Source organism: Pipistrellus kuhlii, unplaced genomic scaffold (genome assembly GCF_014108245.1).
Source record: "Pipistrellus kuhlii isolate mPipKuh1 unplaced genomic scaffold, mPipKuh1.p scaffold_m20_p_6, whole genome shotgun sequence".
NCBI classification, from domain to species: domain Eukaryota; kingdom Metazoa; phylum Chordata; class Mammalia; order Chiroptera; family Vespertilionidae; genus Pipistrellus; species Pipistrellus kuhlii.
This window is the reverse complement of record NW_023425562.1, coordinates 33,353,214-33,578,471: the sequence shown is the minus strand read 5'-3', so window position 1 is coordinate 33,578,471 and position 225,258 is coordinate 33,353,214. Positions and strand designations below refer to the sequence as shown.

General features: G+C 43.1%; 1 protein-coding gene across 2 annotated transcripts; it reads right to left on the bottom strand.

Moving 5' to 3' along the window:
- Positions 1 to 23,094: 23,094 nt before the first annotated feature.
- COLEC12 (collectin subfamily member 12) lies at positions 23,095 to 185,885 on the bottom strand. 2 transcript variants are annotated; one of them, XM_036418476.2, is made up of 10 exons: positions 185,700 to 185,885; positions 168,893 to 168,943; positions 56,388 to 56,510; positions 46,385 to 46,483; positions 43,892 to 44,938; positions 35,749 to 36,237; positions 34,732 to 34,868; positions 32,701 to 32,810; positions 25,995 to 26,140; positions 23,095 to 24,565 (listed from the first exon to the last, which is right to left on the bottom strand). In XM_036418476.2, the coding sequence occupies exons 1-10, from the start codon at positions 185,704 to 185,706 to the stop codon at positions 24,546 to 24,548; spliced, it is 2,229 nt and encodes a 742-aa protein (XP_036274369.1). In that variant the 5' UTR covers positions 185,707 to 185,885; the 3' UTR covers positions 23,095 to 24,545. The 2 variants fall into 2 exon arrangements, with proteins under 2 accessions (XP_036274369.1, XP_045430098.1); XM_045574142.1 differs by lacking the exon at positions 185,700 to 185,885 and adding an exon at positions 184,892 to 185,003.
- Positions 185,886 to 225,258: the final 39,373 nt, after the last annotated feature.

Genomic DNA, 225,258 nt, shown 5'->3' with positions numbered 1-225,258 from the left:
AGGGGAGCTTTTTCATGGCCACCACACCCTGTCCTAGGGTATTGTTATCCATTCATTTTCAGAAAATATTTTCTTGGATATATATATATATATATCTATCTATCTATCTATCTATCTATCTATATCTATCTATATATATATATATACACACACACACACATATATATGTATGTAATCTGACACTGAATAAAACAGAAGCACTACTATGCTCATGCACCTTTTATTCTGTGGGAGAGCAGATTTTTAAAAAAGTAAAAACATAAATTTTACTATAAATGCCATGATGGAAGTAAATAGCTAACATCTATTGATGTGTTCTTGAATTCTATGTGCTTTACAAATATGAACTCATTTAATCTTCCCAGCAACCTTATGAGGTAGGTACTTTTTATTCCAAGTTTACAGAAGAATCTGAGGTGAACAGTGCTTAGTTAACTTAGCCCTAAGGTCATTCAAAATCTAAGGAATGAGAAACTGAGGTAGAGAATGCTTTAGGCAGTATCCCCCCCCCCCCCCCCATTACAGTTGACATTCAACACCATATTAGTTTCAGGTGTACACATTTATATAATTTATGAAGTGATCCTCCCAACAAGCATATTACTCACCTGGCATCATACATCGTTATTACAACACTATTGACTATATTCCCTATGCTGTGTTTTACATCCCTATGATGTTAAAAAAAAAACAAAAAAAAAAACCTGTCAATTTCCACTTTGTAGTCCCTCCACCTTTTCCAGCCTAATCCCCCTCTCACCCACTCTGTTCTCTGCAATCCATGAGTTTCTCTCTGCCAGAAAGGACCTCTCTGAGGAAGCGCTATTTAAGTTAAAACTTAAAAGAATAGAAAGGGAATTAATTGTACATTTGTGAGGGTAGGGCTTGGTAGGGGAAGGCAAGAAAGAACATTCCAGGTAGAAGGAACTGCGTGTGCGATGGCTTGTTAGGGAGGAGAGCAAGATGGAGAGCAGAGGGAAGCGAAATTGGGGAAAAGGACGGAGCCAGGTTCCTCAGGACCAGGTGCCTCTCTGGAGCTGCAGGTTCTTCTATTGCACACTACAGACCGCTGGAATCTCGTGGGACGCTAAGTTTGTTTTAAAGTTTTCTACATTTTGCATAAACTATTTCAGAGCAGAGTCATTTGCTTTCATGGGTCAACTTGCTTTCACTCTGGAGCATCTGATTTCCTTCATGTGACTGGTGATTTTTCATTGTGTTTATGTTTATAAATGAGGGTAAGGTTGTTCATTCCTAATAGTTGTTGGGGGGGGGGAAGGAAGGGGGGCGCTCGGCATATTTCCCACTCCTTGCCTGCCATTCCCACCCCCTGCCACCCCATTCTTGTATCAGACAACACAGTTGTGGGCTGATGACCAGACCTGGCCAGGATGAAGTCTCTGAAATGTTTTTCTGGAGCTGGAAAATGTGGCTGCTGGATTCACCAGAATTCACTTTTATAAACAATAGAAACCTACTTTGGTTAGTATTTTGAAAAGTTCAGACAACCAAGCGGAAAGCTCTGGAAATGAAACTTGGGTTCAATGGAAGTAAGACATAGTTTTTAGTCTTAAGATGTCCCTGTTAACGTCACCTCTAAGTGACTTGGTTCTGCTTCTGGATCAGGGGTCTTCAAACTACGGCCCGCGGGCCACATGCGGCCTGCAGAGGAGTCTGATCCGGCCCGCCAGGTTTTTTGGGCAGTGAGCGCAGCCGAGGTGTTACAGTAGGAATTAGTAGTTCATATAGTCCGGCCCTCCAGCTCTCTGAGGGACCGTGATCTGGCCCCCACTTTAAAAAGTTTGAGGATGCCTGTCTGGATTTTGGGACCCCTAAACACTTGTCACCCTCTCACTGAACGCTCACCACCCACCATGCTGTGGCAGCCTCCCCAGCTTTCACACCTTTGCACTATTTCCTCTAGATTCAAGGTCTTGGCTGGCAGTTCAGGTTTATGCTTGTGCCCTGGCTTCCGGGGAACAGGGAAAGTTATGATGCCCATCCTTCCTCTTTCAGCTTCTGTAGTGAGCTGCACAGCCCTATTTTGGGAATTGCCCCCTACTGGAAAGAGTATTTGGATGCTGAGCATCCAGTAGGATACTATCAATTGGTGGTTCTGTACAAAAGATACCCAGTCTCAATCAGGATAATGCATTAAACAATACTGAGATATTGTTTTCTCATCTATAAGACTGGCATGAGTTCAAAAGCCTGATGAATGTTGGTGAGAAGATGAAGCTTGTATACTGAGCTGATGGAAATATCATCTGGTACAACCAGTTGGGAAAAGAATTTGTCATTCTGGTAATTTGAAGATGTATAATACTCTTCCAGCTAACAATTCTATTTTAAGGTATAAACACTAGAGGATTTCTTAACACATGTATGTAGAGACCTGTTCAAGAATGTTTACTTTAGTACTGTTGGTAATACTGAAATGACGGTCAGATAATGAATATAGTCTTAAGTATTCAACTGCTGAATGTGTAAGGCAGTGAAAAATTTAAAAATAGCTGTACTTTTTTCAATGGGAATAAATTTCTTTCACTGGTTGAAGTGAATATGATTGTACTTTCCAAAAGGAATATGAAATCTTGTAGAGGAAAGAGAAAGTTCTTGGGATTGCCACGACATTTTGTGAGTGAGTTTCCATGCCCCCAATCCCTCATTAAAATATGATCGTTTTGTTTCTTTCCAGACATAACACAAAATTACCTTAAGTCCCATTGAAATGAGAGCTTTTTGAAGTAGTTGGTTCTTACCACAAGAGGTCAGCATTTGCATGGAAATATTTCCTGTAAAGTAGCACAGTGGAAAAATAGGCAAAATGAGAGCTTTTTTGTGTTTGACTGTATTCCTACCTGATTCGAATTCTGGTACTAATCTTTAGCTGCCTTAGTCAATGGAAATTTTAAGTTATTACAGAAAATGGGTATGTACTAGTGTAGTTTTGTGTTAGAATATTTCATTTTCATTAATTCTGGACAACTGAACAGCTGCATGCTATAGAAGGCAGGAATGCTCATCTTGACTTAAAAAAAATATATTGATTTTTTTTTTTTTTTTAACAGAGGAAGGGAGAGGGATAGAGAGTTAGAAACATGTATAAGAGGGAAACATCGATCAGCTGCCTCCTGTACACCCCCTACAGGGGATGTGCCCAAAACCAACATCCTTTGACCGGAATCGAACCTGGGACCCTTCCGTCCACAGGCTGATTCTCTATCCACTGAGCCAAACCAATTAGGGTGGTCATCTTGAGTTTGATGGTGTTTTTCTTTTCAAGGAGTTCCTTGACTACTTAAAGCAGTTTGAAAAATGGGTGATGCATACTTACATAAGGGGGAATTACTAAGTTATGATTATTTCATGACCTCATTTAGCATTTATAATTTTTAACACTTTTAGAGGAAAATGAAGCACTTTGCTCTCAGGGCTAGAAGAAGGCCCTGCCACTTGGTTCTGGTTTGACTTTCCACTAAAATGTTTCTTTACTCAACTCCAGTTTCCTTCCACCCACTTTGTAAAGAAAGTAGTGAGGAGTTTCCTCTTTGGAAGTCAGCACGGACCTACACTAAATTGTCAGTGTTGATGGCAGTGAATTGTAGACTAAGAGACTAGGATAGCGTTTTTATTCAGACACTTTCCCCACAGTTTTTGCACACTGCCTTATACTTGAATGTCTGCCTTAATGAGAATAGAAATCTGATCAATTCATTCCCAGCTAAAATTTCTTCAGTGGCTCCAAGTAGCTTTCAAGACCTAATTGAATTAGCTTCATGTTCTAAAATATTCATAATATGGCCCTGCCAGCCTTGTATATTAATATATTCATATTTAGACCAACTACTATATGCTAAGCTTGCATTATATGTCATTATTATCTTCCACTCTTTATATACATGATCTCATGATTGTTCCTTACTTTTTGAAATAATGTATGCAAATGAGGAAACCAAGACTCAGAGCCCTGGCCAGGGTGGCTAAGTGGTTAAAGCGTGGGCTCTTCCACCGAAGGGTTGTGGTTTTGATTCCTGGTCAAGTGGGCATGTACCTGGGTTGCAGGTTCTAGCCCTGGTTTCTGTGCATGAGGGAGCCAACCAATAAATGTGTCTCTTTAACACTGATGTTTTTTTCCTCTCCTCCCTAATTCTTCTACTCTTTCAAGAAAAAAAAAAAAAATCAATGGAGCCCTAACCAGTTTGATTCAGTGGATAGAGACTGAAGGGTCCCAGGTTCGATTCCGGTCAAGGGCATGTACATTGGTTGCAGGCACATCCCCAGTAAGAGGTGTGCAGGAGGCAGCTGATGGGTGTTTCTCTCTTCATTGATGTTTCTAATTCTCTATTCCTCTCCCTTCCTCTCTGTAAAAAAATCAATAAAATATATATTTTTAAAATCAATGAAAAGAATATCCTCAGATGAGGATCAACAACAACAAAACTCCTTTATATAACTGCAATTTAAACTTGAATATATTTGACTCCAAAGTCATAGCTATATATTATACTTCTTTCATCTTGTCTCTCCTCACAATCAAACACTCTGAAGTCACACTGAACTACTCTTGCTTCCTTTTATGTCATACATTTTTCCTTCTTCTGAAATGTCTTTCTCACTTGCTCTAACTGGTTAAATCCAAGTTGACTCTCCCCAATCTGTTCAGTTGTGCTTTTGCCCTTGTTCAGAGTTATAGAGTCATAGTCCTGGGCAGTTTTTCTTAGAATGTGTGTGTGGTAGTGTAGCAGAAGATTGGGGAGGTAATTGCTGATGCTATATTGGAAGAACTATTGCTCTGTGCAGGGTGGAAATCCATTTTTAACTTGAAACCCAACAAGGCAGTGATTCTTCCTTCCAAAAGGAACAAAATAAGTCCATCTCCTTTGTCCCAGAATAAGTGACGGGTGGTGGGGGGAGGTTCAATAATTATTCAAAGTGTGTGTACATTGTGAAGCAGTAACTAACATTTCAAGACAGACCTCCCAAGTTACAGGGACTTGTAGGGTCAAGAGAGCAGAAAACCATTACCTGGGCTGACAAATCAAATAGGCAGCTGTATTAAAGGCGAGACTGGAAATGATCTTTGAGTCTTTGCAAATGTAAAGACCAAAAGGGCCTTGTAAGTAAGGATTCCCAAACCACTATAAGAAGGATTGGGGTATTCAGGTTGGGCAAATAATAGAGAAGCAACACTCTTCATAAAATTCTTTTCTTAAAGTAGCTGATTGCTGTTTGAGCATGCTATGTAGGAACAGAAATTTTGAGAGATTATAACTTCAACATTTTCTTTCTCAAACTGGGAGCTAGACTCTCCACTTAGATTTGTAGAATGAGCTTTTATTTATTTATTTTTTTAATTCTCACCCAAGGACATGTTTTTAATGATTTTAGGGAGAGGAAGGAAGAGGGAGGGAGGGAGGAGAAATATCATTTGATTGCCTCCTACATGCTACCTGACTGGGGTTTGAACCTACAACTCAGGTATGTGCCCTGAGCAGGAATAGTATCTGCATTCTTTCGGTGTACAGGACAATGCTCCAAGCCACCCAGTGAGGGCGAGCATTGCCTTTTTAAAAAATATATTTTATTGATTTAAATTTTTTTTTTTTTTTTTTACAGAGAGTTAGAAACATCTATGAGAGAGAAAACATCGATCAGCTGCCTTCTGCACACCTTTCCCTGGGGATGCGCCTGAAACCAAGGTACATGCCCTTGACCAGAATCGAACCTGGGACCTTTTAGTCTGCAGGCCTACACTCTATCCACTGAGCCAAACCGGTCAGGGAGCAAGCATTGCTGCCTTATTTAGCTTTGGTTTCTTCCTCTTTTTTATTTGCATTTTGAACAGTTTTTTAGTTATTGAGATTCTGGAAATTTCTAGGCTAAGTTATGGCTTTGTTTTCTTGAGAGGAAGGAGTTCTTTAAAGATATGGCTTTATTAGTTTTCCATTTCAAATATTTTCTTTTTATCACCCATTCTCCAAATGTTATGAGAAAGGGAAGGGACTTAGCATATTCTAAGCATATGCTAAGTGCCAGACAGTCTTTCACATTATCTCATTTAGTTGCTGGTACAGTGCCTAAGGTGTGCTAGTATTTTCATTATTTCATAGAGGCAGATATCAAGAATGATAGAGATTAAATAACCTGCTAGTAAGTGGGGAAGCTGAGATTTGAATAGCATCAGTTCTGACACAGATCCCTTGTATTGACGAAAATTATTTTAATGTTACTTAAGTGAACAAACATAAAACTAGATGTATGGCATAAGTAAGCTTTTTGATATTTATATAACTATAGAACAAAAAGCAAATACACAGATTAAATCCTCATATAACATTAATAATGGACAATTAGTATGATTTTGAAATAAAATTGAGAGTGTAAGTACAGTATTGATTCTTTTTACTTTCTAACTGCTATGTGATGATTTTCTTTCCACATTATTGTTTTCTCTTTGAACTACTGTGAAAATCCTAGATTTGTACAGCACATTGTGATACAATTTAGACTTTTCTTGGCCCAAATCATTTTATGAAATCCCACCTCTGTTCATTAGCCCATAGTAAAAAGGAACTATATTACTAGAATGTCTACTCCTTGAAGGTGGGCCCTTTCTCTGCCTTTTTCGCTGTTGTATTGTTGGTGTCTAGAACATTATCTGGCACATGGTAGGTGCTCAATAAATATTCACTGAATGTAGGAGTTAATGAACAAATACATGCTTGGGGTTAATACATTTTTATATGTAAATGTAGGCCCTGAAATTTTGTGGCAATAATAGCTTGTAAGGTGGTCATGCAGATGATTCAAAATTGCTGACATAGTATTTCCAGATATTGTTCATTGATTTCTCCCTGTGGTGGCCCTCTCCAGCCTTACCCTTTCCTCCTACCCAGACCATTCAAGCAGGTTCTTGGGCTCTAGGCCTGTGACCTTATGGGAGACATCTCATTGGTCAGAAAAGCAGAAATTGTTTGCAAGCTTTCTTGACTTTTGTTCTCTAAGCCTCCAGATGAAAGCCATTTCTGGCTTTTCCTCAGTGTGATCCTTCCTTTTATACTCTTCATTCTTCTCAATCCCGATCTGTGCCCTCACAGGATGGCCATATGAATTGCATCATCCAGTCCCATGCCTTTTGGCTTCTGCTTGGATTTAGCCAGTGGGAGGCAGTTGCATGAAATTGGGGTGGGGGCGGGGGGAGAGGGTGATAGATGTGGGAGGGAGAAGGGGGCACATCTCCATAGCTATTTGGTAGAACTTCCTCCCACAGAACCCCCCATGCTTTTGTTTTGGGGCTCTCTGAAAGGCCATGGAATTGTGACAAAACCCTGGAGATGTGGGGTGAGGGAGCTAGGAATTTGAGGTTGTCCTCCTGATAGAATCATAGACTTCAAGTTAGAAATTTAGTTATAGAGAATTATATAATGTTTTTTTTTTCATACATAAATTTGCATACTGTCTAAGCTTCAGCATTTTTAAAAAAAGGTTATTATTAAAGTGAAAGGTTAAAAATTGTCCTAGTGATCTCAGTGAACCCCATTCTGGAATCCAATCTGAGATACACTATAGTATGCTAAACTTTGGGTTGCGAAATTCTAAAAGCTGGTTTCTTGTGTGCATGAATAAAAGCTGTGATTAAAAGTGACACTCTGGGAGGAAGCAAAACATAGTGGTAAGACTGAAGCATCTGAATTCCAAATCCAGCTTTGCCACCTAGCAGATAAATGACTTTCAGTAAGTTGCTTAATCTCTGTGCCTCAGTTTCCTCATCTGTAAAAGTACACAAAACTTTGAGGGTTAAATAAGATATTATGTGTAAATAACTTAGAAAGGTACACATAGTAAACTCTCAATAAGTTAGTAGTAGTAGTATATCTGTAGTCACTCCAACATTCATTTATTTCACAATGTTTACTTACCACAAACCTGCCATGCACATCAGGGGCAGTCATGCAAAGATGAATAAAGCATTTATCTGCTTTCAAGTAGATGGCTAGCATTTCACCAAAAAAATGTATTTCTTCTTTTTCTTGGGAGCAGAGGGAAACGACCTTTGCACCCTTATAGGTAGGCATAGACTATGCCCATGATTTTTCTAGCCAATGACTTGTGAGTAGTATTTTACACGTCACTTTGAGGTTTTCAGAGGCAGTTGTGCCCTCTCTATACTTCTCCCCCTTTGTTTTTTGATGCAGAAGATGACAAGGCCCTAGGAAATGACACAGCCACACAACAGATGGCGTCTGGGTTCCGTTCTTGCCTGTGGAAGAGAGCCTCACACTGAACTATGGGAAAGAGATAAATTTCTGTGGTCTTTCAGCCAGTAAGTACTTAAAAATATATATATATATATATATATATATATATATATATATATATATATATATATATATATATATATAATTGATTTTTTTATAGAGAGGAAGGGAGAGGGATAGAGAGAAACACCGATGAGAGAGAGACATTGATTCAGCCGCCTCCTTCACACTCCACCATGGGGATGTGCCCGCAACCAAGGTACATGCCCTTGATCCGAATCGAACCTGGGATCCTTGAGCCCACAGTCTGACGCTCTATCCACTGAGCCAAACCAGTTAGGGCAGTAAGTACTTTTCCGAGGGGCTGTTTATTATTAGCAGCTAGTATTATCCAAATTAACATATTTTCTTATAACCATGACCATAATGAAAAGAGTGGATTTTTGTAGTCAACTATGTTGTCTAGTTGGATTCAAATTTTCAGGATGGGGTGGGGGAGAGTAGAAGCTAGAAAAATGGAACCTTTCTGCATCCTGTTTTTCTTTTCTTTTTTTATCCTGGAGCCATACTTCTCCCATATCCTCCTTGTCTCCCATTGTTTCACCCGGGGGCAGTGTCCCGAACCCATTCTCAGTCATTTTCTTCGTTATTGGAACTCCCCAGCAGCAGCCTTCTCTGCTCAGCCATGAATGGCATCTGCTCAGTGTGCTGCCCCGTTTCTGTGTCTGGGTCATGCTCTGTGTGTCACGCATTAGTGTGATAAAAAGCTCCTCCTGACCCTTGGGTTCCTTTCCCGAGTGATCATTTGGCGGTTTGTACAGTGAGAGGCTGGCCTTCCCACAGCCCATAAATAATGTGACTTACTGATCAAAGGAGTTTCATAATACACAAGGCACTTAACTGTTTTTCTTGAAATATAACTTATTGTTACTTTTAGACAATATGTATTTTTTAAATTGCAGGTTAAATTGCACACTACTTCTTAAGATAGGATACCTTATTTCTGATCAGCACTTTTTGGAATAAAAGGCCTACACCCTCACTAAATGGTAAAAACAGGTCATGGTTCCCATACTGTTTTATCACCATCCTAACAGCCTAAATTATGGATTTGATACAGATACTTCCTAGGACACATACAAACACCATTCAGCAAATCTGTATCTGCCCCTAGACAGGCCTGTCCAGAGGAGGCTGTACTGAAGATGGGAGCTGAGGGTGCTGCTCGGACTCAGGGTGCCACAGGGTAACGAGTCCATTCCAGGGTGGCCCTGCTCCTGGCTCAGATGGAGGCCTCCCTAAAGGGCGGTATGGGTGCAACCCAGTACACTCCCTTCTCCAGGGCACTGCCAAGCTGCAACCTTGGCTTGAAAGGTATAATAACACAACTAAAAACAAATCAAAGGCACATTTTTACCTGGAGCTGCCAACTGTCCTGGATTGACCGTTCTCATCCAGTAAGCAAACCTGAATCTCAGAGAAAAATAAACACTTTGGAAACATTTGGAAATTTTCCCTCCTCTCTCTCTCTCTCTCTCTCTCTTCCTCCTTCTCTCTTTCCTCAAACCTTGAAACCAAAAGAAGGCAATACTTCTGAAGTTTCTGCATGTAGATTCAAGTGCTTACATTGATAATATTTGCTATTGGGACTTTATTTTACATTTTAAAATAATATTTCAACTCTGACAAAAGTTATCCTTTTGGCATGTTTTCAAGAAATAAATGCTTGCCATGTGAGCTTTTAGAAAAAAGGAAGGGAAATTAGTCACCCAATACGTCGAAACATCCAGCAACTTCTAAATCCCTGAAAAAGATCAACACAAGGCAGACCTCTTGCAGATTTCCTAACTTTTCCTAGGAATGCTGGTCTCTCAGAGGGCTGGAACACAATTTGGGAGCCAGGAGTGGCTTAAGCCAAATTGTGTGTATGTGTGTGTGTGTTTATTTTTTTATTTTTCTCTAGCAATGGCATTCAAGCTGGTAATAATAGCCGTAACCTAAAGTATGCCCCTCCAAAGTGGGCAGAGTGGGGTCTGGCACACAGTTATTTTTCTGCTCTGCTCTGCAGAGGGTGTCATGTTCTGGCCTGTTGCTACAGTAGTCGTGACCACCCACTGGGCATGCATTCCCCTCTGGTTTGGCAGGGAGGGTTGTCAAGGAAAAACACAGCCATAAGTGCCAAAGATCCTCACTCATATCACATCTTTGCCTGAACTTAGTGCAGCAGGAACGTTAAATAGCCACCCACCATCCATTTACCAGCACAGTGGAAGAGAAAGGTCACGGAATCTTGGTGCTGACTGGAAACGGACAGCTGCCATATTATAGCCCCTCTCAGAGTGACCTTGACAGAATTAGTGAGTGATTCTCTCAGTGGACAGAGAGGCAAGCACTGTGATTGGTGGCTTACTTTATGAAGAGGGAAAAGTGGCCTGAGACAGAGATTGATGTGGATTCTGGGACTAGGGTGAATGGCTTGGCTGCTTGGTAAGGGCTCTCAACGAACCAGATTGGAAGGTCTGTGATAAGGTGACCTGGGGAAGCAGCATGATGATGAACTTGCAGTTTGTGGGCACAAAGTTTGTGTACTATCTTACGTTAAAGCCCACCAGAGAACTCGCACTGCAAAGGAAGCGCTCAGCAATGAGGCGGACACGATGTCCAATCTTGTGGATGTGGACAGCTACTGATGAGCCTCAAGGAAACCAGACCACCCACTTGGTGGCAGAGGGATTTCAATTTCAGTTTGTCCTCACAAAAACTGACACCGCTCTGACCACAGGCCTGTTAGTACCCACCACCCAAAGGCTCACAGAATTCCTCACCCCTTGAAGTGGCATCCTGCACAACATTATGGCAATGGGTACATGAACACAGAGCCACTGGTCTCACCAGGTGTTGGATCACCCAGAAGTAGCTAGTCTAAAGGGACAGTGGAACGACTATTGAAGGCTCAGTAGGGTGCGAGCCTGAAGGCAATAACCTTTGGTGTCAGGGTGCTGTCCTCCAGTGTGCAGTGTATGCACGGAATCGGTGGCTATGCTGCTGTGTCCCCAATTCAGGAACCAACGGGTAGAAGTTAGTGTGGAACCTCTCACAGTCACTGCTGCTCAAGCTTGCAGCTCTAGGCTCTGTCATACTAAAGGCCCTGGTTAATCTGAGGGAAACACCAGGCAGTCATTGAACTTGAAGCTGTGACTATTGCCAGGTCGTTTTAGGGCCCCAGGCGTCCTCAAACTTTTTAAAGTGGGGGCCAGATCACGGTCCCTCAGAGAGCTGGAGGGCCGGACTATATGAACTACTAATTCCTACTGTAACACCTCGGCTGCGCTCACTGCCCAAAAAACCTGGCGGGCCGGATCAGACTCCTCTGCAGGCCGCATGTGGCCCGCGGGCCGCAGTTTGAAGACCCCTGTTTAGGCTTTTCATGTCAGTGGGAGAACTACATTAGTGGACAAAATTGACCATAATTACCACAAGGAGTAAGGTTGCTCTACATAATGAAAGCATGGAGGAGTGGACTGGGGCCTAGAGGACTCACTTGGGCATCTCCTGGTGTCTGTTGGTGCTTTCATGCCAGGGATAATGGTAGATGGGCCCCTTCAACAGCCGTGGCTTGATGAGGCCAAGGCAGCTAAGGACTCAGGGCTGAGGTTCTGGGTCAGCCCATCAGGCAGGCAGCCTGAGCTGGCTGGAGTACTGGCCAAGGGTGAGTGAAGGAGGGTGGTGGAGGAGGGAAATGAAACCTTATCTTGGGAACTGCTTTCCAAGAAACTCGAGAAAGATCCACAGCACCTGGCACAGGATCGGGACTCTAGTAGGGAGGCCTGTGTGGTTGACTATAGGAGTCTTAATGAATATGTGAATGTAGGGCTGTGCTCTGTAGTGAAGGTGCTCCAGCTGTTGGAGAAGGGCTTAGGACTCTCAGGGGCAAGTCTGTATGTTAACACGTGGCACTCCCAGCCCCTGTTTGAGCGAAGCTCACTAACTGTCCCTCACACAGCTCTGGAAGTGCACCAAACCACCTCGCTGCTTGCCTCCCAAGCTACTGTGTCACAGGCAGGGACTCATTATTCCCTCAGAGTGAGAGCGACAGAGAAATATAATCGCTTAAGGCTTAACCATTTTCTTTCCCCCAAATAAAAAAGCCACGTCACACATGGCTACAATTTGGATGCCGTGTGACTTTCACACTTGACTGGTCCACACATAAGCCAGTTGAATGTTTTTGCAAGTGACTGAATGAATTTAGTTTTTAAATTATCCATGTACCTTAATTACCTGGTAAATTACTAAAATAAACAGCAAGAGTAATATAATTACAGCGTTTGACAGTGGTCTAAGGCTCAGGTAGGGAAGGAAGGGCTTTTTCTTCCATCCTTCTGTTTAAAAAATATTTTTAAAAAATTGATTTTTAGAGAGAGGAGGGGGAGAGAAAGACATTAATGTGAGAGAGGAACATTAGTCAATTGCCTCCCAAACATGCCCTGACCAGGGATCGAACCTGCCATGTTTTTTAATTCTCACCCGAGGATATTTTTCCACTGAATTTTAGAGAGAGTAGAAAGGAGGGGAGAGACAGAGAAAGAGTAACATCAATGTGAGAGACACATTAGAGAGACACATTGCTTGATTGCCTCCTGTGCGTGCCCCAACCAGGGCTGGGGATTGGGTCTGCAACTGAGGTACCCTTGACTAGAATCGAACCCAGGACCCTTTAGTCTGAGGGATGACACTCTATCCATTGAGCTGAACTGGCTAAGGCGAACCTGTCAACTTTTGATATACAAGACCATGCTCCAACCAACTGAGCCCTACTGACCAGGGCTTGTCTGTCCCTTCTTTTCTCTCTTCTGGCATCAGCTGGTGGGAGATGAATTCTCCAACATAGAGGCTATCTTCTTCAAATGTAATCACAGGCATGGATGGGTCCAGAACAGAATTGGGTTTTTGTTTTGTGTGGTGTGTGTTTATTTATTTATTTTGTGTGTGTGTGTTTGCCTAAGTGCGTGAAATAGAGACTTTTCATATAAGGTCAGAAATCTATCAGTCTTTCACTCTGGTCCCATCTCTTTTGCTTCTCTTAGCTTGAACATTTTGACAGACTGGCTTAAGTCTCCAGCCCATTCTTGTGTGCTAGAATTTTTGTGACATACTTGAAGAGATTGAAATACTCAAAACAGCAGTTAAAAAAGCAAGCAATGAATTATCATGTGATCATGTGATCACTGCTAGAATTGAACACTTTTTTGTGATGTCTAGGAAAGCATGCATGGTAATTGCCTCATTCACCCAACAGCTTTTCATGCCAATGTTTTGCTTGAGAACACTTGTCACTGCCTTGGCCTTTATGTTTAAATTAGCATAAAAGTTATCTTTATTGGCCCAATAAAAGTAGACATTTTACTCCCTTACAGTAAGTTGTACATAGCTTTACATTATTATTACAACCTTCTCACCTCTGTTTCATCTTTTGAACATTTCTGTAACTGTAAATATTCTAGTTGTGCCAAATAAGAAATTTACTAGGGGCCCAGTGCATGAATTCGTGCACCTAAAGGAACTGTGGGTCACAAGGCTTCAGTGGGCACAGCGGCAGGTCTCAGCCAATCCTCTGTGCCCCCACCCAGCTCCTCCTGCCGCAGCCCCTGGTCCCATCTGCTGGGAGCCCCACTCCTGCTGCGGAGCAATTGAGGCCGGTGCCGTCAGTGGGTACGAGTGGCAGCTGCTGCCCCAATCGCTCTGCAGGAGCAGGAGGTGGAGGAGCAGGAGGTGGAGGAGCAGGAGGTGGAGGAGCAGGAGGTGGAGGAGCAGGAGGTGGAGGAGCAGGAGGTGGAGGAGCAGGAGGTGGAGGAGCAGGAGGTGGAGGAGCAGGAGGTGGAGGAGCAGGAGGTGGAGGTGGAGGAGCAGGAGCATGAGGAGGTGTAGAGGGGTGGAGGGGTGGAGGTGGAGGTGGAGGTGCTTTCAGGGGCAATCAGAGCTGGCAGCTGTCACTTGCACCTGCTGGCACCGAGAGTGCCAGCAGTGGGTGTGAGCAGGGTTGTTGCTGGCAGCAGGTGCAAGAGATGGCTGCTGGCCCTGATAGCCCCTCAGGAGCAAGAGGAGGTGGGGAAGCCCTGAGGGGTGATCACCACTCGCACCCGCTAATAGTACCCAGTGGTCAGGGCCGATGCTGGGTGCCGGCAGAGGGTGTGAGTGGGGCTGGTGCCAGCAGCAAGTACAAGTGCCCGGTGGGACTGTGGCACGCAGCCTCTCAGTAACCACCAGAGGCTCTCCCCATGACAGTAACCAGCACCTCACCTTAGTCTGGCACCTTCACTCACCTGATCCACCATCCCACCGTGGCCAATGCCAGTCATGTGCCACATGCGCCCCCTGGTGTTCAGCACACATGGTAGCGACTGGTTATTCTATTCTGCCTTTTGGTCTGTTTGCATATTAGCCTTTTATTATATAGGATTTATATCTTGATCAATATCTGGTGGCTTGTTAGTGATGGGTTTATAAGATGCCACAGCCTTATATGTTAAGTCACATGGCATCTTACTGTTTTGTGTGGTGTATTGTTTTTTGGGTTTTTTTTCTGCCTAATTGCGTGAAATAGAGACTTTTCATATAGGGTCAGAAATCTATCATTCTTTCACTCTGGTCCCTTTGATTTCTATGAAGAAAACAATATAAGAGTTACGGGTCATGTCTGTTAAGATAAAATTATCCAAAAGTTGGAAATCAGTTAAGAGGATGACTGTATATCCACGCAGATGTTATCACATTGAAGCCAACAAACCCATCTAAGGGCCATCCTCTAGGGCACATGTGTCAAACACAAGGCCCGCGGGCCAAATCCGTCCCGCCAGGCCTTGCAATGTGGCCCGCACTGCGCTGTCATCACTGCACTCTGCTGCGTTTCCATCACAATGACAGTTTATGACTGTTCAGTAAACCATTCAGCCCTCGTTTTAGGCTAGATTTTAGATTTTGGCCCCTTCTCTGATTGAGTTCGACACCCCTACTCTAGGGCAGTGGTCGGCAAACTCATTAGTCAACAGAGCCAGATATCAACAGTGCAACGATTGAAATTTCTTTTGAGAGCCAACTTAAACTATATAGGTAGATACATTGTTATTAACTTAATTAGGGTATGTGGTATTTTGTGGAAGAGCCACACTCAAGGGGCCAAAGAGCCGCATGTGGCTTGTGAGCTGTGGTTTGCTGACCACTGCACTAGGGGAATGAAAGTTTGTTGATTAGGGCTCACACATTGTCAAGATAGATGTTAAGATAACTGATAATCTGCTAATTTTTATTGAGCAGAGGGACATATGATTCCTGTTTGGCCGAAGAGATAACTCCAAAGGTCATGGCCCTTATTGTTCAGTAGTATAGTTTTATACCTAATCTAGCAAGCTTTTGTTAATACTTTGTTTTTTTAGAACTTTAAATTTACGGAAAAATTGAGAAGATAGTACAGAGGGTTGATTCCCTGATATCTTACACCGAGTTTCCCTTATTTTTTACATTTTACATTAATATGGTACATGTTTTTAATTAGTGAACCAATACTGACTGATACATTATTAATACCCAAAGTCCACATTTTATTCACATTCCTCTAGTTTTGACCTAATGTCCTTTTTCTGTCCAGGATCTCACCCAGAATAAATACCACATTACGTGTAATGGCCAGGTCTCCTATGCTCCCCTTGGCTGTGGCAGTTTTTCTTTGTTTTTGATGACCGTGATAGCTTTGAGAGCACTGGTCAGATATTTTGTAGATGTCCCTTTGAGGGAGTGTGTCCAATTGTTTTCTGCTTGATTAAACTAGCTTAATGGGCTTTTGGGGAAAAGACCATAGAAGTGAATTCCATTACATCATATCAAGGGGTTACATGTTATGACTACTAATATTGGCCTTGATCACCTGGCTGAGGCAGCATTTGTCAGGTTTTTCTACTATAAACTTACTTTTTCTTCTCCCTTTTCACTCTGTTGTCTTTGAGAGGAAGTCACTGTATATAATCCATTCCGAAGGAGTTTTGCTCCCCCTCCTTGCAGGTGGAGGAGCCACATAAATTGTTTGGACTTCTGCTCGGGAGATTTGTCTCTTCTCTCCACTAACTAATTTCAGTCACTTATTTGTTTCGTATTTATATGGATTCCTGGATACTGCACACTGGGTATATTTGTTTCTAGTTGGGTGTTGTTTCTCTTAGGCCCTCTCAGATGAGAGCACAGAAGTTCATGTGCATATATTAACCCCTGTGTGCGTACACATGTCTTTGAATAGTTCTATATATAACCATCTGTAACCATCTATAATAATAAAAGCATAATAAATTAATTAGACTGGCCAGGCGAACAGCCTTCCAGAAGTCATTCCAGATGTCCTTCCGGATGAAGCCGTGAGGACAAGGACCGAGGCAGAGGTGGTTAGGGTTGGCCATGTAGGCAGGCAAGTGTTTAGGGCTGATCATGCAGGCAGTCGAGTGTTTAGGGGTGATCAGGCAGCCAGGCAAGCAGTTAGGGGTGATCAGGCAGGCAGGCAGGCAGGCAGAGTGGTTATTGGAAATCACCTTCATAGAACCATAAGCAAAAGGTTCCTGAGTCCCTGAGGGTCACCTGACCGGGAGGTTCCCTCAGCCATTGTTAGGCTGCTCCTCTGGGGCCAAGCTGGACATGAGTCTTCTTCTTAGACTTGAATTCTCTGAGCCAGGCAATGGTTTCTTTGGCCCTGGATACCCTGTAAGATTATCTGGGATTTCTCTCCCCTTCTGCCCAAGGTTTTTGATCAATGGAAGGGGTACTTCTTTGGGACCTAAATGTTGGCTATTGCCCCGCAGACAATGAATTCATCTTTTTTCTTTTTTTTTTCTTAAGCAGAAAAAAAATCTGTTTATGTCATCTTACATTTTTTAAAATCATTTTTCAGCTCATAGTATAATCTCTGCAGAATTGTCTAGGTCAGTGGTTTTGGCCATGCCCCACCTAAGCAACTCTAAAATCCTGATGCCCCCCCACATTGTGACATATAATTCTTATTATTCAAAAAGTGAACTCCTATTCACATGGAGGAAACCTAAAAGGCCATTAACTTGGTCTAAACAAGCTTCCAAAGAACATAACATCCATGAAAAATAAAAATAAAAGAACTGTTGAAGTACTGAAAAAGAAATCACTAAGAAATTGTTAAAAAAAAAAAATCCTATATAATAAAAGGCTAATATGCAAATTGTCCCCTTGGGAGTTCAACCAACTGGGAGTTCAACTGCTCGCTATGGCATGTGCTGAACACCAGGGGGCAGCACAGAATGAAGGAAGGCCCTGCCTGCAGCTTGAAGGCTGCAATCAGTCCTGATCACTGGCCAGACCTAGGGACCATACTTATGCATGAATTTCATGCACCTGGACTCTAGTAATAATATGAAATGATATGAAAAAAATAGCAAATAAAGTTTCAAAACATATACCAGTAATAGAGAAAAAATGCATATATATATATATATATATATATATATATATATATATATATATGCACACACACTCATATATATATATATAGTATATGAGGCCCCTAGAACCATAAGAAATACAAAAAAAAAAAATCACTGTTAGTAATTCATTCTCAAAATGACTCCCTTAAAAATCAAATACCTCCCTCCCTATGGGGGTGTGTGCCCCATGTTGGGAACCACTGGTCTAGATACTAGTCCCTTAGGAGTTTAACACTGTGTCTCTCATACATTTTTCTCTCTCAAAGCCCCTGCCTGCTGCAGGAAAAAAAAAAAAAAAAAATTGCTTTGTTTTCAATATATTGTCTCCATTCTAGGCTCCAAAAAAGCCTAATATTAAAACTCACAGGTGAGCAGTTATTTCTTTGATTTCAGCGTATTTTCCTTTTCCCCTAAGAACAGTGTTTATGGAAAACTGCTTTTGTTTAGTTTGCTCATTTCCCCCCCTAGAGATAAATATTATGAAAAGCTTAAGATCACATTCAATACAGATCAATATGGGATTCTGTTTGTTTCGTTGTCTGAATGATGCAAGCAAGGGAAAGGGCACAAGGAATCAGAAGGAGAAATCTTGGATAGCGTCTCCGAAGTATCGTTTGTGCATCCTCACCTATGAGGAAACCGAGGTCCTGAGAGGTTGACCAGTTGGCCCAACATCACACTGGAGAGAGTGGAGGGCACGGGCTCCTAGCTGGGGCTCCTAGCTGGGGTCGGCTCTAGGTCTGCCTGATTCCAAAACAAACACTGGAGTGGTGAAAGGAGTTTTCAGTTTCAGCAGGTTCAAGTGCTGTAGAGAAGCCCAGTAAGATAAGAATGAAGACAGTTTTTTGGATGAGGGGCCTGTGACAGGGCTGTGCTCTGTCCATGCATGATCAGAAGTCCTGATCCTGGGGCCAGATGTACCACTGAGGTAGTGCTGATTGCGAGGAGCTCCCCAGGAGTGGTGTGTCCTTACAGCATTTTATTCTGGGTGTGCAATAGAGGAAGGTTCTAAAGAGTAGAATGTCGCCAAAACTAGTTTGGCTCAGTGGATAGAGCGTTGGCCTGCGGACTGAAGGGTCCTGGGTTCGATTCCGGTCAAGGGCATGTACCTTGGTTGCGGGCATGTCCCCAGTAGGGGGCGTGCAAGAGGCAGCTGATCGATGACTTTCTCTCATCGATGTTTCTAACACTCTCTCTCTCTACCTTCCTCTCTGTAAAATATCAATAAAATATATATTTAAAAAAAAGTTCAAGTTCCATAAATAAATAAATAAATAAATAAATAGTAGAATGCCAGCAAGGATATACAGTACTTTACATTACATAAGATACCTGGGTGGAGGAAAGTACGGATTTGAAGAAAATAAGAAAATTTGGCTCCACAGCCCATCTCTTATTTGACACTAATCCTATGTAATAAAAGCCCAATATGCTAAGTGTCCGGTTGTCCGGTTGTCCCTTGAACCAAAGTGCAATATGCTAATGATATACTAAGGCCACTCAACCACTCGCTATGATGTGCACTGACCACCGGGGGGGCAGACTAGTTCCTATGACATGCACAGACCATCAGGGGGCAGACACTTTGATCAGTAGGTTAGCTTGCTGCTGAGGTCCAACAGATTGGGATTGATTGAGACAGGCCAGACATACCCTGAAGCCCTCCTGTGGTCCATCCCTGGCTGGCCAACCTCTTGTGTCCCTCCTCAGCCCTGATTGTGCACCAGTGGGGTCCTTTGGCCTGGCCTGCACCCTCTCACAATCTGGGACCCCTTGGGGGATGTCGGAGAGCTGGTTTTGGCCCAATCCCACAAGCCTGACTGAGGGACCCTACCGGTGCATGAATTTGTGTACTGGGCCTCTAGTTATATCAGAAAACTGTGAAGTCCAGCATCTCTAAAATCTAGGTGGCTTCTGCAAACTGTATCTCTTTGGACTTCTGTGGTATCGGTCACCAAGTTGACTTTGGCCTCTTTGCTCATTGACAACTAAGGGTTTAGTAATTTTATCTAAAGTGTGCAAATTGGGATTCCTCCATTAGCTCCCTGATTCTGTTAGGAAAGAGGTAATCTTGGTGACTCGGCCAATTTCTTGTGACAAAGAACGAAGTATTATACAATGCAAGAAGCTCTGGCTGACAGGAAGGTCACTGTTGGAACATAGAAGACAGCCTGGCACAGTGGGTTCAAATCTCAGTTCTTGGAAAATTACTTAAGCAGTCTGGTTTTCAGTTTCTTTACATAGGGATTGGAGATAGAATAGGTCATGTTCCTAACCCATAGTAGGCATTCTCATAACTGCTACACAACACTTTGTGCTTGGTTACCCGGGGCCTGGCCTAGCTCCTTTGCTCTAGGGCACAGCCATTGATTTTAAGAATCTTAAAATTCCCTTCAACTTTCAGGCATGATTTTTCAGGTCATGGCAATGAGCAATGATTAAAGAACACAGCAAACCCTGGCACCAAGGTTTGGAAAGCTGCCCAAAGGACAATTCTCCAATCCTGGCCAAGAGGCTAAGCCCACTTAGTGACCTCTTTGGATGAGCTGTTGGTAGGAGTCTCCTCACTGGCATCGGACTCCTGCCTAAGTTGTTATCCATGCTTTGCAGATTTAGGCCTAATAAGTCCTTGGAGGAAGGCTGGAGACTGGGACACAATCCTGGCCATGGCAGACAGGGCTGGGCTGAGATAGTTCATTCATAAGCTCATTCATTGAAAATTTGAAAACCAAGGTTCTCTGCCTCTGCCAAAGTAACGTAGGTTTTCCAAAAACCTGTTTTTCTCTGGACTTTTGACTATGGGGTGATATGTGCTTATTTGAACAAGGATATCTAAGAAAGGAAAAAAGGATGAATAGGTAGAGCAAAAACTTTTTAACATCTGCTTTATGATTTATAAAAGGGATAGAACGCCATGCCATAAGGGATTCTTCCCAGGAAAATGTTGCTATTGTACAAAGAAACATCTTGTTAAAAAGCTTGAAAAGTTTGCCTGTACTTCTAAATCTGTTGAGTAGAACAGAAAGAAAAGAGGTATTCTGTTCCACCGCCATTTAAACATGGTTTCTGGAGCTTTTCCCTGACTTGGCTATATGCTGGCCAATAGAATGAAATCTGTTTTACCACCTGAATCTTTTCACTCAACTTCCATTCATTTTGATGGAGTAATATGTATATTATACACATATTCAATATGTTGGCTATGAAATAACCAACTAGTATCAACATAAATTCCTTCATTTCTCCTGTCTGACTTCTCTCATTCTTCAGTTATTTTAATGTTTCATAATTGGTTACATTCACCTTTCTTCTTAATTCAGTAATTTTTAGGCTTCTCAGTTAACCTGTAGATTTTCTAATGTAGTACAGAGTTCTCTTTCATATTGCCTAGAGCACTTGTACATAGCATTTGGCCTGGAAGAAGGAACCAGCTCTACCTTTAGGGTGTTTTTCTTGAGAAAGGATTCAGGCAAGAAATGACGCTTGAACTCACTCTTAAAGAGGGTACTTTTCCAGGTAAAAATGGTAGGAAAGGAAATCCAGGTAAAGTATGAGGTAAGAAAGAGCCTGGACACAAATCCTCAATGAGAGAACATATTCAAAAGAAAGCTGCAGAATGGAAAATCAAGAGAGACATCGTTGCAGGTAGACACTGAAGTGGACCTAATTCGGTTTTCATTTTAAAAGCCTCCAAAGACAAATGCAGCTGAAAACCTAACTAAAACGAATACAAAATTTGTTTACCAAAAAGAAGAAAAAAAGGAAAAGAGCTTGGTGGAAAGTGCAGGTGGATTGTAAGGCTGTTTTGGTGCTTGGTGAGGAGAAAGGTGAGAGGTGTGGCTGATAAGGAACCTGATCAGATTTGAATTTTTAGAAACGGCTGTGACAGCACTGTGAGCAACAGGCAAATCTTAACCTCCGTTCCCTCATTTTGTAGAGTAAGGACTAGAGGTTTTGCACCAAGGTTAGAACAGATAACGTATGTGAAAATAATAAGTTTATTTAAACTAATACTATTTTTGTGTGAGTCATAAATGAGTTAAACATGCTTACTTTTTAAGAAGAGATCAGCTTTGTGATCGGAGGCAAAATACGCATCCTTGGTATTGGTACCACCTGATTTATAGAGTTTTTAAATGTGGGTTTTTTTGTTTGTTGGTTTTTTTTTAATGGGAGCAGTAACATAGATTTTCTGAAAACCTACTATTTGGTTGTTTGCTTTAGCTTAAACTCCTACTACAAACTGGAAGGATAGGGGAAGTGCTGATGTACATTGATTATTGAAGAGGAAAAAAAAGGCCTATGCGTCCCCCCCCCCCCCCCCAAGTTATGTATTCAAAAAAAAAAAAGGAGACATATGTATTACTATTTGTAATACCCTAAACTAGGGGTGTTGAACTCAATCAGAGAAGGGGCCAAAATCTAAAATCCAGCCTAAATCGCGGGCCGAATGGTTTACTGAACAGTCATAAACTGTCATTGTGATGGAAACGCAGCGGAGTGCAGTGATGACAGCGCGGTGCGGGCCACATTGCAAGGCCTGGCGGGACGGATTTGGCCCGCGGGCCTTGTGTTTGACACATGTGCCCTAAACAATAAAAAAAAAAAAGTTTTCCATCTGCTCATAACATGTAGCAATCCAAGTGCTTGAAAACCTCATCATATTTACCAAAACTTTCTTCTCCAAAGAGTATGAGTTGTGAGGAGGTGAACAGATACCTGGTGTGTAAACAGCCGAATATCCAAAGGAGTAACATACACTAGGCTCCTTATGTGTGCGATATTCATCTGATTTTATTCAGTGTGCGAATTAAGAAGGACCCTGGTACTTAAAGAAAATCAGGCGCTTTTCAAAGCTCCAGTCTGACCCCTACGTCCCTCCTTGGTGATGGTGACCCAGCAAATCACGTCACCTCTCGCGCCCCTCCTTTCTCTGTCAAATGGGGAATGTAGGAAGTCCTACTTCATAGGGCTGCTGGGGGGATGACCTGAGGTCATCTGATTGAAGTCCTTCATACAGAGGCAGACAAATGATAAACCCTTGATAAGTCATTAGGGCTGGGATAGTGCTGGACCTTGCACTCTTCTTTTCAAAAGTTGCTTCTGATGACAAAAGAGGATTGAAGTTAGTCTGTAAAAGGTCTTGAGCCTAAAGAAATACCCGCGTCCAGTACCTGCTCTGTGATGCAGGGCCCAGACGAGGGTTGGTCCTGCCAGCCTGACCAGGCCACATGCACAGGACAGCAGGGCATAAAGGTGCTGCGGAGATGGCCGTCCCTGTGCTCAGAGACAGCAGGAATGGTGACCGGGAGCAAGGCAACACAGTCCAGGAGCAGCAGATGTGAAAGTCAAATTGTCTTTATTCTTTTACCAAAGTATTTGGAATGGGTAGCAGCACTGCCTGGGGGGGCTTGGGGAGGGGTGGAGAATCTGTTGGGTGGGAATCTCCCCTTTGAGCATCGGTTATATCTGGTGCTTATTTTAAGCACAGTTCATGTTAGGTAGACTTTTCAGTGGCAAATCGAGGAGTAGACGAAAAGTAGGCTCAGAGGAAAGGGTTCTTTGCAAAAGTTCCAAGTGGCCAAACGTTTATTCTTGCATTCGTCATGCATGTGCCTTGGAAGTATGTAATTTTTATTTTTTTGAATTATGTAAGTTTTAGAACCTGACTTAAACTTTCCAGGTAGCACATAGCTGTCCCTATCTTTCCAGCATCTCTGCCTTTGGCTGATGTGATGCCATGCATTCTTGAGAGTTAATATCGGCCCTGGGATGGGTCTAAAACCAAGTAAATTCACACCTTGGCCATAAATCCGGATCTTCTAAACAGCCAGATTCAGGTGCTCTGCTCTTCCCAACAGACTCCTCTCCGCCACCCCGACCCCACCAGCGTGAGGAGAGGCACATCCTGCGCTGAGCTCTGGGCTTGGCCAGGCACACAGCAGCAAGGGTGTTGGTTGGTGATGGGCTCAATGAACAGCCCACTTGACTGAGCCATGTGTGTGCTCAGGCTTAACTACACTGGCAAAATGTGTAAGGATATTTGTAAATATTTTGCATGGTGGACTCCTCTGAGGAAATGATGATGTTTAAAAATATATATGTACACACAGGTATTTGTTTGTTTTTTTTTTAAACCACAACTAAAAAAATCTTTGCCATTGGGTAAAATTAAATCTGACAAGAAACCCTATGAGTTTTTATTAGTACCATATTGTTTTCTTTGGCTCCATGTATTATATTGGTAAAATGGCAACAATGACAAAAAAAAAAAAAAAAAAGAGGCGGGGATTGTAAAAAGGCACATATTTTGTACAAAAATACAGTTTTAAAAGCTCTTTAAGTACATTTCATATCATTAAGAGTTGGCCTATATATCTCCATGTCTGAATATTTTTCCTACACTTGGGATTTTAGAAATGTCAGGTACTGTTTACACAGTATATGTGTAAGTTCTTCCTAAAGCTCAACAACCAACGATAATCTTCTTATAATCGGAGGATTCCATGTTTTGGAAGATAACGATTTGCATACACTGTACAGTTACTGGCTGATAAATCTATGTGATTCAGTCCACTTGCGTACTGAAAATCAATATTTCATACCGAGGGAACATTTTAGTTCCAAAGTCCTTGAGTAATGGCAAATGGCAAAGAACATTAGCTGTCAATTTCTTCAGGAATTGGTTTTCAGTGCTTTTTCCAATCTGGTGAGCAGGTGATGCAATCAGAAGGAAGTATCCTGGGCCTTTGAGAACTGTCCGAAAAGTTGCTCATGTTATTATCACAGTCTATTATAATGAAGATGATAGCACTAAAAGAGAGGGGAAAGATAGGTGTTAAAAGAATAACATTAATGTACAATAAAAAATAAAAAAATGTGTTTTTTATAGGAAAGATTCCAAAGTACATCATTTAATAATGTTGATTTTTTTCAAAGAAATGCCTAGCAGTTCTTATTAGCAGTTCTGATTCAGGTGAAGTGAAAGGTAAGACTCATTTTGAAGGAGCCTATTCTGGGGAAGTGTAGTCCCAACTCAAATCCCAAATGACCAAACAAGGGAAACAAGCAAATATGGGTAGCTTGTCACTCTCTACTGTATTCTCTTTTGTATATTAGTCCCCAACCAGATCTATGAGGCTTATATTTATAACACTATTTTAAGTTAAAAATAATTTAAGTACAAGCTTCTTTTTAGGAGATACTGACTACTGGAATGAGGCAGAGTGAGTGTGCAAAGAGGGAGTCCACTGGCCTCAGAAGTCCCAAACCGGAAGTCTTGCCCCCTTGCTGAAGCTCCAGGACCAGCAAATAGACCTCTTTCACAGAAACACTGGGGGTATAGTCATTCTGCGGTGTGTGCTGTGCCCTGGGGGTGGCAGCTGGCCAAGACCTGTGTCTCTGTTACTGGCCCATGGGAACTGAGGAACGCAAGCTCTAGAAATAGGTGATCAAGGGATGTCCCTGGGCAGCAGCTGCAAAAAAACTGGGGTTCCCTTTAGAAATACACTGATGCTCTGCAGCATGGCAGAGGGAGAGTGCAAAGATAGTGCCTGCCCTTCAAGGTCTTCCAACGTTTAAAAAAAAAAATTAAAGGCTTAAGATACAATTCACATATCATTTAAAGTGTACAATTAACGTGGTTTTTATCATATTCACAAAGTTGTACAATTTAGAACATTTTCATCACCTCCAAAAGAAATCCCATAACTATTAGATTCACTCCTTCTCCCCAAAACGTTTAAATCTAGTTGTGATGAAGAAAATTAAGAGAACATATTCTAAAGAAGGTCATGTATTAAATGGAGCTTTAGATAAGTACCTTTGGGAAAAAAAGTCTCTAAAAGCCTCTTTGGCTTATTAACTTATAAGGGGCACTGACTATATCTCTCCATTATCTACTACAGCATCTTGCCTGTAGTAAATGCTAAATAAATACAGGTGGAATTAAACGCTTGGCTACCTGGAATGTGTATGGAATGCTATGAAAACGAAAGCAAAAACACTCTGGTGCCATATGTTAAAGAACAAATGTCTGAAAATATAACCTAGGCTAGTTATTCTTACATTTATTGAGTACTTTCTCTACATTAGGCACCTTTATCATCGCCTCCTCACAACAACCTCATTAAGAGGCTGTTTTATTCCTCAGTGGCAGAATCAGGACTGGATTCAAAGCCCTCTTGCCCTTTAATAGGTTATAACCTCTGCAGCTCCCTCTTCAGTTCCCTCTACTGCTCACCTGTCTCCCTGTCTTTTTCACATATGAAGTTGTTGACGTCTTCACACTGGAAGTCGTTCCACTGCCCAGCGTAAATTAGCCCCGCACAGTCTTCTCCTGGCCCTTGGTCATGGCCCCAGTTATCTGGCTGTCCGGCTTTCCAATTTCTTTTAACAAAGCAGAAATTGAATGTTATTTTAAAGTCATGTAGATGTTTTCTTTCTCCCAAAGCAGCAGGGGAAAATATATATATACACACATATATACACACTCACACACACACACACACACACACACACACATATATATATATATATATATATGCGCATGTCATTTGTCTTAGAATGAAAATGCATTGTTTAAAAATCCATGCATACTCTTTTCTTTTTTTATCCTCACCCAAGGATATGTTTATGCAGAGTACAGCTATCCCTTATTTTATTGTGCTTTATGATGCTGATTTTTTTTTTTTAACAAATTGATGGCAAGACCCTCCCCCAGCAAAAATATTACTTGCTTTATTGTAGTCTGTAACCGAGATGTGCCTATAGTGTGTATTGTAATATCTCCCTACAAGATAGTTTTCTTTGTCCCAATGAAATCAACTCATTGAGCTACTTCATCACAATGCTGAGAGAGTAAATCCTTCTTCCACACAGTTAGATGAGTGAAAATGGTCTCATGTGTACTATGATGCTAACTTCTGGACGCATGTGTAAAATATCTGTATGAATTTATCTGCACTCCGAGTATATGATACACACACACTCTTGTGAGAACCTAGAGGGATCCTTGTACATTTTGATACCTTGCTTCTCTAACAAGTTAGAGTGAGGCAGAGAAAGTGAGAGGCCCTACAATTCGAGATACGTGGTTATGGTTGTCTGGCTAAGTTGTAGGTCGTTGGTTGCTTTAGAAAGAAACAGTAATTTAACCTTACTGAAAATGACTCAGACCTCTCACTGCTTTTTTTGGAAGAGAGATTCTTAAAAACAAGTTTCCTTTAGGATGAGTTCACTTGGGGCTTATTAAGTTGGATGCCACTGCTCAAATCACCACTTTGCCAAGCTTGCTCTTCCTTATTCTATTTTCATGCAGGAAGTTAGATTGATGTGCTATCAAGACTGAAAACTTGAACGGTAAATTTTCTCTAAGGAGCAGGCCTTGTACAGAAGCCCGTGGTCACGTGGAGGGTCAGGAGGAACATCTGCAGCAGGAGTGCTTCCTTCCCATAAGCTGTGACTCATCATTCCATCCACCACAGCCTCCCTCCCGGGGCCACCCGGGGAGAGCGCCCAACTGTCCCACGTCTTTTGACAATAAAACCAGCAAAATCAGAAGGCACTGGGAAAGGACAGTTGAAAATTACAGTTAAAGGATGAGGCAACAAAATAGAAGACTTTCCCACATCAAATGTATATTCTGGGATTTAAGAAAAAAAAAATGATGAGTGGCCTTACTTAGATAAAACCATCAACCAATGAGATTAAAAACAGGGTCATAGGAAGGAGAGTTAAAAATACGAATTCATTCACATTTTCACAGAATAGATACCCACACAGCACCTACTACGGGGTCAGGGATAATTCTAGGTGATGGCAACACGGCAAAATGGAGAATAGACAGAGCCCCAGCCCTCGGAGGATTCACAGAGCAGGCGAGAAACACATGAATTAAAAACTTCAGACTGCCATTGTGACGCCAGAGAGAGATGAAGTTGGAAGGGAAAATAGTTTGACTTTCACGTGGATGCTTGGGGGGAAAAAACCTCAAACACACCAAAGGACATGCTTACAGAAAGGGAAGGATTGCGGGGAGAGACAGAGAGAGATGAAGAATGGGAAAAGAATGGCAGAGGCCTGAGCTGAAAAATTCCTGCATCCCATACTTTATGTAATACACATGCCACAGAAGTGGTGGGATGGCACACTGTAAGTGCACCGGGGACCTCGGAAGCACTCGGACTCACTGATCCAGTGAATTGGAAACACACAAGCACATCCGCTCGTGGGGGTGACCTTCCCTCAGGATTCTGGGCTGACCCCACTGGAGACAGAACACGAAGTCCCAATCCTGGGAATTGCCCCTTCCAACTTAGCAACTTTCTCTTCGACCGCAAGATCGGCTGAGGCTTCGCGGCCAAAAAGCTTCTGCTGGTAAGAGCCTGGCTTCAAAATGGGAAAGTCTTGCTGGGGGGCAGCATTTCTTTCCTGTAGAAATACTGCCAGGCGGTCTGTTCAGTGGAAGACCTCTCTCTCGGCGCCTGAGCCAGCGCCACTCCGGTGGAAACACGAAGCGTGCGCCTGAGTGAGGTATTGCTGAGTTAGATGGCACTGGGTGTTGCCTTCTGGTCCCCACCACCCAGTGGCCCTCTGTTACACAAAGTTGTGTGGAGCAGTCTGTGCAGACAGAAAGGCAGGTATGTTTTATCTTTGTGATGTTGAGATGAAAGCTGTCACTCCTACCTTGACAGCATGCTCCCACCAAGTGATGTCCTGTGCAGCGGACCAAGAAGTGGGCAAGAATAGAGGAAGAAAATCAGTGTGTTTCAGGAAGAAAAATCATACCTCTGATGACTGATCTAAGGTGGGCAATGGCAGGCCGGGTGGGCAGGCCAGGCCTTAGGAAGGCCATCTCCCAGCACTGTGCTGAGCAAGTGCATAGTCTGCACATTCCACTGTGTCTGACTCCCCTGTGCTAACTAAGCCTCCATTCAGTGATGACTTCTGTCCAGGGATGTGCCTGCATTTGATCCCTCAAGAGCAGAAAGATGAGCTTTGACATGCTCCTGGCTCACGGATCCTCTCTGGTTCGTACGTTTTCTGTTTCTTTCCAGTCTTTGTTGTTTCCTTCCTTCTACTGGCTGTAGGATTAATTGTTCTGCTTCTTTTTAACTTCTGAAAGTAGCAGCTCAGATCATTGATTTTCAACTTAAAATATTTTATTCTAAGTGTTTTTAAGCTATAAATGCCCCTTTAAAATTGGTAGCTGCATCCCAAAAAACTTGATATGTTTACAAACTTCCATTGTGTTTGAAACGTTTGCAAATTTCTTTTGTGATTTCTTCTTTGATCCCGAGGATTATTTAGAAGTGTGTCCTTTAATTTTCAAATATTTTGGGATTTTACAGCTTTTGTTGTTGTTGTTGCTCTCAATTTCTAATTTAACTTTGCTTTGGTTAGAGAACATATTCTGCATAATTCCACTGCTTTTAAATTTATTGATACTTGTTTAAGGGCCCAGCATATAGCTTACCTTGGTGGACGTACCATATGTACTAGAAATAAATGTGTACTTGGTAGTTACTGGGTGAAATGTTCTGTAATGTGCATGAGGTCAAGTTAGTTGGTAGTGTCTGCTCTATCCCTTCTGGTTTTTCTACTCGATCTGCCAGTTACTGAGGGGAGAACGTTGAAATATCCTTTGAAGCCCTCTCTCTGCTGTGCCCACATTTAGGGTTGGTACATAGATCTTCTGCATCACGGTCCTAGAAGTCAGGTTTTCTTACGTTAAGTAGAAGAATACCACCTCTCGCTCATCCTGCTGGCCACACTCTCTGGAAAAGACCCCCCAGGCCAGCATGGAGGCTGGCTCACAGGGGGCGCTCGGGATCATCACCGTTACCATGGGACCTTGGCCAGTCGCCAGTCAGGGGCTGGCGCTGGCCAGGAATGGAGTTTTCACAGGCTTGTGGTGAAAGAACAAAAATAAGGACTGTGTGTGTGTGTGTGTGTGTGTGTGATGGTCAGCTGGTTTTTATTGAAAAGAACTGGGGATATTTATTTATTTATTTATTTATTTATTTTTTAGTGCTGAGATTTGTGGATAGGTGATTTTTAAAACCCACATCCATAGCTGGCAAATAAAATCTGAGTAGTGTTTGTCAACCTGCAGTCTTTCTTTTGGAATTTTCCTGGTGTGTGGACCCGAAGCATCGGGGAGCCTGCCTTGGGCACTGCTCTGTGATGTCGCAGATACTGTAGTTCATGCCGTCCTTCTCCTCAATAGCTGGTCCTTCAGTGAGGCAGGTCATGTGCTGTACAGGAAATAAACCTTAGCTCAGACCTGTGTGTCCCTCAGCCTATGGCTTCCATTCCATGTGACTGTTACTTCTGCGTATTCCAGCACCGTCCTTCTCAATGAGCGATCGGCATAAAACATGGAGAGGGTTCAAGAGGCAGAGGAGAGAGCCTTTCACCCCTTCTCTATTTCCTCTTTGACAGTAACCACAAAACCCTGAGACAATTCCAAAAGGGCGTGTGAATGTTTGTAAAAAAAAAAAAAGGTGAGAGGAAACCTGTGGCGGACGCGCCAGTGTCCAGAGGGTAAAGGTGAGCAGTGTCTGGGGAGACTTCTGAGAGCCTGACACCCAGCCCCTATGCCGAGGTGTGGTGGAGAACATTCTTTCTGTCTTCTTTCCAAACTCAGTCTGACATCTGGGCCACTGTGTGCGGCATCTCCATCCGGATGCTGTATAATAGATGGATGCTACGTAGTATTGTTCTGCATGAAAACACTTGGGATTGTGACAATAATACCGGGCCGCTAGCAGGCAGCATTTCTTGAGCTCTCCCCGCGGGCCAAGTACTGTACTAAATGCTTTATGTATATTATCTCATTTAATAGTCACAATACCGACGTAGGCCCTTTTCTATATGCGGTCACGGAGTTTCGCGTGGTTGGGTGGCTCGCACGAGGTCGCACAGCTGAGCGAGCTCGGTCAGGGCCTGGAGCCCGACCACAGGCTCCAGGGCCTGTGCGCGCTCCCCTCTCGGCACTGGCTCTCTTTCTAGTTTGTGCGATGTTTATTATTCCATGTCACGTTAAATTAGCCTCCCGTTATTGAGGCCTCATCCTATGTCTGCCTAGTTTATTCCTGCTTTTAAAATTTGATCCTGGTTTTTTTTCTTTTTACACGGATATGTGTTCCTTCGGGTGGAAAACGAGAAGCGCCGTCGGGGCTGTGGCTGGGACGCAGAGCCAAAGCTCCCGGGGGCTCCAGGGTGGCGGGGGCCGGGGACAGGGTCCCGGGAAGGCGTCTGGTGATGTAATCCTTCTCGGGTCCCAGGTACCGAGCTGGCGCTCTCCTTTCAAATCGTGTGATTCTCGCTGGAGCCTGGGGACCAGGAGGAAAGTCGTCCCGCCTTGGGAGAGCTGGCGTAGGCAGCAGTGTTTGTCCTCAATCCGTTCCATATGCGGCCCATCCGTTTGTTTTGTTCTTGGAGGAAGGCTTAAGATTGAATTTCTTAGTGACTCTAACCCAGACCTTTTTTGCATTTATGGCTGTGAGAAAAGTGGAGGAGACTGATATTTTTTCAGCACCCCTCAGACTCCTTTAAAAAAAAAAAAAAAAAAAGGTTTTGGCGTTCTTACCTGTCAGTCAGATTCGCCCTTTCCGTTAATCACCACCGCCTCCCACACCGCCTGCAGCCCTGCACTGCTCCGATTTTAGATGCCAACTCTCAGCTGCTGGAGCCTCCTGAGGTGCACCTCAGCCATGGGCCCTCTCCTCCGGCGGACGGCCCAGCTCCCGGGACCAGGGTGTGGTGCCACTTCCTCTCCCCGAGGACAGGATGTCTGTCAGGCCAGGCCGAGGCTCCTCTCAGCCGCCCTAAAACCTCCCAGTGTTCCACCTTGACTTTTGAGCCCTCTTGTTTTTTTTTTTTTTTTTTTTTAAAGACATGGCCTTATTCTGGTCTTCTGTATCTTCCCATCGTGCTTTCACATGGAGGACTTGAAAGTACAGAGAAGCCTCTGTCAGCCCATGTCCCCACGGCCTCTCCGCCTCCTCTGGCCCACGCCTGCTCCTCCACTCCTCCAGGTCCGGCCTCAATGCCCGTGACACCGCCTGAGACGTGGAGCGCCCTGCTTTCTCCTCTCCTGCTGCCATGGATGCTGCGGTCTCCTTCATGCTCGGGACATTCTCCTGAAGCCGAGATGCCCCCACCCCTGTTGGCACCTATGGGCCTGTCTTCTCTGTCTCCAGCAAAGGAAAGGATTCAGAGGTGGGTTTTTAGAAATTCCGCTCTATTGAGTGCAGCTTCTTGTACATTTCTACATCCATGAGAGTCAAAGCAGGACTAGGAAGGAGTGAAATTTAAATTGGCAAGAAGTTAGTTATCGTCAGACCTTTGGGCAGGATCAGGGCCGGTGGACATCTGGGGTAGGCAGCTGGTGGAGAGGTCCGGGCCTCGGAGCTCTGAGGAGGTGCTGTGACGTGCTTGCATTCTTCAGCGAACCCAAGTCCCTTCGGACCGCACAAGGGGATCCTCAGACCTTTGGAAGACGGTTATCCCACAAACACCTTTGCTTAGAGTACCCGTGAACTTCCCGTATAAACTTGCAGTTCATAATCATGCTCTGGACAGAAGCCCAACCAGATCAGGGGTGAACTCTGAATGTGCCTGAGGTCGTCTGGGGGGGGAGGGGGTTCCCTTCTCCTCCATAGCAGCATTTAAAGAGAACATTACAGCTACAAGTGTGTTTTTTGTGAGTCACAGAAATGAAAAAAGTTCAGTCCCTAAAAAGAGCAATCCTATTTTATAGCATATATCGTCCCCACCACAATTTCCCCTCATAGAAATGCACAACTGGTACCAGGAACGTCAGTGTGAGGCATGTCTGGGACATGGAGTTGTTAAGGAAGAAATTGTAGGAAGTCAGGCAAGAGGTAAAAAACAGAACAGCAAAAGTCTGACCTCCGATCTGGAAGTTTCTGAGCACTTACTTATACTCTAGGGGCGTCCCATCCAGCCACTTCCATTCGTTTTCATGCTCCAAATCCGTGAGGCCGATCCAGTGGCTCTCTCTCCCCACCATCTGCTTTTTTATCCATTGCTGAGCAATAAACCAGAGATGGTGCATTAGTATTCCTTGGAACAGATGTCTGTGGGGTTTCTCCCCCAACATTTAGAAAATGAGGATAATTTAAAAGAGGATGTGTGTCAGCACATTACTCTGCTTTTGCTGTACTCCTTAATAATTTTGCTTTGCACTGTCTTGGAGGGCTTTATCCTACACTAGAGGCCTGGTGCACGAATTTGTGCACAGGTGGGGTCCGGCTGGCCTCCAATCAAGGCTGATCTGGCCAGGCTGGTGGGGGGAGGGGCTGTGGGTGGTTGGCTGGCCGGCCCCACCCCCTGGTTGAACTCCTATTTGAGGGAGCTATTTCCATATTAGCCTTTTATTATATTATATAGTAGGATAATAAAAGGCTAATATGCAAATAGTCCGAACTGCAGAACCACCAAACTGGCCACTGTGATGTGCACTGACCACCAGGGGGCGGGTGTGGAGCAAGTGAGCGAGGGAGTGGGGTGGGGGTGTGTGTGCCAGACCAAGGCAGTGCGATGGTCGCTGTCATTGGAATAGTTACTGAAAATTCTTTGCTTCCATGCACTGCACTCCTGCCCAGTGCTAGCACCTGCTGCTGGCTCCAGCCTCGCTTGCACCTGAGGGCTTCTCCACCTCTCCCTGCTCCTGAGGGGTGATTGGGGCAGCAGCCACCGCTCGCACCTGCTGACTGCACCAGCCCCAATTGCTCCATGCTGTCAGCATGTGCAAGCAGTCCGCCGCTGTCAGTGAGTGGGAGCAGTGGTGGCAGGAGCAGGGCTGCCAGCAGATTGGGAATGGGGGGCCAGGAAGGGGCACCAAGAATGTGGACCCAGCAGGGTCAGGAAGAGCAGGCAAGGCCATAGGGACAGAGCCCACACGAGCTAGTGATGGTGAGCACTCACCCCTGTGCCCACGGCAGCCCACAGTTCTTTTCAAGGTGCACAAATCCGTGCACTGGGCCCCCTTATCAACTCATAAGTGCTATTTCAGCAATGTTCTTCCTCCTCTAACTCACCTAGACCACTCAATGAGTTCAGCCAGCTCCATCCCACCCCTCCTGTGTTTGTCTATAATAGCAACAGTCATGGCATCATGGGTACTATATATCCAGTGTGTCACATGCAGTGGGTCTTTATGCATCACAACAACCCACGTAATAAAGATAAGCAGCTGAGCTGGGATTGGGCCCAGCTCTGCAGAGCCTAAAGCCCAGGCACCTGATTATATGCTCATTCCCAGTCCGTTACTAGGGGAAGCATCTGTTTTCCAGGTTGTGTTTGCTGGAGATACTAAGGGAAAAGGAAGGAGGCCGCTGGAACAGCGTGGCACTGAAGAAAGAGCATCGGTACTGCCAGATGGGCCTCACTTCCAGGCCAGCTCTGCATTTATTTGTCATCCCATGACTACATCATTTAAACCTTATGAGGCCTCAGGAGGGTTGTTGTGAAGTTTAAAGGAGAAAATGGCTTGCATGGTGCCTGGCACACAGTAAGGGCCTGAGTGCTCACCAACCCTAGCACCTGTGGGCTCTGTCCCTATGGCCTTGTCTGCTCTTCCTTGCCCCTCTGGTGCTCATGCCTTTGTGCCGCGCCCCCCCCCCCCCCCCCCCCCCCCCCCATTCAGGTGCCCGGTGCCAGCCCGCAGGCTTCTCTTCTGCATTACTGCTCTTGACAGCCACCAGGAGGAGCCGCGCATCTCCCAGGATGGACAGCAGTCTTCCAGGTGGAAGCAGGAGGATACAATTCCCACGCCAGAAGTGCTTCTTGTCACTGGGTAAAGCCCAAATCTCCACAACACAGCCTTCTGTTTTCACGCGACCACGAGTTCTTGATATCGTCGACTCCCCAGTAAGCATGCCATTTCCAAATGTGAGCTATCCCTAAATTATAGTTTTCCCCAACTCTTAAGTATGCCGCAAACATACCTGTTCCTCCCTTGTGTTTATGAAAACGAGATGTGAAGACTTGTCTTCACAGAAAAGCTTCGCATCCTCAAAAGTTTCCTTCTCGACCGAAAAGTAGTAGCATTTGTCTGTGAAGTTCTTCCAGTGAGACGGGCAGCCTAGGAGTGCGGAGGTTGGCAACACTGATCACAAGCAGAGCAGGAAAAGCACCGTGCCTCCCTCCGCTGCGTGCTCGCAGGCCACGCCCCGCCTCCCTCCCCGGCCAGGAGCAGCCCCCGCGTCCGCGTGCGGAGCCCGGACGTGCTGGGAGCAGGGACCAGTGCAGGGAGCTGCAATCACGGTTTAAGCTACACAATCTGGAAGATATCTGGGCTCTGTTCCTCTGCACCCACATTAGTCCTTACAACGACGGAAACGGCCGCCACAGGCAGTGCGGGCACAGATGGGTCACCGCCAGCCTGGAGTCCTATGGAACCGACAGACAACCGCGTGGGAGGACCCGGAACCTAATCGGGCTCACAGAACAGCAGAGATGACCCGAGTTATACAAGGAAATCAAGTGGAATCGGGTGTGGGTCAAAGGAGAGAAAAATGGGCTTGGTTGCAAACCCAGCGTTTAAGATTTTACCAAAGGTTTCGTGTTGAAAAGGGCTCGACGTCACCACGATCCCTTCTCAGAAGACACGAAGCCTGGGCTTCCGTAACAGAAGGTCCCACCTGCACGTTATGTGAGGGGCGTCTGTCCCCAGGGGAAGGGCATAAGTGAGGACGGGCTGGGTCGGGAGTGGCCAGCCTTGGACTTGCATGAAGGAAATGTCTGGGGACCAGTTTGCCCCTGAGGCCGACTCCGTTAAATAGACAAGGGCTAGGGAGCCTGGCGTGTTTGCACGCGCCCGTGAGAGCAGCGGAGCCCAGCGCCGCCCCCGTGTGTGTGTGTGTGGGGTGTGTGTGTGGGGGAGCGTGGAGGGCGCGCGGGCCAGCCCCGCCGTGAGCACACCCTCTGCCCGTCCCCCGGGGCCAGGGAGGGCTCAGACTCACCGTTGGCCTCGGGTGCTGTGGTTGGCTCGTTCTGCAGGGCCTGGGGCACGGCTGCTCCCGACGGGCCTGGAGGGCCAGGGGGGCCCTTGGGGCCTGGCATGCCGGGCACCCCAGGCAGGCCGGGCAGCCCCCGCGGCCCCGGCACGCCGGGCTCCCCCACGGTGCCCTGCAGGCCCTGGAAGCCGGGGGGGCCCTGGGGGCCGGGGAGGCCGTCCTTGCCCGGCGGGCCTTGAGGGCCCGGGTCGCCGCTGGGGCCCTGAGGGCCGGGCTTCCCCGGGGACCCGCGGGAGCCTTTGGCGCCCTGAGAGCCTTTGGAGCCTTTGCTGCCTCGCTCTCCGGGGGGGCCCGCCGGCCCGATGGGGCCCCTCTCCCCGGCGGGGCCGGGCGGGCCAGGCTCCCCTTTCTCTCCCTTCTGGCCCTTGTTGCCAGTGGGCCCCGGGGGCCCCTGCGCTCCTCTGTCACCTTTCGGACCCCTGGGGCCAGGAGGACCTGAAACATAAACATACAAATGGTACAACATGAAATCCATTGTAAGGGACGGGGAAAATGTCATCCTTTCATAAAACTTCCAATTTGAAAAGATCGAGACATACAAAATGTAAACATTAAGGATTGCTTACTGTTTTTTACCATACTACTGTTGATAGTATTTTTTAAAAATATATTTGTATTGATTTCATAGAGGAAGGGAGAGGGAGAGAGGAAAAACATCAATGATGAGAATCATTGATCGGCTGCCTCCTGCACGCCCCCTCCTGGGGATTGAGCCTGCAACTCAGGCATGTGTCCTTGACCAGAATCAAACCCGGGACCCTTCAGTCCACAGGCAGACACTCTATCCACTGAGCCAAACCAGCTAGGGCTAGTATTTTTTTCTTTTTTTTTCTTTTTTAATAGAAATGTTTCTAAGCTCACCCTCCCGCTCCAAGCATTTAGAGTAGCTCTTAGGCACACCACTTTCTGGTACTCGCTGATGTAGGGGAAGGGACAACTTCCATGCAGCAGCATCCACAGGACTCCCACCATCCAACTGGGCTCTCCTAGTCCACTGGGACCATGTGTCCCCAGCAAAAACCGGGCAGCTTGGGATCAAGATCCCCTCCCACTTATTTCCTCTTTTTCCCCCACTTACTGGACAAATATTAATGCCCTGTTATATGACAAGCACCATATGTTATTGTGGGATACCTAAATAGTTGAATTAGGGGGGGAAATGCTATCCGGTGTTGAGGGGCACCACCCAGAGAGGCCTTCCTCTGTGACCCCCGCCCGGTGCTCTGCCCCCTTCCCCGGTGCTGCAGGCACACTGCTGTCCTGAGGCCCGAGCCGCACTCTTCGTGGACCAGCCCAGAGAGACAGGAAGTCTCGGTGGGAAAGTGCCCTCGGGGCCAGGCCCAGGGAGGGTCAGTTTCACTTTTCCCAGTTTGTTAGTCTGATCATGCAAATTGGGAAGGTGGGCTAGAGGGGGGAACTAGGTGGACCACTGAATTGGCAGGGAAGAGAAGAAGAAGAAAAAAAAAATCGTTTTTTACCAGAAAAAGGAAACAGCAGTTCTCCCTGAAAAAGGCAGGGGGCAAGGTGGGAGGCAAATACCCGCTCACCTCATCCAGCAGCCCACGTGACATGGGCCTGTCTTACGCTCTCAGGGCGGACAGGGAACTTCAAACACACCAGCGTTCTGTACAGCGAACGACAGCTTTCGGGGCCCTTGCACATCCGTTATGCCACCTGACCTTCGTGACATGTAATTCCCACAGCACATCTGAGGACACTCGGGCCCGAGGCACCAAGCTCTTTGTTCAAATCAAGGTTAGAATAAAAACCGATGTTTCCGTTTGAGGCACTATATCCATCACAAATAGGTTATCTGTCTCAGATAAGGGCTGATATTTATGGCTGTGGATAAAATCCTAGCATGCACACTGGTCACCACTGCCTCCACCCACAGCTGCTCGGCCTCAGGAAACCCATCACAGAGCTGCAGCAGGAAGCTGGCTCTGCCTTCAGAGGCGACTGTAGGTGTCCCATGCGTTAAGGGGGATCGATCACTCATATGCTTTGCCCATTAAGATAGTACTTGGCTCGTTGAAACTTAAAAACTTGCTATTTCCTTTAAAGAAATGACTGAGAAAAAGAGTCAAGCCCATGTTAAAAGTCAGGGCTGGGCCGTTTAAAGAAGATTAGTATTAATGCCAGGGACATATCTTCCTCGGACCTGGGATGCTAGTCTTGTTTTATTAGCATCTGGATGACCCCAGGTTGTTTTAGGTCTCACTTGGAACTTTTATTGGGTGGTGGTTGAAGTGAAAATAAAATGAAATAAAATGTAAGCTACCTTTAGTGCTTTAAGACCGAAAACCCTGGGATGAATGATGTGGGAGTATTTATGAGCTTGTGCAGTAATAACGTGAGTTCTACACGGGGAGGCACCTGTCATGCCCCACACAAGATCAATGCTGAGATTGGCTTTCAAGGCCCAGTGGGTGGCTCCCTGGCTCAGGATCTGAAATGCCAGGATACCCATGCCGCTGGTAAAGCCATCACAAGCTCCCGGAATGCCCGGGTGTGAACCCTGAGCAGCTCCTGTCTGCAAAGCCTCCACGTGTCCCCCAGCCTCCAGCTGGGCGCCTGGAACCCCCGAATCCTGGAGCTAAGCATTTCAGGGAGGACAGAGACTTTCAATCCCTGCACTGCTTCTGCTTTGCAACCAAACTGCAGGCCTGCCCCGGAGACAACGTTCCAATTGGTTTTCCAACATGACTGCTGGTGCTTAACGGAAGACAGAGAAACCACTTCAGTTCTTAGTGCTAGCGAAAACCTTGGAGACTCAGTTTTAGAACGATGAGTGGTAAGGTTGGAAGAACAGAGGAGAATAGTAATGTAATCTGACATATCTTTCTTCTCACTTAAAAATCTATTTTGACTGCAATTAAATTAATCAAATACTTATTAAACACCTACAACTTGATAAAAATCATTCCTGCCTCACTGAGGTGGAATGGAATGCACAAGTTAAAAGGAAATTGGCCCTAGCTGGTTTGTCTCAGTGGATAGAGCGTTGGCCTCAGGACTGAAGGGTTCAGGTTTGATGCTAGTCAAGGGCACGTGCCCCGGTTGTGGGCTCAATCCCCAGTGTGTGTGTGTGTGTGAGGGGGGGAGGGGAGGGTGCAGGAGGCAACCAATCAATGATTCTTTTTCATCACTGATGTTTCTATCTCGCCCCCACTTCCCCTTTGAAATCAATAAAAATATATATTAAAAAATAAAAGGAAATTTAATAGGTATCATTTGGCAATTATTCTGAAGAAAAATTTGCTTCTCAATCTCATGTTTAAGACAGGCTTCTGGAGAGTCATGGAAGCTCCCTGTCTATAGAGGAGGGACATTTGAACTACTGTTTCTTGCCAATTGTCCAGTTTGCTTCTATGCCTTCAAATGCCCGTTCTCCAGGATCCCAGACAAGCAGTCTTCTGAGGAAGTGTGTCAAGAAGTGGTGGGGTTGGCCTCCTGCCTGGTCCACTTTACTTTGTCTCCTATCCTGCAGCCTCCCAAGGTCCAGCTCAAATGCCATTCCCTTACTGAGGCCTTAATCAATTGCTCTCCTGAAAAGAAACTCTTGCATCTCAACCTCCCTGAATAGGTCATCTGTTCTAAGTCATCACAGGGCAGCAGGGTGTCACTGGAGGCAAGGGCCTAGGAGCTCCACATGTGTCAAACACAAGGCCCGCGGGCCAAATCCGTCCCGCCAGGCCTTGCAATGTGGCCCGCACCGCGCTGTCATCACTGCACTCCGCTGCGTTTCCATCACAATGACAGTTTATGACTGTTCAGGAAACCATTCGGCCCGCTATTTAGGCTGGATTTTAGATTTTGGCCCCTTCTCTGATTGAGTTCGACACCCCTAAGACGGACCTGAGGTTAGCACAGTCTGCCATTTACTAGCTCCTTGACCTTAGGTAAGTTGCTCAGGCTCTCCGGGCCTCTGTTCCCTCCCCTGCAGTGGGTGTGCTGATCATTCTTAGCTTAAAGAGATGTAACAATGAAAGCAGACAATTTATCCAACTGCTCAGCAGCATGACTGGCATATCACAGACACTCAATAAACATGGATTTAAAAATGAGTGAAAGCTTGCTGTTGGTGTCACCTGAGACTGATTCCAGGGCTGGGCACCAGAGAGCCAGCAGTAATTGGACCCAGCTCAGTGTTAACCCTGTCTGTACAATTTCATTCTTTGTGCCCATAAAACTACTGTTCTCTACTGTGATAGGTTGGCTAGTGCTACAGTAGAAGGGGATCTTGGATAGGAACTGAACTTGGATATGAACATTAGCTAACCCTCTGCTAGTGCTTTATTGACATTATTGCTTTAAGTCCTCATGAGTCTAAAAGGTAGACACAGGTGGAAACAGAGGCACAGAGAGGATGAGGAACTTGTACCCAGGTCTATCCCATTCCAGAGCTCCCCACCCACTAACTCTCAGGCCTCCCTGAGAAGAGCAGATGTACTAGGTCCGTGGCCGGCAAACTCATTAGCCAACAGAGCCAAATATCAACGGTATAACGATTGAAATTTCTTTTGAGAGCCAAAGTTTTTAAACTTATTCTTCTAACGCCACTTCTTCAAAATAGACTTGCCCAGGTCGTGGTATTTTGGGGCCAAAGAGCCGCATGTGGCTCTCAAGCTGCAATTTGCCGACCATGGTACTAGGAGGATGCAGCTTTCACAGTTCCACAGCTTGCAGAGGAATAGCTCAGGGTAAGAGGTGAGCTTCCCACCTGAGTGTGCATTGTGAGGGATGATTTTTTACAAAGCACTCAGTACATTCACACTCAACATTAGCTGATAAAAATAATCAAAATAACAGAGACACTATCTAATTTAAAGGTGGGGTCTGACTATTTAACTATGAGCTCCTTAGCTGAAAAATCATGCTATTAAATATGCCAGAAATTTCCTTGTAGAAGAAGAGCTAACAAACGAATGGAATAATAAAACTATGAAATTTATAAATTGAAAAATAAATATCCAGATACCATGACAGAATTGTCTAAAGGTATTACAATTCTAAGAGATATTTAGAAAACTCATGTTTTATGAGGTTGCACATATGCTGAGATGAACTGTAATTCTGAATTTAGGTTGAGAAAGAATAGAAAGACAAATAGATCAAACACTGAAGAACTTCCCTATCGTTTGAAAGCCCACACCTTATTCAGGAGGACTCCTGAGTTGCAATTATCCAGCCCCTCCAGAGTTCAGGCACCCCTGTTGCTCAGAGAAACCATTAAATTTTCAGGCATCACCAATTTTTATAAGGAATATCATATAAAAACCAACATTTATCTTCCTTTAGTGAACACCCACTAGTTTTGGTTTCATCCTCTGGAGCTCCTTAGATGACATTTAAAACCCCTTTCACATGCCCAGCCTGTGTTGCTGAGTGGTTGAACATCAACCCATAGCACCAGGAGGTCAGTTGAGTCCCGGCCAGGGCGCATGCCCAGGTTACAGGCTCCATCCCCAGTGGGGGCATCCAGAAGACAGCCAATTGATGTTTTCTTTTTCCCTACTTCTTCCTCTCTCAGAAATCAATAAAAACATTTTTTTAAAAAAAGGAAAAAAATCCCTTTCACATGATAGCCTTTTAAAAAAATATATATTTTATTGATTTTCCACAGACGAAGGGAGAGGGATAGAAAATTAGAAACATCGATGAGAGAGAAACATTGACCAGCTGCCTCCTGCACACCCCCCACTGGGGATGTGCCCGCAACCAAGGTACATGCCCTTGACCGGAATTGAACCCGGGACCCTTTAGTCTGAAGGCTGATGCTCTATTTACTGAGCCAAACTGGTTTCGGCCACATGATAGCCTTATAAATCATGCAGACAACTGCCTTGTTGCCCATTAAGCAGCCTCACTTATAGATTAAAATTCCTCGGTCCCTCAATCCTTCCTTACAGCTCGTGGTGCCTTTTCTAAGTGTGCTGGTCAACGAACGTCCCTCTTGAAAGGGGCTCTCCAAAGTATATTGTATCCCTGAGAACAACAGCGGTGGTCTTGGCATACTGAATGGAGTTTCATCTCCCTCGTTCTGGATATCACATTTTCGTTAATATAGGCAAAGATCACATTAGCTTCCCCGGTAGGCACATTAGCTGCTTACTGTCAACGAAAGCCTCTTGCTTTCCATGCATACTTCCTCTGAGCCTTGCTACCCATTAACATTTGTGTTTGGTTCCGTCTACAAGCAGAACTTTACACATGTTCCCTATTTCATTTTGCTGGCACTGTTTTACAGTTCCCTACTCTCCAGATCATGTTAAATTATAATTCTATCATCCATTAGTTAGTATATACAGTTTCATGTCAACAAGATTGGATTACCAGGTCATCCATATCCTCACACTAGTCACTGACAAAGCTGTTGAACAGGACCCTGCCATCTGCCATCCAGACCTGCCTCCAGGCGCACAGGGGCCCACTGACTATCACTCTTTATGTTCATTCAGCCAGCATGGCAGACACACCCTGGGGTGACCCCCAATGACTCATGCTCTTAGGTAATCCCTCCCCCTTGAAGGTGGAACCTGATCAACGGCATATGGCAAAGGTGATGGGATGTCACTCCCCAACTAAATGACATAGTTTAAGACCCCATCTGAGCAGACTGGAGGGGCAAAGACACTGTTTCTGGCTTTGAAGAAACTGCACTGTTTTCAGGGAGTCACTTGGAATGAGGCGCCCTCCCAAAACCCAAGAACCTCAATCTTACAGTTTCTGACTTGGAGATAAATTCTGCCAAGAACCTGAGGGAGTGTGGAAATGGATCTTTCCCCAGTTAAGCCTTGGATGAAACTGTAGCTCCTCCATGAGACGGCAGTCTGGTCAGACCCTAAGCAAAGGACCCACCTAACCAGACACCAAACCCACAGAAACTGAGATAAGAAATGGGTGTGATAGTGAGCTTCTGAGTTTGTAATGTGTAGCACAGAACATACAACTAATAAATCCACCTAACGGTGCTATAATCCAGCACCTATTTCTCCATCTTGTTACTTGTTTTTGTAAGAGGTAGAAGAGAGCTGTAGAAGAAATGGGCTCAGGAAACAGGTTACAGAGGCAATAGAAGGGCCCTTGAAGCTTAGAAGAGAGAGAAGCCAGGAAAATGCTCCTGAAGGAAGGGTGTGGGGAAAGGCGCTGGGTGCTCCCTAGAGAGGGTAGAACCTCTATCTTGTTCTTGGTGAGATCTAGCATGCTATCTTCATTGCATTACTTTAATCAAGCTAATAAGCTTGTTCATGTGAAGAAATGTTAGGTCCACCTGCCTTCTTAGTGATCGAATTCTAATGATTGCTGCTTCCCCGAAAGCTCACAAATTATCCTCTTAATAATCTCTTCTCTAATCTTTGTTGGGATGGTCATCCTTACATGTTTCTGACACTGGAAATAGGAGTCTCTTAATGATAACGGTGTGACCTAAAAGAATTAATCTTGCTTCCAAAAAATAATCCAGTTTATAATAGCACTGAAATAGCTAGGCACTAATGAAATCCAACTTAACCAATCTTCTATTCAAGAAATATTTGATGGAGAACCTTTGAGCATTGTCCACAAGTTCTTAGTTAACACCTCTTCTCAAGACATGGAATTCAATTCGCCACCCCACCCCTTGAGTGACGGTTGGGCTGAGTCACTCATTTTTAAAGAACAGATTATGGGAGAAGTGATGGTAAGTGACTTCTGAGGCTAGATCATAAAAAGCATTGTGGCTTTTTTCTTTCTTTCTCTTTCTCTTGGATCACTTGCTCTGGAGGCAACCAGCTACCATGTGGGGACACGCAAGCAGGTTCCATAGTGAGGAGCTAAGGCCTCCTACCGAGGCATGTGAGCCATCTTGGAAGCAGGTTCTCCAGGCCCAGTTATGGCTTCAGACAACTGCAGCCCTGGCCAATACCTTGACTACAACCTTGTGACAGATACCGACCCAGAATCACTCAGTCAAGCTGCTCCTGAATTCCTGATCCTCAGAAACTATGAGAAAATAAATGTTCCTTGTTTTAAATTGCCAAGTTTTCGAGTCATTTGTCACACAGCAATAGATAACGGGTACAAAAATAAATTCAGAATTTCCACTCACCTTGCAGTATTGTAAAATTCTTGATAAGCTGACCATGTTTGGAGTCCACAAGCTTCATTTCTTCCATAATCACTGATAAGTTTGCTACTTCCGTGTCTAATCTCGATCTCATCGTATCTTGCTGCATCCTGAGAGAAACAGAATCCAAGCGGATATTGGCCAGTGTGTTATTCAAGGAGGTCAGGTCGTCCGTGTGTTTGGTCAGGGTATCTGTGCAAGTGGTCCTGACTTCATTCAGATTGCTGGTCAGCGTCCGCAGGTGGTGGGCCGTGTAACTGATGTTGCTAATGATGTTGACGATATCCGTTTCAAAGAGCTGGAAGCGTTCCTCCAGCTGGCTGAACTTGACGGCTGTTCTGTTCTCCGAGTCCTTGTGTATGTCCTGCAGGTCTTTCAGGTTCTGCTCATTGGCTTGTGAGGCCGTGGTGATGTTGTCCATCTGACCTGTGAAGGAGCTGAGCTGGCTGTTCATATCCTCCAGGGTGTCGTTGTTGGCTTTAGCCAAGGCAGAGTTATTGGCAGCCAGCATCTGCAGGCTCTGGACTTTCTCCTTCAACCAATCGGTGTCCTTCTTGGCTTGGAGAAAAACCTGCTGCAGGTTTTGGAAGTCGTTCTTGATTCGTTGGATAGCCTGGCTCGTGTCATCCACAGACTGCTGCAGGTTAGTGATGAGGTTCCTCTGCTGCACCTGGGTCAAGTTCAGGTTGTTGAGGTTCATGATGACCACGTTATGAGAGTACATTTGACTCTGCAGGTTGCCCTGCAGCACGCTGGTGTCTTGTTGCAGATTCGTCACATAGCCATTGTACGCCTGCAGGGTTTTGTTTACAGTGGTGATGAAGAAGGAGTTATTCTCCAGAGTTTCTTTCAGTTGACTCTGCCTGTCCACCAGTGCGTCCCCACTTGCCTGTAACTTCTCCAGCCTATCTTTGTTCTTGCTGGTCTTTTCTGAGATATCGCGAAGCTGTTGTTGAAGATCCAGAATGTCTGATCTGAAGGTGGAGAGTTCTGAATTGGTGCTTATAGCTTTTTCCCCAGTTTGGTCCCCTGAAATGAGATATGTTTGTTACTGAAGATCGGTAATTCGGAGAAGTGTCCAGGTAAGGTCAAAGATTCTAAAGAGACTTAACTAGTCTTACTTAATTAGTATGCCTGGTGGTTTAGGTATGAAAACTGTGGTATATGCAGACTGCTCTGCATTAGTAAAATCCACATATCTATTTTAAAGTTAAATGTATTGGGGTGACGTTGGTAAATAAAAGTATATGGGTTTCAAGTGTAGCCACAAATATGTTAAAACTAGAGGCCTGGTGCATGAATTCATGCACAGTGGGGTCTCTCAACCTGGCCTGAGGGATTGGGCTGAAACCAGCTCTTCAACATCCCCCGAGTGGTCCAGGATTGTGAGAGGGTGCAGGCCAGGCCGAGGGAACCTATCAGGGCCAGGGAGGGACCGTGGGAGAGCTCCAGGGCATGTCCAGCCCATCTCACTCAGTCCTGATGGTCTGTACCCCAGCAGCAAGCTCACCTACTGTTCAGAGCATCTGCCCCCTGGTGGTAAGTGCACATCACAACCAGTTGACTATCTGCCCCCTGGTGGTCAGTGCACATCAACAAGTGGTTGAGCAGCCTTAGCATATCATTAGCATATCACGCTTTGATTGGTTGAATGGTCAACACACACTTAGCATATTAGGCTTCTATTATATAGGATTAGTTCCTGGGACCTGGAAAAGATGCTAAGACCAGGACATTTTTTTTTTTTCAAAAAAGGAATGAGTATTTATCTGACTCTAGAACAGGGATCGGCAAACTCATTAGTCAACAGAGCCAAATATCAACAGTACAATGATTGAAATTTCTTTTGAGAGCCGAAAACCGACCTCTGCACATGGGCTACAAAGTTTCAATCACATTGTACGTGCGTGCCCACACGTGGTATTTTGTGGAAGAGCCACACTCAAGGGGCCAAAGAGCTGCATGAGGCTTGTGAGCTGTGGTTTGCCGACCACTGGTCTAGACTATCAGGCAGCGTGTCAGAAGGGAATATCCTATTGTTTGTTAAAGTCACCAAAATTCCTTTTTTAAAAATGAAAACAAAAATCAAATGATAGAATAGGCTAGAATCATTTATTTTTAAAATTAATCTCTGTAAGTCTTCAATGCAGAGATTCTTCTATAGTTCAAATAGGAGTTTACTGAGCATTTTATAAATGAGCTTTGTATTTGTGGTTCTTTCTGATCAGGATTGGCCTTCAGATATTTTGGGTACATAATAATGATCTTTGGGGGATTCAACTCCAAAATTGGCTCTTGTTTTTAAAATTAAAAGTCTGAATTAACTCATGAGGAAAGATTCAACACACAATACAAAAACTTCATGTCCTTTCGGGTGAATGTGAGTTTATAGTAGCATCATTCTAAAAAGCTGTGGTCATTTATAAAAGTGGAGTCAGGGGATTTGATCTTGTGGTTCACTCTCAAACAAATTACCTAATTTTTTCAGGTTGCTTTCCACTGCTGTGAGCTTGTCATCATAGGTTTGGCGAGATGTCTCCATGCCTCCTGTCACATTGTCCATTTTCTCTACAACTAAGATTTGGAAATCAACTCATTAGTACACATATCTGCTTAAATATTATTTTTTCAGTTTCAACAAGAGAGCATTTCATTACAGAATAAAGAAAACAGACTGAGACAAAGATTATAAATGAAATCAAACACTGTATGAGGAAAAAGTCATTCTTTCAGAAAAGTGAGTTACTTATCTTAAAACCCAGTGGCAATTTACTTGCAAGCCTGAGAATTGTATGATTTTAAGTCTTCTCATGATTCGGTATTGCTGTAGTAGTTTTAGAAACTGTTTGAAACTGATTTGTAAATTTTTACTTATTATACAAGTCCTCTACCTGGATTGTTTCCTAGATAGATGGTCTTTGACTCTATGATGGTGCGAAAGTGATATGCACTCAGTAGAAACGGTGTTTAGAATTTTGGCCTTTCCTTGGCCAGCAATATGTGGTAATATATCTCATGATGCTGCTATGGCTCCCAGCCAGCCATGAAATCTCCAGGATAAACAACCAATACTGCACAGTGTATTTGTTGTGTTAGACCACATCTGTCAAACACAAGGCCCGCGGGCCAAATCCGTCCCGCCAGGCCTTGCAATGTGGCCTGCACCGCGCTGTCATCACTGCACTCCGCTGCGTTTCCATCACAGTGACAGTTTATGACTGTTCAGTAAACCATTTGGCCCGCGATTTAGGCTGGATTTTAGATTTTGGCCCCTTCTCTGATTGAGTTTGACACCCCTATGTTAGATGATTTTGCCCAAGCGTAAGCTGATGTAAGTGGTCTGAGCAGGTGTTAAGTAGGTAAGACGTATTAAATGCATTTCCAACTTTTGATTGGCTTATCCAGATGTAACTCAATCTTTATAAGTCAAGGAGCACCTTTAATTTCTATAACACTGGGATCATTACTCATCATACTCCCAACCACCTCTGGCAGGTAGGAATCAAGTAGTGGGAGATCTCATGGCAAAGAACACCTAGCTCATTTATACACAAAGTCTTCATAGAAGAGATGCAAAATCCAGAGTTTTTGCCACTTTCTGTCTTGAGTTCCACCACTGGGAACTGAAAAATCTACTTCGCTTTAGTGATGAGTGCATCTGTACTTTATCAATTCCCACGTAGATGCCCAAATTTGCAAAGAAGAACTTTTAAAAAGCATTCTCTTCATGACACAGAATAGGGAAAGTTAGTGATGTAGTGTTAAATAAAAGCTTCTGTTATTATTCTTTCTCAGGAGGCAGTAACTCTCTATGGTTATGAATACGAGTTTATCTTTCTATAATGTCTAATAAGGAAGGACTTCTCTGAAAGTGACACCTGTGAGGCCTAATGTCTAGCAAGTTAGGATGAAGTCTTCTTGCCCTCAACAACTTTTTAAAATAACAACTTTATTTTTTAACCATGACTATCCTTTGTATATTAATTGCGAGCCAATGGGTCCAGTTCATTTTTTTCATCAAGTGTTCCACCCACACACGATTGGGTGAGAGGATTCTCTTGGTGTCTATCAGGAAGAAGTACAGTTCTATGTGTCTGAATGACCTAACGTGAAACGGCTCCCTGGCTCCTGGCACCTTCCCCGGAGAAGCCTGTTGAGCTGTTCCTGGAGCTTCTACAGTCTGGCCATAATGACACGTGTACACTGCACCACATGCCTTTCCACGTGTCCTTCTTTCCACCTAGAATGTTCTTCCCTGGGCTCTTCACCAAGCTAAGACCTACTTGCTCTTCAAGACTCGGCTCAATGGCTGTGAGAGAGCTTTGCTGAATTTCCCTTGTTTCTTATAGAACTTACTTGATCGTGTTGTCCTGGCTCGTTTACTGCAAGATCCTTGAAGGCAGGAACATTTGTATCCAGTTTTATTTCCAGCTCTTAGCTCAATGTGTGGTACTTATAGGTGTTCAACTCATATTTACTTATGCTGTTTATTTGAATAAATGAGTGTCTGACTGCTGAGGCCTGTGAAAAACTGGCTGAGCTGGAGGCCATGCAAACAAATGTACAAACCACCCAAACCCGGGCAGCCTCAGCACTGGCAAAGAGTATGACATCTAGTTGAATAATTATTGTTTTTTTTTTTTAAATGACTATATGGACAGAGAGGGTATAGTTATGATAATCTGCACCTTAGGGTTGTCTGATGGGCATCCATACTCCTAAATCCCTGGAAACTCTGAACAACAAAATGTTTCCTCTGCATTTTAGCAAAGCTAAACTATTACAAAATAAGATAGGGAATGTTTATAAGTTTAGGTTCAGTTCTGATCCTCAAATCAAAACACATGCCTCCGTCTGTCCTCAAACCACACACAGGATCTTAAGTCTTGCCTTTTTTTTTTTCCCCCCTGGAAGCCAAAGAAACCTCTAAAAATGCTGACAGGCAGTCATTTTCTAGCCTTTCCAATTTTTCTTCCATTTTAGTTTTAAAAAACACAGAACTATCACACACAGATAATGCAGATTCCTGTAGAATAAAAATACATGTTCATTAAAAACAAAATCTGTTAATTTTCTCCCCGGTGCAGCAAGGAAGAGACTTGTGCTTGCACAAGTGCTAATGAACTGGTTCCATGCACTGGGGCGTGTGTCTGTGTTTAAAAACAGGATCTGGGCATAAAGCTCCTACACACTTTAGAGTTGCAAAGCTGGCAGCTTGCTTCTGCATAAAAATACTATGCTGACGGAGATCCAGAACCAACAGTTGCTGTAACAGCACACAGCATTTTCGTTGGTTTTCACTCCCAACTTAGTAGCACAAATTCTAAGAATGACAGAGCCATCCTTCCTTACCCTAGGAACTCTGAGTCTGTAGCTGTAGACCTCAGCTGGTAGACTGTTCTCATATGAGGAAAACAAACATGAAACATAGAAGGGTTACTAGCAGTCTGATTTTTCATAGGCTCCTCTTTCTTGGAGATTGTTTCTTAACAGAATTTTTCTTCAGATCATCAATGCTTTAGCTGTTATAGCTGGAGAGTTGTCCCTCTTCAAGTACCCGAAGCCTAATTCACCAGGATAATCTGACAATACCTTTTCTACAAAAGGATTATGGTATCATCCTTTGGCCTGGGCCACCAACCTCCTTTACTCTTGTCTTGATTTCACCCATCTTTTAAGGTCCACTCCAAGTCTTGTCACCCCATTGTGCTAAGCCTTATCTAATCATTTGATCCCATACCATACCAACTGAATTTTTTTTTTAAATCTGAATGGCAATAACAACAGCCTCTATTTATTGACTGCCTGTTCTTTGTAAGATGCACGGCACCATCAATGCAGTTAATCCTCACAACTTCTATTTTACAGATGAAGAAGTTGAGGCTCAGATATATTCAGTGACTGGCCCAGAGTTACACAGCTTATAAGTGACTAAGTGACTAGGAGATCTAACTCCACAATCCCTGCTTTCTCTGTAAGTCCACATTGCCTCTGATTCAGTATTCTTTTTTCTTTTTTTTAATATTTATTGATTTTTTAGAGAGGAAGAGAAAGGGATAGAGAGTTAGAAACATCGATCAGCTATTGTACTTCCTTCATACCTCCTACTGGGGATGTGCTTACAATAAAAATATACACCCTTGACCAAAATTGAACCTGGGACCTTTTAGCCCACAGACAGACGCTCTATCCACTGAGCCAAACCAGTTAGGGCTAGTATTCCTTTTTCAAGAAAAATCCCTGGAGGGGAAAGATTATGTTTTGTTTGTCTTCTCTTTATAGTCATCATCCTCAGATTGTTTACTAAGCATCGCTCTGTATGTGACATAGTGTACACAGTGAGAATACAAGCTCATGGCCCAGTCCGAGGACAGGGAACAAAAGCAGAGCACAGCCCCTGCCTGGTGCTTACACCAGCTGGCTGTGGTACTGAGGGGAAACCCGCCCCTCATTGGTACCTGTGACTTCCCAGTAATACCAACCACACTTCCTGGAATTCACTTGAGACATTTCTATTTTGAACACTATTTCAGATTTCATTACAAAAATACAGACAATCTGGTTGTAGAGTACTATCCTAGACTCTAGCAACAGCTACGTATGTACATTTGTGCACATTTAATGCACATTTTGAAGGTTTGCTTTGTCACTGCTACTTGGGCAGCTCTTAGCAGCAAGGTAGACATTCTAAGACTAGGAATGTTGAGTTAAAGGAGAGCCTTACTGAGAGACTCAGATTTCTGTCCTTTTTTACCTTCCAGATGAATGCCTTCAAGGCAGGACAAATGAATAGGATTCAGGGAATGTTCTGGAAGAAACATGACCTATGAACTTCAGAGCTGGCTTCCGCCACAGAAGCTCCATTGATGGGTGATAGAAAGCCCAGGGCAGAGGACCATGCTGTAATCATCCAAGAACTTGCTTTCTGGAAAGCAGCTGACGAGCCTCATGGTCACAGCCCCTGGGTGACTCAGCAGTTCTCTGACTGACTCAGCAGATTCTCTAGAAGGAACTTAAGTGACATCCTAACTGGCAGCTGTGTTAGTGACAAAAAGAAGTCAAGAACTTTTTTTTTTAAATTAAATTTATTGGGGTGACATTGATTAATAATAAGATCGTATAGGTTTCAAATATACATTTCTATGGTACATGATCTATATGCTGCATTGTGTGCCCACTAGCAATTAAGCATTTAAAATTTTTTTAAACAAATAAGGCAGCATATCTTACAGTACCTATCCAAGTCACCTACCTCTTTTTTTTAAAATTTATTTATTTATTATTATTTTTTTACATATTTTATTGATTTTTCCCCTCTCCCTCCCTCCCGCACATCCCCTCCCTCCCCAGAGTTTTATGTCCATTGGTTGTACTTATATGCATGGATACAAGTCCTTCAGTTGATCTATTATCTCCCCCAGATCCTCCTCCCCAGCCCGCTGAAATTTGACAATCTGCTTGTTGCTTTACTGTCTCTGTATCTATCAATATCTTTTGGTTCATCAGTTTATAATGTTCTTTATTATCCACAAATGAGTGAGGTCATGTGGTGTTTCTCTTTCATTGATTGGCTTATTTCACTCAGCATGATGTTCTCCAATTCCATCCAGGTTGCTGCAAATGATGAGAATTCCTTCTTTTTTATGGCAGCATAGTATTCCATTGTGTAGATGTACCATAGTTTTTGGATCCAATCATCTGCTGACGGGCACCTAGGCTGTTTCCAAATTCTGGCTATTGTAGATTGTGCTGCTATGAACATAGGGGTGCATAAATCCTTTCTGATTGGTGTTTCTATCAATAGTTTCTTGGGATATATTCCTAAGAGTGGGATTACTGGATCAAATGGGAGATCCATTTTCAGTTTTTTGAGGAAATTCCACACTGTTCTTTACAGTGGTTGCACCAGTCTGCATTCCCACCAGCAGTGCACGAGGGTTCCTTTTTCTCCGCAACCTCGCCAACACTTGTTTGTTGATTTGTTGATGTTGGCCATTCTGACAGGTGTGAGATGGTACCGCATTGTTGTTTTGATTTGCATCTCTCGGACAATTAGTGACTTTGAGCATGTTTTCATGTGCCTTTTGGCCTTCCTTCTGTCTTCTTTTGAAAATATTCTATTTAGGTTCATTGCCCATTTCTTAATTGGATCATTCACCTTCCTTTTATTTAGTTGTATCAGCTGTCTGTAGATGTTGGAGATTAAACCTTTATCAGTGGTGTTATTTGCAAATATGTTCTCCCACACCATGGGCTTTCTTGTTGTTTTGTTGATGGTTTCTTTTGCTGTAAAAAACCTTTTTATTTTGATGTAGTCCCATTTGTTTATTTTCTCTTTAGCTTCCATTGCCCTAGGGGCAGTATCAGAGAAGAAGTTCTTTTGGCATACGTCTGAGATTTTGCAGCCTGTGGATGCTTCTAGTATTTTTATGGTTTCCCGTCTGATGTTTAAGTCCTGCATCCATTTTGAGTTTATTTTTGTGTATGGTGTAAGTTGGTGATCTAGTTTCATTCTTTTGCATGTGTCTGCCCAATTTTCCCAACACCATTTATTGAAGAAACTGTCTTGACTCCATTGTATATTCGTGCCTCCTTTGTCAAATATTAATTGAGCATATTGATTTGGGTTGATATCTGGGTTCTCAATTCTATTCCATTGATCTATATGTCTGTTCTTGTGCCAGTACCAGGCTATTTTGAGAACAGTGGCTTTGTAATACAGTTTGAAGTCTGGTATTGAGATCCCTCCTACTTTACCCTTCTTTCTCAGGATTGCTGTGGCTATTCGGGGTCTTTTATTGTTCCAAATGAACTTTTGGAGAGTTCTTTCTAGGTCAGTGAAACATGCCGTTGGTATTTTTATGGGGAGTGCATTGAACCTATAGATTGCTTTAGGAAGTATGGACATTTTGATGATGTTGATTCTACCAATCCATGAACATGGTACGTTCTTCCATCTCCTTACATCTTCCTCTATCTCTTTTTTCAGTGTCGTGTAGTTTTCTGCATATAGGTCCTTTACTTCCTTAGTTAAATTTATTCCTAGGTATCTTAATTTTTTTGGTGCGATGGTAAATGGAATTGCTTTTTTAGCCTCTGTTTCTGTAGTTTCACTGTTGGTGTATAGAAATGCCATGGATTTCTTGGCATTAATTTTGTATCCTGCTACATTGCCAAATTCATTTATTAAGTCAATTAGTTTTTTAATGGAGTCTTTTGGGTTTTTTATGTACAATATCATGTCATCTGCAAATAAGGAACCCTCGTGCACATCTGCAAATTACTTTCAAGAACATTTTGAGGAAACCATGGATTGCCTTTGCTAATGCTGACAAATAAGGGGTTTCTATTTTCCTTCTTTTCAAATCCTCCTTCAGAGAAATATTGTCTTTCATGGAATATTTTTTCTTTCTTTCTCTCTCTTTTTAAAAATAGAGTTTCTCTAGACTTCAAAGGGAGATGTGTGAAAGGAAAACCGAGTCTTATCTTTATGCCTCTTACAATGTGGAGTCACCAGCATCTTATCAGCAAGAAAGAGGATTCACTGTACAAGAGAAAACACATCTGGAAAATATCAACATTCTCGTTCATTACAGCTGTGTTTGGAAACCAAAATCGCATGTTGTTTTATCTTATTTTTGTCAGTAGAGGCCTGAGGGATAAGGGCCTTGAAGGAGGTGAAAGACCAGTCAGACAGTCATCACTTTGCCTCCTCTTCTCTTGCTCCCTCAGTCTCTTCCCCCTTCATGCTGGTCAGCCTCCAGGGCAGGCCAAGCCAATCTCCAGCGTTTCAGGCTCTAGGTAGGCCTTCAAATTATCGCAATTCCCTCAGAGCAGACTGGCTTAGAGGTCCTTGGGCATTGACTGATTACCTTAACAGAAGTCAGCTCTAGTCCACAATTCATTCACCGTCCATCCTCTCACTAATTCATCCAGTAAAATGTATTGGGTTCCTATTAAGTACCATGAGGTTAGGTGCTGGTGGGAGATACACTAACTAAAAGGTAATCTCTCTTCTTCATGGAGCTTACAGTTTGGGAGGCCAGACAGACAAGCCCACTGGCCATGATGACACAGTGTGGCAGGGGCTCAAGTAAATAAAAGGTGCCATAGGAAGAAACAGGGGACCTAACACAGCCCTCAGGGGCTTCTTGCAGGATGTGTGAGACGCGAAGGGAAAGGAGGAGACATTTAGGTGGAGAGCAGGGAAAAGGGTTTCCAGGCAAATGGACCAACACACAAAGCAAACCAGAGCTGACAAGGGCTTTCCAATGTTATAATGCAGAAAATATTTGTGCTTTAAAAAGGAAAGAAAAGGCCAGGGCCAGTTTGGCTCAATGGATGGAGCGTTGGCCTGGGGACTGAAGGGTCCCAGGTTCGATTCCGGTCGGGGGCATGTGCCTTGGTTGCGGGCACATCCCTGGTGAGGGGTATGCAAGAGGCAGCTGATCGATGATTCTCTCTCTCTCATCGATGTTTCTAGCTCTCTATCACTCTCTCTTCCTCTCTGTGGAAAGTCAATAAAAAATATTTTAAAAAAGTAAAAAGGAAAGAAAAGGGTGGGGGGCAATGGGGGATTAAGGACACATATGTAATACCTTAATCAATAAAGAAATTTAAAAATAAAAGGGAAAAAAACCCTCTCCTTTGACTCTTCCTATATAATTCTGAAGGTATAATGATCCTAGACTGTATTTCCTTGCAGAAGTAAAAATTATAAAATATCATATGGCGATAAGCTCTTCAAACCTTTCTCATCTCCCTTTCAAGTAGAAAATGTTTACTTTCATATCACACAGTACTGAGCCCTCAAGATATTCATTAAACGGTTATTTGATTCCAAGTTCCTCCTTTATCTGGGTTTGCTGGCAAAAGCCATGGAGAAGTGAGTAATGAGCGAAATAACCTAGGAAGGAGGACAGTCTGGATTACTTAGGGCATAAAAGCCCTCCTGTCCCCCCACTCGGTTCCCTCCTTCACCTTATCCGGCCCTCGCACTTAATCACTCTGATAATCCCAGGGTAGAGTAACTCCTCACAAATGGATACAGTGACCTGGTGATTTTCCAAATTGCCATTGCTAAAATTCATCAGTCAACATACTACAGGAAGCACCTACCTTTTCCATGAATATGTCCCTGGGGGTGGGGGGGCACGACTTTTGACTGCACTAAGTATTTTTTAACATATTGTATAAATGCAGTTATAAAGAAAGAAGGAATACGGAAATACAGCCCCTTATCTACTGGGACTGACTATAGGACAGGTGGTTTAATTACATCACCTTTGCTCATCCCAATCATCTTAAAAGGTGGCATTATAATTGCTGGCTTACATGTAGGAAATCGGAAACTCTAAGAGGTTATGATGCATACCCAGGTTACACAGCCATGCAGAGGACTTAGCATGATGCTTGGCACGACAGTCAGCACTTCATACACACTCACAATTGTATTACGAATGGGGGGAAAAAATCAATAACTGATCTAGGACCAAAACCCATTCTCATTCCAATACACTGTTTTCTCTGGAAACCACTAAACACTGGGAGAGAGGTGGGAGGAGTACGAACTGGGGGGAGTTTACGTTGACTCTTTCTCTTCCTAGGCCAAGTCTACAGGCCAAGGAAATGAGAGGTTCTCCACTGCTAACCTGTCACTCCCGAGGGAAGGCTGAGATGAAGGTTCTGAAGATCAGCAGACCCCATCTCTGTCTCATGTGTCTTTGTCGGGACGGCTTCCCTGGCTGTTTTCTATAAAAGCGTTGATGCACGCCGTGGTTCTGTATCATGACACCTTCTACCTGTGGTGTCTGGACTGGGTACGGGGTTTGGGAAGGGGAAACCCACTTTGTCTGCGAGTCTGGAGGATCCAGGCAAAAAGCCTCCAGTGACCTGAAATTGGGCACATTGACAGACTGCCTAATTTATACCGTACAGTATAATTGAGGGGTAGTGCTGTCTCAGTGTTTGATTTCTACAGGGCAATATTTTTATGGCGCTATCTAAACAACAGTGACCACAGTAAATGTGCTGAGGAGAGAAAAGGGGAATTAGTTGGCCAGTCCCTGGGTGAAATAAGTCATATCTCTGGAGATCTGAGTGTTTGGCTTCTCCTCTTCAATATAGTTTTCCTGTGTGCTGACTCCGGAGTTTCCACAGGATTCAGAGATAAGTGAAGCTGATAGAGGAAGAGGGAGTAGCTGGAAATAGGTAGGAAAAAACAGCAGGGAGGAAAAATCTTTATGATTCAGAGAGGGACATCATTATTATTGCTAAAATGAGTCAAAAGGAATTATTACTCTCTCTTTCCAGATCTCACAGCTACAAGAAGCTGAAGACACAAAGGCGGAACTTAGGGTGTTGCTTAGTTTTGCATCTGAGTTGTATTCATGAAACACTTCAAACTGGTACACATGGGTTTTTATCATGTTAACGAAGGAACAGTTACTATCTGGAAGAAAAAGGAAAGATTACTTACCTTTGTATCCCAGAATGGCCACTGTGATTGTTAGCAAGGCACACAAAATGTATAATAATATGATAGAAAACTTCAGTGCCCAGTTGTTTTTACATTTGGTACATTGTGTTCCTTCCTGAATACCTGTAAGAGAAGTCAAATTTTATAATAATGACCAAAAAATTAACTTAGAAAAGTATCTTTTTGCATTCTGGTTTAAATATTATGATTAAAATAATTTTTTACATATGCCTTACTACGGGATGAGTGGTATCTTAAAATTAAACGTACCTCTTTAGCACTATAAGCACTTTAAATATTACCATGCTGTTATAACTGTATTTTATTTTTTAAATATATTTTATTGATTTTTTTGCAGAGAGGAAGGGAGAGGGAAAGTTAGAAACATCAATGAGAGAGAAATCGATCAGCTGCCTCCTGTACAACCCCTAATGGGGATGTGTCCGAAACCAAGGTACATGCCCTGGATCGGAATTGAACCTGGGACCCTTCAGTCCACAGGCCGACACTCTATCCACTGAGCCAAACCGGTTAGGGCATAACTGTATTTAATATGACTTGAAAATAACACATAACTTTGTCTCATAGAATAGTTTTGAACCAAATTCCACTGATAATTATAATTTCAATATAAATCTCTACATGACAAAAGATTCAAAATACCCAAATATCTATAGCAATTCAAACATGACTAACACCCTACCCTCCCCCCCCCCAAAAAAAAGTGACTTGCTTTTTGAAGATGTTTGTTTCAGTGGTATGTTACAACTAGTTGCTACTGGTTTGCTCTTGCTAAATTTTTAGGAATTTGAGGAGCTGATTGTTAAACTCTTGTTAGCTTGAAATCAGTTTTGGAGGTAGTATTTACACCATGGAAATTGGTAAGCACTACAAATTATGATCCCTCCCCTGCTCTTGAACTGGTGTACTATCAAGCCACTAGCTCTAAGGGTACTATAGCCTATAGCAGAAAACATAGGCAACTTTAAGATTAAAATGATCCATATATATAACCATTTTTATGTATTACACTTATACAGTAAACAGACCCTTATGTAAATTATCACAGCTATTTAAATATGAATTATGAAATAACTAGAAACAGATCTTTTTGGTGAGAAGAGGTAAATTTTGACTGCTCACAGTTCAACTTTTTGAAAAATAGTCTAATCTAAATGAGAAACCACCATCACTTCTGCAAGTGACTCCAGAAACCCAAAACAGGGACCTTTCCCCTCGGGTTGATTGGAAACACAGAAGACAGAGACTGTGGACATTTTAATGTGAAAATCACATTGTGAGGAGCACCGGCAGACCCCTGCTTTCCCCGGCCTGTTTTCCTGTGCGTCTCCTAACAGCGTCCCCCTGGGGCAGCAGCACGTGAAGTTCCATAACAGCGCTCAGCAACTTTTGATAGATTGGTCGTGAGGATTAAGCCACAGCCGAAGTGTCTCTCCTTGGGTTTATAATTTTACCCACAGTGCCCTGCTTCAGCGAAAAGAGTTCTTCAGCTGTGTTTAATACAAAATGATGAGAGAAGCAGCATAGAGCAATGATTTGAATTTAACTTAGAATTTAACAACATAGAGCAATGATTCAAATTTAACCAATCCCTGTGTTGTTCTGGGCCAGAGACCCAACAGGAGGGGGCTCAATCTGTCCCCTGACTCAGTGCAGTGACTCTCAAACTCGGGTGCATCAGACTCACGTGAGGAGTTCGCTAAAGCACAGCATTTCTAATGCAGGAGTCTGAGAAGGCATCCGAGAATCTGGACTTCTAACACGTTCCCAGAGGATGCTGGTCCTTCTGGTCTGAGGACCATACTTTAGAACTGTGCTTCTCTACTGAACCGTAAGGGCTTACAAATCCCGTTGTTCCAATGCAGGCCTGATTCAGCAGGTCTGAGATAGGAGGTAAGATTCTACCTAAGATCCAGGTGATGCCTGGTTAGAGGAACACACTTTGAGGAGCAAAGATCTAATTTAGAAGATGACCAGGCTGGATCAACCTTTGGTTAGCCAATTCCTTGAAGGTGAAGCTGTAAAATCAGACTCATTGTTCGAGCAAATTTAGAGTAAATCAGCTTCTATGCATTACAGTTTCCCCATTTCTTTGACATCTTTTCCTTTCCATCCTCTTTTAATTGCCACCTGGAGGCCTCAGCACCACCTCTCATGTCCAAAACCAACCTTGGTCCTAGCCCTGCCAAACCATATCGCAAACATTCACCTAACTTCATTTCCATCCAATCTAAAAACGACTACTCTCTTATCCCTCCAGGTGCTTACACTCAAAGACACCCTGAAGTCTTCTCTTTTCCTTAATCTCCAACTCAGCCAGTCAGCAGGCCCTGCTAATCTTGCTGTGGAATTTTTATTTTTATTTTTATTTTTAAATCATGATCATCTCATCCACAGCTTACTGATGGTCACTCACTGCTTACATTGTACCAGGCACTTGCCACAGTGACTTTAATCCACACACTAGTAATAACCCTTCAAGGAGGAAACGTAGTGAGGGCTGACATGACATCCCATAGACACCACAGCCAGGATTCAAACCCGGGTCTGACTCCAAAAGTCATGACTTCACTACGCTGTGGTGCCTCTCTCTGGTCCGTCTTTCCTCTCCGTTTCCCCTGCCACCATCCAAGAGTGAGATTCTTCCATCTCAGCACAAGCTTCCCCTTTCACTCCTGCTGGAATCCAGCCTCGCCTGTTCTGAAATCCTGCTCTCCTCATGACAATGCTGAAAAGAAAACAACGAAAACTTTCCACAGTGTACCCTGCACTAAAGGATGAACACACACACACACAATCATCAGCTCTTGGGCTCTTCATAACCTGACAGTTTAAAATGAAACAAAGACTCCTCGCCTCCAGTTAGAGTGAATATATTTTTGGAATTGGGAGAGAGAGAAGTACAGGTAGACCCATCAACATACCACGTTTCATGTTCAGAAACAATAAACTTGCTTTGGTAGAACTGTAAAACCCAGGAGGACAACAGACAGAGAGATGCCACAGGAGGGTGAAGGGCTGGGTGTGAATTTATGGTTGACCGGGGTGTTTCATTCCTTTTGGATTTTAGGACCATGGTGGGTTCTTTACACCTCTCCAGGGCTATTATGTTCTGTTAGATGAACCTCAGAAGATCTAATCAGAGCAGAGATTATGGTAGAGAATAAGGTCTGGGACTAGAAGGTTGCTTAGAGCAGTGGTCGGCAAACTGCAGCTCATGAGCCACATGCAGCTTTTTGGCCCATTGAGTGTCATATATATATATATTTTTTTTTAATTGATTTTTTACAGAGAGAAAAGGAGAGGATAGAGAGTTAGAAACATCGATGATAGAGAATCATCAATCAGCTGCCTCCTACACCCCCCCCACTGGGGATGTGCCCGCAACCCAGGTACATGCCCTTGACCGGAATCGAACCCGGGACCTTTCAGTCCACTGAGCCAAACCGGTTTTGGCAGCCCCTTGAGTTTTTAGCAAAGGCTGGCTTAGGAGTACCCTAATTAAGTTAATAACAATGTTTAAGTTTAAAAAATTTGGCTCTCAAAAGAAATTTCAATCGTTGTACTGTTGATAATTTGGCTCTGTTGACCGATGAGTTTGCTGAGGGCATCTGGTTAAGCGACATTGTGTTACGGATGGGGAAAGTGAGGCCGGAGAGGTAAAGCAGAATCAGAAGCTACTCCCAGTGCAGGGCTGTCTTCCTCTCTCCTGGCCGTGTGCGCTAACTGTGTGTTTGCCACTGGACATCTTGTGCACGTGGCATTTGTGCACATCCACTCGCAGACTGCTGTCACTGGTTCACATTCTGAAGAACAGTCACTTCCTCACAATGTGCATTGCTCACCACTGACTGTATCAGCATTTAATCATTATCAGATGGCACCATCTGACCTCCCTTCCCACTTGACACACTTTTTCTGTCTTGTTTTTTCTCCCCCCTCCCAGATGTATTCTTAATAAAGAATTCTGTTTTATCTTTCCCTCTCTGCCCTCCGCTGGGAGGACACAGGAATGCCTACTACAAAGAGACCCTGCTGGCTCACGTAGCTGGGGGACTCCTCCTCCTTGAACCTAGATGGTCACCAAAAAAAAACATTCGAGAGAGATATCCTCCTGTTAGCAGCCTTTGTAGTTTGTTTTCTTAGCATTACTTTCCAGAGACTGGGGACTCCGCTGCCATTGGTGGGGGTGGGGTAGGAAGGGGAAGGGAACGGATCTGCAGAGCGCTGCGGATAAGATTCTAGTGCAGGAAGTGAAGCAGATTTTGCCCCTTACCACCAAGAGATCTAGCTTATAAAAAAAAAACCCCAAAAAAACAAACAAACAAACAAACAAAATCCTGGCCCAAACAGCACATCTGTAATTCAGCAGGCCACAGGCAGAATGTGCCTGAAGGTCCCAGGCCTTTCCACTGGTTTTCCCTCTTGAACTACCTCCCCTTGAACTTAATTCTTGGCTCACATTCTGAATGTATTTTCCCGTGTCCAAGTCTCTATTATACAAAAAAAGTCCAGGGCCAAGTGAAGCCAGAATCGCCCCGGTTAACTCCTTGCGTGTTCTACGGAAGTCCAGAGTAGCTGACAATATGGTCCCCAGTGCCCAAGCTCAACATCCCCTGTGTGGCCCCGATTCCAGCCCAGGGTGAGCGTAAGAAGACTGGGGACGGTGTGTGTGTGTGTGTGTGTGTGTGTGTGTGTGTGTGTGTGCGTGCATGGATCGGGGACGGTTAGCTGGCTGGAGGGAATAATTGAAACGCTGCAGGAATGACAGTGCAGATGGCCAGAAGAATTCCCCAGCAAGGAGCATTCCTTTCTGCTGTGGTTCTCCAGAAAGAGCCCTCCCAAGTGCTGTGGTCCAGGCTCCAAGCCAGTCTGTTTTCCCAACATTTTAGGAGAACAAAAGAGTTTCCTTCACCATCGTGTTTTCCTGCCATGTACATCAACGAAGGAAGGCTTATCTGTTCAAACAGACACATGCTTGTTACGTGAAGGCTGGCATTGCAGGCAAGTGTGGGGTACTTCGGGCTGTTTGAATGATCGCAAGTGCCCAGAGCTCAGTGGCGTTGCCATAAAGATCACGTTACCAAAGATAAACTTCGGTAAGCTGGTAGACTACAAAACCCAGAAAGCCACAGGGTTTGATCTGGGATTTGCAGTGACCTTTTTATGTGGTTTTTTCATAGTTATTAATCTACTGCCTGGTGGCATGTGTTCCCATAAACCCAGGAGAATGATTTGGCTATAACAGTAAAGCTGATGATTCAAATACATTTCTAAAATTAGAATGCCCTCAAAAGCAACAAAACTTTAAGAGTTAACATCCTTGGTTAGTTATTTGGATGTTACACAATAGCACTCTAGTGTCTAGAACGAAGTTAAACACAGAAAACACTTTATTAAGTTTTTTTCTTATTATAAAGGGCATTTACTAAACGATGAGATTTTTTTTGTTGTTATTGTTAATGAGTAATTTAGATCCCCAAATACAAATTCCAGCCCTGAATGCCTTATTATGCCAAGTTTCCCAAACAATGTGGAGAATCATAAAAGCAAAAGCAGGACAAGAATTGTTAATGAAATAGCCTTCTGTGCAAAATAAATAAGGCCTCACAGCATCTTTGTATTCAGAGAGATGTGCTTAAATCAGAAAAAAAATTATTTAGAAGAGAGTTTTATGAGTTTGAAATCCGCAGCATTCATTCTGAGCTTATATTAATATGGTGCACATGTACTAAGGATATAGTTTATGTTTTTTTGTTTTGTTTGTTTTTAATGTTTTAAAAATGCGTATTATTTGTTTAACATTTATAATTCGTACCCTCCCTACTAAAAAGGAATTGTAGGCAAAAGCCAGATGTAATGATGCCACTCAGAACTAAGAGTGTCTGCCAGCACACATACCGTCTCAGAAGAACGCCATTATTTTCTCCTTGTGGTTTTTATAATAATGAATCCTTTATTATATGAACTGTACACAAATGCTTTCAATTCCGAGGGAAGAAATCTTGCTCATTGGGGAGCTGAACCATCACATCCCTCACATTGGTCTCTCCTCGCTGGCCCCTTCCTCTTGGCGCTCTTCCTATTCGTGTTATTCTGTGGGCACAGAGAACTCTCAACAAGCCTGATGATTCTCTGACCGCTTCATTGTCTGGCACTGCCAAACAATGTCCTTCTATGATTAGGCACTGAACCTTTTAATTAAAAGGACTCATGAACCTTCAGCTCCAGCGTGGGCCATCAGAGCCTGCTGTATAATTGAGTGGGACACTTGTACTTCACAGGTATTTGGAGGTAGGCCAATAGACATTTGGCTAGTGGGTCAGAGTTTCCTATTACTGCAGATGCAAAGAAGAATTGCCGAGAAAGACCGCCACTAACTAAGGACCTGATACGGGTAAGGCACCCTCTCCTGGTTACTTAAAATTCCTTTAATTAATCTTGCAAAGTAGGAATTGGCCCTGATTTTACAGATTTTAGGAAAGTGATGGTCAAAGAGATTGAGTACACAAGCCAGTGAGTGGCTGGGTTGGGAGTTGGACGCAGATTTATCACATGTTGCTTCTCTTCGCTTTTGGACTTCCAGAAATGGAAAGCAGAACAAAGGAAGATTAAGGATGCCTAACAAGATAAGCCATAGACAGCTGACAGGTTAGACTTGCAGGAGTGTTCTGTCAAAATAAAGGGGTGCAGAAACGTTATTTCAAATGTTGACAGAAAAGAACAATAAAACTCAGTTCCTAGTAAGTTAACTATTACTACAGGCTGTAATTTCTCTCTTACTATTCTACGATGACATATTTGAGCAGCAAGTTAATTCCATCCTAATAAATACTCATTATCTCTGTGAGAGGACAGGACTGGCTTGGAGATTTGGCTAGTAAGGTCTTTGAGCCCCTCAGAGAAATCATCCCGCCTTGGGGATGGAATTTTTGGAATGGGATAGGCTGGGGAAAGAAGATAGCTTTACTAGTATAATGTCAAGGCAACTATGGGACATACAGGGGCCTTGCTCACTGTAATCTTGAAACCAGAACCACCTGGTTGTCTCTACTGAGTTTTCTTCTGAAGTTCTAGTGAACCTAAATAAGAGCCTCAGAAGCCAGTCTCCAATGGTTCCTTCATCAGAGGGCCCAAATACTTGCTGGCGCTTAAAGTTTGCGGGAGTTGGGTGAGATAAGTGAGTGGAAAGGAAGAACATGAAAGAAGGACTGATTAAATGGTAATAAATATTTATTTCTGCTCTCTTTACTCCCCTTTTTGCGTTGGAGCACATTGGCAAACTAATTCTTTTTACAAATATCAGCTTGACCCATGGTTCAGAAATCCACAGTAATTCTTTACTGCCATTGGAACAGCTCTCAGTGGCTCAAAGTAGATTCTGAGATGCTCAACAGCTAGCATCCTCTGACCATGCAGGTTCTTGGAACCTCAGGACTAGGAGGAGTATCAACTGTCATCTCCGCCAACATCCATCTTTCCAGTGAGGAAACTGTACCCAATGAACTCAATCATCCACCCACTCACACATGGATCAGCCCCATTTTGCTGGATTTCCCACCAGAGTTATTTAGGCCCCAAACATTGCCCACTTCACTATGCTTCTTTTTTTATTTTTTTATTATTATTTTTAAATATCTTTATTGAGTTCAGAAAGGAAGGGAGAGGGAGAGAGGGAGAGAGAGAGAGAGAAACATCAATGATGAGAGAGAATCATTGATCAGCTGCCTCCTGTATGCCCCCATTGGGGATCAAGTCTGCAACCCAGGCATGTGCCCTTGAAGCTGGAATCAAACCTGAGACCCTACAGTCCACAGGCAAACACTCTATCTACTGAGCCAAACCAGCTAGGGAAGTAAAAACACCCAATCAAAATAGAAGAAAAAAGAATCCTCTCCTCTGCCTCCAAAATAAATAAATAAATAAGGATAGTATAAGGAGTGTCTGGGACAACTTAAAGTGTACCGATATTCACATCATGGGAGTGCTAGAAGGAGAAGAACACAAGAAATTGAAAACCTACTTTAAAAAGTAAGTGGAAAACTTATCTACCCTGGTGAAGGAAATAGATACATAAGCCCAAAAATTGCAAAGTCCCAAACAAGATAAATCCAAAGAGATCCATACTAAGACACATCATAATTAAAATATCAAAGGTTAAAGACAAAGAAAGAATCTTAAAAGCAGCAAGAGAAAAACAGTTAGTTCCTACAAGGGAGATCACATAAGGCTGACAGCTGATTTTTCAACAAAAACTTTGCAGGCCAAAAAGGGTTGGCAAAAAAATATTCCAAGTGATGAAAAGCAAGGACATATAATACAACCAAGACTTCTTTATGCAGCAAGGCTGTCATTTAAAATTTAAGGAGAAATAAAGAGTTCCCAGACAAGTAAAAGCTAAAGAAATTCATCACCACTAAACCAGTATTACATGAAATTTTAAAGGGTCTGCTTTAAGAAGAATAAGATAAAAAAATAAGAATAAAATGGCAATAAATATATACTGATCAACAATTGAATCTTAAAAAATGAATAAATGAACAAGTAGAAAGACTCATAGATAACATTTTGATGATTGCCTGATAGGAGGGGTGCTGAGTGAAAAAGGTGAAGGGATTAAGAAGTATAAATTGGTAGTAACAGAATACTCATGGGGCTATAAAGTACAATATAGGGAATATAAATAATATTCTATAACTATGGTTTCAGTTAGGTATGAGGTTTATTGGGATGATCACTTAGTAAGTTATATAAGATCTAATCACTAGAGGCATATTATAATTAATATAATATAATACAATATAGTATAAATTATAATTGAAAAATAAAAATTATTTTAAAAATATGAACAAAACAAAACAAGAAAAAAACTCATAGATACAGACAACAGAATGGAGGTTACCCGAGAGGAAGTAGTTGAGAGTCAATGAAATGGGTCAAATATATGGTAATGGATGGACACTAGACTTTGGGTGGTGATCCACAACAGAGTATAAAATATCAAACAATGTTGTACACCTTCAATTTATATAATGTCATTAGCCAATGTTACTTCAATAAAAACCAACAAAAAAACCCTTACAAATTCTCCCCTCATTAAATCAATTGGCCTCATCCCAAGTCTAGCTGGGCCTGATTGGCATCTATGCAATGCCAATCATAGCACCTATGTGATTGGCATTGCATAGATCTTTGCTTAGTTGTATGTTTTCAGATAACTTCATGGCCATTACCTCTTATAGGTCTGGGAATTTTTTTTTCAGTATTGCTTTTGCATTTCTCTAAACAAACCAGCACTCTCTAATACTCTGCATGTCAAGCAGTTTAGCAAACCCCTGACTGAAGTCACAGATTCTGGCAGTAGGGAAAGTGGGCTCTGTCATTCCCTCAGTGAATCTTCCTCTTGAAAATTGTTAAGCAGCGAGCAAGCATCCCTCACCTCTCAGGTGCAGGGATTTCACACCTCCTCCTACACTTTGTGTCCAGCTTTCTAGGTGACAAGTGCCGTGTGGACCTTGCTAGCCTGCAGGCCAGGGTGTGGATGTCCGGGGAGACATTCAGCTCAGAGGCGTGGAAGTCAAAATGCAGACACTCGGAACACCTTCCTCCCCCAAAAAAACAAGAACGCGGGCCAAAAAGGAAGAGTGTTCCCTGCAGGAGGCGGGGAGTGCGTGGGATTTGCTAATGAAAGGAATGCAAAGCTGTCCTGTAGACCAGACTGAACCAAACCCCACGATCTAACGCAGCACAGCAGCGGTCTACATTCTGTGTCCCTCAGCACTCATAAAGCTAAATCTGTCAGGGCAAAGTTGAGAAAAGCAAACCCACAATCCAACATTTGCCTTGGGTGTTCTTGCTTTAAAAAGTATCATTTGGGGGCAGCTAATATGATGGTGGGAACCCTACTGAGCTGAGCAGGGTGGGCAAGTCTCAGTTAATGATAGTGTATTTGTTTATCACTCAAACAGTTGTCAGGGCAGGTAGAAATTATGCTGAGGAGCAGGTGTTAGCAAACTAGACTAAATCCACTACCTCTCACATACCTACATACTTGATTTTTAAAAACGAACAGAACTAGTGGTTTCATGGGAAAAAGTGTGGGGGGGGAAGGGGGAAGGGCCTCAATGGAAATGAAAATACCAATCAGCCCAACAGACCTTCCTCATTCCTTTGTAAGTGTGTGTTTTTACTCTCATCACATGAAGGTTACAGTGGAGGACACTGAAATTAAGGGAAAAGTGAGCCAAGATCGAGTGGCGGATTTTGCTCTTGGTGTTTTAAAGGGATTATCTGTTCGGCACTGAATGTAGCCTCAGATCTGAATCTTGATAAGAAATGAGTCATTTGACTTGAAGTGTTGTTCCAAATGAGGAAAAGTTGGCAAATAAATAGAAAGGGAAATGGATTAAATCTATTTTACTGCTCGGAAGTGAGAGTGTGGCCTCCAGATTCAGTGAAGAGCAGCCCATTCATGAGCTTATTACTCATCCTTGTTATTAAAACTGGAAAAAGGACAGAGGGAAATCACTTCCTGGAGCAGAGAGCTATGATTATAGAAGTAAAAAAAAAAGATACAGGAAAATAAAAATGGAAAACTATTGTACTACACAAAAAAGTCAGAAGGCATGCAATGAATTATAACTGAATATGAAGTAAATGAGAAAATGTTTGTATATTAAATCCTCCGTGCCTTGGTAAAGTTCATAAATGACAGCATTAAATTTAGAAAACTGCTTAAAACTGAGATAACTAGATAAAGACATGGGTAAGTGCACACATTTGTATACACACATGCACAGTGACTTTCTTCAGACAGTAGAGATCTTTTAAAAAAGAAAAAGATTTCTAGGTTAAAAATCAAATCCCCAACTTGCCACGATTCCTCAGGGTGTGCTGGAGCCAGTGTACACTGACTGGTGAGAGCCAACTGTTTAGATGTCTTCACAGCCCATGTTCAGTGGCTTTACCACTCTGGCCCAACAGAACCGAGACCATTTAAACAAATCAAACAACTGCTCTGTCAGATGGAGGAATCAATTGAGAAGTTCAGGATTGCTGGACGTGGTGGAAACTAGACAGACCTTTGTTCCTTCTCTTCCTTATCCAGATTTGAGAGATCTCATATGTCTCATTATTAGTGATATTTGTGTGAATTCGAAAGTTTCACGGAGGCTTAATAGATTTCAAATTCATAATCTCTGTGGGGTGAGGTAATCTTAGCTTCCCCGGGAAGCTGACAATGTTTGGGGTTTAATTCACATCTGTCTGTTAACTTCACAACATGGGTACAGGTGTGACTAAACTCTGGCCAACCACCTGGAAAGTGAATTTCCTTCTCATGTGGAGGCAACTTACACAAGGACTGGCCTGGTCTGCCACCCACCTGACCGGTACCGTGGCAGAGCTTATAGACGGGGCACGGGTAAATTGGGCTAAGGACAGGAAGTCGTGAAGGACACATTTGGCTTCAGATGGAGGAATCACCATAGAGGAAGGGATAGCGAATGACACCCCTCAGTCTGGAAGACATTCTCTTTGCCTCCTAAAATCATGTAGGAATTAAAACCCAACCTGCTAGACAGAAAAAAATCCAAGAGTCCAAAGGAGCAAGAAACCTCTGTATGTTTAGGAGATGCACAAATGTCTGTGACAGCCACAATCAGACCCAGAGACAGACTCAGCACGTCAGAAACACACCAGCTGAACTGCCACTTGTGGAGGCAGAATGCCTTTTGAACTTCACCTTTCATAGCACAGAACTGCCACATCAGCTCTGGCCTGTTATCCAGCGGAGATCAGAGTTGCAGAATCTCCATATACACAACTTCACCCGAAATGAAATTCTTTGGGGAAAACCACTGAATTGTACTTCGTGCTCAGAAAAATTTTATTTCCTCAAATGGCCAAACGCCTCCTAGTTAGGGTTATAAACTGGTTAAAGAGGCTGAAAAAAGAGGCTTAGGACAAGTCCTTAACAGTGCTGTCGAATCCACACCTAGCTCAGGGTTTTCTACTGCCCTCGTGTGGGTGGAATTTAGAATTAGTATCACAATCACCCTGATGGCAGTCACTCATATATTTTACATCTGATTTTCGGTGTGTATTTGTTTACATTAATTCCTAGCATAGTGTATATAATTTAGAATAAACTGTGAGTTCATTGCTTATTAGTCTTTAAAATATCCTATGGTCCCTCCCAGGGAGGAAGCCATTGTCTTGACTGGCCACTCACTACCCAAAGGGATGCCAGCAGATCTTGTTGGCTCTGCAGACCAAGGACAAACACCCCTTCTAGAACGGGCTGGAGGAGGGCTCTTCTTTCCTGGGACAGTGAAACTTCCCAATCCTCCTTCTGGGAAAGCCACTGGAAGCTCAGGTCCTACTGGTGACAGACCAGCAGAGCTGTTTTCTCACCCTCCTCCTGTTATGTTTGCACCGAAGAGGAACTGAAAAAGGAGGATTCAGTGATTCCCAAAACGCCCGTTCCTAAATGAGGAATAAAATGAGCTCTGGACTTTATAGCTCGTTACTGTGCAATCCTTCTTCCTGCCAGAAAGCAGTTGCGTTACAGCAACAACGCTAGTAAAGACAACCAACCACCTGTAAATACAACCTACTGTTGCCCTGGAACAATCTGTCACTTTATACAGCACTTAGGGGAAACAACACCTAATAAACAACACCTAGTAAAGCAAAGGAACATATACTACAGTAAAAGGAAAAATCCCACTTACAACTGTGGTTATGACAGTGCTTATAAAATTAGAAGCACTAATTTATTAGAGTATGCCCAGCCCCAAATGACCATGCAACTATAGATTTACTAAATGCTATCCTAAGGACTATTGCCTACAAGTGGCTCTTCTTGGCTTTGAGCTTGGTGGGAAGAGCCTTCTGGTTCCACTCCTGCTTACTTCCCAGATAGACATCACGACTGGGCACAAATCATCTGGAAGAAATGTTTACGTGGGTGGAGCTGGAAACGGAGGGCTCTGGGTGGGCCCTGGGGCTCAGGGAGGGCTCCTTCATTCAAAGGCGTCTGCTGTGCAGGCCAGGATAGGATGGAAGGGACCACAGGGCAGGGAATAGAAATAATAAAAAAGTTTTTGAGGAAAAGAGCAAAGATTTGTGATTATCCAGAAAGAATAGGAGGAAGGGGAGAGCTGTGGCAACAGAGGGAAAAAAAAAATAGACAATAGGCCTCATGCACAGACTATAAGGAAGGGTCGCCGAAACCTGTTTGGGTCAGTGGATAGAGCGTCGGCTTGGGGACTGAAGGGTCCCGGGTTCGATTCCGGTCAAGGGCATGTACCTTGGTTGCAGGCACATCCCCAGTGGGGGGTGTGCAAGAGGCAGCTGATGGATGACTCTCTTTCATCCATGTTTCTAACTCTCTATCTCTCTCTCCCTTCCTCTCTGTACAAAATCAATAAAATATATTTAAAAAAAAAAAAAAAAAGGAAGGGTCTTACCATTGAGTCATTTGTGTCCTAACAAGCTGGGAGGTTCAAGGAGTGCCTGTGCTTTGCTCCCTGGGATGGGGATTGTTTCTGTTAGTGTTAAAGAGCAGGTTTGAGAGAGTTAAGGGAAAGCAAATTGGAGCACAAAGGGCACATAAAATTACTCAGACACCTAGGGCCACTACGGCTCCACTCCTCTGTCAGACACCCAGCCATCTGGCAGGGGTGGGGGTGGGGGTGGGGGAGGGAGCTTTGTCCGAACCATGAAATAACTTTTCTTTGGTCGATGTATTTCAGAGTTCTTTCCCAATCTCAACTCCCTTCCCTCCACCTGCCCTCATGAAACAAAAATAGGTAATAAATTGAAGATACCAAACTGAATATTTTTACTGCACTGTCTCATTTCTATCAAGTGCCAGGATTCATAAGTCTCTGAGCCACAGACTATTCAAACCCTTACATTGGTGCAGAAGGAGGTGCAAAATAGCTTCCTACCAATGTCATTTTGTAGGGTGCACAGAGAGTGCTCTTTACTGACACTGGGTGATACATTCCCGCACTGTGGGGCAGGTAAGCCCAGCCCATGTAGCTCAGTGGTTGAGCACAGACCTATGAACCAAGAGGTTAGGCACATTCCTAGACAGGCACATGCCCGAGTTTCAGTCTCGATCCCCAGTGTGGGGTGTGCAGGAGGCAGGCAATCAATGATTCGCATCTTTGATGCTTCTATTTCCTTCCTCTTTGAATTCAATAATATATATGAAGAGTATACTATACCTCAAACTATTTTCTGTCACGGGGACATGGGATGTTGTGACACAGGAAGTGTATGAATGCCTCATGAAGAGGGGATCCATTTTTTAGTCTCATCTTCCAGAAGGAAAAGGCTTTGGCAAAAGACGTTAAACCTCCTCCCATCTTTAAAGGAAACAAGAGTTTACTGCTCTGTAGAAAAAGAGAACGAATCCCTCTGGGAGAGTGGTATAGTTAAATTAATTAAACAAGGAGGCCATTAGACTCAGGTGGCGCTAAGGCCTTGGAGGCCTACATAAGCAACCCAAAACCTAAGCCTGTAAGTAAATGCTTCAAAGTTACGAAATTGAAACTTAAGGACAACCCATTAGAAACAGCCAATCAATCATTCCTTTCTTTGCTCCCCCCCTTTCTCTATGGAAGTCTTTCCCTGGGCTCCTGTTGGTGGAGTGTTCCTTCCCACTTCCGGTTTGCTGCTCCCAGATTGGGATAGATTTTTGTTCAAAATAAACTCATAATTCTTAATATGCCTTAATTTATTTTTAACAGTAGATTCAAGTTAGAGAGGAATGCAGATGATGGCTCTCCTACGACCAGGGAGCAAAACTGAAGTGTTGGCAGTGGTGGTCGGACAGGAACACAGACTGAATCAATAGCGTGGACACTTTTCTCTTGTAAAATATCCACCTTGATGACAAACACAATTTCCTATGCATCCGAGGAACCAATGAACAGATTTTTGTTTCATAATAGTAACGTTGCGGATCTTAGCTCCTTATCAAATGTAAGCTGGTGTCATGTTTCTGACAGTGACACAGGGACCCATAAGGGGCATGTCGATGCTTCTGACTCTGTCCTGAGAGGCCGACATCTCCAGGGAGACTGGACAGCGGGGGAAAGGGCAGCGTGGACATATGGCAACGGATTCAGACAAGACCAGAACCATTTCCTCAGCCGCACTGATGAAGGGTTTTCACCGGTTCCTTAGTGAGGAGGAACTGGAACCTGATATCAAAACCCACCGTATGTCCTTTATAGTTTATTGTATATAATTATGTACCATAAACTGTGCAGGGTTTGCATTCCAGGGCGTGGGATCAGTCATTCTCGACAAATCCTTTTGTTGATTTCTCTAAGTCCCAGCTAAGAACCCCCGAGGGCCTCTCTGAGCTGGGTGGAAGTGACTTCTGCGGTAGAGCTCTGCGCCCGGGGAAGCAGCGTCCCCACCGAGTGCCACCTGGTGTGCTTCAGGGGACGTGGGCAGGGGAGCATCAGCCAACAGATGCCCTGGGTGCCCCCCTGCCTCCAGGACCAGAGGATGCCAGTATGTGCCAGCTTGGCTTTAAGGGACATGTGTTTCTATCACGGTACTGCTGAGAAGTCACTACACGTCCCCGTTAAGTTCTTTTCTTCTTCCCCCTTCTGAGCTTGGACCCCGTCTTACATGCGGAGCCTGATCCATGAAGGATCCAAGCGGATTGGGAGTGGGGAGGAGATGGGTGGCCAAATACCTACAGCCTAGGTTTATTTTAAACCACTTGGCTCATGTGCAGGTCTGTGAAGCGTTGCTAGAATTGGAGGTGTTTCAAAGGCAATGAGGAGCATATGAGAACAAATGATCTAATACAGCGGGTGAATTCTTGGTGATTGAGATACTGAGCAAGGAGGCAGAACAGACCTGGAGTGATAGCGCACCTTGATGTACTCACAGAAACATCCTACACATTCCAAAAGACCGCGATTTGTATTTCTATCTTGGGCACACCATAAGTAATATTTGTCAGAAATAAATAATACAAATTCTTAATAGTAGGAAAGTAAAAGGTCCCTTTAATTCCTTTTTTGAAACGTGCACATTTCCACATGCTTGCACACAGGTTATCCAAATATGGCCTGCAGTTGTGATGAAGCCATTAAAAAAAAAAAACAAGCAACATCAAAGCTTTGACCTCTCTCCAAAAAAATGTACACAGACATACATTTGGACACGACTTTGGGAGACCCATGGGTCCCAGAAACCACTCATAGAACTCACGATGCCTGGCCTCTCACAGGAAGTATAAAGATGCCCTTTGCCAAAGGAATTTGTAGGTGCTAGTCAGTTCTCTGGTTGTCTCACTGAGGGGCAACGCCATGGACAAACATCTCATCCCCCACTCTTCCTCCCCATGGGTTCTCCTGGTTGCTTGGACCACACAATATTTAACTGTTAGCCCAGCGGTCGGCAAACTCACTAGTCAACGGACCCAAACAGCAACAGTACAACGACTGAAATTTATTTTGAGAGCCACATTTTTTTAAACAACTTCTTCTAACGCCACTTCTTCAAAACAGACTCACCCAGGCCGTGGTATTTTGTGGAAGAGCCACACTCAAGGGGCCAAAGAGCCGCATGTGGCTCGCGGGCCGTAATTTGCCGACCACGGTGTTAGTCCCTGGTCCCAGTAATTAATTTCACACAACAACACACTATGAGCCGTGAGGGTAGACCACAGTCATCGATGCCGCGAGTTAAGTGGCATCATCAACACAACCCAATTGAGAGAGGCAGCGGAATTCAGGCTCACCCAGAAGGGAGGAGGCGGCATGCAGAGGCAGAGGAAGTTGGGGGAAAAGTTCATCTGTTGTTAAAATCAACAAGTACGATGTTGACAGCGAAAGCCCAGATGTCCCGTTAAGAAATGTCCTACTTAAACAGTCTCAAAAAGTTGGCAACTCTCCTTGTGGGAACCAATAGCAGGAGCAGCAGCTGTAGCGAGCAGATCAGAGTGTCCTTCCTACACGCCTGGCTCCATCTTGATCATGTCCCTCCTCTGCTTGAAGGTCTCCTGGTAGCTCCTCATCTCATGCCCTGACCTCATCCACTCTTCCCTTTTCTCCTTCTACGCCAGCCACACCCATCTCCTCGCTGCATCTTGACCACAGCGGACACCCGGCCCCAGGACCTTTGCACTTGCTGTTTCCTTTGCCTAGGTCTCTCTTCTGCAGATACTCTCACGGACCACTCACTTTCCCCAGGGTCTTTACTCAGATGCCGCCTTGTCCAAGAGGCTCTCCCTGATGATTCCTTTGAAAAAAAAATGTAACACCTCCCTCCCACTATCCTTCCCCCTTTCTTATTTTTTTCCAAAGCATTTGTCAGCATTTAATATTTTACTTATCTTTCAGCCTCTCTCAATAAGTAAGCTTCATGGCTGGCATGTACACATAAGGAACTATCTGGCATTGAAATTGGGACTCAAAAGAACTGTTGGCCCAGAAAGGAACTCACTACAGACTGATTCATTTGCCTCTCAGCATAACCATTATGGCTTGTTGCAGTTTAGGTTCTTACAAGGGTATTTCTTGGATCACATGATCTCACACATCTAGAGGAAATAATGAACAACACAAACAGACCCAGAGAAAGAGAACCAGCGATCAGACTCTCAAACCTCAGAGGGAAAGTAAGGGAGGATGGGGGTAAGGGGAAGAGATCAACCAAAGGACTTGTGTGCATACATATGGGCCTAGCCAGTGGCCATGGACAACGGGGGTAGGGGAGGGGCATATCTAGGGAGGGGTTTGGGATGGGAATGGGGGAATAAGGACAATTATGTGAGACCATAATCAATAATAATTAGAAAAAAAGAATGTAAGTTTCAAGCAGGCAGATATTTTTTATCAGTTGCACTCATTACTGTATCCCCCCAGGGGCTAGACAGGATACAGTACCTTCCTCACAAGGAGAGGTACTACATGCAAGCACTTTGTATGTTGAGAGTTAATACATGCAAAACACCTCACAGCACATGGCATATCATAAAAATTATGTAAATATTTGCTACTTTTTTGTTTTAAACTTCATGACAAACCTAATGAGAAGTTATGATATCAATTTTACAGATGAGGAGACTGAGGCTTAGAGTAACTTACTGAAGCTTACCACGGGAGTGGTTGGAAGAACCAGGATTCAAACCCAGATCTGACTCTATATGCTGTGCACGCAGTCCCCCTGCTCTGTTAGGAAGTCCTGGGGCAGAAGAGGCAGAGATCCAGTCATTCTGGAACACGCTCAAAGCCCAAGAAGGCCCGGCCCAAGGAGGAGGGGGTAGGGAATAAAGCCTCCAGAACCCAGAGACCTTTCTACTGTACGAATCTGAAATGGCATGTGGCATTCTGTTTACTTCCTAACTTCACCAAAAAATGTAATAGAGCCTGCCAATTAAAAAAAAAAAATGTTTTCATGACCCCAGAAAATTCGTGTATTGGTGACATTTATTTTAAACAGCCATTCCACCATAACAGGAAAAAGAGGTAGAGCAAAGGAGTTTATTATAACAGCTGCTTTCATACCCAAAACAAGGTTTGGCTGTTTTTGGCAGGTTGCACCGCAGTTGAGTTGGCAAGCAGCTGATAGACTGTGAGAGTTTCCCTTCAAAAGATCCCTTTGCTTCCTTAGAAAAACCCACGCCTGGACTGTCCAGCGGGAACTGCAGATGTGGGCTCCTCTTTTGCGCCTCCGTCCTCCTGGGGCCTCCACCGTAACCGGGCCTAGCCTGGGCCACCAGCTTGTGGGGCAGAGAGAGGGTGGGCTTGGGGGTTGGGAAGACCCCCGTGAGAATCCAGTGCTTCCTCCCTCAGCTGCCTAACGCCCCCAGACGCCGCGTCCTTGCCTGCAGGACTGCTGTCAGGACTGGAGTAAGGCCAGTACTGCTCCGAGCACATTACCAGGTACCACAGGCAGCAACTACTACGGTGTAGGTATCATGACTGTAGATGTAGCCATTTTCAACCTTCAGTTCATGGCACACTTAAACGAATAACTAAAATTCTGAGGCACAGCAAGAAATGTTTGCTGACCTAACAACAACAACAAAACACACACACACAAAAGTTATAGTTTTGATTTGTACACACCGATGGCTTATTGTGTTGTCGGTTTTTTTTGTTTTTTTTTTGTGTGTGTGTGTGTGTGTGTGTGTGTGTTTTAACAATGTAAGGGGAAAGAGGCCCAAGCCATACGTAGGCAGGTATTGCATGTTTTAGAAATTCTCGCGGCACACCTGCTGAAAAGTGCTGGGCTAGAGGTGTGAGTCCCGATTTCCTCTGAGGGCTCTCTGAGACATTCCCTTTTCCAAAAGGCACGCAGCAGGGAATGTAAAATGCAGCTCCATTCCTGGGGGCTTTTTTTTTTTTTTAAAGTGACTTATTTACAACCTCTTCCCTTCAAACCTATAAAATGGACAAGAAATGAAGCCAGGCGAGGTGCCAGGATCTCCCCGCAAGTGTCATTGCTCTCGGGGTCCAAAAGGCCAGGGAAGGGGAGGGAGAGGAGGGGATGCAGGGGGAGCCTGGGCTTCGCTGGGTTTTAAACTGGAAATCCGACAGGAAGCGAAAGGCTCCTGGCTCCCGGGACCGGGCTGGGCTGGGCTGGGCTGGCCTCTTGCAACACCGAGTGTACAGCAAGTGCTTGAAACCATTTCGGTGCTGATGGCTTCCAGATGGCAGGCGAGCAACCAGCACACGATGCACTCGGCACGTGAGAGCCCGAGGGGTCTGATGCCCATCCGTCGGGCTGGTGGCCCAAACTCATCAAGAGCCCAGATGAGTGAGGCCAGACCCCCGGCAAGCTCGGATGGCCTAGCAGGACCGACAAGGCATGCTACGGTATCCCAGTAACGGGCGAACCTGTGCTCTGCAGGCTTTCCCTCGGCAGGGAAGCCCCCTCCTCCCTCCTCCAGCAAAGCCTGATCCTCAGCACCCAAGTCTGAGACGTGCAGACAGCACAGGCTTGTTGCACAAAGGAAGTGCGCTTCCCCGGGCATCTGGGAGATGTGTGCTGGGCCGGGCTCCTGGACCCATTCTGCAGTGGAGGGAACCCTGGGCCACTTTTTGTTTCAGAAGCCTTTAGTCCTGTGTCTAGTTAGAGACTGACCTTGGAGCACTTGCCTTCCAAAGAAAGCCAGGAAAGCCAGTGAGCAATCCTGGGGTGGGGGTGGGGGTGGGGGAGCATGGAGTCAAGAGGGCACCCCAAGCTGGGCCTGTGTGAGCCCCCACTCCTGTGCTTGAGCCTGGGTTGGGAAAAGTGGGTGAAGTGGATGGGTGGGGCCTGTCCTCCTTCCCTGCTGAGAGGGCTGTGGCTTCATTTAGCTGAGAAAACACCCCATATCCCAAATGCCAGCTGAGCCAAAAAAAAAGAGAATATAGGATGGCGTACACAACTTCAGCCCAAACCCCATATCCAGGGCTGACGTTCTAAATCTTTAATACATGCTCCGGCGCGAGCATGGGTCAATCAGAATGGCTATCCCACGGAGCTCCACAGCTGAGTGTCAGCCCTGCCTGAATCCCGGCAGGAACGTTTAAGAACACCACAGCCATTACTGTGGGTGGAACATCCAACACACTTTCCACTGTTGACACAGAGCTTTCACTGCCTGGCGCTTCTCCTGGAGGGCACTCTGCTCCGTGGCAGCCTGGCCACACAGGGCTGATGGGACACCAGGAGACGGACTGCACGCCCCGTTCTGAATTAAAAACAAAACTGTTGTAAAAGTAGAATGGCTATTTTAAGTTGCTCCACTGTTTGGGGAGAGTAGCTGCAGGGACAAGTGCCAGGGCTTGGAGCATACGCTTTCATTCCTGTGAAGCGATGTAAAACCCCCAAGTGTATTACAGCTTTGTGAACCAAAACACCAGAGCCCCTTGTCACCCGTCCCGCAGCCCGATGGCCAGCCTCGGTCTTGAAGGGCGTCGGGGAGAAAGAACAAGGCCAGCGGCACCGGGTCCTGCCCTCCAGGAACTTACCACGGAAGCCTTTGCAATGATGGCCTAGGACTCAGTGGTCGGCAGACTTATTAGTCAACAGAACCAAATAGCAACAGTACGACGACTGAAATTCCTTTTGAGAGTCACGTTTTTTAAACTTAAACTTCTTCTAATGCTACTTCTTCAAAACAGACTCGCCCAGGCCGTGGTGTTTTGTGGAAGAGCCACACTCCAGGGTCCAAAGAGCTGCATGTGGCTCGCCAGCCGTGGTTTGCCGACCACGGGCCTAGGCTGTACGACTCGCTCCTGCCTGGGAGCAGACGCCATCGCCCTTGGTGGGGAAATTCTTTGAGTCCCAGAGAACTGTACTTTGTCTTGCTCTTTCAGGACTCTTCTGACACTGTGGGCTTCTTCCCCCACAGATTTTTCCTTTTCCTCTTCCCTCTTAGATGGCCACCCTCTCGATTCTTGCCTTTCTTTCCCCCCTCTCCCCCATGCCCGCTCTCCTCTGCGGTCCCTTTCATTCTGGGTGGCTCTACTTCCTCTTGTTCTTTCTTTCTTTCCACCAGTGCCCTAGAGATCTTTACCCTGAAGCCACCAGGAAGAACTCAGAATGCCTTTGGGTGATGCCTGAGTAGGGCATGGTGGGAACTCCCCAAGCCGGGGGTCACCCTGTTCGGGAAACTGCTAGTAGAGCTGGATGGACTGTTCGGCCTTTTCATCACAACACCGGATCTTCGTTAGAAGACATATATAGTTAGCAGAAACGCTCGCTTACTCCCGACCAGGCCCATGCGACCTAAACGTGTTGGAAGCGTGAAGGAAACAGAGGGAACCAGGAGGGAAAAGGGGAGGAATGAAAGGAACTAAGGGCCGAAGAGAAAGACTCAGCTTCAGAGCAATCACAACTTGTTTGGGTCAAAGTTCAAAACACTAACACTGTTTCTAATGTTCCACTAAGTGGCGGCCTCTCAGTGCCTCTGACAAGTGATTTAAGAGAGGCGGGCTGCTCCGGAGGGGGCCCACGAACCTCCCTGCAGGATGGCCCGACCCAGAGTCTCGAGCCACACGGCTGGAAGGTGGCGATGCAAAGGTCAGACGTACGAGGAAGGCGTTCATCCATCAACCTGGACAGGCGAGCAGGCCTGTGCCAGCGCCCGGGACAGGACGGGGGCCATCTGCTGGCTTTGCTCGCACGCCCAGATTGAGAAAGCTCCAGCACAGGAACCGCAAAGGAGAAGATGGAGCTGCATTTCCGGGGAAGAAGCAAAGATTTCTACTCAAAGTGGAGGTAAGAGCATTATTTCTCTCTTTTCCAACGATGAAGAAAGAATCCCACTTCCCTCTGATTCGGATTTTATTTTATTTTTTTTTTTTTAGCACCTGTGACTCAGCTTCCCTGCCCAGCGTGTCTGGCCGTGTCCGTTCCCGAGCCTGAAATCTGTCAGTCGCTGCCAAGAGTACAAACCAGAAGCCCCACTGTGTCGCACTAAAGCCTCTAGGATGGGCCTCTCACCTCACCCGTCCCCTCAGCTCAGACGCCAGCGTGCTGTGTCCTCTGGGCACACGCGGTCTCACATCTCCCCCGTGCACGCATGTGTTTCCCGCTGCCCGCAGTGCCTTCCCCAGCCTGCCTGCCTGCCCGCCTGCCCAGACTTTACTCCTCTTCCATAAACCATCTCCAAACTCTAGCTCCTCTGTGGAACCTGATTTCTAAGGGGTTCCTTCTCCTTGAATGCCATCCCCTTACATGAATCATCTTCCATAACAGACACCAGAACTGTATCTTTTCATCTTTTTGTCATCAGCACCTACAGTACAGGAAGTACCCCAAACATATGCGGACTATTCAGGTTAATGTTCATTTAAATTCTACATGTATACACATTTAAGTACATACACACACACACACACACACACACACACACACACACCCTTCCCGCATCTCTAGGGTTGTGGGTTCTGGTGTGGACCCTGCTGCTAAGTTTCTGGCCAGGGCCCCAAGGTCGGGATGGATGTGATGGAATGAAGTGAGCGGTATATGAGAAATCAAGTTGGAAACTTGGAAATGAATGTTGAGCAGCTTTCAACTCAAATAGAAATATATATATATATGTTTGCATGAGAGAGGAGAGTAGATCAAAGTGAGTGAGAGCAGAGAGAGAAAGGTGCAGGGTCTTGTGCAGTCTCACACCTGGTCCCCTTCCAGCCCCCCAGGAAAAGGGCCCCTGCCTCATGGTTGTATATGAGAAGTCACACGTCGTTTCCATCCACGTGAATTCCATTGTAAATGAAATCAAATTCCATTTAAATTCCCAAAGAGCCACAGCGTGCCAGAGGTGCCAAGACTTTCATAAACGACAACGGCAGCGAAACCTGCCTCTGAGCAAGCCAGGGACGTCCAGGGAGGGCCCCTTGCACCTCACAGCAGAAGAGGCTATTGATGTAGAGGGAATTGTTGAAATGGTTCGTTGTATTGAGACGTAGCTTTGCTCGCAATAAGTCTGGCGCGAAACTGACAGGAGGAGAAAGGGGTAGTATCTAAATCTCAAATGTGCAGTTCTGAAGTTTGGTGTAGCGTGTGTCCCATTACAACAGTTCACCTCCCATCAGGAAAATAAGTGCCGGACTTCCAAATGTCAAGAACTCAGCTGGGCAGGTTAACCAGGCATCGCAGGTCTGTGGTCTTCTAGAGATCTGAAAACAGCTCCTGCCACCATGGCGGAGACAGGAGCCTTGTAGGAATCAGGACTGCACTGCTACACTCTGTAACACATTCGCAACGGAGCCGGGACAGTGTGTTCAGTTCCACAGGGCAGGCACACTGGGTTAAATGGGCATTGTAGATGGCCAGGAGATAAACTCTTTCTAGGGCAAAGTATATCCTTAAATGATCAAATATCCGCCTTACAAATCACCTTTCCTGTTCCAAGTTAGGGAGACTGCGTTCACAAACCATTCAGACACACTGGAGAAAAAGAAAATCCCCTTTTCCTTCTACTTTTTGTGCACAGAATGGAGAATGTAGGATCAATTAGTTTCACAAGTATATGGTCTGACTTACTACTTTATATAGTAAATTGCTCAAAGGAAGGAAATCTTCTAAGTGTGCTGCATCTCATCCAAATGGAGAAGACGCTCCTATCTTAGCCAATGAGCAGCGTGCAGAAACAGGACCCAGAAACACTGTGGAAGGCTGGAGCTTGGAGGGAACCCAATATGATGACATTCCAATGGATGAAGGGCTTTCCTTGCCTTAGCAGTATGGAGTGGTAGAAAAAGGATCCACATGTCCATCCTGACACCCACTTATTAGTGCTTAGCCCCGAACACCAGTTTTCTCATCTGTAATTTGGGCATAATTACACCCATATCATAGATTATTGTATAGATTAAATAAGATTATGCATTTACAATGAATACAGTGAATATGGCACATATTGGTCCAATGTAGTTCCTCCTTTTTCTCTCCTTTTAAATGCAATTCCTTTCTGGGGGTGCCCGGAGGCATATGTTTTATAAGACAGTGCCCACATGAGAACTGTAGTTTTCTAGTATTGCCTGTGAACGTGTGGTAATTCCCAGCTGATTCTGGAGTCGATTGGGAAGCTCATTACTGCAGCACAGCTAACCATCCTCCTCCCAGCCAGCCTTTATCAGTATTAAAGGTGAGTTTAAAAAAGAAGTATTGAGCAAAGGACAGGAGGGAGCAAAAGTAGGGTTATAGTTGTGAATATGCAATACACAGAGTCTATTCTTGTATTATTATTTAATTGTTGTATTATTTTCCATACAAACAACTGTAGACCTACTGTTGCCCACCCCTGTATATGTTTGGAGTAGTGGCCTGTTAGTAGTATGAGGGAAAAAGACGTAGGAGTTTGAGTAGCAAATTCGGTTTGATCTATAACTCCATGTGTAATATGTAGTGTGATAGGGTTAGGGAGGGAAGTAGTATCTCAGGAGAGAGACGTGTATCTTCCCACATCCGAACTCCCTGAAAGCCTCATCATAACATCCCAGAGAACAGAATAAAGTATCTGCCAGAAATATGATAAAACATGAAACATAACATAAACATAAGGTTTATCAGGTCTGGTAAACCTTAAATTATGATGCTACTCGTTTTGTATCGATGTAAAAAAATTCAAGATTAAAACCTAAAAGCCAAGAAACAAGGATGAGTTCCAGCTTAAGGAGAGACCTACCCATTCAACAACAGGTTGTGCCTTCTCCCCCTCCTCTCATTTCTTCCCCGTACTGAGCCTGTGCAGCCACCAGCGCCTCTGACTGGTGAAGAACAGTGGTTCTCTGCCTCGGCCTCATTGGATACACCCCAGAAGGTTTAAAAACCTTGATGACCAGACCTCACGCCAGGCCAATGAAATCAGAATCATCCGGGCGATGCCAATGTGCCGCTGAGGTTGGGAATACTGCTCCAGAGGGCCGGCCCCGTGCCACCCTGGAGGACGGCACAAGCTCTGGACCCCAGGCCTGAGGAAGGCTGCAGAGACGCAGGAGCCTGTTTGAAGCACAGCGCCCAGGAGAGTGACACGTCTGCCCTCCGATATAAGGGCCCTGGCGAAGGATATGGAGGAGACTCCAGGAGTATAAACAGTTCCTTAAAGCAGTGTTTTTCAACCTTTTTTGGGCAAAGGCACACTTGTTTCATGAAAAAAATCACGAGGCACACCACCATTAGAAAATGTTAAAAAATTTAACTCTGTGCCTATATTGACTATATTAAAGTAATTCTCTTGAATAGGAATCAAATAAACACAAAGAAAGTATTTTATAATTACTTTATTATGAAATATTAAGTAAACAAAATAGTGAAAAATTATAAAATTCTTGTCTTGTCTGCACCTACGGCACACCAGGCAACATCTCAGCGGTTGAAAAATGCTGCCTTAAAGAACACAACGCTCTATCATGTGACATCAAAGGGTGGGAATAGAGAGAAACAGATTTCTGCTCAATCCCAGGAAGATCTTTCTTATAAGGAGAACTCAAAGACCAGGAGGCCTGGAGGGGACTCACAGCCCAGAGCTGGATGCCCGTGAGCACAGCCTGGCCTGGGGCCCCGTTGGGCAGAAAGCGTTTAAAGGAAGACCAGACATCGGAAGGATGGGGGTCAGGCGGGATGACCTTTCAGGTCTGGTCTAACTGTGATCCCAGGTGTCTTTGATTCCAGGGGCTAATGGACTAAATGGCCAATTTTGCACAACGAAGAAAAAAACTTTGTTTAGGTCTTAGGAGAACAAATCCATTATAAACCGTACCAAGTAGATAAACTCGAGTGGGCTAGGACACAGGAATAAACCCATGAAGACTGAAACCTCCAGACGTTCTTCCCACTGTTCTGTCCGCAGTTCATGCGGACAGTTGGGAACACAGGCGTAAGAGGCAGCGGCCCCGCATGGCCTCGCGGCCTCGCCGGGGCAGCTCTGCAGGAGGCGCTCTGCCGGGTTAAGAAGGCAGACACTCCGGGGGAGACCAGACCTCACCCCAGGTCACCCTGCTGTGTACATGGTTGTCCAAGTTAATTATCCCTATATTTCCAGATGAAGCGAACGGTAATCTGTTTGTCTAGGTCAAACATCTGGGGCTGCCTTTGTCCCCCGACAGTTGTACAAAAATACAGTGCTGTCCATACGGGCATTATAAGAAAAGCCAGGCTAAAAAAAAATAGCATCCACTCCTTTGTAGGTTCAACACAGTAATCCCTAATTTCTAAAACATTCTAATTAGGTCCAATTCTAAACAAGTGGTTTAAAATGGAATTTAAAAATACAGAAATTAAAAGAAATTTTGAACCCAGGCCATCTTTTTTTTGTCTTGAGCTTATGAATATGTTTCCCCATAGAGATCATGAAAACTGGGCCTCTGGCCTCTGCAGCCATTCCTCAGAGCAGTAACTTCCCCAGCACAAGGAAATACGCACGAAGCTACCACAGTCAGCTAATAAAATGCCCCCGCGGTCGGCTCTGGGTTACTAGAGCAAAGAGGGCCGCTGGAGTGGAGGAAGAAACATTATATGTCATAATGTATGTACGTGGGGAGGATGTGATTTAATCTGGAAAACAAATAAAACATTTGGAAGAGGAACATGCTTCCTAATGGTATTTACCAGATGTCCTTTAAGGCTGGTCTCATTTTGAGTTGTCTGTCAGAGTGAGCTGGGAGTAACGTTAGAGTGAATAAGCCACCAGCGGAGGAAGTGGAGATGACGAGGGAACTTGCGGTGGGTGTGGGAGAGGGCCCATTCCTTCAGGGAACTGCAGGCCTTCCCTTCCACTGTGTCCCTTTGAGCCACTTTTTTTTTTTGAGGGGGGGAGGTACTAACTAGATCCAGCGTATCTAACATGATTGAGTACCAACCATGCCAGGCACTTCATCAAGTGCAGGTGTGTAGTGATGACTGGAAGGCTAAGCAATGGGAGCCGCCATGCTAGACTCCTCGAAATAATGCTTCGGTAAGACCTAGGTCCTCAGAATGCTGTTGGCACCTGCAGCAGCACTTGGGAGCTTGTTAGATCAGGCCTCTCCCAGACCTACTGACCCAGAGTCCACATTTTAACCAGATCCTTAGGTGATTCCTATGCTCACTAAAGCTGGAGAAGACTTCGATAGAGACCTTAGAGTTTTTATCCTCTTATTCTACAAAAACTTAAGACAATTTTTTTTTTAAAGTATATATTTTATTGATTTTGTACAGAGAGGAAGGGAGAGAGATAGAGAGTTAGAAACATCGATGAGAGAGAGTCATCGATCAGCTGCCTCTTGCACACCCCCCACTGGGGATATGCCTGCAACCAAGGTACATGCCCTTGACCGGAATCGAACCCGGGACCCTTCAGTCCCCAAGCCGACGCTCTATCCATTGAGCCAAACCAGTCCTGGCAAGACAATTTTTTTAGAGAAGTTTTTAGGTGCACAGCAAAATTGAGGGAAAGAGACTTCCCATATGTTTCCTGCTCCCACACAAGCATAGCCTCCCTGTTATCAAAACCCCTCCACCAAAGTGGTACGATTCTTACAACTGATGAACCTGCATTGATGTATCGATATCATAATCACCCACAGTCCCAGTTCCCATTACAGTTCATTCTTGGTGCTGTATGTTCTATGGGTTTGGACAAATGGGTGATATATGTCCACCATTTTTGTATCACATGGAGTGGTTTCAAAACCTAAAAATCCTCTGTGCTTTGACTGATCATCCCTCTGCTCTCCTCGTAACCTCTGGCAACCACTGATCTTTTTACTGTCTCCATAGTTTTGCCTTTTCCAGAATGTAATAGAGTCGAAATCATACACTGTGTAGCCTTTTCTGATTGGCTTCTTTTACTTAGTAATATGCATTTAAGGTTCTCCATGTCTTTTTATGGCTTGATGGCTGAATAATATTCCACTGTCTGGATGTATTACAGTTTATTAGCTATTGAAGGATATATCGGTTACTTTCAAGTTTTGGCAATTATGAATAAAGCTGCTATGAACATCTGTGTACAGATCTTTGTGTGGACATAAACTTTCATCTCCTTTGGATCAATACTATGGAGCACAATTGTTGAATGTTGTGGTAAGAGTGTTTAGTTTTTCAGATACAAAGGTGAGGTCCCAAGAAGTTAAGTGACTTGCCCAAAGTCACACCATCAATTCATGACAGCCAGGTCTTGAACAAGTATTTCTTGATGCTTCATATGGAAATGTGTGTTGTTATGGCAAAAAGAATGGATGTGGGAACCGAGGAGACCTGAATCTGAAAGCTCTGTGCCTCTGCTTCCCCATCTGTGGAAACTAAGATATCTAGACTTCCCTACTAGTGTTATTGGGAAGATTCAGTGAAATAACATACCTGAAAGAGCCCGAAGTGCTCAAAATAGTTAATATCCCTCATATTGTTCTGTTCCCATTGGCATTTTCTAGGGAGTCAGAGCCTCTGGGGGAGGCCAGGTCAGGCCTGAGGAGTGCTCCAGGTGGTATGGAGTTTTTCTGGGCACACAATGTAGAAGTCTACTTCATGTGCTGGTGAGCGGTTCCATGTTGCTGCCCATGTCCTTGAAGACCATGCTTTATATAGATCCCTAGATGTTTCCAGTCCTGTTTTCTAACACAGTGACGTGCTCACTTTTGGCAGATTAATTGGTTAGAGTTGTCAGCACAGCTGCCTTTTATTGCCAATAAACTTGGATCCTTGTGAGCCAGTGGTCTTAATTATTTGTTATTTCTTTTTCCAAGGGGATAAGGTATGTCCTGCTTTAAGCTGGTGCCCTCTTGCATCAGGACAAGAAAGTAAAGAATGCACCGAGGAATTTGTCATACGGCAATGACTAGGAAGCCTTAGAAAAACCAGAAAATTGGCAGAGGCTGCAGCACCCTTCTTGCCTTTCCTATTGCTTTTTCTTTATCCTCTCATCCCTCTTTCTCATCACGCCCACCCCCTAATCCAGGCGTCTTCAAACTACGGCCCGAGGGCCACATGCGGCCCACAGAGGAGTCTGATCCGGCCCGCCAGGTTTTTTGGGCAGTGAGCGCAGCTGAGGTGTTACAGTAGGAATTAGTAGTTCATATAGTCCGGCCCTCCAGCTCTCTGAGGGACTGTGATCTGGCCCCCACTTTAAAAAGTGAGAACCCCCTAATCCCTGCTTCAACACAAGATGCACAGAAAATTCTGCCTCTAGTCTAAACCTCCTAATGAAACGTCTACCAGTAAAATAATGTGATTTCCTTCTCCCCCACTTAAGAGGCGTTTGAAGATTTCCATGCCATAGTGCAATCTCTCAGTGATGTTTTCATATGTAATATCTGAGAATAGTCAAGCTCTCACCATATATTCATCAATTCAGATAAACTGTGCATTTTCATAGCCCTTAAAAATAATATGCTCTAGGAAAATTAAGGATCTGTGTTACAGCATTTGCAATTACATAAAAATAGTTTGGATGAGTGTAATCACTGTATAAACCATGTGTAGTTTTAAAAAGCTTCACTAACCTGTTGGGTTCATCAGTGTTTTTCCTTACATGTGACAAAGTCAATGTCATATAAAGCAAGATGCTGCTGACTTTACTTTTTACACTATCAAGAAGTATTCAGTTCAGCTCTTTCCAGATTGGGGATCAGGGAAATCAAAGGAAAATGCCATCCATGGGGAATACAAAGGTCTGGTTTAGCCAACAGTTTCAGTATCTTCCTCATAAAATAGCTGACCAGATCTGCGGTGAGGCAGAGAGGTGAGTTTCCCCATCTTATTTCTACCTTCTAGTCAAGAAGTTAATGAACTGTAAAGCAGTCTCAATGAAAGGGATCAGAACAAAAAGAATTTGGTAATAAGCTGTCTATATAATTGGACCTTGAAAAGAAAAATCAAACTGAAATGGTAATTTTTAAGATTATCAGTAGTCCTTGGCTTCCACAATGGCAAGGCACAGTAAACTACATATTATACTATTTTATTCTAGTCATAGACCACCTCATTCTAAACAGAGGTCTATAAAATTGAACCAGATTGATGTCATAATGAGAGTTAACTATATAATCTCTAACTCTGCCTAATTGGATCATCAGCAATGGCTTAATTAGCATGTTGCCATCATTACCATGTATGCTCAGGTGGCTTCCAAGTACGAGTGGGCATCATCAGTTTTAATACAATGAGGCCATTTCTTTAGCTAGCTGCGGCCATGCATGTCTGAGAGCTAGCATGTCACTGACATGGACTAATCAGAGATCATGTTGGGGAAACAACTGAAGGTATTCCTGGAATGAGGGGTTAACGATGGATGACTGACTTTAAAGCCAGCTTCTGCCGCATGATCTGATTCCCAGGGACACTTGAAGAGGGGTAGCTACATCAGCAATTGCAATAACTGATGGTTCTTATAAAATTCTCACCTACCATCACGCCCTTCCTTTCAGGCCTCTGGGAGAGAGCACACACCTCCCCTCCACAAACCAGGGTCAACTTTGTTTACACTGTCAACATAGGAAGTGTATTTCTGGAGTCCGCCTGCCTCCATTGCTCTTTTTCCTCCTGCACACCCTTTTCCTGCCTCAGCTGTGCTCACAAATCTGCCAGCTGACTAAAGCTTCTTACTTGGTGCCCCTCTTCCCAATTCTCCTTGGTCCAAAATACCTCTTCCTCCTACAGCAGACAATCCATCTCCTGGAGCGTGTAAGCCAGATGTCAGAAGGAAAGCAACCAGACTGCTCCATTCTCAACCTAGTGTGAAGATGGAACAACTCACCACAACTCTCTCAAGGGTATTAACAACAGAAAAGATTAGCTTATTGTTAACTGAATGTATTGATAGACTTTAACAGCCAATGTAACATTGGAAAGGAAGTTATTTCAGGGGCATTAGGAAAGAATGTTTGAAAGGCAAGATATATACATAGTTCTCTGTCACACACACAGCCATGCTATAGAATAGTAGGCAGCAATTTAAAAAAACGAGAAATATATATATATAAATGGGAGCTCTCCAAGATACTGTAACAGCCAAGTCCCTTTTGGGCTTCTTAAATTCAACTGCCAGGTCACAAATAAGGTCAACCCTGGTCTTCCTTCACAGATTTAGAATACTCATACCTCACCCCTCCCCCTGCTCCCTGAGAGACTCAAGCTCACTGGATGCTACCCACAGACTGAAGCCTGAAGAACAGCACTGAAAACCTGGCACAGCACTTCTGAGAAATTGCTAACTCCTGAGTCTGACCAATAGATGTGGAAATATCATTCGTGGTCAAAATGACACTCACAGATCCGGCCACAATGCAAATTCATTTTCTGCCATAGTATCCACAAACCTTCTGCAGCTTCCTAAGGAGTAGCTTTTGTTCTAAGTGAAAGGCTAATGATAAGATCCTCATGGAATTAAAAAAAAAATTCTCACCCAAGAATATGATTTTATTGGTTTTTAGAGAGAGGAAAGGATAGATAGGGAGGGAGATGGAGAGAAGGAAAAGGAGAAAGGGGGAAAGAAGAAGGAGGGAAATAGGGAGAGGAAGGGGAAGGGAGAGGGGGAGAGAAAGAGACATCCATTGGCTGCCTCCCATACACCCCCTGACCAGGCATTGAGCTCACAACCTAGGTATGTGCCCTGACTGGGAATCAAACCCACAATGTTTTGGTGCACGGGACGACGCTCCAACCAAACCACCTGGCCAGGGATGAAGTGTTTTCTTTAAGGTTAATAGCAAAAATAAAAACAAAACATTGAGCAAACACACTTTCACACTCATAATTCACAGGATGCATCTCAATCTTAAGTCATTCCCAGGATCCTGAAGTGCTTTGTCTAAGCAGCATGGAGTACGCTGGTCCCAATCACACCTTTTTCTAACCTGAATTTCTAGTTACATTGCAAAGCCATTTCTAAACAATGGGTTTTCCAAACCAGTCTCAGGGTTGGCTGTCAGAGGGTCTTGTTCCCACTGACTTCACATAAACTCTAACCATCGGGGAGGTTGGCGGGAAGAAGGCTTTTGGTGTGTAGTGACATTCATCTCGGAGACCCAATCTCTGTAAACTCTCCATGTGTTGAATGGGAAGAGACTTTGGATATGATATATTCTCTTATTTTAGGGGTGCATGCAGGTGCCAACTTACTTAGGAGGGTATGAGTGTTTATGTGTGTGTCCAGAGAACAGACCAGGAAAGAACATTCTGGGACATTTTACTCTGATGGACTTTGGGATAGACTGCTTTGGGGAACTTTTGCCAAGAAATTGCATCAAAAGTATCTCAGTTTTTCAATGGATACACAAAAGGATTGCGTTACCAGGTCTTCCTACTATACTGAGATCTGGAATCTCCTCTTTGGCTACCAATTGGGGACATTGGCGCTATGTTGAGATCATCTCCTTTGAGTGCCTGTGGCTCTGGTTATAGTGCTCTTGCTGATCTGGAGGAGAGTCCTGTCTTTGGGAACGACTAGTTTACTACACAGTGCATAGTGCCAGTGGTGGCATCAATGTCAGAATTTTACCTTCTGTCTTTGCATTTTCAGCAGGAACCAAAGTTGAAAAAGTCTACACCTACAAATCCTTCAATGCACACAGAATTAACTAGATATGAATTAGCACGTTAGATGTTCATGAAAAAGTAGATGGAAGCAGCAATAGTTTATTTTTACGTGAGTGCTCAGAAAAGCACAGTTTGTCCTATTTATAGTAAGTACTTTTGGGAAGATTTGGTCATTGAGAGTAGTGACAGGTGAGATTTTTGAAGTTTCTACAATGTTTGTGAAACTAACCTTGCATGTCCACACACTCATGTGTGGCAACACACTTTGTTTGGTAAACAGAGGGCTGAAAGAACAAATCCTTAGGTTGTTTCTGGCTAGCGTATACTTGAGTCATCTATGGGGTCCAGGAACCAGATAGTGCTTGTCTTCCCGCAGATGCACCACTTTAGTATTTCTGCCTAAGGAATTAATTTTCCCCCCTTAAAGTAACTGTAGGGAGCCTGGCATACCTGCAGTGTTTGGAACTTTTCCAACAGGCACTACTGAAGCCTGGTGGCTGCTGAGCCTGGCTGCCATGACCTACAATTCACTATTCCTTTGGTTACGTCAGGTGAGCCTGAAAAGGTAGGAACATAACTGTACTTAAATCAAAAGACCAAGGTTATGATCCTCGCTCTTCCCCCCCATGTCCATGCCAACTTGATTACGTCTTAGCTTTTTCATCTGTATGATGGAATAATTATACCAGTTCTGCTCAAGTGTTTTTATGCAATTCAACTTAGATATTGGATGGGAATGCATTTTAAAAATCATACCATGTTGTGTATGTATGTGGGGTTTGTTATTTATGTTTATTGAAATTTATACACTCTTTTTGCTTGGGTGCTATTTGGTGAATACCACAAGCCTCTGAGACAAAACACCAAACCAAACAAATACACATATACCAGCCTTTGGGCCTAGGTTCCAGCTTCTCACAGTAGCTCCCGCTGCTAAGGAAAAGGGCCAAATCTCAAAAGATGCTCAGGCCACACAGATTTCCACATATGAATCAGAAACATACACCCACCTTCAACTAAAGTTCAAAGAAGGAAAAGTGCAGTCAAGTCAGGAAACGCTCCTTTGCAGCCCAGCTCTAATTCCAGGTCGGTGTGAGCTGAGCCGTGGGGTTGTACTATAAGTCCAGGATGACCAATTACTTTCCTCCCAGGAGAAAACATGCTTGGAGAAGTTATTTTTTTTCTTTGTTACATAACTCAAAGTCCAAACTCCTTTGTTCCTGAGGTCTCTGCCAATGAGCAGAAGTTCAAGTTCACTGCTGCTATCTAATACTTTTTAAGAGTCCCGTTGTAAGAAATAATATTCATGGATGACTGCCTAAAAGATATGAAAGACTTCTACTCCTCTAGATACCCTAAATTGTATCTGCACATCAAGCCAAACAATCAAAAGAGCAGCAGGCTTAGGCTGAATTGCTCTGGCCCCGTGTAGAGTTGCTTTTACTGAATTACACCTTGGCAGGATGCCATTGGCTAGCACTGAGGATATTACAAGAAACAGTCCTATAAAAATTGCTAGTGCAGGGATATTGTGGATATCTCCACCGTATCCCCACAGTGAGCCTTTGATGAGAAGCAGCAGAGAAATTTCCCTTGGCTCTTAATTCCAGCAAAAGCTTCTTTTTCCCAAACCATTTATTATTTTTTTCACATGGGCTCAACAAGGTTTGCATTTCCCTTTTTGCTTTGGCATCTAGTAAGCTCAGAGTCCATTTTACATCCTGCTTCTAAGAACCAACTGTACATAGACTGAATATGAACAAAAAGCTGGTCGTGATCTTATATTGGTTTTCGTTCCTTGTATTTCCTACACTTTCATTTTTTCTTTATGTACTGTGTGCCGTTGTAAACTCCCCTGGAATCTTTTGAGAACAAATGTGTATTTAACTCATCAGCTCTGCATAAGGCTCTTCCGGATCCCAATTTGCCCTTCCAGCCTTGTCTTTTGACAGTTTCTGTCACGAATCTGTGAACCAGTCACACCGACCCTCATCGGGCCATGACCCTGCCACTCACTGTCAGGATGTTCTGTATTAGCCTATCCAGAGCCCTCTGCCCAGAGCACCCTTTGCCTGTCTCTTAGCCAAGTGAAAGCCTTGCAGAACTAACAGTTCCCATCTCTGTTCCTGTGTAACTGTTCATCATATCGCCAGTGTAGCACTTACATTCTCATAGACGGTGTACACATTTGTGTCTTTTGCCAAATCAGAAACTTCTTGAAGCCACTGCCCTTTTCATTTGTCTTTGTATCTCCCGGGCCTCACCACAGTACTAGGAATGTCTACAATAGATGCTCAACACATAGGTCTGTAAAATTAATGAGAAAATGAATACATCTGTTCCAGCACAAGCACGTGGGACCCTTGGGGTGCTTGTTACCAAGGTTGATGACAAAATGCATTTCGATACTTGCAAATGGCTTCATTTGATTGCTTTTCTGTGTAGCATTTACATTCTCATAGACAGTGTACACATTTGTGTCCCCAGTGAGTGGCAGGGTCATGGCCCGATGAGAGTCGGTGTGACTGGCTCACAGATTCGTGACAGAAACTGTCAAAAGACAAGGCTGGAAGGGCAAATTGGGATCCGGAAGAGCCTTATGCAGAGCTGATGAGTTAAATACACATTTGTTCTCAAAAGATTCCAGGGGAGTTTACAACGGCACACAGTACATAAAGAAAAAATGAAAGTGTAGGAAATACAAAGAACGAAATGGCAGCGGCTGCTGGAGGCACACGTGCAGGTGAGGTGTCTTCCAGCTTTTGGGATACCGGGCCCCAGCAGTGCTTCCTCAGAGTACACCCCAACCCTCAGCCTTCCTTCTGAAGACAGACCGAGATGTTCTCCCTACCCCCAATATTTGCCTATGGCATTTGGTATGTGGTCAGTGCCAACTGTTCGCCATCGATGAGGCTAATACCAGAAAAGCAATCAAATGAAGCCAGAACATAACAAGGTGCACCTGACTCAGTTTTGTGACTCCATGGGACAGAGAAGAGGGACCCAGAAAGTGGAGGGTGGGAGGCATCTGGGGACCTGAGGGGGAAGGGGGTGTGAACATGCACGCGAGTGCTGAGGAAAGTGAACACCAGAAACCAATTGTCCAATCAATTTCCCAAACACTGGGTTGAAAAATGACGCTACCGCATTCTCTCTTGTTCTTTCACTGGCAGGCAGTGTGTTTCTCATTTGTCCAAGAATCCAAAATACCCATTGGATGACGAAGCAGAATAAAAGTAGTACCACCGTAGTGTCTACAGAGGAATGTCGCACCAAAGCCTGGTGGAGGGGGGAGGAAGTGAGGAGCCTTTGTGATGGTGTGAACAGTGAAGATTGATTTACAAAAAAAAAAAAAAAAAAAAAAAAAAAAAAAAAGATATTGATGAGCAATTCTGCTTGAAAATTGAGGATGGAGCAAGCAGAGCCATTTCAGTAGTACTATGCCAATTAATTGATTGCATTTGCAACACACCCATCCACAAGATTGACATGTTCAATCTTGTCATTGAACTTAGTAGAAATAATAGGACTTAATAGAAATAACATTATATTGAAAATGAAAGATCTTCTGTGATTGGCATATAAAAAAGATTGAATGCCTTGCATTTAGTTCAATACAAATGAGACTTGATATGGATTTTTTTTTTTAAAGTCATCCAAACACCCATGATAGGTAAAAAATAAAAACAACTTTGTTGGGTTAAATCAATTGGAAAGGCCTTGTGTCACCCTTTGGTTGAATTGTGCTAATTGTGTGTGCTTTGGACACATGAATGTAAACTTAATAATTAAGTTTAAGCCCACATGGATTAAGGAGAATAAAAGTGAATATAAGAGCCAAAAAATAAAAATAAATAAAAATAAAAGGGCATTGTAGAGCAATGTTCAATATGGTAAGCAGTTACTTTCTACCTGGAAGGCTTCCTTTTGTTCCTCTTGCTTTTTGGTGTTCCTTTGAAGCCTTATAGTAAAACTAATGGGACTGTTAATGTTTCAACAGGAAGACCACTGAATCCAACACCTTCGTTTTACAAACGCACGCGCGCCGAGGCCCTGTCTGATAGGCTGACTTGCCCAGGGCTGCACAGTAAGCTGGCAGCAGAACCATTCTATTTGACTCCCAGCCCACTGCTCCTCCCGGGAGACCGAGCCAGCTGCCTCTCCTAGTCATCGCCACAAACTCAGTACAAACAACCAGAAGCTCCTAGGAGGATAAGTGAGTCCACTTGTTTCCACACGGATGCCAACTCAATAAACCGACAACAAAAACACCGTGTATGGAAGGGCTAACACACACTCAGTTAACAGCCAGTGATTAATGGGTACAGGGACTATGGCTGCAAAGAGATGTTATATCTTCAAGCCTGGCATCTGGGACCGGTTCGGCAAACACTCTCGGAGGGCCTGGCGTCTGTTTACCCAGTTGCTGGAAGAAGACGAGGCGCGAGTGAAAGCCAAGCACGGAGGAATGCAGCAGAAATCTAGGGCTCAGACCTCCTGCTCTGCTGCCAAACGTGTTATGTATGTTACTTGGCCCGTGGGCCATGGCGTGCATCCACAAAGACACTCAGGGTCTCTGCAGCAGTTGCGCTGGGAGAACACAGGGCCCTACAGGCCGTTCACCATTCAGTTGTGTCACAAAGAAGACAAGAGTGTTGGTGCCTTTGGTTTCGATTCTGGCGCCACATTGCATTTTTAGGGGCCCCCAAGTATGTCCGTAATCCCCAGGCACGCACAGCACGAGGGAACGGCTCCTGAGCAAGTACCAACTCAACCGCGGAAAGAGCACCAGACATAGTTCAGTTTCTGATTGCCTTTTTTTAAACAATAAAAAACACGGATAATAATCCTTCCCAGAAAAAATGTGAGGTTAAAAGTTTAATCTGAGTTCACAGCACACGCATTCCAAGGGGGGCACTGCACTTGGGGAAATTACTCACCTAGAGTTTATATAAGTTCCGAGGCGATTAGAGTCAGCCGACAAATTGGAGCCAGGACACGTTTACATTTAAGGCTTAAAAATGTAGATTCCTCTTACAGAAAAAAAAAAAAAAAGAAGGCGGGGAGGTGGGGGGGGGGGAATCACCCACCACCCAATGTTTCTTGTTAAGGGACCAGACCCCATTAAGTGTCAGGCTATCGTCTTGAAGAGTGTGGATGATGCCAGTACACGGTCCCCTGTCTACCCTTCTCGCAAAGCACGTCACATCTGCTTGCTATCAGCATTTATCTCGCAGCGTGCGTCTGACTCATTTGGAAAACTCAAAGCACATGTTTGTTTCTGCTGAGGAACCAGCCATTACCGTGCGATTTACAGGCCCTTCTGCAGCCCAGAGCACTCTGCGAAGGGGAGGACGGCCAGATGCGAGGAGCTAGTCTGGGCTCTCAAAGTTTGATTACTTTGCTGCCACCTTTGGGAAGGGAACTGACACCCCCTTCCGCCTCCAGTGAGCTCTCTCGTCCCTTCCCAGCCTGAGTCACAGCCAGTGCTTCTCCTTCTTCAGCCAGGCGGGGGGGGGGGGGGGGGGGGGGGGGGGGCAAAAGCCAGTGTGTTTGGGAAGGAGTGGCAGCAGGCAATGAGTGAGAGGCACACGGCTTATTAATGCCTGGAACCGAATGGCACTTGTGCCACAACTCAAGAAGTCTTGCTCACAAAGTAAAATCGGTGTGCGCGCTTTCTTTCCCTAAACCCCTGCAGTCTCTGGGATGGATCTTGGTGATTGCAACACATTTTCCACGTGGGTCTGATTTCAAGCGGTTTCTCTAACAACACTGAAAGTGAATGCACATGGGCCTACCTTACCTGGGCCTATGCAAACCCACACTCCCAGCTAAGAGTGAATTCTTCAGACTTGGCATTTTGTCTATTGAATCTTTTCTCTCTCTCTCTCTCTCTCTCTCTCTCTCTCTCTCTCTCTCTCTCTCTCTCTCTCTCTCTCTCTCTCTCTCTCTCTCTCTCTCCTTCCTTCCTTCCTTTCTTCCTTCCTTCCTTCCTTCCTTCCTTCCTTCCTTCCTTCCTTCCTTCCTTTTTTTCTTTTTTTCTTTTTCTTTCTGCTTTGGCTCTATTCTGCCAAGATTCACAGCAGGTGGTGGCCATGGCCGGGCCCATGTAGGCGCCTTTGCGTGAGTCAGTGAAGGGTGCACAGCCAGGAGGACCAGCTCTTCTGGCAGCCTCTCTACAGAGCGGCACCCACACCACTGAGCGCTGCAGCCCTGGCAAGAGCTCACAGGCCCTCCTTCCCAGAAACCCTGAAAAGCGGGGGAAACTCCAAGGCTGTTCACCTTAAAGGGAAAAGGCTACACCAGGAGGATTCAATGCAAGAGGCTAAAGGTTCACATCAAAGCCTGCCGTACACCACTGCCCGCGTCCTCTGAAGGCTGAGCCACGCAGAGGGCTGGACCGAGAGGCTGGCCTGTCTCCTCTACCCAGGGGGCCTCTGGCCGGATGACCGTGTAACACTCGGTCTGCTCCAGAACCAGCTCCTAGGTGAAACTTCTGCTTTGCTGAGATAGAGTCCACTCTCCTGGGGTGTTCCCTACGCTCAGCATATCTCTGCCAAGACAGGGAGGCCCCCCCCCCCCCCATGCTTCTCCCAGATTGTGCAGTCGGTCCTCTAAGTTCTTTACTTCACACCATTAGCCTCCATCACGCCTCAGACTTTGTTTGCAGGCAGGCCTGTCCTCGGAATGTGCCACCTTTGAACCTCGGCCTTTGATACACCACCAACCTTTGACCATCATCCTCAGTAGATACCGTTTCCTTAAAGCAGTGAGGTTTAGGCATTTGAACCTATATCCTGCAATTTCCTTGTTTATTTTTCGTTAACATTTATATTATCTACACAGGATACTGTCGTTACTACATAGTTGAAGGCACAAAATATAGAGTGAGATTTATCATAACAATTTTACATGTAAATTTTCACCCATGCTCCCAGTGACATTTCAATAATTTTAAGTTTTGTGAGTGTGTGTGTGTGTGTTGTTGTTGTTGTTGTTGTTTTTTAAATTTTGAGGTTTTTTTGGCCAACTGCTTAGCAAATCAAATTAGATTGTCACTCTTTCTACCTGTGTTTCCCCGAAAATAAGACATCCTCCGAAAATAAGACCTAGCGCAAGGAAAGATAAGACATGCCCTGAAAATAAGACCTAGTGCAACTTTGGGAGAAAAAATTAATATAAGACACTGTCTTATTTTCGGGGAAACAGGGTACCTTGTAACACTGTAACCTTGTAATGTGGTCAGCAAACATTTTCGCATAGAAGGAGCAGAAGTGCTGCCCTGTCCATTTTTGTCTGTCTGGGTTTCGTGGGGACTGTGTTGTTAGAGCGCTACCTTTAATCCATGGGTCCTTTAGTGCAGCCGTCGCCAGCCTTCCGGACCTCACAGACCACCAGTGGTTGGCAACAGCTGCGAGGAGCCTCTTAAAGCCACGTGTCCAGTTTGGAAGGTTAAAACTAGATAGCCCAACTGGCCAACCCACTTAACCAGTATAAGAAAGCAGGCCCAGAATATTCCCTGACTTTGAATTTGAGAATGTGGACAGAACTACTTGACTCAGTGGCATCCATAATGAAGTTTAAAGCCAATAATTATATTAAAAAAATATGAAGAAAACGAACGTTGGAGCCAGCTGAAAGTATGGATTGAAACATATGAAGTCTCTGGGTTTTCCAGGGGAGAAACCTGAGCCAATAGGTTTGACTTCAAGTCCCACGTGCTGCCTCCTTTTGTGCTATTTGGAGGCATTTATATACTGACTAGTGGTCCAGTGGATGAAATTTGTGCACTGGGGGGGGGGGGGCTCAGCTCAGACTGCACCCTCTCCAATCTGGGACTTCTTGGGGGATGTCTGACTGCTAGTTTAGGCCCGATCCCCACAGGGATAGGGACTAAACCAGTGTCAGATATCCCTCTTGCAATCTGGGACCGCTGGCTCCTAACCGCTCACCTGCCTGCCTGCCTGATCGCCCCTAACCACTCTGCCTGCCAGCCTGCTCATCCCTAACTGCCCCCCACTGGCCTGTTTGCCCCCAACTGCCTCTCCCTGCTGGCCTGCTCACCCCCAAATGCCCTCCCCTCCTGGCCTGGTCACCCCAACAGCCTCTACCTTGGCCCACCTTGGTTTTGTCTGGAAGGATGTCCATAACGTCTCCCGGTCTAATTAGCATGTTACCCTTTTATTAGTATAGATCCTAAATGCCCATGGACTTAAATAATACAAGAAGGAAAGAAGGAATTAAAAGATGGTCTATAGTATTCAGACCTAAGTCCTAACCTAAACATATCCAAATTCCTCTGATCTTGTTACCAATTTAAGACAACAGAATAGGTCCCAAAAAATTCCAAGCATTTCAGCATGTTAGGGCCACCAGGCTACTTTGCCAGCAATGCAAGGCACTGCTTATAAAAAGCAAAGCAATGCCCTGACCTGTCTGGTTGGTGTGGCTCAGTGGTTGAGCATCAATGTATGGACCAGGAGGTCGTGGTTCAATTCCCAGTCAGGGCACATGCTTGGTTTGCAGGCTCAATTCCTAGTACGGGGCCTGCAGGAGACAGCCAATCAATGATTCCTATCATTGACGTTTCTATCTCTCTCCCCATCTCCCTTTCTCTCTGAAATCAATAAAAACATATATGTATATTTTAAAAGTGCCCTGCCAGGTAGCTCAACTGGTTAGAGCACTGTCCTGATATGCCAAGTTTACAGTTTTGATCCCCCAGTGAGAATCAACCAATAGACCCTGACTGTGTGGCTCAGTGGAAAAATAACAAATGGGACTATATCAAACTAAAAAGTTTCTGCACAGCAAAGGAAACCAGCATAAAAATGAAAAGGGAACCCATAGTATGGGAGTACATATTTGCCAATGATATATCTGATAAGGGGTTAATGTCTCAAAATATTTAAAGTACTCATACAACTCAACAAAAGAAAGACAAATAATCCAGTTTAAAAATGGGGAGAAGGCCTGAACAAACACTTTTCCAAGGAGGACATACAAAATGGCCAAGAGACATGAAATAATGCTCAACGTCATTAATCATCTGAGAGATGCAAATTAAAACCACGTCACACCTGCCAGAATGGTTATCATCAATGATAACAAGGGCTGGTGAGGATGTGAAGAAAAAGGAGTCCTTGCACACTGTTGGTGGGAATGTAGACTGGTGCAACCATTGTGGAAAACAGTGTGGAGTTTTCTCAAAACATTTAAAAAAACATTAAAAAAAAATTGACCCACTGATCCCATTTCTAGGAATATATCCCAAGAAGCTTGAGATACCAATCAGAAAGAATATATGCACCCCTATGTTCAAAGCAGTGCTATTTACAATAGCTAAGATCTGGAAACAGCACGAGTGCCCATCAGTAGACAAGTGGATAAAAAGGTTGTGGTACATTTACGCCATGGAATACTATGCGGCAATAAAAAAGAAGGATCTCTCACTCTTGGAGACAGCATGAAGGGACCTGGAAAGTATTATGCTAAGTGAAATAAGGCAGTCAGAGAAAGACAAGTATCACATGATCTCACTTATATGTGGGCTCTAATGAACAAAATACACTGATGAACAAAACAGACCTAGACACATTGAAGGATGGAGCAGACTGATGTATTTCAGAGGGAAGAGAGGGCCAGGAAGAGATTAACTGAAGAATTTATATTCATATATGCATAACCCATGGACACAGACAAAGGAGTGGTGAAGGCCTGGGGTGGGGGAAAGGGGATGGAGAGGGTCAATGCAGGGTTAGAGAAGGGGACATCTGTAATACTTTCAGCAATAAATACAAATTTTAAAAAAAAGTTAAAAAACAATAAAACACAAAGCCCAAACCTGAACTGCCATCCCAGATTATATACACCATAGATTCTGAGGTTAAAACGTTTTCTATCCTGCTTAGCTCAGGACACGCAGCTACTTGATGGACCTAACTTCAGATGACTGGGGGGAGGAGGAGGACCACCAGCACTAGACACCTGGTGTGTAGGGCAGGGAAGTGGCCAGGAGAGTGGCTCGCTCCAAAGGGTACTTCTCCGCACTCCTTGGTGGGCATTCTGCGCTCTTGCGTGCACTGCTTCCACCAGCTGGAGTCCTGTCTTATCAAACCAGCCCAGCGGCAGGCCATGCTCTGCCATCCCATGCCATGCCATCCACCAATTTACACATCCATTTAGCAAAAATGTACTGAACTTCTCCTGAGGGTCAGGCCCTGGGGGTACACGAGTTGAACACACATGGTCTCTGCCTGCATCTGGACCTCTCTCTGAGTCTCTCTGGCAGGTTGTTTGCGGGAGTTTTAATTCTGGTCAGAACGCAGATGCTGTGGGGCAGAGCTGTACTTCATCCTCTCAGAGCTTTCCACTCCAGGCAGATGCGGAGTGCTTGGGAAGGTTTGGTCCCCACTCCGGACCAGGGCAGAGGTGTGTGAGCATCATGGGGGAGCGCTTGGGAAATGAATCTCTGCCTGTTTCACCGTCTGCTTGGGACTAGCTCAGCCGATAACAAACCCCATCCTTGGCTCAATCCTTAGGCAGCCCTTGTGAAAGGGTGCCGGAGTCCATAGAAATTCCCAGGACACAGCGTCAGCAAGGACGTGCAGCTTTCTCTTGGTATACACAGTTCTCCCTCTCCCTCGTCTCCCTCTCCCTCTCCCTCTCCCTCTCCCTCTCCCTCTCCGTCTCCCTCTCCCTCTCCCTTTTCCTCTCCCTCTCCCTCTCCGTGTCTCGGTAGAGCTAGTGAGAATGAAACTGCAGTCAGTGGCCAGTGAATATCTTCTAGAAGATGGGCAAGGACCAGGGGAAATCTGGGGCATCTCCGGGCACTGGATAAAGAAGCGCCAGTGCCCTCTAAAAGCGAAGCAACTTTTAGTCTCCATCACGGCAATTGAGCGCTCAGCAGTTTACAGGGTAAATAGATCCTTTTCATCTGCCCCAAGTTCACGCACTTGGAATGACCAGTAATGTATACTTAAAAGTGTAATAAAACTTAAGGAGAAAGAGGGTCCCGGGAGTGCAGGGGAAGCGAGCTGTTCCTCCGCCGGCACGGAAAGGCCATTGTGTTTCATGTATGATTTGACCATGCTTCAGGAAAGCCGATTTTGGCTATAAATGGCACACTTCCTTTCTTCTTTATTAGGCTTTCTGAAGGGTTACTTCTCCCCAGGTACTTTCTTACCCTGAGTAGTCTCTCAGCTGTGTCGTGCAAACCCAGAGATCTCGCAGAGGTCTCCATAATACTCGGTATGTCGCTAATTGTCAACTGCTGGCAGGCTGTGACTCTGGAATCCTAGGGTACATACTTGAGTCTGTGATGGATGTTTATAACTGCCGGAATGTGTCTTCAATCATCGCAGACACGCCTGCGCGCAGGGCTATGGTTGTGCAATGCGAGGCGTGACTGACGTGTTTCTAACGATGGGCACTTGTGCCAATATTTATTATTGTTCTGGTAACATTTACTATTTTGGAGAGTTTGTTGCTCTGTGTTAAGAAATAGCAATTTGGGGGGGGGGGTTTAATATGCACGCGCGCGCACGCGTGTGTGTGTGTGTGTGTGTGTGTGTGTGTAAGAAATTGCCCAAACCCCCTGTCCCTTAGTTTTGGAGCAAGGCAGCATCTGGGAACATATGGTTTGAGCTTCCTGGAAAAGAAACTTTCCTTCCTTATTTTGTTTGGATGCATTCTTTATCCCTAGTGAAACCAAGACTAGATTAGTAAATGGAATTTTATGTCCTTGGGACTTATCTACATGGGAACATCAATCTCGTTAGAGCCTCTGAAGGGCTAATGGAATGTAACACACGAATGTCTTCTGATCATGACCTAACAGTTCTCACCCAGGGACCGTGCATACCATTTGCAGTACTATCTGCATTCAGGCTTGCTTCAACCTGCCAAGTATTTCGGTGTCCAGAATTAGTTATTCATGAGCAAAATCAAATATTTGTATTTACATAACAGTGCCTCAGATCTGTCACTGTCCATATTGGCTGGCCTTTTAAATAATTCCTCTGTATCATCTCCAGCAACTCTTGTTACTCAAAGCAAAGCAGTTACCTTGGCTTCCTTACAGGGATTTAACCCTAAGTCCAAGGGAAACAGACCAGGCTTTCAGAAAGCCAAAACAGTCTTTGGCTCCTTAGTTGCTCATGAAAGTACAATTATCATCAACAAAAAATATACTTTCTGGTTGTCACCAAGGACTTGTCCTCAGTGTTGTGTGATTGTGTTGGACTCTGGGTGTAGAGGCAGGGCCAGGGCCAGCACTGGCCTGAGATTCACAATCATCCTCTTGGCATCTCAATGTTCCTGTTTATGAAACTGGGCAGTATTATCCCTTAGAGATTCTCTACCAAGCACAGCAGCTCTTCTATAAGGTCCCTTTGTTCAATGTCATTTTCGTTATTATGTTGATTAAAAAAAAAAAAAAAAAGATTCCTGGCCAAGGCCACTGTCTGTGTGGAATTTGCATATTGAACCCATGTCTTCATGGGTTTTCTTTGAGTACTCTGGTTTCCTCCTACACCCCAAAGACATGCACGTGAGGGTAACTGGTGTGTCTATATTGTCCCAGTCTGAGTGAGTGAATGTGTGTGTGTGTGTGTGTGTGTGTGTGTGTGTGTGTGTGTGAGTGGCCTGTGGTAGAAGGGTGTCCTGTCCAGGGTGGGTTTCTTCTTGTGCCCTGAGATGCCAGGATAGGGTCCTACCACCTGTGACCCTGAACTGGAATAAGCAGGTTGGAAATTCATTATCTTGTTTTTATTAATCGTCCTTAAATGTATGTATAACTCACATTTATTTCAATGTTTAATATTGTAAGTGTTTGGCGTCTTTATTTAGAATTTTGGTGATGCTTTTGTGACCAGACATAGACTACGATAGTTACTGAACTCTTGTTTCTATCAATGAGCCTATAGTAAAATGGGTTTCCTTCTATATCATTTTGCTTAGTCACAGTTTCCAAGAACCGATTGACAATGTTATCTGAGGACTTACTGTACTTCAAGGGAATATGCTCAAACATTTGCTTTAATATAATTCTTAGGGACATGGCAGGGGCCACAGTGTGTTACTATGGCCCAAGCAGAGCAGGCTTCAACCCTATTTCTTCAGGGTTCAGGGACAGGAAGGCTGAAAACGGGCTGTGTTACAGGATAACCTGGAAGCCAGGGCGTCTGAGACGCCTGAGGGGAAGCTTGTAGAGGCGTTAACACGCGGCTCTGACATTAGAAAGAGCTGTGTACCAGGGGGAGCAATGAAAACGCTGAGTCAAACTGCGGCATTACCACAGTTGAAGGTTTCCTCATCTCTACAGTGAGTGTCTGGGTATATTCAACAGCCTTAGAACCCCTTCCGGTTCTTCTCATGTGTGTGATTCTATAATTTATTCTACTCAGAATTATACGATAGAGCAAAACTGCAATATAACGGTATAAAAGAGGGAGCGTACGACAGGTCACGGTGGCAGGTGGCACAAAGGCTAACCAGAAGTGAGGAGAGGAGGTGATTTCCCTGGCCTCCTCCACGGCGGTTAAGGAAGAGATCTAAAAGATCCAGAAGTCTTTCCCTGGGAAATGTTCAACCTTCACGGAATAAAGGGTTTTAGCAGTAGGTGAGATAGGGCTATCTGAATGGCTGGTCTAAGGATCCTACCTACACCCACCGCGGGTGGCAATGAAAGCATGTTCCTTGTTTGCAGGCGTATGTTTGGGAGCCTCTCTGTGGGTCAGGCATGTGCACAGAAGCAGGAAGCACATAAACTGGGCGCAAATTGATTAAGCCGCCGTGGTCTGGGTTAACGGTTTGGGAGATGGTCTAAAGTGCTTCACCGCAGGTCTTGTCTGGTGGTGTCCATGCTCCTGACATTGAGCCATCTGTATTCACGTCTCCTTCACGGGTTAAATTACTCTGACCTTCCAAAGGGGTTTTTGTCTTCCCATGTTAGCTCTCAGAAGAATGTCAGTCCTACTGAGAGGACTTTTAAAGACTTGGTTCTCAGGGACTAGACTTTAAGAGACAAGGACTAAGAGCTCAGGGACCAGCTTATGAAAGGCCCTGAAGCAAGACGTGCAAACCAGACCGAGTGGGACAAGATGTGATAGAAAGGGCTCCGACGGGGCCAGAGCTCCACTGGCGAAGGACAGCAAGTCCCCAGGGAGACAGACTGGTAACACAATAGCTGACCCCACTTTGTCTTCATGATGGTCTATTGGGTGTTCATGGGAAACGGAAAGTTGTATCAGGCCCTTATTGATCGCAGAGTGCCTTTTTATCACTCCCACGAAATCCCTTTGTTGTCTTCATGCCAACCCCGGGTTTTGTTATAAAGAGATGTATGAATTGGGTGAACATGAGGTGATTATAAAGACAGGATGTGATTATAAAGACAGGATTGTGATGACCAGAATGGAAAATGGCCAGGCTAGCAGTGGGTGTGCTAACACCCACCCCTTTCAATACCCAGAATACAGACAGCACCGGGTGTGCTAACACCATCAATACCCACTTACATGCATAACAGAACAATATTCTAAGCAAGGTGTGTTTTTGTTGGTGGCAATTGTTTTCCTTTTAGTGACACTGTACCATCCAATCTTTTGAAAAAAAAGGCTTTGATGGAAAACACATCAATCTAATTCCTTTCAACCTAAAAGAAATGGAGTTAATTGTTACAGCTCTATTGCCATTATCTAACCAAAGTGGAGAGTTGAGGAAACTATCTGGTTTGAGCAAAAGTAAGAGGACAGTTATCCTTTCTAATCTAAAATGCCCACCCTGGTCTCTGCAGCCCCTTGCACCAGGTCAGTGGGCAGCCTTCTGATCCACCTGACGCCAAGTAAACCTGGTGCAGGGATGTCTCCATTCCATTCTCACATACCTCTGCTATGAAAAGGGGAGGGGGCTGTGGGGAGGTTTTCCTTTGCTACTGGAATTGGAAGAACTCCAAGATTCAACCCATGGCATCTTCCTTTTTCTCCCAAATGTATCCCTGGTTTGTTTGTTTAAGGTAAGATGAGAATAGCAAAACCATCTGAAAATTAAGCATGAAATGGAAATTCCGATGCCTTCACCTTCGCCCCTGGCAGCACCAGGGTGATACGTACCAGTGCTGTCTGTACCATGGTGATGAGAGAAAGCACTGCTAGATGAACTTTGGTGACTTCTTATGATCCCACAAAATCTGTTTATTCTCTTGAGCTGGAATAATTCCTGCGGCCTTGTTTGTTTATTGGCAATTGTTTTTCAAAGTTAGAAAAAAATGTAGCAAAAAAATGATAAAACAGAAATATTATTCCTTTCCCTGCTATTTACAAGACACTAACATGAGTTAAAATTTACGCTAACAATACGAAATCCCAAAGCACCATTTCATAGGTTTAAAGATATTACCAGTGTGATAGAAATTTATGGGGAGCTGGTTTATGGTCTTGTAAACCAAGTCTTTTTTGACCAAATCATGAACTCATGTTACCAAATAAAACAAAATATTCAAAAGACAGGATGGAGCCACATATAAAAATGGGACTAAGGATGAGGCTGTATAAATTGAATGCAAAATTAGCCACCCCTACACAGGCCTTTCACTCAGGCTGATCCCTGTACGGCCATGTGGCTGGTGGCCAATAAAAATGATTCACTGATATGCAACAATGGGGACCTCTGTTTTATAGTCCCATCTCTCTCTCACCCCACCCCATCCCATTCTCTCTGGCTACCTCAGTTGGGCTTCCAATCCTTTGGTTTTGCCCTCTTCCCTGGCTCCCTGCTTGCCCCTTGGACTAGAATGGGACGCTGGCCTGGCCTTCAATACTCTCTAGGACTGGCTTGACCCTCTTTTTGGTTCATCTTTCTCTTTTCTCTCTGAGTAGTCACCTCCCTACTCGGTGCTGGACTCTAGACCTCAAGTTTAGTTTTGGCCATCTGACTGAGCCACATCTGCCCTGCATTAATGTTGAGATGCAATCTGAGAGATGTCCATCCAAACTCCTTTCAAAGAACTTCCTTGTGTTGTCTCCAGGGACATAAAATATGAAAAACGTCAGAGACAGAAATGGTTTCTAAAAGTCTTAATTTAAAAGGGAGTATATGAGTTAGAGTTCTCCAGAGGAACAGAACCAATAGGATGTATAGGAATTGGCTCACAGAATTCTGGAGACTGAGAGGTCCCAGGACCTGCAGTTAGCAAGTTGGAAACCCAGAAGAGCCAAAGAGTTTAGTTTTAGTCCAAAACTCAGCAGGCTTAAGAGCCAAGGAGAGCCAATATTTCAACTGAGTCTGAAGGCAGGAAAAACAAACAAACAACAATGTCTCAGCTAAACCAGGCAGGAACAGGAGGGTCTTACTCCGAGGGAGGGTCAGCCTTTTTGTTCTATTCAGGTCTCCCATGAATTCTAGAAGGCCCACCCACATTAGGGAGGGCAATCTGCTTTATGTAATCTACTGATTTGCATGTTAATCTCATCCACACAAACACACCCAGAATAATATTTGACCAATTGTCTGGGCACCTATGACCCAGTTAAGTTGACACATAAAATTATAAAATCCGAAATGATGTCAGAGGTTAGAGGAAGCAATGAGATTTCAATGTATCAATCCTGGCTACACATCAGAATCAGCTGGGGACTTTAAAAATAGCTTCCTGGGCCCCATCCCAGGCCAATTATCAGAGTCTTTGTAGGGTGGAGCCTGTCTTATGTTTTAAAAGCTCCCCAGATGATTGTGATGTGTAGTTAAAATTGAGAAGCTCTGGACTAGAAGGAAAGAATACAATAAATGTTCAGATGTCCAGACAAATAGTGATGAACAGAAGGAATTGGTTGCTGGTGTTAACGTAGGAAATGAAATTTCTTTGTGTGTGTGTGTGTGTTTTTTTGTGTGTGTTTTTGTGTGTTTTTTTGTTTTTTTTTGTTAATCCTCATCTGAGAATATTTTTTCCATTGATTTTCAGAGTGTAAAAGAGAGAGAGAGGGGAGGAGGGAGAGAGACATCGATGTGAAACACATAGATTGGTCGCCTCCCACAGAAACAGGCCCTTGACTGGAATCGAACACGAGGACCCCTCAGTCTCCAGGCCAACACTATCCGCTGAACCAAACTGGCGCAACCACATCAAACTGGAGGCCAGTGGGCCACATTTAAACAAGGCATGCGGCTCGCCCGCCGCGAGTTTTACATGCTTGGCTAGGAAATGAATTTTTAATGTCTTTTTCAGAATGCAAGAGATTAAACCAGTTTCTTTGGTTTTCAGCTTAAGAGGGTTTTTCAGCATGGTGCAGGTTAAATGTCCTAGAAAGGGCACAGGGTTAAGGATCTTAGGTTCAATCCCAGCTCTATCACACAGTTAATTAACTTCTTGGAACCCCAGTTCCTTAACTGGTAAACTAGGAATAATGATCAGTGAGACATTATTAAAAGGTCAGTACAATGTTGCACCCCTGATGGAATAGCAGCAAATGTCGGTCTCTTCATCCAAACTCTGCAGGCATCAAGTAGTATTAAAATTTGAGACCCAGAGTCATAGCCAGTTTGCTCAGTGGTTAGAGCCTCGACCTGCGGACCAAAGGGTCCCGAGTTTGATCCTAATCAAGGGTATGTACCTTGGTTGCAGGATCCTTGGGCCCTGGCCCTGGTCAGAGGCAAATCAATTGATGTATTTCTCTCACATTGATATTTCGCTTTGTCTTTCCCTCTCTCTAAAAATAAAAAAATAAAAAATAAATCAATAGAAAAATATCCTTGAGTGAAGATTAACAAAAAAACAAAAGTAAATAAAATAAATTTGAGAATCAGAAACATTCGCATTTTACATGTAACCCAGTGTATGTTTCCAATAAATAATACATCTCATACTGAACTTCCTTTATCTGTCTTTCTTTTCAATCACTATCTTGTACCAAAAATTCATGTAGTTCATAAACAGAAAATAAGTTGTCATATTTTGAATGTGGAAAGGAATGAATGCAGGATTAAACTTGAATTATTCATAGATGTCTTAAAGTTGAAACTCCCCAAGGAATTAAAGTATTATCAAATATCAATAAGAAGAAAAAATGGGAAAATTAAAAGGGAAGAAGGAAAGATATTTAAGGTTAAGTCAAATTTCCGAGACAGTAAATAGTTCTAAACTCATTCATGTGTACAGAAACCCTTAAAAAATAATTTTGCCACAACTTATTTCACACTGAAATAGGGTTAAAATGCCTGACTCAAGACATCTTTGTGGTCCACATTATCAGCTTATTAATCTTACATAGGTCAATGTTTTTTGCAACTGAAATAATACTATCTAGATATTATACTTGAAGATAAATGTTTAGGCTTGAAAGGAAATGTCTCCTTCCCCTAAAATACAAGTGTTCTTATAAAGAGTGCCAAAAAGTTGCTTTACTTACAATTTTGTATGTATTTATTCATTTATGGAATCAGCCTATTATGTCACACTTTATATAAGAATACTGAACATAGTAACATTGTGGACTTGTTCACTAATTTGCTCCAATAGGTATTTATTCATTTTCTACTGTGAGTATAGGGCTCCTCTCTGTGCAGTTATAACTACATTTCTACACAGAACTAAAAAATAAAAAAATAAAAAAAGAAGAAGAAGAAGAAATTTTGCTTTGACTTAAAACTGATTTGGCATGGCATGGGATTTACTAGTTCTGAACATGCAAAAGAAGCAGGAAAGACAATCTCTGTGCTAGCTGAGTTCACAAGATGACTGAAGCATGTGGTGGGAGAAAAATGTGGGCACAACTGGCCTCAAATCCTAGGTCTGCCAATTACTAGCTGTGTGATCTGGAATAAGTTACTTAATTTCTCTGAACTTCAGTTCTCACCTCTGTAAATCAGGGTTAATAACACCCTCTCTGTAATGTTATTCTGAGGATTAGGTGAAATTATGCATCAAGTGCCAAGCATATGGTAGACACTTTTCCTCTTACATAAACCCTAAAAACAAATGTTTCCTGCAGGTGGTTCGGTGTCCTTCTGCTTTAAGTGGTGCCTCATGTTCATAAAACCTTGAGCTTATAAAACCAAGCTGATTAAAGTGAAAGCTTCAGGACTTCCATTTCCAGGAAGATGAAGTGGACACTCTTTCCCCCATTTCTCTGCTAAGTATAACCAAAACCCTGGACGCCAGATCTAGAACAAACCTAAGACTCCGAAAGGCGAAGAGAAGAATGCAGAGGAGCTAGAGATCTCAGGATCCATAAGAAACAACACAGTGGTAAGTGGCTCTTATTCCTTTTTGTCTCATGTATCCCACACGTAGCCTTGAAGAAGCCAGCAACCTGGGTACAGACAAAAGATGGAAAAAAAAAAAAGTACCCCCAAAAAGCATGCTCTCTCAAGGGAAGAGGCAGCCAAAGGAGATGATCAGCTTTTAAATAAATAATGCTGTGCTACAGCCAAACACCACAGGAAAAATGGCGAACCAACTTCAGCCCCTGCCAGCAGAGCCGAGGTGGGGAGCCCAGAGGTCCACCCTCATAAAGCTGTAATGAGGTGACTCAGCATCCGCACGGGGGGTGGCGGCGTCAGAGAACGCCTAGTGGAGACTCGGGACTTTCACCACAACCTGGCAATAACAAGGCCAGCCCCACTAGTCATTGGCAGCTGCTACCTAGATTTTCTACCTTATGGTACTGCTGCCTTTTCCTCATATTGTTGTGATTTTCTGATAGTGACCTAGAGAGACGAGAGTAGCTAAATCACTGTAATTCCTGGTTGTGGATTGCACTCTCCAGTCACAAAGTTAGGCCTAACCCTACCACCCCTGCCCCAGACATTCTCTGCACCGCCAAACATTTGTGCAACATACTCTCATATGTTGTGGCTAACTGAATTAAAATTAGTTGAAGGACTGTCTTATACGAATCTTTGCATCCCCTGTAATAGCTATCCATGGAAGTGACTTATTTGTACAAGTTGCCTTTCTTGTTTTACAAATACACTGGGGCTATCTTATCTGGTGACTTCTTTGAAATGTAAAGGCTCCTGAGTTTTGACATCTAGAAGCTTCTATAAGGCACTGGCAAGCAGGTCTGTGTCACCAGAGGAGAGGAAGGGGCTTGTTGGGAACTAAGAGGAATTGAAAAAACGCACAGCTTTTCCGACTAAATGTGCAATAACATGAGGTTTATTCAGTTGCCTGTCACAGTGACATATGAACCGAATTACAATGCAATTCATGTCTGTCTTTCTTCCATTACTTAATCCTGTGACATCAAGTATGTTAGGCTTAAAATAAGTTGGACTGAAGTAAAATAAATGAGAAATGATAATCAATAGCACTGGTTCCTGGTCAGGCTACTGATTTTCACTGCCCTCAAATGAATTATCGTCATGCTGGTAGATGGGGTGAAATATTTGTGGGCGGAGAGATGACTTTTAAACCCCTTTGTCTGGATCCTCCAGTTTCTGTTTTCTTCTTTTCTTCAAGTAACCCAAAGGCCCAACAGATCGAAATTCAAGCCTGACATGTTACGTGTGTGGAACCACAAAAAATTTCAGTTTGGGAACTGTTCCATCAAAAAGCAAGAGCAAACTGAAAACAGCAAAGACCAGCCAGGAACATCTAGTGAAATACTTATCACATGCTGACTACTGTAGGTGATTGAAACGTTAAACAGAGCTGGGTTCTGTGAGATTATCTGATGTGGAGGAAAGAAAGAAGAGAGAGACGAGGCAGGCCAGAAGAGATGTACTACTGTAGGCTAGTCACTGCCAGGCTTCTCTAAATGTTCTCTCAACATTTAGGTTAAATGTCTCATTATTATAGAGAAATCCCACCCCTTATTTTTTTAAAATATATTTTATTGATTTTTTTACAGAGAGAAAGGGAGAGGGATAGAGAGCCAGAAACATCGGTGACAGAGAAACACAAGATTCAAGTTATTCAGCCTTCCAAATTCAAGGTAGAAAGGGAAATCTTAATTATAACGTTAGAATACATTTGTCCCCACCTTATCTGCTGGAATATATTTCTTTGTTTGTTTGTTTGTTTATTTGATAAATATATTTTTATTAATTTCAGAGAGGAAGGGAGAGGGAGAGGGAGATAGAAACATTAATGATGAAAGAGAATCATTGATCAGCTGCCTCTTGCACACTCCCTACTGGGGATGCACCCACAACCAAGGCACATGCCCCCGACTGGAATTGAACATGAGACCCTTGAGTCCACAGACCAACACTCCATCCACTGAGCCAAACTGGCCAGGGCAAATCCCACCACTTATTGAAAGTGGCTTCTGCGCCTCCTCTCTGGTGGAAAACCTCTTCCACGAAGAGCAGGGAGGTCAGATCAAGTTTCCATTCACACGATGAGGCTCTGAGACTCTTCTAGGCCCAGCTGTGCTGCCTCACCAGGCAGGTACACTGTCCTTGTGCTTCTCTGGAGGGAAGGTGGGGAAGCTCCAGTTCCAGGGGATATTGAAGTCTGATAGGTCTTGTACTTAAATGTTTTTTGTTGTTGTTTTTTTGTTTGTTTTGTTTTGCTTTGTTTTTCAAGTAATATTAAAGAGGAGACCTGTCTTGCTGTGCATTCTGGACAGCACCAGATGAAGTTTGGTAAACTAAGGGGGATAGAGGGCGTACAGAAAGAGGAAGTGGTGGGGAGGGATTCCAGGCAGAGGGTCCAGAACATGCAAGAGCATGGCTGTGTGGGAAAGCGTGCCAGGTGTGAAGAACGGCAGTCTCTAGGGGTGATTCATTCGTTTTATATATATTTGTTGAGCACCTGGACCAGCCATTGTTCTAAGGGTTATGATGATTCTCGACTCAGACAAGGTCCCTACCCCTATGGACTTGCCTCTGACTTGGGCATAAAGGAGTGAAGAGGAGACATACAGTAAACAAATAAGTAACATGAAACCATCAGACAGTCATCAGTGCTATACACAGAATCAAAGTGGCTGCTTTTAGATTGGGTCCTCGGGGAAGGCAGGGGGTGACTATTTAGTGAAGATCTGAGTGAGAAGGAGTCAGTCACACCAAGAACGCTGGAGACAGAGAGCAGCTAGTGCCAAGATTCTAAGGCAAGAAGGAGCTTGAGAGAGAAAGGGGGCCAGGGTGGGAGTGGGGAAGGAACGTGGAGCTAGGGAATGTGTCCTGTAGCCAATAGCAGTGATACTGCTTACATCTAAATGGAAAAATGGAAGCACTTCTTAATGTGGCTTCAGCCTGAACGAAACTCCCAATAACTTTTCCTGGTTTTTGTGGCATCTAAAGATGTGAGATATTGATCTATCCAAGTATTCACTAATATAGATTTAAACTTAAGTTCCAAATTCCTGCCTGTCCTCCTCTCCATCAGCCTGGCTCCCTTTCCCCCAGAACATGGCCACAGACGAGCCATGTTCCCAAGGCCATTGTCAACATGTCTGTCTAGTGACGTGAGCAGAGACCTTTCTTGCCCTACTTTCTGGCCAGGAAGAAATGATGTTTGGAAGGCAAACATGGTAGAGGTGCTGAAATGCTGGAGCCAATTTCGTTACTATCGGCAGCAGAAGCATGATTTAAAAAGGAGAAATTTCATTTCTAAGGCCTGTTGCTGTCAGCAAGTTCCAGGAAACATTGCCCATTGCCGTAGCAACTGATTTTACATGCATCCGGGGGAATCCTAACAGTATATGAGTTGTCCCTGGAGACAGAGCTGAAACTGCCTGCGATTCGAGTGTTCCCCATTTCCTCTAGAGATGCCAGCACTGCCCTGGCCTTTTTCCTTTCTCCAACCACTCTGGCTTATTCAGCCTTCTGAGGCCCCCATTTTTTGTTCCTGAAGAGAATGGGTCCTACCCTATATAACCAAGCCATCTGTGTGCAGTTCTGAGCTTTCAAGGCCAAGGAACTGGGGGTTGGGGATGAAGAAATGGGGAGGAGGGTCAAATAGCAAGAATCACATGGTTCAGAGGTTAAAGTTCTGGGCCTGGGCACCTGCAATACCAGTTAGCCATGTGATCCTTAAGCAACTTACTTAACCTCTCTGTGCTTCCGCTTCGCCATCTGAAAAATGGTGCTATTAACAACACCTGTCTCTCCTGGAATGAGCATGGGGAACAAAGTAATAGGTGTGAAAATACCTTGTAAGTAAAAGATCCACACAAACACCAAGTATTTGCCTGTAGCAAAGGCTCTTTTCTTCATTTTAGGAAATAAACATTCAAAATAAGGGTTATGTGTTAAAAGACTTTATCATGGTCTTTGGCTTATATATATTAAGGAATTCACCTTATAGTAAGGAATTCATGGAGGCCACCCTGAAAATATACAGTGAATCTATTCTGGTCTGACCTCTGCCACCATTAGTAGCCTTGTGATCTGGGACACTTAACCATTCGGAGCATCAGCTTTCTCATTGACAGAACGAAGATAATAATAATACCCAAGACTTGATGTAGGGATCAGATAATACACAAGCATTCCTCAGAGATATGCCAGGTTTGGCTTCAGCGCACTGCAAATAAAGTGAATATTGCAATAAAGCCAGATTTATTCTCAAACCCCACCCCCCCGCCCCCAGTGTAGAGTCTTGCCTTCAATTTGCAAGAAATGCAATGTCTGTGGAGCTTAATAGAATGAAGTTCAGTAAAACGAGGGATGCATGAATCTTAAAATTCTTTGGAAAAGATCCAATAAATGTAGAAATATACTCTTGAATATCCTCATATACATATGTAGAATACTTTTAGATCATTGTGGAGTCATAATTTGAGTTTGAGGTCAAAATTTTTCTGTCAAAAGTTTGCCCTCAACAATCTTTATATGGAAAGAACTCTGAAATGAACTTCAGTTGAATAGCTACCTTTTCAAGGAAGGTGCAGAGGGAGGTAAAAATAACCCCCTTTTTGTAGATATGCTAAATGCCTGTGGTAGATTAAAAATGACTACAGATTCTTTGCATTCCTCCCATTGAGAGGTGAAGCCTATAATCCCTCCCCTTGAATCTGCAGGGTTGGGGTAGGGATGTCCCTGAAAACCTTACCAACAGAATATGGCAGAAAGTTGCCACGCCAACTTCCAAGCTAAGCCTCGGGCTTCTACCTCCCGACTCTTGAAGACTTGTTCGTGGGGCCCTGATCCACTGTGTGAGAAGTCTCGCTCCCCTGAGGCTGCTGTGCTGTGAAGAAGCCCAAGCGGGTCATTGGGAGAGACCACAGGAGAAGTGTCGCGTTCTCAGCCATTCCTGACACCCCAGTCGAGCCCCCAGGACGATAGTGCAGAGGTGAGCTGTACCTACTGTCTGAATCCTTAACCCACAGGTTCAGAGCTATAAGAACAATAAATTGCTTTTTAAGCCACAACATTTTAGAGTAGTTGGTTTCTCAGCCATAAACAACTAGAAATTCGCCCAAACATATTTATGGAAATTTATAAGAATGTGTCACTGAAGAGGAATTTCAGCCCCAAGTTGCATCAGTCCCAGAACAGGAAAACACTTTTCTATGGCTAGCCACTAGGCAGTGTCTGAAAAATTATGGCGAATTGGAATGGTTGCTCAGTACTTCCAAGTACACTGAAATAGGGAAAAGCCTCATTCAGTTTTGTAAAACAACAAAGTCTATATAGGCTAAATCTCTTCTGCATACATACAATAAAAAAAGGTCAAAAAGTCCAATAAAAAGCCTCATAAAGTTCTGGGGTGAGGGAAGAGATTTTGGATTACCCCCAAGGTCCAGGTTAGATTCATTATTAGAAGATAACTTAAAGACTGTATAAACACAGTGCCATTTATTCAAAATCATATAGACCACAAAAGACAAATTACTTCTAGAATCCTTAACTTCTAGAACACATAACTCCACAAGAGATAATTTTAAAAGAGTCAGACAAACAAACATGCTAAACTCATTTGCATTGTGTGTAATTTAAAATATCTGTATAGTGGGATGTTGTGATATCTTAAAAAACCTTTCTAGCTGGAGTGAGACTGCCCCTCCTGGGGCTGGCCTACTCTTAGACAGCAAAGAACCTGCTGTGTGTAATCTCACCATCCCAGAGCCAGACCTCCTCTATCTGGTCCTTATACCCCAGGAGGCAACGTTTATCTATCTTTATCATCCCAGGACCAGGCACCAGGCAACGAGAGGTCACCCCTATGGCCCAAAGCCCTCTGAAATGTTTCAAACGGGTGGATCCTAAACGATTCTGTCATGCCTTGCCTTTCTCTGCCGAAATCCCAGTTAATGCCATGGCCTTGTTTGACCAATACCACATCCAACGCTAGCATTCTTAGAATACCTCTCAAAGGGTTGTATGTTCAGAGACTTAGCTGAAGTCAACAATAGCTGGTGGGGACTCGGGGTGGGTCCGGTGAGGCTAGTTTACTGACCGTGGGATGATACAGAGGTTTTTCTCGGCTCTGAGAGCTCGCAGCTTCCGGATTGGAGCCCTCATGACTGCAGTCTGGCTCGGAAGTGCAGAGGGGTCAGCATGTCTCCCCTCATGGTTAGAAAACCACCCAGAAACTTGCACTGTGGAGGGAGGACAGTGATGTCATCTCCTTAAAAGGAAAAGAGGCCAGGAAGCGCAGGAACAGAGAATCTCAGCTACTTAATTCCAAAATTCAGTTTCTCGTGTAGTGGAGCAGAAGAAAAGTTGCGTGGCTTTCTAAGTACCCACTTCAATTCATTCTTATAAATAAAATATCACAATGGTTGTGTAGTTTTAGAAAGCATACAAAAGTTTAAGTTGTAATGGGCCTCATAGCTTCTGAAAATGAAGCCTGTCTCAAGTGCTGAGTTAGGAAAACCACGTTAATTAAGGTGATAAGCGTATACTTCAATAGAAATACAAGATGAAATTTAACCTTCTTGCCTGGTGATATAAACTAAATATGGATTATTAGTCATCCATGTTAGCAGGAAGCAGATGGCAAAAAATAGACAAAGGTGTGACCTACTTCTATCTTTTTCTTTTTAGCTTTCTTCTTCCCGCCCCCCCCCCCCCCGCCCCCCCAATATATATCTTTATTAATTTCAGAGAGGAAAGAAGAGGGAGAGAGAGATAGAAACATCAATGATGACAGAGAATCATTTATTGGCTGCCTCCTGCATGCCCTCCACTGGGGATCAAGCCCACTACCGGAGCATGTGGCCTGACTGGGAATCGAACCATGGGAATCAAACCATAGGTCCTCACTCAACCACCGAGCCACGCAGGCCGGGCACTCACTTCTATCTTAAAAAGCTTTATTATTCTCTACTATGAGCAGAAGTCAGGTTTTATATCTTCTAAACTTGCAAGCACAGTGTCTTTATTTTCCTCGGAGAAAGGCTGTAGAGAAAACAAATGAATTGATGTCTTGCATCCCTTTAGAGATCTTCTGTGTGTCTCCTGCTGGTAGGTTGCTGAAGCAGGAGGCAAACACGAATGACTCAATGGAATGTAGGAGAAATGTGGAGGTGTAATTAAAAGAATTACATGTCTGCCTTTTGGTGCCTTTAATTTAGGAAGCCAGTGGCTTAAATCACCTACTTCACAGCGTGAGTAACGCACAGAAAGTCTGTGCTGCGGCCGCATGTAAAAGGGCTCTGCCACCCAGACGGAAGCTGAGTGGCACTTTCGTCACTTGATCAAAATGCCGAAGTTACTCTTGACGGCCTATGGTAGCCTGAGCTAGACACTCAGGCCATGGACTTTTCTCTCAGCTTCTTCAAACAGACTCCAAGCTGCCATTCAAGCATTTTTAAATATCATCAGCTCACTTCCTTCATAAGGGTCCAAAGAAAGGGTTTCATGCATTTGGGTCATAGCAGCTGGACTGGGGTTAAAAATTCTCTCTCATCGTGTCCATGTTTGGACATCAAGCTACAGGAAAGGTCTATCTGGTCAACGCAGGCCACTGACTGGTCACTGAGCCACCAGATTGCTGTCTCCTTCCCAGAATGGTCTCATTGGTTCTTCAGATGATCCAGCCAACCATCTGTTGCCTGAATATGGCTGTAAGTACAAAGGCCTTTCAGCCCATTTGCCTGTCCAGCCCTATCAGGTGAGCATGTCACTAGGGTAGTGGCCTTCTTATCAGGCCACTGGCCTTTTTTCAAGCAAGAAATAAACCTACAAGGACACCTATGATTAGGGCTATGCTACTTGCCAATGGCAGTTAAGCAGCTAGTTGGCACAGTTTTGTTTTTAAAAGTGAAAGATATGCAGTTTGGCAATGGCAACCCAAAATTATTCCTTTATTTCTAATGGCCTCTTCTAGTGAGAGACCTAGACGATGGTCTCTTTTTCCTAAACCTTCAGTTCAGTTTCCTTATCATCATTCTACCTCTAGCTCTTTCAAAGCCAAATGTTTGAGTATAATTTTTATGCCACTCTATTGACTGATTCACCTATGTGCTTAACATTGACTGAATGTTCACTAAGTGTCAGATGATGTGTTAAGAATTGGAGATCTACAAAGCATACTCATTATAAGAACATTTCAAAAAATGAGAAATATATAAGGTAAAATGTGAAAGTTCCCTTTATATTTCACAATTTTACTTTACTCTATAGAGATAACTACTGTTAGTAATCTATATTTTCCATAGCTTAAAAAAATAAAAGCGCACATATATGTGCACACACTTATCCACACACAGCCTATGTATGTACCATGGAGATGTTGTGGTGTGTGTGCATGTACTGTCTTAGATAGGGAAGTCATGAGGTTCGGAAGTATAAATTATTGAAAATTATACTAAATGTTCTTTTTAAATTCTCACTCTGATCTTTTTGTTTCTACAAATTTATCAGTGTTTGCGAAAAGAAGACACTATTGCACTCACAGCCAGCCTCCCAGCGGCTTTTGCTTTGTAAATACTTTTCTCACTCATTCATTCAAAAAATATTTATTGGGCCTAGACAATCTTCCAGACGCTGTGCCTAGTAGGAGTACAAAGATGAAGATATAGCCTTTTCCGCAAGTCCAAAATATACAGGATTAAAATAAACACACGTGCTATTTTTCCAAATAAAATTTTTATTTATTTTTTTTAGAAAATAACCTCAAAAATCGTTTTGGTTATAAACAGTTTTAAACATTGTATAAACTATCAGGTGCTATAATAATAGTTTTTAAATATCAGCCTTCCTTGGTATCACGTCATGTCTCCCCAGAAGAACCTTAGGAAGTGAGAAATGTTGGGCAGCTTTCACCTCAGACTGGCCACACGCACACAGGCTGTCTTGATATGAGAACAGTTTGGGAGCTCTGCTTTTCACTATTTATGACTGGGACTGGCCCAGTCAGAATGTGCTGATGCTGCTCCTGGGTCAGGAGCAGGGGAAGAAGTGACCCTGGAGACCCGTCTCTCCTCCCCAGGAGATAGGCAGGTTGAGAGCTGAGTTCACTTGTTAACAAGCTTTAGCGCCATCCTTTCCCTCTCATCTTAATAGAAAGAGACATTCTTTTGCTCCTTTTTCCAGTTGGGAAGAAAAAGAAAGTGACTTTGGAATGTGCTACCAGATGGGCTTTTATAGCTGCCACTCACACAGTTTGAAGAACAGCATCTTCTAGCGAAAGAAAAATTATACAACAAATGTCCCTGATCATTTTTCTATGTGGAGTGAAAGCCCAGTTGTAAATTACACTGAATGCTTAAATCATGGCATGACCCATAAGTGACCTTTTGCCTCCCATCAGTCCATCCAGCCTGGTGACTCCCCCCACACCACTGTCACCATGGATACTGTGTTACAGAAGGGAAGGTTGTAGCAGGACTAACGTAACCCACAGGCCCGTCTCCATCCCGGCCCTCTGCTCATATTAACATTAAGCAGTATATAATTCAGAAAGGGGGAAATGCGATCATAGCTTTTGCCCCCACACTGCTATGAAATTCCAGGCTTTTATGTGCAGGAAGCTCCATGTTGATCTTGGCCTTCCCCTGGGTTAAAAATCTTGTTTAAATGTTGCAGCCTTAGAATAGTCTTTGAGGTTTTTCTATGTTATTTTATAAAAGGCTTCTGCCTGATTATTTACAGATGCTGTCTCTGAGAAAGCTGAAAATAGTCTCACTATGAATGCTGAAAGCTGGACTCAGGCTTCCTTTACCATTTTATGGTGAACAGTTCGACAGCGCTCAAACCCAAAGGTTGGCCTGGTCACCCAGCTTTTCAATAGGGTTTCTGTCCGTGCCTCTGGCATTGAGGGTTCTGTTGACCTGACCTCAGCCTGCCAAGGGGTCATTCATCAATGTGCTCATTCAACATATACCTGTTGAGCCCTACTATGTGTCAGGTCTTCTGCCAGGGGCTGGGATGTGCAGATGGAAACCAGGGCTTTGTCTTTGAGAAGCTCAGCCTAAGGAGAGGCAGTAAATCAACCAACAACGAGCAGACAGTGTAGCAAATGCTGTCACAGATAAGCAAGATATGTAGGGGACCCCTCACAGGGCACAGGGAATGAGAGGAAGTCAGTAAGGAGGCCAGCTCAGTTACTCAAGCCTCCTTACTCATAACAAACAAGGTGTGGTTCCCTTGTCTTAGCGTTTTTTGTTTTTTTTTCCTTTTTCAAATCAGAATCAGGCCTCCACCTTATTGAGGGGCAAAATCTGTAATATTTCAGGTTAGGAGACCCATTTTTGTTCTTCAAAATCTCTAAAGAAGAACTTAATGCAATCTTCATTAATGTGTCATAATATTCGCCACCTTAGGCAGAAGCTCGTCAGTGTCCATAACCATAACCCTTGAGCTGTTATTGAAACTAATTTCTTCTGTACCAGCCTTGGTGGAAATCGGGCCTCTGTGGAAGCATCTGTCCATACTTAGACTCATGCCCCTGCCTTCTTATTTCCAGGCCAGCAGTCCCAGCCCCTCCCACTCAGACTCCTTCATCTCCCCTCAATGCTTTCCGTGTCACGTCCTGGACTTAATCCAACCCTCCTTATCCCTTCTCAATTGCAAAACCCAGAGCTGGGCCAGGAAAGGAGTGTGCTGGGCCAAAGATTTCCCTTCCCAATTCCTGCAAATTCCTTAGAGTCTCCACAGGCTGCTTAAATGAGCCTCTTTTTTATGTGATAACCAGGGGGGAGACTGGGATGACAGCACTGGGGGAAGAGGCTGAGGAGAGTAAAATACAGTCCTTACAGGCTAAATTAGGGGCACGGCTGCCATGGTCATCAGCATTACCTTTCCTGACACCACTTACTTCTCCCTGGAGCCCTCGGGACAGGTGGGTGCATACTGAGGAAGTGCTTTTGGATTAACAGTAATGCCATAAATCACTGTTACTCAGCTAAAGACTTCTCCATGTGATTTACAACTTGGAGTAATAATGACCTGGTGAGTTAAAGCACTCACCACTCCATCCTGTTCTATGATTTCTTTTTAAAGAAAAATGATCCAACATTTAAGCTGAGAGCAATAATATAATCACCTCTCGTCTTGCTATAGCATTTTCTGTTTTCCAAAGTACTTTCCTTCATATGACCTCATCTAATTCGCACAATGATCTGGTGCAGTGAATCTTAAATACACGGACGTACAGCTAAGAAAATGGAGGCAAAAAAAGTGGTAAGTGACTTGTTCAAGGTCACATAGGATACAAAAAAAGAATTATCAGTAATAAAAACTGTATAGGAAGTAACTGTGAACATTTTTTTAAATGAATCAGAATAACTAATGAAAGTTATCAATGAAAAACAAAGTACCTAGCACACCTGTTCTAGGATACCTGATTCTATGAGTTCTTGGGTGTTTTATGGTCTTCACACTATTTTGCAACTTGTAATTTGTAGACATGAGAGCAATGTAAATGATGCTTGCCCACAGACATGCAAAGAAATGTTGTCCACTGGGAAGTGCAATTGATTTTCCTCTCCTTATGGAAGAAGCCAGCTTTGCATTTACTCAGCCAATTCAGTCCTCATTCCTGATTTCCTATGTATATGCCTGCCCTTTGGATTCTCCTTTGAATTAGCTATAAGATCTGATTGATTCTTTCATTCATTAATGAGTTAAATAAATCCTTGACACAGGTTCATTTGATATTTGTGTGACAGTCAAGATTTTACCTTTTAAAATAATTTTTTAACAAGAACTAATATTTCTTGGGCACTTAATTATAAGCCTTGACTAAGGGCTTTTCATATATTTAATTCTCATAGTCATAAAGGAAGTTTTCTTATTATCCCCATTTTTCTAGATAAGAAGGCAGAGATTCAGAAAGTTTAAATAATTTACTCAAGGTCCCACAGTCAGTGAGGGAAAGAACACTTCACTCTTGCTTCTCTCTGAGGCCACCGCGGTTGGCTTTTTCTTGGGATCTGTGCATCTGGAACTAAATAACTCCCTAGGGCAGCAAGGTTGCTGACAGAGGTGGCCACATGAGCCATTCTCAGGCAGCTGTGGATGGCAGTCTGTGGTGCACACACTATGATGTCCAAATCATTCTCCTTTGTGATGTTGATCACTATCTCACTGACGGACAATTTGGGGTGCACTGTATATTTTCTGTCTCCCACACAGTGCAAGCCAAGGGAAGAAGGTGTTCTGGAAACAGCACTGGCCCCACAGTTACAAGATGTGCATTCTTGCCCTGGCTCAGCTATTGACAAGCAATATGACCTTAAGCACTTAACCTTTCTGGTTTTTGTCTATAAAGTAAGAAAGATTGGGTGGAACTCTATGGCTGGGACTAAAAGGATGCCAAGCTTTTATCTACGTGATTATTAATCCCCAGAGGAGAAAGATCTTGTCTGATTCATCTTTGTGTTTCTCCATCAACTGGCACAGGTCAATGGTGGAATCCTTTCTCAATGCACAGTTAATCAAACTGTCACATTGTACACTAAATACGATACAAAGTTGTCAATTATACCTCAATTAAATGGGGGAAAACTTTTAAAAATGACACTATAAAACTTTTAAGAAATTATTAAAAATTTTGCATCGCATTTCAAAAATAAAATAAAAATAACCTAAGCAATAAAATTCATACGTTCCATATCTTTCTAGAACAAGCCAAAGAGGTTGATTTCCAGATCTCCTATTTTCAGAGAGTAGAAAAATCACATATTTTTGTTATAGTGCTAAAAGTTAGTAACTGAATCAAATGGATCACAACGCATGCCATAGATTGCTCAGCAATCTGCTTTTATGGCTAAAAAAGCAACGGATTAGAAATTATATCCAATTGATTTGTATGGACACATGCCTGATGGAATTCATTTTAGAAATTACTTTAAAGTATTCCCAAAATGACACAGCAAGCACTGCATTTAATTCAATAACTAAAAACTGTCTTTTTGAGACTTAAATTAAAAATTATAATATAGTTTGAGAGAATAATCATTAAGACACCAAATATGGCTTTCCATTAAGATTGCATTAACTTCAAGTTTTTCTCCCATTGGATTAAGTTACATCAGGCCAAGATGAACTGGCCCTAGAGCAGATTCTCCAAGGAATGAATGTAACATTTACTAGGGAACACAAGCATAGTAAAGGATTTTTTTAAAAAGGTATTTTTTAACCAGATGGAAAACTTTACTTAAAAAATATCAAAGGTCATTAAATCTCCTTTTTTGGAAGTAATTATAATTTTTTTAACAGGCCAGAGTGAATATTTGTAACTTACAAGTGAGACTTTTAATTCTTTAAAATGCAGTGGGGAGTAATTTTTCCTGAACAGTAAGGAGGAAAATCCCTCTGAGATCATGAAGCCACAGAATTTGAGACTAAAAGTTTGCTCATGTCAAGATGATGCTAGTTAACCATATGCTTGGTATGTGTTTGTGTGTGTTTTCTTAACAAAAGCATTTGGCCTTCTCCATGGTAAGGACACAGATGTCAAAGTATTTAAGCTAGTGTTAGAACAATGTGTACCATACTAAACCATCTCTATAGCTGGCTGATTTGACAGTAAACAATGCAAGCTATTTTCTCATGCAATTCATTACCAACACCCGCCAACAAGGAATACGCACCAGAATGAAAAGGAAAGCCAGACTGCATGATGGTGGATGTGGATATGAATGTCTAATTCAAGGCCTGTGTGAATCAATGACATCCCAATGAAGAACCAAGAAGGCAGAAGCCCTGCAATCTATGTGAGACTCCCAGCACCCTTCACTCTAAGCCTTATCGCCCTCATTTTAATCAAAGTTCCCACCATTGCCTGACATCAGAGGTTTATTGTTTATTCCTCTATTTTCTGTCTCTCCCAATAGAATGTAAACTACTTCAGGGCAGCGCTCTCTTTTGCTCACTGCTGCATCCCCCCTTTCTAGAATAAGGCCTGGCACATGCAAGTTGCTCAATAAATATTTGGTGAAAGAATAAATAAATCCTTTGGAGAACTGAAGACTCTGTACCTAGATAAATTTTGCCCATTAAATATCTCTATTTTGAAAAATTATGTTTTCCAGAGTTCTTTCTTACTTTCTTAACTATAAATTTATTTATTGTAATTAAATATTCATTAAAATTAAAATTGTATTTATTATAATAAATAGAATAATTTATTACATTTTGAAAAGGAATCCTCTCTTTCACTTACAGTGAATTAAAAATCCCTAAGGTTTTATTTGCATAGACAAACAGCTAAGAATATGAGTATTAATGAACAAAGTTAAATTTATAAACTCAAGCTAGTCTATAAAAAGTAGAATTTTTAACTGAAAGGTTCATTTTAAATTATTTTCAACCTACCTTTACAGCACTACAAAAAAAATAATCATCATACTGACATAAATCCAACTGAAGAACTGACTATTCTAAGAAAGAGAAGAAACTTTTTACTGTGAAGTCTTTATCATGTGAGAGAACATTTCTAGGACATAATAAAAAGAGTAATAAAACTAGTGTTCCTACTATGCTGCCATAAAAAAAAAGAAGAAATTCTTATCATTTGCAGCAACCTGGATAGAATTGGAGAACATTATGCTGAGTGAAATAAGCCAGTCAATGAAAGAAAAACACAACATAATCTCACTCATTTATGGATAATAAGGAACATTATAAACTGATGAACAAAAAGATAGATACAGAGACAGTAAAGAAACAAACAGACTGTCAAATTACAGCGGGGAGGGGAGGGAGATATTGGGGAGATAAGAGATCAACTGAAGGACTTGTATGCATGCATATAAGCATAACCAATGGAGGAAAAACTATGGGGAGGAAAACTTTGGGAGTGGGGGGGGGGGATTGGTAAGGTATGTACACATATAATATCTTAATTAAAAAAACAACAACACTAGTATTCCTGACAAATATGTTTTGTTAACCCAAGGGGCCAAATTTTTAAAAATATATAACAACCTCTTGATTATAACCTTCATCAACTCTGCATGTAAACATGGCTGTCCACTTTGAATTTAAGTGGGTGGCAACCTATAGGAACTATGGCCACACCATGTGGCCTCTTATAGCTGGTCAACATATTTTATTGTGACTGGCCTACTGATGTGAGATTTAGATCATCACCTCACAGTTTGCATCTGTCTTATAGTACTAGTACAGTGAAGATTACTCGGGACAAGGATCATCTTATCTATGTTCCTTTTTCTTCTTTTATTAATCCTCACCCAAGGATACATTTTTATTTATTTTAGAGAGAGGGAGGGAACAAGGGAAGGTGAGAGGGTGAGAAAAAGAGAGAGAGAAACATGTATCGGTTGCCTCCCTCAGTGCCCTGACCTGGGATCGAACCCACAACCTTTTGGGGTACAGGGTGGATGCTCCCACCAACCAAGCCACCTGGTCAGGCTTGTTGATTTTCTGAAGCACTTTGGAGAGTATCTGGCATATTGTCAGCTCCCAATAAAATCATAGTTGAATAAACAATCCATGAAATGTGGAAGAGGAAAGAGACAGCAACGAACAACTGAGGTTTCTAGCATGGGTAGATGGGGATGGCACTGACGACAACGGGAATTCCTGAGGAGGAGCGCCCTGCAAGACAACGAGCTTGGTTTGGGACATGTTGAGTTTGAAGTCTTATTACATATGTGGGTGGAGATGTCCAGTAAGTAGTTATGAAAACTGAGCCAGAACTCAGGGAAAGGTACCAAGACTCCTTTCACATTCACTGTCTGTGGTTCCAGTATACAGAGGGGTATGTTGGAAAAGCAGTAACAGTAGTGGTGATGGTGATGAGGATGATGATGGTAATGATGATGGTGATATGCTAGCACTTACTCTGCCAAGGATATGTGTATATGTGTATACACACACACACAAATATATATGCAAATAAGTCTTACAAGAACCCAATGACATACCAGAATTATAATATATAGGGAGGTTAGATAAATTGTCTGTGGTCTTTCACAAGCCTATACTCTTAATCACTTTACTAAGTACCAAACCAACCCAAGAAGTCTTGAGGAGTATAAAGTTATGTCCATTCACTAACTTCATTAATTTATTCTTTCATTTACTAACAAATATTTACTAGTATTCAGTTCCAGACACTAGGTCAAGTGCTGGTATCTACAATAAAGAGCTGGTTCTGGAATCTACATTAAAACAATTAAGTACTAGGCCCTGCCAGGGTAGATCAGTTGGTTAGAATGTCATCCCAATATATGCCAAAGTTGCAGGTTTGATTGCCAGTCAGGGAGCAATTAATGATTGCATAAATAAGTGGAACAGCAAGTTGATATTTTCTCTTTATTCCCCCACCACCACCTGTTGCTCTCTCTCTCAAATCAGTTTTTAAAATTAAGTACTAAAATAATGTTATCAGCAATAACAATAACAATCTGAGAGACTTATAAAATATAGCAAAAGAGGTAACAGAGTATGGTGGATATTCCTACTGCAAAAGGAGACTGGTGTCCATACTCAGCTCAGCTACTATCCTGGCAACAAACCTCATTTAGCCTGGGTCTCAGTGTCCTTAAGTGAAAAATAAAGGGTCACAGCCCAAGTGCCCATCATTTGGATAAAAGACTGTGGTACATTTATACAATGGAATACCATGCAGCTATAAAAAAGAAGTAACTAGTACCCTTTGAGACAGTATGGAGGAACCTAGAGATGATTATGCTAAGCTAAATAAGACAAATACCACATGGTCTCACTTATATGTGGAATCTAATGAACAAAATAAACTGATGAACAAAATAGAGCCAGAGGTATGCCTCACCCATCAACACAAACAATAGAGTGGTGAAGGCCTGGGGTGGGGGTGGGAACCGGATAGTGGGGAACAAGGAGGGAGAGAGGGGGCACATTTGTAATACTCTCAACAATAAATACTTTAAAAGGGTGAAAATAAATAAATAAATAGTAAGATTACAGTCAATTCTGCTATATTGCTTGTTTTGAAAATATAAGTTTCTTCCAACTCATTTGATAGGTTAGGGAACAATTTGAGCATAACATGAATTTCATTTTTTGCTTATGCACCATTTCCTCTGGAACAAACAGTGAATACAGAAAATTTCATCCATCTGAACTGAGCCACACTAGAACTCTCTCTCTCTCTCACACACACACACACACACACACACACACACACACACACACGAATTTGAAATACAAATCAGCTACCTCAGTTCATTGTTTATTATGAGCCACACCCATCTACTCTGGCTTTAGAACTTTCCAATCTGATTTCAGATATAAGCTTCCTTCCATCCCTTCACAAAAACTCACTTCCCTCCTCAAGTAAACTTTTCAGGATGAAGTGCCATGTTTATTATAGTATCTATATATTGCTTAACTATTTAACATGTAAAACTGTGCTGACATGTTTATTAAGGCCTTATCTCTTATGTAAATATGTTACTGGCACTGTTTTTTAGTTTTGTGCCCCTTTTCCCATAAGCCCATGGTTTTCATCGCATATGGTTTTGCACATGTGATGGCTTTTAGGAAGGTGGTTTGTTGATGACAGCAGAACTGGCTGAACTCAGATAATTTTCAAAAATGTTTGTTGTTGTTAATCCTCACCAGAGAATATTTTTTTCCATTGATTTTTTTAAAGAGAGAGTTGAAGGAAGAGAAGAAGGGGAGGGAAAGAGAGAGAGGGGGGGGGAACATTTATGTGAGATTGGTTGCCTCCAGCAGGCACCTGACCAGGGCCAGGGATAGAACTTGCAACCCAGGTATATGCCCTTGAACTTGTGACCCTTTGGTGGGTAGGCCAATGCTGTAACCACTGAGAAACACCAGCCAAGGTTCATTTTTCAAGTTTAACATTCAGTTCCAAGGAGGAGCACCTTCTTCCTTGAACTTGGAAATTCAGCGCTTTAGAAAGGCTGTCTGTCCTTTGGTTTCCTACCCCAACCAAGGATGCTTGCAGCTTCATTTAAGACAGGACTGATACAGGCCCAAGAAACTTAATATAGTCTGAAAGCTCTTTGAAGGCTGCTGCCAGTTTCTCCTCTGAGAATCCTGTGGTAACGGAACAACTGGTTTCTTAGAAGATTCTGGCATCCCCAGGAGGCCCTGAAGTCAAGTAGTTGCTCAGCCCAGAAGCCAATCAGTTCTAGGAGTCGCCACTTACAGCAGACAACAAAAGATTTTGCAGGCCCGGTCTGATCATCACAGCCAATCTGGGTCTGTCCTGCTTACTAAAATACTGAAGAATAGATCTGCTTATGATAGCTGGTAATTTTTAAAATATAATTATGAAAGAAGAGAAAGGAGAAGAGGAGAGCTAAGTACCTTGCAGCCTACTACAAAAATCAAACTCATACCCCATGAGGAGTCATTACACATCGTGATTATTACTAATAATAGAACACCACTGAAATATTACCCATAAATCATTAAACTACACTCATTGGCTGGGAAAAAAGAATAGAAATTATTAGAATATATGCTTTCTACTGAAAACAAACTACTGTGAAATATACCAAAAACAGACCTACTGTGTAATATGCCAAACACTGAAAAGTAGTTCAAAGAACCATTTGAAAATGCAAGAAATAAAGAATATACATAACATTTAAAACTGCAAACATTTTTTAAAATATAAGCCAATAATGACTAATAACTGAGAATGATCCAAAAATATAAATGTAGTACACAGTATTTTCATAACAAATCTCCATAAGCATCTGTGAACTAGATCAGGATTGCTGTCTATGTTTCTATCACCCATTTTCTATAATATCTGAGCAGCCCCACATGGCCCATTCTTTCTCTCTGAGGCCTCTTTGTCACTGCCCTGATCAGCTCAAACGGCCACCATCTCCCCCCAAGTATGATGCAATGCACTGTCAAACTCATATCCCTATTTCAGATACCTCCTCTCTCTAATCACTTCCCTACTCCTACTGCCAACAGAATTATCTTCCCAAAGCTCACGTTTGAAGCTCACTCTCCCCCACAATCACACAGTGGCTACCCATTCCCTACAGACTCCGTCAGATGGCTTTTAATGCATTATATATAAATAATTTTGCCTCCTTTAAAAAAATCTCCTAACTATACAAAATTTGAATATTGCATATATTGAATAACATTCTACCACATAAGTTGAAGAAACTCATTTGTTTTCAACATGCAAAAATGTTGAAATATAATGACTATTATTTTGATGGGTCAGTCTGAAGAATTTCCTGGAACTCTACACTCTTGTTTATGATAACAAATAACAAAAATTTGGACTTAAGTCTAGACTCTTCATCTGCTACTCACAGCAAATGTCCGCAAAAGACTCTGTTGGATTTTTTTGAAGTCAGGTATTCTTAATAACTGTTCACCTTCCTTTGGTCTTCTGTTTGTGTGTGTGTGTGTGTGTGTGTGTGTGTGTGTGTGTGTGTGTGTGTGTTGTCTCTGGAGAGAATTTAAGTCAGAATCCGTGACTAATGTGCATAGTTATGTCAGCCAGACTACTGCTACAAAACATGTAACATCCAGCTAGTCATCAACTCTTTGTTGGTACACGGCTTCTTGGTTAAGTTACTTGATTTCATGAAAGAACCCTACTTATTGATTACAATTCTGCTCTGCCAGAGACTAGCTTGTGAAAGCGGTCTTTCTTAACTAGATATATTTATTTTTCAGGCAATAAAGGAAAAAAGAAAATTTAGATTTGGGATCCTACACTATAAATGTAGTTTTGCTCTAGACAACTACATAGGTCTCCTCTGTGTTCAGTTGGTATTTTCAGGCCTAACTTTCAGCCTATCTGGGAGTTACCTGAACCCAAAGTTACAACCAGAGGTAGATATTACACAGAGGCATGTTGTTTTCCTCTAAACAGTTATGGAAGAGTTTGCATTGTTTTTCTGATGCTCTTACATGTGTTCACCTTTCCTCCACAATCTGACTGCAAATTCCCTGAGGCCAAGGTCTATGCTTTATATTTCATTTGTATCCCTCACATGGCCGATGGAATCACCAATGCTGAAATACCTAGCACATTAACTCAATAAATATCTGTCAATTAATTAATCCTTCCATAAAAAGGTAAGTGATATAACATGTTTTTTTCAGAGATTTCTAGCTCATAACTAGAAATAACCACACTATTACATGACCTAGGAGCTTCTAAAATGAGAAGCAATTCTCTGAGGAGAATAAAATCAGAGATGGGGTTAATGGGCAGTGGAAGAAGAACGACAGCAGTCACTTCGGAGAAATTAGAGGATATGGTAGGTTGTCTTGGCCCAAACTAGGGTCTCTCTTATCAAGACTATATTTTCTGAGAACAACTCCATTGAATATTGATGATACAACTGTGAAAGGCCTAGAATTAAATTCCAATCCTGTTTCAATTTTATGTGCTATGCGACATAAAGACCAAGGAAGAACATCTGGACCAGTGGTCCACAAAGCACATGTTCACAGCTGGAAGAGATCATAGATGACCCAAGTTAAGTTAGCTTCAGGGTGGCCACCTGCACAGCATTTTCATTTCTCTAAAATTCTTTTCCCTGCCCATTTTGACCTGCCCCTTGATTCTCTGCTTAAACTGGATTCTTTTTCCCCCCAAATCTATTTCCGTAGTCTCTTTTGTCTCATACTCTCAAGTTGGTTTTCATTGTGATGGTGGAATATGTACACACACATAGAATAAGGAACTTGCAATCATTTGCTGGTTGAGTTATCTCTCTTTGGTATATTCCCAAGTACAATTAGAAAGGACAGGAAATGACTCCAGGGCTAAAGGTTTTATTCTGATTTGGATAAGTAGCTTGAGTCAACCCAGATGGTGATACTTCATGGGACAGTATTTGAGTTAAAAGAAAAGACTTTGGAAAAATAATAGTAATGACAATAGCTTACAGTTTTACTGAGCCCTTACCAGATGCCAGATACTTTTTATCTATTAATTCATCTCATGGACTGTTAGAGCTACAAATTGGTGTGTTGTTTTTTTTAAATCCCTAATATTTCTCTGGCAACTAATAAAACAGACTAAGGAAAGTAGAACTTTAAGCTTGAACCATCATCCCATAGCACACATATTTCTGAAGAAATATACTCTACACACATATGTTACATGTATATAGTCACTTATACTTTAACTTTGAACTCTTGGATATATTTTGAGTTTAACTTCTAAAACAATTATAAAGGGGATCAGATGACATATATGCTAGATTGTAATATAAAAGCCATATTCTTAAATAATGTAAAAAGGAATTAATTTGGTCATAGAGATACTATTGGATATAAAAAAGTATACATGAGTGGTTTCAGATGTTGTAAAGTTGGAGTGCCAGCATGGACCTCATGCTATTACACAACCCAGGCTAAAAAATGAATTAATAATTTACTTTTCCTAACTTTTCTTCTATGTTGATAGTTTAGCCTTAACTATTATATAAAGGGGTACTATATCATGAAGCTAAAATTCCTTCCAAATGTTAATATACTCTGCATTTCGGTCAATTATTTATTATTTTTAAACATATTAAAATCTTAAGTGAACATTTGTCATTTTACTTTCAATACTTTAAAGATTTATATATCGGCTTTAGCTGCATTTTATGAAAAAAGGGAGATGCAATTGAAGATCAAAAGTTTTCATTCCATAAAGCTCCAGTCACCCCACATCTACGAACTTTCATTGAATCTCTTTGAATAGCCACAGAAGAAAAAAGAACTTCATAGTTAGGAAACGGAGCCATGATTATGGCAAGTTAGGGAGCAACTGGCAGGAAGGAATAATAAAGGAAGCAAAAATAATAATTTGGACAGGAACTGGCTGACCTAACTGGCTGCCTCATCTATCTGGGAAACATTTTCAAGACCCACTCAAACTTCTCTACCCTCCTCTGGCAATGCCCTTGCTCTGAGAAATTAACCCTCATCCCAACATTCTTTGTGCATTCTTCCACACTGGTACATTCTTCACTGTTTTATATTATCTGTTTCCATGTATGCCTTTTCTTCAAAACCATGAACAACTTAAGAAATACTTTGTTTTCTTCATAGTCACTGTTCATATGTCTATACTAATAAAAATGGTACATCATCTTCAATGCTTACTAAGTATTTGCTGGATAAATGAATGAATAAATAAATTAGAAAATGAGTGGGAAGAGGTATCTAGGCTAGTACAGGAGAGAAAACCTGGAACACAGAGATGAAAGAATCACATTCTAATAGCCACAACAATTCAAATTTTCTAAACCTCACGGTCTCTACAAGCATAAATTCTTTTCCCCTCCACTTTTCCAATTCTTTCTATCTATCTATCTATCTATCTATCTATCTATCTATCTATCTCAGGTAGGAGGATGAAGACCAATGAGCCCAAAATCTCTCCCCTCAAGATGCACAGAGACTACAGAACAGACAACCAATACAAACATTATAATTGGATACAATGAATGACATAATAAAAGAATGGGATGAGTGGTACTGGAGCATCAAAAAGGAGGCACCCACATCTGCTGGAGCAGTGGTCACCAACTGGTGGTCTATGGACCACTGGTAATCCATGAGGTCCAAAAGCTTGGTGACTGCTGTGCTGGAGGTCCAGGAGGGAGGGTAAAGTGGCAGAGAAATGTAATGCTTAAATAGAGTCTTGAACTAGGAGTAGTGGTAAAATGTCTAGTCTCTTCCAGCATTCTAATCTCTTCTTTCACTTCACTCTCTTAAAATGAAGTTCTAGAATCTAATAAAAAAATATTACTTCTGATGGCCATCATTGGGGAATGAAAAGGGATTCTGAGCCTATATTGCCAATGCTGTAATTCTTCAATGCTGCGGGTATCTGAGGAGTAAGCCAGAGACTGAGACAGAAAGGGAAGAAGAGATTACAAAGTGAAAGGTAGGCTGCTGCCCGGCCACAGAGACTCAGTAGTTGAGTCAACCTATGAACCAGGAGCTCATGGTTTGATTTTTGGGTAGGGCATAAGCCTTGGTTGCAGGCTCAATCCCTGGTGTGGGGTACGTAGAAGGCAGTCGATCAATAATTCTCTCATCATGATGTTTCTAGCTCTCTCCCCCCTCTCTTAAATCAATAAAGATATATTAAAAAAGAAAAGGTAGGCTGCTACTTTCTTTCCTCTGTATTTATAGTGTGGCTCTCTGATTTTCCATTTCCACATATTTCCATCAGAGCCAGGTTATAAATTCATGTATTTAATTATGATGTCTATGTAAAAGGCATTTGAATCTTTATCTTCAGTCCTGACTTCTCTCCTAAATTCTTTATGGATGAGTCCAACTCTATAGATACTTCTATTTGGAAATCTTATCATCACCTCTTCCTGCTTACCTCAAACTAGCAATAGATCATCTCACAAGTATTCCTGATTCAAATCTTTCCTTTCTTTCAATACAAAGATTTGAATCAGGAATCCATTTTATGAACTGCAACAGAGCTAATGCTTTTAAAACAAAGGTTGCAGTATGTCCTCCATTATGTGACAGCATCCAGACTTCTAGACTGATGTCCAGCAACTCCCCTGTCCCTATCAAGGACAGGATCCTGGCCTCATGGATAGAGTATAGGCAGAAGTCCGCCTCTGGGACTTGACTGACATGACTGTGGGCAAATAACTAGGCCTGAAAGCACCAAATAAGAAAACGCACACCAATGCTTAACACAGATCCAGCACTCAGTTCCCTTCAGTAAGGAAGACTTAGTTACTGCTTTGTGTGTTCCTGCCCTTTGTTCTTCCTATATACTGCTTCTCCAATGTGAGTTAAAGTCTCATTCTGCTTATGACACTTTTCCTGAGCACTCCAGTCCAGAGTGACCACGACTTTCTCCAAGCTCCTAGAACCTTTAATACAAGCTCCCCTACACAACCCCAGAGCCATCTCTCTGAAAGCTGGAAGTCACTGCAAGAGTTTGTTTTGTCATTACCTGCTGGTGGGAGAGTCATCTCTTTTTATTGATAAATCAAGGTCATCTCATATACAATCCTGATTTTTCAGTAATTTATTTATTTATTTATTTATTTATTTATTTATTTATTTATTTTGTGTGTGTGTGTGTGTGTGTGTGTGTGTGTGTGTGTGTGTTTGTGTGTCTGTGTGTGTGTATGCAGGGATAAAACAGTAGGTTTATAGTTGTAATATGAGTAAATAATACAGTAATAAGTAAATAATAATACAAGAATAAATTCTCTCATACAACTATAAACCTACTTTTGCCCCTCCCTGTATATATGTGTGCATATATAAATATATATTCTATATATGCATATTCTTTTTCCAACTGCTTTGTGAGATCTTTTTTAAATGAATTCTCTTCATTGAGCTAAAAGCTCTTGAAGAACAAATACTTTTGATTTTTCCCCCACAGCACCTAAAACATAGTATTATATGTACTTCATGAATATTTAACTAACTTCAAGTGTCTTCAGATTGAAGTTAAATTATTGATTAAAATCTCCAAATCTGGGGAAATGGATACATCAATTTTTTCTCAATTTTTTCATGGCTGAAAGAAACCAAAGGTCAACCCAAGAGAAACTCAATTACCTTGGATTTCATTTTCATGTCTCTTGGTTAGTAAAGCAAAACCACTCTCACTTTTTGTTTAACTATCCTCTTGGGCCTTCTATTGAAATCGTGGTTAAGAATAGTTGGCTCTGGAAGTATGGCTGTCCTCACAGGTTTTCATGGGAATGTGTTAGTTTGTGAACCCGAAGGTATCCTTGGCTCCAGACATGTGCCTGTATTCTCTCAGCCTAATGAAACAAGGTGAGGGGGAGGGAGCCAGTAAAAGTAAATCATGGAGCTCGAGTCTAAGGATAAGGACTATGATGGGAAGGAGAAGACAAAGAAAAAAGAGTGCTCATCAAACCCTTTGATCAAACACCATTATCAGGAAAAAAAAGTAATAAGCAAGTGTCATCAGTATATGTATTTTATTTATAAGTTGTATATACACACTGTGCTTAACCATATATTGAATAGTATTATGTTTGCAATGCCTTTCACTTTTTCAGATAAAAACCAAGCAAAGATGTTTATGCTGTATTTTGGAGGTCACGGCGGGGGTGGAGTCTAGAATCTATAGCTAGGGGCTGGTCCAGTGAAAAAGCTGTGGCAGGTGAGTGTGCTGACAAAACTGCAGCCAAACCTAAAAATAATACACCATCTGTACAGTTAATAACGCCTTCAGGTAGAAAATTTAAGACAGTATCTACATTTCATGTAAAATATTAATCTATTTTTGAGAGAGGATATTGAGAGAAGTGGCTTCCAATCCTGATAATCTCAACTTTCTTTGAAGCAATATTTTTGCTTTGTTTTTTGTTTTTTTATGGAAGGAGGGGGGAATGGAGAACAGGATTCAGAGGGGAAAGAAAATATTAAACGTAAGTATAGGTATGTAAGTCAAGAAAACTATCTTTCCCCAAAGGAAAACAACTTTTATTTGAAAAAAAATACTTACGTATATATAAATGATACTAACACATACAGTAATATGTCCATACAACCTTAAAGCAAGAAATTTCGAGTTGTCAGAAACAATATCCTAAAATCATGTCACCGGGTCTCAAACACACGGTGACGGCAGTTCCCTAGTGGTTCACAAGATTTGAGAAAGGGGACCATGCACAGCGCTTTTCCACGTCTAGGAAAATACCTCCTCCCAGGTGTGTTATGTTTTGTTTTCACTTTGTTGGTTTAAGCTGCTTTTGTTTATTAAGATATTTGTTCTTACATATTATTTTAAACCAGAGGCCCTACCTGACTTATTACCCTCTCCTTACCACATTCATAGTTCGTTTCCTCTCGTTGGAAATGGTTTTCCCACAGCATGTTTGCACTCTGAGGTGAACATAGAATAAAGTAATCCAACCTGACCTGGGCAATATTTTTCATGTGGAGCGCAGAATGAAACGCATGCCAGAGAGCGCGATAATGTGCACTCGTTCTTCTGTGGGGCACAAAGCGTGCGTCTGCAGGTTCCACTTAGCGGGGATTCCAGAGAGCCCTGGAAAAGACATCATCAGTCTCTCCCGGGTTATAGCTGCCATTTCTCAGCCTTGTTCCTTTTAACTTGCAGGTGCTACCTATATGACATTGTAAAATATTATTATTCATTTGAATGCCAATTATTCTCATCTATGAAAATTCTGATAGGGGTGGACTGACATTTATCTTTTTTAACAGACCTGGCTTTATGGTTATATTCACAGTACCATCCAATTCACCCATTAAAGTGTTAAATTCAATGGTTTTTAGAACATTAAGAGTGGTGCAACCATCACTCTAATCCATTTGAGGACATTTTCATCACCTCAGAAAGAAACCAAACACCCATTACAATCCTCCGACTGCTGTACTGTTCAGACCCTAGCAATTACTAACCTATTTTCTGTATCTATAGATTTGTCTGTTATGACATTTTGTATGAATAGAATCATTTTGTGTTTGGTTTCTTTTATTTAACATGCGTTCAAGGTTCACCTATGTTGAAGCATGCACCAGAACTTTATTTTTATGGCTGGATAACATTCCTTTCTATGATTACACTATATTTTATTTTTCTATTTCATTCATTAATAACATATAGGTTGTTTCCACTTCTTGGCTATTAGGCTGCTATGGGCATTTCCTGTGCAAGTTTTATGTGGACACATTTTCACTCATACCTAATGCTGGGTCATGTGAAAATTCTATGTTCAACCTTTTAAGGAACTGCCAGAATGTTCTGACACTTACGTTTTTATCTATTATATGTAAACAAATTTTGTGAAAAAGTTCAAATGCCAAATGCAAAAAATATATTATTCACTTCTTTTCTAAAAACTTCCAAACCTTGAAAAATTTTAACACTGTTTGCAGAAACTATTTTTTAAAAAATTATTATATATTAATGACTTCAGAGAGAGGAAGGGAGAAGGAGGGAGAGATAAAAACATCAATGATGAAAATCATTGATGGGCTGCCTGCTGCACACCCCCTACTGGTGATTCAGCCCACAATCCAGGCATGTGCCTTGACCAGGAATCAAACTGTGACCTCATGGTTCATGTGGCCTCATGGTTCAGAGGCTCAACCACTGAACAACACCAGCTAGGCTATAAATTATTGTCTTACTAGAGGCCTGGTGCATGGAATTCGTGCACCAGGGGAGAGGGGTGTCCCTCAGCACAGCTTGCACCCTCTCCAATCTGGGATTTCTCTCACAACCCAGGACTACTGGCTCACAACTGCTCGCCTGCCTGCCTTCCTGATTGCCCCTAACTGCTTCTGCCTGCCAGCCTGATCATCCCCTAACTATTCCCCTGCCAGCCTGATTGATGTCTAAATGCTCCCCAGCCAGCCCGATTGCCCCTAACTGCCCTCCCCTGCCAGCCTGGTCACCCCTAACTGCCCTCCCTGCTGACCTGGTCGCCCCCACCTGCCCTCCCCTGCTGGCCTGATTTCTCACAAGTGCCCTCCCTTGTTGGCCATCTTGTGGTGGCCAGCTTGTGTCCACATGGGTGTGGCCATCTTGTATGCTGGAGTGATGGTCAATTTGCATATTACCTCTTTATTATAAAAGATTAGAGCAAGTCCAGTTAATAGTAATGCACATTGTAACATAGTTAGTCATTCATATGTATTATTGAACAGTCCTAAAAACAATAAAAAGGCACTTATTGCATTCACATATTCTATTTGACCTTTCCCTAATCATCCTGCATTATTTTACCCATTTATCTTCAGACTACAAGGTTCCCAGTGACACTGGACATTGGTTCCCAAAACCATACAGATTTCAAATGTACAACTCAATAACATATCATCTGCACACTACATTGTGTGCCCATCACCCCAAGCACAGTTTCTTTCTGCTTCCATTTGCTCACCTTTGCCCACCTCAACGTACCCTCCACCCCTCTTTCCCTCTGGCTCTCATACTATACTATTGTCGGCGTCTATTTGGGGTGTGTGTGTGTGTGTGTGTGTGTGTGTGTGTGTGTTCGCTTAATATCTTCACCTTTCATCCAGCCCCCAAGCCTCCTCCTCTCTGACAGCTGTCAGTCTTTGACAGTTTACCACCACTGTTATTCTTGACGATTTGTACTGGCTTTTCTTCCCATGTTCAAGATGCTGATTATTTCTGGGTTCCTCTCGCTATGTGATTGAAGGGAGTGGCTTTCTCCCGGGAGTTACATGGCCTTAAAGTCAGAAGTCACATGTTGACTTCCTCCCTATGACAAACTGTTCACTCTATGCAGATGACACACGCATTCAGTGTTCTCCTTGGTGCAGAGCCTTTGTTAACCAACAAAAAGGGTATCTTCACATAAATCTTCTTTTTCCACACATAACACAGGGTCCATCATGGCTGTACTATCAAAGAGACGCCGTATCTGTGGCACCTTCCTACATGGGGTGAGACCTTGGTCCTCTGAGCAGAATCTGACTTCATCAGAGAGCATCAGATATCCTTTCCCCCCACCCCGAACCTCCATCCCTCCCCTGGGGCAGCATGAACCTTCTTCATTTCTCATAGAGGCAGAGCCGAGCAACCACTTCTGGAAGTTCACCCACAGTTCTTGCCTGGCGTGCTGAATGGAGGCCACCCAGTCTGGCTTCTCTAATAGAATCTGATGACTTCGCCAGACCCAGTGAAACAGATCTACCCAGCACAGAGGCACTCCAGGAAAAACAGCAGACCGTGACCCCCGCCTGCTCCAAGTCTGGGATCCTGCTCTTCATAAGCCACTGTCAGAGGTGGGAGGGGCTCATCCCAGTCTCTCCTTTCATGAAGTTCACCCCTCCACATATACTTAACATGATAAAGAAGCAGCTTCCAGCACTTGCCTCTTTTACAGATAGTAGTAAACATGAAGGTAAAACTGTAAATGTCCTCTCTGATTTTTACTAAGTATAAGGCTACAATCACTTTTTCCCCCTCTAGCAAAACATAACCATAATGTAGTCATATAGGGAGGAAAAACTCCAACCTTCATTATTGGTAATTATCAAGTTGTTTTTAGGACTCTTTTAAAAAAAAATCCTAGTAGTTAAGATAAAATTTGGTGGTGGGTGGTGGGGTAGGGGAAGAGGGGGAGAAGAGATCAGGGAGAATCTGCCTGTTAGAAATAATGTGCATAAAAATACGTATCTGAAACCCTCAATGTGAAATGCAGTGCTGCTGTGACTGGAAACAGTAACTGATAAAAAATAATAAAAAAATAAAACAAAACAAAAAGCACAGTAACTCTGCTGCTTCCGAATACCCAAGTGGTGGCCACAGAGTTCGTCTTTCGCTGGAGCCTGTCTGTATCTCTTTCTCTGTTAACCACTTTATCGTCATCATGGGATTAAAACAATGGGGTTTCCAACAGGAACGGAGGAGGTTGGGGTTGTCTGGATAAAACACCACTGGCTTTGGCAAACGAGTGCTCACACAGGGCCTGAGCCTGTAATCTTTGTGTTGGCAGGACACTGCTGTAGTAGAACTCGGTTTGGCAAACTGTGTGTAAAAATAGGACCCTTGACTTAAAATGCAGAGTAAACAGACTGGCTTCCTAAAAACCTCAATGGGTATGTGGTGAATGAATGCTTACGTGCAGACTCTGCTGTGTAAAGCTACATGAACTTGAAATATAATTTGTCTCTTTGCTCTATGTTTTTTCATAAATATATGGGCAGCCCAACAATACCCCCCTCCACCCACTGCCTCAAACTTCACAATTATGATCCAAATTCCTGTGGAATCCTAATGGGAGATAATATTCAACTAATGGTGAACTTTTAATAAACTGAGATGTCTGTGAGGCCAATTAGGTTGTGAATGGGCAAAAACAAGCGCAAATTACAATTAAATAAATAAAAATAATCAAAGGAAATTTGTGAGGGAAATCTTTTTAACAAATTCTGTTTCCATATTACACAATTACAAACCCCCTTTTTAACGAGTTGAAAATATTTTAAAATACTTATTTGAAATTTAGGCATTGCTAATAAAAATAAAGCAATGCTTCTTGTTATATTGTACAGAGGAATAAATTCTAGGTTTTTAAAGCTATTTTTAATGAAAAAAAATTTTACACTCAGTATGTTAACAAACAAAAAGAATTAGCGTTACCTTAATTAGAAAAGGAGTCCTTTGCAGGAGTGATTAACTTAAGGGTTTTGAGATGAGATTATCCTGAATTGTCTGAATGGGCACTAAATACAATGAAAGGCGTTCTTATAAGGATTCTTTATGGATTGATGTTTTGTCTTCCAGGCCCACCAGGATGGCAGCCCACTCCCTGAGCCCAGGATTATGGCCAAGACCTCTGGATCTGAGAAGGTGGCCCTGCCCCCGCCCCCCATCCCTCCCACACAACACACACACACACACACACACACACACACACACACACACAGGCTTGTGCTTGGTAAATAGCTGTCTGGCCACACCCTGGGGTTCTCTCCAGAGTAGTTTCTCTTTTTTTTGCATTATAAATAGGCTGAGAATTTCCCAAATCTTCAAGTTCTGTTTCTTTTTTGCATAACAATTATTTCTTCAATTTACTTCTGTCCTCTTACAGTTGACTATAAGCAGCAAGGAGAAACTAGGCCGTGCTTTCAACATTTTCTGAGAAATTTCACCAGCTAAATAGCCAAGCTTATCACTTACAAGCCTACTTTCCATCCAACAGAACACAGTCAGCCAATTCTGCCACTTCATTACAAGGGTCACCTTTCTTCCAGTTCAACATGTTCCTCCTTTCTGTCTGAGACCTCATCAGAACGGCCTTTAACATTCTTATGTCTGCAACATTCTGTTCGTGATGTGTGTATTCTCCAAGATGATAGAAGCTTTCTCTTAATGCCCTCCTCTCTTTTTTTCTGAACCCTCACCAAAATTGTGATTAATGCCCGAATTTCTACCAATGGTCTCTTCAAGGCTTTCTCTAGCATGCACCTCCAAAATCTTCCAATCTCTACCCATTACCCAATTGCAAAGCCACTTCCACATTTTTAGGTACTTGCTGCCACACACCACACTTTGGGATACTAAAATCTGTGTTAGTTCCCCAGGGTTGCTGCTGTAACAAAGTACAAAACCTGAGTGGCTTAAGCAACACAAACTTATGCTCTCAGTTCTGGATGCCGCAAGTCCATGATCAACGTGTCTGCACGGCTGGCTCCTTCTGCGGGCTGTGATGGAGACTTTCCTCTATGCACTCCCTGGCTTCTGTGGTTTTCTGGCCATCTTTAACATTCCCTGGCTTCTGCTAGTCACCCCAATCTCTGCCTTCATCTTCACATGACGTTCTCTCTGTGTCCAAATTTCCCCTCGTTATAAGGACAACATTCATACTGGATTAGGGCCCAAATAGGAACCTCATCTTAACTTGATCACCTTCAAAGACCCTATTTCCAAATAAGGTCAGATCCACAGGTACTAGGGGTTAGGAATTCAACATCTTTGGGTGGACACAATTTAACTCAGAACAAGTACCCCAAATTCAACATGTATGTAACATAATCCCCTCTCCCCCCCCCCCCAAAAAAAAATAAATAAATAAAAGTGAGCTGGTGACACCACCACCAATGATCCAGTCAGACGTTTCGGTTATCTTTGATGCTTCACTTTCCTCTGAAATGCATCGACACTCATCCCTATTTATTTTACCTCCGTAGCATTTATTGATTTTATCAGCATCCCTCCATCCCTCCAGATAATGCCTTTAGGTTGAGTTTTAGGCCCTTATCATATGGGCTGTTGCAATAGGCTCTTCACGGGTCTCTCACCATCCAGTCTTGCCCTTCTCACCTATGTGCCCCTATCTCCTGAGCTCCTGAACTACACGCACTGCTTCTCATTCATCTGGGAACCCCACTGACCTCACACAGAGCCCATCACATAGAAGACACTCAGTAAATGCTAATCACTGAACACATTCAAGAAACTGCATTACATACACAACAGCAAACCAGTATCATTAGAGGTCTCCCCTGGATTTAGAGATAAATTCCCTATTGAGACAAATGTGATAGGAGTATTTCTGAGATTAGGATTGTATCAACCAAGTTTTCATTCTGGTAGAAGGAACATCTTAAATAGCACTGAAGATAAAGTTTTACACACCATTAGTTTAAAAGATAGTTACATCTTTTAAATATAGACAAATATTCCATATAGACAAATATTATATATAGACAAATGTTACATTTAGACAAATATTATATATAGACAAATGTTACATATAGACAAATATTATATATAGACAAATGTTACATATGGACAAATATTATATATAGACAAATATTATATATAGACAAATGTTACATATAGACAAATATTATATATAGACAAATGTTACATATGGACAAATATTATATATAGACAAATATTACACCTGTAATATTTGTCTATATAGCTGATTAGGCACTTCGTTATATTAAGATTATGTGTTCTCTCCACTTAAGTTGAGAAAAAGAATAATGTTGCATACCTTTGATTGTCTCCACTATGTATAATCTAATGTTAAAAATAGGTATTACTGAGTGAACAAATTTCACTGGCATCAACTCTCACACAGACTGTTAGAAAAAAAAACTTTGAATTGTACACTATTGCTTCCAATATGTGTGTGTGTGTGTGTGTGTGTATGTATGTATGTATATATATATATATATATATATATATATATATATATATATGTAATTCCATTTAGGCGCTTGGATAAATCAGACATACTTGGTTTTAAATTTCTCCCACCTACTAGCCTGTAACATTGGACAATTTATATGACTTCTTGAAACCTCAGCTTCCCTTCAATAAAATCGGATCCCTCCCTTTAGCTCCTCCTGTAAAGAACTATAGTAAGGATCAGTTGAGATAGATAAGTAAAGGATAGCACAGTACCTGGCATATGTAAGTGCTCACTAAGCCCTTTCATTACCACCTTTTATTCTTTTAAAGCTCTGGTTATTGCTTCTCTTCAACATGTTCCTCCTCCTCCTCCTCCTCCTCCTCCTCTTCTTCCTCCTCACAACCACCACCATCAAAGAACATTTCTTTAAAATCTTGGAAGAAATATTTTGCTTCCAGGTGTTGGCTCTGGCAGAATTCCGTGGGAGTGCTGCAGACAAAACCAAAAATGTCCCCAATCCAAGCCAGGACCCGAAGACTGGATCTCTAGGACTGACTTGCAGATTTGCTAGTTTTTAAAAATTACTGTGTTTCACTAATATCTGTTTTGTTTTGTTTTGTTCTGTTTTTGCCTTGGGTTTCTCTACTGAACTTTACATCTGTTCCTCCTGCCGTAGGAGCCCCTAAGGGAGAGAGGGGCTGCTGCAGAGGGAGGTAAGGATGATGACTTTATCCCACTAAACGGTGCCATGCAGGGACGCAGTGTTAGAAGTCCTAGCCCAAGGGAATTTGAAGTGAATATTCTACAAGTTGAAAGAATGTAAGCAAAAGACATCATCCTGAAAACCAGCAGGAAAGTAGAGTTCTTTTGTGTTATACACTGCCAAATCCATCTTCAGATACTCTGAACTTTTGAACAACAAAGAGAGCCCTCTGGGGTTTGGTGGTTTATTTTTCTCCTCCCCCACTCCAACCAGTTCAACTTCCCTTACTCAGAAGGGGCAGTGGATGTAGCAAGCAAGAATTCTGAATTACTGTCATATGATCAATGTCACTTGATCTAGAGATCAGCAAAGACAGGAATGGGCCAGGAGGCACAAAAACACGATCCACTCCTGGCCAGGTTGGGGAACTCTAGAATTTGGAAAATAACCAAGAAAGGAGAAAGGAGGGGAAAGGAAGAAGAAGAAAGGGAGGAAGAAGAGGGAAATGAGGAAGATCAGTAAGAAGGAGGAGGAAAATTACAAGGCCCTGTCCCGCCTTCCCCTGCTCCCCGCACATGAAGAGCACAGAGCTGTGAGCTGGTAGTGAGGAAATGGGTATGCATTAGCAGTGTCAGTGCTGAACTCTGCAGAATAGAATGCTTACTTCTTCCTCATCTTCTCAAACTGTAAATAATCTCCAGGGTTCAGTCCTTAGCCCTCATCTTCTCTAGCTACTAGTACATTCTGTTCTGGAATAACTGCATTTCATCCCTTGACTTTACACTGAAGACTCCCAATTTTTATCTGTGTCACAACCTCCCCAATGAGCTCCAGATGCATGCAATGTAGAATAAGTATCTGAAAACTGACAGGTGTAATATATTATCCCAAATATGCTCCCCTTGTAGGCTTTCCAGTGTCAATAAATGTACCACTGTTCACCAAGATGCTTAGACCAAAGACTTAAACATCCTTGGACCCACTCTTTTCCTTCCACCTGTACCAGCAGGCCCAGTCAGCCTATAACATACACCCCAACTCCTATTGCTTCTCATCATCTCCAGGACTGCCATTCTAGTCAAGGACACCATCACCTCCCATTTAGTCCACTGACACAGGCTCCTACAGTTCTCGCTGTTTCCAGACTTACCTCCCCAACCTCCATACCCCATAATCACTTTCCCGTGGAGGAGTCATTAGGAGATGTAAGTCAGGACATGTCACTTCTCTACTTGAACCCCACAAAGGCTTTCCATAGACTCCAAAGTCCTCCCCATAGACCCCAGGTCTAAACGTGTTCTAGCCATTCCCATTCCTCCTCCTCCTCCTCCTCCTCCTCCTCCTCCTCCTCCTTCTTCTTCTTCTTCTTTTAAATATATTTTATTGATTTTTTTACAGAGAGGAAAAGAGAGGAATAGAGAGTTAGAAACATCGATGAGAGAGAATCATCGATCAGCTGCCTCTTGCACACCCCCTACTGGGGATGTTCCCGCAACCATGGTACATGCCCTTGACCGGAATCGAACCCGGGACCCTTCAGTCCCCAGACCGACGCTCTTATCACTGAGCCAAACCGGTTTCGGCCATTCCTTCTTTTTTTAATTCTCTCCCGAGGTTTGTTATTTTGTGTGTTTTTTTCATTGACTTTTAAAGAGAGTAGAAGGGAGGGAGGAGGGGGGAGAGAGAGAATGAGAGATAGAGAGATCCATCCATTGGTTGCCTCCTGCATGCGTCTCATGCAGGCTGGGGATGGAACCTGCAACCGAGGCGCCCTTGACCAGCAATAGAACCCACGCCCTTCGGCCCATAGGCCTCCGCTCCAATCCAGTCAGGGCTAGCTCCTCCCACTCTTGGTCACATTTCCTCCATTTCCCCTTCATTCTAGTCTATGAACATCTGTCTCAGTTCTGTTCTTAGAACACACCAGGCTGTTGCCAACTCAGGGACGTTTTACTTATAATACCTTCAGGCGATAACATTTTCTCCAAATCACAGCATCCATCACTTTATTCCTGTCTCCGTTCCAACGTCACTTCCTCCTAGAGGCCTTTCCCAGCCTTCCTATCTAAAACAGCCATGCACCTCCATCGTGCCCTGGTCCCCGTCCTGGTTTTTCTCCAGAGCACCTAGTACTTTTGAATTTTTTTTTTTAGTATACAATCTATCTCCCCCATCTGCTTGAGGATAGATAGCTTCCATCTTGTTCTCCGCTGTATTCCCAGGGTCTAAAACAAAGTCTGGCATACAATAGATGTTCAATGAATGTCTGAATAAGTCAATGTTAATGAGATTGGCCAGAATGTACTCAGAATGTTGAGTTTTATTTTTGAAGAGATGAAGGATACATGTCGGCTAGAATCATACTTGAAGATCACAAATGCTCCTGATCTTACTGATGTCCAAACACCCTCTCTCTACCCACCAGCAGGGCCACCTTTTGTGATCACAGACCACACATCCTTCAGACGGTGCTTGTGAGTGAGGCAGAAGCAAGGTTGAAAATCACTGTTTCCCGTTCCATGACTGTGTGGTAGCTACAATGGGAGGTAAATAGAAATGAAAGGCACTGTGATGCTATAATGCTATAAAAACAGTGCAACCTATTTTAAATGACACCATACCTAAGTGTAGGAGGCACATCCGAGGAGGGTGTGAAATGAGACCATATGTCAGCCCTCAGGTGGGATTACAGAGCACGTGGCTGAGGGCTGATTAGGTTAAGAGGGGCCTTGCCATACATCATATGGAGCATTTTACTGCTTTTCTGAATTGAGCTAGCCGCAGGATTGAGGAAAACCATCTGACTTCCCCCTTTCCCCGTCTCATCGAGGTGGGCCCACTGCAGCTGTGCTCAGTTCCAATTCTCAAGGCAGAACTGCAATGCTGTGTTATTCTGTGTTTGAGTCTTAATGAAATAAAACATTATTGGTTTCCACAGTGCACGCAGCTTCGTTCTACACCCTTCATACGAAACGCAAACCCCTTGCTGGCTTATGGAGTGCCAGAAGCCCATGGGGAGTTTGAACCAATGGTGAGCATCTTGTGCTCACAAGCCAGGCCCACGGCACAGCTTTGCACAAGGAGGGGAAAGCTGCTCAGAAACCTCCTCTGGAGACATATCCGTATCACCGGGCTCTCCCTGCAGCGCCGGAAACAGCAGAAGGACTTCTAAGTTACCAATGATCTGTCCGCCACGCTTCCCTGGAGCCCTCCCACACCTCAGCTTACGGCGACAAGCCCTCTCTGGGCTAAATGCTCTCACAGCTTACTGGAAACCCACCGCCGGCTTATGTAGTGTTTTGAGAATAAACTGTTGTAATCTTCAAGATTTCCAAAAGGCACGTCTTCTCTTGCAATGAAGAGCAGATAGATAGGGACTGAGCTGTGGGCTGTGGGCAGTGGTCGCCCGCCGACCTCTCCCTGTTTTGCTTCTGGCGAGATCACACATGGGGATCAAAGGCTGTTGGGATGGGCCAGGTCAGCTTTCCAGCCAGAAAGTGAAAACAAAATACAGGTGGCAGGGAAGACGGCTGCGGCCATGCCCATGTCCTGCACAACCCCGGGACGGCAGCTCCCCTCTTTCTGGTCAAATGGCGGGTCGTTCCGCTTCTCCCAGGATGAGCCTGGAAGTGCCCGTGAGCTCTTGACTATCGCTGCTTCCAGCAGCGTTTTCCTGGGCCTTCGTTAGGGTGGTGGTTTGCTGGTATCCTCTGGGGTTTTTCTCCTGGCAGGGATCTGGGCAGCGAGGTGACTGCTCTTCCTCTTAATGACCCTTAATTAGATTATATTTAACGTCGGGGACTGTACAGAGGCCCGCTGATCTGCAGACAAGGAGTGGCTGAGCCTGAAAATTAATAGGGCTGATGGGGATTATGGAAGCTAGCTGTGTCAACGCCAACGGAGCCCCCTACGCCAACAGCCCTTGGCCTGCTGACACAGCTGCACCAGAGTAGCCAGGCACTGCAGCGCCAACGGATATTCAGTTACAGTGAAGAAAGCATAACAAAGACAGGAAACAGATCAGCACACTCTGGATTTAACACCCTTCTCCTCCCCCGGGCCCCCCCCCCCCCAAAAAAAAAAAAATCAGGGAACTCCGCTGATTTCTAGGCTGCAGATGTTTTCAACCCTACCTTGAAGAATGTCCGTGTCACATGCTCAAGCTGGTGGCGCCGAGCACAGTATTTAACGGAGGCATCATACATATTCAGAAAGCGGACTAGAGTTACGTTGCGCGAAGGTCCTCATCTCCGAAAGGAAGGTGGGGGCGGCTGCTAGCATCTGTGACATCCTCTGGTGGAATGTGCTGAGCTGTGGGGAAATGGACGCCCATAAAGCTCAGTGTGTGTTTACTTAAAATAAGGTGTAAATGAAGTGGGTCGGCTCTTCCACACGAAGGCCTTGCTGGTCCCTACCATCGTGGGCTTGCTCAGCTGCTTCCTCCTTTTTGCTGTTCTCAGCATTCCTCCCCAAGTGGAGGAGAATGGAAACAAGCCCTCCTCATTCAGCGTTTTGAAACATCCCTGCCAACAAAAACGGGATCCTTGACTGTTTGGAGCGCAATGATGAAGGGGATGGCATATCTTTACTGGCAGGATATAGGTGGTTTTCAAAAGTTACAGTCAAGTTTGCAGAATTGGAAATTTATCTTTCAAAGCTCTTCTGACGGGAGTTACGTAAATATGTCTGAGGCTACATAAATATGTGGTTTGCCAGAGGCACCACAGTTTCTCTGTGGCCGAGGGACCAACTGGACCCTGCCAAAGAGTGCAGACAGGAGGAGGACCACGGGTGTCAGATAAACATCAAGCCCACGAGTCAGAAAAGGAGAAAAATGTTCAGCTCACTGGTGACCTTCAATGGGTGGTCCCATTTCCAGCTATTTTACTGCTCTGCCTCCTTATCTATAAAATGAATAATTTTTTAAGAATGCTCTCAGACGCCCTTGTCAGGACCCCAAACCTTATCGTCGGTTTCCTAACTTATCCTTAAAACATCCCACTGAGGACAGAGTTTTGTTTTTCATGTTAAGAAAGCAATTGCTTTAACTGCTACTGGATCAAGTCTTCTGTGTGAACAGACACAGATTTCTGGTGATTGAGAGCCATTCTCCTGTCTTGCAGGCTCATCCAAATGATTGAGAAGACGTGAGTGTGGCCTGGGGAGGGGGCCAGGAGGGGAATTATCCAGGTTGGCCCTCTCCCCTAGCCAGAGGCACCAGTCCGTTCCTTGACTGTCAGACCACCTTTCTGAAGGCAAGCCCTCACTTCTGTGAAAGGGTGGCAGCTCAGGACCTAGGAGCTGATGGTGACTCCCTCTGGGGTGGCCTGGTGACAGTTCCACCTGTTAAAAAAGCCCCTCCTTCTGCGGAACCTTTTCCATCTAAATTCCTGTCCAGCGGAATATATGATCCCGAGTTCTCTCCCCATATAATCACTCCCTAAGACTTCCCTTTTCCAGATGAATCCATTTCTCTCCATTTCCTCTCTGCTCCACCACTGCACCTTACGGAGTTCTCACCTCACACAGTGGGTACTCAGAGAGTTCTTACTTGCTCTCTAAACAACTGGTGGAGGGCCCCAGGAAGGGTATTATCCTTGAGAGTGGAAGGATGTCCACAAACTGACTCTGTCTGTCAGTCTGCACTAAGTCTAGCAAGTCACTGGCGATGTGTTCTGTGTTCCTCTCTGGGATTAAGCAGCACCTTCTCTCAAAGTTCTACTTTTGGATGAATAGTCCCTGGGAAGAGGGAAAATGCACAGTGCTGAATGAATTTATAGGTGAAATCACAAAGCAAACAGCTTTTCTCACTGGAAAAGCTCAAAGTGGTTAAGGGGCTGGATACCCAGAAGAGACCGATGGGGCGCAGTATATAAAACCTGAGTGGAAACATGAGGGACATAAGGTAGATATAGCTACCTTAAAACTCTGCTGAGATCAAATCCAGGCTAAGAAAGCCCAGGCCAGCTTTCTCTGCACACCCAGGGCAGCAAATATCATCTATGGGCTGGGACGAATTTTTTTTTTTTTTTTTATTACTCCTTTCTCCACCTTCTGGAAGCTTCCTGGAGGAAGTACAGCTGGGACCAGGTTACAATGCCCTAACTCTCCCGTGTTTCTCAGCCATGAGGTAGCAGGGTATAGAAGGAGAAAAGGATGTGGAAGACCTTCTCAGGAAAGAATCGTTGCTTATAAGGTTGGCCCCGAAACTAAACTGGAAATCCAATAAAACATGTGCTCAACACACGAATTAGTTTGTTGGACTGTTTCTCTCTTAATTATCCTGCTGCTCAGTAAACCGTAATGACCTCTCGGTACTTCCCAGAAGGACTGCCCTGAGGTTCCCCTTCACAATGGGTAAGTGATGAGTGATGATTGATTAGCCTGCCAAATCTTTCACTTAAGGACTCCTCAAGAGAAAGAAGGAAATACTCAGCTATTTTGGGTTGGCAGTGAGCTCAAGTAAGCAGTCTTCATAAAATAGTAAAAATGTTTTTGACAAGGGATGTCACTTAAACACATGTGAAGTCCCTCTGCTGTTGTCCGAGAATAAAATCCTGGCTGTCTCCTACCAATTTTTCTTCTTCTTCTTCTTCCATGGTCACTTGGGATGGGCTGAAGGGGAGATCAGGATTCTTTATTCACTACATGCCCTGAGGTTTTATGGACTTTGGTTCACCTCTTGAGTCGCCCTTCCACTGCTGCCCCAAGCTTCATTTTATGCATCAGTGAAAGCCGCAGCCAAAGGGAAAGAAGTTTCCTTCCCATTGGAGTGGAATTCAGGAATTTATCTTTCGTAAGGTCCGGAGTCAAGCTAAATTATGTTACCTGGGGATGCTGCCAAAATACAGGTCTGTTCTGTTTTGAATCATGAAACCACTAGTGGTAACCTTATTTCCAGATATTTGAGATGAAAAACACCAGTACAGAAATGTGTGTTTTACAAAAGAGGGTTATGCCAAGTACGTTGTGCCTTCAACCTAGCTTCCCTGGTCATCTGAACGCTGTTATAAATGGGCAGGTGAGATGCCGTGGGCCACCTCTCTCTATTTATGATTTAATGGTATTCACATGTTTGCTGAAGGACAGCCTGGTGACCAACCCCCCCTAACCCCCCCCCCCCCCACCCCGCAACATCTCCCAAATGTTGCCTCATCTTTTCTTCTCTCATCTGTAGTCCTGAGTTACACAGCCGAGAGGGACATTGTCTCAGGCCAGCCCACTGCGAGGAGGGGCAGTGAAGGCGCTGTACCCAGTTACCACTCTCCTTTGCTTTAACGTCTTTGCAGTTGTGTTTCTGTGAAGGCTCTGTCTTCTTGTGTTGGGTGGGTGATGAGTGAACTTTGAAGGAAGGGTGATTGGTTGGTCAGTCAGGGCCCTACTGCTGAAAGCTGACTGGCACTCATTTGACTCCCTGTTCTCAACAAGGTGTCTTTCTTTCTTCAGTTATAAAAAGATTTGCTAATAATCATCTGAGTTTACCCAAAGGATATTTAAATTTTTTCTTTCCCAGTAGTTCAAAAAACAAGCCTAACAGCACTGTCTGACAGAAGCATAATAATAATAAGCCACATACGTAATTTAAAATTTTCTAGCTTCCACACATTTAAAAAAAGTAAGCAAACCAGTGAAGTTATTTTTAATAATATATTTTATTTAACCCAATAGGCCCCCAATACTGTCATCTCTGACATGTAATCAAGATAAAAAGTATTACGAGGTATTTTATATTCTTTCTTTCATATTATGTCTTCCAGCTCTGGGTAGAGTTTAGACTTGCAGTGCATCTCAGTTTGAACCAACCACCTTGTCAAGGGCTCAGAAGCCACGGGCAGGTGGAAGCTGCCACACAAAGTTCAGATACAGCGTTGCACTCTCTACACACTCACTGGCTTAAGTGGTAACTTAGGGGGAAGGAGGGAATAGAAATGTTAACCAGGACTTCTTTTCCACCTGGTACCAGATGCAGTGTAGTGAAAGGATAGATATTGAGGTGTAAAGAAATGATACCACTTCTAAAACACTCTAAAGTTATTTCATTCTATTCCTTTTAGTTAATGCACATCACCCTTGTATAACAGCAAAAAAATTCAAGTTGATTTTTTCCCCCTTTTAGAATAAAAAAAATGGAGATACTCAACAATGGAGGAGAGGTCCGGCAATACCACAAAAGCTTAAATATAGAATTGCCATATGACTCAGCAATTCCACTTCTGTATAGATGCCCAAGAGAAGTGAAAATATACAACCACACAAGAACCGGTTGGTACCTAAACGTTCACAGCATTATGCATAATAACGATAGAGACAACCCGAACACCGATCAATTGGCGAGTGGATAAACAACACATGGTATAGCCACACAATATAACATTATTTGGCACTAAAATGAAGTAAAGTATTGACACATGCACCAACATGGTTGAACCCTGAGGACATCATGCTATGTACAACACAAAGGAATATTCTATGATTCCATTTATATGCCATGTCCAGGACAGGGGGAGCCATAGAGACCTAAGTTGTGACTTAGTGACTGCCCGGAGAGAGGGGGAGCGGTAGGCGGTGGTTGGCGGGAAAGAGAGAGTGACCGCTCACGGGTACAAGGTCTCTCTCTGGAGTAGTGAAGGTGGTGATGGGTGATGCACAACTCTGAACACACGAAAAACTCATCAAGTTGTCTATTTTAAATCGGTGGGATGTATGATGTGTGAATTATACCTCAATAAAGCTGTTATAAAAAACAAAAAACACAACAGACGCTGCCTGACATCTGAGACCCCTGCGTGCCACACACATAGAAGACGGAGACGTGACCACATATCCATGGATACACGCTTTCATCCAATATAAACAGTGATTGAAATGGTGAAGCCTGTGGGGTTTTTTCTATGGGGAATAAAAGGCACAGCAGAGAAGCCCCAGGCTAATTTCTCACCAACCAGGGCTTCTGAAGGGAAGAGCAACGTCTGGGCCTGTAGCCCTGCTCAGCAGCAGCGGAGGAGCCAGCTCCTTCCAGAGCCCAGAGCGGTGCCCTCAGGAGGGCGGGCGGGCGGGCGAGGGCCATCCGGGGAGAGGGCCGCAGGTTCTGAGGCAGCAGCACAGGCTCAGGTGGAGAGGCCTCGCTTGCTCCTGCAACCCTACTGCCCTGCTCACCACTTCCTCCTCCTCAGTTCACCAAAGGAGCTTCCACCCTCAGCGCCCCCGCTTCCAGCATCAGCTCTCCCAGGAAGCAGCGTATTCCTGGCAGAGTATCACCCTCATTGATTTGTTTCATACTGTTTTGTGTTTTTTTTGTGTGTGTTTTTGTTTGTTTGTTTTGTTTTACAATGTTTGGTTTTAGGCTTGGTGTGTTGTTGTTTTATTGTCTCTCCCCCTCCCCCCAGCCCCCCCAAATAAAAAATGTTTCCAACATCACACTTGTCACACCCGTGAAGTGACAGCTGATTGGTAGAAAGTGCTATTTTTTTGTGGTGCCTGACTATCTACGGGCTGGTATGGAAGACATTTGGCAATAACCAACCACCAAAAGGTCTCTTAGAATTAAGAACGTAATGAACCGCACACACAGAAGAACAATTAGCTGCCTAATGGTCTCAGTGCAGTTACAGCCGGGGGCATGCGGCATGCGTGGTGGATTCCTCTGGGCGGGGCTGAGCGCCGTCAGGGCCCCCGCGGGGGCTCTGCTCCGTGCCTGGCTGACCTTTCAATCTCGGTGGCAGATGCTATCAGTGATCCCAGTCGGAGTCGGAGACATCTTGGAGTCACAGATCAGAGTATCTCTCACTTCGTTCCCGTTGTCACAAGTCCATTATCAGCTTACTCACTGGTGACAGCTACGCTCTCTCCTCCTGCTCCCCACCGCCTGCTCTCTCCGCAGCACTATTTTGTCCCTCCACGTCAGGCGCTCTCAGCACTGCTGCTGCCACGCAGACCGCTCTGTTAAACACTTTCCAAGTCCCGCTATTTTACGCAAATCAAGTCTAAATTCTCTTGCCTCGCTTTCAGCTCCCTAACCTTGCCTCACCCCCTCTCCCCCCGCCCACACACACACACACACACACACACACACACACACACAAACATACACTTCTTATCAAACACCCCCAGCTCCAGGAGGGAAGGCTTTCTGCCCCCCCCCCCCCACTCCCGGGGGCCTTTTCTCCCATCCCACACCCACTCTGAGCTTATGTCTACCTCTCCTCACCCAGAGCCCCAGACCACTGCGATGGTTTCCCTTTTCTCTCCTGATTCCTTCTTGTCTTCACCACAGATCTCTACTGACTTGGATGGCTTGCTATTGTCTCATGTGAGTTACGTCTGTCTGGCTGTAACATCCTGACCATAAGGACCAGATTTATCATTTGAATCCTCCACAGCCCCCAGCACACATCAGGTGCTAATAGGCATAGCCGTGAATGACGATCACTGGATACTGGATCCCAGAGCTGGGTGTCGCCTCTGTTTGGAGGTATGTATGCGTTTCCCTCCCAGGTACAGACCCCAGTCCATATCCCCACGAAGACAGGCACTTCATGTTCCTCAATCCCAAGGTTCTATCTTCCTTCTGTTTCTTTCCTGCCTGGAGACTCTCTCCTACTGACGGCCTGGGGACTCCTCGTTTTCATGACCCTCCCTTAAACAATCATCCTTCTCTATTGATTTCTCTGATCACAGGTTCCTCCCCTCTGGGCAGAATTAATGACTTCAGAATCTGGTCCTCTATATATCCTCTATTTCCTTTTAAGCATCTTTCCAACTATAGTATGAACATACTGATGTCTTTCTTCCCATGTCAGATCTGCGAGAACCATAAATACTGGTACCAAGTTCAAGCCCAGGGACTAGCAGAGGGGCAGGATAGAGCTTCACAACAGGTGCTGTGCTTTATTCAGTGAGCCCTTCTCGAAGGCCCGAGACTCACACAAATGATAAGAACTCCGATGGTCTCAGGTTCTACAGCAGCGGTTCCCACAGGTTGAGAACCGCTAGCAGGGTCACCTAAGACCATTGGAAAACACAGATTTTTACATTATGATTCATAACAGTAGCAAAATTACTACAGTTTGAAGGAGCAACGAAAATAATTTTATGTTTGGGGGTCACCACAACATGAGGAGCTGTATTAAAGGGTTGCGGCATTAGAAAGGTTGAGAACCACTGCTCTAGTGTCTTGTCCTAGAACTACCCCTGCCTTTTTTATTTTTCTGGATTCAGTCTCTGCTTTGATTAACTGTTTGATTTGGAGCCTGGGCCTCTGCCTCCCCTGAACTCAGATTCAGAAAATGTTCCTCGGCCACTCACAGGCACTCTTGGGGGGAGCCTTTCGGCGCATGAGCTCCGGTAAGATTGAGAGGAGGAGGAGAACGTGCGTTAGCAGCACACAGAACATCTCCTCTTCCTTTCCTAAAGGCTGAGCTTCGGAACTGTCCCAGGTACGATGGTGAACAGAAGAGACACGATCTCTGTCTGCACTGAACTCACAGCACGGCAGGATAAATACAGTTTTAAAAAGTAATTAATTATAAAGATGCAAGGGTTTGCTCCTGCCCTTATTCCTATAATCCCAGGAAGGTTGCCTCATATCCCCAACCCCCCAACCTGCTGAACTTTCTTCGATGTCTAGTCTTCTCTCTCTTTCCCTCCCCTGTTTCTTTTCTTTCCGCTTCCTTCCTTTTGCACCCCAGGAACTCCCAAAATTTTCAGCTCCCTTCAACATCCACCCGAAGTGCTCAGCAAGGAAAAAAAGACTTTCAATTTACGACAATCCACCTTTTCTGGGTGTTTGCAATTACACATATGGAGAAAAGAACAACCACTCTTTGGTCTGTCCTTCCTTTCCTCTTCCCTTCATTCTACTGCTGACTCATTCACAATTTCAAAGTGAGGCTAACTATTTACAAAAAGGCAGAGAGGGAAGGAGCTGACCTACTCCAGGTGGGAGTAGGACTAGCTCATAAGCTTTTAAAAACTATTTCCACTTTACATAACCACAATCCTGGAGGAAGGAAAAAGCCCAAAATACAGACCACTGGGCACCATTTTATTTTATTTATTTTATTTATTTTATGTAGAATCTAATACTTGGTAACTAACCCAAGATGAGAAAAATCACAGCTCCCAATAAGTCTTCTTCTCAATAAGGGGCAAAGCTAACGTGATTTTTTTTCCTTTGTTGATAGCTAGTGGATTTATTTTCATTCAATATGTCCTACATTAACAAGAGAAGCACAAAGAAAATTTTCATAATCTGATAAATATAAACAGATCACCGAATTGAGAGAAACTGCCAAATTTTTTTTGAGATTATTAATGGAAACATTATGCTTTTTATTAAATATGCAGACACATGTATTTGAATAATTACCCACCGATTTTATAAAGCTTGGAGGGAACAGAATCTTCCATATTTGAGTGTAGAAATCTAGAATAAAGTGAGTTCAAAACAAGTAAGCCTAGAAAATGCTTCATTACCTTTAAAGTTACATGAAAGAAGGAAAATGTAACCAAAAGAAAACCACCAGTCATGAGATCACTAATATCTCAAACAAAATTAATGAGAAGAGAATTTTCCATCTGCCAATTTTTGCCAACTAAATTTTTTATCAGATACATGGGAAATATATCTGGAATGGGGGTACTAAAATCTTTATTATATTTATTCTGAATTGTTAAAGTAAGAGAAAGAGTAAAAACTATATATATACACATATGTATATATATATCTGAAAGTAGTAGCAGAATAGAGCCTTGGATCACATTGTAGATGCAAACCCTTAACAATGCATGGCCTAGAGAAGTCCTTGAAATCATCTACTCCAACCCCTTTATTTTTCAAAAGGGCTCTTATGAGACCGACAGAGTTTGTCATTCTGCAAAATTAACACTGCTATTGGTATATATTAGTTAGTTAATATATATCAAAGAAAGACTATACTTCTGATCTTCACGCTCCCAATTCAGATGTCTTCAAATACACATTAGAAGTGTTGCATGCGCCCATATACAGTATACACACTGTATACAGTATACAGTGTGTGTGTGTGTGTCTATATGGACAAGGAGGGGAAAAGCTCAAATTAAGTACTGAATTGGATTTTAAGAAAAATTAGTTCTCTTTCTTCATCCTTTTCTCTTGATTAATAATTAGCATTTATGGAATACCTGTAAGTACCAGGCATTGTGCTGAGCACTTCTCTTACATTAATTTATCCTCCTAGTGCCCCTCTAATGGAGATGGTCTTGCTATCCCACCTTCCACAATGAATGAAAGGTTAGTGGTGCAGTGCTCCTGTTTCAGGTCACTCAGGTCCTCTGAGATCCTCATTCACAGGCTTTCTTGTTTACAGGAGGTGCATGTTGGTCTATCAAAAGTGGAACAAAGAGTGAAGGCTTCTGAACCAAATCACTTTCTGAATTGTGCTTGAAATGAAAGTACCTAGCTGCAGATTCACGTGGCCGCAGTTTAATAGCAGCTGTGGTTGATGGCGTGAGCAACATTCAGAGAAGGAAATTACCTTCCAAGCTTATTTCATGGGCTTATATCAAGCAGATCCTCACATCTCGTCCTGAACCTTTTCTGTGGGGCAAAGGAAAAGGGCTGCATCTATACTGCCTTCATTTGCACAGACCAGGAAGGGAAGGTGCAAATGAGAGTCCCAATCTTACCCAAAACCACTGAAGCTTTGCCACTACTGAATTTAACACCCGTGGAGTCAAAGAGGTGGCTAACACTCCATCTGGCATATGGTGCCCTCTGTTGTGCCTTTTGAAATTCTGCGGGTGGGAGGGGAAGCAATTTGTAGGGTTGGTTGATATTTTTCTTTTACGCAAATGCACCACTGTTGGAAAACTTTGTCTGCTTTTCATTAAATCTGAAATTCCCAAAGGCAAAAGGCCACACCTCCCTTCTTTACTGTGCATGATGCCCAGCACATTATGGATGGTTAATAAATGTCACATCATTTTCACGTTGCATTGACTAAGAATGACATTTTCCCAGGAGTCTTGCTTGCTTTAGCAAATCTCACAAAGTGTATACATTTCCCAAGAAAAAGGCACTGTTTAAGGCTGGTATTTCTTATTTGAATCTCTTCCCCAAATTCCCATTAATACTTCATTCGCCTTTTCCCTGGGCCAATGGACTTCCCCTCTGCTGCCCATCTGTTTTACTTTCTTTTTTCACTCCCATCTGCAGAATTTACATGTGTCTCTAACACCCTATTTTGTACACTCCCATTCCCAAAATGGCAGCCCCTCTATTCTATATAAACTTATGATGTTTTTGGGGAAAACTTTTCCAGGCTGATGAACTTGGCTCTTCTTTGTAAGGGCATTTTTAGGAGAAAATTTTGTTTTCATAAGAATTTTTATACCTTTTGTTTCCAGGAAATTAAAAAAAATGAATTATAAAATAAAAAGGGTAGTAAATAAAATAGTCAAGAGCAAGGATCTTCTTTTATTTATCTTTGTACTCTAGTTCATGGCACATGTAAGGTAGTCAATGAATGCTCACAAGAATGGTAAGTATTCCTGCTTTCTCTCAATTATTTCCAAAAGCAATTCAACAGTAAGACTTCTATCTAACATGTGAGGTAGAACAATCATGACATCTTGATATTCCTTGTCAAATTGCCCCAGTAGAGTACTAAATATGAGATATGATGAGGATTTCCTTTCCTTTTGTTAGTTAATCCTCACCCAAGGATATTTTTTTCATTGATATATTTTTTAGAGATAGTGGAAGGGAGAGGGAAAGACAGAGAAATGCAACCTGACCAGGGCCAGGGATCAAGCCTATAATCGAGGTATGTGCTCTTGACCAGAATTGAACCTAGGCCCCTTCAGTCTGCAGGTCAATGCTCTATCCACTGAGCCAAACCAGCTAGAGCAATTAGGACTTTCTCTTACACATACAAAATAAAAGAAAACTCAAAGGGGAAGAATATGATTCTCATTTATACTTTGAATGCTTGAGCTTATATTGAAGACTCAAACTCTAAAATGTCAGCAATGATTTTATGCATTTTCCTGCTTCACAGAACAAAAATGGTGTGTTGGGAAGGTTATTTCCAATATTAGAGAATAGAGGGCATCTCTAGGCATTTAGAGTAAGAATGCAGCCGGGATTTCTGACAGAACTTTTGCAGACTTCTAGTTCCATTCTCCCTTATTTTCCTGACAAGTCTAAAGGCCTCCATATTTTTCAGAGTTTGAAAGAAATTGATCTGTATGGAAACATGCACACACACCCAATATTACTCTCGTGTCTAAAAAGAGAAGCTTGTTTCAATCAGGGCCAAATGTCAGTTTTCAAAAATGTATAAAAATGAAATATCCAGAGAGGCAGAAAGTGTTCATAGCTATGACTCAGAACCAATTTCAAAATACCCTATTTCCTGTAGCAAGAATTGTATTCACTAGGATTTGGGACTTTCTCCATTTTTTTCTAAGTTCCTCTTCTGTAAAAAGTTGTTCCTTCAAAATCTGCTTACCACTATTGAGAATACTAAGTTCCAAGAAAGCAAAATAACTTTTTTCATTCATCTATTCATTCCCTTCACTGTTTTTGAAGTTTTCTCTTGTTGTAAAAAACTAAGCACTCTAGATTCTGGAGACTTCAACACATTGTAGTGCCATTTGTGTTTGTTTTTTGTTTTTGTTTTTAATTGATTTCAGAGAGGAAGGGAAAGGGAGGGAGGGAGGAAGAGAGAGAGAGAGAGAGAGAGAGAGAGAGAGAGAGAGAGAGAGAGAGAGAGAGAGAGAAAGAGAGAGAGAGAGAGAGAGAAAGAGAGAGAGAGAGAGAGAGACATCAATGATGAGAGAGAGTCATTGATTGGCTGCCTCCTGAACGTGCTCTACTGGGTATCGAGCTGCAACTGCGGCATGTGCTCTGATTAGGAATTAAACCTGCGACCTCTTGGTTCCTGGACTGACACTCAGTGGAGCCACGCTGGCTGCCAGGCTTGTAGCCCACTTGCAACAAAATTACAAATCATTTAAATGTAAACTTGTAATTATTGTATGAATAAACTGAATTTTTTTATGTGTTACATAAAACATGAAATTTTATAAGTGGAACAAATTATAAATACTATAATAGATTTGATTATAAAATTATATTATTTAATAATTAATAATCATTGTCCAATTTAACATTAAATTATAAATATGTATTTTATAATACTATGTATAATATGTACTTATTATATTACTAGAAGCCCGATGCACAAAATTCGTGCAAGAGTAGGCCTTCCTTCCCCCAGCTGCCAGCACCGGCTTCCCTCCAGCACCCAGGACTCAGGACCTGGCAACCGGGTTTCATCAGGAAGGATGTCCAGTCTAATTAGCATATTACACTTTTATTATTATAGACAGGATATATTACGGGTATTAAATTTTACATAATAATAGTGGTCAGAGTGCTTAATTCCTCATCATATATTCTACCCTAAACACTTCCCCCAAGCCTACCAGAGCCAGCCCATTCCCTTTGTCCATAATGATTTAAGGAAAGACAGTGGTTCAATGTTGGCCAATGACATGTGAGGGAAAGCCTATTGAAGGTCTTCTGGGAAGATTTTCTTGCTCCCAAAAAAAGACACCGAAACAAAGACTGTCTTTCACGCCCCTGGCACTGCTGTAACCGCCTTGTGACCACTTATGCCACTTTTTATAATACATACATTCATTTGGTTCTTTTTTATGCAAGGAACTGCTCTAAGTATGAACTCATCCAGTCTTCACAATATCCATACAGGTATGTAATTACCCTCATCCTTTAGGCAAGGACATTGAGGCACTGAAAGTCTAAGGCGATCTCACCAGTAAGTGGCAAAGCTGGAAACTGAATCCAGGCAGCCCAGCTTCAGCGTACATTCTCTTAGCCAAGAGGAAGCTACACCACTTCTCCATGAAAGCTGCTCTTAGCCCCCAGTATGTGTTCCCTTCCTTAATGTGTACTCTTTGCTGGTGGTCATCAAACCTTTAAACCACATGTGTCAAACACAAGGCCCGCGGGCCAAATCCGTCCCGCCAGGCCTTGCAATGTGGCCCGCACCGCACTGTCATCACTGCACTCCTCAGCGTTTCCATCACAATGACAGTTTATGACTGTTCAGTAAACCATTCGGCCCGCGATTTAGGCTGGATTTTAGATTTTGGCCCCTTCTCTGATTGAGTTCAACACCCCTACTTTAAACTAAAGAAAGGGAGGAAGGCCCTGAACTGTTTGGCTCAGTGGATAGAGTGTTAACCTGTGGACTGAAGGGTCCCGGGTTTGATTCTGGTCAATGGCACATGCCCAGGTTGTGGGCTTGATCCCCTGTAGGGGGCGTGCAGGAGGCCGCAGATCAATGATTCTCTTTCATCATTCATGTTTCTCTCTCTCTCTCTCTCCCTTTTTCTTCCTCTCTGAAATAAATAAAAATATATTTTTTTAAAAAATAAAGGAAGAAGGGAGAGAAGAAAGAAGGGAAGGAAAGAAAATAGACTCTTTAGATATTCCTTAAGCAAATTATGGCCTGGATGCAGAACAGAGAATACAGGAGTGAGGGCAGTAAGGATAGAAGGTAAGAAGGATCAGAGAGCACAAAGAAAGCACTGAGGCAACACCAAACCAGAGATATGAGGCTTGAGGAAGGGAGAGAAAAGAGAGAATAGTCAGCAGTTAATGACAGCCATGGTTGAGTGCAGACCCATTATATTACCTGACCCCTCATATATATAACTTTATAGGTTTTATAATCCACATGTCCTGTAAAGAAGGTATTATTTCCAGTCCCATTTCACAGATGAGCAAAGCGAGGCTTATAGACACTGGGCATCTTGCTAATAAAGAGCTAAGCCAGCATGTGAACTGAGACTATTCAATTCTAAAGCCTTGCTTCCTAACCACCCACCATTCTGAACATCAATGGCACCAACAAGCAATGTGAGAGAGAAAAAGAGACTCTAGTTCACAATTGTGTTGAGGACCCTGGTCTTCCCTCAAAACCCTTGACTAGGACATCTTTCCCATTCCCAGGAAGCCTCCAAAGGAACAACTCAGATCTTTCAAGCAAAGTTTCCAAGTTCATTTGTTTTAATTTGCTTGGGGTTGCTAGCAGAGGAATAACTCTTTCCCACCCTACCCCACAACCAAACACTGGAAACAACCTAATGTCTTCATGCTGCCGTAACAAGAAAATGGCCGAGGAAATATTTTTCTTTAATTTTTCCAAAAATAAAAACAAAACACACAGCTTTAACCGATTTGTAGGAAACCCAAAAGGCTGCCCTCCTTCTCCCTCCCCAAACTCTTACCAGGATGCGTATGTGAATGAAAACCAGGGAAGGCAGGGGTAGGACGGGGGCTGAGGATTATATTTAAAACTAGAGGCCCAATGCACAAAGAATCATGCAAGAATGGGTCTTCCTTCCCCTGGCTGCTGGCAATGCATTTGCTCCCAGCCAGAGCTGCCTTCCTGCCTTCCCATGCTGCCCAGAGGCCCAAGTGGCTGGGGCAGTATGGAATGCCTGTATCCCGCCCCAGGGGCTTGGCGCCTATGTATGCAAATTGACCCACCATCTTTTGTTGGGTTAATTTGCATACTCACTCCTGATTGGCTGGTGGGTGTTGTGAAGGTATGGTCAATTTGCATCTTTCTCTTTTATTATTGTAGATGGTTGAAAATTCAGGGCTCAAGTGTTCAATTTACACATATTTGGAAATAATGAAATATAAGACCATGTATAAGCAACTGTTGAGTTAATCCACATACATCTATAATTATTGATTTTTTGTCCCATCAAAACTTTGGGATGCTCTGAGGAAGAACATGTCTGTGTGCTTCTCAGTCATGGGCTGAGTGGAAAGAACCATGGGGACTCAGGTGAAGTTGAATCAAAGTTGAACATGCCACTCAGCCTGGTCAGCTTCAGTCCTCTCATTTGCAAATAACAGGTAATTTCCAACTCAAAGGACTTCTTCGAGAATGAAGGGAACTAATCAGTGGGAAACTGCCTAGCACAGAAAGGATGCTTAATGGTTTCTTCCACATGAAACTGGGGAAAAACAAACACACATACACAAACAAAAACATAGTCACATGGGAATGTGGTGTTGAACAAATTTTTACTGATGAGCAAGAAAGACTAGGCAGGGAGCATATGACCTAACAATGAGAAGTTCTTGATGGGGAAAAAGTGAAACACTGTTGTCAAGAGAGATTGCGACAGTCACTTTACCATTTATAATGTTAAAAACCTGGAAACACCCTCCAATTATTTAAAAGAGGGTGGTGGCCGGAGAACTCCCCTTCTTGGGTCTCAGGAGCCCTGCCTACTTGTTTTTCTGCAAATCCCCTGCAAAGTGACTCTGCCTGAGGATCGCTTTTGCATCTACTTCTCTGCATGCCATTTGGCATGAAATTCTTACCCAATCAGAAATACCAATTCCATTAGGATTTGCAAAGCCATGTAAACAACTCCCCCGCCCCCCCTGCTTCCACCACCACCACCACCACCACTAAAAGATGCCAATGGCTTTGAACATTTCAAAGAAATCCCACTGAGGCACCAAATCAGACCCTCATTCCCTGCCTCTAACTTATCTGCCCAGGGTCAGTCCTTGGCCTGGTGTTGTACCCTTTCCATCTAGAGATGTTTGGGAGAGGTGCTGCTGAAAGGACAGCCTCACGCTGGGCTCATTTAGTCCTTCCCCACAGGAAATGGTGGGAATTCCTGGCATTCTTATCGGAGAAAGGGGTGAACTCCACTGGTGTCAGTCTTGAAGGGCTGTGGCTTGAGGAATGCCTGCCGCTCTCCTTTGTAGTTGGAGGTGGATAACTTCAAAGCGGCGCCTTCTCCAAACCCAGAGATGAAGCCGGCCTTCTGGGACGGGCCCCAGGAGGGGAGAGACAGGCAGCCTGGTCCCCAAGCCCAAACAACCACAAGCGGAGGCATCCAAGTGTTTATCTTGAGCAGCTTCCCAAAGACAGTTCAGCATCCTCTCCGTAAACTCTTCAATCCTCTCTGCTCTGAAAGCAGAAACTCACCATGTGCCAAACAAAGGACCCTTCTTTCTGGCTACTGGGCTAAGCATATCTATGCTGCTGCTACTTCTCAGAAGCCCAGATAGTCCTCTACACTGGGACACTGAGACAGACATTCAGTTCCTCTAAACCTTTAGGCAAGAAACAGCGCAATGATTTCATCTTTGTCACTGGTTTGGAGAATGGGTTTGGAAGGAGGGGATAAAAGATAAGGTGTGTGTGTGTGTGTGTGTGTGTGTGTGTGTGTGTGTGTGTGTTGCAGGGGGTGGAGGAGGAGGGGTTCTGGAACAGGGCTGGGCTCTACTCAGTACAGATATCTCAGGCTGCTTCCGGATGCCCAGCACTATGCAGGTTAAACTATTAAAAAATATATTCTTATTGATCTGAAACTATTATCCAAGGGAAGAAAGGGAAAAGAAAAAGCCCAGTTTGTTTGACACTATTGGTACAGGGAGGCCTGTGAAGTTGTGAATAAACAAAACTATTTAAGGATACACTTAGAAAAAGGCATTGGAGACCCTTTTTGGGCTATAGCCCCTAAATAATTTTTCAGTAGGACCCTTACAATTTTTCCACTTCGTTTTTACAAAAGATGAATTCTACTCCATACAGAATACTTCCTTTTACTTGTTGCTATTTCACAGTTTGCAGTTTTTCAGATTATTTTTCTCTCATAACTATAAATACTCCCTATAGCTGAGCCCCAAGGAAGCAACTGTGTCAAAAACAAACAACAAATGTCTCCAGCTGCTCACATCTGCCCATGATTGTCACAGACGGAACCAAGTACCGTATTTTTCGGACCATAAGATGCTCCGGACCATAAGACGCACCAGTTTTTAGAGAAGGGAAATGAAGAAAAAAAGATTCTGAAACAAATAGTGTCCTAAAATATTTTATGTGCATTAAAACCCAACATCACAGTCATAAACACATGTAATCAACCCTGTAAAGTAAACAGCAGCATTTAGAACCATTTTAGAGCCGGGCAAGCACACAGAGACCACACAGAGCCGGGCAAGTAAAAAAACTTTTTTTTTAAAGTATATGTGTAGGCTATATTTGGACCATAAGACGCAGGGACTTTTCCCCCCCACTTCTGGGGGGAAAAAAGTGCGTCTTATGGTCCGAAAAATACGGTATGTCCTGCTCCTCCATCATTAATTACAACTCTGGACCTCCTATTCTTTTCCCAAGATAACAAACAAAACCAAGACCCTCAAGCAACCAATGAAACAAAGGTGGCCTGTCCCCACCCCATCGGCACAGAAAGGGGCAAGGCCGACTCCAGAGGGAGGGCTCAGGACATCCAGGGTGGCGCTTGTCATTATAACAGCACTGCCCACCATGGGGCTGGAGCAGACAGCCACTGTCCCCGGCCTCCTTGCCTCTCTCAGTTCGTAGCAGTAAAGCAGGGAGTGTGATGGAACAAGAGCCATGAGGCTGCCGGAAATAGAAGGTTCCAGGGACCTACTGAATCCTAGACACCATGTTCAAGCAGCAGGATCAAACAGTTGAAGAGGGACGAGCCTAATATCAGGATAATGGGCAATGCTTATGGGATGCCACACGTGCCAGGCCCTGTACTGATCCAGTATCACCCTTAATTCCACAACACCCGAAGGGAATAGGCCTATTATGGACCCACATTTTACAAGTGAGGAAATAGACTCTACAATTTTATGTATTTTTTTTTATTATTTTCATTATTTTTTTTAATAATTATTTATTGTTGAAAGTATTACATATTTCTCCCCTTTCTCCCCCCACCCTCCTACCCCGGCCCCTATTAACCCTCTCCAGCCCGATTCTCCTCCCTGGCCTTACCCCTTAGGCCCTCACCACCCTGTTGCCTGTGTCCACCGGCCATGCATACATGCATGTAAGGTCCTTGGTCGATTACCTCCCACCCACCCTCCCCCACCTTGCTTCCAGAGATTCCACACAGAGGCTTTACCATTTTAAACAACAATGTTTAAACAAGGTCAGAGTTGATGAGTGCTGGAACTCAAATCCAAAAACACATCCCTGGTTCCCGCATCCACACAGCATCCACTGTCCCCCCACTCCCATCCCCTCACCCCCACCCCCTGAAAAGATGAAAAGCAGCCATCAAGTGGGAGAGATGACGCCTGGCCTTTGGTAAAATAAACGCGATACCCAAACGTGGACCTGGGTTGTTATCATCATTCCCAAGAGGGTTAAAGGGCAAGGTCTGGAGCGCACCTCTCTGTCCACACGTCTCCCCTTCTCCTGTGGGGTTTTGATGCACTTATTCCTTGGAACGGAAACCACATTTTATTTTATTTTAACTTGAATGTATTCATGTTAATCACAGGACTAATCAGAAGGTTTCAGAAGACATTTGGACCAATTTATCACAAATTCCAGTCTTATAAATGTGTGTTTATCCCTCAGCACAGGAACAAATCCTCTTCCCCCTCCCGCTAACTGTAACAGTAAGGCCTCCCAGAGCCGTGTGTGCTGTGTTTGAAGACTACAGTAACTGGGAAATAAGCAGAAGGATGTCATTGTAGTATATATCATGTTCTATATATATATAGAACATAGAAACTAATATACTGGCACCTCGTGTTCCAGAGGATGATCTCGGCCACACTGTAACTATAGCTACATCCCAAATTAATTAGCTCTGCATACTGAGGCCAAGAAACGCTGATCCTCAGAGCCTGATTAAATGTTGAAAATGCTCACTTCATTAACCTTTCAGAATTTCCCTCATCAAAGCTTTGGTCAGAGGAGAAAATAAATGGCAAACCCATCAGATTTAACTCTATCTCTTCTTCAGACACATGACACATAGAATGGCTGAAGAAAAAGAGAAGACCTGGTGAAGACCAAAGTGCAACAATGAATCCCAGAATAGTCAAGGGATGACTGTCCTTGTCTATATATGACCACACCGCACTAGATCACTGGAGATGACCTCTTTTGCTCTTTATTGTATCAATAGTACTAGAGGCCAGGTTACATGAAATTCGCACACAGGTAGGATCCCTAGGCCTGGCCAGCAATCAGGGCTAATTGAAGCCTTCCTGCTGCTGGCTGGGGTCTTCCTTCATTCCGCTCCGCCCCCTGGTGGTTAGCACACATCAGAGCGAGCAATTGAACTCCTGGTCTCTCCATTGGACTCCTGAGGGAACACTTTGCATATCAGCCTTTTATATAAATAGATTGCATTGAATTTGAAGAAACACGTTTTATCATTTTATTAATTTGAGAGAAAGAGAGAGAGAGAGAGAGAGAGAGAGAGAGAGAGAGAGAGAAAGGGAGAAAGAGAGAGAGAGAGAAATATCAATGAATGTATTCATATTAATCATAGGACTGAATGTATTCATGTTAATCACATACAGTTATAAAATTGGAGTTTGTGATAAATTGATCCATATGTCTTTTTTAATGTGAGAGAGAAACATTGATCAGTTAGCTTCTATAAAGTACATGCCCTGACCGGTAAATGTACCCACAACCCAGGTATGTGTTCTAACTAGGAATTGAACCCACAACCTTTTGATGTACGGGACAATACTCCAACCAACAGAGCCACTTGACCAACAGCACAATATTGTTATTAAACAGCCTTGACTTTATGTAGTAAATGCTTCTATATAACTATATATGGATAACCTTGGAAACAAGCCACCAGGTCACAATTTGCTAAAACAGCAGCCCCTTTGTCCTGGGGATAAGTAACCTCTGATTCATCTGGAGCCTAAATTCATCATTGTATTTGCATAAATAAGACATACTGAAAATGAGACAATAATTAAACCTATTATGTTATCCAGGCTACTTTTGCAAAACTAAAAGCCATCGATATTACCATTTTCGGAGGCAAATCACACCTTTACCTGTCTTCAGGAATGAGGTTTCAGACCTGCCACACCCACTCTGAAGGTCAGCAGTAGCTGTACCAAAATGTCCAAAGTGGTGACAGCGCTGAATCTCAGGATAGGGAATCACACTACCTTTCTTTTCATAGTGCTGCCCCTTCAAAGCACTTGTCCACCTGATATTTCTCTTAGTCTCACCAAGGAGACTGTGAGGTCGACTTACCTACCTGGGCAGGTGTCATTGCTCCCTGGGCAGCACCTGAGGCCCACAGAGTTGAAGTGATTTTCCAATCACAAGAGTGAGTAGGAGCAAAGCCTACTGGACTGTCCCGTCTCTCCTAACACCCTTCACACCAACGTTGCCCTCCTTTAATGATTAAGGTGGACTACACCTGAAGGAATGAGCTCCTGGGTTCTGCTGCTTTTAACGACCAGCTCTGGCCATTTCTTAGGAAATGAAAACCCATTTACCTTCTATAAAACCAGGTCGAGAGTCTTAGGTCCTGCAAAAGTGACAAGACCTTCCTGGTGGGGCCATATTGGTGTCCAGCCTACGCTAACAGCTCTGTATCTATAGAGACCCTTCTAGGACACAGAAGTTGAAAGGTCACATCAACCTTATTGCTAGACCCTTCCCCAAAACTACTCTAGCCTGGGAGTGAGAAGACCGAGTATCCAATCCCAGCTCCAGCTAACCTGCTTGAGAAGAACTTAATCTTTCTGGGCCTCACCTTCCTTATCTGTAAAATTAAAGGCTGATTTAAATAATCTCAAAGGCCCTTCCATCTCCAAAATTCTAAATCTTCCCCAAGACTGGATATCCATCACTTTACCTAAAAGCTGAATCCGAGAATTCTCAACATCAGAACACCTCTTTCACGGCTCATTCCAAGGTTTCCCATTTTCATTTCATCCCTTCCTCCTACTTGTACCACTTGGTATCATCCTCTTCACTCCTCTCTGTTTTTGTTGTTGAGTATTTTAGGTTATTATCCTATCTCCTCTGAGTCATCGAGGTGTGATTTCCACACATGATTTAACCACCACACATTAAATCCTTTCAGCAACTTACTACTTTTTTTGTGGAGTTCTGTGTGTGTTTTTCACTGGATCCTCACCCGCCTCGCTTAGTTACATGGTCATCAAATTTTAAATAACATTTCTCTAAAGGTCACTCTTTTTTAAAGCAAACTTTTCTCTTGGTTCTTCACGTTCCTACTGATTTCCAACACAGATCTGGAGTCCACTGATTTCTAAAATATACAGGCATGTCATCGTTTATTTTGCCTTATTTTGACAAGCTTGATTTTCCTCTTTATGTCTGCCTTTCTTTTTTCTTTTTTTTCCTTCCCTCTATAATTCTTGGTTTCATTTCCACTCCTGCTGCTACCTTCAGTGAACCCTCCATCAGAAAGCAGAACACAAAGTACCTATCCAGAAATATGTAATTGTGTAGACACAAAGCTGTGTGCTGTGGAGGAAGGCAGGGGACACCGAGCACACGCCACTTTGCCAGCACATGAATGGAGGAGCTATGGGCTTGGCACCTCTGTGCTCCCATTTTAAAGCCCTAGCTTTCCCCAGAAAGAAATGCAGAAGTGTGTGTCCAGAAGGAAAAACGCTAAAGCAGTGAGGGAGCCAGAGCAGCTGGGGGTTGTTAACTTTTATCAAAGTCCAGCAAGGATGTTTTTTAAGCAACAGGAAGTAGATTTATTCTCTTTCATATTCTGTGTGTGTGTGTGTGTGTGTGTGTGTGTGTGTGTGTCTTTCTCTGTGTGTATGTCTCCTTCTCTCTCTCTCTCTCTCTCTCTCTCTCTCTCTCTCACACACACACACACACACACACACACACACACACACTCCTTTTCTCCTCTAACCTTCTTCATTTCCTCTGGCCAAGGCACAGAAACAAGCTGGACAGAAAACCTCTGTTCCCTTGAACTACCTTTAGAATTTGCAATGTTCGCCGGCAGTTCCTAGCCAAACTGCCCACTATGAGAAGCCTGGTCAGAGAGAGAAGAGCCCTCTGCATCAGCAGATTCCGAGGCAGAGGAGCGTTTATTAGTCCCCCAGAGCTGCCTCAACAAATTACCACAATGTGGCATCTTAGAAGAACACGAGTGTTTTCTCTTAGAATTCTAGGGGCCACGGTCTGAAATAGCTTCAGTTGGCTGAAATGAAGGTGTTGGCAGGGCTGTGCTCTCTCCAGAGGCTCCGGACAGAAAATCCATTTCCTGGCCTTTTCCAGCTCCACCTGTGTACTTCACCACTTCAGCCAGGGGCCGTCTGCGCTCCTTGGCTGATGGCACCGTCCTCCACCTTCAGAGGACATCACTCCAATCTCTGCTTTCATCACCATACGCCTTCTCCTCTAGGTAGTCAAATCTCCCTCTCGCTTACAAGGACACTTGGATTGCACTGAGACCTCACCCAGTAGCCCATGATAATCTCCCCATCCCCAGTTCTTTAACTTGATCATATTGCAAAGCACGAGCTGCCATATAAGTAGCATTCAGGTTTCAGGAAATAGGGGTGGACATTTTTGGGACCATAATCCAGCCTACCACAGAGCACATGTGTTTAGTTGGATTTCTCAAAAAAGCCTTCTCATTATCTACTAACATTGAGTTATATGCATGGGGCCTGAGGAAAAAGGGAAGATGTTTTCTAAAAATCAATACAAGAAATTCCATGTATGTTTGCTCCTGTCTTGTCACTGGCTTACCTTTCCCACCATGTTTTGCCTTTTACACCATCTGGTTTGTACCCATGGAACCCCATAAGCGTTCCTGAGCACAGCTCCTGCTCCACTGCCCTCGGCGTTGTGAGAAATCATCCACCTGTTACACAGAAACTCAACTTCCAGCCAACACTGGGTCTCAGAACCACACACGCTCATGTGTCAAGGGTCCAGCAATGGCCTGCTGTACCCCAGATCAACCACAGAGAAGGAGAAGGCTGTGTCAGAACTCACCAAACCTCTTGTAACCGAAGGACTGCATCTCCTCCTCCTCTGCAAAGTCGTCTGCAGGAGAAGAAAAAACACAGTGTTAAGCCTGGTGTGGCCCAGAAGTGCGGGGTCAGGGCAGGACTCAACTGTGTGACCCCCTTCTGCTCCCCCTCCGCTTCATCACAGTGGCTTTCCCTCCGCTCCTAGAACACATCACATCTTCCTCCTGTTTCTTATGGAACTCTCATTCTAATTCGGCTCTCAACTATATGATGACACTTCTGAGATGCCTTTCCCAACTATCACCCCGCCCCTCCATCACACCATCCTATCTTAATATTACTCTCTGATATCCTCTATAAGCTCTATTCACTGAGCCAAACCGGTTTCAGCTAAAAGTCACTTTTGATGACAAACAAAGGTGCTAAGACCAGGCCTTTCCAATTATTCTGGAATTGGTCACCATTACTGCACCAGCACCCAGCTTTCTCCCCACATGCAATTCAGTTCAAAAGCACTGATTCAGCATTTACTGTGAACCAGAGGCTGCCAGGCTGTGGGGCTTCAGAAGGGAGTGAGACATGGTCCCTTCCATCAAGAAGCCGAAGGCTTTCAAGGAAGAGAGGCTCATAGGGAGAAAATAAAGCCTCTGTGATTATCTTTTCAGCCCCCAAGCAGGACATAGGACCTGGCTATATTAAGATAAGATGGTGTGATGGAGGGGCGAGGTTGTGGAGAAACCAAAGCTGTATGAGATCTGTAATACAATGTGGTGAACCTCAGAACACTGGTTTGCTATAAAGTGCTATGAAAACACATGTAAGAGAGCAATTAACTTCTAACAAAGAATGGAGAAGTGTGATATCTTTGAATTTTACCTTTGCTTCCTTATCAGAGAGCTGGGGTGAGATGTTGGAATTTGGAAGGCCAGGTGTTCATAATTAAAGCAGTCTTCTGATGTTCAAGATTAAAACTTTAGTTCTTTCCACAGGGAAGAGCATGCTTACAACCAAGAGAGCAGCACCTTTCTCACTGACCCAGTAATTGGTTAGTTCTACACATACATAGTAATCCCCTACTTTACTGAGTAATTCCATCCTATTAATGGCTGAGCAGCTGGGTCTAGTCTCAGTTAAAGAGAAATCCTTATCTGCTGCTTCTGCTTAGAAAGTCATGCATTTACTCATTCACTCCTTCATTCATTCCACAAATGCTTACAGCCTAGGGGAGTGGATGAGACAGGAACATAAGGGAAAGACGATGCCACCCACACGTCCGCTTCCCCTCCGCCGCGGTGCCAAGTCTGCAAAGGAACCTCCGCACACGCAAACCGTGTGGGCCAAAGAGGCACCGCCGAAGATCTCACAGGGGAAACAAAAGAGCAGTTTGTGCTGCATCCCCAATAAAAATAGCAGGGAATTTCCCATTGGACGTTTCTGTTCTCCTCCAAAGCTTTTTTTCCACAGGCCCACCATTCGTTTGTTTGTTTGTTTGTTTTCTTTTTCCTCTCTGATCCTTTTCCCATGCAGCCTTTAGTCTGACTGACTCCTCTCTCCTTCCTGAAGTTTCCCTGGGAACTTCAAATGTCTCATACTTTTGCTATTAAAGCATTCCTGCTCTGCCTTCCAAATGAACATGCCCAAACTCATTAGGGGGCTCAAGAAAACAAAGGCTTTGCAGAGGACCCCCTAAGAGAACGAGAGTGGGATTTTCTGTTTCTTGTCTTAATCCTCATCCCAAAAGAATTAGGAATTCTCATGGCAGCCACTAAAAGAATACAGATTTCTATCTCATCCAACTCTAAAATTAGATAGAAAATTACATGAAGACATAAGGGCTACAAGTAAAGTACAACAAATAATGTCTAACGGGGGTTATTGGGAAGGTCTCATGGAGAAGTGCCTTAAATCAGTTTTTCTTAATATTTTTCTTAGGAGTGAAGAAGAGAATTGGGAAACATGCACATTATATCCATTTTTTTTTTTTTTTTAGAAATTCATAATGGATTTTGAAATATTAGAAACTCTGAGAAGTGCTGAGAAAGATTAAAAAAAATAAAAACTTGTTTGTTTTACTCCATGCTTTCAATATCCTTAAAAGCGGTAGAGTTGGGCAGGTAACACTTGGTATAAAAGTTCATCGGTATAGGTGTCCCCGAGATCCTTGCTGCCAAATTCTCCCAGCTGTTCAGGTGATAAACAGCCAGGTCAGGCTGGTGATGGAGTCGGGCATTTAGGGGATTGAGAAGGAGGGAGAGGCAAGAGCTGATGGCGCTTGTGATGTGTGGAGAACCCTCATCAGGCTCCAAGAGCCACAGGAGGGAGAATTCGAGGTCAGGCATTCCTGATGTCTGGGCATTTTACACTGAGTAGCCGGAGTATTATGATCTCTGAATATTAGAGGCCTGGTGCATGAATTCGTGCATGGGTGGGGTCTGGCCAGCCTGGCTAGGGGGAGGGGACCTCGGGGGTTGGCTGGCCTGCCTGCTGGTTGAACTCCTGGTTGAGGGGACAATTTGCATATCAGCCTTTTATTAGATAGGATATACACTAAATGGCCAGATTGTTATGCATTCAAAGATCATAGTAATCTGGCCACTCAGTGCAAAAGGCAAAAGGCAATAATAGGGGTCACAATGGCTGACAGGTCTGAAGAAGACAAACAGCCTAATATTCTGTGCAATGTTATTTTCTGTTCTCCAGATCTTTTCCTCAACCTGTGTAGACCTAAGCTGCATGTGTCTCAGGTTGTCTTTATAGAATTGCGGGCCTGCAAAGGTGATATATTCAAATAAGAATATTTTCCCTAGAGAATATGCAGTCATTTTAGCAACTTGCCACTTTTCAAAATCTGTCTCTGACACAACCTATGCCACGTAACTCCTACATGAGCAAGGACTGGGCTAAGATTTAAGGCCTCTAAGTTGTGGAATGCTCAGATCTTGATCCCTGCTCTGATAGTTTGTCTGCAGGAAGGAGGTAAGCCCTACATACTAAATAATGAAATGTGTGTGATTTGAGTTATATCTACAAGCTGGCACTTCCTTGGCTTCCACAGATGTACTTCAGCATTTTCACTTTAGTACCTATGAGCTATGGCTTACCTATTTCAAAATGTGATTTTTATTTTATTGTGGGCCAAGCTGTGCAACATCTCTACGGTTAGACATCAGCTCTCCTTCCCTCATACTTCCTTTCTACAGTGTGACAGCAGCGAACTGTCTGCCTTATATTTCAACTCTGTTTTTTACTCCACCAGATGGAAAGCCATTTGAAAATAGGAAACTTATCACATTGTAACCCTCAGCAACTAGTGCATTAGTGGGACATTACAGGCACTCAGTAGCTATAGAAAATTAAGCAGGTTAGAGTTATTCTATCTCTCCCACTAACTGATGAATTCTTGATGGACAGAGATGAACTCTTTCTCTTTTTGCATGTCCATCATGTTTGGGGGAGATAAGAGAATGAATGTTTAGTCAACAATTCCTGAAGACCAGGTACTTCTCATTCATTGTGTTTCTCTGTTTTACAGATGAGAAAACTGAGGCTCAGAGAAGTTGCATAATTTGACCCAAGGTCTTACAGCTTGTGAGTAGCCAGTCCAAAACTAAAACCTAGCCTGTGGGTCTCTCCACGCAGTGGTGGTAATGACCACACAGACCCAAGAAACTAAACCCTTTACTAGCAACAGAGAAAGCTAAAAAACAATGGTTTATACCATAAAATTCTGAAAGATTACCACAGACTAAAAAATAAATAAACAAAAAGAATGGTTTCACACTTCTCTACAGCAAACTGGAGCTAAAAGAAAATAAATCAGTGTCTTCAAAATGCCAAGGCTAAATTATTTCCAACATAGAAATATCTTAATTAAATGAACAAATAACAGAAAAAAACTTTTCAGACTTACAGAGTCTCCAAAAATGTACCTCGCATGCACACTGTTTCCAGAAAGTTGTTGGAGAATGCATTCCATTAAAATAGGAACAAAACTAGAAAGGTGTGTGTTTGTGCATGTATATGCCCTACCCTAACCTTAACCCTAATTCTGAGCAGGTTATAAGGTTCCAGAAAAAAAATTTCTTCAAGAAGATGAAGATGGGAGAATACCCAATGTGTTTGAACACACTGCACAGCAATTTAGGAAAGCAATTTGGGATGAATGATGATATATATACATACATATTTATTTACTAAACAAACAAAATAAGAGGATTATTAGTGCCAGGGAAACAAAGTTACACAAGAAAGAAATACAAGTCTGCGGAGAATAGCATTTACATCATTGTAATAAGGCAAACACTGAATGTTGAGCCAATCAAAATTGGGACATAATTATATTGGGACGATGGAGAGCAACAGGTTTCCATTAGATGGAGAAATTCTCATCTGCTCTAAAGGGAAGTGCCTAAAACTAAAATAACAATAAGAAAGCGTACCAGAAGCACATCACTTATGGGTCATGATATGGGTCCTGGGAGAATGTCTGCAAAAAGGGCTACCGACAATTATTTCCATCCCTCTATCGGGAAGTTCACTTCCACGCCTTTTCAATCTGGAAGGGCCTGAGACCTGCTTTGGCTGATAGAATGTGCCAGAGTGGTGGTGACCTTGGCGCCTACACCTTAGCGGCCTTCCAGCTTGTTTTCACCCCCTTGGCAGGCAGCGGTCATATGAATGGTCTGACTACCCTGCTTGGCTAGAGGCCACGTGGAGAGAGAGGATCCCTGGAGGATGAGGGACTGTTAAAAGGAGGAGATGAAGAGCAGGGAGCCCTCAGCCATTCTGTCACCCTGCTGATGCTCCCTCCACAGGAGTGAGGCAGAGGTCAGCCATCCTACTGAGCCTGACCCGAGTGGCAAAATCATGAAAAAATAATCAGCTGTTGTTTTAAGCCACAGGGTTGGGGATGGTTTATTAGGCATCAGTAGATAACGGGGCGGGGGGGGGGGGGGGAGTAAATGTAAAAAAAAACACAAATGCCAAAAATGTTCTCAAGACGTTGTCTCCGGGGAACGGTGGACGATGAAATGATGGAGGGCCTGGCAGAAAACTACTGTTTTTCATAGAAAATCTGTGATATTATTGGACTCTTTAAACTATGCACACCACATCTCTAACTGTGATACAATATAAAGTAAAGCAAACCAACAAAGCCAGGAATATGAATGGAAGATAAAAGTCAGGTAGGCAAAGGAGAGCGCCCAGGCCCAACACGTGCTGCTGAGCAGAAAAGGAATTCAGCCTGAGGCAACAGAGGAGAAAGTCAGGACCTCTGGCCTTAAGTACCAGGCACAAAGCCAGTTCTGACAAATATGCCGAATTGAACAGAACATGTTCAGACGTTGCAGAAGCCAAGGTGAAGGACCCTGGGCCGAGGCTGGACTGACTGCAGACCACTCTTCCAAGCTGAGCTCAGGGCTGCCATTCATGTGAGCATGTCCGTCAGCTTCTCTACTGTTTCTACCTTGATGCAGCTCCAGTTCTTATCTAGTCATCACTGTCCTAACAAAACAGTACAATCCCGTCCACTGTCAGAATATATAACTGCTTCCATCCAGCCCGCGGACACACTCTGCTATGAGCGTTCCTGCAAGCTGCCCCCCCTCGGTCCCCACCACCACTACCTATTGTGGAAAGCCTCCTGGTGAGGAGGGGAGAAGGGGCCCCTGCATCCCCAGGGCCAAATGCTCAGTGCAATCTGGATCCCCGAGGCTACAGCCATGCTCCACGGGCCAGTGTCCCATTGACCCGCTTTCAGGTGGTTGTCTGGGAGCTGTGGCCTCCACAGTGTGTCACGGGATTGCTACATATTTCAGCTATCACTTCAGATGCTGCTATGCTATTTTGGAGGACTTCTCTCCTAAGGCCAGATGCTGATGTGATGCTAAAAGCTTGGGCTTTGGAATGGAAAGACCTGGGTTTGAAGAATGGATGTACTTTGTACTGACAACATAAGCTCACATCTGCCTCTCAGTCTCCTATAAGGTGGGACTAATAATTCCCACCACACGTTGTTGGGATGGAAAAGTGAACTGGTAAACAGAAGCACCTGACAATAAATATGAGGGGGGCGGGTGTTGTTTTTTTAATAAGGTGGCAGAGGTAGCGATAGCAGCTGCTGTGCTTTAAAGTCCAAAATAGATATCCCAGGTCTTGAATGTTTGTGAAATATAGAATAGCTTTAGGTTTGCGTAGGGACTACTTTTTCAAAAGACACAAAGCTCCAGTCTGAGATTAACATTTGGGGGAGAGCAATAGCAGGGAGAGAAATATGTGGGGTGGGTTCAATTTGGGCTGTAGCTAACTGACACCGGAATGCTTATGTGATATTGAAGAAAATTTACCTCGATATACTTGGGGCTGCAAAAACTGAAGACAGACATACTTTAAACTTGATTTAACCCTAAGAGCAGTACTGATAATACCAGTCCGGGTTGTACAGCTTTATAAATATAAAACCTCATGCTATCCCAGTGGCATCTCTGGGCTATAGATGTATTCTGTCAGTGCATGTTATAAAATATCTGAGGTTCAGGATATTTTTTTATAGGGCCTGTCTCCCATTCAACAGCTTCCTCCTACCCTGTCTTAAGTGGATAAAGGAATCTGTAACCATTTAAATACTTGTAGATTATTTCAAATATTCCAAGGGACTTATTTTGATTACTCAACTACTTTCTGAGTTTCATGTTTTGCAATGGGATTACTTTTTGGGTGGATTTTTTTTTTTTTTTTTTAGTAAAAATTATCCTATATAATAAAAGATGAGTTATGCAAATCAACCAAACAGCACAACGACCGGTCACTATGACACACACTGACCACCAAGGGGCAGATGCTCAATGAAGGGGCTGTCCCCTGGTGATCAGTATGCTCCCACAGGGGAGCACCGCTCAGCCAGAAGCCAGGCTCATGGCTGGCTAGTATAGCAGTGGTGGTGGGAGCTTCTCCCGCCTCCGCAGCAGTGCTAAGGATGTCTGACTTATGTCGGACATCCCCTGAGGGCTCCAGACTGGAAGAGGGTGCAGTCTGGGCTGAGGGACACCCCTCCTCCGAGTGCACAAATTTTGAGCACCAGGCCTTTAGTAAAGACATAAAATGACTCCATGTTATGGCACAATTTATAATTGTGATGCTTGTAAAACTAGCAGATTTATTTATTTATTTATTTATTTATTTATTTATTTATTTTTAGGACAAAGAGATGTAGTATCTTTTTCCTTCAGTTATACTTCATCAAAACTGAGGAGGATTGTTTGTTACTTTTACTCCAAATTGGTAGTGGGGACTAAACCAAATTCCCCCAGCAGCCAATTTCAACACTTAAAAAGAAACAAATATGACACTCAAAACCTTGACCCCTACATCCATCATCCATTAACTACAGGGAAAGTAATGGACCTCCGTTTCTTCAGTGAAGGACCTTCACATCCAATCATGCTGGTCAGGGTAATAACAAGAGAGTCAGGATGAGGACTTAAACACTCACCTCAAGTTTTATAAGGGCCCTTGAAGGTTCATGGGTCATTTGGCAAGAAAAACTAATGCCATCCATTTCTCTGGAGGCACAAAAAAAAAAAAAAAAAAATGGCCTTTGTTTAAAAAAACACACACACACACACAAACCCCCCCCCCCCCCCACACACACACAAAACTTACTGGTATACATCTGTTTTGTTTTGAAATCACTTAACTTTACATTTAGTTTATCCAAACAAATATGCCAAAGCAATATACTGTAATTAATTACAAATGATGGAACAAAATAGAGCTTAGCAGACAACATTTGAGAAAACTTTGAGTTGGATTTTCTCTCATTTCCCACGCTGAAATGTCATACTTGACAGTTTCAGTGTGGCTCTGATGTACCACCTGCCTCTTTAATGACTATTACGTTACTATTAGAGTAATGTAGCCTGAACTATGAAATATAATTCAAGCCCATGAATCAGCTTAAATCTCCCCTCCAAATGAAAAGAACCCTGTCTTCAGGCAGGTTGCCCTCTCTTCCTGGTTCCTCTAGCTACGTTTGGTTAAATCTCAAGTAGACATTTGACTTTTATGATAGATTCCAGTTGTTTATGCATAAATCTTACCTTGCCTACCAGCCTGCAAGTTCCTTCAGAGGCTATACACATAATAAACATTTGGAGACGTTTAAATAACATCCTAGATAAAGAATAAATGAAAGCTTGTTAGGGCCTGGTGGCCCAATTATAAATGATACATAAAATAGAAATGTGACAGGTTAATGGGAAATGCACGGTACCAACGAAATAGACATGTTGCTCAGTGGTTGAGAAAACATACATAAATCTGTCCTAACACTTATCTAGAGACAAATTTGTCTTGTTTTAATTCCTTGATGTCATATCCTAACTGGATAAAAGTAGACACTGGATTTGAGATACAAATCTATAAAAATATTATGTCATTATTAGTAGGCACCTGAATATTAGTGCTCCTGGAAAATTAATGCTCCTAGCTATATTAAATGTATTTACATATATTTATCAATGTTATAACACTGCTAGAGGCCTGGTGCATGGATTCATGCATGAGGGGGTTGGGAATGGCGGGACTGTGGGAGGTTGGTTGGCAGGCCTGGATCCGGCATTCAGGGCCAGGTGGCCAGGGAGGAGAAGCCACAGGAGCGCACTGACCAGCAGGGGGAAGCTCCGGTGTTGAGCATCTGCCCCCTGGTGGTCAGTGCACATCATAGCGACTGGTCTTTCATTTGTCGCTTAGGTTTTTTTTAATATATATATTATATATATATATTATATATATTATATATATTATATAAATCATAACAAATGAGAAAATTGTACCGTTTCATTAGAATATCAAATTGTACCGTTTCATTAGAGTAACAAATGGTAGGGCTGATCTTTTACTATATTAGAAGAAATGACAATAACACTAGTGATGGCAGCTGGAAATGGACCAAAGTGACACTGTTCTCTGTTGAGCGCACAGCTCTTCCTGTCCCTGAGGTCAGTTTGAGCACATTTGTCATGTGAAAATTACTTTCATTTCAAAGCTGAGCTTTTGTTTTCATGGTAAACTTACCATAAATGGTTCATAATTGGCAATTATATTACTGCCTTAAGGAAGCAGCAGGTGATAATAACAGTTTTACTACAACTGAAATGCCTTGAGTTCCCATTAAGAGCTAGATACCATTCTAAACAATTGATCTACACTAACCTATTTAATCCTCAAAAAGGTCTATCTGGTAGGTGCCATTATTCTCCCATTTGACATATGAGGACTCTGGGGGTCCCACTGGTTAAGTAACTTGCCTGTGGTCACCAGACCCTCTGGATTCAGGCCCACACTCTCTGCCATCACACTAAAACAATCAGATTCAACTCCTGGAATCTGTACATATAAGTGCATTTTATGAAATGGTTATATTTTAAAGTAATATTTTCAACTATAAAGTTGGACATTTATCTTTGAATAATAAACTGTTATATAAATATCAACTAGTTTCCTAACATTTTTATGTCACAAGGAAGTCACTGAGGCCCAAAGAAGTTTGGCTACTTCCACAGAACCAACAACAAATTAGTTTTTCATGCAGAATGTCAAAAGTCCAACTTAGGCTACTGAATATGACTTCATGTGATACTAAGTTATACTCCCAAACCATTCAGGAAACACAGGGAGACATATTTATTATATCCAAGTACAATAAATTTATTAAATCTCCCATATGTTTTTAAGAGTGTAGATTGAATAATTATAGTAAATGCATGGGTTAAAAGAACTCTTAGCATATCTTTGGAATCTTAATTTGGGATTACTAGTTTATGCTTACATTGGCTTTCACTGCTATATAATTACAAAGGTCCCTTAAGCAACTGGCAAGACCTTTTCAAGGTACTATGTTGGTTTGGGCTCTTCAAATATCATTCTCTTAAAGAAATCAAATAACTGCTGATGAAAAGTTACCTCCCTAAAGGTTTGAATGGTTGTTGTCTTAGAAACTGTTGATAGCAATAAAGATAGCACTTCCTATGAAGAGTGCCTAAACCTTCCTACTCTTTAAGATGTTTATATATTAATTATATTATATTATATTTATTATATTTATTATATTTATTATATTTATTATATTTATTATATTTATTATATTTATTATACTATACTACACTATACTATAGGCCCAGTGCACAAAATTCATATACTCAGGGGAGAGGAGGATCCTTTAGTCCAGCCTGTGCCCTCTCGCAGTCCAGGATTCCTAGGGGAATGTCCAACTGATGGTTTAGTCCTGCTCCCCTGGCCGTCAGTTGGACTTCCTTAGCACTGCTGCAGAAGCAAGAGAGGCTCCCGCCACCACTGCACTCACCAGCTGTGAGCCAATGTCTCGCTGAGTGGTGCTCCCCCTGCGGAAGCTCACTGACCACCAGGGGCAGCTTCTGTGTTGATCATCTGTCCCCTGGTGGTCAGTGTGTGTCATAGCAACCCATCATTCTGCTGTTTGGTCTATTTGCAATATTAGCCTTTTATTATATAGGATTATTCTATCTTACTGATAACCTACTGGTGGTTACAGTCTGTTCTTAAAAATGGCACTTCTGACAATGTTTCCTATCTCACTGTAAACCTGTCAGCAAGAATCAGGGGCTGTTGTTAGAGCTGATGGCTTCAGTGGCCATCCACATTCATCCAATCAGCCATAACCATAACCTTCCAGGAGATGAATGCTATGTCCAGCAGCAACTCTGGAATCTGCTTTATCTTTTCAAGAGCTCCCCACTACAGAGTCTCCCCTGGTGGCTGGCTGAAGAGCACATCCATTTCTACAGACCTCGGATGTCAGGTTCTTATAGATCTGCATCCGGACAGGAGGAGCTTCTCCATCTTGCTCACTCAGTACCTAGCAGAATGTGGCACACAGCAGATACTTCACTGTGTGCTGGTCAAGTGAACTCTTAGGGTGTGGCTCAGAGGGAGACTAGGCTAGAGGTGTAACCTGTGGATTCTGGACTCAGACTGTCCGAGTTTGAATACCAATTTCCCTACTAACTAGTTAGGTGCCCTGAAACAGGTCACTCAGCCTCGCGGAGCCCAAGTTTTCCTATCTGTACAACAGAGGAAATAATACAGCCTGTCATGGCAAGTACTCAATAATGTTAGCTATTATTAAAGGAAAAAAATAACAAGTGCAGATATTAAGTGGCCCATCAGTCATACCTAAAAGTTGTTTGTAAGCACAAACCACTGTATAGATCAACCTTGTCCCTGTTCCCTGCCTCAAAGCCACAGGCAGGAACTCCAGACGTTGAGAGAGGCTGTGCCTTCGGAGGGGCAGGCTAGCAAAAGATGGAAAGGGCAACCCCAGCCGGGTGGCTCAGCTGGTTGGAGCGTTGTTCTACGCATCAAAAAGGGTTGCATGTTCAAATCCTGGTCAAGGCACATACCTAGATTGTGGGTTCAGTCCCAGATTGGGACATGACATGTATGAGAGGCAACTGATCAATGTTTCTCTCTCTCTCTCTCTCTCGCTCGCTCGCTCGCTCTCGCTCTCGCTCTCTCTCTCTCATCAATAAATATATTCTCTAGTGAGAATTTGTTTTTTTAAGATGGAAAGGGCAGGACCAGCTTGGTGGAGCCTACCGCACAGTGGGGGGTAACAATGGGCACAGCCACTCTTCATGGGATGATTACTTCAAAAACCTAGAATGCTGTCCCCAGTCCCCACACTGTCTGACTTTTCACTCTGATTCAACCGCCTAAGCTCCAAAGCGTCCTCGCCATGAACCACCAGCAGGAAGGCGGGCTCTGCTGCCACTCTGGGCTTCCTCTTCCGGAGCCTCCCCTTCTTCCCACCACGGGAAGCCCTGAGTGTCAGGGACTTGCCCCCCCCCCCCATGTTGGGATGACTCAAGGCAAAACATATCTTTTCTATCATAAAACTTAAATGTCAGTTTTGTCATTTGAAAACGAATACTTCAGGGGCCATTTGACTGGCTTGGGCAGTCGTTGCATCACCTGTTTTTGAAATAGTGTTTTAATGAGAATAAGCATTAATCAGAGAATGAGACCTAGTTATGATATGGCTTGGGAGCGATCACCTGCCAGCTTTCCCCTGCCACACCCTTTTGGGTGGATGAGCCACACGGTGAGCAGGGGGCATGGGAACATCCTGAGAAACTGCACAGGAGACCGCAGAAAAGAATCTGTACTTTGCAGTAATTAAACCTCAGCTGAAGAATGTCAAGCATCCCCCAAACTAATGGAAAGTCAAAAGTATAATTAGGTTGTAATTGTAAATGTGCCTTCCAGAGGAAGGGCAGCCCAGTTCCCAATCAGTGAAGGGGGAAGGCCTCGCTGTGTTTTCCTTTCCCTTCAGAAAGCATGCGTCTTCCCGTGTTAAACGCAGTCAGCCTTACACACTTGTTTCTTAGCCCAATTAAGGTTAGGAAATCTTAAAGAGGCACTGCGGAAGGAGGAAGGGTGGGGAACTGGGTGAACAGATAAAGGGGTTCAGCATTACAAATCGGTAGTTAGAGAACAGTCATGGGGATGTAAAGTACAGCATAGAGAGTACAGTTAATAATCTATTTATATATAAAGAGCCAGCGACTGGAATACTGTAACAACTGGAATGACCCACTGTGGCCAGCCAACCTCCCGAGGTCTCTCCTCGCCAGCCAACCCCACCCCTGATCCCCCCTCCCTTCCCCAATAGGGGGTGGGGGCTGCCCGCCAACCTCCTGAAGCCCCTCCCCCATGTCTGGCCCCACCCAGGATTTCCCCTCCACCCCCTGATCAGGGGCAGTGCCAGTCGGCCAACTGCCCACAGCCCCTTCCCCTAGCCAGCTCTGACCCTGATTGGCCTCCCCACTCTGATCAGCCGACCACCCATGACCCCTACCCCAGGCCCCTGGCCCCTGATCAGCCACACCAACCCCATTTGGGGGCGGGGCCAGCTGGCCCTACCCCCACTACTCTGATGGGCCCATGGCCCCTCCCCCCAGCAAGCTGTGCCCTCAATCACCCCCACACACACCAATAGGGGATGGGGCTGGCTGGCCAACCTCCCATGGCCCCTCCACCAGCGGCTGACCCCCAATCGGCCCCTCTACCCCAATTGGGGGTGGGACTTGCCGGCCAATCACCTGTGGCCCCTCTCCCCAGCCAGCCTGGCCCTGATCAGGCCCCAATCAGGGCAGGCCAACCTCCCGCTGTCTCCTCCCAACAGGCCTGACCCAAATCTGCCCCAATTTTGGCCTGGCCGGCGGAACTCCACCCATGCATGAATTCGTGCACTGGGCCTCTAGTACTGTAATAACTATACACGGTGCCAAGTAGGTATTGGAAATATTGGGGGAGGGGGGAAGGTCACTTTGTAAAGTATATGATTAGCTAATCTGTATGCTGTACATCTGAAACTAATAACGAATAATACTGAATGTAAACGGAAATTAAAAAAAAAAAATTTTTAAGAGACACTAGAAAAGCGAGGAGTCCCAAAACACAACAGGAAGTAGAAGTCTACTGCTTACTAGTGCATTTTAAAAGTATTATTGCCAAATAGTATCTCAGAGATTTTTGTACAAAAAGCACAAAAATAAGCAGCGGAACACTGTGTTTTGATGGCTCCAACCTCCTCCCTGTGCTAAATTATGACAGTGTTTTGGACTTCTCTGGTCCCATGTGCTGGTGGTTGTTTTCAGCCGTCTCTTAGGCAACAAGTGCTGCTGCACTGAAACTCACCAGCATTCCCAGCTTTTAGAACCAAAAATGTAATTTGGTAATGACACACCTAACTCCAGAGGAGTCAGATTCCTTCTTTAAAAAAAGTGAATATTTATCCAAAACTATGAGATTTATGGTACAGTACAGCTAATTGAAAATAAAATTGGAAGCAAATTAAAACCAACTACATGTTTTAATCAGCTTGGAAGACTTCAAGTATTGCAGCAATGGGGTAAGTAATTTTCTTCTGGAAAATATATAATGATGTCATTATTTTGGTACTTGTGACTCCAGGGACGGAGGAAAGAGAACAGAGATTTGCTGAATGCTATGGATAGGTGGCGCTGTGACTCATAGCAGATGGGGAATTACATTCCAGAAGCTAGCAGATGGGGAATTACATTCCAGAAGCCTGGGTTACTACAGAGGCCATGTCTAAGGTCTAAACATCAGAATTATAAAGTCAAATGAGTACCTTAAAAAAGCATCTGGTGCACACAAGAGTCAAATTTTTGCTTTGGAAATAAACTTTCATAATTCCTAAGGTGTCCACTAATTTTCTATTTGGCTAAAGAATGTTTTCACGTAATGCTTTTAATTTTAAGAATTTACAAGGCTTGTGATTGACACCTGTCACTTAGGGAAATCAACGTGGAAGGAAACACTGCCTTTCTGAAGCATAATGAGTTAATCCCCATGCGACATTAATCACAAAACCAAGGAAAAATTTGGGGCTGTTTACCTATGGCAAACTGTCAACATAGTTCCACTTGGCCAAGGCGGCTTTCCCTTGTAGCTAGAAAGGCGCTGTGTGCTTGGCCGCAGAAGGCTTGTGTCCAATTTCTTGGCTCCGCCCCTTCCTGGCCGCCGCACCAACGTGGGGTTACTTGGCTGTTTAGTTACCTGAGATTCTCGCCTGGCCTATCTGGTGCCCTACATCTTCCCAAGCAACACAGGGAAACTGGCAAAGGTTGTCTCTAGCTGCCCACAACCATCCTTCTCAACGCCAGTTCTTACTTCTTCCGGACTCCGTTTCCACATCTAAAATGTGAGGTTAAAATACCTACCTCATAGGGTCGCTGAGAGGACTGACTGATAGAGTGCTTATAGAGGGTATCATACACTTAGTAGGTACTAAAACACACACACACACACACACACACACACACACACACACACACACACACCATTACTGTCCCCTCTACTCCCCACCTCAACAAATAGACAAGTGAATGAAAACTATATGGCAACCGTTGGTAAGCAAAACCCTTACATAACACTCCATTTTTAAAGAGGGTTTCAAAGTGGCCAGTCTAACCAGGGATTCCTCAGCCCCTGACTCCCCCTCCCCCGCTGCAGCCGTGCCCAGACCCCAGGGGGTAAGCGCAGCAAGAGCCTGCTCCGGGGAGGTCTGCAAGCTGATCCCGAAGGGGGTGTAACTGTCACAGAAACATGTTCAGAATGTCTAGGTGTTTTCTGTTACAGACTTGACATTACAAATGAAAAGTGCCCAGCGTGCAGACAGTCATCACCCAGTCAGAAACACAGTCTTCAGGATTCAGGGTACAAGAGTCCCCCTGGGAGCAGAGGGAGTGAGTGGCTGCTGTATCTTTCCAAGAATTCAGAAACGAGTGGCTTCAGTGACCAGCAAAGAATAGACTCACTTCTGGCTAAAGTGAGGGTAACGGAGCCCCAGAGTAATCTCAGCCGTGTGTGTACTCCTTCCTCTCTGGAAGGGTCCTTGCACCCGGGCTAGCTAAGGAGACTGTGTGTTTCCTAGACTGTGGACGGGAGAAGGGAGACTGAGATGGGGAGAGGAAAAACACGACATGCTCTAGCATCAGGTTGGACCATCGCCTTCTGTTTCTCTCCACCTCCAGGGGGTCCTCTTTACCTGGTGTTCACGCCCCCTTCACCTTCCCCCACCCCCATCCCTTCCCGGGGTCCCCCGGTTTGGGGACGGGCCGCCTCGGAAGCAGAGGTAACTGGCAGGACACCCCGCTCCGCGGTGTTAAGCAGCCTCTGCCTTTCCGAGAGAAACTTGGAGCCAAGAGTGACTTTGGGGGCGTGTGGGCTCCCGGGGCACCTCCCCCGGACAGCGCTCGCACCGCCTGGTGGTCGCGGCAGCCGATGGCACTTGGCCCCGGACCCCCTCGCCCCCGCCCAGCCCACAGCGGGGACGGACACGCGTTATCCGAGCACAAGACCAGGAACTCGAGTCCCGTGGACACACCGCGCCGGCCCAGCCCCAAGGGGCTCCCCTGGATGCCCCCGCGGACACTGTGTCTCTCACTGCACACACCGGAGCTCTGCTGGCAACTCTTGTTCCTGCTGCTCTGAAGGGCGCTGGGCAAAGCCCTTCTTCCCCCCTGGGGATCCTGTTGAAAGGTCCACCCCATCCGACGTCCCCTGAACCTGCCTGCTCCGGACCCCGCCCAGGGGACGGGGGACGGGACGGTGTGTGTCACCCCTGCACACACGTGGGGCGCGCACAGCACCCCCACCGGCGGGCACCGGGAAGGGGCGCGGCGTGACTGCGGGCAGTGATTTTCCAGGCGGCGGGGCTGGTGGTGGAGGAAGATGCCAAACGCGCTTCCCGAGCCAGCTCAACTCCGCGGGCACCTAATCACTGCCAGATGTGTGTGTGGGGGGGGGGGGGGCGCCCCGAGAACACCCCTGCGACCCGGAGAAAACACCGGGCCCGGCGCACACCCACCCACCGGCTTCTGGGCTGGAGGGGCCGCGGCCCCGGGGAGCACAGCGGAGCCCGGGGCCGCGGGGAGCGCCGCGGAGCGAAGGATGAGGATGCCTCCCGCACTCCTCGGCGGCATCTTTTTCCAATTAAAAAAGTTGGGAACTGGAATCCATAAACAGCGACGTTAGGGCTTCAGACTAATTCGAAGAGACGCGATGGGACCGGGAATAACTTGTACGCTTTCCAAGCAGCCCCCGCCTGGAGGTCCAAGCGCCCCCAGGGTGCACGCACGGACCCGTCGCCCGCTCCGCTCCCAGTCTTCCCTCCACCCCCCGGACCCCGAGAAAAAAGTTCGTGCAGGGGCGCACCATCACCCCTTCCAGCGCGACCCGGAGCCCGCCCCGCCGGGCCCTACCTTTCATGGTGGCGGAGGACGCGCACCGCCGGCCCGGGAGCTCCGCGCGGCCGAGGAAGATCGCGCTGCGCAGCGGTCACTGCGCGCCCATGGCAGCCCCGCCGTCCGCGCTGCCCGCCCGCCGTCCGCGCTCCCGCTCCCCGCTCCCGCCCGGCACTCTGAGCCCGGGCCGCCGCGCGCCCTCACCCCGGGCGGAGGCGCCGCGCCCGCCCCGCCTCCCCCGCCGCCGGCCCGCGCCCCCCGCCCGCCCGCCCGCCCCGCCCCCGCGCCGCCTCCGCTCCTGCCCAGCCCCTCTCTCCCTCCCCGCGCCCTCCTCTCCCGGTTCTCTCTCCCGGGACCGTGTCTCCGGGGCCGTCTAGGGTCCCCCCTCGGCGCGCGTGGAAGGCGATGCTTCTTGGCTTATTTCTGGGCCCCAAGTCTCTCCAGGGCGCGGAGAGGGCTGGGGAGCAGCGGCGGCACGTGGGTGGCAGGATGCGGTGGTTCCCAAACGGCTCGGGAGCAGGGAGGGTGACACCGGGGCGGGGAAGGGGGGGGGGGGAGAGGTCCTCCGGGTTCAAAGTTCCAGGCCGCTTGTTGGCATGGAATGAAGCAGGACAGCGGCGGGGGAGCGTGCCCGCTGTCACCCGGGCAGGGCCGTCCGTCCCTACGTCCGAGGGCACCTCGGAACGCGGGCCCTGCAGAACTCGGAGCGGAATTACAGCTCTTGAAGCTTCCAAGGCTAGGGCAGAGGCAGAGGCAGAGACAGAGACCAACAAACGCACCACACTCCCCTTGATTGTTGGAGAAGTCATCCCTACTCCGACCGGGCGGGCGACCCTGTTGCCTTTCATCGTGGCTCATCCTGTTATCTTTCTTTGTAGAAAGCCCCCCCGTGCAGACCCATTGCTTTATTTGCTTTTAAAACATGAACGAAGCGGTGAGTGGAGCTGTGAGGAGGGAGGTGCAGAGCAACTTCCTTCAACAACTCTGAAACCAGTGAGTTACCCGGTACCAGTCACCTCACCAAAAGCACTGCAATTCTGGCTTCAGTTTTACAGATTTCCTCTCCTAAGGACCTGGTAACGCGGTGTGACCAACCCATTGATTCATTTCTAAACAGGAAACCCTTTGCTCTAGTAAAAGGCAGTGCCCAGAAATGAATACCTTCTAAAATATTTCACAGACTGTCCATTCCAGAAGCTCTCTCTTTTGGACATGAGGGGAAAACTTGTACACGACTGGCAAAGAAAAATACAAAAACTGGCACTTTTTTTTTTTTCTTTTCACTTTAGCGATCGATAGATGAATCCACAGCCGCCGCTGCCGCCTTCCCCTCCCCCCCCCCCACACTCTGCCAAGGTTCCTAGGAGACTTGCTCCAGCTCTCCCTAAGATCCCTGCCTTGCCTTGCAGAGTCCCCGAGGGAGCCCAGTATATGGATCCTCAGACCAGAGCTTATTAACCAATATGAGGATGGAGTAAGTCCATCAGTTTCTTTGAAAAGTGGAGAGAATTTTGGCTTCAGTATTTGAATAGAAAAAAAAATAATTGAAAAATTATAAATTATACACATGACACAAAAACATAGCCAACAAAAGAAAAAAAAATAGATACCAATGGGATTTCATCAAAATTAAAAACTTTTGTGAATGAATGAATGGATACTATCAACAGAGTGAAAAGGCAACCCACAGAATGGGGCTTGCAAATATTCTCAGAACCCTACAGAAGATATTTGCAAACCATATATCTGATAAGGAGTTAATATGTAGACTATATAAAGAACTCCTATAACTCAACAACGAAATAAACAGCTCAATTTAAACATGGGCAGAGACTCAAATAGACATTTCTCCAAAGAAGATACACAAATGGGCAATAAGTATAAAAAAATGCTCAACATCACTAGTCATTCGAGAAATGCAAATCAAAACTATAATGAGCCCTAGCCAGTTTGGCTCAGTGGATAGAGCGTTGGCCAGAGGACTGAGGAGTTCTGAGTTTGAATCCAGTCAAGGACACATACCTTGCTTGCAGGCTGGATCCCCAACCTTGGTCAGGGCTGTGTGGGAGGCAACCAATCAATGTCTTTCTCACATCAATGCTTCTCTGTCTGTCCCCTTTCCTTCCACTCACTCTCTCTGAAAATCAAGGGGAATAAAACTGATTTCTTAATCAATAATAACGAAGGTTATGCTTTTAAAAAAACTATAATGAAATACCACTTTACACCTACTAGAATGACTATTAGTAAAAATTAAAAACCACAGAAAATAAGTGCTGGCGAAGATATGAAGAAATGAGCATTGCGGGTAGAAGTGTAAAATGATACAACCACTGTGGAAAACAGTATGGTGGTTTCTCAAGAAAAAAATTAAACATAGGATTACTGTATCATCCAGCAATACTGCTGGATAATTGGATAGACAAAATAGGTACAGATGTTCAAATCTTCAAGATGAAGAGAGTGCAGGATAGTGGTGATGGTTGTGCAATCATGTGAAGGTACTTAATGCCACTGAGTCCCAAAGGTAACAACCTGGCACCTCTTCTGAGCCCTCTGTGGAGTAGACAGGGCTGAAGGTTGTGGTTACATGCAGCCCATCAACTAACGAAGATATCTCTAGTCAAGAGCTCTGGGAGGAGTTGAGGACTGAGCTGGGGCTTCGGGAGACAAGGGAAAGGCAAAGAAGACAATTGCATGGTCCAATCTATGAAGATGCCTTGAATTCGTCAGTGGAGATGGGCTACAGGGCCTCCAGGTCATACTCAAGCCTCCCTACCTCCCGCAGCAGAACCATGCTCTGCATTCGCACTACTTTTTTAAACCTGGGGTAATATCGTCTCATTTAATACTCACCCCAACCTTGTGCTAAGGACTACCTTTTTACTGGTGGAAAAGCCCAATTGACCTCCCCTCCTCCCTTTTCCTCAATCCTAATCCTAAAGAGGAGCCGTGTTTTCCACCCAAAAATATGGCAGCAAGCCAAAACTGGTTTGGCTCAATGGATAGAGCGTCGGCCTGCGGACTGAAAGGTCCTGGGTTCGATTCCGGTCAAGGGCATGTACCTTGGTTGCGGGCACATACATCCCCAGTAGGGGGTGTGTAAGAGAAAGCTGAACCATGTTTCTAACTCTCTATCCCTCTCTCTTCCTTTCTGTAAAAACTCAATTTTTTAAAATTTATTTTTAATATATTTTATTGATTTTTCACAGAGAGGAAGAGAGAGGGATAGAGAGTTAGAAACATCGATGAGAGAGAATCATCGATCAGCTGCCTCTTGCACACCCCCTACTGGGGATGCACCTGCAACCAAGGTACATGCCCTTGACCGGAATCGAACCCGGGACCTTTCAGTTCCCAGGCCGACGCTCTATCCACTGAGCCAAACCGGTCCCGGCTCAATTTTATATATATATATATATATATTTAATTTATTTATTTATTTATTTATTTAAATATGACACCAAAAACACAGTCAACAGGAGAAAAAATAGAGACACTGGATTTCACAAAAATTTAAAACTTTTGTGCATGAACCATTGCTATCTAACAGAGTGGAAATGCAGCCCACACAATGAGTCAGATGGTTCTCCATCCAAGAGTCTGGGAGGTAAGACAAGGCATTTCAGAGAGGATGCACAATAAAGATGGCATGAGCGAGATACATTGAAAGTGCTAGGGAAGGAAAGAAGGCAATAACTCCTAACGAAGGCAGCTGGGAAAGCTCCGTTTAGACTTGTCCCTGAAGGCTGGTTAGATCCCAATGAACAGGGGAAATGCTCGCTGTCCCTCCGGACCAGTGGGTTGAACAGCAGAGTCTGGGGGCCGTTTATGTCAGAATCACCCATGGGTGTCTTCAGAAAGTGAAGACTATTGGGCGTTTGCCTCAGAGACCCAAATTAGGATCTTTCAGGGAGAAGCTGGGAACTCTTCCTCAGCTGACTTTCGTGCTCACTACACTTGGAAATCATCACAGTAGACTAGGAGCTTCTTAAGAGAAGTGCCATGTCTTTATCTTTGTAAGCACAGCTTCTAGCAATTAATACTCAATGAAAGACTGAATAAATGGAAAAGGGATTAACAAAGGGGAGAGGCACCTAAACGCAGAGCGGAGAGAGTGAAATTCATGGACCATTCCCTTAGGATAGCCATCCATAGATGATACCCATGCTCTGAAAGCCCACTTCGCGTATGGCAGGAGAGGGAGCTTGCTTTTTGAGGATATTGGCGTCTATGGCTTGGTCATCTGAGTCACTTCATGTTCTCTTCTACACTTGACAAAGAATAAACCTGGTTTGGCAGAGTAGCCGTTGCTGTTAAGCACGCCCACTAAAATGTTAGGATTCCATAACAAGTCTAATGGTTTTGTACTGGATGCCAGGTGCTATGTCTCCATTCTCTGAGCTGTAATGATGTTTGAGATCTGCATGAAAAGTGTTTTTTGTTTTGTTGTTGTTGTTTTTTGGAGGGGGTGGGTGGGTAAAGAAAAACCCTGTAGGTCTTAAAAAGCTTATCTGTCTTGTCAGTGTTTCTATTTCTTTTGTTTTTAAACAAACTTTTTGAAGGAGGTGCTTGATTGAGAGCTGCTTTCCCTGTTTGTCCCAAAAGCCAGCATTTAGTTCCATGTAATGTTTCACAATTCAGAGTATCAGTCTGAAAGTTTTCCTCGAGTCCATGTGGCAGTGGAAAAATAAAATTTCCTTCCACCTTTCTATAAGTTTTTCTGGCTGGACTAAAAATCAAGTGGATCTGAGATGGATTAGCAGAAGAAAATGGCTAAAATGTGTTACATTTATACATGCAGGAGTCCCATTAGAACATGAGACCTGATGACAAATTGGGCAGTTCAGGCTTATATGCCTCCTTGAGCTGAGGGATGGTGGTGGTTTGCAATTTCAAAGGCAGGAAGGCAAGTCCCATGGAGAGAGAAGAGCACGTTTTCGGTAAGTTAATGTTTGCGGGGCCATCTTTAACAATGGGACACAGAGAACTTGGAGCAAATGGGCCTTGCCTTGTTCCTCCCTGGTTCCTCCCTGCCTAATATACACTACTTCATATTACATAAAGTTGTCTATGATGAGAGCTCTCTTCCGGGAGCAGGCCCTCTATCTAAATTCCTTTTAGGCAGCTACGTGGACGGTCAAAGGTCTTCCCGAGTCTTTCTTTAAAAAACAAACAAACAACAAACAAAAACACACACACAGACACACACACACACACACACAGCTTAAAATAGCCAATATCCTCAAAGGCATATTTTGGGGTACCAAACTCTGCTTCCCCTTCACCTACTACAAGGCCACCAGCCTCAGGACTGTTTCTAGACCCCCTTCTTAAGATCCGTGAAAGGGCAAGGGCCAAGAAAAATGGCCAATAAGCTTATAGAAAATGTGCCCCCTTGGCCTCAGCTTGGGGACTTGAGAAAGTCAGTGGGTAAGCCAAAATGTTCTCATTATGACCTGGGAAGATGACCCGTTATTCTGTTCCAACTCCAAATAGTCCATGATTGTTTTCCTGTTAGGCTTCCGGTGTACTACACCGGGACATTTCAGACTACAGGACTACATTAAAAAGATTTTTATCATTTACTAGAGGCCCAGTGGATGAAATTTGTGCCCTGGAGAGAGAGGAGGGGGGTCGGTGGGGAGGTCCCCTCAGCCTGGCCCGTGCCCTCTCTCAAAGGCAGGAAGGCAAGTGGGCCTTGCCTTCCTGCCATGTACAAATGTAACACATTTTAGCCATTTTCTTCTGCTAATCCATCACTTTTTAAAATATTGACTACTCCTACCGCCTGCCTGCAGTGGAGGCGGGAGAGGCTCCCACCACCACTCCTGCACTCGCCAGCTGTGAGCCCAGCTTCTGGCTGAGTGGCGCTCCCTCTGTGAGAGCGCAGTGACCACCAAGTGGGACAGCTCCTGCATTGAGCGTCTGCCCCCTAGTGGTCAGTGCACTTCATAGCGACCAGTCGTTCCACTGTTTGGTCGGTTTGATTTTTGCCTTAATGTGTGTCCTTTGTAGTAACATAGATGGGAGGGATTTGCTTCGGTGTCATCTTATTTCTCATTCATTTGTCCTGGTGGAAATGAAATGTGTTCATGTGAACAAAGCCAGTCTGGTGATCAGTAGAATTTGACTCTGTTATTAGTTATCTTTTTGATTTAGGACAGGCCTCTAACATCTCTAGACCCAAGTATTCTTACTGTAAAATGAAAGGTTTTTAGACTGGATCATTTCCAAGGTCCCTTTCAGCTCAAAGGCTCTAACATGAAATACATATAAATACTATTTGAGTACAGAATAAACACTAGAAAAAGTGAAGCTTGGAAATTCAGACATATCTTGGTTAGAGATATAGTATGTGTAGATATCTCTATCCAAAATATGTCTAAATTTCCAAGCTTCACAGTGATCAGGTTTAAATATATATATATATATATATATATATATATATATATATATATTATACAAAAATATATTTTGTAGCTGATCACTGATTTATATATTTATATATGTATATTTACTGTGGCTGATCACTTTTTAAAATATTGACTACCTCAAAAGTATATCTTTGTCCATGTTTCATGTTCCTGGTACAAAGTAAACATTCAGTAAATGTTTGTTGAATGAATAAATGAGTGAATATTCAAATGCAATTAAAACAGATCCAAAAGATAGAGTAGCTGTTTTATCTTACCTACCTTATAGTAATAACAATAGCCATAGCTGATATTTATTTTTTTCTATGTTCTAGACCTTATGCTTAGCCCTTAATACACATTATCTTATTTATTAGGTTCAGAAAATACTTGGGACTTCAGAAAAATCACTTAACTTTGAGTATCAATTTATCTGAAGAATGAGGGCAAAAATAACTATCTTATAATATTTGAAGAGTGATTAGAGATAATAATTTAAAATATTTCACACATTACCTATTGCTTAGGAGAAGCTCAGTAAGTTACATTAATTTTTCTCCTAATTAGTTAATTTATTATCTTTTGTTTTGCTTTTTAAAAGTAAAATAGAAGACAAAATTGAACATAAGTAAAATAGTTTTTAAAATTATTTTATATGAAGTAACCATTTGGCTGAGTAGGGAAGAGTAGTAAAATTAATTTAAAGAGTTTTATTTTTAAAATCAAAGAAGAATAAAAATAGTAGATATACTCATGAGAACTACCTTAAGGATAGATGTTTATAATTCACATGTACATTGTTAGTAAGTATAGTGCTTGAACATAATTTGTTCTCTAAAGTAATTTAAACATTAACTTTATAAATATTGTTTATATTATAATTTGATTAATAATGGTGAAAAGGTAAACTGTTGTTAAGCTTTTGTCAAAATTGTTACAAATTCCAAATAAGTGGATCAAGATTGGTGAGGTTTCACAGTATAGTTTTATTCCTATGTGGTACACTCTGTTGATATTATAGTCTTTCAAGACTGGCAGAATTTAATTTTACTCCTTACTTCTTATAAATAACTAGCCATTCTCATTGGAGTTTTTTACTCCTATAAATACCTTACACTACATTTTTATTTAAAGTTAAGATCCAGTAATTCTTTCCACTTTAGTTATTTATATCTTTCATTGAGACAATACATTTTTCTTAAGTTTAAATTTTTCTTTACGTTGAATGTGCTTTCTTAGCACATAAGAATAGTGTACATCAATAACTTAAGAGATTTATTTAAAAATAAAGAGCACCGGGCCATGGCTAAATGGCTCAGCTGGTTGGAGCATCATCCTATATACCACAAAGATTACGGGTTCAGTTTCCAGTCAGGACACATAGGTAGGTTTCTGATTCGATTCCAGATCGGGACATGTACAGGAGACAACGGATTGATGTTTCTCTCTCACATTGATCTCTCTGTCTCTCTCTCTTTCTCTCCCTCACCTCTTCCTTTCTCTCTAAAAATCAATAAACATACCCTCGGGCAAGAATTAAAAACCAAGAGCAACAGAATTACAAATAATTTATTAAATAAGATCTTTTATTTTCACAGACATTTTGCTGCATTTGAAAGCTGTTCATGGTTAATTGCTTTTATGCCTGGTGAAATTCTCACATGGCCCATTAAGTTTACCCGTTCAATACATTTTAAAAGTTGTGGGCTTCCAATCATACACAATTAAAATATTCAGTATATTCACCACAATGGAAGCTAAAGCACAGAAGTGTTCCATAACTTTTGAAGACCGAGACAATCAAAATAAAGACGATCTTGAATGTATTCAAAACGAGCACATCTCAAACTGAATATGATTTTCAAGTTACTGCAGTTGGGCTGAATGAAAAACTCGAGACTGAATTTTATAACTAAATTCTATTTATTCTCTTCTATGGAGAAAGTATGGCTAAATGAAATCTTTGAAAATGTTTACAACCTATTAGAATCTTAGATTTTAATGTGTTGTAAGGAAAATGCCCTCAAGTGAGCACCCAGGGGCCTGGTCTCAGCACAGATCATAGCTCTGCAGGCACCCGGGTCCCTCAAGGCCCTGGGACATGCTCTGGGCAGCCCATTCCCCCTGACCCACCCCCACCCCCTTTTTTTTCCTACCAGTTACTTCTGACCTTTCTCTCCAGGACCCTGCTTGACACCCACCCCCTCACCTTCCGCAGATGACCTTATCTCCTCTCTGCAGAAAACAGAGGTTATCTGGCAGGGATCCCCTCCGAGTTCCTGCACACTCCCCTGTTTGTGTGCCGGCTACACCTTATCTCTCAGCACCTGGCCGCACCACTTCCCTCTGTTGTTACAGGACAAGGTATCTTATCTGCCATTCGGCGCTCCCCTTCCACCTGTTCTCAAACGCCATCCCCATCTATTAACATCCGCTGCTTGTCTGCTGCCACACGGTGGCGCTGTCCGGGCTGTCCCAGAGGTCATTCAAGCCATGGAAACCGCCAAACCCAATGGGAACTTTGCCCTCCCTCCTTGATTCATCCAACTTCTCTTCTATTGACCTCTCAATTTTTTGAACCTCTCTCCTCCCTCCAAAAGGCGTCACCACATCCCTCTGGTTCTCCCACTAACCCAGTCACTCTTTTTGGTCTTCACTGTGGCTTCTCTCACTTATCTGCCTTCTTTCCAAAGAAGGATGTTCCGAAGGATTCTGCCAGCAGCCCTGCTTCCAAGACTTGTGAACAACGGTGCGTTTCTGATGACCTCTGCTTCCTGCCTGGACTTTTCTGAGCTCAGGACACAAATATACACAGTGGCTTAATAGACGTTTCAAATCATTCCCCTTTCATGTGCAATTTCAAGTTTACTGGCATGAAGTTCATAATACCGCTTATTAAAAATCTCATCTCTGTATTTATATTTCTTCTTGTTCCTGGTATTAGGTGTCCCTTTTATGTGCTAGAAGTTTTCCTATTTCAGAGAAACGGCTTTGTTGTTGCTCATCTATATGTTTTTGTTTTGTTTTCTTTCTCTGTTCGGCTTCTGCTCTTACCTTTATAATTTTCGTCTTTTCCTTTCCTTGGTTTAACTCTGTGGTTTTTCCAGTCTTGTGATTTGAATACTAGCTTATCTGTAATTTTCTTACTTTTTGCTGTTGGCTGAGTTAAGAATTGTGGTACATATTTGTTATTCTTTTGGGGTGTCTAGCACCTAGTATATGTATGTATTTCCTACTATATTTATGTAATTTCCACCACATGAGTACTGAAGGGAAGCAGATTTTTTCCTACTATATTTGCTGTCTCTGCTTATCAAGGCATAGAATTTTAAGTTGCTAAGTACTATTTCTCAATAATTTAGCTTCTGACACACACACACACACACACACACACACACACACACATGTATATACTGTTGCTGAAAAAAAGTTGGATATCAGTCTAATTGCTATTTCTTCACTCTTGCTCTGTATTTTCTGGCAGGATCTTTGAATTTTTCTCTTTATCTTTTAGATTCTGTGGTTTCAATTATAATGTGTTTAGGTACAAAATTATTTCTACTTATCTGCTTGGTACCAGCAGTGTGCTTTCAATGTAAGACCTCATGTCTTGTTTCTCTTCTGGAAAATTCTCAGCCACTTATCTCTTTGAATATTGCTTTCTCTCAAAGTCTATTAATTCTGTTCTTTTGGAATGTCTACTTGATTTACACTGAAGTTTCTCTACCTGCCTATTTCTAAATAACACATATTATGTGTGTTTTTGTCTCCCTGCATTGGATTCTGGGTGAATTCCTCACTACCTTCTTTAATTTCTTGTATCCATATAGGGATTGTCTCTTCTAATGACTTCTATAAATTTTAATGAATACATTGTTCAGTTTCAAGATTTCTAATTTTCTTCTTCACATTTGCCTGTTTTCATTTCTCTGTGTTTTTGTTATAATCGTTCAGACTGTTAGTATGGCTATGATGCCTTCATTTAGCTTTGTGAACAATCCTAAGACACTTAAAGATTTAAAAAAAAATATTATCCCATTTATTTAATTTCATTTGGAATTAATTCTTGTTCTGAGAGGTGATCTTATCTGTTGTCTGTGTGCATTCTTCACTTCCCTGGAATAGAATTGTACAGTCACACCTTCACTCTGGCCTTACGGTGGGCGGAGTGTACTTCCTTGCCTCTAACTGGCAATTGTTTGCATACATTTGTTTTCCCAACAAGGCTGCAACCTCCTTGAGAACAAATAACATTTTATTTTTTAATATCTAACATGAAATCTGACATATAGTATGTACCCAAAGAATGCTTGTTGAATTTTTTTAATTAAATGCACATAAACCTTTTTTTCCCATTAGGTCTTCTGCTTTCTCATTGATAAATGAAGGAGTGAGATCGGACGACCTGTAACAGTTCTATCAGGTTCATCATTCTGCTATTGTTATGCCTTGAATGTGTATTTTAGCTATAATTCACACGTAAATTACTATTTATAGCTAACATCGGTAAATCTTTAAATGTTTGAGGCCTGGAAATATAATGGTAGTATAATTGATGGTTGCTTTAATAAATGTTTCTAGTTTATTCTGGGCTTTTGTTTTGTTGCTATTGCTTTAGACTAAAAACAGAAGGTAAAAGAAGACTATCAGGTAAATGTACCTTACTTCAAGTATATATTGCACACAATTACTTTTAATACTTTAATGTAGTATTTATATTTTTATTGAAAGTACCTGATTATAGTTTAATTCCAGTGGGAATTTTTTTGTTTGGATTTATGTTATTGTTATTATTTTAAAGATTTTTAAACCTCATCAATGGAGATCTTAGTTAATGTGGTACAATTGAACTATTTTAGAAATCAGAAATTTCATTTCAGTTCCTCCCTGGCTTGGCTGCCCCAAACTTGTCAGGTTTGTGCTGGAGATTTCAAGCACCAGTAAGTAGCATGCAATCTAAGCAAACTGAACGTTGGTTCAAGTCATTCATGGCTCACTAAAATTTGCCACTCATTCAGTAAACATTCATGTAGCACCTACTAGGAGTCAAGCACATGGTAGTTGTAAGACACAGTGGGATCTTAGCATCTGGGGAAAGCAATTATGCAAGAAAAATACTATGTGTAAGTGCTGGTGGAAAACCCTCAGTAATCATGAGTCAGAGACGTACTGAGCGGCTACAAAGCAAATTCCTATGAAGGAAATGAGGCATCTTCCATGGAAAAAGCAAATGCCAACCCACCGATAACGTAGGCCAGTGAGGACAAACCGGCCTTCACCAACCCCATTCCTTCCCAAACCCAGATGCACCCCAAACGGTGTCTATAGTCACCACCATGGGGCTACAGAGGGCTGCCAGAATACAGTCAGTTACCCTGCACCCAGGCCCTTTTCTGGGCAAGACACTCCCCTTAGTGTGAACAATACACACACACCCTTCTGGGGTCTCACCTTCTAGAAATAAAAAGGATAGCTATCTAACATTAGTTGATTACATAATTAAGCAAACAATTTGCTGACTGCTTTGTGAGTATGATTATTATTCCCATTTAAAATTTTTACTATTTTTAGAGAAGAAACATTGATTGGCTGCCTCCTGCATGCCTCCTACTGGAAATCAAGCCCACAGCCCGGGCATGTGCCCTGACCGGGAATCGAACCGGCAATCTCTTGGTGCATGGGATGACAACCAACTGAGCCACATGGCCAGGGATTTATTGCCATTCTACAGATGAGAAAACTGAGGCTCTGAGAGGTGTAGGAACTTATTCACAGTCCCACAGGCGATTAGGGTCAGAACTATAACTCAGACTCATGGCTGTCTGACCTTGGAATGTTTGCTTTCACACTTCTCCACATTGTCTGAACAGCAGGATTCCCCTGGGGGTTTGTTGGAAGCGGGTGCAATGACCATAGACCTCAGTGCTCCAGCTTCCTTGCTGAGAAGGAGAAATGATGAGAACTGGAGAATTTCAGGTGGCTGGTGTGAATTGCCAGAATGGGTGGGTTTGACTGTGTTCCCTCCATTGTTCCCAAAGGTGGTTGAGATCTGTTTGATATTCGAGGGTGAATACTCTAGGGTAGAAAACTTTGGTGCTCATTACCAGTGTTTTATTGCTCTTTGCATATGCACTGACTTTCTTCTAAAAATAAAATTTTAATTCTGCTGGCTTTTATCTTTAGCCCTGAATGCAATTTTAGTTCTGTTAGCTATAAAACTATAAGATTACTAGAGTATAGTCACGTAATTTCCCCTAATTAAATGTGTATTGTTTCCAACTTCAACTCATATCCAAAAATATGAAAATGTTTAAAAGAATCTGTGTGTGTGTGTGTGTGTGTGTGTGTGTGTGTGTGTGTTAGAAAGAGAGGGATATTTTCTCACTAAATATTTTTTAAGTCTAGAAACTTTTCTGAAAAAAAATTTAGCACAAAACAGTCCTTTCTCTCTCTTTCCTTATTCATGTTTTTAAAAAAAAAAATAAATAAATAAACTAACTAGAGGCCTGGTGCATGAATTTGTGCACCAGTGGGTCCCTTGGCCCAGCCTGAGGAATTGGGCCGAAATTGGCTCTCCAACATCCCGAGAGGGGTCCCGGATTGTGAGAGGATGAAGGCCAGGCCAAGGGTCCCCACTGGTGCACGATTGGGGCCGGGGAGGGATGTGGGAGGTTGGGCAGCTAAATAAGCACCACAGGAGGGCTCCAGGGCATGTCTGGCCTGTCTCGTCCAGTCCCGATCAACCAGGCCCTAGCAGCAAGCTAACCTACCAGTAGGAGCGTCTGCCCCCTGGTGGTCAGTGCACATCTTAGCAACTGGTCAACTGTTTATCCTGTGGTGGTCAGTGCACATCACAGCAAGTGGTTGAGGGGGGTCTTAGCATATCATTAGCATATTACATTTTGATTGGTTGAATGGCCTACCAGTTAACTGGACACTTAGCATATTAGGCTTCTATTATACAGGATAAATTTTGTTGTTGCTAAAATCATTTGAAACATTTTTTCAGTCCTTTAAACAGTATTTTATAATCTTCTTGATAAAGTTTAAGAAGGTGTAAATAATCGTATTTTCTTAACTCTTTAAAAGAATGGATATTCATTTAGTTGAAATTCTCTTTGGCAATCATTTATGTAGTTTCTGGATCTTCTAATACAGTGACTGGCTATTCTCAGCATTCAGAGGTGTTTTTTTATGTGTTTGCTGAGCCTTTATAAATATAAAATTTGGGGTGGTATATTCAAAATGATTCAGGTACAACTACTAGTGCCTTGATATTCTGTTGGCTATCTTTCAACAAAGGTGCTATTTGAATAAAAGAACTATTTGAATAAAATAAAGGGCTGTGTAAAACAATAAATCACAGATGCTTCTAAAGTGGGAGGCCCTAGTAGGAGGGAGCTGCTCAGCATCACTAGCTCAGGGGTCAGAGCATGAGTATTGGAGTGATGCACAGTGGAATCTGAATCCCAGTTATGCTGTTGATCAGCCTAGTGCCGTGGTTGACAAACTGTGGCTCAAGAGCCATATGCGACTCTTTGGCCCCTTGAGTGTGGCTCTTCCACAAAATATCATGGCCTGGGTGAGTCTATTTTGAAGAAGTGGCGTTAGAAGTTAAAGTTTAAAAATTTTGGCTCTCAAAAGAAATTTCAATTGTTGTACTATTGATATGTGGCTCTGTTGACTAATGAGTTTGCCAACCACTGTCCTAGTGGCATTGGGAAAGTTGCTCAACATCTCTTAATCTCACATTCTTCAAGTGCAAAATCAGGGCAATGATATGTCCCTTACAGAACTGGTTTCTGATCAGCTGCTTACCCTTTCAAGGGCTAGCTAACCTTAGCGCGTAGTCTGGGCTCTGGCTGTCAGGCTGCTGCCCATCACAGGCACAGCGGGGGAACGCTGCAGAGGGATAGGTGCTTGGATGGAGTCAGTGATTCCTTCCAGCGCTGAGTCTAGACCTGCCTGATTCTATGACCTACCGCTTCCCCAAAACAGCTCCCATTTGCTCCTACACCAATCTGCTTGGAGATGCAAACCAAATTTCAAGATGCCCCTGGCACTCTCAGGTGACTTCCCTGACATGACATCAAATCCCTCCACCACCTTTATGACCCTGGTCCGGACATATGTCCTGCCTGGTTGATCAGATGGTGAAGGTGGAGCAACCTTGGCAACATACATCTTCACAGTTGGAGCCACCACATACCTTAGAAGCAAACACATGAATCATGTTGTGAAAAGAACCAGAAGGCAAGATTGGAAGCACTGTTGATAACTTTTGGAGTTGAAGGAAAGCATCATTCAAAGCATCATTGTAGGTGGATAAGGGGGAGAGATGATTTGTGATGATGTTTATTGAATTTGCTATGGTTCAACGGGATGAAATCTTAGTTATCAGATAAAAAGTGTGTCTAGGTAAGCATAACTTCAAACGATGTCATTATTGTATTCACTGATCACAGATCAAGCCAGAGATACAACAAAGTCTGCTATTCAAATCTCACATGGAGAAAGCTTACTACTCAGATAATAGTCGCTCATTGTCAGGAGTCACTCATTCATTCAACACTCGGATGCATTTTTCTTGATGATCCATTTTGTGAGAGACGGTGTTCTAGAGGCAGAGGACAGCTAGAATCCTAGGGGATCTGACTGTCCAGTGTAGAGACAGATACCAAATTGTCTCAACGCAGTGCAAGCGGTACTGATGAGGGGAGAAAAGATGGAAACAGTTTCTCCGGAGAGTCCTGTCTCTGCAGAAGTGATAAAGTTCTAAGAGATTTAAGCTCATTCTGCACTTTGTCCATATGCAGAATCCTTCCCCTTTTGTCATCTGAAAGAAGGCCATTAGAAATAAAACCTGTCTAGTTATCTTTAGTGAGGCATGCACTTGAATAATATAAGGTTAAAGTCATTTAAACATGCCTGAAAGTTAGCCAAGCTTCAGAACGCAGCCTTAATGACTAAATGGCAAAATGAGGCTTTGAAACACAGCCCCTGAGAATCTAAAACCTACAATGTAGTCACATTCCCATGATCGAGAGCATTCATAGGAAGCTGAGTACTAACTGTGCAAAGCTCATAACAAAACTAAAATGAACCGAATCTTAAACATTGACAATGTTCAAAACAAATAATCAGAAAAGGAAAACAGTTTCCATGACAAAAATCCCACTTCCAAAGAATAGCTTTTACTCTTTTCTTTTCTTCTCTTTTCTCTGCTTTTTTCTCCTCCCTCCCTCCCTCCCTTCCTTCCTTCCTTCCTTCCTTCCTTCCTTCCTTCCTTCCTTCCTTCCTTCCCTCCCTCCCTCCCTCCTTCCCTCCCTCTCTCCTTCTTTCCTTCCTCCCTTCCTTCCTTCCTTCCTTCCTTCCTTCCTTCCTTCCTTCCTTCCTTCCTTCCTTCCTTCCTTCCTTCCCCTTTTGCACTGGTTTGTCTGAACGTCCTAACCAAACAGTGTCATCTCGGATGTCCTATTGTCCATCACCTGCGAGAGCCCAGCTAGATTCAGTCAGATCTTTCACTGTCCAGATACTAATCATAACATGATGTTTCAGCATCCACAAGGAGAAAATACAAACTTTGAAGCTAAATCCCAGGAGATAGAACTTTAATCAGGAACAGTACAAAGAAATCAATTTCAGTAGAAAATTGTCCATAGTTCAATGTGAATTTGACTGTAATTATTCCCAACAAGTTCTTCACTCATCAAAGCCACTGTATCTAGAATAAAAATCTCTCTCTCTCTTCTCTCTCTCTCTCTCTCTCTCTCTCTCTCTCTCTCTCTCTCTCTCTCATAGAAACAAGTTGAAAAAGCAAAGGCTACACCAAAATCAGGTCTTGGCACGCCGAAAGAGCTCTTGGTGTAGATGAGAGTAGGGGAGGTTAAGTCTGATTCATCCACAGCCAAAGCAGGGCCTGTCAAGGCATCATATCCACTGCATGTTTGGGGTTCCTGTCTTCTCAGAACCTGTAGTCAGGGGTCTCCAATTCCGGGTGGCCTATGTTTCCAGGATATTATTTCCTTGTATTATCACTTTCCCTTTTTAATTTCCTCTCCCCTTCCCCCCTTCCCTCCTCTCCTTCTCCCTCATGCTTCCCAACACTCCCTCCCACATGGCGACTCTCCCTCACATATAGCCCATAAAGTCAAAGACTCATTCTTTCATCATATGAGAAAAACTAAAAACAAGAGTAGAATAAGTAAAGATTATTTCCTTACAAAATAGAATTTTCATTTTGGAAGTGTCTTTAGGAAAGACTTTGGCAAACTCTGCATTTTGCCGTAAGTCAACAAGCCTGAGGAGCTTACGTGATTGTCTCCTGTTATTATACAACTAGAGCAAGAATTAACACCCAGGTCCCCAACACCCAGACATTCCTCGCTGTCATCTGATCACAGTAACATTTTAGATATAAAGCTCTGCACTTTGCAAACCACTTTCCCATAGGGGAATAAACTCAGGAAGTAAGCCAGGTGGCTAAAACTTCCAGTACTATCCCATATAAAAAGAGGTGATATGCAAATTGACCCTCATGCCCTCACATCACAAGATGACTGTCCCCACTTTGTCACACAATGGCCACCCCCACATTGTCACAAAATGGCTGCCATAAGATAGCTGCCCCACATCATCATGAGATGGCCACCACAAGATGGCCACCCACGTCATCACAAGATGGCTACCCCCACATTGTCACAAGATGGCTGCCCCCATGTCATCACAAGATGGTCGCCCCCACATTGTCACAAGATGGCCAGCAGGGGAGAGCAGTTGGGGGCAATCCAGCCAGCAGGGGAGCAGTTAAGTGTCAATCAGGCTGGCAGGGGAGCAGTTAGGAGGTGATTAGGCAGGCATACAGGCGAGTGGTTAGGAGCTAGCAATCCCAGGTTATGAGAGGAATGGCTGAGGGACACTTCCCCTCAGTGCACAGATTTTGTGCACTGAGCCTCTAGTGTTGAATAAGAGTGGTGAAAGTGGACAACCCTGTCTTATTGCTGTTCTTAAGGGAAACACTTTTCATTTTTGCTCATTGAGTATGATGTTGGTTGTAAGTTTGTCATATCTGGCCTTTATTATGTTGAGGCCTTCTATTCCCACTTTGTTGAGAGTTTTTATTTAAAAAAAAAAAAAAAAGGGAGGGTGTTAGATTTTGTCAAATGCTTCTGCATCTATTGATATGATCATGTGATTTTACTCCATTTTGTTTATGTTATACATCACATTTATTGTATTGTGAATACTGTATCAGATTTGCATCCCCAGAATAAATCCCACTTGGTTATGGTGTATGAGCTTTTTAATGTATTGCTAGATCCCATTTGCTAATATTTTGTTAAGGATTTTAGCATTTGTGTTCATCAGGGATATTGGCCTGTAGTACTTTCTTTGTAGTGTCTTTATCTCGTTTTGGATTAGGGTAATGCTGGCCTCATAAAAAGAGCTTGGAAGTGTTCCTTCCTTTTGGATATTTTGGAATTGTTTGAAGAGGATAGGTGTTAAATCTTCTTTGAATTTTTGGTAAAACTCACCTGTAAATAAATCGATGCTGAAAGTTGTTTGATTGCTGCTTTAATTTCATTAGTTATTATTGGCCTGTTCAGGTTTTCTGATTCCTCCTGATTGAGTTTTGGACATCCTGTTCTACCAAGCCCAGGTACTGGGGGGCTTTTCCTTCAATACCAGCACCACCTCCTTGGATATCAACAAACTCACCCTCTGTTTCCAAATACATACAAGCATTTCAGGCTATAAGAGGCCCAGAAGACACTGTATCCACACAGGGCAGAAGTCAGGACATAAGTGTCCCAGTGTCATGAAGATAGCTTTGTGTAGGATTGCATGCCACATTAAAGAAAATCCTGCCGCTAGTAGTTCCTTTCCCTGAGTAGTTTGCTATTCATTTCAAAAGCCTCAAAGAATCTTAAGACAATTGAAATAAAGCAATACTTTTTTTTTTTTTTTCCTGCCAATCCCTCCCAGATCCTCCACAATAAAATATTTGCATAGTGTAGCAATTCTGGGTCCTGCCTTAGAAGTCCCGCCCAGCCCACCCACCCTCACAAATGGTGCCTTTATAATTCTTTCTCTGAAATGTTTAGGCTAAAACCTTGTCCCTTAAAATGTACTGGGAAGAGGGATGGCGCACATCGGTGAACAGCTCGGCAAGGACAGCTCTGGGAAGATAGCCTGGTTCAGAAGTCCTTATTGCAGAATAACGAGCATGCGTGCAGTGTTTGGGTCATGATACAAACCACTATGGACTTCCACCATGCTATGTGTCCCTTGAAAAATGAAAGTGGAACACACTCTCCGATTTGGGCAGATAAATCCTGATACCAAATTGGCAAGTAGTCGGATGTGAATCAGCGGTGGTGGTCTAGGGTGGTGAATGGGCATTGAACTAGAATCCAAGGTCCCACCTTCTTGATTTGCTTCAGCTTCTTTCTGGCTGTGTGAACTGAGGTAAATCTCATCATGTCTCGGGGTCTCCATGGCTTAGTCTTTCTCTGGAGGAGGTTAGAATCTCTCAACTTTTGCATCTCTTCTTAGGCAAGAAGAGAAGTTCTATGCACGTTTTGCTGAAAAGGTGTTGAGGGAAAATAGAGCAAGGGAAGAGAAAAAGAGTCTGTTTAAAGACAAAGAGTTTGCTCATTGACATAAACAATGAAATACCCAGGGAGGGTGAATCATGTCCAGGAAACCAGAGAAGACAAGAGAAAGGACTAATATTTAGGGATTGAGATAATTAGCTGCAGAGCATGTCAGGGTGGTGGGCCAGGAAGATGAAGTATGTTCAAGGGTAAGTTCTTGGCTTTGTGTAACATACGAGGCGGGAAAAAGGCTGGATGGGATACAGATTTTAATTTCAAACTTCCAAGAGGTTATTATAAACAACTGGAGGGAAGGTTGTTTTAAATCGTGTTTAATGTGAGTATTCACTTGTTGGCAGGGATCAGCATTTCCTATAAATACCACTTTACATCCCATGGAATGAAGCTGTAACGTAGAACGCGTATGTGTAATGTGTAAGGAGAAGAGGTGAAGAAAGAGCAGTGAGGGAAACTTGGAGCCTGAGCGCTTGGCATGAAAAATGGGGGAAATTGAGCTCCCCTCCTTTTATTCTTTTTGGAACTGGTGGTGAACAATTGCCTTTTGAATGGTTGTGTTCTTATTAATATACATTTTTTGCTTTGCCTTTGGGTATTAAATGTGCTCTCCAGAGAATTGTTCAAAGCATTTAAAATAGCATTTGCCAATTTCTCCTTCTCATAATTAATACCAAGTGGTTTCATTCAAACCAAAGTTTCAAGCTGATGCTACATAAGCAAAACTGAGTTGAGCTTTGAAGCCAGAATGACCTAGCTTCGGATCCTGACCCACCACTTGCCAGCTGGATGACCTTGGGAAAATGATTTCCCCTATCAGAATTTCAAATGCATATATATATATATATATATATATATATATATATATATATTGGGGATTATTATGATTATTAAATAAGACAAAATATGTAAAACATCGAACACACTTTTTGACACACAGTAGGAACTATTTCTTTCCCCCCACCTAAAACTCCTTTTCCCCTGGAAGAAAAAACATGTGCTTTTGGAGGTCTGAGTTATTTGTCTTAGACACATGGGTAACATCACCAAGGATGATCACTTACCTGCTGGATGAGCGCCTGTAGAAGCTGGCTCAGCTAAGCACCTCAGCTTCTAAACATCTTAACTCCTTTGGCCTCAGGTGAGCAGCTCATGCATTGGCTCATGTAGTCCCACATACCCTGTTTCCCCGAAAATAAGACAGTGTCTTATATTAATTTTTTCTCCCAAAGTTGCGCTAGGTCTTATTTTCGGAGGATGTCTTATTTTCGGGGAAACATGGTACCTACAGCACCCATCTGTCCTTCCCACCCAGCCCTGCTTTCAGGTTCATTCTAGTAGCCAGGAATCTTCCCTGACACCTTCGATTATGGGTTTTCTCACCATTCACTGTGCACACCATGATGAATTTCCCTCACCACTTTGTATTGCCATTGTCTATTTATGTGTTAGGCTTCCGGCTGCTCTGTGTGTAAGAAAGATAGAGAAACATGACTCTCAGTGCATAAGGGTTGTGCAATATTTGTTTAATGAGAGAATAAAAAATCATCCTATCTAAAGCTATCTTTTCCCACAAGGTTCAGTGTCCTCCTGCCTTCCCCATCGTTGTTGATGCCATCTAATTCTTTCAGCAGTGCCTCTGCAGACCCAAGCAACGCTTTCTTCACTTTCTATTACCCAACATAGGGCCCTGTGACAATCCTTGGTCAGGAGTGATGGCCAGAGGCTGAGAATATATGATAAGATGAGCAACACACTGAGTTTTTCAATGCACAGGTGTAATTTTTTTTCTTCTAAAGCACACTCCTATAGCCCAGCCGGCAAGGTTCAGTGGTTGAATGTTGAACTATGAACCAGGAAGTCACAGTTCGATTCCTGGTCAGGGCACATGCCTGGGTTGCTGGCTCAATCTCCAGGGGAGAGGAGATACATGCTGGAGGAAGCCGATCGATGATTCTCTTTCATAAACGTTTCTAGCTCTCTCTCCCTCTCCCTTCTTCTCAAAAAATATCTATATAAATAAAGCACATTCCTATATTTAGGTGGCTATTTAAATAAAATTGGATTGGTTACCAAGAGCAGGCGCAATGGATGTTAAGACGATGCCACAATATTCAGAATATCAATGGGTAGAGGTAGCAGGTGTTGATGCCTAATCAAGTTCGCCTTAGTATGTTGTTGCTTTCATATTTCCCTGTTCAGTAATTTATGTAATCTTGCTTGGGATCTGATCTACTAAAGCCGAAATGGGGAGAAATATCTATGGAACCAAGCAATGGCTTTGGTGCCAAGTTGTTAGGGATACTTGGTTCCAAACTGGACTTGACAATGTCCAGGCAGTGAAAGTGGGAAGACATGGGTCCCCAAGAATCAAACGTTACTGGGTAACACTCACAAAGATAAACAGCTCCTAACTGGGTGAAAGTTATGATGACAAGCTTGCCTCTCTTGTCTCTCTTGCCAGGGCTCCTATGACTTTTTATGATGACAAGAAGATAAACAGAGAGCAGATTTTAAAGTGTGCCTTTAGAAAATAAGATGATATTATGTATGATGCTCTGTCACAATGCACTTCTCGGAGTTAGGCTTTGCCTCTGCCTAACTCCATAAAATCAAGACTAAGTTTCCTGAGGTTCTTCATGTCAGATTGGCCTCTCTTTGGCCTCAGAGGAGCCATGATACTAGTACCCTTTTTCCTAATGGTAGGAGTACATTTCACTCCCTTACTCAAAAATCTCCAATGGACCCTCACACGAAGGGCAGCTGCCTTCTGGTTCCAAGAGTCCTTCTTAGACTTTTTAACACACCCCACGTCCAGGATTGCCTGGACAGTCATGTGAGCTGTTCTCGACTCTCTGCACCTCTTTACCAGCTCCCCTCATTATTGACCCAACACTTCTTCAGCCCTGAATGCCCTCCTTCCACTGTCTTTTCTTTCCTGTCCCAGCCCACATGTACTCTCTTCCCCAAAATTGTTCCTTATCCCCTAGCCTGAACAGGTCAGACCTTTACTTTTTTGCTTATGTGTCTCATGTACGAAACGGAAGTGTCTGTGCTTCAGGTAGCTTCCTTGTATTACTGAAAGTGACTTGCATCAGAAAACACCTGGAACATTATCTCCACACAGGTAACCACAGGTTTGAAAGAAGATTTTTGTGAATCAGTATAGTACTTAACCCACAGGAGTGCATTCATAGAAGAGAGCAACAAATTAGATCTCAACTTACAATATTTTGCACTTTTACATCCACATCTTTTTCTTTGCTGTTATAGAAAGGCTTACATTCCTGGTTGCACCCCAAATGTCCGTTTGTGGAGAACAGGGCTATTTTATGGATAAAATCTGAAGTGCTGATATGCATCTCTTGATTAATTAGAAACCAATTCTTATCCCCTTCCATTTTCCATGTGCCCCTTTCTTCTTTTCTATTTGAGTTGGCATGGAGATGTGGTGGGTCTGCCAACCGAGTAAGTCAAAATGAGAAAATTTATTTTTTTTTCAGCCAGAAGAGTGTCAGCATTGTTCCGGGGGGGAAAGGGTGTTGATATGTGTCCTGGCAGATCCTAGTATAAGAAAAGTACCAAGAGTGTTTGAGGAAAATCCAGCATGAGTCAATGGGTTGCCTGACAGTTTAAATAAATATGCTTGCACTAAACTATCTAACACTGGCTGTCCTCTCACATGAAGTATATACAGGCATGACAATAGAATAATTCCCAAGCCTGCTCAGACTCAAAAATTTCATTGAACACGTATACATAGCAGCACTCACGGAAGTAGTCATCATTCTGACTATGCAGTTTTCTGCATGAGCCATTGCTAATGAGTTCCATAAGAAGGCTTGTCGCTATTCTGTCACATGTATCGACAGCCAAAATACTATGCATAGCTTCCAGCAGGAGCTTTTCCACGTACGTCAATTCATCAAAAACTCCTAGCAATTTTTGAATGCTTACCAACACTGACAGGAGAGGGCAATTTCAGTGAACAAATTCCTACTGTAAATCCTGACAGGTACCCCAGGAACTCAGAGCCTTCTGCTCTATTTGTTTATGGGAAGATTAAGCAAATAGATGAGCTCCCAGCAAGCTGCTTTGGGATGAGGGTTTGGGATCCTAAGGGATTAATAGGACCTGGGTGATTAATGGAATAGTTGGGAGGGCAATATCTGACAAGGGATGAAAATCCAAAATACATAAAGAACTCTTACAACTCAATAGCAAAAACAAGCAAACTAATTAAAAAACGAGCCAAGGACTTGAATAGACATAGTTTTTCTAAGCATATAAAAAGATGCTCACCATCACTAATCTTTAGGGAAACATATATCAAAACCACAATGAGACACCACTTCATACCCATTAGGATGACTATTAAAAACAAAAATCAAAAAGTAACAAGTGTTGGTGAGGATGTGGAGAAATTGGAATGCTTGTACATTGCAGGTGGAAAAGTAAAATGGTGCAGCCACTATGGAAACCAGTCTGGAGGTCTTCAAAAAATTAAACATAGAATTGCCATACGATCCAACAATTCCACTTCTGGGTATATACCCAAAAGAAGTGAAAGCAGGGACTCAAACAGTATTTGTATACCCATGTTCCTGGCAGCATCATAATGATAAAGAGCTAATATGCACATGGGCAGTGAGGCTTTGCTCCAGAGACAGGGCAGAAGAGGGAGCACCTGGAGGAAGAAAAACCATCAGTGCCGGGGAGGGCGGGGGCGAGAGCCCGTAGCGCTCCTCTCACCAGTCCTTCACCCCCCACCGGTCACACTCGGAGCACCCTGCCGTCCACCTGCCGGGGAAGGAGCACAGCGCAGCAGGCAGGAGGCTTCCATGCTCTCCTCCGGTGCCATGATGGGGCAGAGCCACCGTGTAACTCCTGAGACCCGGTGCAAGCGGGAAGGCACCAGGAAAAGGCGGGACCAGCCCGAGGCAACTCGAGGGACTGAGGGCGGAACTTGAAGCGGCCAGAGGGGAGGACTGGTGGGGGCAGAAGGAACTACAGGAGGGCGGGGCAGCGAGCTACTGGTGCACCCATTTGTGCGCAGGGCTACTAGTCCATATATATAAAAACCCAGCGACCTCCACAGGGAGACGACCTGCAGCTATGACGTGCACTGACCACCAGGAGGCAGATGCTCAACACAGGAGCTGCCCCCTGGTGGTCAGTGCACTCCCACAGTGGGAGTGCCACTCAGCCAGAAGTTGGGCTGACAACCGGCAGGCGCAGCAGCAGTGGTGGGAGCCTCTCCCACCTCCAGGGCAGCACTACGAAGCGGGGAGCCAAGTGGTAAGGAACGAGCAGGTGGGTGGTTAGGAGTGAGGGGTTCCGGATTGTGAGAGAGCACAGGACAAGCTGAGGGACACCCCACCCCCACCCCTGTGCACGAATTTCATGGGTCAGGCCACTAGTTGTTTAATAAGTACAGATTTTAGGTTTATAAGATGCAGAATTCTGGACATAGATGGTGATGGTTGCACAACAATGTGAATATTACCACTAACCTGTATACTTATAAATGATTGAAGTGGTAACTTTTTTGTTATATATGTTTTACTACGATAAAAAAAAAATAGATAAGTAAATAAAATACTCTTGCTCTGTCACTTCATGATAAAGGTGACATGTTCACAATGAGTGAGAAAGTAAATATTGTCTGAATGAAACCTGTGCTATGGGAAAAGCACTGTGTAATGGATGCCTGGAAGTATTTCCATGGTTATGGGATTCTGTTGCCAAAAAGTATATGTGTCATATATAAAAACTGTGTTATTTGCACTTTTTAAAAACTTGGAAGGAGAATTTCTAGCTTCTTTTAAGGGTTCAGTCAGCTTTGTATCCTCTTTAGAATACACAAGACAGAAATGCACACTTTTCAGTTTGTAAGAACCAACCGATTGACACCAGGCAATATTTAGTTTACTAGATGATTGGAACAAAAAGTTTTGTATAACTGGTGGATACAATTTAAAAATTAGGTATCATGCTTATAGAGTTTAGTTAATGATGCAATTCTTCTATTTAACGTACATTGTCTGTCAAAATGCAAATATGGAAACATGAGTTAGTATATGTATCTGTATGTAACCTAGTTCTGTCTACTGAATGGGCCTAGAAGAAATGACATCTCAACAGCAATGAGCACACAATGGTTTCCAAAGGCCTCCTAGGAGAAATGACTAATTCCAGGGCTGGGGAAAAAAAAAAAAAAAAAAAAGAAAGAAAGAAAGAAAGAAAGAAAGAAAGAAAGAAAAGAAAAGAAAAGAAAAGAAAAGAAAAGAAAAGAAAAAAAAACACAAGCTAAACCTGGAACATCTTATAGTACCAGAAATTAAGAAGTTGCCCCCCCAAACAAAAGTATGGTGACATGTCCGAGGGACAGGAGAGATAACCTAAAATAATTCCCAGTGGGCAAAAAAAATTGAACAAAATAAATAGCATAGTATTGGATTCTAACCCAAACTATAAAATAAATATTCATGAGTCAATTACATAAATAAATGGGAGAAGAAGAGACAAATCTCTTTCACGGAAGAATTCCAGACTAACCTTCCAGGAGGTGGAGCTTAATTTCCAGCCCTTATCTCTGCCATAGGGGTGGGCTGGACTAGTGATTCTCCTCCAGAGCACAGAGTAGGAAAAAATAGTAACTCTACAGAGGAGAAACTTGGCAAACACTGCGGTAACGAAGTGATGGCTAACATCCCTGTGCTGTGCCATGGCTATCATGTACCCTTGACATGACATAATGCGAGGGGCACTTTACCTCGAGTCTTTGTTCCCCAAAAGTCAACCCAGCCGAATCATGAGAAAAACACCAGGCAAACAGATTGAGGGGCATTCTACAAGCTACTTGGCTGCTTCTTCTGGAGCCTGTCAAGGACATGAAAAACAAGGAAAGACTGAGGAGCTGTCACAGGCCAGAGGAGACTGGGAGACACAACAACTGAGAGCAATGTGGGACCCTGGATTGGATCCTGGAGCAGAAAGAAAACATCAAAGTGGTGAAATCCAAATAAGTCTGGAGTTTACATAGCAATAACGCACCATGTCCGTTTCTAAGTCTTGACAAATGTATTACAACCACGTCAGATGGTAGTAGGGGAATGGGGGAGGGGTATATCCACTCTGCACTATCTAAGCAATTTTGTAAATTTAAACTCAGTCCAAAATAGAAAGTTTATATTTTAAAATACATTGACTTGAAGACCAGACTTCAAAATCACTAAGTAATAAAGACTTTTATAAATACTAATGTGTTGACTATCACAGCTCCCTACAAATTAACATTATTAATAATGATAGTTAGAGCAAAATTCATTTTCTTAATTAAGAACTAAAATAAATTATTTAAAAAATATATTTTTATTGATTTTTTACAGAGAGGAAGAGAGAGGGATAGAGAGTTAGAAACATTGATGAGAGAGAATCATCGATCAGCTGCCTCTTGCACACCCCTACTGGGGATGTGCCCCCAACCAAGGTATATGCCCTTGACCGGAATCGAACCCAGGATCTTTCAGTCCGCAGGCCGACACTCTATCCACTGAGCCAAACTGGTTTCAGCTAAAATAAATTATTTTTTTAAAACATCATTTATTTTATATTATTTTTACTCTAAAAATGTCTGTTTTGTGTGTGTGTGTGTGTTCTATCATGTACTTAATATATTAACATTGACATACATTTTATAATCTCTAGATAAGTTAACATATATATATTTTAAGTATATGTTCAAATATTTTCACAGGAACATAAAGCTAAAAAAAAAAACCAAAAAACGGTTTGTCTATCAGTCGTTTAAGGATACAGCCAACACATCATAACAGCAATAACGCCAGAAAGCCTGCATTCGGGTCAGCTCCACTGCCCACGAGCTGATCAAGCCAAGTAACCTTGCTTCTCTGAGCCTCCTTTTTCTCACCCATGCAATGGAGAGAATGATACTACCTACGTCTTGGGGCTGTGCTGGCCAAATGAGACTGTGAATGTGAAAGGCCGTATGAATGGTAAAACGCCTCGGAAAGTGAGTGGCAAACTAGACTAACCGAAGGTTGGGTACTCATGGTGCCAAAGCTGAATGCTGAAATCAAGGTCAGGAAAGACACAAGACAGAGGATTGATGATGAATTGAGTAACCTTTCTGGCCCCTTACTTCTTCCTGGGCACTCGAGGTGGCTGGAGTCATAGCTGTGCCTGGCACAGTGGGGGGTTCTGGAAGCAGCTAAGGTCATGAAGTTCCTGAGGCCTGGGGGCTGGGCCTCAGATCTTATCTTTTGGTTCAAAACCTTGCTCTAATCAGTTCCTTCAGGGATATTGGAGCCTGGAAAGTGAATGTCTATAGTAGTCAAACTTGAGAAAATTAATTTCTGAGCCATAACACATCTCTCAATTATGATAACACTAGAGGCCTGATGCACGAACTTCATGCAGGGGTTTGGTCCTCGCAGCCCTGGCTTCATTCGGAAGGTCGTCTGGACAGTCGTTCTGCTGTTTGGTCTAATCAGCGTATTAGCTCTTTATTATGTAGGATATGTGTTTGCCATGGAGAGCATCATACTTGGCCCTCTGACCTTTCCTGGTAAATTTTCTTGGAAAATGGAGGATTATAGCGCAGAGAGAGGTCTTCATCTAGCTGGATAGTCTGCTCTGCTCCAAGAACAACTTGCCATGCAACCCAGGACTCTTTGGTGTGCTGAACAGAGGCTTCCTTTTCCGGGTTCTCTGGTGACCATCTCTTCCTGTTGCCATGACAACATCCCTTCTCCAGGTCATCCAGTCCTCCCTGTGGGTGACAATCCAGGGACAACACGTCGCTGATACCTGGTATCTGCTCTTTCTGACATCTGCAGAAGCACATTAATCTCTCATCAGTAACATCTCTACGCCCACTGCAGGGCCTTTCATCCCTAGAGGACGCCAGGCCATCTGGACCTGCCTGGGTGAATTTCAATAGCTTCAACCTTAGAAGCTACTGCTGTTGTGATGGTTGTCATTTCTTTCCTTTTTTCTTTTTTTAATGTCCAGAGGGTGGTATTTCCCTCACTTGAACTTTGTCATATCCTCCTCTTGTCCTCTCCCTCCAGATGTGTCCCGTCTTAAATCTCAGGGCTTTCTCGAGCCTGTCTGCATTTCCTCCACAATGACTAAGACGTGGCGATACTGTGTGAGAGAGCACATTCAGGCACTTCTGTTTCCCTTCTCCCTGATCTGCAGAGATCTGAGCCCAAAACCTGCTGCTGAGATTTCCTGCCCAGTGACTTCCTGTGTAAACAAAAACTGCTCCTCACGATCCAAACAAAAAAATACAAACACCCAGTGTAGCACCGTTACACCATTCCTTCTTCTCGGAGAAAGACTTGACATCTTAGCCCAAAGCTGGGTGCCCCAATCTATGGTTATTAAGGTTTTAAGCAATGTTCGGCCTCATTAAAAAAAAAAAAAAAAAAAAAAAAAAATTGTCAGTGCTTCGTAAAACACCACCATCTCTTTCATCTAAGTGTTTTGAAAAGAAAAGCTGCTGAAGTTATGGATTCCACTGTCAGGAGGCTCCTTTGATAAAGGAATGTTTTTAATTATTTGGATACTTTCGCAGCAAGCGTTCCAGGCAGGTTGGTTTCTGAAAGTATGAGTCTCACTGCAGGTGACCGTGTAGCTTGGTCAGGGGCATTGATTAAACTACCTGGCATGAGGTCAAGTGTGCTGTGAGGGGTGCATCCCACATCTAAACACGCAGCACCGAGGATTGGCGGCCATGTATTTGCTAGGCTTTATTCACTTTCACTTCTGAATGACTGGTGGTTTTACCTCAGCATCTGCCCTACCACACATTTCCAGGGATGAGGTGGGAGGAGCAAAATCTAGCCACAAACCTCCGCTGGCTTTTTATCTTTTAAAAGATAGTAAAAGAATAACATCAAAGACAAAGAAATATTTTCCAACCCATAGGCTATTAGGAGTAGCCTTGAGACTCTCTGAAAATGGAATTCACCAGTTCCTGTACCCCTTGGGGAAACATTTTCACAGACACAGAGGTAATTGCTATCCTGGGAATCTTACTTGATGGCTCTCATTAAATATAAGCTCTCAAACGACTTTAAATAAGATCAAAGTTGAACTGGCCAAAACGACTCAGCATTCCTCCTTCTAACGGAGGCATCCAGATCAGAACATACACAGTTCTCCCCTCTACTTTTCTCCTCTTCCTTTCTTTTCAAAAAACAGTTAGTACCTACTATGTGCAGGCCTTATGCTGGATACTTAGCATACAGAGATAAGAAACTGTCTCCTCCGCTTCAGATTATAGTCTACAGAAGCCAAACAATTAGGGCCTTCCTTCCATGCAACCAGCCACAGAGTGCCTACTGTGTGTGCCCTGCATTGCAGTGACAATAAAATGCTTAGTTACTTAGGTATGTAACCCCCCTGGATCAAAAACAAAGGGATGGAGCCTAGCCAGTTTGGCTCAGTGGATGGAACATCAGCCTGAGAACTGAAGGGTCCCGAGTTTGATTCTGGTCAAGGGCCTGTATTTCAGGCCTCTGTCTCTCTCACATTAATGTTTTTCTTTTTCTGTCTCTCCCCATCCCTTCCACTCTCTCTAAAAATCAATGAAAAATATTCCTGGGTTAGGATTAACAAAAAAAATTTTAAATAAAAATAAATAAATAAATAAATAAATAAATAAATAAATAAATGGATAGTAGATGTTCATCTCAATTTTTCTTTTACCTGTTTGTGTGTTTAAAATATGTAATAATAATAAATAAAAATTTTAATGATCCACTATAGAGATCTTTGACATTAAAAAATTGTGATTAAGATTAAATGTAATGAATACCATAAGGTAGTAAGAGGCTTCAGCTGAGCTTAAATTTAGTAAAATGTTTTATGTTAAAGATTAAAAACAAACATAAAATAGTCTCTGCAGAATAATGTTAGAAATCTTTCCACTGTAATGTAACTTTCATAACTAAAAAATTAGAACTCTTTTATCTACCTACTTAGACTTAGGAAAAGATTATTTCTTAACTCTTCCAAATAAAGAATGTCAATGGTTTTTGAACCATTTGTCAAAAGCATTAATTCATTCTTATATCAGGAAAGATAGATATTTTCTAATCAAATATTAACAAAAGCTTACGTACATAATCGTGAACTAAAACAAAGCAAAACAAACAAAAAAAATCATCATTTGTAAGTATATCTAATAATATACATCTTTCATTTTTGTATTTATATATTTTTGTGAGGTATCTTTTTTAGTTATAAATGTAATTACAGTAATCTTTTTTAGTTATAAATGTAATTACAGTAAAATCAAGTATAGAAATAAATTGAACTTAGAACCAGATTTTCATGTAGTTTTTCATAAGCTATTAAAACAAAATTTAAATATGATGAAGTGTATTTAATGTCTTAGTAAAGTGAAAGCAAATATTGCTTAACATTAACAAATGTTTAAAACATTAATACTATTAATTATTAAATATTAAAATATTCTAAAGAGGTATAGATAAATCTTATAGCCTTAAATGCTTATATTAGTAAAGAATGAAGGCTGAACATTTGTGAACTAAGCATGCTGCTTAAGAAGTTAAAAAGAATTGCAGGAAAAATAAGTAGAAGGAAGAAAATAATAAAGATAGAAGAAATTAGTGGGGGGGGGGAAGATATTCTAAAGAGGATCAACAAAAAATAAAAAATTGGTTATTAGAAAAGACTAAAATGAATGTTAAATCTCTGGGAGAGTGACTAAAAAATAAAGATAAGATAAGGCACTTGGATGTGGATTAAAAAAAAATCTTGCCGAAACCGGTTTGGCTCAATGGATAGAGCGTCCGCTTGGGGACTGAAAGGTCCCGGGTTCGATTCCGGTCAAGGGCATGTATCTTGGCTGCGGGCATATCCCCAGTAGGGGTGTGCAAGAGGCAGCTGGTCGATGTTTCTCTCTCATCGATGTTTCTTAACTCTCTATCTCTCTCCCTTCCTCTCTGTACAAAATCAATTAAAAAAAAAAATATATATATATATATATATATATATATATATATATATATATATATATATATATAAAATCTTGAGGGTTAGAAAGGGGAAAATAAAGCTGTCATTCAGAGATGATATTATTTACATAGAAGATCTAAAGTAACTTATACATTATTAGAATTAGAATAAGATTTTCAAGATTCCCAAACACAAAATCAATATATCAAGCCAACTGCATTTCCTTTCATCAGCTACTTATAGAATATTTATTTATTATTATTTTTTAATATATTTTATTGATTTTTTTTTTGCCCACTTCCCTCCCTCCCATGCATACCCTCCCTCCCCAGAGTTTTATGTCCATTGGTTGTACTTATATGCATGTACACAAGTCCTTCAGTTGATCTATTATCTCCCCCAGATCTTCCTCTCCTCCCCACTGTAATATGACAGTCTGCCTGTTGCTTTACTGTCTCTATATCTGTCTCTTGGTTCATCAATTTATAATGTTCTTTATCATCCACAAATGAGTGAGGTCATGTGGTGTTTCTCTTTCATTGATTGGCTTATTTCACTCAGCATGATGTTCTCCAATTCCATCCAGGTTGCTGCAAATGATGAGAATTCCTTTTTTTTTATGGCAGCATAGTATTCCATTGTGTAGATGTACCATAGTTTTTGGATCCAATCATCTGCTGACGGGCACCTAGGCTGTTTCCAAATTCTGGCTATTGTAGATTGTGCTGCTATGAACATAGGGGTGCATATATCCTTTCTGATTGTTGTTTCTAGTTTCTTGGGATATATTCCTAGAAGTGGGATAACTGGGTCAAATGGGAGTTCCATTTTCAGTTTTTTGAGGAAACTCCAGACTGTTCTCCACAGTGGTTGCACCAGTCTGCATTCCCACCAGCAGTGTACGAGGGTTCCTTTTTCTCCACAACCTCGCCAACACTTGTCATTTGTTGATTTGTTGATGTTGGCCATTCTGACAGGTGTGAGATGGTACCGCATCGTTGTTTTGATTTGCACCTCACGGACAATTAGTGACTTTGCGCATGTTTTCATGTGCCTTTTGGCCTTCCTTCTGTCTTCTTTTGAAAATATTCTACTTAGGTCCATTGCCCATTTTTTAATTGGATCATTCATCTTCCTTTTATTTAGTTGTATAAGCTGTCTGTAAATGTTGGAGATTAAACCTTTATCAGTGGTATTATTTGCAAATATGTTTCCCACACCGTGGGCTTTCTTGTTGTTTTGTTGATGGTTTCTTTTGCAGTAAAAAAGCTTTTTATTTTGATGTAGTCCCATTTGTTTACTTTCTCTTTAGCTTCCATTGCCCTAGGGGCAGTATCAGTGAAGAAGTTCTTTTGGTATACGTCTGAGATTTTGCTGCCTGTAGATGCTTCTAGTATTTTTATGGTTTCCCGTCTGATGTTTAAGTCCTGTATCCATTTTGTGTTTATTTTTGTGAATGGTGTAAGTTGGTGATCTAGTTTCATTCTTTTGCATGTGTCTGTCCAAATTTCCCAACACCATTTATTGAAGAAACTGTCTTGACTCCATTGTATATTCGTGCCTCCTTTATCAAATATTAATTGAGCATATTGATTTGGGTTGATATCTGGGTTCTCAATTCTATTCCATTGATCTATATGTCTGTTCTTGTGCCAGTACCAGGCTGTTTTGAGAACAGTGGCTTTGTAATATAGTTTGAAGTCTGGTATTGAGATCCCTCCTACTTTACTCTTCTTTCTCAGGATTGCTGTGGCTATTCAGGGTCTTTTATTGTTCCAAATGAACTTTTGGAGAGTTCTTTCTAGATCAGTGAAATATGCCGTTGGTATTTTAATGGGGAGTGCTTTGAACCTATAGATTGCTTTAGGAAATATGGACATTTTGATGATGTTTATTCTACCAATCCATGAACATGGTATGTTCTTTCATCTCCTTACATCTTCCTCTATCTCTTTTTTCAGTGTCGGGTAGTTTTCCGCAAATAGGTCCTTTGCTTCCTTAGTTAAATTTATTCCTAGGTATCTTAATTTTTTTGGTGCGATGGTAAATGGAATTGCTTTTTTAGCCTCTGTTTCTGTAGTTTCACTGTTGGTGTATAGGAATGCCATGGATTTCTTGGCATTAATTTTGTATCCTGCTACGTTGCCAAATTCATTTATTAAGTCAATTAGTTTTTTAATGGAGTCTTTTGGCTTTTTTATGTACAATATCATGTCATCTGCAAGTAAGGATAACTTTACTTCTTCTTTTCCAATTTGGATGCCTTTTATTTCCTCCTCTTGTCTAATTGCAATGGCTAGTACTTCCAGTACTATGTCAAATAGGAGTGGCAAGAGTGGGCATCCCTGTCTTGTTCCTGTTCGTAGAGGGAATGGTTTTAGTTTTTGCCCATTGAGTATAATGTTGGCTGTGGGTTTATCATATATAGCTTTTATTATGTTGAAGTATGATCCTTGTACTTCCACCTTGTTAAGAGTTTTTATCAGGAAAGGGTGTTGGATTTTATCAAATGCTTTTTCTGCATCAATTGATATGACTATATGATTTTTATCTTTCAATTTCTTTATGTGATGTATCACGTTTATTGATTTGCGGATATTGTACCAACCTTGCATTCCTGTAATAAATTCTACTTGGTCATGGTGTATGATCTTTGTGATGTTCTTCTGGAGTCTATTTGCTAGAATTTTGTTGAGGATTTTGGCATCTATGTTCATGAGGGATATTGGCCTGTAATTCTCTTTCATTGAGTTGTCTTTATCTGGTTTTGGTATTAGGGTGATGCTGGCTTCATAGAAGGAGTTTGGAAGTGTTCCTTCCTCTTGTATTTTTTGGAATAGTCTGAGGAGGATACGTTTTAGTTCTTCCTTGAATGTTTGGTAAAACTCTCCTGTGAAGCCATCTGGCCCTGGGCTTTTGTTTGCTGGAAGCTTTTTGATGACTGTTTCAATTTCTTCCCAAGTCACTGGTCTATTAAGATTTTTAGATTCTTTCTGATTGAGTTTTGGAAGTTTGTATTTTTCTAGGAATATGTCCATTTCCTCCAGGTTGTTCAGTTTGTTGGAATAGAGTTGTTCGTAGTATTTTGTAACAAACTTATAGAATATTTAAATAAAAGAAAAAAGTACCATCAGTATTAACAAAAAATATAAGATACCTAGGAACAAGTCCAACAAAAGAGGTGTAAGACTTATATGTAAAATATCATAAAATTTAGCAAATACATTAATATCTTTTAATGAAAAAATTAGATGTTTATAGATAAAAAGATTCAATATTTAATGACTAACCCCTCTTCTCAAATAATTTATAAAGTCAATGAAAATCTAATCAAAATTCCAAAGAGGATTTATTATAGAATTTAACAAGATGATACTAAAATTTATAAGACCAAATAGCCAAGAATATAGCCAAAAGAAGGAGCAATGAATACAATAAACTGTTACTGGATGAATAAATGAATAAATAAATGAAAAAGCAAAGAAAAAAAAGGATTTGTTTTGAATAACCTGATTAAGTATAGTAAAAATGGCCGAAACTGGTTTGGCTCAGTGGTAGAGCGTCAGTCTGCGGACTGAAAGGTCCCAGGTTCAGTTCCGGTCAGGGGCATGTATGTTGGTTGCAGGCACATCCCCGGTGGGGGGTGCGCAAGAGGCAGCTGGTCGGTGTTTCTCTCTCATCGACGTTTCTAGCTCTCTATCTCTCTCCCTTCCTCTGTAAAAAATCAATAAAAATATATTTTAAAAAAAGTATAGTAAAAATGTGTCCATGTTTGTTTGTTTTTTAAGAATACAGCTAATAAATTAATGAAAAAGAAAAGAATTGTTTCCTACCAGAGTTCAAGACTTATTATAAAGCTGTAGTCATTAAAACAGTGAGGTACTGGTCTGACAACAGACAACCAGAATCAAGGGGCCAACCAAAGACAGTCATACATTGGGTAACTGATAAGCCCATTCCATAGATAATACTGAAACAATTATCCATAGGCTGTAAAAATGAAAGCACACCCCTACTTTACCGCATTCAACATATACTATGGAACTTAAATGTGAAAGATAAAACTTTAGACTTCTTAGTAAAAAAAATATAGTAACGTAAAGTGGGAACAGATTTCTCACATGAGACATAAAAGACAATAACGATAAAAGAAAATATTCAAAAATTCAACTATAGTATAAGTTAAAACTTTTAATAATCAAAAGATATTATAAAGAGAGTAAAGAGCTGGAAAATGGGGAAAGATTTTTAGACTCGTACACAATAAATTGTTTCTACAATATTATCTGTTGTGTAACAAGCTACTCCGAAGCTTTCTGCCTGGAAACAATTATTTTATTGCCCATGACTCTGAGGGTCAGGAATGCTGGGCTGAGCTCCGATGGGCAACCCTTCTGCTTTCGGAGGCATCAGCTGAGGTCACACGTGCATCCAGCTGGAAGCTTGGCTGGGGCTGGCACTTCCAAGACAACTTCACTCATCTGTATAGCGTATGAGTTGAGGCGGATGGAATGGCTCAGGGTTGCCTGGGCCGCTTTTCCTACACAGTCTCTCTCTCTACATGGCCCTTCTCCAGAAGGATAGCCAGAATTTCCCATATGGCTGCTGGCTTGCAAGAGGAGCAAATGGAAGCAGTAAGGCCTCTGAAGGCCAAAGGCCCGAGGTCACATGACATCACTCCTGCTGCATTTTTCTGATCAAAGATGCGGGGTCAGCTCAGATCCAAGAGGAAGAGGAGCTACAGATCCTAGCTCTTTTTTGTGCTTTCTTTTTTGTTAATCTTCACCTGAGGCCATTTTTTTCCATTGATTTTGTTTACAGACAGTGGAAGAGAGGGAAGGAAAGAGAGGGAGAGGAAGAGAGAGAAAAGGGGAGAGGAAGGGAGAAACATTGATGTGAGAGAGACACAATAATTGGTTGCCTCCTGCATGCACCCTCACCAGGGTCAGGGATCAAACCTGCAATTCATGTATGAGTTCTTTGTTTGGGAATTGAACCAGTGACCCTATGGTCCACAGGCTGATGCTCTAACCACTGAGCAAAGCTGACCAGGGCATAGACCCTAGCTTTTGATGAAGATAGTGTGTACCTGCAGAGATGGGAAATTGCTGGTAGCCTTCTTCGCTTACATTCTATATATGAATAAGCTTTAGTACCCAAAATACGTAAAGAATTCCTGTGAATCATCAAGAAAAAGACCAAAAAATAATAATAATATGCAAAACCAGATACAGATATTCATAGAAGAGAAAACACAAATGGCTCATAACCATTTAAAATGATGCTTACCCATTATTAATCAGGGAAAAACATTAAATCTACCAAAGAACAAAAATTCCAAAGTCAGACAAGATATAGTGTGATAGAAACTATTATAAAGAGCTAGTAGGGCTGAAACTGGTTTGGCTCAGTGGATAGAGTGTTGGCCTGCAGACTGAAGGGTTCAGGGTTCGATTCTGGTCAGGGGCATGTACGTTGGTTGCAGGCACATCCCCAGAGGGGGTGTGCAAGAGGCAGCTGATCAATATTTCTAACTCTCTATCCCTCTCTCTTCCTCTCTGTAAAAAAAATCAATAAAACATATTTTTTTTAAAAAGAGCTAGTAGGGAGGTAAAATGATATACTCCTTTAGAAAACAAATTTGCATTATCTAGTAAAGATAAATATGCATACATAAGCAATTTATTCTTAGAAATTTTTGAACATATACACTAAGGACCAGTACACTAATATTCTTAGGAGCATTTTTTTGTTTTGTTTTGTTTTGTTTTGGGGTGGGGGGAAAGCACTAAAAACAAGCCAAATGTCCATCAACAATAGAATGGATAAATTATGGTAGATTCATATGTAATACTATAATGCAATGAAAATGAGTGATCTACACAGGTAGACCTGCATCAACCGAGATGAATCTCAAAAAAGTCATGTTGAAGTAGAAAAAGTCACAGGAGAATATTTCACCGTGGTCCTATTTATATGAAAAGTTCAAAAATAGGCACAAAAAAAAAATGTTTAGAGGTTCATGATAAACATACATAAATTTACGTGTGTGTGTGTGTGTGTGTGTGTGTGTGTGTGTGTAAATAATTAGCCCAAATTTCAGGGAAATTTGGAGGGAAGAAGAAGATACTGGTAGTATTCTCTCTCTTTCTCTTCCTGCCTCTATTTTCCTCTCTCTCTCTCCCTTTAGTTCAATCATGGTGTTCATTCTAATACTAGAAGCCTGGTGCATGAAATTTGTGCGCTTGGGGTGGGGGGGTGTCCCTCAGCCTGGCCTGCAGCCTCTCTCATTCCGGGAGCCCTTGGGGGTGCCACGGAGGCAGGAGAGGCTCTGAGCTCGCTGCTCACTTTCTTGCTTCCGCTCCTTCGCATGTGTTATTCCCTCTACCCACAAGTTTGCTGCTCAGCTGTCCTCCTGGACGATTCACAGTCACCCTGTCAGATGGGCTGGAGAAGGGCCTCCTCCAAGGACTCTCCCTGACCTGCAGAATGAGGGGAGCCCCTCCTCCCCTTTTTACAGTAGCAGCCTCCTCAGTGTGGTGATTATTTGCAGTACCCCAGTTCATTCCACCCTGCTGAACTGTCCCTCTGCTGAATATCCCACAACTGTGGAAGAACCTATTCTTCATGTCTCTAAGACCATCGTTATACATAGGAAAAACCATCACACACACAAAAAACCCATACTTCCTATTTAAAAGATTGTAGAAGGTATCAGAGGAAGGCTCTTATGTGCACAAGGGGATATTATAGTTTAATCCTAGTTTTGTTCTTGATTTTCTGTGATTACACGCTGCTGTGACTTAGATGAGTTAGCCTAGAGAAGTTTCTGCCGAAATAAAGGACTGTGGTTGATGGCTAACGCAACAGAGTATCTGTCCCTACTTCATAAAAAGCTGCTCTCACCAACAATCACCAGGCCAGCCCGAGTGGACCAGGCATGGGCCACATAGAGATGGCAAAGAAAGTACTGGGTTTTAGAACATTATAATACTAGAGGCCCATTGCATGAAGATTCATGCAATAGGCCTTCCTTTCCCTGGCTGCTGACACTGGTCTTCCTTTAGTACCCGGGACCCAGGCCTTTGCTCCAGCTGCAGTGGAGAAGCCAAGCCTCTTTAGTTTTCAGTCTTCAATCGTCTTCAGTCTTCAATTTTTCAGTCTTTGCTTGGGCCAGAGCCTTCAGTCTTCACTCTGCACCTGCATATGCAAATTAACCCACCGTCTTTGTTGGGTTGATTTGCATGCTCACTCCTGATTGGCTAGTGGTGTCACAAATGTACGGTCAATTTTGCATATTTCTCTTTTATTAGTGTACATTAACACTCTTCTTGCAGAAAAAGAGAAATATCTGGCTCATTAAATATTATGCCATTTTTAAAAGGCAGTCTAAATTACATCATGAAATCTATGCTAAAACAAAGCAGGATGCAGTTGAACTGAAGTTACTTTTTCTGTTCTACTTCAGGACTCCCATGTTTATTAATCCTGGTAGAAGTACGATGCTGAAGCCAAACTCGGCAATTTAAACATCTGTCAGATCCACGGTATCTGTTTTTATTTAGCAACGTTATATATTTTTATCCAGTACTGTTCTATTTCGCATATGACATTTTAGTGTGTGTGCAATGCTTTGGACCATATCTATGAACACAGAGCAGTCACTTTAATTTATGGGTGATTCTGATTGTCACTTCCCTCCAACAGCAATGGAATTTTTCAATATCCTCAGAATAAATCCCCCCTCTGGAGCAGTAAACATAATATGACAGTGTGTCAACCACGGATTTGTTTCAAGATTATTTACTTACAATTCAACAACACTGCTGGCCCACAGAGTGCCCTGTCAGCACAAGCTGCATGGTTTAAAGTAGCTCAAGGAAACAGCCAGGGTTCCAGAATCCAAAGAATGTCGTTTTCCTAAATACCTCAAGATTATGAGATGCTATAGAACTAATAAATCTGCTCCTTAAAATAGTCCAGAAGGAATCCTTAACTATTCCTACATGTTTGAAAGTTTAGGTTATTGATGGGGAGAGAGAATGCAGTTTTGTCCCTCAGGTTCATATAACAAGAGTCACGAGTCACTTTTTTCTCTTCAGACTAATTTTTGAAAGGATAAATCCCAGAAGTAGATGAACTTCGGAAGAGAAAGAAATAATGATGAAATGAAAGGAGATTATCTGCAAGAGCACACTTCAGCACAAATTTTCAAGCAGCAAATGTTCACACGGTGCTGATCATTGTTTCCGAGTTCATCCACCTCTGGGGTGGATTGGATTGCAACACAGGTAGGTGGATCTGTCTGGTAATATGGTAACAGATCAGAACAAATCATTCCATCACTGGCTTATTTTTTTTACACTTTCTCAGTAACCAAAACCAACCTATATTACATCGTCTTTTATGTGTGGTAATGTGATTTCCTGACTGCAATCTCCGTCTTCTCACAGACACACAGAAAAGGGAGTTTTTGCTCTTCCCATTGTTCAAATGAGGAAATATAGGTGCCCAAGACGTAAGCAACTTGCCCAG

Coding starts and splice junctions, on each gene's coding strand:
- COLEC12 (XM_045574142.1), bottom strand. CDS start 184,988: ATGGGGTGGACCTTTCAACAGGATCCCCAGGGGGGAAGAAGGGCTTTG. Junction 46,484..56,387: donor GGCCATTCTGGGATACAAAG/GTAAGTAATCTT, acceptor TCCAAATCTTAG/TTGTAGAGAAAATGGACAAT. Junction 34,869..35,748: donor CACAGCACCCGAGGCCAACG/GTGAGTCTGAGC, acceptor CCGCACTCCTAG/GCTGCCCGTCTCACTGGAAG.